The sequence below is a fragment of the Leptodactylus fuscus genome, chromosome 5, assembly GCF_031893055.1.
Source record: "Leptodactylus fuscus isolate aLepFus1 chromosome 5, aLepFus1.hap2, whole genome shotgun sequence".
Taxonomy (NCBI): Eukaryota; Metazoa; Chordata; class Amphibia; order Anura; family Leptodactylidae; genus Leptodactylus; species Leptodactylus fuscus.
Genome location: NC_134269.1, coordinates 16,537,610 through 16,755,023, shown reverse-complemented (window position 1 = coordinate 16,755,023; position 217,414 = coordinate 16,537,610). Strand labels below are relative to the sequence as shown.

At 44.4% G+C, this 217,414-nt stretch overlaps 2 protein-coding genes across 2 annotated transcripts; one reads left to right on the top strand and one right to left on the bottom strand.

Annotated features, from left to right (window-relative positions):
- Window positions 1-58,097: 58,097 nt before the first annotated feature.
- LOC142202395 (venom factor-like) lies at window positions 58,098-137,011 on the top strand. Its single transcript, XM_075272489.1, has 41 exons — window positions 58,098-58,159; window positions 65,750-65,936; window positions 66,466-66,628; window positions 66,789-66,859; window positions 68,873-68,967; window positions 69,058-69,140; window positions 70,862-70,949; window positions 72,533-72,635; window positions 72,830-72,950; window positions 74,036-74,151; window positions 75,195-75,341; window positions 85,617-85,820; window positions 86,130-86,321; window positions 87,226-87,387; window positions 87,486-87,615; window positions 88,700-88,774; window positions 90,140-90,340; window positions 90,864-90,975; window positions 92,012-92,097; window positions 93,854-93,993; window positions 95,098-95,310; window positions 97,270-97,336; window positions 99,482-99,568; window positions 101,917-102,120; window positions 103,483-103,558; window positions 104,045-104,204; window positions 104,296-104,391; window positions 104,482-104,632; window positions 105,260-105,423; window positions 105,552-105,710; window positions 111,937-111,996; window positions 113,760-113,850; window positions 114,438-114,489; window positions 116,725-116,812; window positions 116,900-116,989; window positions 117,624-117,729; window positions 117,812-117,901; window positions 119,724-119,810; window positions 121,566-121,649; window positions 122,528-122,663; window positions 136,870-137,011. Exons 1-41 carry the CDS (start codon window positions 58,098-58,100, stop codon window positions 137,009-137,011), a joined length of 4,941 nt encoding a protein of 1,646 aa, XP_075128590.1.
- A 15,008-nt stretch (window positions 137,012-152,019) lies between these two features.
- On the bottom strand, window positions 152,020-199,585 carry LOC142202393 (venom factor-like). The gene is made up of 41 exons (XM_075272487.1): window positions 199,500-199,585; window positions 196,231-196,417; window positions 195,966-196,128; window positions 195,055-195,125; window positions 194,362-194,456; window positions 193,034-193,116; window positions 192,849-192,936; window positions 191,761-191,863; window positions 191,505-191,625; window positions 190,729-190,844; window positions 190,467-190,613; window positions 188,278-188,481; window positions 186,894-187,085; window positions 186,590-186,751; window positions 186,370-186,499; window positions 185,387-185,461; window positions 183,449-183,652; window positions 181,705-181,816; window positions 180,371-180,456; window positions 177,646-177,785; window positions 175,545-175,757; window positions 173,629-173,695; window positions 167,028-167,114; window positions 166,378-166,581; window positions 165,114-165,189; window positions 163,362-163,521; window positions 163,160-163,255; window positions 162,919-163,069; window positions 161,403-161,566; window positions 161,112-161,270; window positions 159,204-159,263; window positions 158,816-158,906; window positions 158,594-158,660; window positions 158,246-158,333; window positions 158,072-158,161; window positions 156,947-157,052; window positions 156,777-156,866; window positions 155,315-155,401; window positions 154,410-154,493; window positions 153,153-153,288; window positions 152,020-152,250 (listed from the first exon to the last, which is right to left on the bottom strand). The coding sequence occupies exons 1-41, from the start codon at window positions 199,559-199,561 to the stop codon at window positions 152,109-152,111; spliced, it is 4,959 nt and encodes a 1,652-aa protein (XP_075128588.1). The 5' UTR covers window positions 199,562-199,585; the 3' UTR covers window positions 152,020-152,108.
- Between the last annotated feature and the right edge of the window lie 17,829 nt (window positions 199,586-217,414).

Here is a 217,414-nt window from a genome sequence, read left to right as displayed (position 1 = left end):
ATGGAATACTAATGGTTGATGATGAATAAATGACACTTACATTACATATATATAAGGATATGTAAAACATCCATAGTTTCTAAAGTGCATATATAACATACATAGTTTTTTAAAGTGCAAATATTCTGTGAAATAACATGATACCAAGTAATGAATTACCTATGAGTGGACCTTCATGTAGTGAACGCGCCCCGACAAGCGCGTTTCGCCACTACCGTGGCTTTGTCAGGGGGAAAAAAGATGATCTTTAGAAACTATGGATGTTTTACATATCCTTATATATATGTAATGTAAGTGTCATTTATTCAACATTAGTTCCACGCTTTGCACAAAGGTCCACTTGACCACCGACGCGTGGACAAGTGCATGCGAACAGGGACGCTACATTTCACTGACGGCACACTGGGTGAATGTAGTTGAGGCTGGGACTGCTTCCCAAACTAGCCCGGTGTACCTCGTCTCCCCACCTAACATTCCTGGCAGGGACACGGGAACAACACCCTCCTCCTCCTCCACCGCCTCCTCCTCTGCTGTTAGATTGACCCCAGCTACGAGTTGGAAACTTTGCAGCACTGGCGTTGGTAGAGGTCAGCAGGCTGTGCTGAAGCTGATCAGCTTGGGGGACAGACAGCATACTGCCTCCGAGGTGAGGGATGCCCTCCTCGATGAGACGGCAATATGGTTTGAGCCGCTGCACCTGGGCCCAGGCATGGTCGTTTGTGATAACGGCCGGAACCTGGTAGCAGCTCTGGAGCTTGCCGGACTCCAACATGTTCCATGCCTGGCCCACGTCTTTAACCTAGTGGTGCAACGTTTCCTAAAGAGCTACCCCAATGTTCCAGAGCTACTGGTGAAAGTGCGGCGCATGTGCGCCCACTTTCGCAAGTCGACAGTAGCCTCTGCTAGCTTAAAAACACTCCAGCAACGCCTGCATGTGCCACAACCCCAGCTTTTGTGCGACGTCCCCACACGCTGGAACTCAACTTATCAGATGTTGAATAGAGTGGTTGAGCAGCAGAGACCTTTGATGGAATACCAGCTACAAAACCCTAGGGTGCCACAAAGTCAGCTGCCTCAGTTTCTCAGCCATGAGTGGCCATGGATGAGAGACCTTTGTGACATCCTACGGGTGTTTGCGGAGTTCACAAGGAGGGTGAGCTCTGAGGATGCGATGGTGAGCCTTACAATCCCGCTCTTGTGTGTGCTGAGGGAATCCCTGATTGACATCAGGGATAACTCAGATCACACAGAGGAGTCAGGGATAGCATCCGATCCGTCACAGCTGGAGAGTAGGTCCACACATCTGTCCGCTTCACCGCGTTTAATAGAGGAAGAGGAGGAGGAGGAAGAAGAGTTGTCCGATGATGTGATGGTGATACAGGAGGCTACCGGGCAACTTCGAATCGTCCCATTGTTGCAGCGCGGATGGGTAGAAAGGGAGGATGAGGAGGAAATGGAGATTGAACTTTCCGGTGGGGCCAGAGGAGTCATGCCAACTAACACTGTGGCACACATGGCTGAGTTCATGTTGGGGTGCTTTACAACCGACAAGCGTATTGTCAAAATCATGGAGGACAACCAGTACTGGATCTTTGCTATCCTTGACCCCCAGTATAAAAACAACATCTCCTCTTTTATTCCGGTAGAGGGGAGGGCCAATCGCATCAATGCTTGCCACAAGCAATTGGTGCAGAATATGATGGAGATGTTTCCAGCATGTGACGTTGGCGGCAGGGAGGGCAGTTCCTCCATGAGGCGACCAAGTGCTCCCCGGTCCACACAAACAAGGTGCACACTGTCTAAGGTCTGGGACACCTTGTTGGCATCCCCTCGCCAAAGTACCACCACTGAGGGTCCTAGTGTCACCAGGCGTGAGAAGTATAGGCGCATGTTGCGGGACTACCTTTCCAACCACAGCCCTGTCCTCTCCGATCCCTCTGCGCCCTACACGTATTGGGTGTCGAAGTTGGACCTGTGGCTTGAACTTGCCCTATATGCCTTGGAGGTGCTGTCCTGTCCTGCCGCCAGCATCCTATCTGAGAGGGTGTTCAGTGCAGCCGGTGGCATCATCACTGACAAGCGCACCCGCCTGTCAGCTGAGAGTGCCGACCGGCTCACTTTGATAAAAATGAACCACCACTGGATAGAGCCTTTATTTTCATGCCCACCTGTGTAAAGCACCCCAACATGAAACTCCATGTCTGTACTCAACCTCTCCAATTCCTCCGCATCCTCATACTCATCCACCATAAGCGTTGCACAATTCTGCTCCTACTAGGCTCCCTCCACCCTGATTTCCCCCAACTCTGCTGGTTAGAGGCTCCCTCCACCCTGATTTCCCACAACTCTGCTGGTTAGAGGCTCCCTCCACCCTGATTTCCCACAACTCTGCTGGTTAGAGGCTCCCTCCACCCTGATTTCCCACAACTCTGCTGGTTAGAGGCTCCCTCCACCATGAATTTCCCACAACTCTGCTTTTTGCAGGCTACCTCCACCATGAATTTTCCACAACTCTGCTGGTTAGAGGCTCCCTCCACCATGAATTTCCCAAAACTCTGCTGGTTAGAGGTGCAAGGCTCTCCTCACTCCAAGTACCCAATACAATGCTGGTGACAGGCTCTCCTCACTCCAAGTGTCAAATACACATGTTTCAAGGTGTTTTTCCACTGTCTGAGAGGTGGTATTGAGTGTGTAAAATGTGTAGTTGTTAGGCTGTGATGTTGGGGTAATAGAGGGACTTGGGTGTGTTAGATGCCCCCAGGCATGCTGTCCCAGTTGCATTCCAGAGGTGTTGGCATCATTTCCTGGGGTGTCATAGTGGACTTGGTGACCCTCCTGAGACGGATTTGGGTTTCCCCCTTAACGAGTATATGTTCCCCATAGACTATAATGGGGTTCGAAACCCGTTTGAACAGTGAGCGGCTGTTCGAATCGGATTTCGAACCTCAAACATTTTAGTGTTCGCTCATCTCTATTAGCTATATTTGTTTTCTATGCTTTCTGACCCTCTTATTCCCATAAGGTATATGGATTTTACTGGACCTATTTAGAATGCTGTGACACATCCAAGCTCATACTATTAAATGGGGAGTTCTTATGTTTCTAGTGTACAAAGTGCACCTGGAAGAGATACAGAAGAAAGAAAACTATGATGTCTATGTGATGAAGATAACCAGTGCCCTCAAGGAAGGTAATAGAGGAGAAGACAACTACACAGGAATAAAACTGTACATATATATAATAGGGTGTACAATCATGTGCAAAAGCTTTAGACATGGGGTAGACAAAATGCTGCAAAATAAGAATGCTTTCAGAAATAGAAGGGTTAATAGTTTATTTTTGTCAACTAACAAAATATAATGAATGAAGAAAAGAGAAATGTAAATCCCATCAATTTTTGGTGTGACCTTTATCCTTTGCCTTCCATCAGATCTTCTCAGTACTTGCAGACAGTTTTTGAAGCAACTCAGCAAGGAGGTTGTTCTCGCCATCTTGGTGTACTAAGCACAGATCTTCTGTGGATGTTGCTTGCTCCAGTCCGTCTGTGCCTTCTTGCCATGCCAGACAGACTGGATCATTAGATTGGGGCTATATTTGTGTGAGCCATACCATCACTTCCTGGACTCCTCCTCTCAAGGGCAAAGGTCACACCAAATGTTGATGAGATTTAGATTTTTCTTTTCTTCATTCACTCCATTTTGTTAATTGACAAAAATAACCTATTAACCCTTCTATTCTTGACCGCATTCTTACTCTGCAGCATTTTCCCCACACTTGTGTAAAACTTTTGCACAGCATTGTATATTCATTAAGTTGACAAAATATCATTTTATAACACCATTGAGATATTTCTTATGTAGAGATGTGGGAAAGTATCACTGTTTATTACAGAACTGTCTACCAAGCCTGTTGTACCTGATATGACCTCATTATACCATTAGGAAACAACTCTGCCTGCCCTGACCACAGCTTGTCCTCCTGCCCTGACCTCAGCTTGTCCTCTCCTGCCCTGACCTCAGCTTGTCCTCCTGCCCTGACCTCAGCTTGTCCTCTCCTGCCCTGACCTCAGCTTGTCCTCTCCTGCCCTGACCTCAGCTTGCCTCTCCTGCCCTGACCTCAGCTTGTCCTCTCCTGCCCTGACCTCAGCTTGTCCTCTCCTGCCCTGACCTCAGCTTGTCCTCTCCTGCCCTGACCTCAGCTTGTCCTCTCCTGCCCTGACCTCAGCTTGTCCTCTCCTGCCCTGACCTCAGCTTGTCCTCTCCTGCCCTGACCTCAGCTAGTCCTCTGACCATTTCCCTGACTTGTTATTAGGTACAGAAAAATCAATCTTGAATGAGCGGAGGAATTTTCTCCACCATATAAGTTGCCGTCATGCCTTAAATCTAAAACAAGGGAGCGATTACCTGATCTGGGGAGTGGACAAAGACCTTTGGAAACTTCCATCTGGGTGAGTGATACGGACATTCACTATTCTATGGGACCTAAGCCCATTTTGCAAATAAAATTAAAGATAATATCATTTGAGTCCATAGAAGTTCCGGTTTCTCAACACCACTAACATGTAACGGGTGTCATGACATAAAATTTCCTTCTGCTAAGGACCTGGAAATGGTCTGGGCAGAGACTGGGATGTGTATGAAGGTACAACCTGTTTCTGGATGGTGGACAAGGAAACTGTGGTAACTGCTCATTGTTGTCAGCGGATCAAATGATCTTCTCTACTGGTGGTCTTTCTGGGTCATCCAGAGCCTGATGGCCCTAAGTGCATGCCCTGATGTCACCATTTCTCCAAACACCACCTAAGCTAAGTCAGAACCGCCGAAAGACAAGACTATTTGTTCAAATAGACACACTACCCAAAAGTAGCCTCTGAAAATCTTTTTTTAGGGCAGTAGTGGAAACACTTGTTGCAAGACCCACCGGTAACCATCTCTATACAGTACATGCCTCAGACATAATAAATAACTAAAATGACTTCTATACATTATACAGTATTACTTATATTGTACTTGGGTTACAGTCTGTAATATACTATGGATCTGCTGTGAATATCCTCAATACCCATGATGGGAGATTTCAGCTCTGTAAGATTGTGAATGCAGCTCTGGACTATAAAGGTGCCTTCACACGGAGTTACGCTTCGTGTATTCTGTCCATTTTACACGTGTAAAAATATACGTGTAAAATGTAGTTAGCCATTGAGTTCAATGGCTTTTCATTTAACGCGCGTCCTTTTGTGCACGAATAATTTTGCGCACGCAAAAAGACGCGCATTAAACGAAAAACCATTGAACTCAATGGCTAACTACATTTTACACGTGTATTTTTACATGTGTAAAATGGACAGAATACACGGAGTGTAACTCCGTGTGAAGGCACCCACATATAATGTAAGATGTTACTTTTCTATATTGTATGTCTTGTATTGTTGTATAGATATAAATTCCATCCTATAATATTACTAATTTTTGTTTCCTTTTTTAGTTATTCTTATATTATTGGGAAAGACACCTGGATCGAGTGGTGGCCGAATAATAGAGAGTGTCAAAAACGTGAAAACAGAATACTGTGTGACGACTTATTAGAAGTTTCTGAGACTCTTGATTTGAATGGATGTCTTCTGTGAGATCACATACCCTCCCCCTCCCCCCCCCCCCTCCTCCTCCACTTTTTGCGGCTTTTGCTTCTTGGCGCTGATTTTGTATTTTTTACAGTGAATAAAGCGGTTACTTGTTACCCTTTCATTACCTGACCGCTCATCGTTCTAGGTGTCCGACGTCTAATGTCTGCCCCCGCATTGCACCACTCTAGCTGTGGGCTGCACACTTGTTCGCTAACTGCAGCCCCCCATCTTGGGGACCCTTCTCCCATTGCTCTCTGCCTGAGTAATAAGTTACTTTAGTTCCAGTGTCTTTCATGGGCTGTTTGCTCCTATTTGGACTATCCATCGGGGTTGTGTTCTTGACTACATTTGCTTGCCTGCTGCCTGTCCTGACCTCTACCGATCTTGAATGGACTCAGCCTGCTTTGACCCATGGCATTGTCTGATAGAAGTGACCTGATTCCACTTTCCATATGGAATAGTCCCCACCCCCCTGTGAGTATAATGGGGAGGATAACACCCACCGACCATTATGCCCATGGAAATATTCTGTTTTGCCAAGATAACATTTCTTGTAGGAAATTCTTGAAACTCAACGTGAGCCTAAAGTTCCTTGTTGTAGATATCTATGATTATCGCTTTACCCTGTACACGTAGCGCTGTCTGTATAATGAGAGGGCATGGACCACAAACATCAACCAAACCATTCAGAACAAACAATATAGTTGGATGAAGAGACGTAGGAGAAATAAAAATCACTGAGCATTACACCGATCATATAGAGTACCCGACGCGTTACAAGAAATTCACAAACTGGAGAAAAACTCCAATTGGGAAGCGCTAATAGAGTACTTTAATAAAATTTCACTTTTATTTAATTTCAAGTGGCCGCCTCAAAGAAGTTTCACTGTATAACAATGAGTCGTGTTCTACATGTAAAGTGTTGTGCAGAAATTTTAGATAGGAGTGGAAAAATGCTGCAAAGTACCGTATATACTCGAGTATAAGCCGACCCGAATATAAGCCGAGGCTTCTAATTTTACCACAAAAAACTGAGAAAACGTATTGACTCGAGTATAAGCCGGGGGGAAATGCAGCAGCTATTGGAAAGTTTCAAAAATTAAAATGGTCGGAGTTTTTGGGTGCAGTAGTTGCTGGGGAAGGGGAGGGGGTGTTTTGGTTGTCTGTCTGCCCCTTCCCTGAGCTTGAGGAGTGCCCCCCCCCCACTTGGAATTCAGCCTGGCTGAATATAGGGGATCTGCAGTGCTCCTATTAACCCCTCCCGCCGGAACAGGAGCACTGCAGATCCCCTATATTCAGTAGACACAGGGATACCTAATGTGTTTGTGTTTCAGAGTCATTTTCTACTTTTATATGTAGTCTAGGGAAAGGAGGGATTTAGACATTTTATTTATTTTATTTTTTATTATGTTTTTTAAAGCTCCTTTTTTTTTTCAAAATTTTATGGGAGATTCTATACATTACTATTTCAGCTGGTGATAGGCCCCCCCCCAAAAAAAAAAAAAAAAAAAAATATTATTCTTTTTGCTTGACTTGAGTATAAGCCGAGGGGGGCTTTTTCAGCACAAAAACTGTGCTAAAAAACTTGAGTATATACGGTAAAATACTTTCAAAAATAGAAGATGTCATTATTTAATTATTTATGGTGTACGCCCATACTGCTTCCAGGGGAGATAGGAACATAAATAGCAGTCAGGTACTATCTAATACCCTTATTAAGTGATCACCACTAAGTGTGACCTGGTCTGTGGCATTCAGTTGTGTGTTGACGATGCCAAGGAGGAATGGCATCAGCAATGATCTAAGGGTATGTCCGCCGCTCACGGGCGGACCCGGTCTGTGGTTTCCGTCTTCTGGCATGCAGAAGACGGAAACCACAGAATGGAGAGCAGAACGCAGATGTGAACCTAGCGTCAGTATGTGCATCAGTCCCTTTTAAAGTGTCAAACTAAATTCAAACGGATGGATGGCATACTGATGTGTGAACACAGCATAAGAAATCTAATTGTTGCTTTCCATCAACCTAGGAAGGGTTTTAAGGCCATTACCAAATAATTGGAAATCTATCAATCTAAAGTGAGCAAGACTGCACACAGGTGGAAAGTTTTTTTAGTTTATGACAGTACAATTAGAAGAACACTGAACAATTTTTATCAGTTTTTTAAATTTTTTTCAAGGTTTAATTTTACTAAACTAAGCTTTAGGTAAAAGATTTTTTTTTTTTGTGTCTTAAAAGGATGCATATACCCAGAGTTGCTCAATGTTTACTGGCTGGAATTCTGCAGAATTTAGAGACAATGTTATGCAACAAGATCATTCAGCTCTCATGTATTTGCTTTACCAAAAGTGAAAGGCTATAGCAAAGGTTAAAAGGAGATTCTCAATAGTTTCCGGATTCTTTCAGGACTAAGTATTCAGGACTGTAATGTTTTGTCAATACAAAATGCCCCACAAAACCTAAGAGATATCGTAACCAGCCAATTTTTATAATAAAATCAATAACTTCATGTAATCATACATAGAGATGAGCGAACACTAAAATGTTCGAGGTTGTTCGAAATCCGATTCGAACAGCCGCTCACTGTTCGAGTGTTCGAACGGGTTTCGAACCCCATTATAGTCTATGGGGAACATATACTCGTTAAGGGGGAAACCCAAATCTGTGTCTGGAGGGTCACCAAGTCCACTATGACACCCCAGGAAATGATGCCAACACCTCTGGAATGACACTGGGACAGCAGGGGAAGCATGTCTGGGGGCATCTAAGACACCAAAGACCCTCTATTACCCCAACATCACAGCCTAACAACTACACACTTTCCACATTCAAAAAAATCCTCTATCAAAGTTGGAAAATACCTGGAAACCTTCTTTACTCCCCAAATGGATGGACAGGTATTTTCCAACTTTGATAGAGGATTTTTTTGAATGTGGAAAGTGTGTAGTTGTTAGGCTGTGATGTTGGGGTAATAGAGGGTCTTTGGTGTGTTAGATGCCCCCAGACATGCTTCCCCTGCTGTCCCAGTGTCATTCCAGGGTGTTGGTATCATTTCCTGTGGTGTCATAGTGGACTTGGTGACCCTCCAGACACAGATTTGGGTTTCCCCCTTAACGAGTATATGTTCCCCATAGACTATAATGGGGTTCGAAACCCGTTCGAACACTCGAACAGTGAGCGGCTGTTCGAATCGGATTTCGAACAACCTCGAACATTTTAGTGTTCGCTCATCTCTATGTATGATTACATGAAGTTATTGATTTTATTATAAAAATTGGCTGGTTACGATATCTCTTAGGTTTTGTGGGGCATTTTGTATTGACAAAACATTACAGTCCTGAATACTTAGTCCTGAAAGAATCCGGAAACTATTGAGAATCTCCTTTTAACCTTTGCTATAGCCTTTCACTTTTGGTAAAGCAAATACATGAGAGCTGAATGATCTTGTTGCATAACATTGTCTCTAAATTCTGCAGAATTCCAGCCAGTAAACATTGAGCAACTCTGGGTATATGCATCCTTTTAAGACACACAAAAAAAAATATCTTTTACCTAAAGCTTAGTTTAGTAAAATTAAACCTTGAAAATTTTTTTAAAAAAACTGATAAAAATTGTTCAGTGTTCTTCTAATTGTACTGTCATAAACTGAAAAAACTTTCCACCTGTGTGCAGTCTTGCTCACTTTAGATTGATAGATTTCCAATTATTTGGTAATGGCCTTAAAACCCTTCCTAGGTTGATGGAAAGCAACAATTAGATTTCTTATGCTGTGTTCACACATCAGTATGCCATCCGTCCGTTTGAATTTAGTTTGACACTTTAAAACGGACTGATGCACATACTGACGCTAGGTTCACATCTGCGTTCTGCTCTCCATTCTGTGGTTTCCGTCTTCTGCATGCCAGAAGACGGAAACCACAGACCGGGTCCGCCCGTGAGCGGCGGACATACCCTTAGATCATTGCTGATGCCATTCCTCCTTGGCATTTGATAAAGTATCACATAACCTTCTTATTGAAAAAATGATTAAGTATGGCTTTGACAAAAAATCAGTTAGGTGGATTCACAACTGGCTTAATGATCGGGCACAACGAGTAATACTAAATGGCTACACATCGAACTGGAAGAAAGTCAAAAGCGGGGTGCCGCAGGCCTCTGTTCTGGGCCCAGTACTTTTTAATATCTTTATAAATGATCTGGACGATGGAATTATTGGGGAACTCATAAAATTTGCAGATGATACGAAGATAGGAGGAATAGCCAACACTAGAGAGGAGAGAGAGTGTATTCAAAAGGACTTAGACACACTGGAACAATGGGCTGAGGCGAACAAAATGGTATTTAATAGAGATGAGCGAACACTAAAATGTTCGAGGTTCGAAATTCGATTCGAACAGCCGCTCAATGTTCGTGTGTTCGAACGGGTTTCGAACCCCATTATAGTCTATGGGGAACATATACTCGTTAAGGGGGAAACCCAAATCCGTGTCTGGAGGGTCACCAAGTCCACTATGACACCCCAGGAAATGATGCCAACACCTCTGGAATGACACTGGGACAGCAGGGGAAGCATGTCTGGGGGCATCTAACACACCAAAGACCCTCTATTACCCCAACATCACTGCCTAACAACTACACACTTTCCACATTCAAAAAAACCTCTATCAAAGTGGGAAAATACCTGGAAACCTTCTTTACTCCCCAAATGGATGGACACAAACCCCAATTTAAGCTCAACAAACAGTAACAACCACCCCTTTAAATCACGTTCCCCATGACAACCACAAATGGAATAGGCAATGGGAATTCCAAAAGCCCTCACCCTTAACTGTCATTTTGAGTGTGTGTGTGTGTGTGTGTGTGTGTGTGTGTGTGTGTGTGATATGTGGTAAGACCTTCCAAAATTCACTTTTCTAGCCCTTAACATGAGCCCTTCCAAACAAAGTTACATGACCTTAAGCTGAGCTACCAGCAGAGATTGAGGCCCTTGGCATGAGTAGAGCCTTGCACCAGCAGTGTTTTTGGCACTTAGGGTGAGTTGAGCCTTGTACCAGCGTGTGTCCCTTAACATCAGGCGGGCCCTAAGTTCTGCGCTTTGCACAAAAGTTCCACATTAACTAGGCTGAATGGTACAAAGATTAGTAGGCCCGAGAACCAGGAACAGATCTTGCAATGGCTGTCAGATAACGCTTAAAGCACATTGTCCACCAGCCAGTCAGCCTCTACCTCCTCTTACCCAACAGTCTTGTCCTCCTTCCACCCAAAATTCCCAATCTTCCCAGAACAATAACCCCAACTGTCCCTGCTCCCCAGAGCTGTTCTCCCTTCCTTTGACTGTACCGCAACCTGCCCCTCCATTTCGCGATTCCACGGACCTAACAGACGAGTATCTGTGTCCAGATGCTCAAACACTAGAGTCTCCTCCATTCCATCTCCGGTCGATTTGGTGGCGGATGACCAGCAACCCACCCTCATCGACGACGATGAGACGCAGTTGCTGTCAGGGCAGCCAGTTGACATGCGCATTGTGCAGGAGGAGGAGGCGAGACAGGAGTTGGAAGAGGAGGTGGTGGACGACGAGGACACCGACCCCACCTGGACAAGGCAGATGTCAAGCTGGGAAAGTAGTGTGGATGTTGAGGCAGGTGCAGCACCAAAAAGGGTAGCTAGAGGCAGAGACATGTCCAGAGGCAGAGGTCAGCTGCTTTGCCGAAGCCAGGCCAGACCCGGAATGTCCGAAGATGTTCCCTTTTGTACCCAGCCCAGAAAAACTCACCCATCGAGGGCACGTTTCTTGAAGGTGTAGAGTTTTTTCAAGGAATGCGCCGAGGACAGATATAGTGTCGTCTACACAATTTGCCTCTCGAAATCGAGTAGGGGCCCTGAGAAGAGCAACCTGTCCACCACTTCAATGCACCGTCATTTGGAATCCAAGCAATGGAATCAGTGGCAGGCAGCAACGGCAGGACAAACGTCGCCCGCCGTTCATGCCACTGCCTCTGCTCACAGTGCTGGCGATGCACTCCAGAGGACGAGCCAGGACATCACTTCATCTGCCTCCGCCACTTTGTTGACTTCTCCCTCATCCTCCCCTGTTTCTGTCTTATCTCCTTCTCCTGCACCATCAAAGGCACCATCAGGCGCTTCTTTACAACAACCCACCATCTCTCAGACATTGGAGCGCCGGCAGAAATACACCGCTAACCACCCACCCACGCAAGCCTAGAACGCCAACATCGCTAAACTGCTGGCCCAGGAGAGGTTGGCGTTCCGGCTTGTTGAAACTCCCGCCTTCCCGGACCTGATGGCAACTGTGGCACCTCACTATGCCGTCCCTAGCCGTCTCAACTTCTCCCGGTGTGGCGTCCCCGCCTTGCACCAGCACGTGTCACTCAACATCAGGTGGGCCCTTAGTTCCGCACTTTGCTGCAAGGTCCACTTGACCACCGACACTTGGACAAGCGCCTGTGGTCAGGGATTCTGCAGTGCTTATCTTTAATGACAGGCAGGGTGAATGTGGTGGAGTCTGTTCCCCGGGTGCAAACTGGGGTGGCCTATCTCCTCTCCCAGGCCAAAATTCATGGCAGGAGTAGACTGAAACCCTACGACGCTGCAACCTCCACCACAGCTACTAGCGGCAAACGCTAAAACACTGGTGTGGGGAGACGTCAGCAGGCGGTGCTGAAGCTCATCAGCTTGGGGGACAGACAGCACAGTGCCTCCGAGGTCAGGGATGCCATCCTGGCTGAGATGGCATTTTTTTTTCCCTGCTACACCTGGGGCCTGGCATTTTTACGCCTGTGATAATGGCTGGAACCTGGTAGCGGCTCTGGAGCTTGCCAGCCTCCAACACGTTCCATGTTTGGCCCACGTCTAACCTAGTGGTGCAAAGTTTTTTAAAAACATACCCAAATGTACCGAAGCTACTGTTGAAAATGCGGCGCTTGTGCGCCCACTTTTGCAAGTGCACAGGAGTCGCTGCTAGCCTAAAAACACTCTAGCAAGGCCTACATCTGTCCAAACACAGGCTGTTGTCCGTCATTCACACACGCTGAAACCCTACAATACCATATCTTGAGCAGGGTGTGTGAGCTGCACAGACCTTTGATGGAGTTCCATCTACAAAACCCAAGGGTTCCTCAAAGTCAGCAACCAAAGTTTCTGCACCATGAGTTTCCAGGGGTGGCAGAGTTATGGCTAGGGGAAGAGGCATGGATAGGGGTGATGTCTAGGGGCAAAAGCAGTGTGGATGTGGAGGCAAGCTAAGCAGGAAAAACTGGGGGTACAAGCTAAGGCATGGACTGGGGTGATGTCTAGGGGCAAAAGCAGTGTGGATGTGGAGGCAAGCAAAGCAGGGAAAATGGTGGCTAGAGGCAAAGGGATGTCCATAGGCAGCAAGGGCAAAGATGCAAAACTCTCCCGTTTCAAGAATTTTCCTGACTTGTTTCCCCACAAAACATTCCTGGGAGGAGGGCTGAAACACCACCCTCCTCCTCCTCCGCTGTTAGATTGACCCCAGCTACGAGCTGAAAACGCTGCAACACTGGTGTGGGGAGACGTCAGCAGGCTGGGCTGAAGCTCATCAGCTTGGGAGACGGACAGCACATTGCCTCTGAGGTCAGGGATGCCATCCTGGATGAGATGGCAATTTGTTTATCCCCGCTGCCCCTGGGCTCAGTGGGTGAGAGCAAGCGCAGGATAATCGTCGTTTGGCCTGGCGGCCACTGCCTCTTCCACTGTTGACAGGGCTGGCGCTGCAGTCCAGACCAGGAGCCAGGACACCTCCACATCTGCCTCTGACACTTTGGGGAGTTCACCCTTATCCTCACCTTTTCCTGCCATTTCTCCTTTTGCCCGCGCCATCATGCGCCTCTTCCCAGCAACTCCCCATCTCCCAAGCCTTTCATTTCATGCTAAAGTACAGCGCAACCCACCCACATGCCCAAGGCTTCAACGGCCTCATCTCAAGAAATCTGGCCCAGGAGATGTTGGAATCCCGGCTGGGGGACACTCTGCCCTTTTTGGGCAGAGTGTCTACTGCGCCACCGCACTGTGCCGTCCACACCAGCACTTTCCCCCAAACATGAGGCGGTCCCTAAATTCAGCGCTTAGCCCTAAAGTTCCATGTGACCAGTTACGAATGGACAAGTGCATGCGGACAGGGACGCTAACTTTCAATTTGGGCACAGTGGTTGAATGTAGTTGAGGCGTGGACCGGGTCGCAAAATGTGGTGGCCTGACTTGTCTCCCCACACAACATTCCTGGGAGGAGGGCTGAAACACCACCCTCCTCCGCTGTTAAATTGACCCCAGCTACGAGCTGGAAATGCTGCAACACTGGTGTGGGGAGACGTCAGCGGGCCGTGCTGAAGCTCATCAGCTTGGGGGCCAGACAGCACACTGCCTACAAAGTGAGTCATGCCATCCTCGATGAGACGGCAATGTGGTTTTTGCCACTGCACCTGGGCCCAGGCATGTTGTCATGTGTGATAATGGCCGTAACCTGGGATTGGCTCTGTAGCTTGGCAGCCTGCAACATATTCCATGCCTGGGCCACGTTTTTAACTCATTGCTGCTAATCTTTTGAAAAAGGTACCCCAATGTTCCTGAGCTACTGGTGAAAGTGTGGTGCTTGTGCGGATAGTTTTTAAAGTGTATAGTTGCCGCTGCTAGCCTCTATGCACTCCTACAACGCCTGTACCTGCTGGAACAACGGCTGTTGTGCGACGTCTCCACACTGCTGGCACTAAACATATCATGTGTTGAGCAGAGCGTGTGAGCAGCACAGACCTTTGGTGTAGTTCCAACTCCAAAACCCTCGGGTTCATCAAAGTCAACTCCCTCAGTTGCTCAACCATGAGTGGCCATGGGTGGCAGACTTATGTGAAATCCCATCCCATCCATTGCACTGGACACGAAACATTAGCATGCGCTCAGCACAACTTCGGATATGGCAGATGCGTTAAGCAGGGTGCAGGGTACAACACAGACCAGGCCCGAGCACCAGGAACAGGTGTTAGAAATACTGCAGCATCTGCCATTTCCTTCCAATTTTGGGGTTTTGGACCCGCCACCGACTTGTCTGGACCTAAGTGGGGATCATGAGACACAGTTGCCATCAAGGCAAGCTGTGGTCATGTGCGGTTTGCAGTAAGGGGGCAGTGCGCAATTGGAAGAGGAGTTGGTGGATGACGAGGCCACCGACCCCACATGGACAGGGGTGATGTCTAGGGGCTAAAGCAGTGTAGATGTAGAGGGAAGCTAAATCAACAAAAAACCTGGGTAGAAGCAAAGGCATAAACTGGGGTGATGTTTAGGGGTGAAAGCAGAGTAGATGTGGAGGGAAGCTAAGCAGCAAAAACAGTGGGTAGAAGCAAAGGCATGCAAAACTCTACCCTGTTGGAAGACTTATTCCTAGGTCTGGAACACGTTAATGGCCCCCCTGGACAAATTACTGCCACTCAGGGGCCTAGTGTCACCAGGAGGGACAAGTATAGGCGCATGTTGTGGGAATACCTGGCCGACACCAGCTCTGTCCTCTCCGATCCCTCTGTGCTCTACAGCCTAAACTTATTTTCTCATCTTTTTTTCTGAACTGCACATCTCTTGCCTGCTTCCTTTGGGATCTTAGAAATGGTGGTCCACTTCCACAGATGGTAACTTCAATAGACAGTGTAACGGGAGTAGCTGAGGGATCGCTGTCTTAACCACTTTTTGGCACAAAATTAACTTCCAAAGCCAAATATGGTGCAAGTATATGATGCAAGGACACCTACACACCTATCTCTGACACATTGGGGAGTTCACCCTCATGCGCCCTTTTGGCCTGCACCATCATGCGCCTCTTCCCAGCCACTCCACATTTCCCAAGCTTTTCATTGCAGGCAGAAGTACAATACAACCCACCCCCATGCCCAAGCCTGTAACAGCCTCATCGATAAACTGCTGGCCCTGGAGATGTTGGTGTTTGTTTATGCTTCTGGAGACCCAGGCCTTCCGTCAGCAGATGGCAGCTGGGGCACCTCCCTATGCTGGGCCTAGCCGTTACTACTTCTCTTGGTGTGCTGTCTCTGCCTTGCGCCTGCATGTGTCCCATAACATCAGTCGGGCCCAGAGCTCTGCGCTTTGCTGCAAGGTCCACTTGACCACCGACACATGGACAAGCGCCTGTGGTCAGGGATGCTGCAGTGCTTATCTTTAATGACAGGCAGGGTGAATGTGGTGGAGTCTGTTCCCCGGGTGCAAACTGGGGTGGCCTATCTCCTCTCCCAGGCCAAAATTCATGGCAGGAGTAGACTGAAACCCTACGAAGCTGCAACCTCCACCCCAGCTACTAGCGGAAAACACTGTAACACTGGCATGGGGAGATGTCAGCAGGCCGTGCTGAAACTGATCAGCTTGGGGGACAGACAGCACAGTGCCTCCGAGGTCAGGGATGCCATCCTGGCTGAGATGGCATTTTTTTTTCCCTGCTACACCTGGGGCCTGGCATTTTTGCGCCTGTGATAATGGCTGGAACCTGGTAGCAGATCTGGAGCTTGCCAGACTCAAACACGGTCCACGCATGGCCCACGTTTTCCAACTTGTTGGTGCCATGTTTCTTTGAAACCTACACCATTGTGCCTGATATACAGGTCAAAGTGGGGCCATTTTCGTAAGTGAGAACTAGCCTCTGCTAGGCAGAAAACATTCAGAGCACACTCCTCTCATCTTCGCACCGTTGGCTGGCGGAGGAAGACGAGGGGGTTGGAGTGGCATCTGATGTCCCTATCCCACACGAGGCTAGAGGGTGCACTTCAGTGCATCCCATTGCTTCACCACAAATGGTGTGAAGGGGAGTGGAAAATGGAGGAAATGGAGAGTGACCCTTACAGTTGGGGCCAGCAAAGGCATGCCAAGTAACACACTGGCACACATGGCTGACTTCATCTTGGGTTGCTTTTCAACACATATTTCACATCATGAAGAACAAATAATACTGGATTTTTTCAAGCCTCGAACCCCGGTCTAGGTCTAATGTCTGTTCCTTTCTTATATTAGGGGAGAGGGAAAAAAAATTACTTCAGTGATACGTTTAGCGTACATAGACTGACTATTAATGTGTATCCCACTTAGTGTTGTTAGGGTTACACACCGTCACAACCTGGCTAAAGCTTCTATAGCTGTTAATAAAGTCAACATAACTTTACGGTATCCAAAAAGACAGCTGGTACCGACAGAGAGCAAGACAAATGTCACCCAAAGCTGTGAGCTCTGAACACCTACAGTGACTTTGGCGTCATCATCATTATAAGGGAGCGGGTGGTAATAAATAACTTGGCAGTGCCTAAAACCCAAAAAGCTTATACAACTATATTTACATTAAGATACACAAATGAAACTTTTCAGTAGCATGTCATGAGACAAGCTGATAAGCTCTTCCTTTGTGCAGTGCTATTTGAAAGTTAAACGCTGCCTTTATTTTAATTCTGGAGAAGGTGCAGACATTAGATTTAGAACATGTTGTCTTCATTGTCCAAATCCTCTATATAGGTAACGTGTTTTTCGGGCCGAGCTGTCTGGGAACGAGCTGGTGCAGCACTGACAACCTGGGTGAATATGGCAAGAGCCTGAGATGTAGGGTGAATGAATCCCCAAATTATTTGTGGAATTCCCAGTGAGACAATGGCACTGTATACCAGTAGCAAAAATTGTGGGTGCACGTAACCCCCATATATTCTTTGAATTCCCAGTCAGACAATGGCACTGTATACCAGTAGTAAAAATTGTGGGTGCACATAACCCCCATATATTCTTTGAATTCCCAGTCAGACAATGGCACTGTATACCAGTATTAAAAATTGTGGGTGCACATAACCCCCATATATTCTTTGAATTCCCAGTCAGACAATGGCACTATATACCAGTATTAAAAATTGTGGGTGCACATAACCCCCATATATTCTTTGAATTCCCAGTCAGACAATGGCACTGTATACCAGTAGTAAAAATTGTAGGTGCACATAACCCCCATATATTCTTTAAATTCCCAGTCAGACAATGGCACTGTATACCAGTAGTAAAAATTGTGGGTGCACATAACCCCCATATATTCTTTGAATTCCCAGTCAGACAATGGCACTATATACCAGTAGTAAAAATTGTGGGTGCACATAACCCCCATATATTCTTTGAATTCCCAGTCAGACAATGGGACTATATACCAGTATTAAAAATTGTGGGTGCACATAACCCCCATATATTCTTTGAATTCCCAGTCAGACAATGGCACTATATACCAGTATTAAAAATTGTGGGTGCACGTAACCCCAATATATTCTTTGAATTCCCAGTCAGACACTGGCACTATATGGCAGTAGCAAGAAATGAGGGTATTTGTATTCCCAATATATTCTTTGAATTCCCAGTCAGACAATGGAACTGTATAGCAGTAGCAAAAATTGTGGGTGCACGTAACCCCCATATATTCTTTGAATTCCCAGTCAGACAATGGCACTGTATACCAGTAGTAAAAATTGTGGGTGCACATAACCCCAATATATTCTTTGAATTCCCAGTCAGACAATGGCACTGTATACCAGTATTAAAAATTGTGGGTGCACATAACCCCCATATATTCTTTGAATTCCCAGTCAGACAATGGAACTGTATAGCAGTAGCAAAAATTGTGGGTGCACGTAACCCCCATATATTCTTTGAATTCCCAGTCAGACAATGGCACTGTATACCAGTAGTAAAAATTGTGGGTGCACATAACCCCAATATATTCTTTGAATTCCCAGTCAGACAATGGCACTGTATACCAGTATTAAAAATTGTGGGTGCACATAACCCCCATATATTCTTTGAATTCCCAGTCAGACAATGGCACTATATACCAGTATTAAAAATTGTGGGTGCACATAACCCCCATATATTCTTTGAATTCCCAGTCAGACAATGGCACTATATACCAGTAGTAAAAATTGTGGGTGCACATAACCCCCATATATTCTTTGAATTCCCAGTCAGACAATGGCACTGTATACCAGTAGTAAAAATTGTGGGTGCACATAACCCCCATATATTCTTTGAATTCCCAGTCAGACAATGGCACTATATACCAGTAGTAAAAATTGTGGGTGCACATAACCCCCATATATTCTTTGAATTCCCAGTCAGACAATGGCACTATATACCAGTATTAAAAATTGTGGGTGCACATAACCCCCATATATTCTTTGAATTCCCAGTCAGACAATGGCACTATATACCAGTAGTAAAAATTGTGGGTGCACATAACCCCCATATATTCTTTGAATTCCCAGTCAGACAATGGCACTGTATACCAGTAGTAAAAATTGTGGGTGCACATAACCCCCATATATTCTTTGAATTCCCAGTCAGACAATGGCACTATATACCAGTAGTAAAAATTGTGGGTGCACATAACCCCCATATATTCTTTGAATTCCCAGTCAGACAATGGCACTATATACCAGTAGTAAAAATTGTGGGTGCACATAACCCCCATATATTCTTTGAATTCCCAGTCAGACAATGGCACTGTATACCAGTATTAAAAATTGTGGGTGCACATAACCCCCATATATTCTTTGAATTCCCAGTCAGACAATGGAACTGTATAGCAGTAGCAAAAATTGTGGGTGCACGTAACCCCCATATATTCTTTGAATTCCCAGTCAGACAATGGCACTGTATACCAGTATTAAAAATTGTGGGTGCACATAACCCCCATATATTCTTTGAATTCCCAGTCAGACAATGGCACTGTATACCAGTATTAAAAATTGTGGGTGCACATAACCCCCATATATTCTTTGAATTCCCAGTCAGACAATGGCACTATATACCAGTAGTAAAAATTGTGGGTGCACATAACCCCCATATATTCTTTGAATTCCCAGTCAGACAATGGCACTGTATACCAGTATTAAAAATTGTGGGTGCACATAACCCCCATATATTCTTTGAATTCCCAGTGAGACAATGGAACTGTATAGCAGTAGCAAAAATTGTGGGTGCACGTAACCCCCATATATTCTTTGAATTCCCAGTCAGACAATGGCACTGTATACCAGTAGTAAAAATTGTGGGTGCACATAACCCCCATGTATTCTTTGAATTCCCAGTCAGACAATGGCACTATATACCAGTAGTAAAAATTGTGGGTGCACATAACCCCCATATATTCTTTGAATTCCCAGTCAGACAATGGCACTGTATACCAGTATTAAAAATTGTGGGTGCACATAACCCCCATATATTCTTTGAATTCCCAGTCAGACAATGGAACTGTATAGCAGTAGCAAAAATTGTGGGTGCACGTAACCCCCATATATTCTTTGAATTCCCAGTCAGACAATGGCACTGTATACCAGTAGTAAAAATTGTGGGTGCACATAACCCCCATATATTCTTTGAATTCCCAGTCAGACAATGGCACTATATACCAGTAGTAAAAATTGTGGGTGCACATAACCCCCATATATTCTTTGAATTCCCAGTCAGACAATGGCACTGTATACCAGTAGTAAAAATTGTGGGTGCACATAACCCCAATATATTCTTTGAATTCCCAGTCAGACAATGGCACTGTATACCAGTATTAAAAATTGTGGGTGCACGTAACCCCCATATATTCTTTGAATTCCCAGTCAGACAATGGCACTGTATACCAGTATTAAAAATTGTGGGTGCACATAACCCCCATATATTCTTTGAATTCCCAGTCAGACAATGGCACTATATACCAGTAGTAAAAATTGTGGGTGCACATAACCCCCATATATTCTTTGAATTCCCAGTCAGACAATGGCACTGTATACCAGTATTAAAAATTGTGGGTGCACATAACCCCCATATATTCTTTGAATTCCCAGTCAGACAATGGAACTGTATAGCAGTAGCAAAAATTGTGGGTGCACGTAACCCCCATATATTCTTTGAATTCCCAGTCAGACAATGGCACTGTATACCAGTAGTAAAAATTGTGGGTGCACATAACCCCCATATATTCTTTGAATTCCCAGTCAGACAATGGCACTATATACCAGTAGTAAAAATTGTGGGTGCACATAACCCCCATATATTCTTTGAATTCCCAGTCAGACAATGGCACTGTATACCAGTAGTAAAAATTGTGGGTGCACATAACCCCAATATATTCTTTGAATTCCCAGTCAGACAATGGCACTGTATACCAGTATTAAAAATTGTGGGTGCACGTAACCCCCATATATTCTTTGAATTCCCAGTCAGACAATGGCACTGTATACCAGTATTAAAAATTGTGGGTGCACATAACCCCCATATATTCTTTGAATTCCCAGTCAGACAATGGCACTATATACCAGTAGTAAAAATTGTGGGTGCACATAACCCCCATATATTCTTTGAATTCCCAGTCAGACAATGGAACTGTATAGCAGTAGCAAAAATTGTGGGTGCACGTAACCCCCATATATTCTTTGAATTCCCAGTCAGACAATGGCACTGTATACCAGTAGTAAAAATTGTGGGTGCACATAACCCCCATATATTCTTTGAATTCCCAGTCAGACAATGGCACTGTATACCAGTAGTAAAAATTGTGGGTGCACATAACCCCCATATATTCTTTGAATTCCCAGTCAGACAATGGCACTGTATACCAGTAGTAAAAATTGTGGGTGCACATAACCCCAATATATTCTTTGAATTCCCAGTCAGACACTGGCACTATATGGCAGTAGCAAGAAATGAGGGTATTTGTATTCCCAATATATTCTTTGAATTCCCAGTCAGACAATGGCACTGTATACCAGTATTAAAAATTGTGGGTGCACATAACCCCCATATATTCTTTGAATTCCCAGTCAGACAATGGCACTGTATACCAGTAGTAAAAATTGTGGGTGCACATAACCCCCATATATTCTTTGAATTCCCAGTCAGACAATGGCACTATATACCAGTATTAAAAATTGTGGGTGCACATAACCCCCATATATTCTTTGAATTCCCAGTCAGACAATGGCACTATATACCAGTAGTAAAAATTGTGGGTGCACATAACCCCCATATATTCTTTGAATTCCCAGTCAGACAATGGCACTGTATACCAGTATTAAAAATTGTGGGTGCACATAACCCCCATATATTCTTTGAATTCCCAGTCAGACAATGGAACTGTATAGCAGTAGCAAAAATTGTGGGTGCACGTAACCCCCATATATTCTTTGAATTCCCAGTCAGACAATGGCACTATATACCAGTAGTAAAAATTGTGGGTGCACATAACCCCCATATATTCTTTGAATTCCCAGTGAGACAATGGAACTGTATAGCAGTAGCAAAAATTGTGGGTGCACATAACCCCCATATATTCTTTGAATTCCCAGTCAGACAATGGCACTGTATACCAGTAGTAAAAATTGTGGGTGCACATAACCCCCATATATTCTTTGAATTCCCAGTCAGACAATGGCACTGTATACCAGTAGTAAAAATTGTGGGTGCACGTAACCCCAATATATTCTTTGAATTCCCAGCCAGACACTGGCACTATATGGCAGTAGCAAGAAATGAGGGTATTTGTATTCCCAATATATTCTTTGAATTTCCAGTCAGACAATGGCACTGTATACCAGTAGTAAAAATTGTGGGTGCACGTAACCCCCATATATTCTTTGAATTCCCAGTCAGACAATGGCACTGTATACCAGTAGTAAAAATTGTGGGTGCACATAACCCCCATATATTCTTTGAATTCCCAGTCAGACAATGGCACTGTATACCAGTATTAAAAATTGTGGGTGCACATAACCCCCATATATTCTTTGAATTCCCAGTCAGACAATGGCACTATATACCAGTAGCAAAAATTGTGGGTGTATATAGCCCCAATTCTATTGCTAGGGGACTTGCAGGGTATTTCTGAGGTGAAGGTGGGGGGGCACACCGTTGGAACGGGGATTTGGGGTGTATATATGGGGTATACGGGAATACACTGTCAGTGTGTTCCATTCAGGATCCTGGGAAAGCTGGGTTGCGGCGATTGAGCCCGTCAGTGCCACGTTACACTGACAAGCTTCTCCCTGGAATTGAAGTTATATGTAAGCCCAATATATTCTTTGAATTCCCAGTGAGACAATGGCACTGTATACCAGTAGTAAAAATAGTGGGTGTATATAGCCCAAATCCTATTGCTAGGGGACTTGCAGGGTATTTCTGGGGTGAAGGTGGGGGGGCACACCGTTGGAACGGGTATCGGGGTATATATCGGGTATACGGGAATACACTGACAGTGTATTCCATTCAGGATCCTGGGAAAGCTGGGTTGCGGCGATTGAGCCCGTCAGTGCCACGTTACACTGACAAGCTTCTCCCTGGAATTTAGCTCTTATAAGAGCTGTTGGTTGTCTTCTTCTTCCTATCCTAGCCTGTCCCTGCCTACCCAGAATCTAAGCCCTAGCTAACTGGACGGAAACCTCCGTCCTCGGTGAATTGCAAGCTCAGAATGACGCGAAGCTGGGCGTCGCTGTTCTTTTAAATTAGAGGTCACATGTTTTCGGCAGCCAATGGGTTTTGCCTACTTTTTTCAACGTCACCGGTGTCGTAGTTCCTGTCCCACCTACCCTGCGCTGTTATTGGAGCAAAAAAGGCGCCAGGGAAGGTGGGAGGGGAATCGAGTAATGGCGCACTTTACCACGCGGTGTTCGATTCGATTCGAACATGCCGAACAGCCTAATATCCGATCGAACATGAGTTCGATAGAACACTGTTCGCTCATCTCTAGTATTTAACAGGGACAAATGCAAAGTTCTACATCTGGGTAACAGAAATGTAAAAAACATATATAGTATGGGAGGAATAGAACTAAGTGATAGCATAGGGGAAAAGGACTTGGGCATAATAGTAGATCACAAATTCAACATGAGCCAACAGTGCGGTGCTGCTGCAAAAAAGGCTAATAAAATTCTGGGATGTATTAAGACAAGCATTGAATCTAGATCAAGAGAGGTCATTATTCCGCTCTACTCTTCCCTGGTCAGACCACACCTGGAATACTGTGTACAGTTCTGGGCGCCTCAATTCAAGAAAGACATCGATATATTGGAGCAAGTCCAGAGAAGAGCAACCAAAATGGTGGAAGGTCTGCAAACCATGTCCTATGAGGAGCGGCTAAAAGAACTGGGATTGTTTAGTTTGCAGAAGAGAAGGCTGAGGGGAGATTTAATAGCAGTCTACAAATATCTGAAAGGTAGTCACAGTGCAGAGGGATCTCCCCTATTCTCATTAGCACAAGGAAGTACAAGAAGCAATGGGATGAAACTAAAGGGAAAGAGATACAGATTAGACATTAGGAAAAACTTTCTGACAGTGAGGGTAGTGAGAGAGTGGAATAGGCTGCCACGGGAGGTGGTGGGCGCTCCATCAATGGAAATCTTCAAGCGGAATCTGGATAAACATATAGCTGGGATGATTTAGGAAAACCTGCACTCGCAGGGGGTTGGAGCCGATGGCCCTTGAGGTCCCTTCCAACTCTACCATAAGAATAAGAATAAGAACACAAACCCCAATTTAAGCTCAACAAACCGTAACAACCACCCCTTTAAACCACGTTCCCCATGACAACCACGGATGGAATAGACAATGGGAAATCCAAAAGCCCTCACCCTTAACTGTCATTTTGAGTGAGTGAGTGAGTGAGTGTGTGTGTGTGTGTGTGTGTGAGTGATGTGGTAAGACCTTCCAAAATTCACTTTTCTAGCCCTTAACATGAGCCCTTCCAAACAAAGTTACAGGACCTTAAGCTGAGCTACCAGCAGAGATGCCCTTGGCATGAGTAGAGCCTTGCACCAGCAGTGTTTTTGGCCCTTGGAGTGAGTAAAGCCTTGCACCAGCAGAGTGTTAGCCCCTAAAACTAAACTCTTTGCCCCTAAAACAGTGGTTCCAGAACCATCACTCTCATTGTGTTGGATTGATGCCGTGGATTGGACTGAGGACCCAGACATTGACCTTCATTTTGACTGTCAAATTGATAACATTTTGGCATCAAGTCCTGGGGGTAACTTTGATTTAGAGGACCGCAAAGGTGGGGAATTGGCTGCAACCACTACTACCGGTAATGGTCCTCTAATATCGGACTCTACATTACCTATACAGGGTTCTGATCAGGTATTAATTGTCCAAACAACATGCTCCAGTACTTTACATGTAGATCAGAAACCACTTTCCCTTCCGACACCAGATTTAACCAAGCTTCACCATCATCATCCTGCTGAGATGGAGCCACTAAAGAAAACCTTGCCTTCAAAGGAATGTCCTGGAGCTGCGACTGAGCCAAATGTAAACACAGAGTCCTTTTGAACTGAACAAAATTCACCAGCAGTGTTTTTGGCCCGTAGGGTGAGTTCAGACTTGCACCAGCATGTGTCCCGTAACATCAGGCGGGCCCTAAGTTCTGCGCTTTGCACAAAAGTTCCACTTGACCACCGACGCATGGACAAGTGCATGTGGCCAGGGACGCTACATCTCAATCACGGCACACTGGCTGAATGTAGTTGAGGCTAGAACCGGGTCGCAAACTGTGGTGGCCTGCCTTGTCTCCCCGCCAAATATTCCTAGCAGGAGTGCTGAAACACCACCCTCCTCCTCCTCTGCCCTTGAATCGACCCCAGCTACTGGCGTGGGGAGACGTCAGAAGGCCGCGATGAAGCTCATCAGCTTGGGGGACAGACAGCACACTGCCTCTGAGGTCAGGGATGCCATCCTGGCTGAGATGGCAATGTGTTTTTCCCTGCTGCACCTGGGGCCAGGCATTTTTGTCATGTGTGATAACGGCAGGAACCTGGTAGCGGCTCTGGAGCTTGCCAGCCTCCAACATGTTCCATGCTTGGCCCACATCTAACTTAGTGGTGCAACATTTTTTGAAAACATACCCAAATGTACAGGAGCTGCTGGTGAAAATGTGGCGCTTGTGCGCTCACTTTCGCAAGTGTACAGGAGCCACTACTAGAATCAAAACACTCCAGCAACGCCTACTTCTGCCCGAACACCGGCTGTTGTCCATCGTCCACACACGCTGAAACCCTACATACCATATCTTGACCAGAGTGTGTGAGCTGCACAGGCCTTTGATGGAGTTCCATCTACAAAACCCAACGGTTCCTCAAAGTCAGCTCCCTCAGTTTCTGCACCATGAGTTTCCATGGGTGGCAGACTTATGGCTAGAGGAAGAGGCATGGATAGGGGTGATGTCTAGGGGCAAAAGCAGTGTGGATGTGGAGGCAAGCTAAGCAGCAAAAACTGAGGGTACAAGCAGAGGCATGGACTGGAGTGATGTCTAGGGGCAAAAGCAGTGTGCATGTGGAGGGAAGCTAATTAAAAAAAAAGGTTGGTAAAAGCAGAGGCATAAACTGGGGTGATGTCTAGGGACAAAAGCAGTGTGGATGTGGAGGCAAGCTAAGCAGGGAAAAAGGTGGCTAGAGGCAGAGGCATGTCCAGAGTCACAAGACAGCTGCATGACAGAAGCTAGGCCTGAGCCAGCCAGGCCTGAGCCATCAAGGCCCAAGATGCTGTCTTTTCTAGCCTCCTTAGAAAAATTCCCCCATCGAGGCCACGTTCCTCGATGGGGGAGATAATTTTTTAATGTATAGATCATGGACAAACTGAATGTGGTTTTTGCCACTGCACCTGGGCCCAGGCATGTTGTCAGGTGTGATAATGGCCGTAACCTGGGATCGGCTCTAGCTTGGCAGCCTGCAACATGTTCCATGCCTGGGACACGTTTTTAACTCAGTGCTGCTAAGGTTTTTAAAAAATTACCCCAATGTTCCTGAGCTACTGGTGAAAGTGCGGCGCTTGTGCGGATAGTTTTGAAAGTCTATAGTAGCTGCTGCTAGCCTCTATGCACTCCTACAACGCTTGTATCTGCCCGAACAATGGCTGTTGTGCGACGTCTCCACACTGCTGGAACTAAACATATCATTTGTTGAGCAGAATGTGTGAGCAGCACAGACCTTTGATGGAGTTCCAACTCCAAAACCCTCGAGTTCGTCAAAGTCAGCTCCCTCAGTTGCTCAACCATGAGTGGCCATGGGTGGCAGACTTATGTGAAATCCCATCCTATCCATTGCACTGGACACAAAACATTAGCATGCGCTCATCACAACTCCGGATATGGCAGCTGCGTTAAGCAGGGTGCAGGGTACAACACAGACCAGGCCCGAGCACCAGGAACAGGTGTTAGAAATACTGCAGCATCTGCCATTTCCTTCCAATTTTGTGGTTGTGGACCCGCCACCGACGTTTCTGGACCTCAGTGAGGATGATGAGACACAGTTGCCATCAGGGAAAGCTGTGGTCATGTGCGGTTTGCAGTAAGGGGACAGTGCGCAATTGGAAGAGGAGTTGGTGGATGACGAGGCCACCAACCCCACATGGACAGGGGTGATGTATAGGGGCTAAAGCAGTGTAGATGTGGAGGGAAGCTAAATCAACCAAAAACCTGGGTAGAAGCAGAGGCATAAACTGGGGTGATGTTTAGGGTCGAAAGCAGTGTAGATGTGGAAGGAAGCTAATTCAACAAAAAAACAGGGTAGAAGCTGAGGCATAAACTGGGTTGATGTTTAGGGGTGAAAGCAGTGTAGATGTGTAGGGAAGCTAAGCAGCAAAAACAGTGGGTAGAGGCAAAGGCATGCAAAACTCTACCCTGTTGGAAGACTTACTCCTAGGTCTGGAGAACTTTGTGAAACAATTTGGACAGGTCATCCTACAGCAGCAGCTGGCTCAGACATAGCAACAAATGCCATATCACTGAGAGGCAACAGCAGCAAGTGCAAGCATAGCAACAGGAGGTGAACTTGTGGCTTATGGAGACTCTGATGCAACTCAGCAAGGCTTTGGTCGACCAAAGGATGGCAGGACAGCATTCCTGAGACTGAAGCACTTGCTGATTGAGCCACCAGTCCTGGGCTATCTGGATTAAAACTTACCTTTTCAGCTGCACACCGATGCTAGCATCACAGGCTTAGGTGCCATCCTCTCTCAAGTGCAGGACGGAAAGCAGAGAGTGTTTGCCTTTGCCAGCTGATCTCTGAAGGGAGCTGAAAGAAATTACCAGAATTACAGCTCCTTCAAGCTGGAGTTCCTGGCCCTGGTGTGGGCTGTTATCGAGAAGTTCAAGGACTATCTGGCAGCTACTCCTTCTGAGGTCTACACAGACAACAACCCACTAGCATATCTGGCTACTGCATGACTGGCAGCTCTTAAGAAAAAATAGATGTCATGTCTGGCCAACTACAACTTTGTGGTAAAGTAATAAGCCCAGCAAAGACAACGTCAGAGCTGATGCCCTGTCCTGGCTACCAACAGAGACTAGCCCTGATGAGGATACTGATGCATGGGAAGAAGCAGAGATGCCAGCTTTCTATGCCCAGTTTGCCAAGCAGGCAGTTCACACATTTAAAGTCCCAGCAACCCCTGTTGCACCTACATGGTCACCGGTGAAGTTGACTCTTGAAGTGCGGGACCAGTTTCAGTCTGAGAGTAAAGTTCTGCGTGAGATACGAGACTTTCTGAGCCAAGGTATTCCGCCAACTGGACTACGTTGAGTTGGTGCCAACCCGGAGCTGTGCAAACTGTGGAAGCAGAGAAGGAAGGAAGCTGTTCCTGAAAAGAGGACTTGTGTACAGACGATCCACTGATCCTGTCTCTGGCACCCGCCTTCATCATATTGTCATCCCTCGGTGTGATGTGGGCATAGTCCTGGAGGCCTACCATGACAGGTTTGGACACTTCGGGGTTCAGAAGACAGAGGCTACCATCAGAAGTCAGTTCTACTGGATTGGTCTGAGAGAGGATGTCAAGAAGTGGTGCACAAAATGTACTGCCTACACTCTGGCCAGAGGAGAGAAAGCAGTTCAGATGGCTCCACTCCATCCCATTGAGAGTCTCCGCACTCTGGAGATCATGGCTCTGGACCACCTGAAGGTAGAACCTAGTCACTCTGGATACACCTATGTACTGACAATGATTGACCACTACATCAATATCTAACAGCTAAGACTACTTCTAAGACTTTCTGGAAGTCCTTCCTCCTTCTCTATAGCTGTCCTGAGAAGATCCTCAAAGACTGGGGTTCAGCTTCTGAGTCTGAGTTGTTCCTGGAACTCTGAGCCCTCTATGACTGCAAGAAGCTGCACGCTACTTTTTATCACCCACAATGGTTTGTGTGAGAAGACAAATCTTCTTGGTCTACTCAGAACTTTGTCACTTTCGAGCCAGGCAGATTGGCCATTACGATTACCTGAGCCGGTCTACCAGTACAATAACCAGAAGCAGCTATCCAACAGGTACACAAGAGACATGGAAAGCTGCCATCTGACATTGCCTTGGGAGTAGCTGTTCCTGATGACATCAATCCACTACCAAAGACTGACTGGGTGAGTGACCTTAAGAGGCACTTGGCTGAAGCTCATGATGTTGTGGAAGCCCACATGAAAGATGCACGGGCCAGGCAGGAGGCAGAGCACAACTTGGATGCACAAGCTATCCACTTCAGGTAGGGGGGAAGGTGTGACTGAAGAACAACCACCGGACTCACAAGTTGGACTCCAGATGGATGGCTTAACCTTATACCATCTCTGCGCAGCCCTATCCTGATATATTCATCATTGAGAAAAGAGGAAGGAAGCTGAAGATGGTCCACAGAAATCGCTTGAAGGTATGTGTGGAGGTGGACCCTACACCCTCAGTGCTGTCTCCTTCCCTTGAGGATAGTATGGATAAGAAGGTCCTCATTCCAGAGACTGTCATAGTTCCAGCAGCACCAGGACCAGAACTTTGCAGCAGGATGCCATCAGAATTCTTTGTCCCCTGTCTTTTTCCCGTGTTTTGCTGGTACCTGAGATGGACACTCATGCAGCTATGCCTCAGGTACTAGGTCGTCACCCATGTTCCCTTTCCTTGGACTTAACTAAATATCAGTTTACTTATTATTTGCCATGTTTAATTTGTTATGCTCAGGTTAAAATGGGGGGGGGGGGTATTGCAGCATCCCAGAGTGCTACTGCTTTGAGTGTTTGTCTATTGCACCTCTGGGTTTTGTTGGTATGTCCTATCTAATCACAGGCCACTGGGCGGGGTTGTAGGAGACTAGTCTCCATTCTTGGTCCAGGGTTCAGTTAGGTTCAGGTTAGACTTTGTACAGTGCACATTGCAGAGTCTTCCTGCACCCCAGCTACTGGAGTGTGGGCCAACGGTCAGCCATACAGCCTCAGGGAAAACCATTTTATGCCCCAGGCTCATCCAGAAACAGCTCTGAGACAAGGGAACACTTTGCCTGGACATTTGCATTCCGTACCAGGAGGAGCAGTGGAGGACATTGAGAAGAGGAACTTGTTTGGGTCTCACCAGAAGCTAACCAGATCCCTGTCAGGACTCCCTGCTTCACTACTATCCCCAGCATCCTAGATTGGGAATGGCATGAGAGGAGGAGTAGTTGCGCACTGTATCACAGAGCCTGTAACATCCCTGGGCAGCCTCCTATGACCAAGGCAGGGGGCTTGGACGGTGTACTACTACCCCCACCTACAAGCTGTGGTTCTGAATGTTCTAGTTGCATTAAAATAAACTATTACCTGTTCACTGAACCTTTGGACTCCTGAGTTGTGCCTGCATACCATTAGGACCCCTCCAAATAACCCCACAGCGGCTCAGAGATGAGAGGTCCTCTCTCCAACTGGAAGTGTTCTGTGGGAAAACCACTACTACTACCATCATCCAGTAGAGCTGTACAGTCATGGCCAAAAGTTTTGAGAATGACATAAATATTATATGTGAAAAAAACGAGGAAAAAGAAATATAGGATGGCACTGCTAGAAATATAAATGAAAGTCCCAATAAATTGAAGGTAAGTATGAGGATTGTAACCTTAAATGTGAAGAGCTGTGGGGGTGCTCAATGACCAAAAAAAGGCAGTATGAAAAAATAGAGCATATGTAGAAAAAATTAGGAAGGGCACTCACCCACATCCAAGCTCGTCTTCATAAAATACTTCTTTTATTAAGGTAACAGATTTCTTTAAAATCAAGTAGTGCAGGGAGGGAATAGAGCATATCAGGCAAGTAGGCAACAGCCGTTTCGCGCAACTATGTGCGCTTTCTCAAGCCTCAAAATGCAATAACAGATGGACAGAAAAGCAGGCTTAAGTATTGTTAAAACAATCAGGCATAATAGGAATCTCATGAGGTGGATTCAGCTTCCGCCAATGGCAAAAGCTACCATGCCCTTCATGAATATTCATACCAGCATAGGTGGACCAGAATGAAGACTGTCTAAAAGTCTTTACACCAATTAGTAATGAGCCAATGCTCAGATGTAGAGTCAGCCGAATGCACTATAGGGTTGTGCATACAAACCTCCGTGCTTCTCAATCCTCCAACGGGGAGAGGCACGGACAAGCAGCCAATCAGAAGAAGGCCTATGCGCAAACGCGCATCGATCTTCTGTGCGGCACCCCGGCATAGACACAAGGCAGTCTGCCTATTGAAAAAGCGCCGATGCGCATGCGTGTTAAGACGCGAAGGTCTCAACATCGCGTACAAGCAGTCAATTGACTGCTATAATAAACCAGGAGCCAATCCAGGAAGCGCCGATGCGCATGCGCATTAACGCGCATCGGCATGGCCTTACGGCATATGCCGATATATGCCGTGCATCGCCATCCAGAAAATATTTATTAATCATAGATGTTATATTTATTAATTATTGCAATATGTTGTAGTGTTCTATGACTACTGTGGCTGCATATGCTGATAGAAATTCATCAGAGAGGGCACTATTTTATAAGATCCTCCATGCCCGATTATTATATCTAGACAAAAACATTTAGAAATATGTAGTTGAACGTGCAGTATAATAGAAATATTTTGTAACATTTTTCAAAAATGATGAGACAATTTTATACGAAAAAGAATCATATATAAATGGGATGACAAGAATTAGAAAGAGTTGTTCTTAGAGTTTCTTTACAGAAAAATACCCATATCAAGTCTATCGTTTAACCCTAAGGGGCCGGTCGCATTGGTGCGTAGGATCCATTTTGCTTCACATTGAAGCAATAATTTATTATGATCCCCTCCTTGAGGGGGTAGATTCACTTTTTCTATTCCAGCAAACCTCAAACAGCTTGCATCTCCGTTGTGTGAATCAGTAATATGTTGTATTAAACGTGGGGAGCCTTTTTTAGTAGAAATAGATTTGAAGTGTTCCCGAAACCTCACATAAAGAGGTCTAATAGTTTTTCCAATGTAGTAGTAACCACATGGACAGTAAACCACATAAACCACAAATTTCGTTTTACAAGTCAGAAATTGATTTACCGTATGTTCAATTTTGCCCAAAGGTAGTATACGTTTCTTTAGATTATAACGACAGTATTTACATTGTCCACAGGAAAAATTTCCTTTTGGACATCTGTTATTGCATTTTGAGGCTTGAGAAAGCGCACATAGTTGCGCGAAACGGCTGTTGCCTACTTGCCTGATATGCTCTATTCCCTCCCTGCACTACTTGATTTTAAAGAAATCTGTTACCTTAATAAAAGAAGTATTTTATGAAGACGAGCTTGGATGTGGGTGATTGCCCTTCCTAATTTTTTCTACATATGCTCTAAATATTATATGTTCACATGATCTGCTGCCCTCTGGTTTATGTGTGTTTGTCAGATTTTTTTATCACATACAGAAATAGAATTGCAATCATATTATGAGTAACAAAAGCTTATATTGACAGTTAGAATGAGTTAATGCAGTGTTGCAATATTTGCAGTGTTGACCCTTCTTCTTCAGGACCTCTGCAATTCTCCCTGGCATGCTCTCAATCAACTTCTGGACCAAATCCTGACTGATAGCAGTCCATTCTTGCACAATCAATGCTTGTCAGAATTTGTAGGTTTGTGTTTGTCCACCCATATCTTGATGATTGACCACAAGTTCTCAATGGGATTAAGATCTGGGGAGTTTCCAGGCCATGGACCCAAAATCTCTATGTTTTGTTCCCTGAGCCATTTAGTTCTCACCTTTGCTTTATGGCAAGGTGCTCCATCATGCTGGAAAAGGCATTGTTGATCACCAAACTGCTCTTGGACGGTTGGGAGAAGTTGATCTTGGAGGACAGTCTGGTACCATTCTTTATTCATGGCTATGTTTTTAGGCAAGACTGTGAGAGAGCCGATTCCCTTGGCTGAGAAGCCACCCCACACATGAATGGTTTCAGGATGCTTTACAGTTGGCATGAGACAAGACTGGTGGTAGCGCTCACCTTGTCTTCTCCGAATAAGCTGTTTTCCAGATGTCCCAAACAATCGAAAAGGGGATTCATCAGAGAAAATGACTTTACCCCAGTCCTCAGCAGTCCACTCCCTGTACCTTTTGCAGAATATCAGTCTGTCCCTGATGTTTTTTCTGGAGAGAAGTGGCTTCTTTGCTGCCCTCCTTGAGACCAGGTCTTGCTGCAAGAGTCTCCACCTCACAGTGCGTGTGTCAAAATACAGAGTCGCCGCGGTCTCCTTGCTGCGCGGCGTCTCCCTGGGAGACGTGTTAGGAGTTCTATTGGGTGTGCTTAGGTCATTAAGGGTTAATCTTTTCCTTGCTTTCAGTCTCCATGTCATTAGCCATCAGGTGTGTTCTCTGCTGCTATTTAATCCCCACCCAGGCATGGATCCTTGCCAGCCATTCACTTTGTGTTTCCTGGTCCCCCTGCTCAGTCTGATTCCCTGTCTGTTTGTATTCCATATGTTTCTTGGTTTTTAGACCCGGCTTGTATTTCTGACTATCCCTTGTCTTTTGATTTGGTACCTTTATTATATCTCCTGGCTTGACCTCTTGCTCGTCTGACCTCGCCTTTTCTTCTGTGTCTTGCTGGGACTTGTGGTCCTCCCTGGTTCCATGCTGTTTAATCTTTTGTTTTGCATTGCATTTATACTGTGCTTTCTGTTTAGGTGTGACCCCGTGACTCCAGTCCCTAGGACTTTCAGGGCCTCCTCTCCCCTTATCCTAGCCGCTGGATAGAAGGTTAGGAGCCGTGGTAGGCGCACTTCAATTAGGAAGTGCATTGGTCTGCCTCATCTCAGATATTACAGCATAGTTATAGCTGCAGGGCCTACGACCCCTTTTGTCATTAGTTGCACAGTGTTGCTTTCCCAGCTGTGTCACTTTGCACTGCCTGACCCTGACTCCAATCCTTACAGTTTCACTGTATAACAATGAGTCGTGTTCTACATGTAACTGCGCAGTTATTGGTGCAAAAAAAGCGTCAGGGAAGGTGGGAGCGGGATACAAATTTTTACTGCGTTTGCCTCGTGGTGTTCGATTGTAACGGCCTGATATTCGATCAAATGGTATTCGCTCATCTCTAGCAGTTACCTTTTTTTTTTTTTGGCCTCCACCTCAAATTTCGGACCAAAAAACTCTGATCAAACTCAGCCTAAGGCCTAATAACCGGTCTCAGCATTTCCCTATGGCTACAATCATCACCCAGCCTGAAAGGGATTGGAAGAGGACTGAAGATGTCCCTATATGAGCACTAAACACCACAAGAGGGCCCAGGAAGGATGAGAAAAGCTGACGTAACACAGGAATCGGGGACAGAAGCCAAAGGTCAAACAGGTAACAGAATCAGAAACCAGAGGCAAACACTAGCAAAGGTAGAATCCATAAACTAGGAATAGGTCCAGAAACCAAAGCTCAACAGGGAACAGAAACAGATTGCAGATAACACAGAAGCCACCAGCATCAGAGATAGACCAGGGCATAAAACACACAAGGCCGACAGAAACTCCTGCTGCAGGCATGACAAACAGGACATTAACAGGAACACATTGCTCAGCCAAAGTAGGGCTAAAGAAATAGGCTTCAAACAGATACACAGGCATTGGTGGGAGGAAGTTTAGCAGGTATAAACACTAATTCTCAAAGAGACGTGAGCGCACACAGAGGTAACAAGACAGCTAGGTCTACTGGGAAGTATATCGGTGAGCAGCAATGTAACTGCACAACATAGAGCTAAAAGAAAAGACAATGCTCCTGAATTGCTGATTCAATTACTAACATGGAGTTACCTGGAGAGGTTACAGATCCAATTTAAGGCGTACAAAGAGCAAGGGAGTCATACAAATTTAACAAACATTCGACAAGGGCACAAAACATCCAGTGCAACCATATTGGGGATAAAATATGAGTGTATATAAAAGTCAGCCATACACTAACATAATAAAGACCAATGTAACTAACACACACCTTGTGCCAATATATGTATTCTAACTCACACCAGAAAACTTAACCCTGCTGTTCTGTTCGGGTCAATATGACCCAAAATGATTTTTGAGACCCTGCAGATTTTTTTTAATGAGGATTTGAAACTAGTGGTTCCTTGTCTTTTCCTCATTTGTGGAGCTCTACATATTTTTTTTTGTTTGTTTTGTTTTTTTGTTTTTTGTTTTGTTTGTTTTAAATTCTTAGTTTATTAAGATTTTCAGAATTTTTACAAGTATACAATCGCCATAGTCAGAAGTGAAAATAGCGAAGACATGTTCATCAATAAGTAATCAGAAACAAGGTTATAACATCATAGCATTCAAACAACATATCATAACCAGTGATGAACTGCAAAACCACTGTCTTAACAAGGTCCAAGACAGTCTGCAATAAGAAGATATGTTCATATAGCAAGGTTAGGTTCGACATATCAAAATAACAAAAATAATAAAAAGAAAAAACAGTAAAGAAGATTAGGGAGGGGTAAGAGATAGAGTAATGAGAGTGGTATAGGATATACAGGGGAAGGGGGGGAGAAAGTAAGGGTAATAGGAGAATACGCTCCAGGACGGGAGTTAGGTCACACAGGCATCTGAAACCGGTAATCAGTCCGAGGATAGGTTTGTGTTGGAGTGTTCCAACCAGGATTTCCAGGTACGAAGGAATCTATCGTGCGTTCCATTGGGCCAGCTCAACATCTCCTCAAATCTAGCCACTTGTGACACTTTTGCAGACCATTGTGGGATAGAAGGGAGATCGGGCTGTTGCCAAAATTGGGGAATCAAAGATTTAGCAATTTCAAGTAGATGTGTAGTTAGGTTCTTCCCACTTGGAGAATAGTCAGGGGAGGGTGAGGACAGAAGAACCATAGAAGGCGTCAGAACAACAGAAGAGTTCGTGATATTGTGAATTTGGGTTTGTATTTGATCCCAGAAATCGCGGATAAGGGGACAAGACCACCAGACATGGAGAAGGGTTCCAGTCTCAGATTTACAGCGCCAACATTGGTCGGTATCTGCAAGATTATGAGAAAATAGCCACGATGGGGATCTGTACCAGCGGGAAAGGACTTTGAAATGCGATTCCTGGAGCTTTACACATTGAGAAAAACCATGTGAATTTTTTAGAATGGAGGATGCTTCTTCATCAGTAAATTTGAGGTCGAGTTCCCTTTCCCATTCAACAAGAAAAGAAGGTTTCTCCGAAGAGGAATTTTCATTCAGAATTGACTTGCACTCAGCTAGTTTCCTTCCTGTTCTGGTGGGGGTCATCACTTTCTGCTCAAATTTAGTTAAGGGCCGAAAAATGGTTTTCCGCTGGGGAACCGATTCCGTGCACCATCTAAAATGGTCATAATGGAGAGAGTTTATAGGAGTGTCAGGTAGGTAACTTTTGAGTTGAGAGATAGACAATGGTGAGAAGTTGAAGTCATAGAGTTCTGAAAATGAAAGATGGCTAAGTTTGGCCCAGAAATCCTCATAGCCCGTTATTGGAGGCGAAAGTAGTCTAGGAGTCAAATGAGCCGGGCACAGACGAGAGGGGGGTGGAGCGAGTTTTTTGTTCCATTTTAGCCACATCTCCCCCAGCCCTTTCAGAAGAACATCACAAGTGGGTTTCCTAAGATAATTCGGATTTGGAGTCCAAAGGTGAGCGAGGAGGTTATGGCCGTGTTGTAGTTCAGCAATCTCTCGAGTCACAGAGTCGCGGGCTGGAGCTGCTAATGAAAGCCATCTAGAAAGTAAATTCGCTTCATAATATAGTCTAAAGTCCAGTAACTGAATACCTCCTTGGGACTTCTTTTTAATAAGCTGACTGTGTGAGATTCTTGCCGGTTTGTGTCTCCAAAGATAACGTAAGAAGAGGGTCCTAACATTACTTAAGAACTTAGGCGGAAGGGCAATTGGGAGCATCTGAATCCTATATAATAGTTTGGGCAGGATGTATGTCTGAAGCAAATTACGCCTTCCAAACCAGGAGAGGAATGGTAGGTCGAGTCTGTGGAGCTCAGTCTTGAGAGTGTGTAGGAGAGGAGCGAAGTTTTCATCAAATAGATTCCTTAGGTTACTAGTGAGTTTAATTCCAAGATAGGTGAGGTAGTCTCGTTTCCAAACAAAGGGAGAGGAACTTTGGGCGAGTTTCCTCTCAGCCGTCGGCAGAGTTATTACAAGAATTTTGGATTTTGAGACATTAGGTTTGTAGTTCGATATCTGACCATATTTTTCCATCAGAGACGTCAGTATCGGCAATTCGGTAAGAGGGTCAGAGGACAGGAACAAGACGTCGTCTGCAAAAGCCACACTATGCAACGTCCTAGTCCTCAGTTGAAAACCAAGAAGCTTTGGGTGGAGACGAACAGCTTGTAACAATGTTTCAAGTGTAAGAATGAACAATGAAGGGGACAAAGGACAGCCTTGTCTTGTGCCGTTTTTTATATTGAACGGTGCTGAAAGGGTACCATTAACACGCAGACGGGCATGGGGTTCTTTGTAGAGGGAGAAGACCATATTTATGAAATTCGGGGGGAAGCCAAAAGCACGGAGGGTATCCGACATAAATTGCCAATTGACTCTGTCAAAGGCCTTCTCGGCGTCTACACCGAGAAGGACCAATGACTTTTTGGAGGAGTGGGAAAGAGCTATGGAATGCAATAGTTTGTGGGCATTATCTTTCCCTTCTCTCCCTTTTACAAATCCAGTCTGTTCTTCATTGACAATTTTGGGTATGATAGAGCGAAGGCGCAGTGCCAGCAGTTTTGCCCAAAATTTAACATCTAAATTAAGTAATGATATTGGGCGGTAACTGCCGCATTGAAGTGCGTCTTTTCCCTCTTTGGCTATCAAGGTAATGAAAGCTTCCTGTGATTGTTTAGGAAGGGATTCACCAGCTAATAAGGCGTTACACAGTGTGGTCAGATGCGGGAGCAAGACATCCTGGAGTTTCCTGTAATAGAGCATAGTAAACCCATCAGGGCCAGGACTTTTCCCCAGTGGGAAGGATGCTAAGACCTCTTTCATTTCCAAGAGAGAGATTGGAGCAAGTCATTTCTCTGAGTCTGCCTGAGATACTTGAGGGATTGAAGAAACTCAGATGTAGCCTGAGCATGGTCAGAAGTCTCGACATGAGAAGGTAGATTGTATAATTGCTCATAGAAGTTTCTAAAGGTTTCAGCTATATCTTTTGTTTTTTGGTGAACTTTCCCTGAGTCATCCTTTATTGCATTTATATAGGATTTTGCTCTGGCCCTTCTAACTAGTGCTGTCATTAATTTGCCCCCTTTATCTCCGTGGGAGTAAAGTTTCAATTTATAATAGAGTTGAAACTTAGCCAATTGTCTATCAAAAATACGTTTCAGCTTTTCTCTTAAAGAGGTCAGTTCCTCTAGTAGGGACAGAAGTTGTGTGCGCTTATGTGACTTTTCAATAGAGGAAATGCGTGTGAGAAGAAAGTCAATCTCCTCCTGCTTCTTCTTTTTCAGTTGTGATCCTTTAGCAATTAATAAACCGCGTGTAAAAGCTTTGTGGGCCTCCCAGATGGAGCCCATTAAGACGTCAGGAGTCTGATTTATACGGAAAAACTCTGTCAGTTTAAGTTTTAGATCATCAATAAATACAGTATCTCCCAGAATTGTATCGTTGAGTTTCCAGTTCCATTCTTTAGGAGTCAGCTCTGATATAACAAAGGTTGTGGAGACTGGTGAATGATCGGATAGTGTAGCACAGTCTATCTTAGATGTCACCAGTGAGCAGAGTAAAGAACTTGAGCACAGTATATAATCAAGTCTCTGGTGGGATCTATATTTGGGAGAATAGTGTGTATAATCCTTCGTATTTGGATTAAGGGAGCGCCAAGAGTCTAGCAGATGATATTCCTGAAATGAGTTGTGAAGGGAGCGCAAGGCTATCTGTGAGATGGCAGATTTCCCTGTCGATGAGTCTAGGTGGGGGTTGGCTGTCACATTAAGGTCGCCACCGATAATTAACTCGCCAACAGCAAATTGTCTAAGCGTTGATAATGTTTGTCTAAGCCAGCGAACTTGGTCGTGGTTAGGGGCATAAATACAGGCCAGCGTGATCTTTCTAGATGCTATGGATCCCTTCAGGAAGAGAAATCTACCTTCTGCATCCGTTAGCATCTGTTCATATTGGAAGGGGATGTCTCGACCAATTGCAATAGCAACTCCTTTAGATGCTGAAGTTGGGTGGGAGTTAAAGTACCATTGGTCAAATCGTTTCTTAGAAAAGCTTGGTACCCTAGACATTTTGAAGTGCGTTTCTTGTAACATGAGAATATCAGTCTTCAGTTTGGTGACTAACCTCAGTATCCCATGTCGTTTCTGGGGTGTTTGCAAACCATTAGCGTTCAAGGAGGTCACTGTAACCGTCGTCATGTCAGGTTTTGTGGTTCCGGATTGGGGTAGTGGAGGAATGAAGGATCTGGTATTCTCCCGTCCTGGAGGTAAGTGGATGAGTGGGGAGAGAGGGAAAGAGTAAATAGTAAGGCGAGAGGGGGGGAGGAGGGAGGGTGGATGAGAAGCAAGAGAAATTTAGAGTTTATAGAATGGTTAAGAGAGAAAAAAATATGCGTTAGTACAATATATATCACCCAATTTCAAAATAAAGAGTTGAACCAAATATAGGGAGATAGGGTAGGGAAGGGGTGGGGAGGTATAGGGAGCAGGATATTTTAGAAAACACCTAGTGCGCAGGGGTATGAACTCCTTTCAGGCGCACCTCCCCTGGGCCCGGGTGTAATCAAGTACAATATACAATATTAGGAGGGATGTTATAAAAGCTAGTTAGTGGAAGTAAGGGACGGATAGGAAGCAAGTATTGAGAGGTCTGATCGGATGACAGAGCCCCGTCCAGCTCTCTTGTAAATATAGAAAAAGTATAAACAAATCGCGGCATCGCATGGGCAAAATGTTATTATCGTGTGAGCAAAGCAGAACAATAGCTTTAAATACGAGCTAGAACAATCTGTAAATGCGTCAAAAACTAATTACAAACGTATAAGAAAAACTGAGAAGGCTCTGGAAAAAGCATTACATAATGGCAATAATGTGAACCAATGTGTTGCTCTAACACAATATCCTAAGGAAGATAGACAAGGGCACCGAACCCAGGAACTGGTCCTTCAGGAAACAACAGACCGAGAGCGAGGAATGGGCTTTCTTCCCCTATGGGCTTTGCTCTTTTCTCCCAGAAGCCAGGGTCTTTCGTCGGTAATGTCCGGTAGGTCTGGGAAGTCCGGGAGAGGTGGCGTGGGCAGCCAAGGCGGGATATCGAGAGGTTCCATCCGAAGGTGGGCCCAGAGCGCTGGTAAATCTGAGGGGGTATGGACTGTAAGTCTTTTGCCCTTGTGCATCACTGCTAAGCCGAATGGATATAGCCAGGCGTACTTAATCTCTTTAGCTCTTAAAGCATCCAGTAAGGGTTTCAGGATTCTGCGTTTCGCTAGTATGGAGGGTGCAACGTCCTGGTATATAGAAATTTCAGTGTCTCCAAAGGAGATTGTTGGTTTATTTCTGACGGCTGCCAGAATCTCTGCAACATCTGGAAACGTGAGGAGGCCACAGATAATGTCCCGCGGTGGGGCGCCCTGCTGCGGTTTAGGTTTGAGAGCGCGGTGGATCCTCTCGATTTGGATTTTGTTGGCTCTGTCGGGGCCTAGCAAGTCAGTGAAAATTTGCATTGCAAGTTCGTTCAAGTCCTCTGCAGTATTTTGTTCAGGGACACCCTTAAGTCTAATATTCTTCCTCCTCCCCCTGTTTTCTTGATCTTCTATCAGTATTAGTGATCTATCAATATATTCTTTATATATGTGCATTCTGGCAGCCATAGTTGTAGAATGGTTAGTAATGGCGGCTGTACTATGTTCTAGGGAAGAGACGCGTTGGCTTATGCTGTTTATATCTGACCTGATTGCTGCTAGTTCTTCCATCACCGGAGTCAAGGCTCTAGCGAGAGCTTTCTGTAACACGGACAGCGTGACTACCGTTTGTCCTTCAGCTGCTTGTGTAGTGATATCAGGCGGCGCGATCTCTTCCATGTCTGAGTCGTCTTCATGTTCGTCTTCCTGCCTCACGGCCGGCGCCATTTTGGAAGGGCCTGCAGGGGAGCAGGCCGTTTTCTTTTTGATAAATCTCTGTATATCTCCTTGTTGTTTGCTTGTTCGCGGGGTACCCGGAGGGTCAGTGCCCCTCTCTTTGTTAAATTTGCCCATTCTTGAAGCCGGGAAAGTGCTGTGAGAGCCGGTTCGGGGTCTAGCGTGACGGAGCTCTACGGCTAAGCAGCCATCACCAAGCGCGGTCAGACTCCGCCCCGTTTTTTTGTTTACTTTTTGCTACACGCTGATTGTTACACTTGTACTGTTCGGGTCAATATGACCCGATAGCATTTTATACTGTTCTACAGGCCTCTGATTATTTCTGACTGCAAAAGTTATGTTTTTTTATGTGTACTTCATCCCCAAATGGTGGTGGTTTCACTGTTCTTATCAGTAAGCAAGTAATTATCTAGTCTGTTTGTGAGAGAGGAGACTGGTTGTCTATCATTCAAAGGGTAAAAGTTTGTGGAATTGTGAAACCGGTCGCCACATATTTAGAGCAAGAATGTGTCTTGAAAGGTTTCATGACATTTCGAGAGTACTGCGGTTTGATTCTAAAACAGATAGAATGGAAAGAAGAGCTAAAGATAAACTAGCCCCTATTAGAAATGTTTGGAATCAATGGGTAGAGATTCTACCAAAATTGTATAACAGTGGTGAAAATGTAACTGTTGATGAGCAACTGGTGGCATTCCGAGGTAGGTGCCCATTCAGACAATATATACCAAGTAAGCCAGCAAAATATGGCATCAAGATCTGGATACTTTGCGACAGCCAAAGTTCAAACGCGGCGCAAACGCATTATAATTTTGGATTATAATGCCACAAAGGGAGCAGTTGATACTTTTAGACCAAGTAATATCAACATATACATGCAAACGCAAAACCAATCAGTGGCCAATGATTTTATTTTATAACATACTGGACGTTTCTGCATACAATGCATTTGTCTTATGGAGAGAAATAGACCCCGATTGGAACCGGAATAAGCTGCATAAAAGAAGATTATTTCTTGAGGAATTGGGAAAATCCCTGGTGAGGCCGTATATTGAGAGCAGAAAAGTGACCCCCAGAAGTGAGGGAGCAGCAGCCATTGTAAAAAGTGTCCAGCATGCTCAAGAAAGAGACTCCACATCCACGGCCTCCACCAGCACAGCTACCAGCAAGAAAAGGAAGAGATGGAGCTTCTGTCCATCTTCCTGTGACAATAAGACTAATCTGACATGTGCTGGATGTGCAAAATATCTGTGTAAAGGACATGTGTCTTATTATTGTGCTCAGTGTAAAAACGCATGAACATGTTCAGTTTTTTCTTTTTTCTTTCTAAAATGCTTGAAGTTTTTATGATTTTTCATTTGTTGATTTATAAAATTTGTTTTCAAAAAGATAAATTTCATGTTTTAGTAATAGTAATGTAAAGCTTCTTTATTATTTGTGTGCAGAATGTCAACAATCGAAGATAATTGCAAAAGCCTGTGTAACCTTTTTATGAAAAAAAAAATAAAAAATTAAGTTTGAATTTAAATTTTTCTTTTGATTATGATCAAACATGTTCACATACAGTATTTCCATGAAAAAAGTATTCAAATAAAACAGAGTAGCTAAAAATCAAGAATTAATAGGTCGGGTCATATTGATCCGGGAACAGTACAAGTGTATAGCAAATACGAACAGAACAGCAGTTAAGTGAGTTATACAGGAAAGCTCTGCTAGTTCCTTGTTCCTTGCTAGCACCTGATTTAGTAGGAGGCCTGATACATCTGGCACACCTTGCTTGAATAGGAATTGCCTCTACATGCTCCCTGTCCACTGCTATAGCTTCGAGGGCCTTAAAGGGGTATTCCCACGTCGCATACTCACCAGTCTTCACTGCTGTAAAATCTTCTTTCTTCCTGGTTTCTTGCATCATTTGGTGGGGGGTGCTTCACATGCAACCTGCCGTTTAGCTCCACCCCCAAATTAGTGTCTAGCTCCGCCCACCACATAGCGTGATCCTATGGGATGGCTGAAGGGCCTGTGATGTCATCAAAGGTCCTTAAACACTATATGCACAATATTGGACTATGAAGTACAGGCAGGAGCAACTCCATTCTGTGTTACATACAGAGACTGCCTGTCTCTGCCATAATGAACACAACTGAATTAGCTAGCCAATAAATGGGAGAACAGAAGACGAGTTCAGAAATGAAAGTAGTTCCTCTCCCCTATCTGATAGCAGGAATCTAGGTCATGTGGTGCAGACACAGGAATAGCTAAAAACACAGGCTTGCTCCCTGCACTTAGCCCCTCCTCCCTCCCCCCCTGAGAGCACCAGATACATCACTTGACTTTTGAGCAGATAAGTCAGGGCTGTGGCCACAAAGAATTGAATAAAGTAAGATAGTGGCCAAACAAAGCAGTTTTGCTGAAGCAGTGTATTTAGGAAAAGTCTTACATCCACATTAACAAGCAGTATAGATAGGATACTTGTGATGGGACAACCCCTTTAAGGCTGCTGGAACTGCTCATCTGCATGAGGATCAAGTGTCAGACCCCACAGATCGCATACTGATGACTTATCCAGTGGAGAGGACATCAGTATGAAAAATCCATTTGGGGCTGGACAACTCCTTTGATAAATTCCTTCCAGGAAAAATTGTGAATTAACTGCTCAGCAATCCATCAACCAGCTTTAGGGATGAGCCAAACCCAAACTTCAGCGCTGAAGTTTGGGTTCAAGTTGGGGTACCTGAAATCACAATGTTCGGCATGGACCAAAACTGTGCAGTTCGGGTTCATTCATCACTACTCAAGTGAGCATGTGAGACCTGGTGGGACTTAAAAGAACTTCTCACTCCAACGCTGACTCCATTAATGCCTACTGGCCTCCTACCAGATCTCCTGACCAAACCAAGTACACCTTATTTTATCATATGGAATCATCTGATGTCCAATCGTCTCTTAGACCTATTTTCTGGAACCTCCCTTTCTACATTCTGGATAACATACCTATCCAGAAACATAGCTGACTTGTCAAAAAATGTGACCACTTGACGGTTCTTACCTTGTTTGAGCTGACGCTCTTATCAAAAAACAAACTTCTCTCCAAGACCTCTTATGTTCTTTGCTCACCTGCTTGGTTGCGCTGCATGACTCTAGCAACCTCCACCTATTGCTGGAGATACCACACCCAACCTGGCAGGACCGTCCTGTTTCTCTTCCAGCTGTTGTTTAAATCAGAGAAGATATTCCAGTGTGTCACAAACTTCTCAAAAATCTGTAAATTGTTGCTCCACTACATACTGTGGCATCTGTTCTCATAAAGGGATCATACAGGAATGCATTGACCAGCGTTGATTGGCCGAATGCCCGTACACTGGCCAATCAATGCTCGTCAATGCATTCCTATGGCTCCGAACTACTAAAGGAATACCTGAGCTGAGCGTGTTAGTACTACTAAGGAATAGCCGTGATGAGTGTGCAGTATGAGAAAATACTATGCGAGATTATCCTATTCACTACACAGCATGTACCCCACGCTGTGTAGTGATTAACCCCCACCCCCACCGGTGTCCGCTTACCTGCATCTCCCTGCTCTTGGTCCATTTCGGTCCATGGTCCCGGTTTCAAAGCGCCCTGCTCCCCTCCCCCCGACTATTATTATAGAGAAGGTGGGGCTTAAGAGAGTGTGGGCGGTACTGGGCGGGGAGACTCCCCGCCCACAATCTTCGAAGCCCCGCCTTCTCTATAATAATAGTTGGGAGAGGGGGGCGGGGCGCTCTGAAACCGGGACCATAGATTGACCTGGACCAAGAGCAAAGAGCTCCAGGCAAGCGGACGCCGGTGGGGGTTAACCACTACACAGCGTGGGGTCCAACAATTTTTGGACTACATTCTGTGTAGTATATAGGATCGTCTTTAACATCCCAGCTCTGCACTACACCCAACCATCCCTCCAGCTACTCCTCCTGTCACACACATTTCGTATGTAGCAAAGCTCAGCACACACTCAGCTCTACTACATCTCTACAACAGAGTGTATAGATGTAGCAGTGCTGAGTGTGTGCTGAGTTCTGTTACACCAGAGATGTGTGTGACAGGAGGAGTCGCTGGAGGGATGGTTTGGTGTAGTGCAGCGTCAGCAATGGGCGGTAAGTAACACCCCCTCTGACAGTACAGTGCTATCGATGCTGCTGTGAGGAAGGGTATTCCTGACCAGACCTGATTACACCTTCAGACTATCGGTGGTCACTCTTCTGCCCACAGAGTACGAAATATAGAAATATTTTTATACGTGGCAAAAGTAAAAAAAAAAATCTTAGATATGTTTATTGAACATGATGGATCTTCTTCACTTTCATGGATATAAATGACAAAGAGATGCTATAGCATCGGAACGCATTAGTTTTTTAGGGGGGGTTTTGTTTAGAATTTTCTTTTTTCAACATATTTTATTGTTGATTTATTAAAAGTTCTTTATTAATGCACCTCAGAGCGCTGCCGGCTTTATCCTATTTTGTTTTGGTCTGTTCTGCCACTCCTCTCCGGTCCAGGAGTTGTCCGTGCACCCTGAAGAAATCACCACCCAGCATGATCCAGAATGTCTCATATTGATCTGTCTGCAAAGCCCTTTGGACATAGTAAATGTGTGTTTGCAAAGTGTCTATACTTATAGGACAAAGCTCATGGGGGAAGGAAATTTCCGTCTATCTAAATACATTCTCACCTCCAAGCCCTGCTGGCATGAATCCTGAACGCTGAGATCTCAGGCATCTGTTGCGAGAACCTCACGTATCCACCCAGTCCTGAAGATAAGTTACGGTCACCAGAATCAGTGTTTTCCCTTCTGACTGGCCTGGAGAGGTATAGGCCCGCGGCCAGCTGGAAATGGCGAGGGCCACAGACTATTATGATAGTGTTAGGGGAAAGCCTGGTACCCCAACCGCTATACCTATTGTTAAGGTAAAGAGGCCCAGCTGGATCCCTTTCCAATAAATGCCAACCCAGGGGAGGTGGCACAAAATTAAAAAAAAAACAAAAAAAAAAACTTATACTCACCTCTCCAGGGTTCAGAAATCCTCTCCAGCGCTCTTTCAGCTGGTGACTGAGGTCACGCGCACCAGACCACATGGCTGGGGCCTGTGATTGGGCACTAGAAGTCACATGGGGCGCCAGTGTAATGGCGTCATATAAGAGCATATAATACTGTGTGGAGGCCATTATGGATCATATAATACTGTATGGGGGCCACTCTTAGCATATAATATTGTGTGGGGGCCACTGTGGGCATATAATACTGTGAGAGGGCCACTATGGATCCTATAATGCTGTGTGGGGGCCACTATGGATCACATAATACTGTGAGGGGGCCACTATGGAGCATATAATACTGTGAGGGGGCCACTATGAAGCATATAATACTGTATGGGGGCCGCTCTTAGCATATAATATTGTGTGGGAGCCACTGTGGGCATATAATACTGTGTGGGGAGCACATGAATTATATAATACTGTGTGGGGGCCACTATGGATCACATAATACTATGAGGGGGCCACTATGGAGCCTATAATGCTGTGTGGAGGCCACTGCAGAGTATACAATACTATGTGGGGGCCACTATGGAGCACATAATACTGTGAGGGGGTCACTATGGAGCATATAATACTGTGTGGGGGTCACTATGAAGCATATAATACTGTGTGGGGGCCACTGCAGAGCATTTAATACTGTGTGGGGGCCACTATGGAGTAAATAATACTGTGTGGGGGCCACTATGGAGCATACAATACTGTGTGGGGGCCACTGCGGAGACTATAATGCTGTGTGGGGGCCACTGCGGAGCATATAATACTGTGTGGGGGCCACTGTAGAGCATATAATACTGTGTGGGGGCCACTGTGTAGCATATAATACTGTGTGGGGGCCACTGTGTAGCATATAATACTGTGTGGGGGCCACTGTGTAGCATATAATACTGTGAGGGGGCCACTATGGAGCATATAATACTGTGTGGGGGCCACTGTGTAGCATATAATACTGTGTGTGGGCCACTATGAAGCATATAATACTGTGTGGGGGCCACTGTAGAGCACATAATACTGTCCCATTATTGTTTACATGCCGGACTCTGCTCACTCAACATATTCTTGATAACTGCAGTTTTGGGTACTACAGCGGTATCCCTTTCAAGTATCTGAGATATCGCTGCAGCCCCCGTAACCATCACTGTCAAGAATTCACTCGAGGGAAGAGATGGGGGGCCCCTGAAAACAGTTTGCACTCGGGCCTAGAAGACCTTATTTACACCACTCCTGCAGACTTTCTATCGCTCTATTGCTAAGGGTCTACTCCTGGGTTAGTAGGAATTCTTATGATTTGTTATCTTACATGACCATTTTATACACATTTTAAAAAAAGGTTACATTTTATTAGATTTTCCACATTTTTTATTGCTCTAGATTAAACATAGGAGAACTTACGCCATAGTAATCAGTTCTCCGACCCCTTCCCGCTCTATGCAGTATTATGACATCACACTGAGCATATGGTCAATACTCAGCATCGTAGTAACATGGCGCACAGGAGTTGTATCTGTAATATGAATACCGGGTCTCAGCTGTATTATACTCTGACTCTGACAGCTTAACCCCTCTGATGCTGTGATCAATAGCAATTACATCATCGGGGTGGTTGGGGGCAAGATACATGGCACTGTATACTATCGGGGGTCTGATAGGATCCTGCATAGTCATGGATCATCTAGTATTGGGTACGTGCGGCCTTTTATCTGTGATGTTTTTTGAGTATTATGTCCCTTTTAGTAATATCTTCACACGGTCAGTATTTGGTCAACATTTTGAAACCAGAAATGGTTCCAGAACATGGAAGAGATCCAAATCTTCCCATTATAATTTCTCTTTGTGGCTTTCAATTCTGGCTTTGGCTCACACATATTGATACCAAGCACTGGCCCAAATACTGAGTGTGAATGCGTCCTTAGTCTCATCTATAACATTTCATATGAGATGAATGGCCGTGTTGTGTAACCTTTCCTGTAAATTCTGCAGAATTGTTTATCTCAGGATCACTGACCCCCGAGTTAACATTGAGAAACAGACAAACTCAGATTATTGACACAGTCGTGTTTTTCAATCATTCATTGAGCTTTTCCATTATGATACACAATCACACAGGTGAAAGTAATAGGCAGACCCCGTGATACAGAAAGTACAAGGGACCAAAAAGTATCCAACACAATTGTTCTGGAATCCGCGCCAACATTGCTTTGGCATTGGAAGACTCAACGATGAGCCTGTACTATCCTGCTGGTTATCCCTGGATGGGATGGGGCCAAGTGTCACATCAACATCAAGTTGGCAGAATGGTAATTGCCATTTTTAAGATGACAGCCAGATATCTGCTTCCACCAAAACCAACAGCAGTTAGAAACATGTCTTCCAGTGCCACCACCACCCAAAGTTGCCTTAGATCTTCCCCGGGCAGGTCTTTTGGATATTGGGGCTACACATCAGATAGAATTCTTACTATTGCAGCTGCCACTATCCTCTTCCTATGATGTCACCTTGACATATTATGGCTTCGGCACTCAGTTGGGGTACGCGGAGGTGCATGGAGAGCGTCAATTCAGATATAGAAAGAAGATTCTTGCATTCTTGATTTACAAGAAAAATAACTCCAAATTTTATTAAGTCGTCCAGAAACATAAGACGTTTTGGTCAATATGACCTTTCATGCAGCAAAGTGTGCTGCAAACTTAGCTCCGCCAACTTTTATGTTGACTCCGCCCATTCTCATTCATTTTTCATGTGCCCCCACACAGTATAATCCTCCTACAGTCACCCATAAATTATGTTCCCCCTCCATCTCTCCCCCAGTTTCATGTCCCCCATCTCTGCCCCCAGATTCATGTTCCACATCTCTGCACCCAGATTTATGACCCCCCATCTCTGCCCCAGATTCATGTCCCCCCCATCTCTGCCCCCAAAATTATGTCCCCCCATCTCTGTCCCCAGATTCATGTCCCCCATCTCTTCCGCCAGTTTCATACCGTTCCCCCCTTCATCTGCCCCCTGTTTCATGGGCCCCCCTCATTATGTTCCCCTCAATATTTAACACAAAAAAACACGTATACTCACCTTCCAACGCTCCCCCGCTGCTCTCTCCGCAGTTTCACTAACACAGTTGTAGGTGCGATGTGACGTCATTAGAGATGAGCGAACAGTGTTCTATCGAACTCATGTTCGATCGGATATTAGGCTGTTCGGCATGTTCGAATCGAATCGAACACCGCGTGGTAAAGTGCGCCATTACTCGATTCCCCTCCCACCTTCCCTGGCGCCTTTTTTGCTCCAATAACAGCGCAGGGGAGGTGGGACAGGAACTACGACACCGGTGACGTTGAAAAAAGTAGGCAAAACCCATTGGCTGCCGAAAACATGTGACCTCTAATTTAAAAGAACAGCGCCGCCCAGGTTCGCGTCATTCGGAGCTTACAATTCACCGGGGACGGAGGTTTCCGTCCAGTTAGCTAGGGCTTAGATTCTGGGTAGGCAGGGACAGGATAGGATAGGAAGGAGAAGACAACCAACAGCTCTTGTAAGAGTTAAATTCCAGGGAGAAGCTTGTCAGTGTAACGTGGCACTGACGGGCTCAATCGCCGCAACCCAGCTTTCCCAGGATCCTGAATGGAATACACTGACAGTGTGTTCCCGTATACCCTATATATACACCCCAAATCCCCATTCCAACGGTGTGCCCCCCCCCACCTTCACCCCAGAAATACCCTGCAAGTCCCCTAGCAATAGAATTGGGGCTATATACACCCACTATTTTTGCTACTGCCATATAGTGCCATTGTCTGACTGGGAATTCCAAGAATATATTGGGGTTACAAATACCTTCAAGTTCTGCCACTGACATATAGTGCCAGTTTCTGACTGGGAATTCAAAGAATATATTGGGTTTACAAATACCCTCATTTCTTGCTACTGCTATATAGTGCCATTGAATGACTGGGAATTCCAATAATATATTGGGGTTACAAATACCTTCAAGTTCTGCCACTGACATATAGTGCCAGTTTCTGACTGGGAATTCAAAGAATATATTGGGGTTACAAATACCCTCATTTCTTGCTACTGCCATATAGTGCCAGTTTCTGACTGGGAATTCAAAATGCGCAAGGCTCCCGGAAAGGGACGTGGACGAGGCCGTGGGCGAGGTCGGGGGAATGGTTCTAGGGAGCAAGGTAGCAGTGAAGCCACAGGGCGTCCCGTGCCTACTCCTGTGGGGCAGCAAGCATTGCGCCACTCCACAGTGCCAGGGTTGCTTGCCACATTAACTAAACTGCAGGGTACAAACCTTAGTAGGCCCAAGAACCAGGAACAGGTCTTGCAATGGCTGTCGGATAACGCTTACAGCACATTGTCCAGCAGCCAGTCAGACTCTGCCTCCTCTCCTCCTATTACCCAACAGTCTTGTCCTCCTTCCTCCCAAAATTCCCAAGCTTCACAGAACAATAACCCCAACTGTCCCTGCTCCCCAGAGCTGTTCTCCACTCCTTTCATTGTCCCTCAACCTGCCCCTCCATGTCGCAATTCCACGAATCTAACAGAGGAGCATCTGTGTCCAGATGCTCAAACACTACAGTCTCCTCCATCTCCGTTCGATTTGGTGGTGGATGACCAGCAACCCACCCTCATCGACGACGATGTGACGCAGTTGCCGTCAGGGCATCCAGTTGACCTGCGCATTGTGCGGGAGGAGGAGATGAGACAGGAGTTGGAAGAGGAAGTGGTGGATGATGAGGACACTGACCCGACCTGGACAGGGGGGATGTCAAGCGGGGAAAGTAGTGTGGATGTTGAGGCAGGTGCAGCACCAAAAAGGGTAGCTAGAGGCAGAGGCAGAGGTCAGCAGCTTAGGCGAAGCCAGGCCACACCCGGAATCTCCCAAGATGTTCCAGTTCATACCCAGCCCCGAAAAACTCCCACCTCGAGGGCACGTTTCTCGAAGGTGTGGAGTTTTTTCAAGGAATGCGCCGAGGACAGATATAGTGTTGTCTGCACAATTTGCCTCTCGAAATTGATTAGGGGCTGTGAGAAGAGCAACCTGTCCACCACTTCAATGCGCCGTCATTTGGAATCCAAGCACTGGAATCAGTGGCAGGCAGCAACGGCAGGACAAAGGCCGCCTGCCGTTCACGCCACTGCCTCTGCCTCTGCCACTGCCACTGCTGACTGTGCTGGCGATGCACTCCAGAGGATGGGCCAGGACACCACTTCATCTGCCTCCGCCACTTTGTTGACTTCTTCCTCATCCTCCCCTGTTCCTGTCTTATCTCCTTCTCCTGCACCATCAAAGGCACCATCAGGCGCTTCTTTACAACAACCCACCATCTCTCAGACATTGGAGCGGCGGCAGAAATACACCGCTAACCACCCACACGCGCAAGCCTTGAACGCCAACATCGCTAAACTGCTGGCCCAGGAGATGTTGGCGTTCCGGCTTGTTGAAACTCCCGCCTTCCTGGACCTGATGGCAACTGCGGCACCTCGCTATGCTGTCCCTAGCCGTCACTACTTCTCCCGGTGTGCCGTCCCCGCCTTGCACTCAACATCAGGCGGGCCCTTAGTTCCGCGCTTTGCACAAAGGTCCACTTGACCACCGACGCGTGGACAAGTGCATGCGGACAGGGACGCTACATTTCACTGATGGCACACTGGGTGAATGTAGTTGAGGCTGGGACTGCTTCCCAAACTGGCCCGGTGTACCTCGTCTCCCCGCCTAACATTCCTGGCAGGGACACGAGAAGAACACCCCCCTCCTCCTCTTCCTCCACTGCCTCCTCCTCCGCCACCGCCTCTTCCTCCGCCACCGCCTCCTCCGCTGTTAGATTGACCCCAGCTACGAGTTGGAAACGTTGCAGCACTGGCGTTGGTAGACGTCAGCAGGCCGTGCTGAAGCTGATCAGCTTGGGGGACAGACAGCACACTGCCTCCGAGGTGAGGGATGCCCTCCTCGATGAGACGGCAATATGGTTTGAGCCGCTGCACCTGGGCCCAGGCATGGTCGTTTGTGATAATGGCCGGAACCTGGTAGCAGCTCTGGAGCTTGCCGGACTCCAACATGTTCCATGCCTGGCCCACGTCTTCAACCTAGTGGTGCAACGTTTCCTAAAGAGCTACCCCAATGTTCCAGAGCTACTGGTGAAAGTGCGGCGTATGTGCGCCCACTTTCGCAAGTCGACAGTAGCCGCTGCTAGCTTAAAATCTCTCCAGCAACACCTGCATGTGCCACAACACCGGCTTTTGTGCGATGTCCCCACACGCTGGAACTCAACGTTTCAGATGTTGAATAGAGTGGTTGAGCAGCAGAGACCTTTGATGGAATACCAGCTACAAAACCCTAGGGTGCCACAAAGTCAGCTGCCTCAGTTTCTCATCCATGAGTGGCCATGGATGAGAGACCTTTGTGACATCCTACGGGTGTTTGAGGAGTCCACAAGGAGGGTGAGCTCTGAGGATGCGATGGTGAGCCTTACAATCCCGCTCTTGTGTGTTCTGAGAGAATCCCTGATTGACATCAGGGATAACTCAGATCACACAGAGGAGTCAGGGATAGCATCCGATCCATCACAGCTGGAGAGTAGGTCCACACATCTGTCCGCTTCATCGCGTTTAATGGAGGAGGAGGAGGAAGAGGAGTTGTCCGATGATGTGATGGTGATACAGGAGGCTTCCGGGCAACTTCGAATCGTCCCATTGTTGCAGCGCGGATGGGTAGACATGGACGATGAGGAGGAAATGGAGATTGAACTTTCCGTTGGGCCAGAGGAGTCATGCCAACTAACACTGTGGCAGACATGGCTGAGTTCATGTTGGGGTGCTTTACAACCGACAAGCGTATTGTCAAAATCATGGAGGACAACCAGTACTGGATCTTTGCTATCCTTGACCCCCGGTATAAAAACAACATCTCCTCTTTTATTCCGGTAGAGGGGAGGGCCAATCGCATCAATGCTTGCCACAAGCAATTGGTGCAGAATATGATGGAGATGTTTCCAGCATGTGACGTTGGCGGCAGGGAGAGCAGTTCCTCCAGTAGGCGACCAAGTTCTCACCGGTCCACACAAACGAGGGGCACACTGTCTAAGGTCTGGGACACCTTGATGGCACCCCCTCGCCAAAGTGCCGCCACGGAGGGTCCTAGTGTCACCAGGCGTGAGCAGTATAGGCGCATGTTGCGGGAATACCTTTCCGACCACAGCCCTGTCCTCTCCGACCCCTCTGCGCCCTACACGTATTGGGTGTCGAAGTTGGACCTGTGGCTTGAACTTGCCCTATATGCCTTGGAGGTGCTGACCTGTCCTGCCGCCAGCGTCCTATCTGAGAGGGTGTTCAGTGCAGCCGGTGGCATCATCACTGACAAGCGCACCCGTCTGTCAGCTGAGAGTGCCGACCGGCTCACTTTGATAAAAATGAACCACCACTGGATAGAGCCTTAATTTTTGTGCCCACCTGTGTAAAGCACCCCAACATGAAACTCCATGTCTGTGTTCAACCTCTCCAATTCCTCCGCATCCTCATACTCATCCACTATAAGCGTTGCACAATTCTGCTAATACTAGGCTCCCTCCACCCTGATTTCCCCCAACTCTGCTGGTTAGAGGCTCCCTCCACCCTGATTTCCCCCAACTCTGCTGGTTAGAGGCTCCCTCCACCCTTATTTCCCCCAACTCTGCTGGTTAGAGGCTCCCTCCACCCTGATTTCCCCCAACTCTGCTGGTTAGAGGCTCCCTCCACCCTGCTTTCCCACAACTCTGCTGGTTAGAGGCTCCCTCCAACCTTATTTCCCACAACTCTGCTGGTTAGAGGCTCCCTCCAGCCTGATTTCCCACAACTCTGCTGGTTAGAGGCTCCCTCCACCCTGCTTTCCCACAACTCTGCTGGTTAGAGGCTCCCTCCACCCTGATTTCCCACAACTCTGCTGGTTAGAGGCTCCCTCCACCCTGATTTCCCACAACTCTGCTGGTTAGAGGCTCCCTCCACCATGAATTGGTCCAAACTGGGCTGGTTAGAGGCTCCCTCCACCATGAATTGGTCCAAAGTGGGGTTTTTAGAGGCTCCCTCCACCATGAATTGGTCCAAATTGGCCTGGTTAGAGGCTCCCTCCACCATGATTTGGCCAAACTGGGGGTTTTAGAGGCTCCCTCCACCATGAATTTGGCCAAACTGGGGTTTTTAGAGGCTCCCTCCACCATGAATTGGTCCAAACTGGGGTTTTTAGAGTCTCCCTCCGCCATGAATTGGTCCAAACTGGGTTGGTTAGAGGCTCCCTCCACCATGAATTTGCCCAAACTGGGCTGTTTAGAGGCTCCCTCCACCATGAATTTGGCCAAACTGGGGTTTTTAGAGGCTCTCTCCACCATGAATTGGTCCAAATTGGGCTGGTTAGAGGCTCCCTCCACCATGATTTGGCCAAACTGGGGGTTTTAGAGGCTCCCTCCACCATGAATTGGTCCAAACTGAGCTGGTTAGAGGCTCCCTCCACCATGATTTGGCCAAACTGGGGTTTTTAGAGGCTCCCTCCACCATGAATTGGTCCAAACTGGAGTTTTTAGAGACTCCCTCCACCATGAATTTCCCAAAACTTGGCTGTTTAGAGGCTCCCTCCACCATGAACTTCCCATAGCTTGGCTGTTTAGAGGCTCCCTCCACCATGAATTGGTCCAAACTGGGCTGGTTAGAGGCTCCCTCCACCATGAATTTGGCCAAACTGGGGTTTTTAGAGGCTCCCTCCACCATGAATTGGTCCAAACTGGGGTTTTTAGAGTCTCCCTCCGCCATGAATTGGTCCAAACTGGGCTGGTTAGAGGCTCCCTCCACCATGAATTTGCCCAAACTGGGCTGTTTAGAGGCTCCCTCCACCATGAATTTGGCCAAACTGGGGTTTTTAGAGGCTCCCTCCACCATGAATTGGTCCAAACTGGGGTTTTTAGAGGCTCCCTCCACCATGAATTGGTCCAAATTGGGGTTTTTAGAGGCTCCCTCCACCATGAATTTGCCCAAACACTGCTGGTTAGAGGCTCAATCCACCCTGATTTTCAAAACAAATGTTGGTGCCAACCTCAACTTACTACAAGGGCCAAATTCACTGCTGGTGACAAGCTCTCCTCACTCCAAGTGCCAAATACATATGTTTCAAGGTGTTTTCCTACTGTCAGAGAGGTGGTATTGAGTGTGTAAAGTGTGTAGTTGTTAGGCTGTGATGTTGGGGTAATAGAGGGACTTTGGTGTGTTAGATGCCCCCAGACATGCTTCCCCTGCTGTCCCAGTGTCATTCCAGAGGTGTTGGCATCATTTCCTGGGGTGTCATAGTGGACTTGGTGACCCTCCAGACACGGATTTGGGTTTCCCCCCTTAACGAGTATATGTTCCCCATAGACTATAATGGGGTTCGAAACCCGTTCGAACACACGAACAGTGAGCGGCTGTTCGAATCGAATTTCGAACCTCGAACATTTTAGTGTTCGCTCATCTCTAGACGTCATCACATTGCGCCTACATAGCCACTAGCCGGAGCGCCGCGGCAAAGCAAGGAGCCGAGCTGTGACAGCTCCTTGCTTTAGTCGCGTATGTATCCAACTCAGATCTGCGTTCAGAGCCGAACTAGTTGCAGAGAACAGTGTTCCAGCACCAGTCACCTTGCATATATCCTGCTGTGAGGAACAGTACTAGAATTCAGCTGAGACTCTTCAGTAAAGAAGCCACTTTATTCCAAGGTACAACCGGAGGCTTCCCCGGAGTTACTGAGAGAACTTTGGGGGTTCCCGAGAGACACCTGTGTTTCTGTGCCAATAGGAGCTACAGAGGTACCTGACAGGAGTATTGTCTATCGACCTGCCTTCCAGGTATCCAGTTTCCCTAGTAGGACTGTTATCCCTGCTTCTTCCCCTAACTGACTTAGGGAGTGATAATATAAGATAAGATAATCCTTTAATAGTCTCACATTGGGGAAATTTCAGTATGTTACAGCAGCCTAGTAATACAGATACAGGATAATACACAGTAATATATTACAGATGTAGGCACACATATGCTGAGAAGGGAAGATATACTAGGAGTCCATAGCAGCTAAGTAACAGAAAAAGAAAGAAGGAAGACTTCATGGTCATAATCATTAGTTCTCTGTGCGGAGTGATCTTCGCTTAGTCTGATGTAGATTATACAGCCTGGTCGTGGTTGGAAGGCAGGACTTGCGATAGCTCCTTCTCACACTTGGGGTGAAGCAGACGGTCACTTACAGTGCTGCCAAGTCCCATCAAGGTCCCATACATGGGGTGGGATTTGTTCTCCCTCATGGAGGTCACCACAGACAGCATCCTTCTGTTACCCACCACCTGTACTGGGTCCAAGGAGCTCCCCAGGACAGAGCTGGCCCTCCTGATCAGCCTTTCAAGTCTATTTCTGTCCCTGGTTGATATACTGCTCCCCCAGCAGGCCACATCGAAAAAGATGGCTGAAGCAACCACAGAGTTGAAGAAGGCCCTAAGAAGTGTCCCCTGGACCCCGAAGGCCCTCAGCCTCCTGAGCAGGTAGAGTCTGCTGTGGCCCTTTCTGTGCAGCACCTCCAGGTGATCAGCCCAGTCTAGTTTATTATTGAAGAGCACACCCAGATACTTATAGGTCCTGACTATCTCAATGCATGTCCCTTGAATCTCCACTGGGTTTGGAGCACTTCTCCGTTTACTAAAGTCCACCACCATCTCCTTGGTCTTCCCAGCATTAATCCTGAGCTGGTTCTGCTGGCACCATTCAACAAAATCCCGGGTTAAGTCTCTGTATTCCCTGTTGTCGCCATCAGTGATAAGGCCGACTATAGCAGAGTCATCGGAGTACTTCTGTAAGTAACAGCTGCATGAGTTGTGCCTAAAGTCAGCAGTGTACAGTGTGAAGAGAAATGGGGCAAGAACTGGACCTTGTGGTGGCCCCGTACTACAGATCACAGTGTCAGACACAGTCCCGGGCTCTCACATACTGAACTCTTAAGTCTGGGACATGGTGCATTGAACTGTATGCTGTGTTCATCTTCCAAGGCTGCTGGAGTATCTATTGTCATTGTTCAATAAAAGTTATTTGGTTTACCCCCTACAATTGCTGGACTCCTGAGTCGTTGCCTGCATCACCATCAGGGCACCTCCTGAACAACATCCACACTGGCTCAGTATTGAGAGGTCCACTCTCCAACAAGGAGTTCCCCTGGGGAGAAAACAAGGGCTCTACCACATCTAACAGGTAGTTCAGCAGGACCCCCTTTTCTGCACAGCCTCGTGGAGGGTTCGGAGTATGTGAGTAGCGTCCCAGGCCTAGCAGGTGGCACAGCCCGTGTTGTCTCATTCCATTCTCTCTCCGTTCTCCTCCACCGGGTTGCTAGATTTTTGCATGACAAGTTGTACCTTAAAATTTGTACCATTTATTGATTTGTACAATGTACTGGGAAGTGGGAAAAAAAAAATTCTGAATTAGATGGAATTGAAAATACATGCAGTACGTGAAAACACAAAAATTCCTGCTTCGTGAAAGGGTTACTATAGATAATAACATGAGGGAAAAAATGAATAAAAAACAAAACTTGATCTACAAAATTCCCTTTAAGGGCAGGTGATATACTTCCTGGTGAACGCTGCCTTGGTCGTTGGCAGTAACATGCCCACTGCAAACAAGGAAGTGCTGCTGAAATTGGTTAATCTGACAAATATACATGTGTAATAATAGCAGGGTTATTATGTGCTATACGTATGAATGGATATTATCTGTCCCCGTGTCACGCTGGGTACGAGTCTCCTTACATTACACTGCTGCATCTGATTTTCTTTTTTTGATGTTTGTATACGCTCAGGACGCAATCTCTGTATATTGTGCAATCTGCTGGAACTGCGTTACTGGAAATAAAGGAATTTGCAAATCTCTCTCCTCCCTATTACTGAGGAATGTTTGTTCTGTCCATCCCATAGATGATATATAACCCCAGTGCCCAGCAGTAGCTACACATCATCCTGTATACACCATGGGGTGCAGACTTCTATGTCTCACCCTACTCGCCCTGCTGGCTGGCTGCTTTGCACAACCGTGAGTACAAGTATTATCTCCCTATCTTATAAAAATTAATTCTTGTCTGTCTGTCTGTCTGTCTGTCTGTCTGTCTGTCCGTCTCTCTGTCTGTGCTCTAATGCGAACCAAACGACTGGACCGATCTTCACCAAATTTGGTACAGAGATACTTCAGGTATCCGGGAAGGTTTAAGATGAGACTCCAACTCGCTCGGACATACCGTTGCTGAGATACAGCATTCCAAACACAGTGCCCCCCCCCTTAGCCAATACAAACCTGCAAGTCTTTCACTCATATTCCAACTGCAATACACACGGTCACTCCACATGCACAATACAACACTGATATCAAAACTGAGATACACGCATCAGAGGATTAGATACACAGATCAGCACACAGTATCACACACCAGAGGATTAGATACACGGGTCTGCACACAGTCCCACACACCAGAGGATTAAATACGCATTTCTGCACACAGTTCCACACACTGAAGGATTTGATACGTGCATCTGCACACGGTTTCACATGCCGAAGGATTAGATACAGGCGTCTACACACAGTTCCACACTCCAGAGGATTAGATATGCGCGTCTGTACACATTTGTACACGCCATAGGATTAGATACACGCGTCTGCACACAGTTCCACATTCCAGAGGATTAGATATGCGCGTCTACACATAGTTCCACACGCCAAAGGATTAGATACGCGCCTCTTCACACAATACCACACAAGGGAGGATTAGATACGTGTGTGTGCACACAGTACCACACTTTGGAGGATTAGATACATGCCTCTGCACACAGTATCACAAGCCAGAGAATTAGATACGCGTCTCAGCACACAGTATCACACGGGGGAGGATTAGATATGCACGTCTGCACACAGTACCACACGGGGGAGGATTAGATATGCGCGTCTACACACAGTACCACATGCCATAGGATTAGATATGCGCATCTGCACACAGTACCACATGCCGGGGGATTGGATACGCGCGTCTACACACAGTTCCACACGCCGTAGGATTAGATACGTGCCTCTTCACACAATACCACACAGGGGAGGATTAGATACACGTGTCTTCACACAGTTGTACATGCCATAGGATTAGATACACGCGTCTACACACAGTACCACATGCCATAGGATTAGATACACGCGTCTGCACACAGATCCACATTCCAGAGGATTAGATATGCGTGTCTACACACAGTTCCACACTCCAGAGGATTAGATACACAGATCAGCACACAGTATCACACGCCAGAGGATTAGATACACGGGTCTCCACGCAGTCCCACACACCAGAGGATTAAATACGCATTTCTGCACACAGTTCCACACACTGAAGGATTTGATACGTGCGTCTGCACACGGTTCCACATGCCGAAGGATTAGATACAGGCGTCTACACACAGTTCCACACTCCAGAGGATTAGATACGTGCGTTTGCACACATTTGTACACGCCATAGGATTAGATACACACATCTGCACAGAGTACCACATGCCGTAGGATTAGATACACGCGTCTACACACAGTTCCACATTCCAGAGGATTAGATACGCGCATCTGCACACAGTTGTACACGCCATAGGATTAGATACACGCGTCTGCACACAGTACCACATGCAGTAGGATTAGATATGCGCGACTACACATAGTTCCACACGCCAAAGGATTAGATACGCGCATCTTCACACAATACCACACAGGGGAGGATTAGATACGTGTGTGCGCACACAGTACCACACTTTGGAGGATTAGATACATGCCTCTGCACACAGTACCACAAGCCAGAGAATTAGATACGCGTCTCAGCACACAGTATCACACGGGGGAGGATTAGATACGCGTGTTTGCACACAGTACCACACGGGGGAGGATTAGCTACGTGTGTCTACACACAGTACCACATGCCATAGGATTAGATACGCGCATCTGCACACAGTACCACATGCCGGGGGATTGGATACACGCGTCTACACACAGTTCCACACGCCGTAGGTTTAGATACGCGCCTCTTCACACAATACCACACAGGGGAGGATTAGATACATGTGTCTTCACACAGTTGTACATGCCATAGGATTAGATACACGCGTCTGCACACAGTACCACATGCCGTAGGATTAGATACGTGCGTCTACACACAGTACCACATGCCGTAGGATTAGATACACGCGTCTGCACACATTACCACATGCCGTAGGATTAGATACGCGCGTCTACACACAGTACCACACAGGGGAGGATTAGATATGTGCATCTGCACACAGTACCACACGCCAGAGTATTAGATACGCGCATCGGCACACAGTACCGCAAGCCAGAGTCATTAGATATGCGCGTCTGCACACAGTTTCACTTACTGGAGGATTAGATACGCGCCTCTTCACACAATACCACACGGGGAGGATTAGATATGTGCATCTGCACAAAGTACCACACCAACAAGGATTGGATACTTGCATCTAAACACAGTACTACACGGGGAAGGATTAGATACAGCTTTACTCCAGGTATCCATAACAACTGATCACAGGTTTTTCACTGACATCCAAAATGAGATACACATAATCACATGACGCTTATGGACATACACACAAACCACATACAAAATACATCAGTGCAAAACTGGACAATTCTTATGGGGCCACTACACAAACATAAAATGTAAGGGGGCCACACGGTGGCTCAGTGGTTAGCACTGCAGCCCTGCAGCACTGGAGTCCCAGTGTTCAAATCCCACCAAGGGCATAAAACCATCTGCAAGGAGTTTGTATGTTCTCCCCGTGTTTGCATGGATTTCCATCCCATATTCCAAAAAGACATACTGATAGGGAAAAATGTACATTGTGAGCTCTATGTCGGGCTCACAATCTACATTTAAAAAAAAAACATAAAATGTAATATACCCGTGCGAAGCCGGGTCCTCCCTCTAGTCCTTAGATATAATGTAGATTTTGTTCCGTGCAGACTATTTTGTAACGGGGCAGTTTTATAGGGTGACATATTGAATAACTGCCCAAGGTGCCCATTTGTTAAGTGGTCTTTGAAGACAAGACTACAAAGACACCGCATTGTTTAGCAGAGAATGCTGGAATATTTGGGTTTGCATTGCAATATAAGTGTATGTGTGATCCTTAATAGAGATGAGCGAACAGCGTTCAACCGAGTACATGCTCGATAGGATATCAGGCCGTTTGAGAAGTTTGATTCCAGTCGAACACCGACTAAAAATTAGATTCCCCTCCCACCTTCCCTGGCGCGTTTTTTTGCACCAATAACTGCACAGGGGAGGTGGGACAGGAATTACGACAACGGGGGCATCGAAAAAAAATTGGAAAAAGTAATTGGCTGCCGAAATCAGATGACCTCCACTTTAGACAAATGGTGGATTCGGTTGATACTGTGAACTATGTGACTGTGAGACAGGGATAGCTGTACAGGCAGGGTTAGCTAGGGATTACCTTTATTTAGGGGGGAATGTCACTCACCCAGCTCTTTGGGGCTCTATCTCGTGGCAGCCCATTATATGCTAGACGGGATCCCTGTCAGCCTAGGAAAGCATTGGCCAGCGTTGATTGGCCAAATACCGTACAGTGTACAGCATTCGGCCAATCAACGCTGGTTCTGCCGGAACCAGCTCTGCTACATCTCAGGTATAGCAGAGTTGACAGAACTCTGTACAGCTCGAATCTTGCCATGAACAAGATCTGCAAGGAGTTTGTATGTTCTCCCTGTGTGTGCGTGGAATTCCTTCCATCCTCCATAGACATACTGATACAAAAAAAAAAAGTACATTGTGATCCCTAAATGGGGCTCCTAATCTACATTAAAAAAAAAAAAAAAATACCTCACCTGTAATGAAATGTTGGATTATTGCAAAAACTCACCCTGCAGTTATGTCTCTGGTAGATATGTAGATGATTATAGGTTTGTAATGGCTACGTAATGTGACTCGCATGGTTCCCTTATATTACTATAGCCTTAATGTGATTTATTATATGAGATACTGGACTATAAGCTCTGTAATGATTATCCCTACATAGGACCATGATACCACCCTGGAATACAATGTAGTCATTTCAGGAATGAAAAGGTTTAGGACAATGGTAGAGACTGCAGCTCCAACACAGATCACACTGATGTAACTTTGTACATGTCCATAGCAAGACCCATGGTGGTTCATTATCTGAGTGGGCTGGATATAGCATGGGCAAAGAGCAAATTTCCCAACTTTCTCCATGACAATGGTCTACACTTGGATCATATTGCCTGTTGTAGCATTACATATACTAGAATTAGTTTGCCACAATATATGAACAAATGATATTGTATTGTACTTTTTGTACGGCTCTAATTAGATTTTCCATGCTTATGAAAACACTCAGTGGCCTAGGTGTATGGGATGTCTCCTTGTCACTGTCACTGGCCTGGGTGTAGAGGATGTCTCCTTGTCACTGTCACTGGTCTAGGTGTAAAGGGTGTCCCCTTGTCACTGGCCTAGGTGTTGAGGTTGTTCCCTTGTCACTGTCACTGGCCTAGGTGTAGAGGATGTCCCCTTTTCACTGGCCTTGATGTAGAGGTTGTCCTCTTGTCACTAGCCTAGGTGTAGAGGTTGTCCCCTTGTAACTGGCCTAGGTGTAGAGGATGTCCTCTTGTCACTAGCCTAGGTGTAGAGGGTGTCCCCTTGTAACTGGCCTAGGTGTAGAGGGTGTCCCCTTGTCACTGGCCTAGGTGTAGAGGATGTCCCCTTGTCACTGGCCTAGGCGTAGAGGGTGTCTGCTTGTTACTGGCCTAGGTGTAGACGGTGTCCCCTTGTCACTGGCCTAGGTGTAGAGGGTGTCCCCTTTTCACTGGCCTTGATGTAGAGGTTGTCCCCTTGTCACTGGCCTAGGTGTAGAGGGTGTCCCCTTTTCACTGGCCTTGATGTAGAGGTTGTCTCTCTTGTCACTGGCCTAGGTGTAGAGGGTGTCCCCTTGTCACTGTCACTGGCCTAGGTGTAGAGGGTGTCCCCTTGTCACTGGCCTAGGTGTAGAGGGTGTCCCCTTTTCACTGGCCTTGATGTAGAGGTTGTCCTATTGTCACTGGCCTAGGTGTAGAGGGTGTCCCCTTGTCACTGGCCTAGCTGTAGAGGGTGTCCCCTTGTCACTGGCCTAGGTGTAGAGGGTGTCCCCTTGTCACTGGCCTAGGTTTAGAGGGTGTCCCCTTTTCACTGGTCTTGATGTAGAGGTTGTCCTCTTGTCATTGGCCTAGATGTAGAGGGTGTCCCCATGTAACTGGCCTAGGTGTAGAGGGTGTCCCCTTGTCACTGGCCTAGGTGTAGAGGATGTCCCCCTTTCACTGGCCTTGATGTAGAGGTTGTCCTCTTGTCACTGGCCTAGGTGTAGAGGGTGTCCCCTTGTCACTGGCCTAGGTGTAGAGGGTGTCCCCTTGTCACTGGCCTAGGTGTAGAGGGTGTCCCCTTGTTACTGGCCTAAGTGTAGAGGACGTCCCCTTGTCACTGTTACTGGCCTAGGAGTAAAAAGAAAGACCAAAATAGAAGTCTTTGTGCTGTCCCTTCATGTATTTGTACATTATGATTAGGTTCCCCTATAGATGTTTTTTTTCTAGACTGAATATTCCCAAATGTGTTCATCTGTGTCTGTCCTCCAATCTATCCATTCCTCTAATTGTCTTGGTTACACTTTATTTTTCTTTCTCTAGTTCTGTTATGTCCTTCTTGTATACTGGGGCTGAAAATTGTGCGCAATATTCTATGTGTGACCATATCAGTGATTTGTATAGAGGCATAACAATGTTCTTGACATAAATGTCTCGACCTCTTTTGATACTTCCCATGATTGTATTTGCCTTGGCAGCAGCTGCCTGACACTGGTCACTAAAGGTAAGCTTACTGTCCACCATAATCCCCAAGTCTTTACCACTGTCAGGTTTATCTAGTAATAATAAAGCACTGTACAATTTAATTTAACCTCTTTACAATGATACCAAGAACAGATTCAGAGTGATAGGCTGTTAAAAATTCTGTCGGGAATTGAGATCTGCATTGGGATCTCAATGACAAATAGCTTTTTCACCAGCAAACTACTCCGGACCTGTAAGAAGTATCATGTTGATCTTTGTATTATTTTAACGATGAGATTTTCTTCTTTACAATAAATCCAAGATCATCTTTATAGCCTTAACTGATCCTAAAGGCATATTACATGAGTCTTCTGCTACAAAAGTGCCACCATGGGTAGACATATAAATACGTGGGTGACAGGGAAAGGGTTAATGTAGAATTTATATTATCTCTAGTTATGTAGTTATTGCATTTTCCTGTATAAAAACATTAGAGAAGGAGACATTTAATAGATTTGCGTTTTCCTCATCCTCCTCCACCATTACTCCCAGATTATTTTTGAGAAGGTCCACAGTCTCAGTTTAAAATTTCTTGTTATTTACATACTGTATGTAATCGAGTATAAGCCAGTTTTTATGCTGAAAAAGCCCCCCTCGGCTTATACTCGAGTCAGGGTCCACGCAGCACAGAAAACTGGAAGTACCTGCCTAAATTAAATGAAGGGGGAGGTCCTTTAGTGCTACTTCTCTGTGATTGGCTTGTCCTGTAGGTCACGTGACTGTGATGTCATCCAAGATCCTGTAGCCACTAGAATGTATCATCTGCAGATAAGCCGGTGGCCAGGATTCATTGTGTCTTACATAAGATGTCTGTTGTATGAAGGAGAGGAAGCTACAATAAAGTGACAGTAACACACAGGTACATGCTGGGGTTACTATTCCTTGTAATGTCAGGCATTTGGGGTTATTAATTTAGTTTCAGTAACTCCATGTGCCTCACATTAATAGCAGTTAACCCCATCATGTCCCTCACATTAACCCCTGTGTGCCTCATATAAGGGTTACTAATATGTGAGACACATGGAGGTACTAATAAAGGACCTTAATTATGAAGATACCTAATTATTACCTCCATATGTCCCACATATCAGTGACTCTTATGTGAGGCACACAGGGGGTTAATTTGAGGGACATGATGGGGTTAACTGCTATTACTACGAGGCACATGGAGTTACTAAACTGTAATGCACATGACCAGACGTTATCTGCAATGGTGGATCCCCCCCCCCCCAGGCTTATACTCGAGTCAATAAGTTTTCTCAGTTTTTTGTGGTAAAAGTAGGGGCCTCGGCTTATATTCGGGTCGGCTTATACTCAAGTATATACGTATAATGGCGAGTTTTTTGCACCATTAACTGTGCAGGGGAGGTGAGACAGGAACTACGACAACGGAGGCATAAAAAAAAAAATCGGAAAAATAGCCAAGCTGGCTGGAGTAGCCGAGCTGAGCGCACGGCCCGATGTAGCAGTGCTGGCCGATGTAGCAGTGTCCGATGTAGCAGAGCTGAGTGTGCTGCAGGGTTCTGCGCACACTCAGCTCTGCTAAATCTCTGGTGTAATTTTATTTTATTTTTTTTTGTCTATTTGTTTTTGGGTTTTACTCAAGGAACCTGAAAGACCTTAATCCAATCTCATTGTTTGTTCTGATGGGTTTGGCTGGGCTGATGATATTTTTCCCTCCTGTGTTAGGTGCACTCTCATTACACCCAACTTGCTACGTTTGGAGAGTGAAGAAACCATCGTCATAGATGGACATGACAAGGTCTTTGAGGCCGAAGTTGAGATTCAAGACTTTCCCAAGAGAGCTTTGAGTTTAGCAAAGCAGAAGATCTCCGTCAATGATGGCAACAAATTCCTGGGCACAGCTAAAGTCACGGTAAAATTGTGGCACAACACAACATCAAAAATACTTTAGATGTTTGTTTCTCAAAATAAGAAGAAGAATTAGAGTAATAAGTCAATGATCAATTTCCAAAACAGAAGTGACCGCCCTGTTTATAAAACTTACAACCTACAAGGTAGAAGGAGTGACACAAGAAGTATCAGTCCTTGATCTGCCTCTTTAAGTCCCATGGACATGGACCAATCTGGACAAGAATATCCAATCTGTACATCAACCAGATTCCAGGTCCTAACCCAACTGAGAAGTAGGAGTCCTTGTATCATAGTAATCCATGAGGATGGGAGTCTCTGCCACCTTGCACCTCTACTGTCCATATTATATACAGTATAGGACTGTAGAGATGCTAGGAGACTGGGACGCCAGAGATCATGGATCACTATGACGCAAGGTTCAAACTATGAGATCTGACTGGTGAATGGAGCAGATTTTCTGGTATGATTTGCCCTATGTACATGAGGCCTTATGGAGCACTTGGTAATCTCTCCTTTCCTTTTCTTCTCAGATTCCATCTAAGGATTTAAATAAGGATCCAAATGTCAAACAATATGTCTACGTGACTGTGAGGTCTCCCGTGTGCAATATGGAAAAAGTTGTCCTGCTGGGCCACCAAAGTGGATATATCATCATTCAAACAGACAAAACAATCTACACCCCGGGGTCTAAAGGTAATAACATGGATTGTTTAGGACTTCTTCAGCACCCCATACTTCTATGTACTCTATGATACAGTCACTCTCAGCAGTACAAAGACCCCATATGGTTTTGGATATGGTCCATGACCACTTGGCAGTCTTGTAATTCATCTTCTGTGTCTTCATTCTGCAGTTCAGTACCGAGTCTTTTCTATGGACTACAAGCTGTCCCCGGTGAAAAAAACTGTGGTTATTGAATTTTTGGTAAGACAACTTGTAATATCATACTGTATAACGCAGCGATTTTTCCTGTGGCGTCTCCGCCGCGGGCAAATCGCGGCATTTCCGGCCCGCGATTGATGAATTCCTCCTATAGTCCTTATTACAGATCGACAATCCTCCCAAGATTTGGTTAGTTTCAGTTTGGGTTGTTCAGTCCAAATATTTGTTTCGGTTTAAACAACTTTGGTATAAACCACAGCTTAAATTGGCTTAAAACATAATGTATACTACTGCCAGGACTTTTCGAAACCGAGTGTAGAATACTCTTACGGCTCCTAGGAACCTATCTATAAAACATAGCGTAGAATACTCTTAGGACTCCTAGGAACCTATCTATAATACATAGTGTAGAACACTGTCAGGGCTCCTAGGAACCTATCTATAAAACATAGTGTATAACACTGTCAGGGCTCCTAGGAACCTATCTATAAAACATAGTGTAGAATACTCTTACGGCTCCTAGGAACCTATCTATAAAACATAGTGTATAATACTCTTAGGACTTCTAGGAACCTCTCTATAAAACATAGTGTAGAATACTCATAAGACTTCTAGGAAACTATCTATAAAACATAGTGTAGAATACTGTCAGGACTCCTAGGAACCTATCTATAAAACATAGTGTAGAATACTCTTAGGACTTCTATGAACCTATCTATAAAACATAGTGTAGAATACTCTCAGGGCTCCTAGGAACCTATCTATAAAACATAGTGTAGACTACTCTCAGGGCTCCTAGGAACCTATCTATAAAACATAGTGTAGAATACTCTTAGGACTTCTAGGAACCTATCTATAAAACATAGTGTAGAATACTCTTAGGACTTCTAGGAACCTATCTATAAAACATAGTGTAGAATACTGTCAGGACTTCTAGGAACCTATCTATAAAACATAGTGTAGAATACTCTTAGGACTCCTAGGAACCTCTCTATAAAACATAGTGTAGAATACTCATAAGACTCCTAGGAACCTATCTATAAAACATAGTGTACAATATTCTTAGGGCTCCTAGGAACCCGGGACATTGGAATTCTGTCATTTTGACTTCTTTCCTGCACAGTGGTCATAGTATGCAAGAAAACTATTTTATATTCCATTAGCTCACCAAAATAAAAAGGCAAACTGCTGAGCCTTGCCCCTTTTTCAGAGTTGACTTTCTTGACGGTCATGGTGTCTGAGCAGCCATATAGCAACTGAAGCGACTGAATGATTACCATCAATAAAGAATCATGGCAGCACATCTCCCTTATATTGATTTATCTTCTTTTATTACATCATACTACACAGTACAAATAGGGCAGGGTCCGGTGCAAACAGAGCCATGGCCGTTTCACAATCACTATTACTTTATCATGGCCTTGATCAAGTGATGGCTTTATCTTATACATAATCAAGTCCCAACATGCCCTTATACACAAGACAATATCTAAACTGGCAGGTATAATTATTACAATACTGCCATAGGCAGAACTCAGCAGTATAGGTCCCGTAGTAGGACCGGGAGCTTTCACAATGCCTCCAGCTGTCATAGGAACAGACCACTTAGGATAGGTCATTAATTGAAGATCCATGGCAGTTTTGAAAATCGCAGCATATCAATTATATATATATGGAACAGAATCTCAGCCTTGGGCTATTTCACTGAGATTCTGTCTTCCTAACTACATCAGGGAAGACAGGCTTGCACATTCCAGTGAGCGCCCTCTGTTGGTTTGCAACACTGAGGCACCTGACTTCCTAATTACATCATGGAAGACAGATTTGCATATTCTTCCCATAGGAAGAATATGCAAATATGTTTCCCAAGATGTAAATAGGGAAACAGTCAAAAAATTTATATAGAGTTTAATTACCATTTGGTAACTTTTATTTGATGAAACAACATGTTTATCTGCTGTGTTAACTTATTGTAAATGAAAATCATTATATTGTGAACACGTATCAGCCATGGATCCTTTGTTGTGTCGTCTTGATTCTCTTTTCTCCGCACAGACACCTGAAAATATCATTGTTAAGCGAGACGCTGTCGTAAGTGACAAAGACTTCGGCATCATTTCCAAATCCTACAATCTACCAGAACTAGTGAGGTAAATATTCCATACTGAAATATCTTATAGCGTACATATATATTGTCAGATCCATACAAAGCTCATATATTCTACTGCCTGTCCCTGCAGCACCGGTATATGGACTGTATCGGCAAAATATGAAGACTCTCCGCTCCATAATCACACCACGAACTTTGAGGTGAAAGAATATGGTAAGAGAATGTTATTAGGAGACACGAGTTGGTTCTTGCAAGGTTATGTTTATTGGCCATATTGGCACTTGGACAGTTTTTTTTTTAATTATCATTATTGCAATATATAGGCTAGAAAAAACATTCAAATACAGTTTTATTAAAAATTTGGCTTGACTTTTTCCTTGCAGTCTTCACTTGCTGTCATATAGTGCATACAAGCTGTTCTCCCCCCTTCTCAGAGAGATCATTCTGGAAAGCTTTCTGACAGTTTGCTCTGTGAGTGTTATCTCTGTTGTCCTAAGTGCTCATAATTAGAGATGAGCGAGTAGTACTCGGTTGAGTAGGTATTCGATCATATACTACGGTATTCGAAATACTCGTACTCGATCGAGTACCACTCGCTATTCGAATGGAAAAGTTCGATGCAGAACCAGCATTGATTGGCCGAATGCTATACAGTCGGCCAATCAACGCTGGTTCTTCTCCTACCTTTAGAAGTCTTCTCCGTGCAGCGTCCCCGCGGCATCTTCCGGCTCTGAATTCACTCTGCCAGGCATCGGGCCTGGGCAGAGCCGACTGCGCATGTACGCTTGTAGTGCGGGCACGCGCAGTCGGCTCTGCCAAGGCCTAATGCCTGGCAGAGTGAATTCAGAGCCGGAAGACGCCGTGGGGACGCTGCACGGAGAAGACTTCTCGGAGAATCCAGCCCGACCCTCACTCGTGGACTTGGTAAGTATAATTTGATCGAACGTTGCCTACCCCTGAAACGAGCATTCCCCCCCCCCCATTGAGTATAATAGGGTTCAATATTCGATTTGAGTAGTTGAATATTGAGGGACTACCCGAAACGAATATCGAATCTCGAACATTTTACTGTTCGCTCATCTCTACTCATAAACACTGAGAATTCAGCTTAAAGCTGGTTGCACACGACCATGAACGGCATGGGCAGTGTATGGGGGACATGCAGATATCATCCATGCGCTGCCTATGCACTGGCCGTGCTTCCATAACCCCTTTCATTGAAAGAATAGGAGCGGTGGAAACAGAGATGCAAAATCGGACAGAAATAGGTCGTGTAATTCTTGGTCCTTTGTACAGGCCCATAGACATGAATGGGTAGGTGTTCTATTTGGGAAAAGCCCACATAGCACACTGACCATTCATATGGTCAACTGCAATGGGGCTAAAGCAGACCCCACGTTGTAGAAGAGCTGTTTTTTTTCCGTCGCTGATTTTGCAAGGAGTGGATTGAGCAGAAGGAAGAAGTATAAGCGTTCCCTTTGTATTTCCCGTTCCTTTTATAGCCACTTCTGGGTTTGGATTTTAAAAAAATGCACCAAAATCTGCAATAAAAAAATCAACTTTTCCAGAGATAACAGAGATAACACTCACAGAATGAACCATCTGTTCCAGTAGACTACACATTGGCAGGGAACAACTTATTGGACATTTTTCCAGCACATCTCTTAGCTCTGTGTATGTATGTTGACCCCTGGCCATCAAGATTGCAGGGTCATCCGGACATATGTATCAATATTTACATCATCAGCGTATGTTACATCACCATCACAATGCAATTTTGCATTCATTTCAGGCTCAATTTGACTGACCTATAAGCAATGTAGATGGCACAACTGCTGGGTTTGCTCCAGAACAACGGTGCAACATAATAGTATGACACTGAGTGGGAAGGGGTTAAACATTTCTACCAATTTCTACTTTTTGTCTCCTTACAGTCTTACCCACATTTGAGATTAAGCTGATTCCATGGCAGAAATACTTTTACATTGATGATCGTGAATTTTCTGTGGATATTAAAGCAAAGTAAGAAGATCAGTATGAATGGAAAATATGGGTGTTTGATCCCATTGAAAAGGGGACCTGTCAGGGGGATTTGGAATATTAGACCACCCACACGTCCGTGTAAAGCTTTTTTATTGCATTACTATATGTGCATGCTGGCTGTATACTGTTACTGTTTGTATTTACCGCTCTGATGTTTGGCTTTTGTTGTGACTACTCTCCGGGATTTTTATTCTGTACTGCTCTGCTCGACTGGTTCTGACCCCTTAGCTAGCTGATCTTCCGTTTGTTGTTGTTTGTCTTTGTCTGCTTTCTGTGTTATCCCCTATATCATAATAAGGGACTGTCACCAAGCTGTCCTCTGCCGCCTAGGGCAGTGAGGCAAGTAGGCAGGGACAGGGGATGGGTTCAGATTAGGACTCACTGTCTTGTCATTACTTGTCAGCTACTGGGGAATTGATCTTCTAGCAATTCCTTCACAGATATACTTGGTGGACAATCACAGATCACAGTGCAGCAACACACAGTAATAATGATGGCCAATGGCAAATCTGATATTGTATTACAAAATAAACTGACCCTATTGCAAAAAGATTTACAAAATAATATTGTTGGCAATGAAATGATTAACTGTGCAGCGTCTGTGCAAACTGTAACAGCCATATGTCTCCTCTGTATTCTCACTGTGTGTTGCTGTAGTCAAAAGCCTTTAAATGCCACAATTACCCTCCACCAGGGGGCGGTAACACGTAGAAACAAATAAGATAGTTAGCATGGCGTGATAACTAGAGATGAGCGAGTAGTATTCGATGGAGTAAGTATTCCATCGAATACTACAGTATTCGAAATACTCGTACTCGATCGAGTACCACTCGCTATTCGAATGGAAAAATTTGATGCAGAACTAGCATTGATTGGCCGAATGCTATACAGTCGGCCAATCAACGCTGGCTCTTCTGCTACCTTTAGAAGTCTTCTCCGCGCAGTGTTCCCGCGGCGTCTTCCGGCTCTGAATTCACTCTGCCAGGCATTGGGCCTGGGCAGAGTCAACTGCGCATGTCCGCGTTACAAAAAAATGGCCGCTTTGACTGTAAGCGTCCATTTTCTTGTAGTGCGGGCATGCGCAGTCGGCTCTGCCCAGGCCTGATGCCTGACAGAGTGAATTCAGAGCTGGAAGACGCCGCAGGGACGCTGCACGGAGAAGACTTCTCGGAGGATCCAGCCCAACCCTCACTCTTGGATTTGGTAAGTTCAATTTGATTGAATGTTGCCTACCCCTGAAACGAGCATTTTTCCCCCATAGACTATAATAGGATTTGATATTCGATTCAAGTAGTGGAATGTTGAGGGGCTACTCGAAACGAATATCAAATATTTAACTACTTGCTCATCTCTAGTGTTTTGTGCTTAGAAAAGCTCCTTATCTTGTGATACACCTACCTTGACGTGTCCAAGGAAGAGGACAAGTAAGAAGACACCTCTGTATCAATACCGGGGTTAAGGTGTCCTAGTGACCAAGGAGATGGCCAAGGAAAGGACTATTCTTGTGTTACATCTGTGCTGTCTATAATATGTGGTTTCTCTGGTTTTCTCTTCAATATCAGTTTCCTCTACGGCAAGTCTGTAAATGGCAAAGCGTTTGTATTGTTCGGGGTCAAGAAAGACGGTATAAAAACAAGTCTAACAAGTACCATAAGGAGAATTCCGGTAAGAACATTGTATTTCAGAATGGAATCTTCTTTTCTTATGGCAAAAAGATCTTGTTCCGTTTTTACAGTTTTGCCTCTTGTTCATTTATCATTATTTGTTTCTCTGTCATTTCGACTCCTAATTTGTTATTTTTTCCCTTCCACCATTTAATATTATTCCCCCTTTTCTTAATAACGTCTTCTGTCCATTAGATTGAGGAGGGAGAAGGACGGGCCGTGTTGCAAAGAGGAGATCTTGTGGCAAGCTTTAAGAACATTGATGACATGTTGGAGTATTCCTTATATGTATCTGTTACTCTCATCACTGATTCCGGTGAGTATCCTAAGCTGACACAAACCTACACGTCTAAGGGTCATGTTATGTCTGGTTTTGTATAAACCGAATCTGATAGGTCGCTGCACTGGGATAATTCAATATGAAAGCCATTAAAGTAATAGAAAAAGTTGAGTTAAACCAATTAGTGACTGTTTGCTTAATGCACGAAAAGTGAAGTTACACTTGGCTACATCTGTATGTGTCCTATATATAAATGTCTAACTAAAGCTTATGTATAAGTCTATGTTTTTGTTCTTTACATTGTATCAATCTCAGGCCCGGTTCACATCAGCGTTCAGGTTTCCATTTGGGGAGTCCACTTGGGGGACCATTCGAACGGAAACCTATGCACATTATAAAGTGGTTACCAAAGGAAACCTGCGGACCCCATAGACTATAATGTTCTGCATGATACATGCGGAGAGAAAAATCCTCATTATAGTCTATGGGGTCCATGTGGTTTCTTAGGTAACCGCTTTTTAATGCGTATAGGTTTCCATTCGGGGAGTCCCCAAGCGGATTCCCCAAATGCTGATGTGAACCGGACCTCAGTCAGTAGAATATTATGGTAGATTATAATTTAAAAGGGAGGAATTATTAGTAAAAAAAATAGGGACCCACATTTACTAAGGCTGAGCCTCAAATGTGGCCAAAAATATGCCTCAACTTGGAGCATCATTGGTGCACTGTGGTTCATCTCACGCTAAGGTCACTCTAGTGATTGAGACTCAGTATGAGAGTTGGTACAAGCAGGACTTTTCTCTCCACCATTGGCGGAGACACGGTGGACCTCATTATAGTCTATTACGTCTGCGGGTTTCTGCGGGTATGGCTTTTTAAGCTGATGGGGTTTCTGTTTTTTGGAGCTCCACGCGGAACCAAAGGATGGAAAGCCAATGCTACTATAAACCTAGCCTAAGTACCTATGCCCCAATTTCCACTTTTTTAAACAGTGGGTAGAGGCTCCATGAGTGGCATAGATTTGGGATCAGGCTCACTTACATGCAATAGAATTAGTAGTTCCCTTACAATGCCTTAATATAATCTTGTATCCACCAAATGGATTTGTATTGTCTTTTTAGGCAGTGAAATCGTGGAAAGCGAACTGGAAGATATTCATATTGTCAGATCACCTTTTAAAATTTCATTTGCCAAAACTTCCACATATTTCAAGCCTGGAATGCCCTTTGACCTTATGGTAAGTGACCCTTGTTGACATACGGTATGTCATCTATGACACTACATGATATAGCCGTATGTAATGATCCATCAGTCCATACCTCAGCACAACATTACACTGCATGTCCTATAATCTTACTGATATCCTTTATATTTCCCGTCATAATTAGAGATGAGCGAACAGTAAAATGTTCGAGGTTCGATATTCGTTTAGAGTAGTCCCTCAATATTCGACTACTTGAATCGAATATCGAATCCTATTATAGTCTATGGGGGAAAATGCTCGTTTCAGGGGTAGGCAACGTTCGATCAAATTACACTTACCAAGTCCACGAGTGAGGGTCGGGCTGGATCCTCCGAGAAGTCTTCTCCGTGCAGCTTCCCCGCGGTGTCTTCCGGCTCTGAATTCACTCTGCTAGGCATTGGGCCTGGGCAGAGCCGACTGCGCATGCCCGCACTACAAGCGAACATGCGCAGTTGGCTCTGCCCAGGCCCGATGCCTGGCAGAGTGAATTCAGAGCCGGAAGACGCCGCGGGGAAGCTGCACGGAGAAGACTTCTAAAGGTAGGAGAAGAACCAGCGTTGATTGGCTGCCTGTATAGCATTCGGCCAATCAACGCTGGTTCTGCATCAAACTTTTCCATTCGAATAGCAAGTGGTACTTGACCGAGTACGAGTATTTCGAATACCGTAGTATTTGATCGAATAACTACTCAATCGAGTACTACTCGCTCATCTCTAGTCATAATCTTACCATAGAAGTTAAATCCATACTCAATGGTAACTTGAAAACCCAAAAATGTGTCCATTCCTGAACCGCAAATTGGCCCGGTACTGAAGTAGTTTAAGTCTTTCATTTGTAACAGGGTGGTGGACCCATTTTCAATTTCTCTTACAAGTCTACTACTTTTTAGGGTTGATCAAGTCAATTTTATTTGCAGACAGATTTTTTACAATTTTATTCACCATTAATGGACAATTATGCACAATTATGGACCAAAAGGAAACATTTATGTTTTCAATTCTATATGTTTCTCTACATTATCTTTCTTTACTCCAAAGGTGTTTGTGACAAACCCTGATGGTTCTCCTGCGACTGGGATCCAAGTGGTGGCTGAACCAGGAGGTGTGCAGGGTTCAACAGGGGACGAGGGGACGGCCCGGCTGACACTGAACACTGCGGCAGATAACAATTTCCTTCCAATTACTGTGAGTATCTCTACAAATATATATGAAGAATACGTAAGCAGAGTGAATAGTGGTTAAAAGGGGTCGTATAGATTTTAAAGAGTGCTATGTAATCCAAGTCTTTCATTTATTTGTGGTGGTTTGGCCAGGGACACTTTCATAGGGTTAGAGCAGTGATCCAGATGCCAACCACAAGGTGACTATATATCGTAATAAACTGTATTGGGACAGCAAGTTGGAGGTTTTTTTGCAACTGGACATCTCAAAGAGAAGGCAGAGATGGTTTGTTGCTTCCCAATCACTCTTTATATTCATTGTATACATCCATGGGTGCCAACATAATGTGACTTACCATTGGACCAGTGGTCATGCCATCTGCTAAGGGCAGGAGCTGTAAAAGCTTCTGTGTTCCCGAGGACACTCTTGGACTAATGTATCACCCTAGTTATAGAGGAAAGCAGCAAAAAATAGTGTGATGTTAAAATGCTCCCCAAAGATCTATTGTGCGGGGCACAATGTTTATACAAATAAATGCCCGAGGAGAAGCATCTTGAAGCCATATGATGACATCTCCCTATCTCCTGATCTCTGGGCTGCCACACTTCAAGCAAGGAGACTGTAACCTTAAAACCACATGTACGAAAGAAAACCCTGGAAATACGTTGGGTCATAAATAGAGATGAGCGAACACTAAAATGTTCGAGGTTCGAAATCCGATTCGAACAGCCGCTCAATGTTCGTGTGTTCGAACGGGTTTCGAACCCCATTATAGTCTATGGGGAACATATACTCGTTAAGGGGGAAACCCAAATCCGTGTCTGGAGGGTCACCAAGTCCACTATGACACCCCAGGAAATGATGCCAACACCTCTGGAATGACACTGGGACAGCAGGGGAAGCATGTCTGGGGGCATCTAACACACCAAAGACCCTCTATTACCCCAACATCACTGCCTAACAACTACACACTTTCCACATTCCAAAAAACCTCTATCAAAGTGGGAAAATACCTGGAAACCTTCTTTACTCCCCAAATGGATGGACACAAACCCCAATTTAAGCTCAACAAACAGTAACAACCACCCCTTTAAATCACGTTCCCCATGACAACCACGGATGGAATAGACAATGGGAAAACCAAAAGCCCTCACCCTTAACTGTCATTTTGAGTGTGTGTGTGTGTGTGTGTGTGTGTGTGTGTGTGTGTGTGTGTGTGTGTGTGTGTGATGTGGTAAGACCTTCCAAAATTCACTTTTCTAGCCCTTAACATGAGCCCTTTCAAACAAAGTTACAGGACCTTAAGCTGAGCTACCAGCAGAGATTGAGGCCCTTGGCATGAGTAGAGCCTTGCACCAGCAGTGTTTTTGGCCCTTAGGGTGAGTTGAGTCTTGTACCAGCGTGTGTCCCTTAACATCAGGCGGGCCCTAAGTTCTGCGCTTTGCACAAAAGTTCCACATTAACTAGGCTGAATGGTACAAACCTTAGTAGGCCCGAGAACCAGGAACAGGTCTTGCAATAGCTGTCGGATAACGCTTAAAGCACATTGTCCACCAGCCAGTCAGCCTCTACCTCCTCTCCTCCTCTTACCCAACAGTCTTGTCCTCCTTCCACCCAAAATTCCCAATCTTCCCAGAACAATAACCCCAACTGTCCCTGCTCCCCAGAGCTGTTATCCCTTCCTTTGACTGTACCGCAACCTGCCCCTCCATTTCGCGATCCACGGACCTAACAGACGAGTATCTGTGTCCAGATGCTCAAACACTAGAGTCTCCTCCATCTCCGGTTGATTTGGTGGCGGATGACCAGCAACCCACCCTCATCGACGACGATGAGACGCAGTTGCTGTCAGGGCAGCCAGTTGACATGCGCATTGTGCAGGAGGAGGAGGTGAGACAGGAGTTGGAAGAGGAGGTGGTGGACGACGAAGACACTGACCCCACCTGGACAGGGCAGATGTCAAGCGGGGAAAGTAGTGTGGATGTTGAGGCAGGTGCAGCACCAAAAAGGGTAGCTAGAGGCAGAGGTCAGCAGCTTAGGCGAAGCCAGGCCACACCCGGAATCTCCCAAGATGTTCCAGTTTGTACCCAGCCCCAAAAAACTCCCGCCTTGAGGGCACATTTCTCAAAGGTGTGGAGTTTTTGCAAGGAATGCGCCGAGGACAGATATAGTGTTGTCTGCACAATTTGCCTCTCGAAATCGAGTAGGAGCTCTGAGAAGAGCAACCTGTCCACCACTTCAATGCACCGTCATTTGGAATCCAAGCACTGGAATCAGTGGCAGGCAGCAAAGGCAGGACAAACGTCGCCCGCCGTTCATGCCACTGCCTCTGCTCACAGTGCTGGAGATGCACTCCAAAGGACGAGCCAAGACACCACTTCATCTGCCTCCGCCACTTTGTTGACTTCTCCCTCATCCTCCCCTGTTCCTGTCTTATCTCCTTCTCCTGCACCATCAAAGGCACCATCAGGCACTTCTTTACAACAACCCACCATCTCTCAGACATTGGAGCTCCGGCAGAAATACACCGCTAACCACCCACCCGCGCAAGCCTTGAACGCCAACATCACTAAACTGCTGGCCCAGGAGATATTGGCGTTCTGGCTTGTTGAAACTCCGGCCTTCCTGGACCTGATGGCAACTGTGGCACCTCGCTATGCCGTCCCTAGTCGTCACAACTTCTCCCGGTGTGGCGTCCCCGCCTAGCACCAGCACGTGTCACTCAACATCAGGTGGGCCCTTAGTTCCGCGCTTTGCTGCAAGGTCCACTTGACCACCGACACTTGGACAAGTGCCTGTGGTCAGGGATGCTGCTTATCTTTAACCCTGCTGTTCTGTTCGCATTTGCTATACACTTGTACTGTTCCCGGGTCAATATGACCCGACCTATTAATTCTTGATTTTTAGCTACTCTAATTGTTTTATTTGAATACTTTTTTCATTGAAATACTGTATGTGAACATGTTTGATCATAAACAAAAGAAAAATTTAAATTCAAACTTTATTTTTTTTTATTTTTTTTTTCATAAAAAGGTTACACAGGCTTTTGCAATTATCTTCGATTGTTGACATTCTGCACACAAATGATAAAGAAGCTTTACATTACTATTACTAAAACATGAAATTTATCTTTTTAAAAACAAATTTTATAAATCAACAAATGAAAAATCATAAAAACTTCAAGCATTTTAAAAAGAAAAAAGAAAAAACTGAACATGTTCATGCGTTTTTACATTGAGCACAATAATAAGACACATGTCCTTTACACAGATATTTTGCACATCCAGCACATGTCAGATTAGTCTTATTGTCACAGGAAGATGGACAGAAGCTCCATCTCTTCCTTTTCTTGCTGGTAGCTGTGCTGGTGGAGGCCGTGGATGTGGAGTCTCTTTCTTGAGCATGCTGAACACTTTTTACAATGGCTGCTGCTCCTTCACTTCTGGGGGTCACTTTTCTGCTCTCAATATACGGCCTCACCAGGGATTTTCCCAATTCCTCAAGAAATAATGTTCTTTTATGCAGCTTATTCCGGTTCCAATCGGGGTCGATTTCTCTCCATAAGACAAATGCATTTTGTGCAGAAACGTCCAGTATGTTATAAAATAAAATCATTGGTCACCGATTGGTTTTGCGTTTGCATGTATATGTTGATATTACTTGGTCTAAAGCAGGGGTCCTCAAACTTTTCAAACAGTGGGCCGGAGGCAGAGCAGGTCGCACAGACATCGGGAAAAGTGTCCTCCAATAGGTAAAGTGAAGTGCGCTCCATGGCCTGGCCCGAGCTCCCCAGGAGCTTCATTATAAATGCATGCCTGCCGGCGTTGTCGACGGGGTCAGACAGAAGTGCTTGGCGGGCCACATGTGGCCCGTGGGTCGCAGTTTGAGGACCCCTGGTCTAAAGTATCAACTGCTCCCTTTGTGGCATTATAATCCAAAATAATGTCAGGCTTTCTGTCTTCTCTATCACTTACGGCATTGTCATGGTGCATTGTGCTCATGAGAATTACCTGTTTGTTTTTTTTGCAGTAGTTCAGGTTTGTTTTTTCTCATAGTACCCAGCATGGTAAGTTGTTTTTTCTTCAACATTTGGCCTAGTTGATAGGATGTAAAAAAGTTGTCACATGTGACATTTTGTCCTTTTAGTCCATGAGTCTAGAACAACGCGCATACCCAGATTTTTTTCAGGTCTTTCATCAGGGGCTTTTGCTGTATACACTTGAACATTTAGAGCATATAAACTTTTGCTGTCGCAAAGTGTCCAGATCTTGATGCCATATTTTGCTGGCTTACTTGGTATATATTGTCTGAATGGACACCTACCTCGGAATGCCACCAGTTTGGAGATGAAGTACACATAAAAAAACATAACTTTTGCAGTCAGAAATAATCATAGACCTGTAGAACAGTATAAAATGCTATCGGGTCATATTGACCCGAACAGTACAAGTGTAACAATCAGCTTGTAGCAGAAAGTAAACAAAAAAAAAATAAAAATGTAGAGCTCCACAAATGAGGAGAAGTCAAGGAACGACTAGTTTCAAATCCTCATTAAAAAAAATCTGCAGGGTCTCAAAAATCATTTCGGGTCATATTGACCCGAACAGAACAGCAGGGTTAAGGAGAGGCAGGGTGAATGTGGTGGAGTCTGGTCCCGGGGTGCAAACTGGGGTACCCTATCTCCTCTCCCAGGCCAAAATTCATGGCAGGAGTAGACTGAAACCCTACGACGCTGCAACCTCCACCCCAGCTACTAGCGGCAAACGCTAAAACACTGGCGTGGGGAGACGTCAGCAGGCCGTGTTGAAGCTCATCAGCTTGGGGGACGGACAGCACACTGCCTCCGAGGTCAGGGATGCCATCCTGACTGAGATGGCAATGTTTTTTTCCCTGCTACACCTGGGGCCTGGCATTATTGCGCCTGTGATAATGGCTGGAACCTGGTAGCGGCTCTGGAGCTTGCCAGCCTCCAACACGTTCCATGTTTGGCCCACGTCTAACTTAGTGGTGCAACGTTTTTTGAAAACATACCCAAATGTACCGAAGCTACTGGTGAAAATGCGGCGCTTGTGCGCCCACTTTTGCAAGTGTACAGGAGCCGCTGCTAGCCTCAAAACACTCCAGCAAGGCCTACATCTGCCTGATGTCCACACACACTGAAACGCTACATACCATGTCTTGACCAGAGTGTGTGAGCTGCACAGACCTTTGATGAAGTTCCATCTACAAAACCCAAGGGTTCCTCAAAGTTAGCTCCCAAAGTTTCTGCACCATGAGTTTCCAGGGGTGGCAGAGTTATGGCTAGAGGCAGAGACATGGATAGGGATGTTGTCTAGGGGCAAAAGCAGTGTGGATGTGGAGGCAAGCTAAGCAGAAAAAACTGGGGGTACAAGCAGAGGCATGGACTGGGGTGATAACTAGGGGCAAAAGCAGTGTGGATGTGGAGGCAAGCTAAGCAGAAAAAACTGGGGGTACAAGCTGAGGCATGGACTGGGGTGATGTCTAGGGGCAAAAGCAGTATGGATGTGGAGGCAAGCTAAGCAGGGAAAAAGGTGGCTAGAGGCAAAGGGATGTCCAGAGGCAGAAGACAGCTGCATGACAGAAGCTAGACCTGAGCCAGCAAGGCCCAAGATGCCCTCTATTCTAGCTTCCTTAGAAAAATTCCCCCATCGAGGCTACGTTCCTTGCTGGGGGAGATAATTTTTAAATGTATAGGTCGAGGACAAACTGAGTGTGGTTTACACACTTTGCAATGCGACTCCCCATCTCCCAGGCCTTTCATTCCAGGCTAAAGTACAGCGCAACCCACCCACATGCCCAAGGCTTCAATGGCCTCTTCTCAAAAATTCTGGCCCAGGAGATGTTGGGGTCCTGGCTTGTGGACACTCTTCCTTTTTGGGCCTGCTGGCTACTGCGCCACCTCACTGTGCTGTCCACACCAGCACTTTTCCCCAATCATGAGGCGGTCCCTAAGTTCAGCGCTTTGCCCAAAAGTTCCACGTGACCAGCTACGAATGGACAAGTGCATGCGGACAGGGACGCTACCTTTCAATCTTGACACAGTGGTTGAATGTACTTGAGGCATGGACCAGGTCGCAAAATGTGGTGGAATGACTTGTCTCCCCACACAACATTCCTGGGAGGAGGGCTGAAACACCACCCTCCTCCTCCGCCGTTAAGTGGACCCCAGCTACGAGCTGGAAACGTTGCAACACTGGTGTGGGGAGACGTCAGCAGGCCGTGCTGAAGCTCATCAGCTTGGGGGACGGACAGCACACTGCCTCTGAGGTCAGGGATGCCATCCTGGATGAGATGGCAATTTGTTTATCCCCGCTGCCCCTGGGGCCAGGCTTTTTTGTCTTGTTGGAGGGCTCTGGAGCTTGCCAGCCTTCAACATGTTCCATGCCTGGCCCACGTGTTCAATGTAGTGGTGCAACGATTTTTAAAAACATACCCCAAATTAGCAGAGATAAGGGTGAAAGTGCGGCACTTGGACACCCACTTACCCAAGTCTACAGTACCTGGAGCTAGCCGCAATACACTCCAGCAAGGCCTACATCTGCCTGAAGCACCTACTGTTGTGCGAGGTCACCACACGCTCAAACCCTAGATACCGTATGTTGAGCAGGGTGTGTGAGAAGCAGAGACCTTTGATGGAGTTCCATCTACAAAACCCAAGGGTTCCTCAAAGTCAGCTCCCTCAGTTTCTGCACCATGAGTTTCCAGGGGTGGCAGAGTTATGGCTAGAGGCAGAGGCATGGATATGGGTGATGTCTAGGGGCAAAAGCAGTGTGGATGTGGAGGCAAGCTAAGCAGAAAAAAACTGGGGGTACAAGCTGAGGCATGGACTGGGGTGATGTATAGGGGCAAAAGCAGTGTGGATGTGGAGGGAAGATAAGCTGCAAAAACAGTGGGTAGAAACAGATGCATAAACTGGGGTGATGTTTAGGGGCGAAAGCAGTGTAGATGTGGAAGGAAGCTAATTCAACAAAAAAACAGGGTAGAAGCAGAGGCATAAACTGGGGTGATGTTTAGGGGCAAAAGCAGTGTAGATGTGGAGGGAAGCTAAGCAGAAAAAACTGGGGGTACAAGCAAAGGCATGCAAAACTCTACCATGTTTGAAGACTTATTCCTAGGTCTGGAACACGTTAATGGCCCCCCTGGACAAATTACTGCCACTCAGGGGCCTAGTGTCACCAGGAGGGACAAGTATAGGCGCATGTTGTGGGAATACCTGGCCGACACCAGCTCTGTCCTCTCCGATCCCTCTGTGCTCTACAGCCTACACTTATTTTCTCATCTTTTTTTCTGCACTGCACATCTCTTGCCTACTTCCTTTGGGATCTCAGAAGTGGTGGTCTCAGTGCTGAGAAACACATCTGAGTCCCCCATGCAATATGCATTAAGAGAACCCTGGAGCCTACCATAGCATCGAGCCTGGCTAATTGCAGAGAAAGATTTTGGACCACTTCCAGAGATGGTAATTTCAGTGCTGCAGTTGGCAATGGACGGTGTAACGGGATTAGCTGAGGGATCGCTGTCTTGACCACTTTTGGCACAAAATGAAAGTCCAATCCAGCCAAGTATGGTGCAAGGATATGATGCAAGGACACCTACATATCTGTCTGTGACACATTGGGGAGTTCACCCCCATCCACCCTTTTGGCCTGCACCATAATGTGCCTCTTCCCAGCCACTCCCCATCTCCCAGGAGTTTCATTGCAGGCAGAAGTACAGCGCAAGCCACCCACATGCCCAAGCCTTTAATGGCCTCATCGATAAACTGCTGGCCCTGGAGATGTTGGTCTTTATGCTTCTGGATACCCAGGCCTTCCGTCAACAGATGGCAGCTGGGGCACCTCCCTATGCTAGGCCTAGCCGTTACTACTTCTCTTGGTGTGCTGTCCCTGCCTTGCACAGGCATGTGTCCCATAACATCAGTCGGGCCCAGAGCTCTGCGCTTTGCTGCAAGGTCCACTTGACCACCGACACATGGACAAGCGCCTGTGGTCAGGGATGCTGCAGTACTTATCTTTAATGACAGGCAGGGTGAATGTGGTGGAGTCTGGTCCCCGGGTGCAAACTGGGGTGGCCTATCTCCTCTCCCAGGCCAAAATTCATGGCAGGAGTAGACTGAAACCCTACTACTCTGCAACCTCCACCCCAGCTACTAGCGGCAAATGCTGTAACACTGGCGTGGGGAGATGTCAGCAGGCCGTGCTGAAGCTGATCAGCTTGGGGGACAGACAGCACAGTGCCTCCGAGGTCAGGGATGCCATCCTGGCTGAGATGGCAATGTTTTGCTAGGCAGAAAACATTCAGAGCACACTCCTCTCATCTTCGCACCGTTGGCTGGCGGAGGAAGACGAGGGGGATGGAGTGGCATCTGATGTCCCTGTCCTACACGAGGCTAGAGGGTGCACTTCAGTGCATCCCATTGCTTCACCACAAATGGTATGAAGGGGATTGGAAAATGGAGGAAATGGAGAGTGACCCTTACAGTTGTGGCCAGCAAAGGCATGCCAAGCAACACACTGGCACACATGGCTGACTTCATGTTGGGTTGCTTTTCAAGAGTCTAACGCATACTTCACATCATGGAGAGCAAATAATACTGGATTTTTACAAGCCTCGGATCACGGTCTAGGTCTAATGTCTGTTCCTTTCTTATATTAGGGGAGAGGGAAAAAAAATTACTTAAGTGATGCGTTTAGCGTACATAGACTGACTATTAATGTGTATCCCACTTAGTGTTGTTGGGGTTACACACCGTCACAACCTGGCTAAAGCTTCTATAGCTGTTAATAAAGTCAACATAACTTTACGGTATCCAAAAAGACAGCTGGTACCGACAGAGAGCAAGACAAATGTCAACCAAAGCTGTGAGCTCTGAACACCCACAGTGACTTTGGCGTCATCATTATAAGGGAGCGGGTGGTAATAAATTACTTGGCAGTGCCTAAAACCCAAAAAGCTTATACAACTATATTTACATTAAGATACACAAATGACACTTCTTAGTAGCATGTCATGAGACAAGCTGATAAGATCTTCCTTTGTGCAGTGCTATTTGAAAGTTAATAGCTGCCTTCATTTTAATTCAGGAGAAGGTGCAGACAGATTAGATTTAGAACATGTTGTCTTCATTGTCAAAATCCTCTATATAGGTAATGGGTTTTTTGGGCCGAGCTGTCTGGGAACGAGCTGGTGCAGCACTGAAAACCTGGGTGAATATGGCAAGAGCCTGAGATGTAGGGTGAATGTATCCCCGAATTATTTGGGGAATTTCCACTCAGAAACTGGCACTATATGGCAGTAGCAACAATTGTGGGTGCATGTAACCCCAATATATTCTTTGAATTCCCAGTCAGAAAATGGCACTATATACCAGTAGCAACAATTGTGGGTGCATGTAACCCCAATATATTCTTTGAATTCCCAGTCAGAAAATGGCACTATATACCAGTAGCAAAAATTGTGGGTGTATATAGCCCCAATTCTATTGCTAGGGGACTTCCAGTGTATTGAAGTTAGTTTCTGGGGTGGAGGTGGGGGGGGGGACACCATTGGAACGTGGATCGGGGGTATATATAGGGTATACAGGAATACACTGTCAGTGTATTCCATTCAGGATCCTGGGAAAGCTGGGTTGCGGCGATTGAGCCCGTCAGTGCCATGTTACACTGACGAGCTTCTCCCTGGAATTTAGCTCTTACAAGAGCTGTTGGTTGTCTTCTCCTTCCTATCCTAGCCTGTCCCTGCCTACCCAGAATCTAAGCCCTAGCTAACTGGACGGAAACTTCCGTCCCCGGTGAATTGCAAGCTCAGAATGACGCGAACCTGGGCGGCGCTGTTTTTTTTAAATCAGAGGTCACATGTTTTCAGCAGCCAATGGGTTTTTCCTACTTTTTTCAATGTCACCGGTGTCGTAGTTCCTGTCCCACCTACCCTGCGCTGTTATTGGAGCAAAAAAGGCGCCAAGGAAGGTGGGAGGAGAATCGAGTAATGGCGCACTTTACCACGCGGTGTTCGATTCGATTTGAACATGGAGAACAGCGTGATATCCGATTGAACATGAGTTCGATAGAACACTGTTCGCTCATCTCTAGTCATAAACAAGGGAAAATTAGTTATGTTGATGCCCCTTGTTGCAAAAAAAGTTTATTTTTTTTTGTTCTTGTTGCAGTTTTTGCTGCAATTTTTTTTTTTTTTTTTTTTTTTTTTTTAGCTAAAGCCAGGGATGGATTTATCAGAAGTAATATTTTTTTTAATTTTTTTTGCAATTTCTTCTAGTTCCAGGTGAAAACATCACATCCTGATATCCCACCTGATCAGCAAGCAACAGCAACAATGACGGCCAACGCTTATAAGTCAGGAGGAAATTACCTGCACATCGGTATCGTTGCCGCAGAAGTCAAACCACGAGACAACCTCGCTGTAAATTTCAATGTCCGTAATAGCAATCTGGACGTTCAGAACCAGATACAATCCTTCACCTGGCTGGTAAGCAGTTTCTATGTTTCTTACAATAACTGGACTTTGTTATATCAAAGACTTAAAGGGGTTGTCCAGCTTATTTGCCTCTACAACCAATGCTCAGGAAAGGTCATTAATAGTAGATTGGGGTCCCTGACGGTCAGCTGCTTGAACAGGTTACAAGTTAGAACCCTGAGCCCTTCTCTGTTTCCATTTTCCGCTCTCTGATTTATAGCAGCAAAGCAATGGCATTACAGTCTCATCCTATAGAAATGAATAGGACAAAGCTTACATTCTAGTTAGACCCAACTTTCATCTTTTTTTCCCACTTTTTAGGTCATGACCAAGGGCAGGATACTGAGAGTGGGCAGACAACCTCGGCTGCAGGGTCAGACTTTGGTTACCATGTCTCTCCCCATCACAGAAGAATACATCCCATCCTTCCGTATCATTGCTTATTACATCTCTGGAACTCAAATTGTCGCAGATTCTGTCTGGGTGGATGTAACGGACACATGTATGGGAACGGTGAGGACTCTTTTGAGATTTTTTTAAAAAGGTTGTTTAAATGCATGTCCTTTTATATTCTAAAGGGGTTGTCCAGGGTTTTTTATTTTTTTATTTATGGTCTATCCTTAGGCAGAGCTGTAGCTAGGCTTTCTGTCACTCAAGGAAAAAGTGGTTGGAAAAGTTGGTACCCCCCTCCAAAAACCAGCGCTCGGGGAACATGCCCTAGTTGCTCCCGTTAGCTATGATCCCTGTCCTAGGTTAGTCCATAAATATCTGATCAGTGAGGGACAATACATGGCCCCACATGGATCAAGTGGTTGGGGTAACATTTAAACCACGTACTGCATCATATACAGAGAATGAAGCAGATAGTTTAGTGCCCTTTATAGTGTTTGGGCATTGGTATATTTGTTACATAAATGGAACAGAGCTGCAGTAACACTGTCCTGCCACTATACAGTGTATGGAGTTATCTGCTCCTAGCTCTGTGCACTGTATAGTACAGGGGTCCAATGCAGCCTCGTACAGCTGTTCCATGTGTGTCAGCACAACATCGATTCGGTACTTTCAGGGCTCGTTCACATGGGGCAAGATGGGGTGGATTTTGACATGGAATCCTCCTCAAAATCCGCCCCCTCACAATAGAGGTCTATGTAGACCACTAGCGTTCTTTTTTCCGCTAGCGGTTTGTTCCCACTCACGGAAAAAAGAAGCGAGCTGCCCTTTCTTCAGACAGATTTCACCGCGTGACAGCACCCCCATTCATTTGGGCCTAATCCGGAGCGGAAAGCCGCAACGGAATGTGTTCACGCAGATCCCCGTGCGAACTAGGCCTTCGCATATTCTAATGATGATTTTACAATGTTGCATCCTGCTGTAATGAGAATGTCCGCTAACCTACCTATGTTATACCCTGACACAGCTGTCGGTGACCGGTAACACAGAAAGAGACAACAAAGCTCATAGCCCTGGTTCTTCCATGAAACTGAAAGTGCAAGCAGATCATGGGGCCAATGTGGGATTCGTGGCCGTAGACAAAGGGGTCTATGTCCTGAACAGCAAATATAAGCTCTCCCAAACGAAGGTGAGAAGTTCATTGTAGACCCCATTAGAAACCATGATATGCAAGTATGATTTGTTTCCATTGGGTTAAACGTAACCATGTCTCCTTTTCCTGTTTAGGTATGGGACTCTGTGGAGAAATCAGATATTGGCTGCACCCCGGGAAGCGGTGCCGATAGTATGGGGGTGTTTTATGATGCCGGACTTGCCCTGCAATCCACTTTTCAGATAACAACCCAACAAAGATCAGGTGACAGATATCATCTCATGTTATTAAGAACTAAATATGCATTCGAAGATTTGTAGAGCAGGAGAGTATAGTTGAATTCAAGGTAAGTATGGGAGGAGGAGATTATTAAGGGAAAGGTCTTGAAGATAACAATTGGCAGCTCTCTCAAAGTATGGATTTCTGGGGTGCACAATTCCGGGAAGGACTGGCCAGACTGCATCCAATACTCTGAATATGTAAGAAGAATGGAAAGCACTGGGCTCCAAAGGATTTATCATTGAGCTTGCTTCTTTTTGTATTACAAAATAACACAGTTCATGGAAGCCACATAGAGAATTTTAGTGTGCAGTTGAGAAGATTACAGATGAACAAGCAACATTTCGAACAAGATACAACTACACTTTGCCTGATGAAGTCCAGTGTCTCCCCCTCAAAACATTGGTTTATAATCTGTACGCTTCTCAATTGCACACTAAAATTCTCTATGTGGCTTCCAAGAACTGTGATATTTTGTAACAATAAAAAGAAGCAAGCTCAATTAGAAACCATTTGCATTGCTGCCCATTAGGGTTGAGCCGATCGCGATCGTGAAATTTGCCCGATCGCCGATCGGAATCCAATTTTTTCCGATCCCAATCGCTGAACCCTAGTCAATGCTTCTCTGTGGGAAAAGTCACTTTTAGGGTTGAGCTGATCTTGAGATAACCTCCAACCTCGATCCTGTTGGAAAAGATCGGGATCAGAATTCCGATCACGATCATGAATTTTACTCAATCGCTGATCGGAATCCGCTCTTTCTCAATCTTGATTGCTCAACCCTAGTCAATGCTTCTCTATGGGAAAAGTCACTTTTGGGGTCGAGCTGATCTTAAAATTTAAAAATCCGATTTCCGATCATTTTCCAGCCGATCGCGATCGTGAAATTTGCTCAATCGCCAATCGGGATCGGATCTTTCCTGATCCTGATTGCTCAACCCTAGTCCTGAAGACAAAATAGTTAAATGATCATTGAGCATTGGGAAAAAATGAGGGAGATGTCATGATTGATCAAGGGGATTTGAAGAAGTGAATAGAGAATAAGACCATTTTGTCTTTTTTCCATCAGAACCACAATGTCCAGTCCGTGTTACTCGGAGACGCCGCTCGTCTGCACAACTTATTCAAGTGAAAGCTACCTATGGTGAGATGAAGGGCGATGGGCAATAACCATCCACTTAATTGTTTTACTTATCCTTTTTTCCTTATCTCTGAAATATTGGATTGTGCTTGGACCTTCACTAACAAATATTGTTGAACCTTTTGCTATAATTAGTGTTCGTTTAGATATGTGCAGTATCTGTCTCAGTTTTTCTCCAGCATATTGCAGAAAAGCCAGAGAAAGACTGCCATCTTCCTCCCCTTGATGCTAGCCAGTCCTTCTGAATTATTAATCTCATCTCCAGGTCATACTTTTCTTTTTTTGAGTGTCCACAGATTTGTTTGGACTCTATTGGATTTGTTAAACTCCGTTGGTAATCATTTTTTATTCCATTTTTTTAAAAAATAAAAGGGTCAAAGAGGTTTAAAAATTCTTACATCATTCTGTTTTTACAATACCTTATAACTGTAGTGACCACTGTCTGAGTGACAATGTTCATGACTAAAATGGGACTCAAGTCTAATATTAACCTGCAAGATATTACACCATCACCCACCACCATCAGGGGTACTAGGCAGAGCTGGATATGATCCAGTCCCCCGACTATCTAATGATCATCAGGCACTGGAACACAAACTGCTGCAGAAAAAAATGCATGTGTTGAATTTTTTTTAAGTAGTGTTTTTTTTGCTGTGCTTCACTATATGGGGCCTAAGGCTGGTCTTACACGACTGTAGTTTTACACTGCAAATGGTCCGCAATTGCGGGTTTAAAATTGCAAACCATTTACGGTCCCATAGTTTTCTATGAGGCCTCTCACACGACCGTAGATTTTGTCAGTGGTGTGGCACGCCGCAACCATGCACTGAACAGTATACCGCATGTCCGTAATGGCCGTGCTTTTACGGCACAGCACGGAAGGTCCAATAGAAGTCTATGGGTGAGTGCATTTTTGCGGATACACACAACACATGTTCAGTGTGTATCCGTAATTGCGGATGTCGACATGTGTGTTTTGTGGTGTGTTTTGTTTTTTGCGGATCCGCATAATACTGATACACACGGAACGTTGCGGATGCACCTTGCAGTTGGGCATGGACGTCTGCGGAATGAGTTTTTAGAGGGAAATTTGTGTGGCAGATCCGCAAATTGCGGATTGCAAAAACCACTACGGTCGTGTAAGACCAGCCTTAGTCTAAAGGTTAAATCAGAGACACAACCTAGGCATTCACCATCCAACATAATAAAACAGAAACAATGCAATCTATGAAAAGTAGATCTATGAAAATATGAAGAATAGTATGAAAGTAAGGTGTAGCGCTTTGTACCATGTCACTTGACATTGCACCGTCTTAGTCAATTTCGCTTTAGATTTGTTTTGGTTATCAATGAATATTTATTTTCCAGCCTCCAAATACAAGGACATGGTGAGGACATGCTGCACTGATGGGATGCGTGATAATCCAATGGGCCACAGCTGTGAAAGACGAGCAGAAAATATCTTAGACGGCAAAGAATGTGTGGCCGCTTTCTTAGACTGCTGCAACTACATTAAAGAGAAGAAAAGAGAGGAACAATTTGCAAAAGATACAGATGAAGAGGGAAGAAGTAAGTGGGGACTGGGGAAATACTAAATAAAATGCAGACCAGTAATAAAAGTATATCCACTATAACACACTATAACACGCTACAATGTGCTATAAAATCAGAATTTCTATCTCTTGCTTCTTCTTCCGATTTCACTTTCTTCTTTTGTCCTCCCTTGTAGAGTTTTTCCATTTTCTTGAAAAAGGTTTTGCTTTTTTTGAAGGCGGCAGGAGCTTGTCGAGACTTCAATTAGAAGATGTTCTTAACACATCTATTTTTGTAAGCCTTCTCGCCGTATAGCAGTGTTTCTGCTCCTTTGCACAAGACTCTACAAGACAATGCTGGAATACATTAGAGGTTCTAATAAAGTGTACCTTGGTGCCATCATGTTTTTTAGCTTTGATAGATCTCTTAGTGCTATATTGACTATGGTAAATGTTTGGTAATGATAAATGTATTTGGAGAAACTCTAAGTATGGTCAGTTCTGTTTGAAATCGAACTTGGAAATGTTCAACTATAAACATGATATTCTTTCCTCTGCAGGTGATGAAGATGAGGAATATCTCAAAGACGGTGACATTGTTACAAGAACCGAGTTCCCAGAGTCCTTTTTATGGAAAGTAGAAAAAATGACGGAAAGACCAGATAATAAGGGGTAATTTAGTGGACTTGTATATACTGTATTGTTTGTACGTGTGATTGTTTTCTACTTCGATATGGAATCCAAGATATATATATATATATATATATATATATATATATATATATATATAGTGAAGTGGAGAGGGGTATAGTGTGGGAGAACCGCTATTTTTCCCAAAGACTGTTGCAGGCATTTAGCTTGTAGGTCCCAGACTGGAGTAAAAGTTCAGGCCAGTCCTGCAGGGCCATCTACTCCGGACAAAGCAGAGCTTTGTAGGTAGCACAGGTGTGCTGGTTAGTGAGAGAGAGGAGAGAGACTGAAACACACACTCAGCCAGTCTGGGAAAGCCCTGCCAAAAAGGACGCTGTTAAAGGGCCGGGTATGTGTACCCCTTGTTTACTTGCAAACCTTGTTTGTTAGGAGGTCAGCAGTAGGCTGACCCCCTGGTTAGTGAGGGAATAACTTGCTTAGTAAGCCGCCGGAGAGGCGTAGGTCTTTATTTTCGTTTGTTTGACATGCTGAGTTGCTGAGCAGCACTACCTGTACCTTTAAGCTTGTCTGCTGCAATAAAGACTGCTTTTGGAAAACAAATTAGAGCTTTTGAATCCCCCGTACATCACAATATATATATATATATATATATATATATATATATATATATATATATATATATATATATTCAAAAGCTCTAATTTGTTTTCCAAAAGCACAATATATATATATATATATATATATATATATATATATATATATATATATAGTGGCTTAGGAGAGTGTGGGTTGGTACTGGGAGGGGAGACATGAGTGATGCACTCACATCTCCCCGCCATGTACCCGCCCACAATCTCCTAAGCCACAGCAAGCCCCACCTACTCCCAACATCTCTAACACTAGGAGTTTGTATGTTCTTCCCGTGTTTGTGTGGATTTCCTCCCATACTCCAAAGACATACTGATAGGGGAAAATGTGGACAAATGCCTAAAACCTTTCTATGTGCATGAAGTTGAATTATGTGTTTTATTTACTTATGTGTTTTTAATTTCTTTAGAATTTCAACCAAGGTTCTTAACGTCTTCTTGAAGGATTCTATCACTACTTGGGAAGTCCTGGCCGTGAGTCTTTCTGAAAATAAAGGTAGAAACCTGCAAAATAAAAAATCATTATTGTTTACAGTATTGAGACAGTATGAAAACTCAATTATTTTAGGGGGCAACATGGTGGCTCAGTGGTTAGCACTGCAGCCTTCCAGCGCTGAAGTCCTGGGTTTGAATCCTGCTAGGGACATCTGCAAGGAGGTTGTATGTTCTCCCCGTGTTTGGATGGATAGTCCCATACTCCAAAGACATACTGATAGGGAAAAATATACATTGTGATCTCTATATGGGGCTACCAATCTACATAAAAAACTCATTTATTTTGGGCATGTTAATAAAGGATTATTCTTATTTCAGAAAATCAAGACCACAAGTGCCGACCACTAGTGAGGGACTAATGGACAAAACAGAGCGGCTCTTTCCGTAACTTTCCATAGAGATTAATATGAGCTACGGAAACAGCGTAACACAACTGAGACATTGTTTCAATAGCTCCATAGTTACAGAAATGGCAGAGCTAAGTTTTCTATGTTGTTTCTATAGCTCAAATTCTCTTCTGTTGGAGTTATGGAAACACCATAGAGCAGCACCGCTACCCTGTTTCCACAAATCTCATTTTAATGGTTAGTTATTTCTGTCACAACCTTGATTTGACAAAATGTGGATCACTCTTTAAGAAGAACACTGCGGGGGATTAAGTATGACTGTACATAAGTCTTAAAGGGATCCTATCATTAAAACTCAATTTTTTGTCCCTAACACATAGGAATAGCCTTAAGAAAGGCTATACTTCTCCTACCTTTAGATGTCTTCTCCGCGCTGCTGTTCTGTAGAAATCCCGGTTTTCGTCGAGATGCAAATGAGTTCTCTCGCAGCACTAAGGGCGGGCCCCAGCGCTCAAACAGCACTGGGGACATCCCCAATGCTGTGAGAGAACTCTCCAGCGCCACCTCCATCTTCTTCAGGAACGGGCTCTCTTCGTGTCTTCTTCCAGCGGTGACTTTAAACTTCTAGGCCTCGGGCAAAGGCAAATGCGCATGCCCGCCGGCCACAAGAAAATGACCGCTTACACAGTATTGTAAGCAGCCATTTTCTTGTGGCTGGCGGGCATGCGCAGTTGGCTGCCCAAGGCCTAGAAGTTTGAAGCCACCGCCGGAAGAAGAAGCGAAGAGAGCCCATTCCTGAAGAAGATGGAGGCGGCGCTGGAGAGTTCTCTCACAGCATTGGGGACGCCCCCAGTTCTGCGAGAGAACTATGGATTTCTATGGAACGGCAGCGCAGAGAAGACATCTAAGGGTAGGAGAAGAAAAGACTTTCTTAAGGTTATTCCTACGTGTTAGGGACAAAAAAATTGAATTTTAATGATAGGATCCCTTTAACCAATTCCCACATTGGCTCTAACTGCATATGGATTGTTAAGAGGCGCTGGCCAATCAGGAACTGGTGAAGATTTCAGGTATAGCTCACCTGAAAATCATACCAAAGCGTCCTCACCTTGGTCTCTGTCCTGCTTCTCCCATTTTAGCAAAAAGTGGGCACAGAAAGAATCACGTGGCACAAATTTGGCACTATTCTGGTAGCCGTGTCTCAAGAATTTGGCATATTTACACCCACCTAAGCCAGAAGACTAGCATAGATGGGTTAGTAAATTCATCTCATTGTCTATTGAATTAATTTTGTATCTTTCCTGCCAAACATTGCCTAATTGGTTTAAAATCAGATGACCTTTAAGAATTGGTATAGTCTAATCCATACTGTACATTGACATAGTAACAGGATTCCCACCTTGTTCTTAGGTATTTGTGTGGCCAAGCCTTATGAGATCCAGGTAATGAAGGATTTCTTCATTGACTTGAAGATGCCATATTCTGTGGTGAGAAATGAGCAGGTGGAAATCCGAGCCGTACTCTACAACTATGGAACCCAGAACATTAGGGTAAGGAATGGTAGTCAGAGGTTTTGTACCTGTGAGTAGGGTTGAGCGAAAATTTCACGATCGCGATTTCCCACAATGCTTTGCTTAGCCTTCACACTGAGTATATGCTCTGCTCATTCTGAGTGGAGTGTATACTCAGTGTAAAGGCTCTGCTGCGGTTCCATAGGAATGAATGGAAGCAGCCGGCACACAGCCTTAACCCCCTGCGTGCCGGCTGCCTCCATTCATTCTAATGGGAGACTAAACTAACATCTCTACTTACCTGCAGAGATTGCTGCTCTGGTGCCCAGTGTTCTCCTTCTTCTTTGCCTCACTGCCGCTCCACGCTGCTCTTCTTGCCTCGCTACCGCTGCCTCCCAGGTTAGTGTTTAAAGAGCTAGGAAGGCAGGGCTTGTGGCTTAGGAGAGTGTGGGCGGGTACAGGGCGGGGAGACGTGACGTCTCTCCTCCCAGTACCCGCCCACACTCTCCTAACCCACCCACACTCTCCTAATCTGGGAGGCAGGGGGCAGCGAGGCAAGAAGAGCAGCGTGGAGCGGCAGCGAATCGAAGAAGAAGGAGGGCACCGGAGCAGCCATCTCTGCAGGTAAGTGGACACCAGGGGGGACTAAGTAGCCAGAGGATTAAAAAAAAAATCCTCTGGCTACTTAGTGATTCACTACACAGCGTGGATTCTACCAATTAAAGCGTTCAATTGTTATATTCCATACTGTATAGGGAATAGGATTGCTTTTAAAATCCGATCTCCGATTAATAAAAAAATCCCATTGATTTGCATTGGGATCGGAATTGGGATCGAGATCGGGTTCGAATGAAAAATGATCAGATTTTAAAATTGATCCTGAAAAGTCAAGATCGACTCAACCCTACCTGTGAGAAATTCCTACAGTCAGTTTGACTTATCCCATTGAATGGACACAACTCCATCCATCGATTCCTGATAGTTTTTAACACTTTTTTTAGATTAAGATTTTATCCAAGTATTTATCATGTGACACAACTTCAATGTTCTTTACATTTCTTATATTCATCATTGCAAAAACTACTCTATGGATATGTCTTATATCACCTTCCTTGCTTTCATATTTTTATGTCTTCGTCTTAGGTGCGAGTGGAACTAACTCACAATCCGAAATTTTGTAGCTATTCTACATCCAAGGCAAAATACAGACAGGTTGTAGATATTAAAGCTCAGTCTTCTGTGGTTGTTCCTTTTATCATCGTCCCGTTGGAACTGGAGCCACTGGCGGTGGAGGTGAAGGCCGCAGTTTTTGGACAGCTTGTGTCAGATGGTATCATGAAGAAACTGAAGGTTGTGGTACGTAAACTGGAAATTTTTGTGCCTATAACTATATTTCATAAAATCTGCCACCAGAGCCCAGCATATCAACCCAGGATAATATACTGTATTCTGGTGGCGGACTCCCTCCAAATATTTCTATTAACCCAACTTCCACTTTTTGGGAGGGGGAAGAACCAATTACAATCATATCCAATTTAATAACATTTAAAGTTGGACATACACATTGGTTGTGTATCCACTGAACGCACTATTTTTTGGGGCAGCCAACTAGCTAATGGATATGGGCACCTCCCAAAATTCCCCTGACACTGGGCACTGGGGTAAAATCAGATTTGAACAGTTAGATTTCTAATGCACATTTTGATTATTTTCTAAATTTCAACTAAACATTTTGCTCTAACCATCTTAGTGGTGACATCTTTTGTCTTGGATCTGACCATAAATGCAGGAACTTTCTATAGTCTGGGACTTTCGGAAGCCAAGCCATTATTTCCATATCGTTGACAATACGTTTATGAGATGATAACCTGGACACAATTGTCGCTGGGTTTCCCAGACTGTAGACAACATTCATGGTTGTATCCATTGTCAACCCATCAAGACAATAGATAGTGACTAGAGATGAGCGAGTAGTATTCGATGGAGTAGGTGTTCGATCGAATACTACGGTATTCGAAATACGCGTACTCGATCGAATACTACTCGCTATTCGAATGGAAAAATTTGATGCAAAACCAGCGTTGATTGGCCGAATGCTATACAGTCGGCCAATCAACACTGGTTCTTCTCCTACCTTTAGAAGTCTTCTCCGCGGCGTCTTCCGGCTCTGAATTCACTCTTGTAGTGGGACATGCGCAGTCGGCTCTGCCCAGGCCCGATGCCTGGCAGAGTGAATTCAGAGCCGGAAGACGCCACAGGGACGCTGCACGGAGAAGACTTCTCGGAGAATCCAGCCCGACCCTCACTCGTGGACTTGGTAAGTGTAATTTGATCGAACGTTGCCTACCCCTGAAACGAGCATTTTCCCCCCATAGACTATAATAGGGTTCGATATTCGATTCGAGTAGTCGAATATTGAGGGGCTACTCGAAACGAATATCGAACCTCGAACATTTTACTGTTCGCTCATCTCTAATAGTCACCTCTAAAGAAAATCTTTAAAACTCTGAAAATTTTTTGAAAAATTACTTACACTTGCACATCCACATCACCACCTTTTTTGTATGGATCATTTTCAAGCTGACTGAATTTTACATAAAAAGATCAGATTTCTAAATTCTGAGAAAATAACAGACTTTGCTTCTATTCTAATTCAAATATTTAATTGCTTGTCCACCAGGATATAACGGGGGGTGAGGGTGGGGGTGTGGGGGTGGGAGGGATTTACCAAGATTGGTATTTCCATTGCTTTCAGATATAGTTGGCACCAGTTTTGTGGCGTGCTTTGTAGTAAATCAGTAGGGATGAGGTGTCCCTATCCCGACCCTCCTTGATCTCTGTCCTATTCTGCTATTTTTTCTGAAGAGTATCAAGCAGGTCCAAAAATGCAAAAAAAAAAAAAAGGGCCACATTTTTGGTGCAAACAATTGAGAGACAAAAAACTACCACTTTTGTACTAGAAACCTGACATGCCTTTTTTTCCTCCCAATTTATTTGTAATCGTTAGGGTTGAGCCATCGGGATCGGAAAACATCGGATCCCAATCAGCGATCGAGCAAATTTCACGATCGGGATCGGTTGGAAAATGATCAGAAATCGGATTTTGGAATCTCAAGATCGGCTCAACCCTATAAGTGACTTTTCCCATAGAGAAGCATTGACTAGGGTTAAGTGATCGTGATCGTAAAAGATCGAATTCCAATCGGCGATTGAGGAAGTTTCATGATCACGATTGGGATCGGCTGGAAAATGATCGGAAATCGAATTTTAATCTCAAGATCAGCTCAACCCTACTAATCGTACATTGTCTTTCAGCCAGAAGGTGTTCGTGTTGTGAAAGTTGTCAAAACAGTGACACTGGATCCACAGGCCAGAGGAAAAAGTAAGTCCCTTTATCTCAACTAAATGATCCCGCTCCTACTGTCTATAGGTGATCAAGAGGAAGAGGTCAAGGAAATAGAGCGAGACATGAGATCAGAGCAGTAATTGTAACTGGTTCATATACAATCCCAATGCTAAGAAAGTTGGGACACTGGGTAAAATGTAAAGAAAATAAGTACACATGCCCCATATTATATTCACAGAAGAGTGATCGGCCCGACCTGGATTATGCAGTTCTGTTCTGGGCACTAGTATATATAAATGATGTCCTAGAGTTGGAAAAGGTTCAAGAGAGGGCCACAAAACTGATAAGGGACCTGGAGGACCTCCATTATGAGAAGAGTAGGGTGGAGCAATCGGGATCGGAAAAGATCGGATTCCAATCGGTGATCAAGTAAATTCCACAATTGGGATCGGATGGAAAATAATCGGAAATTGGATTTTAAAATCGATCCTGAAATCTCAAGATCGGCTCAACCCTAGAGAAGAGACTAAAGGAGCTGAATCTGTTTAGTCTGGAGAAGAGGCATTTAAGAGGAGATATGATAAACCTATACAAGTGGTCCATACAAGAAATATGAGGAGAAGCTGGTCCATTTAAAACCCCTTCAAAAGACCATCCTCCATACACCCTCCATCTGGAGAAAAATAGGTTTAAATCTCAAGAGCCAACAATAATTTTTCACTATAAGGACTGTGAATCTGTGGAATAGCCTACCACAGGAGCTGTTTCTATAGTGTAAGGACTGTGAATCTGTGGAATAGCCTACCCCAGGAGCTGTTTCTATATTGTAAGGACTGTGAATCTGTGGAATAGCCTACCCCAGGACCTGTTTATATATTGTAAGGAGTGTGAATCTGAGGAATAGCCTACCCCATGAGCTGTTTCTATATAGTAAGGACTGTGGAATAGCCTACCCCAGGAGCTGTTTCTATATTGTAAGGACATTGAATCTGTGGAATAGCCTACCCCAGGAGCTGTTTCTATATTGTAAGGACATTGAATATGTAGAATAGCCTACCCCAGGAGCTGTTTCTATATCGTAAGGACATTGAATCTGTGGAATAGCCTACCCCAGGAGCTGTTTCTATATTGTAAAGACTGTGAATCTGTGGAATAGCCTACCCCAGGAGCTGTTTCTATATTGTAAGGACTGTGAATCTGAGGAATAGCCTACCCCATGAGCTGTTTCTATATAGTAAGGACTGTGGAATAGCCTACCCCAGGAGCTGTTTCCATATTGTAAGGACTGTAAATCTGAGGAATAGCCTACCCCAAGAGCTGTTTCTATATTGTAAGTACTGTGAATCTGTGGAATAGCCTACCCCAGGAGCTGTTTCTATATTGTAAGGAGTGTGAATCTGTGGAATAGCCTACCCCAGGAGCTGTTTCTATATTGTAAGGACATTGAATCTGTGGAATAGCCTACCCCATGAGCTGTTTCTATATAGTAAGGACTGTGGAATAGCCTACCCCAGGAGCTGTTTCCATATTGTAAGGACTGTAAATCTGAGGAATAGCCTACCCCAAGAGCTGTTTCTATATTGTAAGTACTGTGAATCTGTGGAATAGCCTACCCCAGGAGCTGTTTCTATATTGTAAGGAGTGTGAATCTGTGGAATAGCCTACCCCAGGAGCTGTTTCTATATTGTAAGGACATTGAATCTGTGGAATAGCCTACCCCAGGAGCTGTTTCTATATTGTAAGGACATTGAATCTGTGGAATAGCCTACCCCAGGAGCTGTTTCTATATTGTAAGGACATTGAATATGTAGAATAGCCTACCCCAGGAGCTGTTTCTATATCGTAAGGACATTGAATCTGTGGAATAGCCTACCCCAGGAGCTGTTTCTATATTGTAAGGACATTGAATCTGTGGAATAGCCTACCCCAGGAGCTGTTTCTATATTGTAAGGACTGTGAATCTGAGGAATAGCCTACCCATTACGTTTCCCATTCCCCGGTTGAAGTTGATGGACGTTTTTTCAACCATACTAAGTAACTATGGTTAGATGAGATTTTGAAATCTTTGCATTCTTGTTTTTGTTACATTTTACACAACCTCACAACTTTTCTAGAACTGTGATTGTCTTTCTAGTCATGACTATTCATCTAACTATAGATTGTTGTGTTTGTCTCCTATAGATGGAGTTCAGGAGGAGCTGGTATCTCCACTGAGAGCAGATAACATTGTGCCAGGAACAGATGTAGAAGCAATTGTGACCATTCAAGGTAACAAATAATGCTGCTTGCTACGCCAATGCTACAACCACGTCTTCTTCATACAGGACCATGCCGCTCCTCAGCTATACCTTGTTGTCAAAAGGCTACAGTAGGTTAGTTACAAGGGAGAATCTGAAAACACCCAAATTGTATCAGACTAAGAAGCCCCAACAATAGACAATGGTTTGTGAAAAACACACTAAACTATATACAGTACTTAGAAAGATGCAGTATCCTTTCTTCTGTGTTGAAGGCTGCTGTGTACAATTGGCAGGATTAAAGGGCCCGACCATAAGAAAAACCCAAGCATAAAAGAGGAGAAAAGGGATTTTTTTTTATTGCCCGATTCTAATGGGTAATATTCAGGCACTATATTCAGACTCCTCCCAATACCAGTCACTACGTCCCATCATATTGTACAATTATCAGCCAGAATCCCACCACCTGCACAGGTTCCCTTACAAAGTTGGGCAAAATATCCCATCACAGTTTCTGCCAAAGGACCCCAAGTTTTAAAAACAACTTTCCGTCCTCTCAGAGCTTAGCAGATTCGTAGAGAGGCAGGCCATACTGGAGATGAGTCTACTCCAGTATTACTCTTTGCAGACCCCCGAGTATAATGATCGGAGGCCCGGGAGAGGTAAGGGAACGTAACAAACACTGTTACTTACCTCTCCACGATCCTGCCAGGCCTCCTTCCTACTTGTCTGACGTCTCTGACGTCACATGAACCCGGCCTGCTTCCCGGGTCATGTGACGTCCGACGTCATAGAAGAAGGACAGCAGCGGAGAAGACAGTGTAGGAGTCGGGGGACAGGTAAGAAATTGTAATTTTTTATGTTTTTATTCCCCTGGGTCTCCGATTATTATACTCTGGGGGCTGAAAAGACCCCAGAGTATAATAATTGTTTATGGGTGTACACTATGGGGCATAATACTGTGTGCAGGGGCCACTATGGACTATAATACTGTCTGCAGGGCCCACTATGGACTATAATACTGTGTGCAGGGGCCACTATGGGGTATAATACTGTGTGCAGGGGCCACTATGGGCTATAATACTGTGTGCAGGGCCACTATGGGGCATAATACTGTGTGCAGGGGCCACTATGGGCTATAATACTGTGTGCAGGGGCCACTATGGGGGATAATACTGTGTGCAGGGGCCACTATGGGGCATAATACTGTGTGCAGGGGCCACTATGGGCTATAACACTGTGTGCAGGGGCCACTATGGGCTATAATACTGTGTGCAGGGGCCACTATGGGGGATAATACTGTGTGCAGGGGCCACTATGGGGCATAATACTGTGTGCAGGGGACACTATGGGACATAATACTGTGTGCAGGGGCCACTATGGGCTATAATACTGTGTGCAGGGGCCACTATGGGCTATAACACTGTGTGCAGGGGCCACTATGGGGCATAATACTGTGTGCAGAGGCCACTAAGCGACATAATACTGTATGCAGGGGTCACTAAGGGACATAATACTGTGTGCAGGGGCCACTATGGGGCATAATTCTGTGTGCAGGGGCCACTAAGGACATAATGCTGTGTGCAGGGGCCACTAAGGGACATAATACTGTGTGCAGGGGCCACTATGGGACATAATACTGTGTGCAGGGGCCACTAAATGACATAATACTGTGTGCAGGGGCCACTAAGGGACATAATACTGTGTGCAGGGGCCACTATGGGGAATAATACTGTGTGCAGGGGCCACTAAGGGACATAATACTGTGTGCAGGGGCCACTATGGGGAATAATACTGTGTGCAGGGGCCACTATGGGGAATAATACTGTGTGCAGGGGCCACTAAGGGACATAATGATGTGTGCAGGGGCCACTATGGGGCATAATACTGTGTGCAGGGGCCACTATGGGGGATAATACTGTGTGCAGGGGCCACTAAGGACATAATACTGTGTGCAGGGGTCACTATGGGACATAATACTGTGTGCAGGGGCCACTATGGGACATAATACTGTGTGCAGGGGCCACTATGGGGAATAATACTGTGTGCAGGGGCCACTATGGGGATAATACTGTGTGCAGGGGCCACTATGGGGATAATACTGTGTGCAGGGGCCACTAAGGGACATAATACTGTGTGCAGGGGCCACTATGGGGAATAATACTGTGTACAGGGGCCACTAAGCGTCAATGTCAGTTGGGGGGGGCCGTGTCAAAAGTTCGCCACGGGGCCCCGCCATTCCTAGTTACGCCACTGATAGCAGCTTATCTATATATTTGTCACTATGTCTATATAATATAATAAGTCATTATATTTTAGATTATAATTTGTTTCTTACTCTGTCTCGTCTCTAAAATTAAATTTCGTAAATCAATTTAGGAAACCCAATCAGCCAATTGCTGGCCGATGCCGTTGATGGCGCCAACCTCAATCATTTCATTAGAGTTCCAGGCGGTTGTGGAGAACAAATTATGATTGGTATGACGTCCAGTGTACTCGCATCTCTTTACCTTGATGCCACCAACCAGTGGGACAGAATTGGCGTAGACCGAAGAAGTGAAGCTATTGAAAATATCAAGAAAGGTAAGAAAATTTTTAAAAAATAATTTAAATATTTATTTTTGAAACAGTTTGTGGTGTTTGTTTTTAGTTAGGATTTCAAGTAGATAAAGGCTAAGTATGTTTAAGATTTTTTATTTTTTAAATTTTTTTAATGCTACCAAACACAACATTTTGTGATTGTAGAGTTGGGGAAAGTATTGACTAAATAGTTAAAAAAAATAAAATGAAATCAAGGAATAGCAAAGTACGTTAAGATTCTATATCAATACTGCAAATACAAAGTATAAAAAGGCTAGGCAGACAGGTTTTCCCTTTTTTATTTTACTCAAGTGCTATTTTTAATTTTGGAATTTACAACTCATCGATTGTGGATATGGATGGACCAAGAGAAACCAGTGTTTGGCACCTGAGAGATAGGCAGAGAGATGTGGTAACTAGACAAGCCAAGGTCAGGGCAGATGGAGTTTGTTAGTCACAATATTCAGGCAGAAGTCAGGGAAGGTGGCACCGGGTCAATATGACTGACAGGCGAAGGTGAGGACAGATGGCATTTGCTAGTTACAGTATTCAGGCAGAAGTCAGGACATGTGGCACAGGGTCAATGTGGTTGACAGGCAGAGGTCAGGACAGATAGAGTTTGCTAATTAGAATATTTAGACAGAAGTCAGGGCAAGTGGCACAGGGTCAATGTGGTTGACAGGCAGAGGTCAGGACAGATGGAGTTTGCTAATTACTGTATTCAGGCAGAAGTCGGGCCAAGTGGCACAGGGTCAATGTGGTTAACAGGCAGAGGTGAGGACAGATCGAGTTTGCTAGTTACAGTATTTAGGCAGAAGTCAGGGCAAGGGACACAAGGTTAATGTGGTTAACAAGCAGAGGTCAGGACAGATGGTGCTTTTTTGTTACAGTATTCAGGCAGAAGTGAGGGCAAGTGGCACAGGGTCAATGTGGTTGACAGGCAGAGGTCAGGACAGATGGAGTTTGCTAGTTAGAATATTTAGACAGAAGTGAGGGCAAGTGGCACAGGGTCAATGTGGTTGACAGGCAGAGGTCAGGACAGATGGAGTTTGCTAGTTACAGTATTCAGGCAGAAGTCAGGGCAAGTGGCACAGGATCAATATGGTTGACAGGCAGAGGTCAGGACACATAGAACAGGTCCAGACGCAGATAAACAGGTAGAGATCTGGCAACAGGTAAAGATAACACCTTTTTAACCTAGGAACCATAAGACGTCAACTATTTGTACTCCAAATCAGAAGTGGAAATATATTGTCAAGAATAGAAAAAGGGAGAGAACTTACTTTTCATCAGACATGTACCAAACAAAGGAACCTCAACAATCTAAAATTCAGCGATATTGTAATGTGAATCTTATCTTTGTAGGGTATATACAGCAACTTGTATACCGTAAAGCAGACAATTCCTATGCGGCTTTCAATGATAGACCAGCCAGCACATGGTGAGCGCCATTTATTTTGCTCTTAGGTAGTTATAGATGTTCATGACCATTGATGAGAAACGTATTCTATTGTGAAGGATCGGCCATTGCAATTCAAACCTATATTATGGTCACATGCAAAGACAATCTAAAAACACCTTGCGTTCTTGCTATGCCCCCTGTTCAAGAAAGTGGCAAAGGCGGTGCAGAATTCAAAAAGTCAATTTTTATTGGTGCAAATGACAATTTGGGCAAATTTTGTTTCTTCATACTTTGTATGCCAGAAAACTGCTGAACAAGGTAAGTCGGCCCCCCACTGTTTCTAGAAGTTTCAGCTGCTTTCTACACCTCAGTTGACCTCTTGTGTAGTCCATTTGCGGAATCTGATGTGTAACACTTAGAAATTGCAAAAATAGTTTAGAATTCTCCAAACTAAGTTTCAGATGATATTGAATTTCAATCTGGAAACTGGTACCTATTTGTACAAAAACTTTTTTTTCCGACCAGGTTAACCGCTTACGTAGTGAAAGTTTTTGCGATTTCTTATCCGGTGGTGGACATTCAGACCGATGTTCTGTGCGGGGCAGTCAAATGGTTGATTCTTCACAAACAGAAACCAGATGGACTGTTCAAAGAAGACGCTCCAGTTATTCATCAGGAGATGATTGTATGTAACGTCCTTCGCATTATTGGAATGGTCTTAGTCTTTGTGCTCCTAAAATATTGTGCTAAACTTCAATTTCATTTTTCTATCCCAGGGAGGAATCGCGGGGTCTTCAGGAGATGTTGCACTTACAGCCTTTGTCCTCATTGCTTTGAAGGAAAGCGAGAAGATCTGCTCTCCACATGTCAACGTGAGTCTCTTATGCTCATGATTCCTTACTGGGATCCCAATCCGGTACATTCCTGTATTCATATAGAATATCTTTGCTAACTTAATTTAGAACCTGAAGGCCAGTATTGATAAGGCGACCAACTTCCTTCTGGGTAATTTACAAGGTCTTCAGAGACCGTACACCATCGCTATAACCTCCTACGCTCTTGCCTTGGCTGGGGCAATAAACAGTCCAGAGAAGCTGCTTTCTGCATCCAAAGGTACCAATCCTTACTAGATTCCTTACAAAGTAGAGTTTGTGTCTGATAATCCCAAATTTTTCCTGAATGTTCAAATGATAAATATCCTATCAATGACCAATTTTATCCGTAGATGGTACAAAAAAAAAAAAAAATCCAATAGCGTTCCCACTTATTAAAATGCCTGACTGTGATGTGTAATGTAATATTGTTATCTCTTAGGCTTTCTTGCACCTAGTAGCACCAGCAATGCTACTACAAATCGTTTTAAGGATTGTGATACAAATGAATATAAAGGGATGACTCGTTTTTTCAAAAAATATAAAAACCTTTACTCACCTCTTCCCGGCTGACCTAGGGTTGAGCCGATCTTGAGATTTCAGGATCGATTTTAAAATCCCATTTCCAATCATTTTCCAGCCGATCCCAATCGCGATCGTGAAATTTGCCCGATCGCCGATCGGCATCCGATCGCTTAACCCTACTGATGCCCTATTTAAAATCTTACTGCTAATACCCAGCACAGACACCCACACAGGTCACATATAACTAAGGGTAACCATGATCATAGTCCACAGAAGAATCATCTACGTGACTGATACAATGTTCACCATCAATGTGTTTCATCTTTGACTTTCTCTTTCTAAGATAAACTTCAATGGAAGGAACCAGATTCCCATATGGTCACTATTGAGGCCACATCTTACGCCCTTCTGGCTCTCACGAAATTAAAGCAGTATGATCTAACTGGGCCAATAGCGCGCTGGATCATCGAGCAAAGGTTTTTTGGAGTAGTTTATGGCTCCACCCAAGTAAGCAATGACAATCATTTGGGGAGTATTCATTGTAGTTTTGCTCAGTGATTCACTTTCCGTATTATGTGCTGTCTTCTTGGCTCACTGTACCACCATTTTCTTCAAGCTATTCTTGTCTTCTGCAGGCTAACATTGTGATGTTCCAAGCTTTGACTGAGAATTATATAAACACCCCTTCTCCAGATCAGATAGATATGGATGTGTTCTTCAAACTCCCTGAAAGACAAGATATTTCAAATTTCCGTATCAATATGGAGAATGCTTTGTTGGCCCGTTCTGCTGAGGTGAGTATGATGGTGTTCAATCAGGGGCGTAACTACTGCAGAGGCAGTGGAGGTGGCTGCCACAGGACCCGGGCCATTAGGGGGCCCGGTGACAGCCGCTACCGCTGTGTTTTTTTTAAATAGGCCATTACGGGCAGAGGCCACTAGGAGGTATAATACTGTGTGCAGGGGCCACTAAGAGACATAATACTGTGTGCAGGGGCCACTATGAGGTATAATACTGTGTGCAGGGGCCACTATGGGACATAATACTGTGTGCAGGGGCCACTATGGGACATAATACTGTGTGCAGGGGCCACTATGGGACATAATACTGTGTGCAGGAGACACTATGGGGGATAATACTGTGTGCAGGGGCCGCTAAGGGACATAATACTGTGTGCAGGGGCCACTAAGGGACATAATACTGTGTGCAGGGGCCACTAAGGGACATAATACTGTGTGCAGGGGCCACTATGGGACATAATACTGTGTGCAGGGGCCACTAAGGGACATAATACTGTGTGCAGGGGCCACTATGGGACATAATACTGTGTGCAGGGGACACTATGGGGGATAATACTGTGTGCAGGGGCCGCTAAGGGACATAATTCTGTGTGCAGGGGCCACTATGGGGTATAATACTGTGTGCAGAGGCCACTAAGGGACATAATGCTGTGTGCAGGGCTTACTAAGGGACATAATACTGTGTGCAGAGGCCCCTATGGGACATAATACTGTGTGCAGGGGCAATAATGGGACGTAATACTGTGTACAGGGACCACTATGGGACATAATACTGTGTGCAGGGGCCACTAAGGGACATAGTGCTGTGTGCAGGGGCCACTAAGGGACATAATGCTGTGTGCAGGGGCCACTATGGGACATAATACTGTGTGCAGGGGCCACTATGGGGCATAATACTGTGTGCAGGGGACACTAAAGGACATAATACTGTGTGCAGGGGCCACTAAGGGACATAATACTGTGTGCAGGGGCCACTATTGGACAGAATACTGTGTGCAGGGGCCACTAAGGGACATAATACTGTGTGCAGGGGCCACTATTGGACATAATACTGTGTGCAGGGGCCACTATGGGACATAATACTGTGTGCAGGGACCACTAAGGGACATAATGCTGTGTGCAGGGGCCACTAAGGGACATAATACTGTGTGCAGGGGCCACTATGGGGCATAATACTGTGTGCAGGGGACACTAAAGGACATAATACTGTGTGCAAGGGCCACTATGGGACATAATACTGTGTGCAGGGGACACTATGGGGGATAATACTGTGCAGGGGCCACTATGGGACATAATACTGTGTGCAGGGGCCACTATGGGACATAATACTGTGTGCAGGGGCCACTATGGGACATAATACTGTGTGCAGGGGCCACTATGGGACATAATACTGTGTGCAGGGGACACTATGGGGGATAATACTGTGTGCAGGGGCCACTATGGGATATAATACTGTGTGCAGGGGCCACTAAGGGACATAATACTGTGTGCAGGGGCCACTAAGGGACATAATACTGTGTGCAGGGGCCACTATGGGACATAATACTGTGTGCAGGGGACACTATGGGGGATAATACTGTGTGCAGGGGCCGCTAAGGGACATAATACTGTGTGCAGGGGCCACTATGGGGCATAATACTGTGTGCAGGGGCCACTACGGGACATAATGCTGTGTGCAGGGGCCACTAAGGGACATAATACTGTGTGCAGAGGCCACTATGGGACATAATACTGTGTGCAGGGGCAATAATGGGACGTAATACTGTGTACAGGGGCCACTATGGGACATAATACTGTGTGCAGGGGCCACTAAGGGACATAATACTGTGTGCAGGGGCCACTAAGGGACATAATACTGTGTGCAGGGGCCACTATGGGGGATAATACTGTGTGCAGGGGCCACTATTGGACATAATACTGTGTGCAGGGGCCACTATGGGACTTAATACTGTGTGCAGGGACCACTAAGGGACATAATGCTGTGTGCAGTGGCCACTAAGGGACATAATACTGTGTGCAGGGGCCACTATGGGGCATAATACTGTGTGCAGGGGCCACTAAGGGACATAATACTGTGTGCAGGGGCCACTATGGGGCATAATACTGTGTGCAGGGGCCACTATGGGACATAATACTGTGTGCAGGGGCCACTAAGGGACATAATACTGTGTGCAGGGGCCACTATGGGGCATAATACTGTGTGCAGGGGACACTAAAGGACATAATACTGTGTGCAGGGGCCACTATGGGGCATAATACGGTGTGCAGGGGTCACTAAGGGACATAATACTGTGTGCAAGGGCCACTATGGGGCATAATACGGTGTGCAGGGGCCACTATGGGGATGATACTGTGTGCAGGGGCCACTAAGGAACATAATACTGTGGGCAGGGGCCGCTATGGAGGATAATACTGTGTGCAGGGGTCACTATGGGGGATAATACTGTGTGCAGGGGCCACTATGGGACATAATACTGTTTGCAGGGGCCACTAATGGACATAATGATGTGTGCAGGGGCCACTAAGGGACATAATACAGTGTGCAGGGGCCACTAATGGACATAATACTGTGTGCAGGGGCCACTAATGGACATAATACTGTGTGCAGGGGCCACTATGGGACATAATACAGTGTGCAGGGGCCACTATGGGACATAATACTGTGTGCAGGGGCCACTATGGGGCATAATACTGTGTGCAGGGGCCACTATGGGGGATGATACTGTGTGCAGGGGCCACTAAGGGACATAATACTGTGGGCAGGGGCCGCTATGGGGGATAATACTGTGTGCAGGGGTCACTATGGGGGATAATACTGTGTGCAGGGGCCACTATGGGACATAATACTGTTTGCAGGGGCAATAATGGGACGTAATACTGTGTACAGGGGCCACTATGGGACATAATACTGTGTGCAGGGGCCACTAAGGGACATAGTGCTGTGTGCAGGGGCCACTAAGGGACATAATACTGTGTGCAGGGGCCACTATGGGCATAATACTGTGTGCAGGGGACACTAAAGGACATAATACTGTGTGCAGGGGTCACTAAGGGACATAATACTGTGTGCAGGGGCCACTATGGGACTTAATACTGTGTGCAGGGACCACTAAGGGACATAATGCTGTGTGCAGTGGCCACTAAGGGACATAATACTGTGTGCAGGGGCCACTATGGGGCATAATACTGTGTGCAGGGGCCACTATGGGGGATGATACTGTGTGCAGGGGCCACTAAGGGACATAATACTGTGGGCAGGGGCCGCTATGGGGGATAATACTGTGTGCAGGGGTCACTATGGGGGATAATACTGTGTGCAGGGGCCACTATGGGACATAATACTGTTTGCAGGGGCAATAATGGGACGTAATACTGTGTACAGGGGCCACTATGGGACATAATACTGTGTGCAGGGGCCACTAAGGGACATAATGCTGTGTGCAGGGGCCACTAAGGGACATAATACTGTGTGCAGGGGCCACTATGGGCATAATACTGTGTGCAGGGGACACTAAAGGACATAATACTGTGTGCAGGGGCCACTATTGGACATAATACTGTGTGCAGGGGCCACTATGGGACTTAATACTGTGTGCAGGGACCACTAAGGGACATAATGCTGTGTGCAGTGGCCACTAAGGGACATAATACTGTGTGCAGGGGCCACTATGGGGCATAATACTGTGTGCAGGGGCCACTAAGGGACATAATACTGTGTGCAGGGGCCACTATGGGGCATAATACTGTGTGCAGGGGCCACTATGGGACATAATACTGTGTGCAGGGGCCACTAAGGGACATAATACTGTGTGCAGGGGCCACTATGGGGCATAATACTGTGTGCAGGGGACACTAAAGGACATAATACTGTGTGCAGGGGCCACTATGGGGCATAATACGGTGTGCAGGGGTCACTAAGGGACATAATACTGTGTGCAAGGGCCACTATGGGGCATAATACGGTGTGCAGGGGCCACTATGGGGATGATACTGTGTGCAGGGGCCACTAAGGAACATAATACTGTGGGCAGGGGCCGCTATGGAGGATAATACTGTGTGCAGGGGTCACTATGGGGGATAATACTGTGTGCAGGGGCCACTATGGGACATAATACTGTTTGCAGGGGCCACTAATGGACATAATGATGTGTGCAGGGGCCACTAAGGGACATAATACAGTGTGCAGGGGCCACTAATGGACATAATACTGTGTGCAGGGGCCACTAATGGACATAATACTGTGTGCAGGGGCCACTATGGGACATAATACTGTGTGCAGGGGCCACTATGGGACATAATACTGTGTGCAGGGGCCACTATGGGGCATAATACTGTGTGCAGGGGCCACTATGGGGGATGATACTGTGTGCAGGGGCCACTAAGGGACATAATACTGTGGGCAGGGGCCGCTATGGGGGATAATACTGTGTGCAGGGGTCACTATGGGGGATAATACTGTGTGCAGGGGCCACTATGGGACATAATACTGTTTGCAGGGGCCACTAATGGACATAATGATGTGTGCAGGGGCCACTAAGGGACATAATACAGTGTGCAGGGGCCACTAATGGACATAATACTGTGTGCAGGGGCCACTATGGGGCATAATACTGTGTGCAGGGGCAACTATGGGACATAATACTGTGTGCAGGGGCCACTATGGGGGATAATACTGTGTGCAGGAGCCACTAAGGGACATAATACTGTGTACAGGGGCCACTATGGGGATAATACTGTGTGCAGGGGCCACTATGGGGGATAATACTGTGTGTAGGGGCCACTAAGGGACATAATACTGTGTGCAGGGGCCACTATGGGGCATAATACTGTGTGCAGGGGCCACTGAGGGATATAATACTGTGTGCACGGGCCACTATAGGAGATAATACTGTGTGTAGGGGCCACTAAGGGACATAATACTGTGGGCAGGGGCCGCTGTGGGGGATAATACTGTGTGCAGGGGTCACTATGGGGGATAATACTGTGTGCAGGGGCCACTATGGGACATAATACTGTGTGCAGGGGCCACTAAGGGACATAATACTGTGTGCAGGGGCCACTAATGGACATAATACTGTGTGCAGGGGCTACTAAGGGACATAATAGAGTGCAGAGGTGGGGGTCGATCGAGGTCTTCGGCATCAGTGTCGGTTGTGGGTGGGGGGGGCATGTCAAAAGTTTGCCACGGGGCCCTGCCATTCCTAGTTACGCAACTGTGTTCAATAGGTGCTGCTGCTCACATGAGTAATGAGGAAGCTTTGTACTTACATTGAAGACACAGTGGTGTGTTTTTTTTTCTATGCCAAATACTAAAAAAGTCAGTAAAATTCTATACACTAGACTCTGCTGTAATAGTAGGCCATAGTTGGTGATGGTGATGACAGTGACAATGTGACTTTAAGTCAGTTTTCAGCAATTACAGCAAACTTCTCCACCTCTGCTGCCACCATAATAGTGAGAATCAGATGAAGCAGTCTTTTTGTTCAAGATACAATTTAATTGTTTAAAAAATAAATTAAAACATAAGTAAAATTTAATATAAATCCTTCTGGTGTGACAACTTTTCATGATGGGACAGTATTTTCACCTACAGTGCACATCGGCAAACTTACAGCCACCATAAGGGTGGAAGATATTGAATTTTTGAAAAGAAACCAGGCATGGATGTTTCTTCCAATAGCACCACATGTGTATCATCACCCACAGGTATTTGCCCCAAAAATGGATACATTTTTGACCATTTTTTGAAAAAAAAAACAACAACCATAAAATTCAACAGTGCAGTGTATTTTAAACACTCCACCGACTACCGTCTGTCTACCCATAGCCATAAGTGTTGCCGACACTGACCTTTCTATGTCCTGTTTGTGTTCAAGAGTTATAATAGGGTTAGATGGAGTCCTAAGGACCCTCAGAGGGTTATATATGACTTTTTTTTAGAGGGGCCAGGGTCACAGCTTAGTGTCATAACTGGGTGTGGTAAACGCCCCCGCCGGTAAATTTCTATAGTCTCGTACTGTGAAGGTGGGGACGTTCCTCATCTTCCAGCAATGACGTTGAGCTGTGAGGCCGTCCCCTCTGATGGTGCAGGGAAGATACAATACTGATGGTGCAATAAATTCAGTGTAATGGTATTTAACATGCCCTACCTTAGAGGTTCTCTTTAAGAACAGTCTCTTTAATGTATTTCAACATTTAATTGTGAACTTCTACTCTACAGGGTAAATTTACTAAGGACTTTGTCGTGCAAGCCAAGGGTAAAGGGCAAGGTACATTAACGGTGAGTTCCAGTAATGCCGACACTCTATAAAATGGGAACCTCTACTCCAAACATCAAGTGGACAAGAGCCACAGTTCCATGTGACATGCTCTGGTTGTTTTTGGTTATAAGTTTGATCCACAAAATGCTTTGCTCATCCTTTAAACCCTTTAGGCTGAGGGTTTTGGCTAAAAAAAAAACACAACAAAAAAGCCATGTTTCTGCAACGTGGGGCCTTAGCCTTATGGACGTTACCACAACACAATTTTAACAATACTCATAGTCAAGCCGGCACTCGGCTCTGCTACATCTCTGGTGTAGCAGAGCTCAGCAGACACTCAGCTCTGCTACATCTCGGGTGTAGCAGAGCTCAGCGCACACTCAGCTCTGCTACATCTCTGGTGTAGCAGAGCTCAGCGCACACTCAGCTCTGCTACATCTCCGGTATAGCAGAGCAGTGCGCTCAACACTGCTACATCTGAGATTGGACCAGAATGGAGACAGCTGTGGACCGATCTTAGCCTCCTCCTCCTCCGGCAGAACCAGCGTTTATTGGCCGAATGCTGTACTCTGTATGGCATTCGACCAATGAACGCTGGTCAATGCATTCCTATGGGAAAAAGTCAGCTCGTGCATATCACAAGCTGACAGGGATCCCGACCAGATAGAGGCCCAAAGAGCTGAGTGAGTGACATTCCCCCCTAAATAAAGGTAATCCCTAGCTAACAATGCCTGTACATCTGTCCCTGTCTCACAGTCACATAGTTCACAGTCTCATATGACCTGAATCTGAAATTGACCATTCATATAAAGTGGAGGTCACCTGATTTAGCCAGCCAATTACTTTTCCGATTTTTTTTCGATGCCTCTGTTGTCGTAGTTCCTGTCCCACCTCCCCTGCGCAGTTATTGGTGCAAAAAAAGCACCAGGGAAGGTGGGAGGATACAAATTTTTAGTGCGTTTGCCTCGTGGTATTCGATTGTAATCGAATACCTCGAACGGCCTGATATTCGATTGAATATGAATTCTCTAAATATTACCGCATAACTATATTTTGTTCATCCAGAGGTGGACACTGAGCAGGCTGAGTTCACACGTAGTTTTTTGGTCAGGATTTTGAGGCCGAGTTCACCTCAAAATCCTGACCAAAAAGATGGCTCCCATTGAAATCAATGGGAGCTGGTCAGTTCTTTTTTCTGGGAGACATTTGTTCCGGCTCCCGGAAAAAGAAGCGACCTGCTCATTCTTCAGGCGGATTCTCCTGAAGACACTCCCTCCTCCTGACTCATTCATTGGGCCTAATCAGGAGCAGAGTGCACGACTGGATGCCGGTGCACTGCATCGGCATCAAGTCGCAGCTACCCGTTTCTCAGTCCGGAAACTGAGGCAGCCTCCGCCTCAGTTTCCAAACCAAAAAACCCTGTGTGAACCCGGCCTTAGCCTGTTTCTGAAAAATGAATGATTTGGGGCAGATCAAGTGGCATAGACAAGGGTCAAAACAGTGCTGCCTAAGTGCCTGGTTTCATAGTTAGAACTCCGAGCAGATCGGGGTTGGTAGCTCTTCTCTAGTCTCCCTTATGTCACACTTCCAATAACTACGGTGTATTGAATAAGAATCACTGGCACCAAATACATAAGCAAGATATAGGTAATCCCAAAACCAAATATGACTATGGGATTTTTTATTCATCCATGAGTCAAACATCGAAACCAAGAATTTGTCAAAAATTTCCAGGACTTTTTTAAATTTATGCAATTTCTGTTTTTCTCTTCTGGCTCTTTAGGTTATGTCGGTTTACCAAGCTCTTACCACAGAGAAAGCAAAGGAATGCAAAAACTTTCATCTTTCTGTGAACGTTGAAGAAGTAAAAGTGGGTAAGTGCATTGACTAAAAAAGAAAAAGTGCAAATGACTTGTCATCCGTCATCGTAACCTAAGATGGAAAACTCTGTAGATTCTTCACGACGAGAACAGTGCTTTGCAAAAGTTTAAGGCAGGTATGGAAAAAAATCCATGAATGGAAGGGTTAAGAGGTTTTTTTTTTGTCCGTTATCATAAGAAAGTGAATGAAGAGAAATCTAAATCGCATCAATAATTGTTGGAACCTTTGTCCATCAATTCTTCGCGCCGTGTGAAAAAATTGCTGCAAATTAAGAATGTTTCCAAAAACTAACAAAATTAAGTGAATTATCAAAAATTAAAATTGAAATACAATCAATATTTGGTATGACCTCCATTTTCTTCAGAAAATTATCAATTCTTCTTGTTACCCTCATAGACAGTTTTTGAAAGTACTCGGCAGGAAGGTTGTCCCCCCCCAACTTAGAAACCCTTCAGGCAACAGAGGACAGTAGTATTATGTATGACATGTCATGGGCGGTAGAAACTTGATAGAGATTAGGAATTGAGGCCAATTTTAACTTTTTTAAGTAATACTTCCTGTTTCTTTTTGGATTTTGCAGTTGATCCTCCAGAAGATGTTTTTGCCACATTGTCGGTTGAAGTTTGTGCAAAGTAAGGAGAAATTTGAGTCTCGGACAATAAAAGAGAATTAAAAGCTACAATAGTATTACTTAAAATAAAAATAAAATTTTTTTGGAAATTGTCTAGTATCAGAAAAAAAAAACAAACAAAAAAAAACATTACTTTCCTACTAACTCCCTTCATGGTCCATTGGTGCCACTTAGCTCCCTCTCCGCTTTTGGTCCCACCCAATGATGTCTCATTGATGTCATGAGACTGCTAATGCCAATCACTGGTGTCAGTGATGACCTGTACACATGACCAATTGTCTTCTACGTTCACAGCCTGTTTGTGTACAAGTCACCCTTCTGTCTAGTGATTGGGTGTGGCGATCCTATGACATAAATGGGATGCCATCATCTGGAAGTGGAAGGAGTGCAAGGTGGACAGGTGGACCAAGAGAGACCTTCAATAGATAAGAAATCAGCATCTCTTTTTAGTTTTCACTAGGGTTGAGCGATCGGGATTGAGGTCAGAGGTAATCTCAAGATCGTCTCAACCCTATTCATGCATATATCATGAATAGGGTTGGGCGATCGGGATCGATTGGATCTTAATCGGCGATTGAGCAAATTTCTCAATCGGGATCGGCTGGAAAATGATCGGAAATCGGATTTTAAAATCGATCCTGAAATCTCAAGATCGGCTCAACCCTAGTTTTCACTTTTCTGCAGACAATTTTTGTTTTTTTACAAAAATTTGGGCAATCCCCATTTTTTTAACCAGTTGCACATATATTCCAACATCTTACATTTATCTTTTTTTCCCCAAAGAATTATTTTGAGATCTACTGTAAAGGAAAAGATAGAATTAAACAATGAATTGTAGAGATGAGGGAATCCGTTTGTAATGAGCTAGGTTTCTTACAAATTTTTCAAAAATTCAGGGCTCAGTCATACCCCAAGATTTGAGGTTCTCCACCCACAAATTGTTATTATACACTGTGTTCTTTTCAGACCCCAGAGTATAATAAGCAGAGGCTAGGGTTGAGCGATCGAGATCAGAAAAGATCGGATTCCGATCAGCAAACGAGTAAATTTCACGGTCGGGATTGGATGGAAAATGATTGGAAATCGGATCTCAAGATCGGCTCAACGCTAGGAGAGGTCCAAGAGAGGTGTCAACAAGGTATTTGGTCTTCTTGCCCAACATCTGGCCTTCAACCTATGGGCTTTTGTGGCCTCTTCAGAATCTTCTAGCATCTTCTTCAATATCATGTGCCCCAAGGTTTCTGCTGAGAACTGTGACTGGGTCTCGGTGGTTATTTAGGGTTCACTGACAATATGACCCTGGGTCAAGACCTCAGTACGATCCACATGATCATTGAAGTCAATCACAGGCCTCAGCAGTGACCCCGGGGTGCATGATATCAGAAAATACACCAGAAGAGACTGAAAAATCCCACAGGTGAAGATTGGATGCTAAGAAAGAAGACCAGAAGTTCCGTCTATCACTAGTGAATTATCATCTCACCTCCATTTCCAGGGACCTCCCATAATTTTATGGGACCTCACTTGTATCAGTTTATGGGCACATTGCTGCCATTCATTGCAGTTCTATTTCTTTACATTACTGCTTATAAACATCAAAATCGACACAAGATAAGTAAGAAATTATTACATAGAGAACTGCATTATATACTACAATAACTGAGACCACATCATTGAACGCAACGTGGCAGATTTACCAATAATGTATAAAGGCTAGACAGTACAAACTTAGACTAGACATTCTTAAGCTGCACCAGATTTATCACAGTGTCTGCACCAGATTTATCACAGTGTCTGTACCAGATTTATCACAGTGTCTGCACCAGATTTATCACAGTTTCTGCACCAGATTTATCACAGTGTCTGCACCAGATTTATCACAGTGTCTGTACCAGAATTAACACAGTGTCTGCACCAGATTTATCACAGTGTCTGCACCAGATTTATCACAGTGTCTGCACCAGATTTATCACAGTGTCAGATGCTGTTTTATAAATCTGTTGTATTCATAGACTAAATAGTCTAACTTTACACCTACTATTAGTTGGCTTAGTTTACACCCGAAATGTTGGCGTATTTTTGGTGCACTGTAGCGCAAAAAACACTTCCTGCTAAGCCGCACCATGAGATGATAACATTTACTTGTTACAATCTATAATGTCAAAATATATCTACAAGTCACCTCCTAGATGCTGAAGTCGTCTGCTATTAACCTTGCACTATAATCCTTCTGCAGACATCTTAAAGGCAATGATGCCACCATGTCTATCATTGATGTCTCTATGATGACTGGATTTATCCCCGATGTTGAAAGTCTTAACAAGGTGAGATTCATTGGTTAATATATTTATTACATTATATTATACATTGTCTTTATGGATGAGATATGATCCGTCTTCTTCTTCCAATAGCTAACAAGAGGCGTGGACAGATATATCTCCAAGTATGAGATTAACAAGGATGCGGCTGATAAGGGAACACTCATCATCTACCTGGAGAAGGTATGACATATCAGCTATAACTAGAGATGAGCGAGTAGTACTTGATCGAGTAGGTATTTGATCGAATACTACGGTATTCGAATTACTCGTACTCGATCAGGAACCACTCGCTATTCGAATGGAAAATGTCATAGTTCGTCCTTGGTCGCATGGGGATGTACGGAGAGGGCTCAGGAGCTGAACTCTCTCCAAAGATGGAGGAAGCCAGCTGTCTAAAAAAATCTAAAGCGCCAAATGGTGATTTTTCATGTTTCATCTCATGAAGTTATTCAAAGAAGGTTATAAGTGTAACACGCAGAAGTGAATACCTTAGCTCTGATAGCTCAAAATTTTCATGAAGTTAGTCAATACAAAATTGGTATAAACTGAAAAAATACTCAAAAACTTAACAAGCATTAGATAGTCACACAAAGACAAATATAGGATATCACTCAGTAATTCAATATTATAAAACAGTATTGTCTTGAAAAGCTAACCATCTTGTGACATATCTGAACATATCCTTACACGAGAGTGCAAGAGAGGACAAATCTGTACAGTAAGATGAGGTTATACAGTAAATCTATACACGAGTTGTATTGTCTTTTTGTATCTTTACAGTGATCTAATACCTTTTCTCTCTTACCCTGGACAGATCTCACACCTTCAAGAGGAATGCATCAAATTCAATATTCAACAAGTCTTCAAAGTTGGTCTCATCCAACCTGCCTCTGTCACTGTGTATGACTATTACGCCCCTGGTACGTAACAATGAGGATTTTTCTACTCATCTGATACGTTCCATATTTATATATTCATACTTTCCTTCTCATGTCTCTGTAGAAAGCCGCTGCACTAAGTTCTACCATGTGGACAAGGACAAAGACTTATTGGGCACAATCTGTCTCAATGATATATGCCGGTGCGCTGAGGGTAAGACTATAGATGTCTGGTGTACTTAATATGTCTTGTTGAAGCAGAAAGTCAAGAGAGTAAAGTTACTCATATAGTAATTACAATGTACTGTATACAGACCACCAAATACGATGGACACCATGCAAAAATAATGGGATTAGACATGAGCGAGTAGTGTTCGATCAAGTAGGTGTTCAATTGAATATTACGGTATTCGAGATACTCGTACTCGATCGAACACTACTAACTGTTCGAAGTTTGAGGTTCGATGCAGAACCAGCGTTGATTGGCAGAATGCTATACATTTTGCCAATCAACACTGGTTCTTCTCTTACCTTTAGAAGTCTTCTCCATGCAGCATCCCCGCGGCGTCTTCCGGTTGGAATTCACTCTGCCTAGGCATCCGGCCTAGGCAGAGCCGACTGCGCATGCGCGGGCATGCCCTCACATGCACAGTCGGCTCTGCTCAGGCGCTGGCTCTGCCTAGGCCCCGATGCCTAGGCAGAGTGAATTCCAGCCGGAAGACGCCGCGGGGGCGCTGCGCCGGGAGAAGACTTCAAGGGAAACCAGCCCGACCGTCACTCGTGGACTTGATAAGTATAATTTTATCGAATGTTGTGTACCCCTGAAACGAGAATTTCCCCCCATAGACTATAATGGGGTTCGAAATCCGTTCGAACAGCCGAACAGTGTGCGGCTGTTTGAATCGGATTTCGAACCTCGGACATTTTAGTGTTCGCTCATCTCTAAATGGGATTGCTCTATTGAGTTAGAAGATTTATTGTAAAAGGTGAAAAGTGAGCATAAGATACATAAATACCAAGAACAGAATGAGTTGTTAGGGCGCTGTGAGTAGATACATTAATGAGGTACAAAAGGGATGGGCCGAAATCTCTAGAATAGTAGAAAGCAACAACATGAACCTAAGTCCACAGACAAGGAATTGGCACTCACTGGTACGTGGAAGAAGAGTCCGCTAGACAATCCAGATGGACAAGAACCTTTTATTGGGATAATTAAAAACAGAAAAAGCACAACGCGTTTCGGACCACCTAAAGCCCCTTTCTCAAGTGCAGAGTAACAGGTCACACATCTGGCCCGACAGACTCCATCCTTCTTATCCTGGCTTGTAGTGGAGGTTCAATATCTAGAAACAGCTTAACACATCGAGCTACGTCGCTTCCATTTCTCCCCTAGAAGTGAATGGGAGCTACAGGAACGGCACAGAACTGTGAAGTACTCTTAGGCTGGGTTCAAACGGAGTGGAATTTGACTCGGAATCCACCTCAAAATCCACTGCCAAAAATGGCTACCATTTACTTCAATAGGAGCCGCTCGCTTCTTTTTCCGCTAGCTAGTAGTGGAAAAAAGAAGCCACATACCCTTCTTCTCGCGGATTCCGTGGTTGAGACAGCTGTGGCGTCCGCACCGCGAGACTCCCTCCTGATTAGGTCCATTTATTCCGGCCTAATCCGGAGCGGAATGCCTCGAAGGGATGTCGGTGCAATGCATTGGCATTCCGTTGCAGCTAGCCGCACGGTATGTTCACACGCAGAATACATTTTCCGCCGTGTGAACATACCCTTAGAGGTTACAGGAACAACGTAGCTCACTATTTTACTCTGTTCCCATTCACTACTAAAGAATGTTGCTCAATGAACTTGACTTGCCAGAAATCCAAGGTCTGCTAGTCAGCGGGACAGGGTCTCGGAGCTGGGACCCACATCTAGCACCCATTTATGACATGTCCCGTGGATACGCCATAAATGTCTGTTATGGGAAAGCAGAGGTCAGGTCTTATCAAATCCTTACAGCTTTTTTTATGGATTTTGTCTTTTAGAGAATTGTTTCTTGAAGAAACAGCTGGAAGGTGAAATAGATGCAGCATGGCGATATGACAAGACGTGCGCACCAGGAGTAGATTATGGTAAGGGTCAACACACAATGTCAATTCATTAGGCCCCATACAAAAGGAGTAATCTGAACCGGAAAATCTGGTCCATCTATTGGCTTGTCAGGGTTGGACCAGGCTCGGATCAGAAAATACAGCCAACCATGGGGGCCACACGGTGGCTCAGTGGTTAGCACTGCAGCCTTGCAGCGCTGGAGTCCTGGTGTTCAAATCCCACCAAGGGCAGAAAACCATCTGTAAGGAGTTTGTATGTTCTCCCCATGTTTGCATGGATTTCCATCCCATATTCCAAAAAAAGACATACTGATAGGGAAGAATGTACATTGTGAGCTCTATGTGGGGCTCACAATCTACATTTAAAAAAAGAAAAGAAAATACAGCCAACCGGATTTTGTTGTCAGGATTGTTACAGTGATTTATTAAGTAAAATGTACACCTTTTGGCTCAATTTGATATCTCAGGCATCACGTTTTATATACAATTATTTATTATTATACTTTTTGTGCATCACTCAATAAGCAATGTGTCTTAGCTGAAGAAGATGTGTTACTTAAGATGTCCTAGCTAGGGTTGAGCGATTGGAATCGGAAAAGATCGGATTCCGATTGGCGATCGAGTAAATTTCACGATCGTGATTGGAATTCTGATCCCAATCTTTTCCGGCGGGATCAAGGTTGGAGGTTATCTCAAGATTGGCTCAACCCTATTCATGTATATATCATTAATAGGGTTGAGCGATCCGGATCGGGAAAGATCGGATCCCGATTGGCGATCCAGCAAATTTCACCATCGCGACCGGGAAAGATTGGATCCCGATTGGCGATCCAGCAAATTTCACCATCGCGATTGGGATCAGCTGGAAAACGATCGAAAATCGGATATTAAAAAAAGATCCTAAAATTTCAAGATCAGCTCAACCCTAGTCCTGACAAGTACGAAAAATTTGGTTCACAATTTTGGCACAAAGCAATCCAAAAATGAACAGTATTTGAAGCTGCACCGAAAATATCAAAACCTTTAAGACTAGAGATGAGCGAGTAGTGTTCCATCGAGTAGGTGTTCGATCGAATACTACGGTATTCGAAATACTCGTACTCGATCGAACACTACTAGCTGTTCGAAGTTTAAGGTTCGATGCAGAACCAGCGTTGATTGGCAGAATGCTATACATTCTGCCAATCAACGCTGGTTCTTCTCTTACCTTTCCGAAGTCTTCTCCGCGCTGCGTCCCCGTGTCTTCTTCTGGGTGGAATTCACTTGCCTAGGCATCCGGCCTAGGCAGAGCTGACTGCGCATGCGCGGGCATGCATGCGCATACACGCGCATGCGCAGTCGACTCTGCCTAGGCCGGATGCCTAGGCAGAGTGAATTCCATCCGGAAGAGGACGCGGGGACCCTGCGCCGGAAGAAGACTTCAAGCAGAATCCAGCCCGACCGTCACTCGTGGACTTGGTAAGTATAATTTTATCAAATGTTGCCTACCCCTGAAACGAGCATTTCCCCGCATAGACTATAATGGGGTTCGAAATCCGTTCGAACAGTCGAACAGTGTGCGGCTGTTCGAATCGGATTTCGAACCTCGGACACTTTAGTGTTCGCTCATCTCTATTTAAGACCACAATTGAGTCCCTCTTCAGTCTGTATGTTGTCTAATAATTAGACGGAATATGTGAATTCCCTATTCTGTACAGATTAGTAGGACAAGATTGCACCCGACCCAGATAACCCATCCAAACTTATGGTCATCTTTGTAATTTCTTGTGTTTTTAGTGTACCAGGCGCGTTTGGATGAAATACAGGAGAGTGATAACTATGATAACTACGTGATGACGATAATCCGGGTCGCCAAGATAGGTAAATACAGGAGAAGACCATTGTAGAGAAAATTGTCGATTTGCCATTGGGATAAATAATGATCTATAAGTGAAACTGAACTACAAATACAAATCATAGGAGGTTTTCAAGTTACAATATTGAGTCTATCCATAATATACGCCATGAGTGTGTGATCCGTAGTGTTCAGACTCTCGGAACGTTAACTGATCACTAAAAGTCATGATGCTCCACGACGGGCCTGTGTCAGATACAGTAGTTCAGTTCTATACTAGTAAATGGATCCTAGTAAGGCTGAGCTACAGTACCAGGCACAGCCACAAGGATGAAAGATTAAGTATGTCACTATGGGCTCGGTCATTCTGCATATAGGTGGAGATCTACAGCCAAAGATAGACAATGGTAGCCCAAGTGTGAAATGGAAATATCATTATATTTAGACCACTGAAAGTCCCAATGCTGTGTCTGAACCGCAATATGGTGGATATAAACAATATGCAACATTTGGGTCAGTTTCGTCATGGTGTTCAACAGGGAACATAGTGATGCGTTCATTCGTTCTGCCAGATTGGGCGGGAGGCATTTAATAATTGTAGCTCACTATGGGAGTGCGCCAGTATTAGAGTCTACACCAACCAGGTGCTGGCATAGGTTTTAGGAGTAACTCAAACCAATTTTCTGGTGCTAAGCTATAGTAAATCTAATAGGTTGAGGCATGCTTGTCCTTGCCTACTGCGATCCACCTCCCCACTTCTTAAAAAACAAGTAAGAAAATTGACAAAATGGAAAAAAATTTGGCTAAAAAATGTGCCACTTTTGCACCATAAAACTGTTGTGGGAACCTTAATGTATTCTCCCCATTCTGTTATTTAATTTTCCAAGTTTTGTCCCATTATTAGGTACAGACAACAATATTTTGAACCAACAGAGGAATTTTATCAGTCATGTTAAGTGCCGCAAAGCCTTAGATATGAAAGTTGGGCGCAATTACCTTATCTGGGGTTTAAGAGGCGACCTCTGGTATCAACCATCCGGGTGAGTGATATGAGTATAGTAATTATAATGATTATGGCTTATTATATTATTATATTGCACACAATTACGTTTTGTTTTGTTTTTTTCATTCGCAAAGGAAAAAAAATTTAAACCACTTAAGTGCTCTGGTCAGCATTGACTGCAGCATCTAAGGGGTCAAATAGCAATACTCCAAATGATGTGTGTGGGATAATTTTGTGAACAACGTGCTCCCCCTTCCCCTGGGGTCTTCTGAAGTCACAGGGATGGGAGAATGAGAAATCATTCTCCTCTCCCTTCACACTGGCTGCACATGTTCCTCTGCACACATATTCTCCTGCACACTGGCTGCACATGTTCCTCTGCACATTGGCTGCACATGTTCCTCTGCACATTGGCTGCACATGTTCCTCTGCACACTGGCTGCACATATTCCCCTGCACACTGGCTGCACATGTTCCCCTGCACACTAGCTGCACATGTTCCCCTGCACACTGGCTGCACATATTCCCCTGCACACTGGCTGCACATATTCCCCTGCACACTGGCTGCACATGTTCCTCTGCACACTAGCTGCACATATTCCCCTGCACACTAGCTGCACATGTTCGCCTGTACACTGTTACACATGTTCCCCTGCGCACTGGTTGCACATATTCCCCTGCACACTGGCTGCACATATTCCCCTGCACACTGGCTGCACATATTCCCCTGCACACTGGCTGCACATGTTCCCCTGCACACTAGCTGCACATGTTCCCCTGCACACTGGCTGCACATGTTCCCCTGCACACTGGCTGCACATGTTCCCCTGCACACTGGCTGCACATATTCCCCTGCACACTGGCTGCACATGTTCCTCTGCACACTAGCTGCACATATTCCCCTGCACACTAGCTGCACATGTTCCCCTGTACACTGTTACACATGTTCCCCTGCGCACTGGTTGCACATATTCCCCTGCACACTAGCTGCACATATTCCCCTGCACACTGGCTGCACATATTCCCCTGCACACTGGCTGCACATGTTCCTCTGCACATTGGTTGCACATGTTCCCCTGCACATTGGCTGAAGTGAGATCTGCAAGTATATTCATCTCCTTCTGGACATTTGCTGTAATAGTACCATGGATTCCAGGTCTTTAAACATGGTACCCACTCTGAATCAGAGAGAGACCCACAGCCGCAAGGTCTTTGCTGATCGTGGGCATTACTTACTTCTTTGTTCCCCCTGAGATCCCCTTCAGAGCCTCCCCATATAAGCCCTCTACTACCAAAGTTCCCTTTCCATTGCAGGACAGCTCCCACATGGCAGGATCCCGGGAGTTGTCCTATTCTTATCACATCTGGGAGCCTTATGAAGCCTTATGAAGAATCCCAGGCATGTTATAGAAACAGAACTATTGAGGCTTCCTGTTGCATACCTCAGTAGCTAGGTAGTGATATTCCCATAGGCTGCAATAGAGTGCCTAATAATTGCAGGTTCAAGCCACCTAAGAAGGGGAAAAAAAGGTTAAAAAAAATCAAATTACCCAATCCCCTTTCCCTAGATTGCAAATCTTCCTTAGAGCTCAAGACTTCCAGGCATCTGAATAAACCCAATCTATGAAAATGATATATATGTTCCATACGGTGTCTACTCTAGTGGTAAATAGTTAAATTATATTTTTGCAGTTGTGCCATCCAAAAAAATTTGAATGAAAAGCATTAGAGATGAGCGAACAGTGTTCTATCGAACTCATGTTCGATCGGATATTAGGCTGTTAGCCATGTTCGAATCGAATCGAACACCGCGTGGTAAAGTGCGCCATTACTGGATTCCCCTCCCACCTTCCCTGGCGCCTTTTTTGCTCCAATAACAGCGCAGGGTAGGTGGGACAGGAACTACGACACCGGTGACGTTGAAAAAAGTAGGAAAAACCCATTGGCTGCCGAAAACATGTGACCTCTAATTTAAAAGAACAGCGCCGCCCAGCTTCGCGTCATTCTGAGCTTGCAATTCACCGGGGATGGAGGTTTCCGTCCATTTAGCTAGGGCTTAGATTCTGGGTAGGCAGGGACAGGCTAGGATAGGAAGGAGAAGACAACCAACAGCTCTTATAAGAGCTAAATTCCAGGGAGAAGCTTGTCAGTGTAACGTGGCACTAACAGGCTCAATCGCCGCAACCCAGCTTTCCACAGTGTTGAGGCTCCTGAATGGAATACACTGAAAGTGTATTCCCATATACCCTATATACTCCTGATCCCCGTTCCAACGGTGTGCACCCCCACCTCCACCCCAGAAACTAACTTGAATACACTGTAATTCCCCTAACAATAGAATTGGGGCTATATACACCCACAATTGTTGCTACTGGTATGTAGTGCCAGGGTCTGACTTGGAATTCAAAGAATATATTGGGGCTACATACAACCTCAATTCTTGCTATTGGCATATAGTGCCAGGGTCTGACTGTAAATTCAAAAAAGATATTGGGGCTTGCCTTTCATACCACCCTCAATTCCTTCTATTGGCATATAGTGTCAGGGTCTGACTGGTAATAGAAAAAATATATTGGGGCTTTCATACCATCCTCAATTCTTGCTATAGGCATATAGTGCCAGTTTTGGAGTGTGAATTCCCCTAATATATTGGGGACTGCATCCCCCCCCCTTAAGTTGTTGATATTCGCATAAACACCCAGGTTCTGAGTTTTAATCCCACCAAATAAATTATGGCCTGCATACACCCTCAATTTATTAGTATTGGCATATACACCCAGGTTCTGAGTGTGTTTAAGCAAGGAAAGCATATTAAAATGCGCAAGGCTCCCGGAAAGGGACGTGGACAAGGCCGTGGGCGAGGTCGGGGGAATGGTTCTGGGGAGCAAGTTAGCGGTGAAGCCACAGGGCGTCCCGTGCCTACTCCTGTGGGGCAGCAAGCATTGCGCCACTCCACAGTGCCAGGGTTGCTTGCCACATTAACTAGGCTGCATGATACAAACCTTAGTAGGCCCGAGAACCAGGAACAGGTCTTGCAATGGCTGTCGGATAACGCTTGCAGCACATTGTCCACCAGCCAGTCAGCCTCTACCTCCTCTCCTCCTTTTACCCAACAGTCTTGTCCTCCTTCCTCCCAAAATTCCCAATCTTCCCAGAACAATAACCCCAACTGTCCCTGCTCCCCAGAGCTCTTCTCCCTTCCTTTGACTGTACCGCAACCTGCTCCTCCATTTCGCAATTCCACGGACCTAACAGACGAGCATCTGTGTCCAGATTTGGTGGCAGATGACCAGCAACCCACCCTCATTGACGACGATGAGACGCAGTTGCCGTCAGGGCAACCAGTTGACATGCGCATTGTGCAGGAGGAGGAGGTGAGACAGGAGTTGGAAGAGGAGGTGGTGGACGACGAGGACTCTGACCCCACCTGGAGAGGGCGGATGTCAAGCGGGGAAAGTAGTGTGGATGTTGAGGCAGGTGCAGCACCAAAAAGAGTAGCTAGAGGCAGAGGCAGAGGTCAGCAGCTTAGGCGAAGCCAGGCCACACCTGGAATCTCCCAAGATGTTCCAGTTTGTACCCAGCCCCGAAAAACTCCCACCTCGAGGGCACGTTTCTTGAAGATGTGGAGTTTTTTAAAGGAATGCGCCGAGGACAGATATAGTGTTGTCTGCACAATTTGCCTCTCGAAATTGAGTAGGGGCTCTGAGAAGAGCAACCTGTCCACCACTTCAATGCGCCGTCATTTGGAATCCAAGCACCAGAATTAGTGGCAGGCAGCAACGACAGGACAAACGTCGCCCGCCGTTCACGCCACTGCCTCTGCCACTGCTCACAGTGCTGGCGATGCACTCCAGAGGACGAGCCAGGACACCACTTCATCTGCCTCCGCCACTTTGTTGACTTCTCCCTCATCCTCCCCTGTTCCTGTCTTATCTCCTTCTCCTGCACCATCAAAGGCACCATCAGGCGCTTCTTTACAACAACCCACCATCTCTCAGACATTGGAGCGGCGGCAGAAATACACCGCTAACCACCCACACGCGTAAGCCTTGAATGCCAACATCGCTAAACTGCTGGCCCAGGAGATGTTGGCGTTCCGGCTTGTTGAAACTCCCGCCTTCCTGGACCTGATGGCAACTGTGGCACCTCGCTATGCCGTCCCTAGCGTCACTACTTTTCCTGGTGTGCCGTCCCCGCCTTGCACATGCCACTCAACAACAGGCGGGCCCTTAGTTCCATGCTTTGCACAAAGGTCCACTTGACCACCGACGCGTGGACAAGTGCATGCGGACAGGGACGCTACATTTCACTGACGGCACGCTGGGTGTAAGGATTGGAGTCAGGGTCAGGCAGTGCAAAGTGACACAGCTGGAAAGCAACACTGTACAACTAATGACAAAAGGGGTCGCAGGCCCTGCAGCTATAACTATGCTGTAATATCTGAGATGAGGCAGACCAATGCACTTCCTAATTGAAGTGTGCCTACCACGACTCCTTACGCTTCTATCCGGCGGCTAGGATAAGGGGAGAGGAGGCCCTGAAAGTGCTAGGGACTGGAGTCACGGGGTCACACCTAAACAGAAAGCACAGTGTAACTGCAATGCAAAACAAAAGACTAAACAGCATGGAACCAGGGAGGACCACAAGTCCCAGCAAGACACAGAAGAGAAGGCGAGGTCAGACGAGCAAGAGGTCAAGCCAGGAGATATAATAAAGGTACCAAATCAAAAGACAAGGGATAGTTAAAAATACAAGCCGGGTAAATAAACCAAGAGAACAGACCGAATACAAACAGACAGGGAATCAGACTGAGCAGAGGAACCAGGAACCACAAAGTGAATGGCTGGCAAGGATCCATGCCTGGGTGGGGTTTAAATAGCAGCAGAGAACACACCTGATGGCTAATGGCATGGAGACTGAAAGCAAGGAAAAGATTAACCCTTAATGACCTAAGCACACCCAATAGAACTCCTAACACGTCTCCCAGGGAGACACCGCGCAGCAAGGAGACCACGGCGACTCCGTATCCTGACAGTACCCCCCCTTTGAGGAGGGGCCTCCGGACCCTCAAGAGGACCCCCTGGCTTAGTAGGGCAAGAACGGAAAAACCTCTCCACCAATCTAGGAGCGTGAAGGTCTCTGGCTGCCACCCAAACACGCTCCTCTGGTCCATACCCCTTCCAATGTATGAGGAACTGAAGGGAATTCCGCACTCTGCGTGAATCAATGACCCGCTCCACCTCATACTCTAGTTCCCCCTGAACGATCATGGGTTCGGGTGGGGAACGAGTGACCATTGCCGGAACATACTTTTTGAGTAGGGACTTATGAAAAACTGGGTGAATATGGAGGGACCTAGGAAGTGATAATTTGAATGACACAGGGTTGATTATTTCAGAAATGGGATATGGACCAATAAAACGCGGGGCAAATTTAGTAGATGGAACACGAAGTTGGAGATTTTTAGTGGATAACCAGACCTTGTCACCCACCACAAAGTCAGGTCCAGGGCGGCGCTTCCTGTTGGCGAAATTTACTTGATTAGCCTGGGCTTTTCTCAGCGATGCCAGGCTTTCAGCCCATACAGTACAGAGAGATTTAGCAACATCCTCTACTGAGGAAAAGGCAAATTCATTGCCTGTTCCTGAGGAGAATCTGGGGTGAAAACCATAGTTAATGTGGAAAGGAGACAACCGAGTCGAGGAGTTGACATGATTATTTAGTGCAAACTCAGCCATGGGCAAATATTCACTCTATTTATCTTGGCAATCAGACACAAAGCACCTCAAATATTGTTCTAAAGATTGATTCAATCTCTCTGTTTGACCGTTAGTCTCTGGGTGAAACGCTGAGGAGAAAGAAAGCGAGACTCCCAACCTGTTACAAAAGGCTTTCCAAAACCTGGACACAAACTGTACGCCCCTGTCCGACACCACATTTGAAGGAATACCATGCAGACGTAAAATGTGGCGGATAAACAACCAGGCCAACAATTTAGCTGAAGGCAATTTTTTCAAGGCAACAAAGTGGGACATCTTAGAAAAACGATCTACTACAACCCAAATTACCGATTTCCCTTTAGAGGACGGGAGATTGGTAATAAAATCCATGGAGATGTGTGACCAGGGTCTATTGGGTAGCGGGAGTGGATGTAAAAGACCCGCTGGAAGTTGATGGGGCACCTTAGATCTGGCACAGGTCTCGCAAGAATGAACAAACTTTTTTACATCCTGTTGCCAAGATGGCCACCAATACATTCGTGATAACAGATTCCCAGTACCAGCAATGCCTGGATGACCTGCCAGAACAGAGGAATTGATCTCCTCTAAGAGCGCCAAGCGGAGGTGACTAGGGACAAATAATTTACCTGGTGGTAACGCACTAGGGGCAGCATCCTGAGTGTTAAGAATACGGGTTTCAAGATCCGAGGTCAAAACTGCCACTACCACCCCAGGAGCAAGTATATTTTCAGGTTCCCCATCAGAACTACCACTAAGACCAAAACTTCTAGACAAGGCATCTGCTTTAGTATTCTTTGAGCCGGGACGGTAGGTAATTACAAAGTGGAACCTAGTGAAAAATAGAGCCCACCTGGCTTGACGGGGATTTAATCTTTTTGCCTTGTCTAAATATAATAAGTTTTTGTGGTCAGTCAGTACAGTAATTTTATGTCTGGCCCCCTCCAGGTAGTGTCTCCACTCTTCAAAGGCCCACTTAATCGCCAGAAGCTCTCTATTGCCAACATCATAATTGGCCTCGGTAGTGGAGAACCTCCTGGAAAAGTAGGCGATAGGTTGGAGGTTGGTAAATGGTTCAGTGCCATGAGACAGGACGGCTCCTACACCTACTTCTGAAGCGTCAACCTCTACAATAAAGGGCAATTCAGGATCAGGATGGACCAGGACTGGGGCAGAAGTAAAGAGTTGTTTTAAGGTGGCGAACGCTACCTCCGTCTCTGGTGTCCAGGAGGCAGGATCCGCCCCCTTTTTGGTCAAATTGGTGAGAGGTTTAACAATAGAAGAAAAATTTCGGATAAATTTTCGGTAATAGTTGGCGAAACCTAGAAACCTTTGAACTTCTTTTAAGGTAGTAGGTTTCTCCCATTCAAGTACTGCAGATACCTTTCTGGGATCCATACCAATGGAACCAGGAGTAAGGATGTATCCCAAAAAAACTATCTCCTGGACTCCAAATTGACACTTGGATAACTTAGCACAGAGGTGGTTTTGACGTAGCCTAAGAAGAACCTCTTTTACATGTTGCTGATGTGACTCCCAGTCCGGTGAGAATATGAGGATGTCATCTAAATAAATTACTAGATATCTACCTAACAGATCCCTAAAAATGTCATTCACAAAACGTTGAAATACCGCCGGAGCATTGCTCAAACCAAAAGGCATAACTAGGTATTTAAAATGACCTTCAGGGGTATTAACTGCGGTTTTCCACTCATCCCCATCTCTTATCCGAATCAAGTTGTAAGCTCCGCGGAGGTCAATTTTAGAAAACCATCGAGCCCCCACCACCTGGTTAAAAAGATCTGGGATGAGTGGCAGAGGATGTTGGTCTTTGACCGTAATCTTATTCAACTCCCTGTAGTCAATACAAGGTCGGAGGCCACCATCTTTTTTTTCAACGAAGAAAAACCCCGCCCCCACAGGAGAAACTGAAGGTCGGATATGTCCTTTAGATAGGCTCTCTTTAATATACTGGCGCATGGACTCGCGCTCTGGAGCTGAAAGGTTAAAAATGCAACCTTTGGGTAGTTTAGCTCCAGGAACCAAATAAATTGCGCAGTCATAAGGTCGATGTGGAGGCAAGGCTTCCACATTGAGCTCATCAAAGACGTCTTTGAACTCAGTAATAAATTACGGAATTTTGATATCATTTTTGATAGTACAAACAGTATTAATATGAGAAGTACAGGAATCTCCCCATCTAACCAACTCTGAAGTTTCCCAATTAAACACTGGATTATGTACCCGCAACCAGGGTAAACCAAGAATAACGTCTGCAGCCAGTTTTTTCATAACAAAAAATGACACTTTTTCAATATGTAAACTGCCGACAAAAAACTGCACCTCAGCAGTACGGGCTAAGATTTTCCCTTCAGACAAAGGGGTTAGATCTGCTCCAGATACCTGAAATGGGTATTTCAAGGGAATCAATTCAATTCCTAGAGCTTGTGCCACAACTTCATGGATGAAGTTCATGGCGGCACCTGAATCCACCATCGCCTGACATGCAAAAGTTTTGTTACCATTAACAAGAATAGCAGGGAGTAAACATTTCTCAATATTATTAGGAGGTACCTGTGTGCCTGAGTGACCCTCCCGGAAATCACTCAGGCATTGGCGTTTCCCAGCGGTGGTTTAGGTCTGGTTGGACAGATTCTCAGGATATGTCCAGGTTTGCCGCAATACAGACACAGAGCGTTTTCTAGGCGATACTTTCTCCTGGAGGCGGTTGTGGACCCCAATATCATTGGTTCTTCTTCAGGAATGGAACAAGAGGTAGGAACAGCAGAAGGAGGTATAGGTTCCGAAAGGACAGACCAGGATTTAGCTGAGGACCCAGGTATGCTTAATTTCTAAATGTGAAAAGGAGAGTAAAGGTCCGCAGCTCTTGCTCGTGATAAAAAAGTATATTTTATTCCATTATTTTAAAATTTGGCAAAGAACACCATAACAAAAAAGTAAGAAAGAAAGAAAGTACAAAAAGTAAAAATAAAAACGTTAAATATCACATCTCTGGCTTGGCTGACGCGTTTCAAAACCGCAAGGGTTTCTTAATCATAGCCTGATTGGATCCTTTTTTCTTCTCCGAGTCCAGAAGAAATAGGTCGTGCACCTTGCATCGGTCGGTGAGTTCCTATATTGGTTCCTTCTTTTTTTTTTTTGATAATGCTTAATTTCTCTCTACGCCTTTCCTTAAGCTTCCTATCAATAGAAATAGCCAAGGACATAAAGTCTCCTAGATTTTCAGGGACTGGATGACTTACTAGAGCATCTTTTACAGAATCAGATAAGCCTTGTCTAAAAAGGGTTAACAAAGGTCTGTCTGTCCACCCTGACTGAGAGCTCCACTGACGAATCTCCGTACAATAGTCCTCGGCAGTTCTAACTCCCTGCTGAATAGACAACAGATGGGACTCGGCCAAGGCAACTCTATTAGGGTCATCATAAATCTGACCTAATGTTTCAAAAAACTTTGTTAACGAATTCCATTCAGGAGCTCCAGCAGGTAGAGCCAAGGCCCAGTCTTGTGGTGATCCTCGTAGAAGGGACACCACCAGCGCCACCTGCTCTGCTTCAGAAGAAAGGAAATTAAAACAAAAAAATAAACGGCAAGATTCCCGAAATGTTCGGAATCTGTCTGGTTTACCGTCAAAACGGTCAGGCAAGAGCATTTTAGGATCCTGATGGGTATTCAATATGGGAAAAACTGGTGATTGAATAGAAGCACCTGCAGTGGCTGATGTTGGATCAGGCAAAGCCTCCAGACGCTGCGAGACTTGGTTAATTAACCCAGCCATGCCCTGCACCTGCCTTGACAGTTCGTCCAGGCGGTCAGTTACGGAGCGTTCGGCATCCACACTAAACCGCCGGGCGGCCTGCCTAGGGTAAGGGCCAGCCATTATGTAAGGATTGGAGTCAGGGTCAGGCAGTGCAAAGTGACACAGCTGGGAAAGCAACACTGTGCAATTAATGACAAAAGGGGTCGTAGGCCCTGCAGCTATAACTATGCTGTAATATCTGAGATGAGGCAGACCAATGCACTTCCTAATTGAAGTGCGCCTACCACGACTCCTTACGCTTCTATCCGGCGGCTAGGATAAGGGGAGAGGAGGCCCTGAAAGTGCTAGGGACTGGAGTCACGGGGTCACACCTAAACAGAAAGCACAGTGTCAATGCAATGCAAAACAAAAGACTAAACAGTATGGAACCAGGGAGGACCACAAGTCCCAGCAAGACACTGAAGAGAAGGCGAGGTCAGTCGAGCAAGAGGTCAAGCCAGGAGATATAATAAAGGTACCAATCAAAAGACAAGGGATAGTCAAAAATACAAGCCGGGTAAATAAACCAAGAGAACAGACCGAATACAAACAGACAGGGAATCAGACTGAGCAGAGGAACCAGGAACCACAAAGTGAATGGCTGGCAAGGATCCATGCCTGGGTGGGGTTTAAATAGCAGCAGAGAACACACCTGATGGCTAATGGCATGGAGACTGAAGGCAAGGAAAAGATTAACCCTTAATGACCTAAGCACACCCAATAGAACTCCTAACACGTCTCCCAGGGAGACGCCGCGCAGCAAGGAGACCGCGGCGACTCCGTATCCTGACACTGGGTGAATGTAGTTGAGGCTGGGACTGCTTCCTAAACTGGCCCGGTGTACCTCGTCTCCCCGCCTAACATTCCTGGCAGGGACACGGGAAGAACACCCTCCTCCTCCGCCACCGCCTCCTCCTCCGCTGTTAGATTGACCCCAGCTACGAGTCAGAAACGTTGCAGCACTGGCATTGGTAGACGTCAGGAGGCCGTGCTGAAGCTGATCAGCTTGGGGGACAGACAGCACACTGTCTCCGAGGTGAGGGATGCCCTCCTCGATGAGACGGCAATATGGTTTGAACCGCTGCACCTGGGCCCAGGCATGGTCGTTTGTGATAACGGCCGAAACCTGGTAGCAGCTCTGGAGCTTGCCGGACTCCAACATGTTCCATGCCTGGCCCACGTCTTCAACCTAGTGGTGCAACGTTTCCTAAAGAGCTACCCCAATGTTCCAGAGCTACTGGTGAAAGTGCGGCGCATGTGCACCCACTTTTGCAAGTCGACAGTAGCCGCTGCTAGCTTAAAATCACTCCAGCAACGCCTGCATGTGCCACAACACCGGCTTTTGTGCGACGTCCCCACACGCTGGAACTCAACGTTTCAGATGTTGAGTAGAGTGGTTGAGCAGCAGAGACCTTTGATGGAATACCAGCTACAAAACCCTAGGGTGCCACAAAGTCAGCTGCCTCAGTTTCTCATCCATGAGTGGCCATGGATGAGAGACCTTTGTGACATCCTACGGGTGTTTGAGGAGTCCACAAGGAGGGTTAGCTCTGAAGATGCGATGGTGAGCCTTACAATCCCGCTCTTGTGTGTGCTGAGAGAATTCCTGATTCACATCAGGGATAACTCAGATCACACAGAGGAGTCAGGGATAGCATCCGATCCGTCACAGCTGGAGAGTAGGTCCACACATCTGTCCGCTTCATCGCGTTTAATGGAGGAGGAGGAGGAGGGGGAGGAGGAAGAAGAGTTGTCCGATGATGTGATGGTGATACAGGAGGCTTCCAGGCAACTTCGAATCATCCCATTGTTGCAGCGCAGATGGGTAGAAATGGAGGATGAGGAGGAAATGGAGATTGAACTTTCCGGTGGGGCCAGAGGAGTCATGCCAACTAACACTGTGGCAGACATGGCTGAGTTCATGTTGGAGTGCTTTACAACTGACAAGCGTATTTTCAAAATCATGGAGGACAACCAGTACTGGATCTTTGCTATCCTTGACCCCCGGTATAAAAACAACATCTCATCTTTTATTCCGGTAGAGGGGAGGGCCAATCGCATCAATGCCACAAGCAATTGATGCAGAATATGATGGAGATGTTTCCAGCATGTGACATTGGCGGCAGGGAGGGCAGTTCCTTCACTAGGCGACCAAGTGCTCACCGGTCCACACAAACAAGGGGCACACTGTCTAAGCTCTGGGACACCTTGATGGCACCCCCTCGCCAAAGTACCGCCACTGAGGGTCCTAGTGTCACCAGGCGTGAGAAGTATAGGCGCATGTTGTGGGAATACCTTTCCGACCACAGCCCTGTCCTCTCCGATCCCTCTGCGCCCTACACGTATTGGGTGTCGAAGTTGGACCTTTGGCTTGAACTTGCCCTATATGCCTTGGAGGTGCTGTCCTGTCCTGCCGCCAGCGTCCTATCTGAGAGGGTGTTCAGTGCAGCCGGTGGCATCATCACTGACAGGCGCACCCGTCTGTCAGCTGAGAGTACCGACTGGCTCACTTTGATAAAAATGAACCACCAATGGATAGAGCCTTCATTTTCGTGCCCACCTGTGTAAAGCACCCCAACATGAAACTCCATGTCTGTGCTCAACCTCTCCAATTCCTCCTCCGCATCCTCATACTCATCCACCATAAGCGTTGCACAATTCTACTCCTACTAGTCTCCCTCCACCCTGATTTCCCACAACTCTGCTGGTTAGAGGCTCCCTCCATCCTGATTTCCAACAACTCTGCTGGTTAGAGGCTCCCTCCACCCTGCTTTCCCACAACTCTGCTGGTTAGAGGCTCCCTCCACCCTGCTTTCCCACAACTCTGCTGGTTAGAGGCTCCCTCCACCCTGCTTTCCTACAACTCTGCTGGTTAGAGGCTCCCTCCACCCTGATTTCCCACAACTCTGCTGGTTAGAGGCTCCCTCCATCCTGATTTCCAACAACTCTGCTGGTTAGAGGCTCCCTCCACCCTGATTTCCCACAACTCTGCTGGTTAGAGGCTCCCTCCACCCTGGTTTCCCTAAACTCTGCTGGTTAGAGTCTCCCTACACCCTGACTTCCCTAAACTCTGCTGGTTAGAGGGTCCCTCCACCCTGATTTCCCTAAACTCTGCTGATTGGAGGCTCCTTCCACCATGACTTTCCCCATGCTGGGCTGGTTAGAGACTCCTTCCACCATGAATTTCCCCAAACTTGGCTGGTTAGAGGCTCAATCCACCCTGATTTTCAAAAACAACGTTGGTGCCAACCTCAACTCACTACAAGGGCCAAATTCATTGCTGGTGACAAGCTCTCCTCACTCCAAGGGCCAAATACATATGTTTCAAGGTGTTTTTCCACTGTCTGAGAGGTGGTATTGAGTGTGTAAAAAGTGTAGTTGTTAGGCTGTGATGTTCCCAGCTTCCCCTGCTGTTCCAGTGTCATTCCAGAGGAGTCAGGGATAGCATCCGATCCATCACAGCTGGAGAGTAGGTCCACACATCTGTCCGCTTTATCGTGTTTAATGGAGGAGGAGGAGGAGGAGGAGGAGGAAGAAGAGTTGTCCGATGATGTGATGGTGATACAGGAGGCTTCCGGGCAACTTCGAATCGTCCCATTGTTGCAGCGCAGATGGGTAGAAAGGGAGGATGAGGAGGAAATGGAGATTGAACTTTCCGGTGGGGCCAGAGGAGTCATGCCAACTAACACTGTGGCAGACATGGCTGAGTTCATATTGGGGTGCTTTACAACTGACAAGCGTATTTTCAAAATCATGGAGGACAACCAGTACTGGATCTTTGCTATCCTTGACCCCCGGTATAAAAACAACATCTCCTCTTTTATTCTTTTATTCCACTATGACACCACAGGAAATGGCATCATTTCCTGTGGTGTCATAGTGGACTTGGTGACCCTCCAGAGACAGATTTGGGTTTCCCCCTTAACGAGTATATGTTCCCCATAGACTATAATGGGGTTCGAAACCCCTTCGAACACTCAAACAGTGAGCGGCTGTTCGAATTGGATTTCGAACCTCAAACATTTTAGTGTTCGCTCATCTCTAAAAAGCATCCAACATTCCTCAAAATGATAAAAATAAAAGTTACATCTGTCCCTGCAAAAAATACGCCTTATTCAGCCCCATATCTCGACATATAAACGGTTACAGGTTTCATAATATTGCATCTTTTTTCCAAAGATTTGGATTTTTGTTTAGGGTTGAGTGATCGGGATCGGAAAAGATCGGATCCCGATCGGCGATTGAGCAAATTTCATGATAGGGATCGGCTGCAAAAATGATCAGAAATCGGATTTTGAAATCTCAAGATCAGCTCAACCCTAAAAGTTGACTTTTCCCATAGAAAAGCATTGACTAGGGTTGAGCGGATCGGATCCCGATCGAGAAGATTTCATGATCGCGATCGGCTGGAAAATGATCAGAAATCGGATTTTAAAATCAATCCTGAAATCTCAAGATCGGCTCAACCTTATTTTTGTTTAAAAATCCATTAAAACATAACAAAACGTTCTATATTTGGTAATATAATAATTGTAACAACCTGCTGAATATCGGTAACATACCAAATAAAACCCATAAGAAAATGACGCCAATGCTAATTCCGACCCGCTATAAAATGTCGTCCTGTACTACATATCTGTTTGGCTTAATCCCATCATTTTATACATTCTATATTTCCTCTTCTTAGTTATTCGTATATTATTGGAAGAGACACGTGGATCGAATGGTGGCCAAACAATAGAGACTGTCAAAAGAAAGAAAACAGACAAAAATGTGATGACTTCTATGAATTTTCAGAAAATATAGAGTTTAATGGATGTGATTCATAAGAATGTGACTTCCTAAATCTCCCCCGTCACCTCTGTCACCTTTACTGTAATTCTCAGGTCTAATTTGATATATTATATGCCAATAAATGTTTTATCTGCTCTTCTTGGTGGTCATCTTTATCCTATTAATATTATAAAAAGTTTGTGAGTTTGGATGTTTGTGGGTTTGTGTGTTTGGATGTTCGGATGTTTGTTCCTCAATCACGCAAAACCCGTTCGACCGATTTAGCTGAAAGTTTCCACAAACATAGTTACTACACAGGATTGCGCAATAAGCTACTTTTCGTCACAATAGCGCACATACGTTTTTCCCAGGAACCCTAGAAAACCCAAACTCACATCAGCATCTCTGCAATCTCACACACTTTGGACCATAGCAAGCCACAAAATTCATATTACCCTCTACAGCCTAGCCCCTAACCCCACACAATCACATTTACATATACTTTACCATTTTCACCCTCACCTTAACGATACTCCAGGAGGCGACCTCTTTAAGGCAGCCATGTTTGCTGACCCTCATCGCTCTGACGATCCGCGACACCGCCCACCCAGCCACTCCACTGTGTTGCCAGGAGCATGCGCATCTTAGCCACCTACAGAACGTGTTTCCAGCACGCCACCATTTTGCACCTTCACCGTAGGCCGCAGCACCCAAACTACTCTCTCCAGCCCGCCACACGCCCCCACGGCACTCTCACCTCACTGCTGTTTCGTCTTCACGATCCATCCACCTTCCCTAGGTCTCCACGCCAATGACACTGGTAAGTTCCGATAGCATGTTTGCAGTCGGATCCAGATTTGGAGGACGTATTGGGGTCGAAGCCCATGGTAACATATAGGAGGGGAAAAAACTTGAAGGACAGGCTGGTTCACAGCTTCCTATCGCCGATATTAGGAGGGGAGACCTGGTTGAGTGGAGGGCGGACTGTGGGCACCCACAAGTGTGGGGGTTGTTCTGCATGTCCATTTATTGATCCTTCCAAAACCTTCAAAAACCTCGTTACTCATCAGATTTTCAATTGTTGTAGTTTTGCTAACTGCTCCACAATGGGGGTTGTTTACCTCCTGAGCTGTTCATGTCCTATTGGATATGTAGGAAAAACAATTCGACAATTCAGGAGAAGAATAAGAGATCACGTATGTGACATCTTGAATGAACGTGACACTCCAGTTGCGAGGCATTTTAAAAGATGTCACAATGCTGATACAAGATCTTCACGTTTTCAGGCAATTGAGGTGGTGAGGCCACATGCACGAGGCGGTGACTGGGACAATATGGTCCTGAAAAAAGAAACCCAATGGATATACAAATTGGATACCCTCCAACCAAAAGGGTTAAATGAGATGCTTGACTTCTCATGTTATATCTGATAGGTAAAAAGGGTAGTCTGGATCTAACAGTTACTTGAGGGCTGTAGTCCTTCTTAAAATGGACTTTCTTGGAGATGTATGTTTGTCATTCAGGAGTAGGTTGCAGAAACTCAATAGTATTGTATAACATCTATCTGTGGAATACATATACTTACCTATTGTCCAAATATTAGTACATGTCATCGTGAGTATGTACTAGACGTCGATGTATGACCTGACCAGTGGCTGTGGTCAGAGTATTCCTCTATAATTTTGTAGGACAGCCCCCATTATCAAAATACTCTGTCGATGCCAAAGATAGCTTATAACATGGTATTCTGTCCATAAAAATATTGAGGATAGACATCCCTGCGAGTATTATTCTGGTATACATTTTACTATTATATCCCATCTGTGTAATAGTAATGATGGGCAATTAAGAGTGCTATTATGCAACATTGTCAAGTTGGTTGTGCTGGTCGGCAACACAATGTAGTGAATACTCGCTGGTACGGGCAGAGGCAAGACATCGCGCGCAGTCCAGGAGGTGTTGGAGACTAAGTCTCTATGTGACCATAGTGCGCATGTGTACGGGCAGAGGCAAGACATCGCGCGTAGTCCAGGAGATGTTGGAGACTAAGTCTCTATGTGACCACAGTGCGCATGCGTGCCGAGGCGCACGAAACTGGATACAGCGGACGGTCGCATGCGGCAAAGCTTGGATTGGCTCGGGGTGATTGTCTTCGGGCTTTGTGGAGCGCGCATGCATTGAATGGCATGTGGGGCACTCTGTGTATCAGCCGGTCACATGCAACTATGTCACGCCCATGCAATCTGGCTATTGGAGGATTGTTAAGAGAGTAGGAGGGGCTTGTCCTTTAAATAATGGGTAGGTCTGCGGCGCGCTACCACCGACATCAGTGCGGTCCTGTGCGGTCACGTTGCATCTGTAAAGGGTGCTATATCTATTTTGTTGCTCAATTCTATCGGCCCCTGATGACTCATAAATTTGAAGAAACGCCGCGTTGGGCTAATGTGCTAGTCAGTCTATTTAGATTCATGTCAAAAACAATAAGCAAACAGCTTTAAGGTTGTGGTTATTCACTAAGCTTTAATAGGCTTGCCAGATCCTGTTGGTGTGGCATTAGGCCAGTATCCTCGGGGGAGACAGGCTCTGTTAAGCTTTACATGCATTATGTGAATCCACACTTGGTTGTCTGTTTATAGGACATGTAACTCTTTGGTTGAGGAAGGCAGGGTGTAGATCAGTTGATACAAGAGGCGGCTCTGATCAATTTACACTTATATCCTCATAGCGAGTATTTTCATCTGACTTGCAACAAACCATTACAATTGGTAACATAATCGTTTGTAACAAATTGACATGTTTGGAATACATGTATACATCTGTGACCACAGTTGAATACCCACTGGTGCTTTTAGCATTAGGAAGCACTAAACAAAACTTTTTAATTGTTATTAATAAAAGTTATATTTTATTTATTTAGTTTCTAGAGCTATTTTCAGTGAATCTACATGTTTGCATTGGGACTACTTCTGGCCTGTATACTCCCATGTATCGTTTCAACCCACCACGGACATGTAACGGTCGATAATAATGTCACCAATCTGCCTTACTGCCCACCTTAGAATTACCCGGCGTCCCTTCACATAAACTAGAACTCAAGATTGGCGGCCCTGTTCTACTAATGCGTAATCTGGATGCGTCCGATTGTGTAATGGCACGAGGCTACGTGTCACACAACTAGGAACAAATATCATTGAAGCCACTATTCTTACAGGAGCAGCTAAAGGTGACAGTGTGTTAACCCCACGCATTCCAATTATACCAAATCATTTCCCATTACAATTCAAACGACTACAATTTCCCCTTAGTTCCCCTATGAGCCTGAACTCGGAACCACTAAGACTCCCAGCTGCTCTGGGAAGGTGATTTATTGCACTTGATAAAGGGCCTAAGTGCCTGAAACGCGTCGTGCCTTAATAAACATATCGTTATCCAATTGGGTGAGCGTTTCTCCTTGCCAATCCTTCTGAAGATTTTGGTCCCAGTCTGTTGATGCCTCTACGTCCCAGTGATGTTTCTTCCAGCTGCTTCCCTCTCGGTTTCTAACATCTTTTTAACTGTTGGGGTTGTTGTGTCCTACACAACCCCCTAAGGTGAGCGGCTTCCCATTTGCTTACCTTTACTCATATTTGTGCTGAATTTACTACACTAGGGTCGGCTCGGTGCCGTATTTTTTCTTTTTCTCTTGTTCCTATGGCCAATGATGTCACCCCGAAGGCTGGAAGAGAACCGTTAAGGAGCACTGGACTCTAAAAGGAGTCCAGGAATGGTGAGGGCTCTGGGCCTCTGCTTATCGTAATCTGAGATCTGCAGAAACCCAAGGTATAATATTAATTTATGGGTGGTGAACCCCAAAGACCTCATTACAAACTGGTTTGCTCATCTCTAGATACTTGGTGCTACGGATGGGGAAGTGTCTCTGCACAATCTGACACTGTCAGAACCGCTTGTCCTAGCAGATTCCCTGGTTCTCACCCTTTTAACCCCTATTAAAAAATCTGGTCTTTGCTACGGAGAATCTGCTACCTCCTGAGGTGGGCACAATTTAGTAGAAGTAACCAGGCATCAGAACTGTGACGCAGACCATGCATAAAAAATGTATAAAAATGTGAACACTAACTAAAAACAGGACAGACAGTACAGGTACACAGAATACAGAGCTGATAACAGAATATACAGGCAACATAAGAATCAGGACAGGAGAGAACACAGGAATCAGGGATGGAAGCCAAAGGCAACAAGCAACCGAATCAGAAGTCATGGACCAAACACGCAACAGAAGAGGAAACCATAGTCCTAACAGGAACAGAAGCCAGACGTCAATAAGGTAACAGAAACAGATGGCAGACAATATAAAGTCACTGACCAATAAGCAGTAGAATAAGACTAGGACATAAAACAGACAAGGCAGATACTCCAGCAACAAGTAAAATGAAAGCATACATGCAAACAGAACAAGAACTGAAGACATACATTGCTCATACAGATATAAATACAGTACATACGTGGGGACAAGGATTGGCAGGAGGAAGTTCCTCAGGTGAAAAAACTTATTCTGATTATTATTTATTTATTTAGCACCATTAATTCCATAGTGCTGTACATTATTATATTAATTCCATGGTGCTGTACATTATTATATTAATTCCATGGTGCTGTACATTATTATATTAATCCCATGGTGCTGTACATTATTATATTAATTCCATAGTGCTGTACATTATTATATGAATTCCATGGTGCTCTGTACATTATTATATTAATCCCATGGTGTTGTACATTATTATATTAATTCCATGGTGCTGTACATTATTATATTAATTCCATGGTGCTGTACATTATTATATTACTTCCATAGTGATGTACATTATTATATTAATTCCATAGTGCTGTACATTATTATATTAATCCCATGGTGCTGTACATTATTATATTAATTCCATGGTGCTGTACATTATTATATTAATCCCATGGTGCTGTACATTATTATATTAATCCCATGGTGCTGTACATTATTATATTAATTCCATGGTGGTGTACATTATTATTAGAGATGAGCGAACAGTGTTCTATCGAACACATGTTCGATCGGATATCAGGGTGTTCGCCATGTTCGAATCGAATCGAACACCACGTGGTAAAGTGCGCCAAAATTCGATTCCCCTCCCACCTTCCCTGGCGCCTTTTTTGCACCAATAACAGCGCAGGGGAGGTGGGACAGGAACTACGACACCGGGGGCATTGAAAAAAATTGGAAAAAGTCATTGGCTGCCGAAATCAGGTGACCTCCATTTTAGACGAATAGTGGATTTCAAATCCGGGTCATATGAGAATGTGAACTTTGTGACTAAGAGACAGGGATAGCTGTACAGGCAGGGATAGCTAGGGATAACCTTTATTTAGGGGGGAATGTTATTAAAAATAACTTTTTGGGGCTCTATCGGGTGTGTAATTGTGATTTTTGTGAGATAAACTTTTTCCCATAGGGATGCATTGGCCAGCGCTGATTGGCCGAATTCCGTACTCTGGCCAATCAGTGCTGGCCAATGGATTCTATTAGCGTGATGAAGCAGAGTGTGCACAAGGGTTCAAGCGCACCCTCGGCTCTGATGTAGCAGAGCCGAGGCTGCACAAGGGTTCAAGCGCACCCTCGGCTCTGATGTAGGAGAGCCGAGGGTGCACTTGAACCCTTGTGCACACTCTGCTTCATCAAGCTAATAGAATGCATTGGCCAGCGCTGATTGGCCAGAGTACGGAATTCGGCCAATCAGCGCTGGCTCTGCTGGAGGAGGCGGAGTCTAAGATCGCTCCACACCAGTCTCCATTCAGGTCCGACCTTAGACTCCGCCTCCTCCAGCAGAGCCAGCGCTGATTGGCCGAATTCCGTACTCTGGCCAATCAGCACTGGCTAATGCATTGTATTGGCATGATGAAGCAGTGCTGAATGTGTGTGCTGAATGTGTGAGCGATCTTAGACTCCGCCTCCTCCAGCAGAGCCAGCGCTGATTGGTTGAGTTCCGTACTCTGGCCAATCAGCACTGGCCAATGCATTTCTATGGGGAAAAGTTAGCTTGCGAAAATCGCAAACTGACAGGGATTTCCATGAAATAAAGTGACTTTTATGCCCCCAGACATGCTTCCCCTGCTGTCCCAGTGTCATTCCAGGGTGTTGGTATCATTTCCTGGGGTGTCATAGTGGACTTGGTGACCCTCCAGACACGAATTTGGGTTTCCCCCTTAACGAGTTTATGTTCCCCATAGACTATAATGGGGTTCGAAACCCATTCAAACACTCGAACAGTGAGCGGCTGTTCGAATCGAATTTCGAACCTCGAACATTTTAGTGTTCGCTCATCTCTAATTATTATATTACTTCCATAGTGATGTACATTATTATATTAATCCCATGGTGCTCTGTACATTATTATATTAATTCCATGGTGCTGTACATTATTATATTATTTCCATGGTGCTGTACATTATTATATTAATTCCATGGTGCTGTACATTATTATATTAATTCCATGGTACTGTACATTATTATATTAATCCCATGGTGCTGTACATTATTATATTAATTCCATGGTGCTGTACATTATTATATTAATTCCATGGTGCTGTACAATATTATATTAATCCCATGGTGCTCTGTACATTATTATATTAATTCCATGGTGCTGTACATTATTATATTATTTCCATGGTGCTGTACATTATTATATTACTTCCATGGTGCTGTACATTATTATATTAATCCTATGGTGCTGTACATTATTATATTAATCCCATGGTGCTGTACATTATTATATTACTTCCATGGTGCTGTAAATTATTACATTACTTCCATAGTGATGTACATTATTATATTAATTCCATGGTGCTGTACATTATTATATTAATTCCATGGTGCTGTACATTATTATATTAATTCCATGGTGCTGTACATTATTATATTAATCCCATGGTGCTGTACATTATTATATTACTTCCATAGTGATGTACATTATTATATTATTTCCATGGTGCTGTACATTATTATATTAATTCCATGGTGCTGTACATTATTATATTAATCCCATGGTGCTGTACATTATTATATTACTTCCATAGTGATGTACATTATTATATTATTTCCATGGTGCTGTACATTATTATATTAATTCCATGGTGCTGTACATTATTATATTAATTCCATGGTGCTGTACATTATTATATTAATTCCATGGTGCTGTACATTATTATATTAATCCCATGGTGCTGTACATTATTATATTACTTCCATAGTGATGTACATTATTATATTACTTCCATGGTGCTGTACATTATTATATTAATTCCATACTGCTGTACATTATTATATTACTTCCATGGTGCTGTACATTATTATATTAATTCCATGGTGCTTTACATTTGGGGGTTACATACAGTACACAGAATATACAGGTAGATATAATACTAACAATGACCGACTGGCACAGTGGGGTAGAGGGCCCTGCCCGCGAGGGCTTACAATCTATGGGGAAAGGGGGTAGAGACAGAAGTAGAGGGTGGAGACTGTACAGATGTCAGTGTGGTGATGGTGTTATTGGAGGTTGTAGGCCTTCTTGAAGCCTGTGATTGTGGGGTCAGTCTTATGTGTCGTGGTAAGGAGTTCCAGAGTATGGGGGATGCACGGGAGAAATCTTGGAGACAGTTGTGTGAGGAGCGGATGAGAGCAGAGCGGAGTAGGAGGTCATTGTGTTGCACAGTGTAGTCACAGAGGAAAGCTGCAGAGTAGATGATATGGGTTAATCTTCAGTTTACTTTTCAGAACATGAGGTAACATCATCAGCATGTCTATACAGCAATACAACAAGGAACACACACTGGAAAAGAACTTAACCATAGAAAGATGCAGCATGGAGAGATATAGACAAGTCTCCATAGCATATCATTACATGTATTCAGCACATAACAATAATAACATCACCATCTAATGTCCGGAAGCTGTAAGTTCCTCCAACACAGTATAACTGTCAGGACACGGAGTCGCCGCGGTCTCCTTGCTGCGTGGCGCCTCCCCTGGAGATGTGTTAAGAGTTCTGTTGGTTGCGCTTAGGTGATTAAGGGTTAAATCTTTTCCCTACTCTCAGTACTCTATGCCATTAGCCATCATAGGTTTTGGGTGTGTTTTTCTCTGCTGTTATTTAAACCCCACCCAGGTTTGTATCCTTGCCAGCCATTCACTTTGTGTTTCCCTGGTCTCCTGCTCGGTCAGATATCCTGTCTGTGTCTCTTTCAGTCTGTGTATTAGTTGCAGTGTACCCGGCTCGTATTTGACTATTCTTTGTCTTCTGATTTGGCACTTCATTCTGATATCCTGGTTTAACCCTCTGCTTGTCCGACCTCGCCTTCTCTATTGTGTCCTTGCTGGGACTTGTTGTCCTCCCTGGTTCCATGCTATTTTTTCTTTCGTTTTGCATTGCATTTTACACTGTGCTTTCTGCTTAGGCGTGACCCTCATTACTCCAGCCCCTAGCACTTTTAGGGCTTCCTCTTCCTTCACCTTAGCCGCAGGCGCACTTCAATTAGGGAGTGCATTGGTCTGCCTCACCTCAGATATAACACCATAGTTCTGACCCCTTTTGTCATTAGTTGCACAGTTTTGCATCCCAGCTGTGTCATCTTTCACCGCCTGACCCTGACTCCAATCCTAACACATTCATACTGTCAGTTTTGGGCAAGGAAATTCTCTATTATCAGAACCTTCCGCTCCTGTACCCTAGACTTCTCACAAGTTGCACCACTCCTCTGTAATATTTTACCCCAGAAAATCAGATTAATTTCTATACCTTCAAATAAATCCTGAAGACACATCTTTTCTCTGTCCAAATTCCTAATGTAAACCCTTCCACAGTTAGAATCCCTAAAACTAACCCTCTTCTGTCCACGCTCCCGCATTACCCCACATGATATGAAGCCATATCAGACTGTAACTTTATATGCAAAAAAAAAGAAGAAAACATGCTATGACTAAGAGGTAACAACACCTCGAAACGCGTCAGCGGTATCGTCATGTCAATGTGATTACGCTGTACAGATATACAAAAAATCTTTTTTTAAGAGAACAATATTAAAAGTCATGTTTTATTAGAATATTTTGGCTGGAGCTGGATCTGTTTTCTTCTTTTTTTTTTGCACAGGCAGCGCCCTGATCCGGAGGGCTGATCCGTGCCCCATTTTACAAGTATAAACTTTGACTGTGGCTGACTTGTTCCATGTAACTTTATATGTCCAGGCACCATCTGCACATTAAAGAACACTGACTGGTGATGGCTCATACAGCTTTATATATGTGTTATATACCTCTGTTACAAACCTCTCCACTGTATAAGCAATGCTACCTCCGATGTCCCCCCTGCTACCTCCTATATCCCCCCTGCTACCTTCGATATCACCCCTTTACCTCCTGTCACCCCTGCTACCTCCGATGTCCCCCCTGCTACCTCCTATATCCCCCCTGCTACCTCCGATATCACCCCTTTACCTCCTGTCACCCCTGCTACCTCCGATGTCCCCCCTGCTACCTCCTATATCCCCCCTGCTACCTCCGATATCACCCCTTTACCTCCTGTCACCCCTGCTACCTCCGATGCCCCCCTTTACCTCCTATGTCACCCCTGCTACCTCCGATGCCCCCCTTTACCTCCTATGTCACCCCTGCTACCTCCGATGCCCCCCTTTACCTCCTATGTCACCCCTGCTACCTCCGATGCCCCCCTTTACCTCCTATGTCCCCCTTTACCTCCTATGTCACCCCTGCTACCTCTGATGTCCCCCATTTACCTCCTATGTCACCCCTGCTACCGCCGATGCCCCCCTTTACCTCCTATGTCACCCCTGCAACCTCCGATGCCCCCCTTTACCTCTTATGTCCCCCCTTTACCTCCTATGTCACCCCTGCTACCTCCGATGCCCCCTTTACCTCCTATGTCTCCCTTTACCTCCTAAGTCACCCCTGCTACCTTCGATGCACCCCCTTTACCTACTATGTCCCCCCTTTACCTACTATGTCACCCCTGCTACCTTTGATGTCCCCCTGCTACCTCTGATGCCCCCCTGCTACCTCTGATGTCCCCCTTTACCTCCTAAGTCACCCCTGCTACCTCCAATGCCCCCCCTGCTACCTCCGATGGGCATGCCTGTAGCCATCTTACATTCCCTTTTCCTATGCTGTCCAGAGAGCCCATATTCCCAGAAGCTACAATGGGATACATCGTCCTCTGTGTCTTATCTTATAGCCATGTGCCAGACCTGTGTTACACCCATATGCCATATGTTATATACATACATGGTATATTACTTATACTCTTCGCACCTTCTGTCTGTGCAATGTATAACCACACCTACAATGGATTTTAAACATTACCTTTCCCTCTATTAAACCAAACCCCCTATTCATGCTATCTGATAGCTCCCAACCGTCCAGCATCCTGCAGGACATTTCCGATCCAAACTCGTGTCCCGCGATCCTGCACGGCTTACCGCATGTCCCGCTCTGTCCCTGAAGTGTTTTACTTATTTACAAACTTTCCTCTGATCACCGCCCGCTCTTATAACAGATAAAAGGCTGTAACTGGGATAAGAGCGCGGGGTGATCAGGGGAAGGCTTCACTACTGTACTCAGAAGGACCTGTGTGACGTCAAACGTTACGTGACTAGTTAGGCGTGTCTTAATATCCCATGTAGTAAGGAAGAGATGGAGAGATGTGTGGTCTAAGGTACTGGGGGATGTGAGATGCAGGGTGGACTGTGTGTGGGGGGGAGAAATGTGGGATGCAGGGTGTACTGTGTGTGAGGGGGAGATGTGGGGTGCATGGGTGTACTGTGGGTGGGGGGAGAGATGTGGGGTGCATGGGTGTATTGTGGGTGGGGGGAGAGATGTGGGGTTCAGGGTGTATTGTGGAGGAGAGATGTGGGGTGCATGGGTGTACTGTGGGTGGGGGGAGAGATGTGGGGTTCAGGGTCTATTGTGGGGGGAGAGATGTGGGGTGCATGGGTCTACTGTGGGTGGGGGGAGAGATGTGGGGTGCATGGGTCTACTGTGTGTGGGGGGAGAGATGTGGGGTGCATAGGTCTACTGTGGGTGGGGGAAGAGATGTGGGGTGCATGGGTGTACTGTGGGTGGGGGGAGAGATGTGGGGTGCATGGGTCTACTGTGGGTGGGGGGAGAGATGTGGGGTGCATGGGTGTATTGTGGGTGGGGGGAGAGATGTGGGGTTCAGGGTGTATTGTGGAGGAGAGATGTGGGGTGCATGGGTGTACTGTGGGTGGGGGGAGAGATGTGGGGTTCAGGGTCTATTGTGGGGGGAGAGATGTGGGGTGCATGGGTCTACTGTGGGTGGGGGGAGAGATGTGGGGTGCATGGGTCTACTGTGTGTGGGGGGAGAGATGTGGGGTGCATAGGTCTACTGTGGGTGGGGGAAGAGATGTGGGGTGCATGGGTGTATTGTGGGTGGGGGGAGAGATGTGGGGTTCAGGGTGTATTGTGGGGGGAGATATGTGGGATGCATGGGTGTACTGTGGGTGGGGGGGAGATGTGGGGTTCAGGGTGTATTGTGGGGGGAGAGATGTGGGGTGCATGGGTGTGAATGGGCGGAGTCCATTTAGAAGTGGGTGGAGCTAAATTTACCACATCCCACCTACATTTTGTCCTTCTTTCTGTCCTTTAAAAGTTGGGAGGTATGCCATCTGTGTCTGTGTGATTCTCCTTAGCCGGCTCATATACCACTCGTATTAATACTGTGATAGTTAAAGCTGCTTGCATTCACAATATATATCCATATATCCATAGTACTGTGGTACTGACATGGTGGTCAGATGGTTGAGGGGTCCTCCGGCTAATCCTGCCACGTCATTATATACTAAGTCTCCTTTAATCTTTGCTTGCTTTAGCTGCTCACGCTCCATGGTCTGACCCCGCTCAGCTGCAGCCTTGTGCTGGGTCTTATACATCGGTCAGTACACTAGAACTAGGAGTATTTGTGCACAACTCAGGCAATGGTCAGGCGGTGTTACATCTCATAGAGGCTTAATGAGGATTTAACTCTCTGTATGCCATTGTAGGGCTCCATCCTGGACATTGCTGATGGTTTCCCCGTAAAGGACTTTGCTAACTCACTTTGCTAATGATTAACCTTTACCAAAGGAGTTTATTGAGGCTCGAGTGACATGGAGGAGACTTTATTTAAAGAGTTTGGATTCTTTGGATTACTAAAGGCATCAGTGCTTTATTGTCCACTCGTCGGTCCGCTACTACACACTGAGTGGGGACATATTTTAGGGTCTAAGCCTTAAATATCTGAAAGATATGAGGGACTGACAGATCCTTCACATGGATCAGCTGTTCGGGTCTGCACCCATTTGGTCTATTATTCACATACAGTCCTATGAAAAAGTTTGGGCACCCCTATTAATCTTAATCATTTTTAGTTCTAAATATTTTGGTGTTTGCAGCAGTCATTTCAGTTTGATATATCTAATAACTGATGGACACAGTAATATTTCAGGATTGAAATGAGGTTTATTGTACTAACAGAAAATGCGCAATATGCATTAAACCAAAATTTGACCGGTGCAAAAGTATGGGCACCTCAACAGAAAAGTGACATTAATATTTAGTAGATCCTCCTTTTGCAAAGATAACAGCCTCTAGTTGCTTCCTGTAGCTTTTATTCAGTTCCTGGATCCTGGATGAAGGTATTTTGGACCATTTCTTTCTACAAAACAATTCAAGTTCAGGTAAGTTTGATGGTCGCCGAGCATGGACAGCCCGCTCTCAAATGATCTGAAAACAAAGATTGTTCAACATAGTTGTTCAGGGGAAGGATACAAAACGTTGTCTCAGAGATTTAACCTGTCAGTTTCCACTGTGAAGAACATAGTAAGGAAATGGAAGAGCACAGGGACAGTTCTTGTTAAGCCCAGAAGTGGCAGGCCAAGAAAAATATCAGAAAGGCAGAGAAGAAGAATGGTGAGAAGAGTCCAGGACAATCCACAGACCACCTCCAAAGAGCTGCAGCATCATCTTGCTGCAGATGGTGTCACTGTGCATCGGTAACAATACAGCGCACTTTGCACAAGGAGAAGCTGTCAGGGAGAGTGATGAGAAAGAAGCCGTTTCTGCACGTACGCCACAAATAGAGTTGCCTGAGGTATGCAAAAGCACATTTGAAGAAGCCAACTTCATTTTGGAAACAAAGATTGAGTTGTTTGGTTATAAAGAAAGGCGTTATGCATGGCGTCCAAAAAGAAACAGCATTCCAAGAAAAACACATGCTACCCACTGAAAAATTTGGTGGAGGTTCCATCATGCTTTGGGGCTGTGTGGCCAATGCCGGCATCGGGAATCTTGTTAAAGTTGAGGGTCGCATGGATTCCACTCAGTATCAGCAGATTCTTGAGAATAATGTTCAAGAATCAGTGACGAAGTTGAAGTTACGCCGGGGATGGATATTTCAGCAAGACAATGATCCAAAACACTGCTCCAAATCCTCAGGCATTCATGCAGAGGAACAATTACAATGTTCTGGAATGGCCATCCCAGTCCCCAGACCTGAATATCATTGAACATCTGTGGGATGATTTGAAGCGGGCTGTCCATGCTCGGCGACCATCTAACTTAACTGAACTTGAATTGTTTGTCCAAAATACCTTTATCCAGGATCCAGGAACTGATTAAAAGCTACAGGAAGCGACTAGAGGCTGTTATCTTTGCAAAAGGAGGATCTACTAAATATTAATGTCACTTTTCTGTTGAGGTGCCCATACTTTTGCACCGGTCAAATTTTGGTTTAATGCATATTGCGCATTTTCTGTTAGTACAATAAACCTCATTTCAATCCTGAAATATTACTGTGTCCATCAGTTATTAGATATATCAAACTGAAATGGCTGCTGCAAACACCAAAATATTTAGAACTAAAAATGATTAAGATTAATAGGGGTGCCCAAACTTTTTCATAGGACTGTATGTGCACTGGTATAGTGGCCAGGCGATGGTACTGCAGCTTTCCTCTCAATGACTTTAATGGGACTAGAGCTGCAATACCAGTGTCCGACCACTAGGGCACGGAGCTGACTGCTTCCAGCTCTATGCACTGTATACCGTGTTTCCCCAAAAATAGGACGTACCCCGAAAGTAAGGCATGGCAGACATTTTGCTGCCTTGCCTAATATAAGGCGCTCCCCCGAAAGTAAGACGTAGTAAATAGAAGTGAATGGAAGTGGCCGGCAAGCGGGGGGTTAATCGGCGTGCTGGGCGCTTCCATTCATTTCTATGGGAGCGTGTGTGGGCACCGACCGGAGGCTTTAGCGCTGGATGTCTGCTGACAATGCAATGCAATTGCAAAGGTCTGATCACTAATGCATTGCATTAGTGATCAGACCTTTGCAATTGCATTGCAAAAAATCGTCATTTCTTTTGAAGGCAGGTTGCCTGTCTGTAATGTATTACAGGGGGTTAATAAATGCAAAAAAAGAAAAAATAAATAAATATATATATATATATATATATATATATATATATATATATATATATAAAAGTATTAAACATTCAAATCAACCCATTTCCCTAGAACACATATAAAAGTGTGTAAATACTGTGAAACACATACCGTACATGTTAGGTATCCCTGTGTCCAAAATCGCCTGCTCTACAAATCTATAAAAATATTTTTATACTGTACAGTATTTAATAAATGTTAATTTTTATATTTAGCAATATATGTGAATTCTTCTTTGAAAAAAATAAGACACCCCCTGAAAATAAGACATGGCGCATCTTTGGGAGCAAAAATTAATATAAGACACCGTCTTATTTTCGGGGAAACAGGGTAATACAGGTACTGGTTATACCACAAACAACTGATCAGCTGTTGTTCCCCCACCTATCAGATCCAAAGTAAAGGCCATAACAAAATTAATGGACAACCCCTTTAAATGTACCAGCCATATACACCTATATTATATACCCAAAATTGTTGTGTTATCCAATCTGAGAGTAACACAAGGAGTAACAAATAAAAGATTTATTGACATACCAAATATCAAATTAAAACGGAGATCTATAGTGACTAGGGGACAGATGAGGAAAGGGGGATCGTAGAGTCCATGTTTTTATGAAGGACAACCATTAAGCTCCAGATTCTCAGAGAGTTCGAAGAAGTCGTCACACTGTTGCTTGTTTTCTCTATTCTGACATTCTCTATTATTTGGCCACCACTCGATCCAGGTGTCTTTCCCAATAATATACGAGTAGCTACAAAAGAAAAAGAATAGAATTTATAGTATTACGTGATTCATATCTATAAATAAAATTTCTGCAGGTGTCAGAGCTGAAATTTCCCCCCATTTTTTACTTGTTTACTTTTTACACGGAACTGGAGATTTGAATGCTCGGGAGAGTTGGCTTTGCAGCAGGTCCACGTCTATACAACTCACACAGCCAACCCCATCCTGATGAAGGTCACAAGCAGAGGACCCAAAGAACTAAAAAACTTAACTTTTAATATCAATTCTAATAAATAAATATTTAAGACATCACCAATTTAAGTGCACATAACAAACTGTGCTCCAAAAGAGGAATGGTCTTACCCGGACCTACTGAGAGCCGATGGGGACTCAATGGGACTTTAAGGTAAAGGGCTCGTGTAATAAAACCTCATCCCTCACTTATGTCCCCCAATGACTCCTGTCCTAACAAGGATAGTCCCCAAAGCTCTCCCTTTATTTCCCCTTATTTTCTTTAACCTGACGCATTTCATTTCCCAACAAGATGGAGGGGCAATCCTCAGGGGATTTCTAAGTATGAACCCAGTGGGGAGTGAAAGCCCTTCAAGCTGCTCAACCGTATGTTTCCATAGTTTGGAAGTTGTAGGGTTCTAGAGGTATCTGTCACTTCTGTTTGGGTCACCACTGAGGCCAAATGGGTATATCGAACCCCAGACCAATGATGTTGCAGAAGAGCACCAGAGTTTGGGAGAAGAGTGCTAGATGCCACGAGTAGGTCCAAAATAGGTAAAGGACGCTTAGCCAGACTATAATACAGTGAACATTTTAGTTCACCTGAGATGAATCTCCATTGGCTTGGTACAAATCGATTTGCCCATCATTAGCCATAATAGATGTAATAACTATACTAGAAATGCTCATATGACTCACCCAGATGGCTGGTCCCAAAGGTCGCCTCTTACTCCCCAGATCAGGTAGTCACGTCCTTCTTTCAGATCTAAGGCTTTGCGGCACTTGATATGACTGATAAAATTCCTCTGTTTGTTCAAAAGATTTTCATCTGAACCTATTAGAGGGACAAAAGGTGGAAAATAAATCATCAACTCGGAATCGTGCAAATTATTGACATTGTGGCCGACTGCCGGTGCACTATTTATACTATTTATAATGGTCCCCTCTTCAACACTTGGTCTACCATTGTCTGTCTGTGGATATGATCTCCATCAGAGTTCAGAATGACTGATATGGGACAACTTGCAGAATAGTTGGAGTCGGCCACTCAGACCCCCGTGAAACAGGAGAAGAGTAGGGTTGAGCCAATCTTGAAATTTCAGGATCGATTTTAAAGTCTGATTAAGCCAAGAATTTTGGGTTTTGCCAGTCATGAATCATTATTATACTCTGGAATATCTTCAGACCCCAGATTATAACAAGAAAGGTCCAAGGGGAGGTGCAGACAAATAACGCAGTCATGTCGACCTTCCCTCACCTCTCCTGGGTGCCTTTGGAGCTTTGGGTGCTCCTTTGGTCCTCTTCCAGATTCCTGGTTCATGTCAAAAGCCCCAAAGGACCGCAGAGGACTGTATTTAGTCCACAGTGGTAACATGGAATACACTGAAGTCATAACGCTTGCGTGAACGTATCCTACATGTCTATTAAGGCCCAATCACAGGGCTTAGTGGTCCCCGAGGCTTCAGACATCACCCAGGAAGCCAAAAGAGGACCTAAGAAGATAGAACATGTCTGCAAAGTAGCACTGGGTGCTGCAAGAGATCCTAGAAGGTAAGTATAACTGAGTGGTTTTTTTTGGATGTCCCCTGAGCCTCCACTTATTATACTCTGAGGTCTGAATAAACCCAACACTATCATAATAGCATATCCCGTACAGACTGCACGCGCTTGGACTGAAACTAAATCGGCAGACGAACCTCGAAATAGTTGCGAAATGAATTTTTTAAGGTTCACTGTATCTACTCTCTCTCTCTCTCTCTCTCTCTCTCTCTCTCTCTCTCTCTCTCTCTCTATATATATATATATATATATATATATATATATATATGTATATATATGTATATATGTACTATATTTTCTTACATTATATACAAAAGTCAGGGTAATACGGGGAATACAGTCCTATAGAACGCCATTTAGTATATTTTCCGTACAGTTGTCTTCTCCTGTCCTTACCTTCCTTGATGACACTGATTATCTTCAACACGTAGTTATCGTAGTTCTCATTCTTCTCTATTTTTTCCAGGGTTGCCTTGTACACTAGAAACACAGGAAATCACACCGAATTAATATGGGTTTGGATGGGTCACCCAGTGCCCATATATTTATTCCAAGGGGACAACACAAAATACAAGGTGGATTAAATGCCCATGTCAAGTGCAAATGTGTCACCTGTCTATCTGTACAGAAAGGGGCAAATTTAATATTCCTGTCTACTGTTTAGCAAAAACACAGTCTATAGTTGCACCAAATTTAGCAAAGTGTCTCCTGCTGTTTGGTGCAGCTTATACTGTACTTTTGTATATCTTCTCGAAAGCTTTGGTGTGACCCAGCTCTAAATGGTGCCAATGTGCCCCGAGTCCTTCTCCACCTGGCCGACGAACTCTAGTTAGCCCTTTTTGATGCCGTGAGCACTAAGACGCATCAGAGTGCAGGGACTCCTTTTCCACATGAAGGGGTCCGAGTACTCAAGGGAAAGACTACAAATAATCTCTTTTTGGTCAATCGGGGATTCCACTTAGATGGAACTCTTGATGGTAGGAGACATAGAGCTACGGTGAATACCTCTGCTGGCTTGTGTCAGTGGGTGGTGTATACATTATAGCCGTCCTATATAGGGACCGCCATACAAATACAGTATTTTTATGAACCAAAATGACTCTTTGAGTCCAAATCGGCCAAACCCGAAACAAAATGAAGCTTGAGATGTTCACTAGTCACACTATTGTATTGATTTGGTTTTACGAGTCCCTAACTCAACTAGAGATAAGTTACGAGTGGACATATCTGAAACATAATAAATATTCTGCAATGAAGTAATGTTAGTGTGTTTAGGTACAAGTATGATATGTGCCCCTTACCATAGTCCACTCCTGGGGCACATGCTTTGTCATATCGCCATGCTGCATCTATCTGACCTTCCAGCTGTTTCTTCAAGAAGCAATTCTCTAAAAGACAAAATCCATAAGAAATCAATTTCAGGAGGATCAGAAGTCAACAGTAAGGATTGGATCATCTCCTAATCCACAGCATACCTTCCATGAGTATTTCTACATGCAATCTTTTCATGTAAGATTGGAATTGTATAGACTATTACTGATTGTCTACATCTACTGAATTTCTGGGACAAGAAGTAGGTGTCCAACAGCAACCATTAATGGTTGTAAAACCTCTTGTGAAGATGATTTCTGGTTTTATGGTCACTGTGAAGGAGTCTATCAGCTACATATTCACCAAGTTTTGTTGGGCAAGAACAGGGACTCCAAGTGACATGAACATTTTTGTATGGCCGTGACCCATTTTCCTAAAGCCCTGACCTGTTGACCAAGGGCATAACGAGAGTCTCCGACCTTAGAGCATTCATAAAATGTCTCTTCCAATATTGTAAATGATATGTTATACTTGGGGTGGCCTGTGACATCTCTAGGTCGCCCAGGAGCTTCATGTTATGTCTCTGGGCGTACCACACCACCTTGTTATAACATGGGCTCATGACCAGCACATTAAGTATTCATTAAGGATTATATAATATGACCAAGGGTCTCGAAGCTATAGGGGCATTACAACAGGTCGTAAAGATTTGCATTCTTTTATGGATTTTGGGAGGTCACTCTTTTTAGCGGGAGGCTCCCAGACATTCGGGAGATTTGGCAAGTATGGATTTGTATTATTGAATCTTTGCCTACATCATGCTGTATGATTATTTGTCCATCATAGATGGATCATACAGACAAGAGTAGGGTTAAGCCGATCTTGAGATTTCCGAATCGTTTTTAAAATCCGATCATTTTCCAGCCGATCGCGATCGTGAAATTTGCTCGATCGCCGATCGGGATACGATCTTTCCCGATCGCTCAACCCTAGTTATTTTATGTTTATGGAGTAGGGTTGAGCCGATCTTGAGATTTCAGGATCGTTTTTAAAATCGGATTTTCGATCATTTTCCAGCCGATCCTGATCGTGAAATTTGCTCGATCGCCGATCCCGATCGCTCAACCCTAGACAAGAGCCTTCACATTCATGTAAAAACTATGAACAGACATTGCATACAGTACATGTCACCTTTCTCCTGGATGGCAATCCTTGGAATGAATGTTGAATTTACTGCCTAGACCAACAATATTCACACTTTTCTGAAATTTCTGAAAATTTTGCACATTTGTGAAATTTAAAATTTTACATTTCTGAAGTTTCACCACATCTGAATTTTAGACTTTGTGATCAGTAATATAAGTCAAGGCTTGCTTCTGAATCATTGAGTGACTCCACTACCCTTTGCTTCTATTATGACTTATTTAGTAAAACCATTGTTGCGAGTCTTACCCTCGGCACACCGGCAGACATCGTTTTGACAGATGGTGCCCAATAATTTGCTGTCCTTGTCCACATGGTAGAATTTAGTGCAGCGATTTTCTACAAATGAAAAAGTTAAATATGAATATATAAATCTATAAAACCTCTAAGGTCAGAAACAAATCCTCTGTGATACCTACCAGTGGCGTAATAGTCATACACAGTGACAGAGGCCGGCTGGATGAGACCAACTTTGAAGATCTGGTTAATATAGAATTTGATGCATTCATCTCTTTTGTGTGAGATCTGTCCAAGAAAGAAATGAAAGGTTACTAGATCAGTGAGAAACAAAAAAATGTAAATACATAATAATATTAAGGCCTGGTTCATATCTGTACTTGGGTTTAGCCGCTTGGGAACGCCCTGAATGGAAACCTAACCCGCATTAAAAAAAATGGTTGCCTTAAGAAACCTGCGGATCCCATGAACTATAATGGGGTTCACATGGTTTCCATTCATTTTCTGCCTAAAAAGGGCAAAAAATTGCAGAGAGGGGGAACAGAATCCCCACATGGAGTACAAGCGCTGATGTGAACCGAGCCTTGTATACAGTTTTATATCCTGATTAGGGTTGAGCCGATCTTGACTTTTCAGGATCGATTTTGAAATCCGATTTCCGATCATTTTTCATTCGATCCCGATCTCGATGCCAATGCAAGTCAATGGGATTTTTTTACGTGACGTCTCCCATCCCAGTACCCACCCACACTCTCCTAACCTGGGAGGCAGGGGACAGCGAGGCGAAGAAGAACGAGAAGACCGAGCACCGGACCAGCCATCTCTTCAGGTAAGTAGCTACTAGAGATGTTAGCTAGTCTCCCATTAGAATGAATGGGAGACTAGCTAGCAAAGCATTGTGGGAAATGATCACCGATCTCGATACCACCTAAAAAGATCGTGTTCGGGATTACGATCGTGATCGTGAATTTTTCTCGATCGCCGATCAGAATACGATTTTTTCCGAACACGATCGCTCAACCCTAATCCTGATGTACAGTATGGTATTGACGTCTTATTTTCCGGGCAGTTAACTTCACAATATATGTCCGGGACTATGGCCTTACAGTGAAAAAAAAAAAAAAGAACATGGATAGGCCACAACTCTAAGGGTAAGTTCACAGGGAGTTTTTTGGATTGGAACCTGAGGCAGAGGTTGCGTACTCTGCTCCGGATTAGGCCCATTCGTTGGAGGGTGTGTCCAGGCTATAGGTAAAGAAATTACCATCTGTATATTGTAAAGACTGTGTATAAATGTCACATCTTACCTTATCCAAGTAGATGAGGAGTGTTCCTTTATCAGCCGCATCCTTATTAATCTCAAACTTGGAGATATATTTGTCCACGCCTCTTGTTAGCTATAGGAAGAAGAAGATGGATCATATCTCATCCACGAAGACAATACAATGTCATGTAAGAAACAGAATAACCATTGATCTCACCTTATTGAGACTTTCAATATCGGGGACAAATCCGGTCATCATGGAGATATCCAAGATAGACATGGTGGCATCATTGTCTTTAAGATATCTGGAAAATAAAATTGCAACATGAGAGGAGCGTGGAGCTGAGAGGAGATAAGAGCCTTGGCTGTGAATGGACCCATCAACCTATCAAAGATAGAAACCTCCTCATGGCAGGACCTTCAAAACAGTTTTCGAAAAAATTTCAGATTTTTTTTTTTTTTAACGAAAGCAATTTGCAATTTTGTTCAGAATTGGGTATTCTAGGACCTGAGCATAAGTTCTGTGACCATTTATGGCTTGAATTTATTGGAGATTTTTCTTTACCTTGCGCAAATCTCAACTGATGCTTTTTGCAATTCCCCTTCTTGAGGCTTAGCTCCTTTCGCCAAAGCTGCAAAAACAAGGAAAATGTAGTACTTGTATATAAAATTAGACCTGAATTCACACTATACCAGGACTCTACTTGCCCATGTCTGCCATTCATAGCATGGTTCACTTCCTTTGTAGTGAGTTTTTAGGGCACCCATTGGTGTCTTGTACACTTACCATCTTTTTCTTCCTTAACCGTGACTGTAAGGTCAAAGTTTTTGCATTCCTTTTCTTTCTCTGTCACAAGGGCATGGTAAACCGATACAACCTAAGACGCCATAAAATAAAACAAAAATTGTAAAATTTAAGATAAAGTATAGTGTCGATGTTGTGTCAAAAAACCCACAACCGTTGGGTATGGGAGATAAGGTAGCCATTGATTTCTGTATGCTAAATTTCTGCCAATTTTTTAAACAAAATCTATTTATTTTTGAATTTTTTAAAATTTTTTAATAGAACAAATAAAATTACAGTATCTGTTATCTCAAGTACTTGGTTCATCAAAATACGGTTGCCATATATTATCTGTTCGTGTACATGTTCTGGCCCGGATTTACCAACTTACCTTCAATGTACCCTGCCCTTTACCCGTGGCTTTCACAACAAATTTCTGGTTGATTTTGGTCTGTAAAATAAAGTTAAACACGTTGAATGTACAGAATTCTGTGTATACGAGGACCTTCTGAAAAAGTATGCGCTACCTGAAGCTCACATAAAATGGTGGTGCCCTCCTAAGTACACGGAACTTGTAAAATTATATGCATGGATTCCTAATTTTATATGCCCCCAACCCATCAGAAATAATTAGGGTTGAGCTGATCTTGAGATTTTAAAATCCGATTTCCAATCATTTTCCAGCCGATCCCGATCGTGAAATTTGCTCGATCGCTAGGGTTGAGCCGATCTTGACTTTTCAGGATCGATTTTAAAATCCGATTTCCGATCATTTTTCATTCAAACCCAACCTCGATGCCAATTCCGAAACCAATGCAAGTCAATGGGATTTTTTTTATTAATCGGAGATCGGATTTTAAAAGCAATCCTATTCACTATACAGCATGGAATCTAACTATTGAACGCTTTAATTGTTAGAATCCACGCTGTGTAGTGAATCACTAAGTAGCCAGAGGATTTTTTTTTTTTAATCCTCTGGCTACTTAGTCCCCCCTGGTGTCCACTTACCTGCAGAGATGGCTGCTCCGGTGCCTGGTGTTCTTCTTCTTCTTCGCCTCACTGCTGCTCCACGCTGCTCTTCTCGCCTCTCTGCCCCTTGCCTCCCAGATTAGGAGAGTGTGGGTGGGTACTTTACGTCTCCCCGTTTTGTACCCGCCCACACTCGCCTAGGCCACAAGCCCCTCCTTTCTAGCTCTTTAAACACTAACCTGGGAGGCGGCAGCAGCGAGGCGAGAAGAGCAGCGTGGAGCGGCAGCGAGGCGAAGAAGAAGGAGAACGCCGGACACCAGAGCAGCCATCTCTGGAGGTAAGTAGCTACTAGAAATGTTAGTTTCCCATTAGAATGAATGGAGGCAGCCGGCACGCAGGGGGTTTAGGCTGTGTGCCGGCTGCTTCCATTCATTCCTAAGGAACTGCAGTGGAGCCTTCACACTGAGTATACACTCCACTCAGAATGAGCGGAGCGTATATTCAGTGTGAAGGCTAAGCAAAGCATTGTGGGAAATAGTACCGATCTCGATCCCACCTAAACTGATCGTGTTCGGAATTCCGATTGCGATCGTGAAATTTTCTCGATCGCCGATCGGAATCCGATCTTTTCCGAACACGATCGCTCAACCCTAGAAGTAATGTAGTTTACTAAGTATATGAGATTTATCATATGAATTAACCTTTTATTCTTTTGTACACCACCTTTGCCATCACTGTTTCTTTATATAGGTGTTTCATGACACACATTTTATGGACCATCGTAAGGATAGGCCACAAATATCTGAATGGTGGTGGGCCAACAGCCGGCCCCACTTCTGATGTCCTTACTAAATAGAACACAGGGTCTGAAGCAGAAACAAATATGATTAACAATAAAACATAACTTTTAATATAAATTTAAAAAATCCATGAATCCCTAAGTATGGCAAAGCACAACGCGTTTCATGGCATGAATAAGGAAGTTTTTCTCCTGAAATGCGTAGGCTTTGTGTTTTACCATACTTATGGATTCATGGATTTTTTTAAAACTTTGTATTAAAAGTTATGTTTTATTTTTAATCATATTTGTTCCAGTTCCGCAGCTCAGCTCCCATTGAAGTCAATGCAGTTCCATTGCCCAGCCATTATACAGGACACAAAGTCAACTGCTTTCGACTCTGAAGCAGTCCCATACAGCTCTCTGGTGCAGGGGTAGCCTCCTACTAATCAGATCCTATGGGATAGGCCATAAAAACCCCTTTAAAGCCAACACAAAATTTTCATTCTATCCATGTAAGCAAAATATCCTGTTAAGTATCACCATACTCACCTCAGCAGAGCGAGACAGCAAAGCATTTTCCCAATTGATGCGGTATCTTGTGTCAGCACTTCTTCCTGGTAGTCTGAGGGTCACATCTAGGTCTAATTCATTTGCGGATGGGATGTCTTGCTGATATTGAGCCAATGCTTGGAACATCACAATTGTAGCCTGCAGAAGACAAGAATGGCTATCAGAGAATGGTATAGAAAGTTTATATACAATACACACAAGAGACAGCGACCAATGGCACGATCCATGACATGAATGGTGGAAAAGCCCCAAAGCGTGCCCACTCCTTACTTGAGTAGAACCATGAATTGCTCCATGATATCTTTGCTCGGTTATCCAGCGCACTATTGGTCCAGTTAGATCATACTGCTTCATGCGCAGGAGAGCCAGAAGGGCGTAAGACGTGGCCTCAATAGAGATGAAATGGGCTCCTGGCTCGTTCCAATAAAGTTTGTCTTGTGAAGGAAAGAGAAATTCAGTTATGAAAAACAAAAATGGGAACCATGAAATCTCGAAGTACTGAATACTGTAGGACTACCTGCTATATCCAATACATGCTATATCCATATCGACTATATCCATATCTGCTGATGATAAAGTTCTAATGAACTTGATAAGAGACCAGTTCTATAAAAACTTTTGTCTTTCAAAGGGCCACCACCAAAATGGCTCCTAAGTCACTTATAGTCCATGCCATTGTAGGGCCAGTTAGTGATATAAGAACATACCTTTCTTGCATCAAAGTGCAATCTTGAGGGCAAGAAATTAATTTTAATTTCATATGCAAATGAGTTGTTTGGAGTAATCAGCTTGGGGCCTACCAGTGCACCCAGTGTTGGACTGGTCCACCAGAGTACTGGTGGATCCTCCGGTAAACCTAAACTCTAGCACAATAATGGTCCAGCAGAAGATGTGCATATTTGAAGGGTATTATGGTTCATATCCTTGGGATTTTTGGAGTGTGGGCTCCCAGAATCTTTCTTATTTGGTGGGCCCAAGGAACCTCAGTGCACCATTTTCTTTTGTGCCCGAAAACTGAATGATTGGCATGTTCCTTGGTCAGCAATTTGTAGTAACTACAAATGAAAACAGTGGACCAGCAAGTGTGAACCTTCCCTGATATCACTGAACTGCTCCTTGGATATGGACTAAAAGTTGAATTTCTTAGCACCAGGATTTTACTTTGTTAACACCAACAGTATATAAATTTTTTTTAAAGTCACTTTCATGGTCATCAAATCCCTTTAAGTAAAACGCATTCAGGTGTAGCAATGTTTCGGTAGCTACATTAACATTGAGCCAACGGCTAAGGGCACTTTCATACCTGCTCTCGTCGTCCAGTTTGTGCATTCTTCTGAGTTTCCGTCTTCTGCCCCGGCGAAAGGACAGGAGACGGGGCAGAATGGGTTTGCAAAGGTGACTGCCCCAGTGCGTCTTCTGCCTGTCCGTGGGGAAACCAGTTTTTTAGCCGGACACAAAGTTGGACATGCAGGACTTTGTGTCCGGCTTAAAAAACTGGTTTCCCCATGGACAGGCAGAAGACGCACAGGGGCGGTCACCTTTCCAAACACATTCAAGTGAATGGGTTTTGTAAACTGACCGCCACATTTCTGTCCCCTGTCCAGTTTTGCCAGGACAGAAGATGGATGCACAAATTGGGCAACAATCACAGGTGTGAAAGCGCCCTTACTTGTTATAATATGAACTCTTGGGATAATTTAACAACAATTTACTGTAGCACATTATATTGGTCTTGTAGGGTCACGTATAGGGTAGACTATAGAAAATACTTAGAGAGGATCAGTACCTGTGGCTGCAGAAAGCAATTTCTCAGCATCATTTATGGCTCCAGCCATGGCCAAAGCATAGGAGGTAATAGCGACGGTGTACGGTTTTTTCAGATCATCGTATTGACCCAGCAGGAAGTTGGTGGCCTTCTCAATGCTGGCCTTCAGGTTCTATAATAAATTATGGAAGACGTATTCTACATGAGTACAGGGATGTGCTGGATTGCGATTCCTTTAAGAGATGATGAAGATAAGACTCACATTCACATGTGCTTCACAGGACTTCTCACTTTCCAGCATAGCAATGAGGACAAAGGCTGTAAGCCCAACATCTTCTGAAGCCCCTTTGATAGCTCCCTGATTGAAAAAATGGAATAGAATTAGTAAATCTAATACACAATTGAATGGAGCACTACACATGGAACCAATGATTATCATTGGACAGTCTTCTGCTGATACATACCACCATCTCCTGGTGGATTACTGGAGCATCTTCTTTGAACATTCCATCTGGTTTCTGTTTCTCAAGTATCAACCATTTGATGGCACCACACAAAACATTGCTATCAATGTCCACCAATCCTTGAGCCATTGCAAAAACCTTACCTACGTAAGCGGTTAACCTAGGCAGAAAGAAAGAACACCAGCCAAAAATATTAGTTAAATATTTAAAATCTGAAATTCAGTAGAGTCTTAAAATGAAAGGGGTTATCAAACACAAAAAATGAATGACTAGAGATGGATGAACCTCGCACTGGTCTTGGTTGATCTGGAGCATTATCTTATTATGTTATCAGGGGTCTCTTCAATCCTCAGTAGGGTTGAGGCGATCTTGAAATTTCAGGATCGATTTTAATATCCGATCATTTTCCAGCCGATCATGATCGTGAAATTTACTCGATCGCCGATCGGAGTCCGATCTTTTCTGATCCCGATCACTCAACCCTAGTCAATGCTTCTCTATGGGAAAAGTCACTTTTAGAGTTGAGCCGATCTTGAGATAACCTCCGACCTCAATCCCGCTGGAAAAGATCGGGATCGGAATTCCAATCGCAATCGTGAAATTTACTCAATCGCCGATTAGAATCCGATCCCGATTGCTCAATCCTAATCCTCAGGGTATAATGAGCAGATGAGCAGAGGATGTTTTGTAACAAAAAAATGCTCATACTTCCTTGCTCATATATCCTCTCTTGGGCTCCCTGGTGGTGTCCTTTGCACGTTACCTGCGTCTTTTGTCTTCTTCAAGCCTTTTCTGGCAACTTCCGGGCCTCAGTGATCACGTGGAATGTACCAACTTCATGATGCTTTAACGAAAGTGTCATGAAGATGGTGCACCCCATGCAACCACTGAGACCCGTTCACAGGTCTAAGTAACCTCTAAGGGCTTGTAACATCACAGAAGAGGTCAGAAAAGGTCCGAATAGGAAAGAAGATGCTGGGAAACATGTACTGGATACCACAAGGGATTTTATTGATCCTCTCCTGGTCCTCCATTTATCAGTGGTCTCAGAGGCCTCTAGTAAGGAACTAGAGCAGGGGTCCTCAAACTGCGGCCCGCGGGCCACATGCGGCCCGCCAAGCACTTCTGTCTGGCCCCGCCGACAACGCTGGCAGGCGTGCATTTATAATGAAGCTCCTGGGGAGCTCGGGCGAGGCCATGGAGCACACTTCACTTTACCTATTGGAGGGCACCGCTCCTGATGTCTGTGCGATTTGCTCTGCCTCCAGCCCACTATTTAAAAAGTTTGTGTACCCCTGAACTAGAGTGATGGAGTGATGTCACCAGACCCTCTCTAGCAATGGCTGAGGCTACCAATTGGTCTCAGCAGTCACATGGGTTGCATGACTTCTGGCATTGAACATGTTAATGTGATTTAGTTTACACCTTCCCCGGCCTCCACAGGGGTTGGTCCAATTCCAGGGCCACCCCTTTATTTTACCCAATATGCTAACAATGTATAAAAAGTTTAATTCAGTACATTATTTGCCTTATGTGGTCAAACACCAGTAATTAGACATTCATGACCTGTCCTAATGATATACTACATACAACAATATACTGTACAGAATTTAGTATAGCTAGATGTGGAATGTGGCCTGAGGTTTTTATATGGAATACTAGAGGTCTGGAAAATGACCAATCATCTATGGTAGAATACATTTTTTTGCTTATGTAGGGAATCGAACCTACATCAATAGATATGGCTCTTACCATGTGCTAGAGGGATGTTGTATCCAAGCTCCATAGGAATTGTCTGGTTTACGGTAGACGAGTTGTTGTACATAACCTGCAAACGTAAGAATCAAATTATTCTCCATCATCATTGAATTTTGAAGACTGCAGTTCCTATTTTTCTCGTCTATTACTGATGCTCCATTGTTCACTGCCTGTGTCCCTTCCGTCTTGTGCCAGTGCATTGATGCCAGAAGCCCTCATGTGGCTGCTGACAATGGAAAGAGATCGGTGACGTCACTCACAAACGTCATTGTCTCTATTCCAGTGACTGTTCAAGCTGCTGATTGGTCTGAGGCCCGGTTCACATCTGCATTCGGGTTTCTGATCCGGGAGTCCACTTGGGGACCCACCTGAATGGAAACCTATACACATAGAAAAGCAGTTACCTGGGAAAACCCGTGGAACCCTTAGACTATAATGGGATCTGTGAGGTTTCTGCACGAAAGATATGGAGAGAAAAGTACTGCTTCCAGGAGCCGAGTGGAAACCACATGTACAATATTATAGTCTATGGGGTACGCATGTTTTACCAGATAACCACTTCTCCATGCGTATAGGTTTCCATTTGGGGGTTCCCCAAGTGGACTCCCCAATCGGAATCCCGAACGCAGATGTGAACCGGGCCTTAGTGCACAAACTTCTGCATGAATACACCATCTGAAGACCAAATGGACACCGGTAGCAGAAAACGGAGCATTGGGGATAGGTGACTATTCTTTATTATTATTTTTTTTACTTTTCACCTTCCCTGGTGTCCACATGGACCTTCCCTGCTTCAATTCCTGGACAACCCCTTTAACATGATCATGTATGAAATCATATTTTACATGACCGGAGGTCCAAGATCCCAAATATATCATGTGTTGTCAACTCTTAATAAAAACAGGGGCTCTTGAGCATAATGATTGTCCAAAAACATTTATAGAAGACCTTCCACCACCATCACCAACTCCAACTTTTTGTATCCTTCAATAGCTGCTGTTCTACGGTACTTTCTCTAGCCCCTACTGTTCTTGAGTAATAAATGCTATGAGTTCCATTGGAACTGCCTATTAAATAATGCAAAGATTTGGACAGGGTGGAGTTGGTGGATGTCCACTCTTTTTTTGGCTTTTTTGTTACATAGTTTTGAAAAATTCTAAATTAAAAAATTAAAAGCTAAATTTAATAAAAAAAATAAAATAGAATAGATGGAATAACAAATTATTTTATTAATATTAATATTCTTTTTTTTACTTACCCTTCTTGATGTTGTTGATGGCGTCATTTCTTCGGTTCACACCAATTCTCTCCCACTGGTTGGTGGTATCAAGGTAAATGCATGTGATTACACTGGGCGTCATCGTGATCATGTTTTGTTCTCCGCAACCGTACGGAACAACGATCAAATGATTGAGTTTAGAGCCATCGACTGCGTCTTCCACCAGTTGGGTGATTGGATTTCCTATATTGATTTATGAGACACCAAAGGTTGATTATAATATCAAAATTATGACTAATATATGATCAATAGAGTTGAATTATATAGGTGTAATGTACAGTTTATATATCTGAATATCTCTTATGGCACTCGTCTTCGAAGACCTCATAAATTCGGCTGAGTGTACAGGCCGGCCTCCCGACACGGTGTCCGATGCTCTAAAACGGTGAATATAGAGTAGGTGCTATCCTAATACAATGGAACCCCCCTGCCCCCACTGAAGTCATTGGGAGCCAAAAGGCACTCACATGTCATTGGAATGAATACCGTTAAAAAAATCGGCCTGCACACTCAATATTTTGTTTGTTTGCTGGTTGTTGGGTCACCATAAGGGTTTGGTAGTCACATCCAATACTGGAGGGGCACATAAGGCAGAAGGAAAGGGTAGGATCATGTAGGATTGGTCATACCTTGAATAGTCACGATCGTTTCAACATCCGTCCTAGGAACAATGTTTTTCTCATCCAGCGGAGCCACGGTCTCTTCTTGAACACCATCTATTAAATCAGATTATGGATAATTGTACTGTATGTTCATATCTGTCACGTTCTGAAAACCTTACTAGGGTGGTTCAATTACTTAGTAAATATACACTGGTACTGATCACCATCTACACTTAACCCTGTCTTTCCGCAGACCTTTTTCCTAGTTCCTAGTTTGCTGTTCATTCCCTGTTACTAAGGCAATTCTGTCTTTATCACCTTACCAAAAAAACCTCTTGGAGTTGCCATATTCTGACACCTGTAACTTTGTAATATGGGGCTGTGTAAGGTAATTTTTTGCAGGATCAGGTGCACTTTATACCATTTTCTGGGAATATTTGATGTTTTGTTCATTTTTTATTCAAATTTTTTGGGAGAAGAAAAGGCAAAAACAAGGCATTCATTTTGATTTTGTCACACTAAGTCATTTGCTTTATGGAAAAAATGTTTTTATATGTTTGTAGCGCGGGCATTATGGGACACGGGAACGCATACATTGTTTTTGTTTGTTTTTATTTGGAATGTAGGGAAGGGGGTGATTTGATCATTTGTAGTTTTCGAAAATATTTCAAATTTTTTTAGGCTCCTTTATGGGGTTTGAACCTGATATCTTCAGTTCATACGTGTCATAGACTGTTCTTGGTGGTCATGAAGGTAGGACCACGTAGGAGTCATCCTATGAAGGGTCGGTGAAAGGGAGGCCAAAATTGAGATTCTAGGGGCTAAATGAATGAGTTAGGGCTTGTGATCGGAGTGAGCGCCAATGAAACAGCAGAGATCCAGTGGTTATGGCGCCTGCTCTGCTTCTGTGGGCGCCATATTTAAAGAATCGACATTTACCATAATGATACGTAGAGATGAGCGAACAGTGTTCTATCGAACTCATGTTCGATCGGATATTAGGCTGTTCGGCATGTTCGAATCGAATCGAACACCGCGTGGTAAAGTGCGCCATTACTCGATTCCCCTCCCACCTTCCCTGGCGCCTTTTTTGCTCCAATAACAGCGCAGGGTAGGTGGGACAGGAACTACGACACCGGTGACGTTGAGAAAAGTAGGCAAAACCCATTGGCTGCCGAAAACATGTGACCTCTAATTTAAAAGAACAGCGACGCCCAGGTTCGCGTCATTCTGAGCTTGCAATTCACCGGGGACGGAGGTTTCCGTCCAGCTAGCTAGGGCTTAGATTCTGGGTAGGCAGGGACAGGCTAGGATAGGAAGGAGAAGACAACCACAACAGCTCTTGTAAGAGCTAAATTCCAGGGAGAAGCTTGTCAGTGTAACGTGGCACTGACGGGCTCAATCGCCGCAACCCAGCTTTCCCAGGATCCTGAATGGAATACACTGTCAGTGTATTCCCGTATACCCGATATATACCCCGATACCCGTTCCAACGGTGTGCCCCCCCACCTTCACCCCAGAAATACCCTGCAAGTCCCCTAGCAATAGAATTGGGGCTATATACACCCACTATTTTTACTACTGGTATACAGTGCCATTGTCTGACTGGGAATTCAAAGAATACATTGGGGTTATAAATACCCTCATTTCTTGCTACTGCCATATAGTGCCAGTGTCTGACTGGTAATTCAAAGAATATATTGGGGTTACGTGCACCCACAATTTTTACTACTGGTATACAGTGCCATTGTCTGACTGGGAATTCAAAGAATATATTGGGGTTACGTGCACCCACAATTTTTACTACTGGTATACAGTGCCATTGTCTGACTGGGAATTCAAAGAATATATTGGGAATACAAATACCCTCATTTCTTGCTACTGCCATATAGTGCCAGTGTCTGACTGGGAATTCAAAGAATATATTGGGGTTACGTGCACCCACAATTTTTACTACTGGTATACAGTGCCATTGTCTGACTGGGAATTCAAAGAATATATTGGGAATACAAATACCCTCATTTCTTGCTACTGCCATATAGTGCCAGTTTCTGACTGGTAATTCAAAGAATATATTGGGGTTACGTGCACCCACAATTTTTACTACTGGTATACAGTGCCAATTTCTAACTAGGAATTCAAAATGCGCAAGGCTCCCGGAAAGGGACGTGGACGAGGCCGTGGGCGAGGTCGGGGGAATGGTTCTGGGGAGCAAGGTAGCAGTGAAGCCACAGGGCGTCCCGTGCCTACTCCTGTGGGGCAGCAAGCATTGCGCCACTCCACAGTGCCAGGGTTGCTTGCCACATTAACTAAACTGCAGGGTACAAACCTTAGTAGGCCCGAGAACCAGGAACAGGTCTTGCAATGGCTGTCAGAGAACGCTTACAGCACATTGTCCAGCAGCCAGTCAGACTCTGCCTCCTCTCCTCCTATTACCCAACAGTCTTGTCTTCCTTCCTCCCAAAATTCCGAAGCTTTACAGAACAATAACCCAAACTGTCCCTGCTCCCCAGAGCTGTTCTCCGCTCCTTTCATTGTCCCTCAACCTGCCTCTCCACGTCACGATTCCACGAACCTAACAGAGGAGCATCTGTGTCCAGATGCTCAAACACTAGAGTCTCCTCCATCTCCGTTCGATTTGGTGGTGGATGACCAGCAACCCACCCTCATCGACGATGATGTGACGCAGTTGCTGTCAGGGCATCCAGTTGACCGGCGCATTGTGCGGGAGGAGGAGATGAGACAGGAGTTGGAAGAGGAAGTGGTGGATGATGAGGACACTGACCCGACCTGGACAAGGGGGATGTCAAGCGGGGAAAGTAGTGTGGATGTTGAGGCAGGTGCAGCACCAAAAAGGGTAGCTAGAGGCAGAGGCAGAGGTCAGCAGCTTAGGCGAAGCCAGGCCACACCCGGAATCTCCCAAGATGTTCCAGTTCGTACCCAGCCCCGAAAAACTCCCACCTCGAGGGCACGTTTCTCGAAGGTGTGGAGTTTTTTCAAGGAATGCGCCGAGGACAGATATAGTGTTGTCTGCACAATTTGCCTCTCGAAATTGATTAGGGGCTCTGAGAAGAGCAACCTGTCCACCACTTCAATGCGCCGTCATTTGGAATCCAAGCACTGGAATCAGTGGCAGGCAGCAACGGCAGGACAAAGGCCGCCTGCCGTTCACGCCACTGCCACTGCCTCTGCCACTGCCTCTGCCTCTGCCACTGCCACTGCTGACTGTGCTGGCGATGCACTCCAGAGGACGAGCCAGGACACCACTTCATCTGCCTCCGCCACTTTGTTGACTTCTACCTCATCCTCCCCTGGTCCTGTCTTATCTCCTTCTCCTGCACCATCAAAGGCACCATCAGGCGTTTCTTTACAACAACCCACCATCTCTCAGACATTGGAGCGGCGGCAGAAATACACTGCTAACCACCCACACGCGCAAGCCTTGAACGCCAACATCGCTAAACTGCTGGCCCAGGAGATGTTGGCGTTCCGGCTTGTTGAAACTCCCGCCTTCCTGGACCTGATGGCAACTGCGGCACCTCGCTATGCCGTCCCTAGCCGTCACTACTTCTCCCGGTGTGCCGTCCCCGCCTTGCACCAGCACGTGTCACTCAACATCAGGCGGGCCCTTAGTTCCGCGCTTTGCACAAAGGTCCACTTGACCACCGACGCGTGGACAAGTGCATGCGGACAGGGACGCTACATTTCACTGACGGCACACTGGGTGAATGTAGTTGAGGCTGGGACTGCTTCCCAAACTGGCCCGGTGTACCTCATCTCCCCGCCTAACATTCCTGGCAGGGACACGAGAAGAACACCCCCCTCCTCCTCCTCCTCTACCGCCTCCTCCTCCGCCACCGCCTCCTCCTCCGCCACCGCCTCCTCCTCCGCTGTTAGATTGACCCCAGCTACGAGTTGGAATCGTTGCAGCACTGGCGTTGGTAGACGTCAGCAGGCTGTGCTGAAGCTGATCAGCTTGGGGGACAGACAGCACACTGCCTCCGAGGTGAGGGATGCCCTCCTCGATGAGACGGCAATATGGTTTGAGCCGCTGCACCTGGGCCCAGGCATGGTCGTTTGTGATAACGGCCGGAACCTGGTAGCAGCTCTGGAGCTTGCCGGACTCCAACATGTTCCATGCCTGGCCCACGTCTTCAACCTAGTGGTGCAACGTTTCCTAAAGAGCTACCCCAATGTTCCAGAGCTACTGGTGAAAGTGCGGCGCATGTGCGCCCACTTTCGCAAGTCGACAGTAGCCGCTGCTAGCTTAAAATCTCTCCAGCAATGCCTGCATGTGCCACAACACCGGCTTTTGTGCGACGTCCCCACACGCTGGAACTCAACGTTTCAGATGTTGAATAGAGTGGTTGAGCAGCAGAGACCTTTGATGGAATACCAGCTACAAAACCCTAGGGTGCCACAAAGTCAGCTGCCTCAGTTTCACATCCATGAGTGGCCATGGATGAGAGACCTTTGTGACATCCTACGGGTCTTTGAGGAGTCCACAAGGAGGGTGAGCTCTGAGGATGCGATGGTGAGCCTTACAATCCCGCTCTTGTGTATTCTGAGAGAATCCCTGATTGACATCAGGGATAACTCAGATCACACAGAGGAGTTAGGGATAGCATCCGATCCGTCACAGCTGGAGAGTAGGTCCACACATCTGTCCGCTTCACTGCGTTTAATGGAGGAGGAGGAAGAAGAGTTGTCCGATGATGTGATGGTGATACAGGAGGCTTCCGGGCAACTTCGAATCGTCCCATTGTTGCAGCGCGGATGGGTAGACATGGAGGATGAGGAGGAAATGGAGATTGAACTTTCCGGTGGGGCCAGAGGAGTCATGCCAACTAACACTGTGGCAGACATGGCTGAGTTCATGTTGGGGTGCTTTACAACCGACAAGCGTATTGTCAAAATCATGGAGGACAACCAGTACTGGATCTTTGCTATCCTTGACCCCCGGTATAAAAACAACATCTCGTCTTTTATTCCGGTAGAGGGGAGGGCCAATCGCATCAATGCTTGCCACAGGCAATTGGTGCAGAATATGATGGAGATGTTTCCAGCATCTGACGTTGGCGGCAGGGAGGGCAGTTCCTCCAGTAGGCAACCAAGTTCTCACCGGTCCACACAAACGAGGGGCACACTGTCTAAGGTCTGGGACACCTTGATGGCACCCCCTCGCCAAAGTGCCGCCACGGAGGGTCCTAGTGTCACCAGGCGTGAGAAGTATAGGCGCATGTTGCGGGAATACCTTTCCGACCACAGCCCTGTCCTCTCCGACCCCTCTGCGCCCTACACGTATTGGGTGTCGAAGTTGGACCTGTGGCTTGAACTTGCCCTATATGCCTTGGAGGTGCTGTCCTGTCCTGCCGCCAGCGTCCTATCTGAGAGGGTGTTCAGTGCAGCCGGTGGCATCATCACTGACAAGCGCACCCGTCTGTCAGCTGAGAGTGCCGACCGGCTCACTTTGATAAAAATGAACCACCACTGGATAGAGCCTTCATTTTTGTGCCCACCTGTGTAAAGCACCCCAACATGAAACTCCATGTCTGTACTCAACCTCTCCAATTCCTCCGCATCCTCATACTCATCCACCATAAGCGTTGCACAATTCTGCTAATACTAGGCTCCCTCCAACATGATTTCCCCCAACTCTGCTGGTTAGAGGCTCCCTCCACCCTGATTTCCACCAACTCTGCTGGTTAGAGGCTCCCTCCACCCTGCTTTCCCACAACTCTGCTGGTTAGAGGCTCCCTCCACCATGAATTGGTCCAAACTGGGCTGGTTAGAGGCTCCCTCCACCATGAATTGGTCCAAACTGGGTTTTTTAGAGGCTCCCTCCACCATGAATTGGTCCAAACTGGGGTTTTTAGAGGCTCCCTCCACCATGAATTGGTCCAAACTGGGGTTTTTAGAGGCTCCCTCCACCATGAATTGGTCCAAACTGGGTTTTTTAGAGGCTCCCTCCACCATGAATTTGCCCAAACTGGGGTGTTTAGAGGCTCCCTCCACCATGAATTTGCCCAAACTCTGCTGGTTAGAGGCTCAATCCACCCTGATTTTCAAAACAAATGTTGGTGCCAACCTCAACTTACTACAAGGGCCAAATTCACTGCTGGTGACAAGCTCTCCTCACTGCAAGTGCCAAATACACATGTTTCAAGGTGTTTTCCTACTGTCAGAGAGGTGGTATTGAGTGTGTAAAGTGTGTAGTTGTTAGGCTGTGATGTTGGGGTAATAGAGGGTCTTTGGTGTGTTAGATGCCCCCAGACATGCTTCCCCTGCTGTCCCAGTGTCATTCCAGAGGTGTTGGTATCATTTCCTGGGGTGTCATAGTGGACTTGGTGACCCTCCAGACACGGATTTGGGTTTCCCCCTTAACGAGTATCTGTTCCCCATAGACTATAATGGGGTTCGAAACCCATTCGAACACACGAACATTGAGCGGCTGTTCGAATCGAATTTCGAACCTCGAACATTTTAGTGTTCGCTCATCTCTAATGATACGGCAATGCCAGGAAGCCGACAGTGAAGCATATGCAGCTTGAACAACCATAGCCATGTGTTACCCTACTCTTCTCTATATGGAAGACGCGGGATCATTTAGTCAAGAATATGGGCTCACCTTTTCCTTTGGTCTGTGGTTCCAATGTTACTGACACTGTATTCTTTGCAAGACGAATTCCTTCTGGCTAAAAGACAATAGAAAATAATAAATAAGTTGTGAACTAATGGAAAAGCGAAGCGATGCCAAGGCTAACTGAATAGATACAATGATGTACTAGAAGAATTGGAAAATTTGAAGTCTATTATTTTGTAACGGCTGGGAATTAGGATTTCCCATTTTATAGGATTCAGACAGTTGTTTAGAGAGTCATCAATAGATGAAAGGCGGATATGGAATCAGAAGTAGCTGGGGGAGATATAGGTATGCATTCCAGTTACATGTCTATAGCATCACTTGAGTAATAGGATTTGAGAATAAGCGCCTCTCCAATAATTCAGGAACAGTTGGAATTTTTTCTCCAACCCCAAACATTCCCGGGCAATCATTGTTGAGCAAAGTTATGCAATCTACTTTCATCTGGGTGTTCCCAGTTTGTCGGTTCCAAACCAGCACCACCCACCTGATAGTTGAGAGTATCATTGTACTGAAAATAACAGACATGATGACTTGGGGAAGGCGAGGGTGTAGAGAAAAATTGCAAACTATGCTGGAATCAGTGAAGCAGTATCTGATGAAGGATGTAATGAGTAGGGTTTGGTCGAGGTGGTGAAAGTTCTATTCCCCATGTAAAATGCTTTACGACATTAACAAAGTTCCTTCCCCCCGACATTGGAGCCATCAAGTGGAGTGAAAGTCTCCAGTTCTAGTGACATGTCACATCTCTCCTCAGCTAGAGCAGAGGGCAATCGTGTCATGGGGCCAGGTAGGTGGGCGAAACACTGCTGGAAGTTGTATAAAGCGAGGGCATGGGGGCGGAAGTCCCCGGCATAAGATGCAGAAGGGAGTTCTAAGGGGTGTTCTCTTGTGTTGGTTGGTAGTCAGTACAAGGAAACATAGGAAGTGGAGTCTCTGTAGCCAGAAGAGGCCGTTATGGCCTAAGGAGGACGGGGGAGACCAGCAAACGTATTTTTAGGTAGGTGGAGAGACTTATTGGTGGTTATCCAGGTGGAAGAGTGCTTATGAAAAATTATGCCGAGAAGACCCTTTTAACATTGCTAAGAAAGGAGGTGAATGGAGGTGATGGTAATGATTAGAGATGAGCAAGTAGTATTCGATCGAATAGGTATTCGATCGAATACTACGGTATTCAAAATACTCGTACTCGATCGAGTACTACTCGCTATTCGAATGGAAAAATTTGATGCAGAACCAGCATTGATTGGCCGAATGCTATATAGTCGGCCAATCAACGCTGGTTCTTCTCCTACCTTTAGAAGTCTTCTCCGTGCAGCTTCCCTGCGGCGTCTTCCGGCTCTGAATTCACTCTACTAGACATCGGGCCTGGGCAGAGCCGACTGCGCATGCCCGCACTACAAGAAAATGGCCGCTTTGACTGTAAGCGGCCATTTTCTTGCAGTGCGGGCATGCACAGTCATCTCTGCCCAGGCCCGATGCCTAGCAGAGTGAATTCAGTGCCGGATGACAATGCGGGGACGCTGCGCAGAGAAGACTTCTCGGAGAATCCAGCCCAACCCTCTCTCGTGGGCTTGGTAAGTATAATTTGATCGAACATTGCCTACCCCTGAAACGAGCATTTTTCCCCCATAGACTATAATAGGGTTCAATATTCAATTCGAGTAGTCGAACATTGAGGGGCTACTCGAAACGAATATCGAGTAACTATTCGCTCATCTCTAGTAATGATAGATTCAACCCCACCATTATATGTTATAAGGATGGACTTGATGGTACTTGGTACTTGAGTGGATGTTGGTTCAACAGAAAGATTTTTGACTATACATATCAATTGGAGTTGATAGAAGTGATAGCATCACCACAATGCAGAAAATATAGACATACTCATGCCAACTTACCACAACCCTCAGCTTCTTCCTGATACCATCTGACACAAACTGTCCAGAAACCGCAGCCTTCACCTCCACATCATGTTGACCCAGGCTCAATGGGACAATGATAAAGGGAACGGCCACAGAAGACTGAGGTCTGATCTCTATGATCTGTCGGTATTTTGCCTTGGATGTAGAATAGCTACAAAACTCTGGATTGTGAGATAGTTCCACTCGCACCTAAGATGAAGATATGAAAGTTTAAGAAAATATAAAAAGTGATGTGTAAAATCAAAAACTATTCATATAGAAGTTTTGGAATAGACTCAGCTATGTAAGGAACATGAAGAACATCAGGCCTACAAGTATGACATGAGATATGCTGAGTAGAATTTTTACAGTCCTATGAAAAAGTTTGGGCCCCCCTATTAATCTTAATCATTTTTAGTTCTAAATATTTTGGTATTTACAACAGCCATTTCAGTGTGATATATCTAATAACTGATGGACACAGTAATATTTCAGGATTGAAATGAGGTTTATTGTACTAACAGAAAAAGGGCAATATGCATTAAACCAAAATTTGACCGGTGCAAAAGTATGGGCACCTCAACAGAAAAGTGACATTAATATTTAGTAGATCCTCCTTTTGCAAAGATAACAACCTCTAGTCGCTTCCTGTAGCTTTTAATCAGTTCCTGGATCCTGGATAAAGGTATTTTGGACAAACAATTCAAGTTCAGTTAAGTTAGATGGTCGCCGAGCATGGACAGCCCGCTTCAAATCATCCCACAGATGTTCAATGATATTCAGGTCTGGGGACTGGGATGGCCATTCCAGAACATTGTAATTGTTCCTCTGCATGAATGCCTGAGGATTTGGAGCAGTGATTTGGATCATTGTCTTGCTGAAATATCCATCCCCGACGTAACTTCAACTTCGTCACTGATTCTTGAACATTATTCTCAAGAATCTGCTGATACTGAGTGGAATCCATGCGACCCTCAACTTTAACAAGATTCCCGGTGCCGGCATTGGCCACACAGCCCCAAAGCATGATGGAACCTCCACCAAATTTTACAGTGGGTAGCATGTGTTTTTCTTGGAATGCTGTTTCTTTTTGGACGCCATGCATAACGCCTTTTTTTAATAACCAAACAACTCAATCTTTGTTTCCAAAATGAAGCTTCCTTCTCCAAATGTGCTTTTGCATACCTCAGGCGACTCTATTTGTGGCGTACGTGCAGAAACGGCTTCTTTCTCATCACTCTCCCATACAGCTTCTCCTTGTGCAAAGTGCGCTGTATAGTTGACCGATGCACAGTGACACCATCTGCAGCAAGATGATGCTGCAGCTCTTTGGAGGTGTCTGTGGATTGTCCTTGTCTGTTCTCACCGTTCTTCTTCTCTGCCTTTCTGATATTTTTCATGGCCTGCCACTTCTGGGCTTAACAAGAACTGTCCCTGTGCTCTTCCATTTCCTTACTATGTTCCTCACAGTGGAAACTGACAGGTTAAATCTCTGAGACAACGTTTTGTATCCTTCCCCTGAACAACTATGTTGAACAATCTTTGTTTTCAGATCATTTGAGAGCGGGCTGTCCATGCTCGGCGACCATCAAACTTAACTGAACTTGAATTGTTTTGTAGAAAGAAATGGTCCAAAATACCTTCATCCAGGATACAGGAACTGATTAAAAGCTACAGGAAGCGACTAGAGGCTGTTATCTTTGCAAAAGGAGGATGTACTAAATATTAATGTCACTTTTCTGTTGAGGTGCCCATATTTTTGCACCGGTCAAATTTTGGTTTAATGCATATTGCGCATTTTCTGTTAGTACAATAAACCTCATTTCAATCCTGAAATATTACTGTGTCCATCAGTTATTAGATATATGAAACTGAAATGGCTGTTGCAAACACCAAAATATTTAGAACTAAAAATGATTAAGATTAATAGGGGTGCCCAAACTTTTTCATAGGACTGTACAATTGTACAATTACATCTAAAGTGAAGTTACGAATCTCAAGAACCAATTGGATGGGTTCGGGTCCATGATAATTTAATGAATGAAGCTGACTATCAAAGGCTCACTTAGTTGTGAAACCCCCGACTACCGTTCCTTACCTTAATCTTGTCATTGCCATAGTTGTAGAGTACGGCTCGGATTTCCACCTGCTCATTTCTCACCACAGAATATGGCAGCTTCAAGTCGATGAAGAAATCCTTCATTACCTGGACTTCATAAGGCTTGGCCACACAAATACCTAAGAACAAGGAAGAAATCCTGTTGGTGTTTCAATGTATACATACGATTGTTAACAACGATATATATTATAGATTCTGAGCACGACCTTTCATACTAAGACATTGCTCGGAAGGAGCAAGACAATCTCGTCTTAGTTAATAGATCATGTGACCTAATTAAAAAATATGTTGCTATTTCCTGCTTGAAAAAATTTCCTACTTTGCTGTTCAGTCCCTGTTACTAAGGCAACTCTGCCTTTAGAAACCATCAAACTCAAGACAGAAAAACAGGAGATGGAAGGTGTCTGTATGTTTCCATATAGATTTCCCTGTCTATACACTGCTCATAGAGTGACTGTAAGGAGATTTTATCTATTTCTGACTAGCTGCCTATGTTATTCATGATGGGATGTTAGTCATAGACAGCAAACAGTTTCCTGAATGAGCTCAGATTTCTTTTTTTCAGGGACCTTTTTTAGGTGCATTTTGAGTCCCTGGATCTCCTATATTATGGTCACCTTGGCTTTTCTCAGCTATGTGTTTGCTATTGTACAGTTACTCCTAGTAAAATTACATGAAAAGTAGAAATAATGATGGATGAGGGAGGAGAGCTGACTGCTCTGTATTGTACATATCTCTTGTCTCAGAGAACATGTAAAAGGTGTTGCAGCTATAATGGGGGTATTCTTGCTTAATGGGGGTGCTTCATGATTAAAACATGTGTACATTGTCTCAATGAAGATACCGCCATAAGAGCTATATATGCTTCCCTAGGAATCTTTGGAAAATCTGCGCAAATTAGATTTCCTAGTAGGAAAAGGAAATGCGTTGCTCTAGCACCACCTAATGGAAGATAGCTCCCTATAAGTCAATGGTCTGATGTCTACAGATGGCTGTCTTTCTATTTGAAAGAGATTATCTGGTTTGGCTTATATCTCAAACCATGTCATGAAGCTTCATTGAAAGTCAGGTATTGGTTTCCAGAGATCTGCCTTCTAATAGATGGCACTAGAGACACAGTTTGTTTTTTTTTTTTTTGGGGGGGGGGGTTTGTTCTCTCTTTTCCACTATTTTGCATGCTTTTTTCTAAGTTGTGTGTAAAGATTAGTTTTACTGAATGTAATATGATGACCTTAATCCAGTGTCATACAATGCAGAATACAGCTCTGGGAGCCATATCATAATGGTCATCTTGGAATAAAATATATTATAACCTTATAGCTATACTGTATATAACTATGTATTATTATTATTATTATTATTATTATTATTATTATTATTATTATTATTATCATCATTTTATTTTAATAATTCAGTTATGTGGCTAAATATACTGTAGCTTTGTGATTTCATATAGTCATAACACAAAGAAGACACACACACACACAGATATATATATATATATATATATATATATATATATATATGATAAGATAAGATAAGATATTCCTTTAATAGTCCCACAATGGGGAAATTTCAGTGATACAGTTTCATAGATGGTACAGTAGTATGTAACAAGAGAGAAACACATAGAAGCTCACGGCAGATAGAGAAATCCTAGGAATCATAGCAACTAAAAAAAAGAAAGAAACACAGACACACTGCAGGATCATTTAGTTCTCTGTGCGGAGTGATGTTAATAATAATAATTATAATAATAATAATAAAGCCGACTTGGTTGTAGGACACGAGGAGGGGGGTCACAGCATGTGGATATAACAAGCAGAAATTTTGCAGAGGTGGGGGACATAAGCAGCTATCATGATAACATGTGGCAGTTCCTTTGGTAGGTGGTGAGATCTCCTGCTCACAGCTGATAGTTCGGTATCTTGTATCAGCACTATTGTCCTTTTAACCACAAAAAAAATATATATATATATATATATATATATATATATATATATATATATATATATATAGCAGGGTTGAGCTGATCTTGAGATTTCAGGATCGTTTTTAAAATCCGATTTCCAATTATTTTCCATCTGAACCCGATCCCGATCACAATTCCAATCCTAATGCAAGTCAATGGGATTTTTTAATTATTGAAGATCAGATTTTAAAAACGATCCTATTCACTACACAGCATGGAGTCCAAAAATTGAACGCTTCAATTTTTGGAGTCCACGCTGTGTAGTGATTAAAAAATCCCCCGGCTACTTAGTCCCCCCTGGTGTCTGCTTATCTGCACAGATCCGCTGCTGCTGTCGCTCCCCGTTCTTCTCAGTCTGGTTCTCTCTCATTTACAGGCCTTCAGAGTGCCATGCGTGCCCTCTCACATCTCCCCTCCCAGTACCCGCCCACACTCTCCTAAGCCACAAGCACCGCCTTCTTCCTAGGTCTGTAACACTAGCCTGGGAGGCGGGGTCGCGCACGGCACTCTGAAGGCCTGTAAATGAGAGAGAACCAGACTGAGAAGAACGGGGAGTGACAGCGGCAGTGGATCTGTGCAGGTAAGTTGGGAATTCCGTTCCCGATCTATTTTAGGCGGGATCGGAACCCGATTGTGATTGTGAAATTTACTCAATCGCCGATCAGGTTCCCAATCATTTCTGATCCCAATCGCACAACCCTAAAATTCAGTTTTATATATTCAGATTTCTACCTTTCCCTTTAGCAAGACTGACAGCCAGGACCTCCCAGGTAGTGATAGAATCCTTCAAGAAGACGTTAAGAACCTTGGTTGAAATTCTAAAAAAATGAAAAACTCATCAGTTTTGAAGATATTTTGACAACCAGCATGTTTTTTTTTTTACAATTTTATTAGCCGCCACCATAGTCCAGCCTCAATAGTAATTTCTAGCATGTAAGTTTTTGTCATACATATATTCTTAAAGAAAACCATTCACCACCAACTCCAACTCTTCACATCCAACTCTCTGTTCCGCTGATTCCAGCAAAGATGGAATTTTTTTCTTTAGTCCCCACCATTCCTGAGCATTCAGTGCTGTAAGTTTCAGAGCTCAATATACTAATTAGACTTCCTTTTGGTCAGATGTGTGAATCTTGGTTGGAACAGACAGACTAGGACCACCCACCTGACATTAGAGAGCCTAATCTGCATACCAAGTGCTGAAGCTAACATCATTGATTGATCCAAAACAGGGGGGGGGGGGCTAGAGAAAAAAATCCAAGTGCACCAGAAGCAGTGGAGTAACACCTACGGAAAACAGAAGTGTCCTGCTCAACCTTGCTGCAGATTCCGCCCGCGGTGTCTGCGGCTTGACATTCCCTCCTGATTAGGCCCATTCATCCGGGCCTAATCTGGAGTGGGATGCCGCAGAGGAATGCTAATGATGGAGTGACCACAAAAGGAATGGTAAATATATAGAAATCTCCTATACGTCTCCCTTCTGCTCAATACACTCCTGGCTTTGGCTCAAAAAATTGCAACAAAATCTGCAACAAAAAAAGCTGCTTTTCTGCAACGTAGAGCCTCAGCCAAAAGAGTAAACCAATGCAGTGGCTACAAGACCCTTGGAGAGAAGAGACCACTCCTGGTTGGTCTATCCCTGGTGACATAGGGTGATAATATCTTGAAGGACGTATTGTTAATAAATAAGGAGTTTAGAAGTTGACTCAATGTTCATGGAGATCGGGGGAATGTGACATAGACAAGACCCTTCTGATCCATCTCATTCTTCTGCCTCCTCTACGGATGAGCCACATGAGCAGCTCTGCTTTACTCTATGTAATAGAGTTGGTGATGTCACAGGAAACCATAACATCTGAATTAGAGACTGAGCACAGCGTCTTCCGACCACCAGCTGAGTTCTGCACTGCAAACCTTCAGGGTTTATACAGTGCAATGAGTGCAACGTAAAAGGCTTTGTATCTCCACCCAACCCCATAATTCCACTTCTTGGAACTTTAACAGAAGGGTATGATACTTCAAACTTATTCTAATTTATATTTGCCGCCATAAATTGTAAGAATTACCCCTTATTATCAGGTCTTTCCGTCATTTGTTCCACTTTCCAGAGCCAGGATTCAGGGAACTCTGATCTCGAACTAATATCAGCGTCTGGGAGATATTCATCATCATCATCACCTGCAGAAGAAGACATGGCTTGTTTATAGTCGTGCACTTGTGAAGAATTTTGCCTCCTAAATGTATTTTTACAATTTTTTATGTTTACAATTTACTAGGAGATAGAGATAGGTCTGGCTTAAATCTGCTTATCCCTTTATGTTTTGGTTCAGTGGAAATTCTGAGATTACTGGTCACTGTGGATATATTGGGGGAAATTTATTAAGACTGGAATTTTATACTGTATGTCAGTCTGAATCAATTGCCCCGTTGGCTCAAGATGCTCTTGAGTCATTAAAGACGACCTTTCACCACCATCACAAATTCAGGCAAATAGACGTTGCTCCACTGATTCTGGCACAGTTGGAATTTTCTCTCTAACCTTCACCATTCCTGAGCAACCACCGCAGTTAGTTTTGGTGCCTGATGTACTATTTAAGCTCTGTAATGTCAGGTGGGTGGTGTCAGGCAGGGGGCGCAATTTAGAACGCCGATCAGAGGCAGCCAGTGTTAGTGCTCAGAATCGCACCCCTTTGTCTGGCCCTGCCTGACACCACCCTCCTGCCAGGACAGAGCCTAAATTGCACATCAGGCACCAAAACTAACAGCAATGATTGCTCAGGAAAGGTGAGAGCTAGAGGAAAAAATCCAACAGTTCCAGAATCAAAGGAACAGCAGCTATTAATGGATGTAAAGAACTAGATGTGGTGAAGGGCCCTCTTTAAAAGGTCACAACTTCTTAATAATTGGAATCCACACCAGTAACTGGAATCTACACCAGTCAGGAACTGGCATAGGTTTCTTTTTTAACGTATCCCAGTTTTCTGGCATGACCTATAATAAATTTGTGATTATGACTAGGAAGGGGAAGAGCAATTTGGCAGCAGTCCTGCTACGACCTCAGGCCGTTAGGTGGAGCTAATGACCTTAAAAGGTAAGGTTCTGTAGATCTACAGTTTTGGGCAAAGATTTTAGGTATGTACGGAAAAAATTCTGCAAAGTAAGAATAATTTCAAAAATTGAAGGGTCAATTATTTTTAGCAATTAACAACATACAAAGTGAATGAAGGAAAGAGAAATGTAAGTCCCATTAATATTTGGTGTGACCTCTGCCCTTTGGAAGTTTTGATATGGCCATTACAGATATAGTCCTGATCTCAACATCATCCAGTCTGTCTGGGATGTCATGAAGAGACAGAAGGATCGGAGTAAGAAACATCCACAGAAGATCTGTGCTTAGTTCTCCAAGATGGCGGCGGGAACAACCTCCCTGCCCAGTCTTTCAAAAATTGATAGAAAGCAAAAAATTTTCTTTCCTTCATTCACTTAATTTTATTACTGTAGTAGAATATCTTATAGTGGATATAACTTTATTATTAGGGTTGAGCGATCAGGATCGGAAAACTTCAGATTCCGAGCGAATTCCGAGTAGATTTCACGATTGCGATTGGAATTCTGATCCCAATCTTTTCCAGGAGAACCGAGGTCGGAGGTTATGTCCCACAAAATGCTTGGCTACTGGCCAATCATTGTGGGAAAAGCTGAATTTAAAAACGATCCTAAAATCTCAAGATCGGCTCAACCCCATCTATTATTATTGCTCTGTATTTTTAGTTTGTATTTTCCAAACCCCTCTAAGTTCCCACCACTTACTTCTTCCCTCTTCATCTGTCTCTTTAGCCTCTTTCTCAGCTGCCCTCTTATTCTTAAAGTACACACAGCAGTCCAAGAAAGCGGCCTTACATTCTTCGCCATTTAAGATATTTTCTGCTCGTCTTTCACAGCTGTGGCCCATTGGATTATCATGCATCCCATCATTGCAGCATTCCCTTACCTTGATGTTCGAGTACTTGGAGGCTGAAAAATAATTTATTAATAAATTTAAAGCCACATTCACACATCTAAGATGATTCATTTTATAATTAAATGGTTATTATATATAGCTGTCTGATAGTACCAACCGCCAGGGAAAGACTTACCAACCTCAGGGCAAGACTTACAAACCACCAGGTCAAGACTTACCAACCATCAGGGCAAGACTTAACAACCACCAGGGCAAGACTTAACAACCACCAAGGCAAGACTTACCAACCACCAGGGCAAGACTTACCAACCACCAAGGCAAGACTTACCAACCACCAGGGCAAGACTTACCAACCACCAAGGCAAGACTTACCAACCACCAAGGCAAGACTTACCAACCACCAGGGCAAGACTTACCAACCACCAAGGCAAGACTTACCAACCACCAGGGAAAGACTTACCAACCACCAGGGAAAGACTTACCAACCACCAAGGCAAGACTTACCAACCACCAAGGCAAGACTTACCAACCACCAGGGCAAGACTTACCAACCACCAGGTCAAGACTTACCAACCACCAAGGCAAGACTTACCAACCACCAAGGCAAGACTTACCAACCACCAGGGCAAGACTTACCAACCACCAGGGAAAGACTTAACAACCACCAAGGCAAGACTTACCAACCACCAGGGCAAGACTTACCAACCACCAAGGCAAGACTTACCAACCACCAAGGCAAGACTTACCAACCACCAGGTCAAGACTTACCAACCACCAAGGCAAGACTTACCAACCAGCAGGGCAAGACTTACCAACCACCAAGGCAAGACTTACCAACTACTAGGGCAAGACTTACTGTCTCCACCAACTGGGCCTTCTCTACGCTGTTTCCATAACTCACCATAGAGTTGAATAGAACCAAGGGAAATAGCTGAGATTTAATTCCATATAGGTAAAGGTGCTACACTGTTTCCATAGCTCTTGTTAACTTTTAATGGAGTTACTAAAACTGCATAAAGCAGGGCAGCTTTCCCAACTTGCCCATGTTTGCCCGTCATGGGAATATGTTAACTATCATGGGTTCCAATATTCATCTGAATGAGACATAAAGCGTTAACTACACTCTACTGACATGTGCTATCTATATTGGCACACAATGGTTACGTCATAAAACCTAGATTATACGATTTCCATATATGGAGACAAGAACATCTAAGTATCTAAGACAAATGACTGATCAAGACACGGAGGACAGGCTGACTGGACACAAGACAGGCAAAGACAGTCACAGTGGCCTGCATCGGGGTCCTTGACTTCTAACATGGTATCTTTGGGATAATCTCTACATATTTTTTGGCCATTTTCAGTCCATCTGCCCATTTCCATTTGTCATCCATTTTTAGTTGCCCATTTACAAAAAAAAAAAAAAAAACTGGATATACTTATGGGTTGTTTATTTTTATGCCCCAAGCTTCTGATCCATTTTTAAGTAAGTTAAACGGATACTTAAGCTAAAAACCAAAGGTTAAAAATGTCCTATAGACTTGCATTGGGTCTATCGGGCTACAAAAACAGACAAAAATTGTACATGGACTGTTTTTAACAGATGTCATGTCTACTAAAAACACGACCATCACATGTTTGTTTTTTGCAGTCGTGTGAATTGGGTTTTAGTGTATCAAAGAGTACAGTGATATCTGTTATTAAAGGACCAAGTCATCCAGTTAATAAGATGGAGAAGAGAAACAAGTAAGTGGATGGTTATTGTCCTCCGACCCTCATCTCACCATAGCTAGCTTTCACTTCAATCAGTTGAGCAGAGGAGCGACGTCTCCGAGAAGCGCGGACTTCACATTCTTGTTCTGATGGAGAAAAAAGAGAATAAAAAATAAATATTGTGTCCGGATACCGACATGTGACTGAATGTACCAGATCAGTGTGAGGAAGGACTGTAAAGGGGGCATTCCTCGCCATAAAACAATGGCGCTGAGACGCAAGGCCGGCCCTACTGGAAGTGCGGGGATATCGGTCACTGACGGTAGTAACTACACCGATATCTCGGAAATGGGGGCCACACAGGAAACCTATGCCAGTCCCTGACTAGCCGAGATTTCCAATCTGGTAAAATTCTAACATTAGGATCAGTCAAAATGGTTGACATTTTTTTAGCGTGTGCATGGACTTCTCTTCTTCTCTACTCATCTTCTGCTTCTTACAGTACTTTTTATTCTCATTACCTTAATATTATATATATTTTTTCTTTTTTCACATTCTCACCTTCAAGACTTAATTTCTATCTCTACTCTTAAGTTACATTTCAATTTTTTATCCCAAGGACCATCCATGGAACTTGTCCCATCTACTCATCATTTGGCACCAGGACTTTTCCTCCCTCTGCTCTAGTTACCTCCATATATTTTCTCCTCCCAGAGTTTTCTAATATCTGTTCCCTATTTTTAAAATTTTTATCGTATCTTCAAATTCTCATCTTCAAGATTTCTACTAATCTTTTTACATTGTTATCTTCACCCCTTCTTCCATATCTGTCTTCTGGTCCTGTCCTATGGTGCTCACCTACCTTAGTGTTATCTCCTTTTCATGTCATCTCTTTCTGAACTCGTCCTATACTGTATCTCTTCTCTCTCCTGGAATTGCCTTTCCAAGGGTCACCTGACACTCAGCAAGCCCTTAAGTGCCATCTAAAAGTTCATCTCTTCCATCATATTATTTATTAAAGTATTTCTTAATGACATGAGATGAGATTTGTCACCTGATCTCTGTGGGGTTGTCATTTGGAAACTTGTCTGTAGGGCCAAGCCAGCATCAAAAAACACCGCCATACTATTGGCACCACTTCCCGGGGTGCAGCCAATGTCTGATTTCTCCACGGACTCCCACATCTAGAAAGGTAAGGCGGACATAGTTAGCTTTAACCCAAAGAAATGGATCACGCTTTAATGGGATGGTGTGGTCTACAATGTGCTCCGCACCTTCTTTTGGGAGATCTTATATTTGCTGTTCAGCACGTAGACCCCTTTGTCTACGGCCACCAGTCCCACATTGGCCCCGTGATCTGCTTGTAGTTTCAGTTTCATAGAAGAGCCAGGGCTTTGAGCTTTGTTGTCTCTTTCTGAGTTACCGGTCACCAACAGCTGTGTCAGGGTATAACATAGGGTAGGTTAGCAAACGTTATCAATAACATTGTAAAATAAATTCCATCTCGATATATAAAAGACTGCATGGAATATAAAACCATATTAGCAACAACTTTTTAACTCCAGGAAGAGTCCTCACCGTTCCCATGCATGTGTCCGCTACATCCACCCACATGGAATCTGCGACAATCTCTTGTCCGACAATGTAATATGCAAGGAAACGGAAGGATGGGACGACTTCTTCTGTGATGGGAAGATTCATGGTGACCAAAGCCTGACCCGGCAGCCGAGGTTGTCTGCCTGCTTTTAATATCTTGCCCCTGCTCATGAGCTAAATGAATGAAAACAGTAGATAAAGCTCAACCAAGGATCCATCCAATCACATAATAAGATTTTGTAATCACAGGATATAATATTTCATATTGTCAAACCCCATGATCCTCTCTCTGGTAAAAATGAGCAAAATGTTTTACAATCTACTGTATATAGTCGAGTATAAGCCGACCCGAATATAAGCCGAGGCCCCTAATCTTACCACAAAAAACTGGGAAAATGTATTGACTCGAGTATAAGCCGAGGGGGGAAATGCAGCACCTACTGGAAAATTTCAAAAATTAAAATGGTTTTTGGGTGCAGTAGTTTTTGGGTGCTGGGGAAGGGGAGGGGGTGTTTTGGTTGTCTGTCTGCCCCTTCCTCGAGCTTTTTTTTTTTTGCTTGTCTCGAATATAACCCGAGGGGGGCTTTTTCAGCACAAAAACTGTGCTTAAAAATTCGGCTTATACTCGAGTATATACAGAGAGCTGATAAGCCCATAGACATTCCTGAGACTAGAGGAGTATCCCCATCTTGTCCAAACATGACTGACATGAGCATTTCCAGATTCTTCTCCCAGCCAAAAGGTTTAGAGTTATGGAATTAATCAAACATGCCTGTTCTATGACGTTTCTGTAACTCCCATAGAGGTGAATAGGCATTATAGAAACAGTGTAGCCCTGCAAGCTAAAAAGGTTGTCCAGCACATCTGTATTGATGACCTATTCTCAGGATAGGTCATCAATATAAGGTCCAAGGGGAGCTGATCAGCAGAGGCCCTAAGTTATAGAACTTCACTGGTCTGTAATTAATGACCTATCCTATCCTGAGGATAGATCATCAATAAAAAAAAAAAAGAGCTGGACGATTCCTTTAATTTTAGAAGTTACAGAAACAGCAAAGCTTGTTGTTCTATACTGTTTTCGTAAGCTCAACAGTTATGGAAACAATGTAGCTCACTGTTGTATACTATATCCTTAACTTCCAGTATGGTTGGCTGTGCAATGCTGTTTCCTTAACTCCTATTTAGCTTTATGGGAGATACAGAAACAGTGTACAACAGCCTCATTCATCTTCTCTTTATATCCCACAGGAAGACATATAGAAGGTTATTCCCATCTCAGACACAAAAGATTGAGAAGGAAATAACCCTTTAAAGTCTTGAATGCAATAGTTGTTCAGTGTTTTTGACGAATGTAGACATTTTTTACCAGGAAGGTGAAGGATTGTATCTGGTTCTGAACGGCTGGGTTGCTATTGCGAATATTAAAATTCACAGCAAGATTGTCTCCAGGTTTGACTTCTGAAGCAGTGATACCGATGTGCAGGTAATTTCCACTTGACTGCTGAGCAATGGCCGTCATTGTCGCACTTGCTTGCCGATTTTCTGGGATTGCAGGATGTGATGTCCTCACCTTAAATCAGAAGGGAGTGGAAGAATACAGATCATACTGAATCTAAAGGGGAAAAGTGAACCTATCTATAAAACATAGTGTAGGATACTCTTAGGGCTACTAGGAACCTATCTATAAAACATAGTGTAGAACACTCTTAGGACTCCTAGGAATATATCTATAAAACACAGTGTAGAACACTGTCAGGGCTCCTAGGAACCTATCTATAAAACATAGTGTAGAACACTGTCAGGGCTCCTAGGAACCTATCTATAAAACATAGTGTAGAATACTCTTAGGGCTCCTAGGAACCTATCTATAAAACATAGTGTAGAACACTCTTAGGACTCCTAGGAATATACCTATAAAACACAGTGTAGAACACTGTCAGGACTCCTAGGAACCTATCTATAAAACATAGTGTAGAAAACTCTTAGGGCTCCTAGGAACCTATCTATAAAACATAGTGTAGAACACTGTCAGGACTCCTAGGAACCTATCTATAAAACATAGTGTAGAATACTCTTAGGGCCCCTAGGAACCTATCTATCAAACATAGTGTAGAATACTCTCAGGGCTCCTAGGAACCTATCTATAAAACATAGTGTAGAGTACTGTCAGGGCTCCTAAGAACCTATCTATAAAACATAGTGTAGAACACTGTCAGGACTCCTAGGAACCTATCTATAAAACATAGTGTAGAAAACTCTTAGGGCTCCTAGGAACCTATCTATAAAGCATAGTGTAGAACACTGTCAGGACTCCTAGGAACCTATCTATAAAACATAGTGTAGAATACTCTTAGGGCCCCTAGGAACCTATCTATAAAACATAGTGTAGAATACCCTTAGGACTCCTAGGAACCTATCTATAAAACATAGTGTAGAATACCCTTAGGACTCCTAGGAACCTATCTATAAAACATAGTGTAGAACACTGTCAGGGCTCCTAGGAACCTATCTATAAAACATAGTGTAGAATACTGTCAGGGCTCCTAGGAACCTATCTATAAAACATAGTGTAGAATACTGTCAGGACTCCTAGGAACCTATCTATAAAACATACTGTAGAATACTCTTAGGGCTCCTAGGAACCTATCTATAAAACATACTGTAGAATACTCTTAGGACTCCTAGGAACCTATCTATAACACATAGTGTAGAATACTCTTAGGACTCCTAGGAACCTATCTATAAAACATAGTGTAGAATATGGTCAGGACTCCTAGGAACCTATCTATAAAACATAGTGTAGAACACTGTCAGGGCTCCTAGGAACCTATCTATAAAACATAGTGTAGAACAGAATAATTTTGAATATTCTGGTTGCACCATACTCAGTATAAACCAATTTGCCCATCTCTTAAATAGTACCTGTTGCAGGTTAAATTTGACACTGACTACATGTTAAAATGTAGGCCTCCTCCTTCTATTCCTACACAAACAATGTGAACATATTATAATAACGCTATACACGTTTTTTTGCTTTTTCCCCCCATATTTTGCTCCTACTTCATTGCGTTAATAGAGGGGGAAGAACTATGTTTTGAAAACTGCTCCATTGAAAAGTTAATGAAACTCAAATTGTTAAATCTTAAGTCAATTATTAAACAGTTATAATTCAATAATTTGGAAACCTATAGCATTGGTTCTGGTGTCATATGAAAGATGATATTCTGAGCTGTAATATGGTATCAAGATGACTAATTTCACTCCTGTTTTATTTTCAGAGATATCATCAGTTGAGTACACTGTTGGGGTTGGAAGCAGCTGCATATATGTCAATCCCAACTGTTTTCAACTGCTGATATCTCTGGACACATAATGGCTAGAACTGCAATCCTGGTGTCATGAGAGCTGAGCATCTAATTTTTAACTGTTTGAGCTAACCCAGTAACATGGATAGATTCCCATGTAATTCAGGGATATTTGCAGTCTTCTAGAGAACGTTGCACACTTTTCGATCTCTAGGGCTTACAGTATATATTTATTTGCAGAGATACTCACATTAATTTGTAGGGATTTTATATCTGAACCAGTGTTCAGGGTTAGCCGGGCCGTCCCCTCTGATCCTGTTAGACCTTGCACATTTCCTGGATGAGCCACCACTGGGATACGAATGGCAGGAGAACCATCGGGATTTGTCACAAACACCTTTGGAGTAAATAAAGACGTTTTAGAGACTTATATGTGGTATAAAAAGGATGGAAATTGTCCATTAGGTCCTTATGGACGTTCATCACGGCATATGTCAACAAGGGTCACCTACCATAAGGTCAAAAGGCATTCCAGGCTTGAAATAATTGGAGGTTTTGGAAAATGAAACTTTATACGGTGATGTCACAATATGGATATCATCCATTTCTTTTTCCACGATTTCACTTCCTAAAAAGACGACAGGGATCCATGTGGTGAATACAGGATTATATGGCGGGATCATTGCGGAACATTGTAATGGTAATGTCTTATGCCTGTTTGAGTCTTAATATTTTATTAAAAGGGGTTTTCTCATGTCAGTATTTATGGTTATATACATAGGATAGGCTATAAATGCCCGATAGACATGGGTTTCACCTCTAGACCTACATCTATTTTGAGAATGGGGGCCTGTGCCTTCCCAAAGTAACAGGTGAAGGGCCATGAAGACACCAGTCTCTCCATTCACTTGCTTTGGCTATTTCTGTAACTGCAACAGTAGCAGCTACCGCCGGCAACTGCTGCTGCTACCCCGGTAGTTACGCCCCTGCTTGTTCCCAGTACCATAATGCTGCCAGACGTCAGAGCTGACCCTTAGGACATATTCACATGACAGTATTTTGCATCAGTATTTGGAGCCAGAAGTTGTATACAGAGTATAGGAATAACAAATAATTGCAGCTATGTTCCCATTCACCTAGTATACAGCTTCCAGAAGCCAAATCAGCGGATCGGTGGGGGGTCTTGTGTCAGACCCCCACTGTTCTGATAGTCATTGCCCATGGGTAATGAACTCTTGGCGGAAGGTGATGGCACATGATGACTCCTTGTCTACCTTGTAGTACTCACCAGAATCGGTGATTAAGGTCACGGACATACATAAGGTAAACTGTAATAAGTCATTGACCCTTTCAAAGTTTTTCACAAGGTCTTCTCTCTTTAATACAACGTCTCCTTCTCCCTCCTTAATCTAATGGACAGAAAAGGAAAAGAAGATGAATACAAAGTGATGGAGGCTAAAAAAAAGGGTTAATTGTTTATTTTTTATCTTAGTAACAAGAAGATTGAAACATCTTAATGGCATTTAGAAACATTATTATCGTACATGAATTCGCCTCAGGGTACTCGGTAGACTGGTCTTTGTTCCGTCTTTCTTAACTCCAAACATGACAAACGCCGTGCCATCTACAGGCTTGCCATAGAGGTACCTGATATTAAAGAGAAAAAAAAAAAAAACAGCTCTCAGATTCGTCCAGCACAGTCTATTAGTCACCAATATGGACAATATATTAGCCATACACTACGTTGCATTCTGGTGACAATATGTTAGGAATCTCGATATCTGTACTTCTAATTATATCCGTCATACTTTTCTGTGTAACACTGTTCACAACGGTTACTTTAAGGTTGATATTCCTGCTAGCCAACCTGTGTCTGGGTCTGCAGCCAGTCATAGTCTATCCTTGACCTGAGGGGGGGGTATTTATACCTAGCACTGAGACTTGTTAGATGCCCATTGTTACATTGTATTTAGACTTTGCGCTTTAAATTTATCTAGTTTTCTGCTTCTCTGGTAACTGATTTTGGCTTTATACGTGACCTCCTGGACTGGACCATGGCTTGTAGTATTCCAGTGCACCTATTTTCTGAAAACAGTTTTGGGGTGTAACCTGGGTCCTGATCCTAACCTGGGACTTCAAAGTCCAACTTGCCTTGGACGGCATAAGGTCTTGTGGGTAAGGATTAAAGTTACTCCAAGAGTAAGAGTCACCAATTATGGGTATTTGGGAAAAACGTTGTGATAATAGTTTGTGATATCCAACAGTAAATTGCTAAATATGGGATTTCCCAGGCTACGCGTGCATGGCATAATCTACAGAATTTGGCCAATTATTTGTTCGAGATAAATGGGTCATTCTGTCGGAGTGATTACTTATATGAACAATCTAAAGGGGCCATTGATCCCTGTTCAATAAAACTCTTGTGTGTATGACAAGCATTAGACAAAGTCAGCCCCCTAGTTATTGTGTATATGGAAGGTATATTATGGATTAATATAATAAATTAAATATTAAAAAAAGAAATCTTTTGGCCTAGATCCAATAACAAAAACATTCCTATTTCCCATTTACATATTTCCTTTGTAATAAAATGTGAACTCATATGTTCCATTCACACCGATCTTGTTCTTACTTTGCTTTAATATCCACAAAAAATTCGGGATCGTCAAAATAATAAAATTTCTGCTCGGGAATCAGTTGAATCTCAAATGTGGGTAAGACTATATGGGGGGAAAAAAGCCGAAATAATTAATAATAGTAAAAAGAAGCAAAAATAAGTCGATATTATCCGTATGTCTCATAGTAACATTCTCTTACCATATTCCTTCACCTCAAAGTTAGTGGTGTGATTATACAGAGGGGAGTCTTCATATTTCGCTGATATGGTCCATACACCCACACTGGAAGGAGAGAGGACGGAATCACATGAATTTATATTTTCTACATTATTTAGGTTCTTAAAATATATTGGTGCTATTGTGAGAAGGTGAAAGGCAAAGTGCTGGCGTCTGACTGTATGAGCAGCAGATTACTGACTTATGTGAGGTCCAGGGTGGGAGTGGAATAGGTTTCAGCCCCAGGGGTGGGTCATAGGCTCATTATTGCCCCATAAAAGACTGCACGTCAGGGCAAATCCAGGAAGTGAGGAGGCGGCTGGGTCTGACCTGATATTGAGAACCTTGTGATACAGTACAGTAGGTTGTTTTTTTTCTGGTTGATTCGTGTGGCTGGTAGTAAGCCACATGTACAGTTAGTATTTTCTGTTTAGTTAGTGCTCAGACGAGCAGGATTTTGGTTTGACATTATTTTCCCTGTATGAATGGTTGTATTTTATTTTGCTCATTTTTGTGCCTGACATAAAGGTTTAGTTATTTTGTTTTTTTCTTCAATAAACCACTTTGCTGCAAGATTTGTGTCCCTGTCTCTGACTGTTTGGGTCGACACCACTATTTCTACCGAGCTACCTTCCTCACACTATATACAGTATAAGCACTGTATGTACTATTGATTAGAGATGGGCAAACCAATTTGGACCAAACAGATTCTGCCCGAATTTTTAACCCAATAGTTTAGAAATCCAACCAAACCTAACGCTCTGATAGTTCACATCCATGAATCTCTCAAAGGCATCCAGTGTTTTTCCCTGTGCCCTCCACTCTTCTTTTTGCAGTCTCTAGTGGTCTCTTCAAGCCTTTTCCAGTATGTTCATCTAGCATCATTATGTCAGCATGCCCCATGTCACCAATAAGGCCCAATCACGGGCCTAATTGGTGACCTCAGGGCTGATGTGATTGCTGGAAAGAGGTCAGCAGAGGCTAGATCCTACAAGAAGAGGACTGGTAGTCTGGTAAGAAGACCAAATGCCCAGGAGAGGTGAGGAGATGTAAGTATCTGGACTTTCTATTTTGCACCTCCCCTGGGACATCCCATCACACTAAGCAGATCTTTCTCATGCTAAGTTATCCTTTCCACCATATTCTTCAGAACTTGACCTCTCTATCCAAAAGTTATCTTCATCTGTATATTTGTAGATATTGACTAGTGATGGCTCATGCAGCTTCAATAGAATCTTAAGATGTTTTCTGAAGATCAGCTCTGATATATTCGGACAGGTAAGACGTTGATGTAGGACATGTAATATTTACCTGACTAGTTCTGGTAGTTTGTAGGATAAGGAAATGATACCGGAGTTTCCTTCAACTTTGACGGCGTCTCTCTTAACAATGATATTTTCTGGGGTCTGTAGAGATGAAATAGAATGAAGATGAAGCCACCAATGTTATGGGAGATATCATCTTGGAACCCTTGACTTATAATCCAGGTAATAATTTCATACCTTGGCAACAACCACCATACATGTGTGCTGGTGCCATATCACCCTGAACCATGTGCGTCAAGTGCCGGATGGGTTTTATACCCATCACTGATACCCGACCATGACTATTACTGACCATGGCTATTTAACCACTTTAAGGTATCCAATTGGCAATTTGTAGATGGGAAGGAACTTTTTTTCCCCAAGATGGGGTAATTGACATCAACCTTGTGTTGTTTTTTGGTTGGTTTTTTTTGCATTTATCTGGATTGGGTTTATAGATTGGACTTGATGGATTTGTGTCTTTATCCAACTTCATCTACTATGTTATTGCTCTTATAGTAAAGATTCAACATATACGTCATCATATATCGCAATGATATATGGCAATGTTATCTGATCGAAGGAGGATACTATGATACACCCATCACCTTAAATATGGTCGCCCATCCTCTGTATCAGCTAAAATTTGTTCACTAAAATTTGTGCTCAAAAAATGTAACATGAAGAAAAGTTGTCTTACCAAAAATTCAACAATCACAGCTTTATTGATAGGAGACAGTTTGTAGTCCATAGAGAAGATACGATAGAGAACTGTGGAATAAAAACAGAGAAAATAAGGTAAGACCTTCTCGACATTTGACCAACATGGACTATTGTTGGGCAGCAAATATGGATAGGGCTCAGGGTTAGGCTCTTGCTATATATGATGGATACCAGTTGTATTACACAGCTGGCACCCACTGGTAAGTGCTGTATATGGTGCCAACACCGATCTTGGCTGTTAACCATTTTAATGCTGCCACCAGTTATGTCTTCAGCACCCAAGCCATTCAAGAACATGGACGCCACCATGTTGGAAGAAATCACAGCTTTCTGTAACACCAATAGGGGGCAGCAATACATTTTCATGGGAAACAGTTAAAGGCTCCAAGCCTATCCTCATCACAGGTAGACTATAATAGACGTCCAGCAAGTAGACAATGCACTACAATACAGAAGTATTATATAGGATATTGTATCAGCAAAAGATAAAATAATAATAATAATAATAATAATAATAATAATAATAATAATAATACCAAAATTTGCTAATTTTGCAAATAAAAATCAACAAATAAGAAAAAATAAACTCAAATAAAATACATTTTTCTAAATAAAAAATATCAGGTCATTTGAAAATACCCAAATTATTATAATATAAAAGAATTTATGTATTTTAAATTTTAAAAAATCACAATTTTTGAAATTTTTGGGCTTATTTTTCTTCTCTTCTACTTCCCTCTCCAAAAACAAATGAGAAAAAATTGATGAAAATGCCATCTATACGGCATAACGGTACCAGTTATGTGTATCAAAAAATGAAAAAGCGATATAAGTTTGTGCAAATCTGCAGAAGCTTCATTGGCATAACCCAAACAGTCCATGTTATACCTGTAGACCCCGGGGTGTAGATGGTCTTGTCTGTTTGAATGAAGACATATCCACTTTGATAGCCCAACAGGACAACTTTTTCCATATTACACACTGGAGACTTCACCGAAACATAGACAAATTGTTTGGTTTTTTGGTTCTTAATTAAATCTTTCGATGGAATCTGACAACAAAAAGAAAGGAGACGATAACAAATTTTACATATAGGGCCAGATCAAGGAATAATAGCTAAATGGGTTGTATATTTTTGCACATTTTTTCTTACCTTGACTGTAGCTGTGCCCAGAAATTGGTTGCCATTATTCACGGCCACCTTCTGTTTTACCAAACTCAAACTTCTCTTGGGAAAGTCTTGAATTTCAATGTCGGCGTCAAAAGGCTTGTTGTGCCCGTCTATGACGATGATTTCTTCACTCTCCAATCGTAACACATTCGGTGTAATAAGAGTGCACCTAACACAGAGGAGAAAGAACGAAACTTCAGCCAAACTGTTCAGTACAAAAAATAGGGTCAGTTTGAGGTTTTCGGAGGCCCCTTCATCGAAAATGGTTTGGCTTGCTAATTGTCGTCTCAAGAATATACACAAGGCTCGCCTGAAAACTGTGCTTCGATACAGTCATGGTGCTTTGATACTAGTGTTATAAAGTCCACAAGCTTAACATGACCCCTGAGGCCCAACCACAGTGATCTGGGGCCACCTAGGAGGCTAGCGAGGCCAGAAGATGCTGGGAGAGAAAACCAGATGCTCCGGTGGATCCCATAGAGGTGCGGAAAGATGAATAGGAGATTTTGTATGATGTTAAATTAATACTGTACAACACATTGTAGCAAGATAAATATAGCATATACGTCGTTTCCAAGTATTGTCCCAGTAGACACCATGACCTGTATGTAGACCACTGTGATGAGGCAGTTGGGACGTTTGCCCATAGATCAAACCCAATCATCTAATGCCATATTAGAACCACCATAGGTCCTGCTTTAAACAGGGAAAGTTACAGAGAACACATCTACTAGTGTCCAAAATCCTTCTGTTCCTGGAAGGTTCCTCATCAAATTTGGAATGTAAAAAGCTTATCTGCAAGTAGATTGCACTAAAAAGACTTCTACATTCCAGCCTTGTTTCATAGTCTTATATCGGGATAATGACTACAGAGCTTATAGTCCAGGATCCAACATAGTAAATCATGTACAGAATATAAGGGAACCATGCTGAGTCACATAACATACAATATCTAACATAGTATTGGCCAAAGAGCCACGTCAGTTTTACAGAAAATAGGGCCCTGGGCAACAAGGGAGGTATGTCCCTCCACCACTTTCCATTTGTATACGGTTCTTGTACTATACTATCATATTGGCATATAGTGGTTAGACAAACCCCACATGACACCACTTTAATGTGCACAAATAATATCCACTGTAAGAATATTTCTACTTTAAGACTAGGGTCATAGGGTGACTTTGGCCATGATTCCGGTTGTGAAATCGAAGATTACCTTGTTGTCGTGTGACTCCTTTATTAACGCAAGTGAATGAAGCAGTGGCCCCCATCAAGAATGAACAGAACATCATGTGAGCCGGGCTTGCGTTGCGACACATAAGGACGCAAGTCCGGCCCACGTAACGTCTCCAACATCACCAAGTAGGCCCGAAACCATCCGGAGACCAGGAAAGGTAAGTAATAGAGATGAGCGAGTAGTACTCGATCAAGTAGGTATTTGATCGTATACTACGGTATTCGAAATACTCGTACTCGATCGAGTACCACTCGCTGTTCGAATGTAAAAGTTCGATGCAGAACCAGCATTGATTGGCCAAATGCTATACAGTCGGCCAATCAATGCTGGTTCTTCTCCTACCTTTAGAAGTCTTCTCCATGCAGCCTCCCCGCGGCGTCTTCTGGCTCTTCATTCACTCTGCCAGGCATCGGGCCTGGGCACAGCTGACTGCGCATGTCCGCTTCTAGTGCGGGCATGCGCAGTCGGCTCTGCCCAGGCCCGATGCCTGGCAGAGTGAATTCAGAGCCGGAAGACACCGCGGGGACACTGCATGGAGAAGACTGCTCGGAGGATCCAGCCCGACCCTCACTCGTGGACTTGGTAAGTATAATTTGATCGAATGTTGCCTACCCCTGAAATGAGCATTTTCCCCCCATAGACTATAATAGGGTTCGATATTCGATTCGAGTAGTCGAATATTGAGGGGCTACTCGAAACGAACATCGAACCTCGAACATTTTACTGTTCGCTCATCTCTAGTAAGTAACACTGTTTTTACGTCCCCTCATCTTTCCTAGCCTTCCAATCATTATACTCGGGGGTCTGAAAATACCCACTCGAGTATAACAATGGCAATGTTTGTGGGGTTCACGGGATCCCAGCTCCTGCTTACAGTCGTTCCACACTAGTTGAAGTGCCGGTGGCCGTGAGCAGGAGACAGGATCAATAAGTAAATAGGGCCTGTTACTTGGTGGAGTTACTCCAGCAGATAACAACCTATTAAATATATATATATATATATATATATATATATATATATATATATATATATATATATGTATCAGGGGCCCATCGAGCCCCCAAATATCCCGGGCCCTGTGGCAGTGGCTAAGCATATTTAAGCTCCTGGAATGGAGTCACATTGCTACTGGATGGTTGTGCAACTGCGATGGGAAGCAGTGCTGGATTTCATTGCAGCAAGTTACAGTCACAGCCCCCCCAGGACCACAATACACCTCCATTTATGTACATTAGAGAAAGAGTCGCAGGGCATCAGGACAATCTTTCTAGTCTTAAAGGGATTGTCCAACTGTAAAAGGATTTATCACACTGGTGACTGGATAGGTCATCCTATAGGGTCTACCACCTACACCCTGCACAATTTAGCTGTTCCGGCAGCCTCCAGGTGCTAAAAGCTACAACAGTGAATGGGAATGACATATAGACTCTCTCATTGAAGTATTATTTTTCTTAGGAATTTCCTTGAATAGGAGCGTATGCACACGCTCCCCCTCCATTGCTGTAGCTTCCAGTGCCAAGACACTGCTGGGACAGCTGCTCTGTATACGGGGGTCTGCATATCGGACCCCCATAGATCACATACTGGTGAGCTATCCTGTAGATATTCCATCAATATAAAAAATCCACTTGAGGTCAGACAACTTTTTGAGAGTCCACGGAATACTGCCATATAGATCCCATATATCACTGTATCACGGAGAAACTGTATCACTGAAATTTCCCCATTGTGGGACTATTAAAGGATTATCTTATCTTATCTTATATAACACTTTAATGTACATTCCAAACATTCCAGCACATACTACTAAATAGTGCAGGGGATTCTAGTTCGCTCCTGGTATTCCTGAACCACATTGGCAATGGCGATTCAATGTGTCACCCTATAAAAGTAACCCCGTCACCAGAGCTTACACTCTACTATATAGAAGAAAAAAAAACTTGTGAAAAAATAGACTAATAGCTTGCAAAATCTAAATGATATCAAAAGAATATTGAAAATCCTTGTACTCACGGTTGCCCAAAGCAGCCGGCCAGGAGGGCGAGCAGGGCGAGACACAGAAGTCTGCACCCCATGGTGTATCCACTATGAAGTGTATCCTCTGCAGGGCACTGAGGTTATATATCATCTATGGGATGGACAGAGCAAACAGTCCCTAGTAATAGGGAGGAGCTGCAGAGATTTGCAAACTCTGTAATTTCCAGTAAAGGCAGCAGGTTGCAAAATAAACAGAAATTGTGTCCTTCACAGCTCGGGCTGATCTGCAAAGATGAATAAACCCTGGGCATATACAAACATCCAAAGAATCAGACAACATAGCAAGCTTATACAGAGCCTGATGCAAGGGCTGATAATGCCAATTCCATAGAACAAGTATGTTTGTGCTGGTTTGCATTAGCCATTTACAGAATACGTTGTGAGTTTAATTGTTGGCAGGGCGAAGTGCCATGAATACTCCATTCAATCATACAATAAGGAAGCATTTGTTTGAGAGTCAAATATCAGGAACTTGTGCTCCAAGATCATTGGTCCCATAATCATCCAATATAACAGGTCCATAAAAGAATTGGGAGCCCTGAGTAGAGATGGGCGAAGCTCTCAAGGTTTGTTTCATTTTGAATTCAGGGGGCTAAGGTTCCAGATTTATTTTGAGTCAAACAAGTTCAGTATGAACTACAACTTAAATTGGCTTAAAACATAATGTAGAATACTGTCAGGGCTCCTAGGAACCTATCTATAAAACATAGTGTAGAATACTGTCAGGGCTCCTAGGATCCTATCTATAAAACATAGTGTAGAATACTGTCAGGGCTCCTAGGAACCTATCTATAAAACATAGTGTAGAATACTGTCAGGACTCCTAGGATCCTATCTATAAAACATAGTGTAGAATACTGTCAGGGCTCCTAAGAACCTATCTATAAAACATAGTGTAGAATACTGTCAGGGCTCCTAGGAACCTATCTATAAAACATAGTGTAGAATACTGTCAGGGCTCCTAGGAACCTATCTATAAAACATAGTGTAGAACACTGTCAGGGCTCCTAGGAACCTATCTATAAAACATAGTGTAGAATACTGTCAGGACTCCTAGAATCCTATCTATAAAACATAGTGTAGAATACTGTCAGGGCTCCTAGGAACCTATCTATAAAACATAGTGTAGAACACTGTCAGGGCTCCTAGGAACCTATCTATAATACATAGTGTAGAACACTGTCAGGGCTCCTAGGAGCCTATCTATAAAACATAGTGTAGAATACTGTCAGGGCTCCTAGGAACCTATCTATAAAACATGGTGTAGAATACTCTTAGGGCTCCTAGGAACCTATCTATAAAACATAGTGTAGGACACTCTTAGGCCTCCTAGGCACCTATCTATAAAACATAGTGTAGAATACTGTCAGGGCTCCTAGGAACCTATCTATAAAACATAGTTTAGAACACACTTAGGACTCGTAGGAACCTATCTATAAAACATAGTGTAGCATACTCTTAGGGCCCCTAGAAACCTATCTATAAAACATAGCGTAGAATACTGTTAGGGCTCCTAGGAACCTATCTATAAAACATAGTGTAGAACACTGTCAGGCCTCCTAGGCACCTATCTATAAAACATAGTGTAGAATACTGTCAGGGCTCCTAGGAACCTATCTATAAAACAAAGTTTAGAATACTCTTAGGGCTCCTAGGAACCTATCTATAAAACATAGTGTAGGACACTGTCAGGACTCCTAGGAACCTATCTATAAAACATAGTGTAGAACACACTTAGGACTCCTAGGAACCTATCTATAAAACATAGTGTAGAATACTGTCAGGGCTCCTAGGAACCTATCTATAATACATAGTGTAGAATACTCTTAGCACTCCTAGTAACCTATCTATAAAACATAGTGTAGAACACTGTCAGGGCTCCTAGGAACCTATCTATAAAACATAGTGTAGAACACTGTCAGGGCTCCTAGGAGCCTATCTATAAAACATAGTGTAGAATACTGTCAGGGCTCCTAGGAACCTATCTATAAAACATGGTGTAGAATACTCTTAGGGCTCCTAGGAACCTATCTATAAAACATAGTGTAGGACACTCTTAGGCCTCCTAGGCACCTATCTATAAAACATAGTGTAGAATACTGTCAGGGCTCCTAGGAACCTATCTATAAAACATAGTGTAGAACACACTTAGGACTCCTAGGAACCTATCTATAAAACATAGTGTAGAATACTCTTAGGGCCCCTAGAAACCTATCTATAAAACATAGTGTAGAACACTGTCAGGGCTCCTAGGAACCTATCTATAAAACATAGTGTAGAACACTGTCAGGGCTCCTAGGAACCTATCTATAAAACATAGTGTAGAACACACTTAGGACTCCTAGGAACCTATCTATAAAACATAGTGTAGAATACTCTTAGGGCTCCTAGTAACCTATCTATAAAACATAGTGTAGAACACTGTCAGGGCTCCTAGGAACCTATCTATAAAACATAGCGTAGAACACACTTAGGACTCCTAGGAACCTATCTATAAAACATAGTGTAGAATACTGTCAGGGCTCCTAGGATCCTATCTATAAAACATAGTGTAGAATACTCTTAGGGCTCCTAGTAACCTATCTATAAAACATAGTGTAGAACACTGTCAGGGCTCCTAGGAACCTATCTATAAAACATAGTGTAGAATACTCTTAGGGCTCCTAGTAACCTATCTATAAAACATAGTGTAGAACACTGTCAGGGCTCCTAGGAACCTATCTATAAAACATAGTGTAGAACACTGTCAGGGCTCCTAGGACCCCATCTATAAAACATAGTGTAGAACATTCTTAGGGTTACGGAATCCGCCTCAAAATCCACCTGCAAAAAAGGCTCCCATTCATTTCAATAGGAGTCGCTCGCTTTTTTTTTTTTACCATTAACAATTTTTTTCAGCTGGCGGGCACAAGAAGTGACATGCCCTATCTTCATCCACAGCGCAAGACTCACTCATGATTAGGCCTATTCATTCATTCAGGAGCGGGTTGCTCTGCATCAGCATCTCGTTGTGGCTAGCCGCACGGAGAAATCACACTGTGGAAACGGTTTTCACTGTGTGAACTAGCCCTAAAACTAGTAGCTGAAGTTATGTTAAAGTGACATGTATATCTACTCTCTTTTTATACATTTCAATTTTACAAATGCTTCACAAATTACTCTTTTTGGGGTGCCCTTACATTATCCAGCCTTCTCTATTGGGTATCTTCCAACCTCTTTTGGTCTCCTAGTTGATGTCATATTAACAAATTTGATTTAGTTTCAGCTACAGCAGTTTTTCTAAACACTTTCAAGCCAAGTACCCCCTCGTGAATAAAGTTCCAACAGAGTACCCTCAATGGTGGTGGTGTTCTGCCGGGCTTTTATCTTCCATCCAGCTTTTCACTCATCAGAACCTAGATTAGACTACCTGTACCTGGAGATCCATCCCATTAACCCCTAACCAATGTCTTCTGATGCCTGCCTCTGCTTGGCAGCAACATAGCCTTGGTTTTTGTAGATTGTGGTAGATTGTTTTAGAAGGCACTAGCCCCCCAGGAACCTGGAACCTGAACACTAACTAACCAGAGCAATGCTCCTCACACATGGTGCATACCCCCTGAGACTGCTTGGAGGACCCCCTGGGATACATGAACCACTGTCTGCTGTAGAGAAGGTTAAAACTTAGTGACTTGGCAGAAGGAATAGGACAGACCTACATGGAGAGACATGTATCTTTCATGATTCCTTTCTTTGGAATCTGTTTGGGTTTCTACCTAAGGAGGAAACACACGCAGTCCCCTGGTTTGTGACTTCTCCTTCTGCCAACCTGCCTTGGACAGTAATAAGCTACTACAATGAGCTTTACTGTACTTGTAGCTCTATCATCATTGTATTTACCCAGTTCTGTCATCATGTCCATTTGTGTCCCTTTACACAATCCTTCGGTAAGCCTGAGATGTTGCTCCATACTACGGCTGACTTGTGTCATCTATGTGAAAGTGTTTTCGGTACAAGCGTTGAGGGACGTTCTGCCCTATTACTATTACTCATAGTGAAAATGATTCATCTAGCACAATGGCGTCAGACTTATTACCAGCGAGGGTCACATCAGGAGTATAGATGTTTTCAGAGAGCCGTGTTTGGTGACAAAATAGCGATATATTGTATTATTCTGCCTCATAATACGAAAGACATACCGTTTTTTCTCCTCAAACAGAAACATGTAATCATTTTCCCATCTTTCATTAAATTGCCTTCTTTTTGCATCAATTTTTGTCTCGTTGGAAATTATTTTTCCAACTCAACTTGGAAAATCAGTCCTTCTACCTGCCCAGATGGCCCCCACTCCCTGAGAATCCAGTGCACTGTCTGCTTGGCCGGTATGGGCCCCTGGTCCCAGAGATATTGGTGCCAGTAGATTTGGTACCAATATCCCTGAACTGTCAGAAGGCTCAACATGATCCCTGGTCATTGAGGAACGTTCCACCTGACAAGTACAAAGCTAAGGAAAAGTAATGTTGGGGGGGAGGCGTTCCTTACAGACCAGCCATGACATTGATGACACTGAGTTATAATAATAATAATAATTATTATTATTTATTTATATATAGCACCATTAATCCCATGGTGCTGTACATTATTATATTACTGCCATGGTGCTGTACATTATTATATTACTTCCATGGTGCTGTACATTATTATATTAATTCCATGATGCTGTACATTATTATATTAATCCCATGGTGCTGTACATTATTATATTACTGCCATGGTGCTGTACATTATTATATTACTTCCATGGTGCTGTACATTATTATATTAATTCCATGGTGCTGTACATTATTATATTAATTCCATGGTGCTGTACATTATTATATTAATTCCATGGTGCTGTACATTATTATATTAATCCCATGGTGCTTTACATTATTATATTAATTCCATGGTGCTGTACATTATTATATTAATTCCATGGTGCTGTACATTATTATATTAATTCCATGGTGCTGTACATTATTATATTAATTCCATGGTGCTGTACATTATTATATTAATCCCATGTTGCTGTACATTATTATATTAATCCCATGGTGCTGTACATTATTATATTAATCCCATGCTGCTGTACATTATTATATTAATTCCATGGTGCTGTACATTATTATATTAATCCCATGGTGCTGTACATTATTATATTAATTCCATGGTGCTGTACATTATTATATTAATCCCATGGTGCTGTACATTATTATATTAATTCCATGGTGCTTTACATTTGGGGGTTACATACAATACACAGAATATACAGGTAGATATAATACTAACAATGATCGGCTGGCACAGTGGGGTAGAGGGCCCTGCCCGCGAGGGCTTACAATCTATGGGGGAAGGAGGTAGAGACAGAAGGAGAGGGGGAGACTGTACAGATGGGGGTGCGGTGATAGTGTTATTGGAGGTTGTAGGCCTTCCTGAATAGGGGAGTCTTCAGGGCCTTCTTGAATCCTGTGATTGTGGGGGTCAGTCTTATGTGTCGTGGTAAGGAGTTCCAGAGTATGGGGGATGCACGGGAGAAATCTTGGAGACGGTTGTGTGAGGAGCGGATGAGAGCAGAGCGGAGTAGGAGGTCATTGGAGGATCTGAGGTTACGTGTGGGCAGGTAGCGGGAGATGAGGTCAGAGATATATGGAGGGGACAGGTTGTGGATGGCTTTGTATGTTAGCGTTAATAGCTTGAACTCAATTCGCTGGGCTATAGGTAGCCAGTGGAGGGACTGGCAAAGGGGAGCAGCCGATGAAGATCGGGGGGTGAGGTGGATTAAGCGAGCAGCACAGTTTAAGGTGGACTGGAGGGTGGCGAGGGTGTTGGCTGGGACTCCATGGAGAACGGGTTGCAGTAATCTAAACGCGAGATTATGACGGCCTGGACGAGCCTCTTGGTAGTTTCAGGGGTGAGGAAGGAGCGGATTCGATGGATGTTCTTGAGCTGGAGGTGGCAGGAGGTGTTGAGGATTTGAATGTGTGACTTGAAGGATAGGTCAGAGTCCAGGGTTATCCCAAGGGATCGGGCCCGTGGGACAGGGGTAAGTGGGGTTCCATTAACTTTGATAGATGGGTCAGGTGGAGGGGCCATACAGGGTGGGGTGAAGATATGAGTTCCGTTTTTTCCATGTTGAGTTTGAGAAAGCGGGAGGAGAGGAAGGAGACTACAGCTGCTAAACAATCTGGAACTCTGGCCAACAGAGAGGTAATGTCTGGTCCAGAGAGATGTATATGGGTGTCGTCGGTGTAGCAATGATATTGAAAACCATGAGATTCAATGACTTGGCCTAGGCCGAGGGTGTAGATGGAGAAGAGGAGGGGTCCTTAGATGGAGCTATCCTTATAATGTCCATCCTTCTGACATTTTAGGAATATTGGTGCCAAAATTAACGGCACCAATATCTCTGACACTGGGGGCACATACCAGTAAAACTGCGCACTAGCGATATATAATACCACCAATGTCAGAGGTCATGTAAGGTCCCCTTTAAATACACCAAAAATTCTTAGTGAAGTCCGGTGTCCACTCCCTTGAAGGAATTCCATAATGTTTTGTAGAAGAGTCTTATCTGTAGTGTCTCATGTGAGATGGATGGCCTTGTTGTGTAACATCTCCTGTGGTTTCTCTGCAGAATTGAGGATTACGATAAATTCACGAACCCACATGACACAGTTTATTAAATTGATCATAAAAAATCCTGCAAAAAAGGTAAACACTAGCAAAAAAATCAGGAAAATCAGGAAAGTGGCATTAACAAAAATCCTCTCGGCCCCAATGGTGGTCAGACCATGTCATATGTATTAATGATGGTCAGACCATAACAAATGTATAGAAATTCACGGTGCCAAAGTTGGAACCAGTTTTAGCCTTAGGGTCAGTATTGCCCCTGATATAGTAAAGACCTAGACAGGATTCCAGTAATCTCTTCATCCTTCCAGGCAATAATATCATCAGGTTATGATATGGAAGTTTGTCCCAACTTATGACCACGTTATACCCCCCACAATAAGGTCAGAACTAGGAGTACTTTCAATTTTTATGGCTTTTCAAGGTTTCCATATACTGGAATGGGTTAGAACCGAAAGGTTTTTTGTGTCTAAAGGATTAATGTGTCAATAGAGAAGGTTTCCCAAAGTTGCTCAATGTTTACTCGCTGTTCAGTGAACCTTAGATAAAAAAATTCTGCAGAATCCACAGGAGATGTTACACAACAAGGCCATCCATCTCGCAGGAGACATTACAGAGGAGGATAAGAGGAGATTCTTATACAAAACATTAGGAAATTCCTACAAGGTGGAAAATTCTTACCATCCCAGAAACTTTAAGAGATTTTCTCATTGGAAGGTCATTCTGTACAGTAAGTATCCAGACAGGTATCTAGTACATTTTTGAAAAACTTTTACAATTTGTTCTAGGACAGAGAGGAACTTTAGGGGGACATGATAGTTTGCTGTAATACACTGCAATGCTCATGTATTGCAATGTATTATACTATTCCTCCTATGGCTGATAGTAAACCTATTAGACCCTGCCTTGGTAATAATACAATACAATCATACTAACCCATCCTGGTCCAGCGTAATCCCATTGGCTGGTTTACATCATGTGATAGGTGTTACGCTAGAGTTTGTTGTCATTGTCACCCCCCTCCCTTTTTGGCTGGGACAGCCCAAAAATCAAAGGAGTTTCTCTCCATGGTAAGACCAGGCTGAAGTGAAGAGTCAAGTGAACTCTAGTAACCTCTTTTTTGGTGCACAGAGTCCTGGCACGTAGTGGGGGAGAGTTTTTGGCTAAACTAAGTGTTATATTGCAACCTGCACCATGTGATCTACGGTATATCACTTGAATGTGGTTGCCTAACAAGGGAACGTTGAAGTCATCACCCGATGACCACGTCAAACCTTTATAATATGTTTAGGCCCCCATTGTATTAAATATGACCACGAATTAATCCCCCTCCCTGAGTAAAAAAAAATATTGGTGGTTTAAAAAAAAAAAACTGTCGGCAATGGCTCCAATATGGATAGACCCTTTGATTATTTGAGTTGAGTGCTAAATCAATTGAATTACTAACATTGAATTCAGCATTGTCTCTTCTGTCATAGCGGGATTTTTAATACAAAGGGGTGTTTAATAGGGGGCCCCTCTCTGTATTATATCTCAGCCTCCCCTTGATAAGCAACCACAGGTAGAAAGCGTGTCAGCAGACTAGTGAGCTACCATACACCATACCATACCATACTATACCATACCTATGTAATAAGCTTGGTTCTGGCTCTGTACCTATGTAGGAAGTATGGTTATAGAATCATATACAGTATCTGGACAGTAACCTGGTACCATATCTATGTAATAAGTAGAGATGAGTGAACAGTAAAATGTTTGAGGTTTGATATTCGTTTCGAGTAGCCCCTCAATATTCGACTACTCGAATCGAATATCAAACCCTATTATAGTCTATGGGGGGGAAAATTCTCGTTTCAGGGGTAGGCAACGTTCGATCAAATTATACTTACCAAGTCCACGAGTGAGGATCGGGCTGGATCCTCCGAGCAGTCTTCTCCGTGCAGCGTCCCCGCGGCGTCTTCCAGCTCTTCATTCACTCTGCCAGGCATCGGGCCTGGGCAAAGCCGACTGCGCATGCCCGCATTACAAGAGTGAATTCAGAGCCGGAAGACGCCGCGGGGAAGCTGCACAGAGAAGACTTCTAAAGGTAGGAGAAGAACCAGCATTGATTGGACGACTGTATAGCATTCGGCCAATCAATACTGGTTCTGCATCGAACTTTTACATTTGAATAGCGAGTGGTACTTGATCAAGTACGAGTATTTCGAATACCGTAGTATTCGATCGAATACCTACTCAATCGAATACTACTCGCTCATCTCTAGTAATAAGCTTTATGCTTGCTCTGTATCTATGGTTATGGAACCACATACAGTATTGAGACAGTAAGCTTGGTTCTTTTACCATATCTATGCAATAAGCTTGGTTTTGGCTCTGTACCTATGTAGGAAGTATGTTTATAGAAACATATCCAGTATCTAACAGTAAGCTAGAACCATATTTATGTAATAAGCTTTATCCTTGCTCTGTATTAGATATGAGCGAACAGTGAAATATTCCAGATTCGATATTCGTTTCGAATAGAGCCTCAATATTCGCCTACTCGATTGAACATCTATGGTCTATGGGAAAAAAATGCTCGTTTCAGGGGAAACCACTATTCGACTAAAGGAGAGTCACCAAGTCCACGAGTAGCAGGAGGAGAGTGTTTAGGAGGAGCGCTGTGCAGTTAAAGCACAAGGACCCCATTATAGTCTATGGGGTCTGTGCGCTTTAACTGCACAGCGCTTGCAGTTGTGCTGATAAAAAGTAAGCTCCCTCGTAACAGCAAGCTGTCAGCTCTCCCGACTAGCAAGGACGAGTCTGCTGCAGAACCAGTGTTGATTTGCCGCAGGCTCGTCCTTGCTAGTCAGCTTGCTGTTATGGGGGAGCTTGCTTTTTCTCATAGGAATGAATTGACCAGTGTTGATTGGCCAGTATACAGCATTCGGCCAATCAACGCTGGTCCTGCTGGAGTGTGAGGAGGCGGAGTCTAAGATCGGACCAGAATGGAGACTGCTGTGTTCCAATCTTAGGCTCCGCCTCCTCACGGACGAGCCTCCGGCAGGACCAGTGTTGATTGGCCGAATGCTGTACACTGGCCAATCAACGCTGGTCAATTCAATCCTATGAGAAAAAGTAAGCTCCCTCGTAACAGCAAGCTGCCAGCTCTCCTGACTTAGCAAGGACAAGCCTGCTGCAGAACCAACGTTGATTTGCCGAATTCTATACACTGTGTAGCATTCGGCCAATCAACGCTGGCTCTGAATCGAATATTTACTGCGAATAGCAGCAGTGGTATTCGATCGAGTACGAATATTTCGAATACCGTAGTGTTTTATCGAATACCTACTCGATCGAATACTACTCGCTCATCTCAACTCTATATCTATGGTTATGTAACCAGATACAGTATCTAGACAGTAAGCTATGTTCTAGTACCGTATCACTGCCATAAGCTTGGTTTATATCTCTTTTGGTACCATAACTATGTAGTAAGAAGGGTTCTTGAACCATATATATCTAAACAGAAATATTGTTACATTATGACATCTATACAACTACTAGGTGCCGACCAGAGATAAGATGGGGACCAGGGTCGGGCAGTTTGTTCTCGAATAAACACATCAGTGTCAAGTGGCCAGTAAGAGCTTTTCTTATACGACTTATCGATCAATGTCGCTGAGCAATGTGCACGTTCATCAGCTCCGAGGATTAAAGCACCTTCTATCCTTCTACAAAGGATGGGATTCAAGTTCTGGGATTCTTAATGTTTATTGTGGATTTTCTGTGTTCAGAGATCCTTTAAGAACCTGCAAACAGTGTCTGAGACCTCAGCTTCTAGAATCCATGTCAGACTGTATTTAGCTGCACTGAAATTTCCTTCCCCCATGAGCTTTGTCCTGTTAGTATAGACATTTGCAAACAGACATTTGCTATGTCCAAAGGGCTTTGCAGACAGATCAATATGAGACATTCTGGATCAGGAAAAGCAGCTTTATAGAGTCTCATTTATATTCATGAAGATCCACCTTGGAGGTTACATATAAAATATAGTATATTTCACAAATGAATTTTTTGTATAAAGAACGTTGGACTTACGTGGGTGAAATGTTGTATAGACTGTACTATAGATCTCATAGGATCAGTGAACCCAATATCCAGATCTGAGCACGTGGATACCCAGGGATTCCAGTTAAGAATATTCAGAGATTCTCAACTTTGGAAAGTTGCTACCTGTTAGGACGGGGCGCCATGTGGCGAAAACGATGTGGATTACCCACATTAGAAACAAAAAGGAAAAAAGCATGATGTCTTACAGTCACAGCGAAGTGGATGGAACTCTAGCCAGTGGCGTAACTACCGGGGAGGCAGCTGCCAAAGGGCCCGGGGCATTAGGGGCCCAGCGACAGCCACTAGCGCTGCGTTGCTTTTTTTAATAGGCCACTACCAGCTGGAGTTACTCCAACCGGTACCGGCCCTACTTACTTACTGATCCTGGCAGGGGTCGGGATTGGTAAGTCACACCGCGGGCCCAGCAAACATCATTATTATACTCAGGGGTCTATTCAGACCCCCGAGCATAATGATCGGAGGCCTGGGAGAGGTAAGTGAACATAACAGACAGTGTTACTTACCTCTCCACGCTCCATGAAGGCTTCGGGGCCTACTTGTGTGACGTCTCAGATGTCACATGACCGGAGCCTGCGTCCTTATGCGTCGCGACGCAGTCCCCGGTCACATGACTTCCCTGACGTCATTGAAGATAGCCGACAGCGGGGAGCGCAGGGAGAGGTAAGTAACAGTGTTTATGTTGGTATCCCCTCTCGGTCTCCGATTATTATACTCTGGGGTCTGAAAAGACCCCAGAGTATAATAATTGTTAATGGGTGTCCACAATGGAGCATAATACTGGGTGATGGGGCCACTATGGGGCATAATACTGTGTGATGGGGTCACCATGGGGCATAATACTGTGTGATGGGGCCACTATGGGGCATAATACTGTGTGATGGGGCCACTATGGGGTATAATACTGGGTGATGTGGCCACTATGGGGCATAATACTGGGTGATGGGGCCACTATGGGGTATAATACTGTGTGATGGGGCCACCATGGAGCATAATACTGGGTGATGGGGCCACAATGGAGCATAATACTGGGTGATGGGGCCACTATGGGGCATAATACTGGGTGATGTGGCCACTATGGAGCATAATACTGGGTGATGGGGCCACTATGGGGTATAATACTGGGTGATGGGGCCACTATGGGGCATAATACTGGGTGATGGGGCCACTATGGGGCATAATACTGGGTGATGGAGCAACTATGGGGCATAATACTGGGTGATGGGGCCACTGAGGGACAAAATACTGGTTGATGGGGCCACTATGGGGTATAATACTGGGTGATGGGGCCACCATGGGGTATAATGCTGTGTGCAGGGGCAACTATGGGGCATAATAGTGCACGCAGGAATGCAGGGGGGTTGGTCGGGGTCTTCGGCATCGGTCGGGGGGGGGCATGTCAAAGGTTCGCCACGGGGCCCTGCCATTCCTAGTTACACCACTGATTCTAGTGAAACCCGTCCCCACTTTGCGGATACGTTCAGGGGACATGCTGAAATTTCCAAAACTATCTGCAAACTTTCTCTGCAAAGCACTGCGGGAAAAACCGAGATGCATTTTGCTATGTGGGTCCTTTGCCTTAGCAGGGTCTCTAGACAATAAGCTGATAACCATATTTAAATTTGTAGACAATCCAAAGTTAAGGGGAAGTGTCTTTATGTTTTAAGAATTTTTGGTGTTGTTTCTAATCTTCCATTATTCAAAAATAATCCAAAAATTCTGCAATTCTAACTCTTGCTGCTAAACCTAAAATTGTTTCTAATTTCCTGTCTGCTGAAGATGGACCATGGGTTGTAGACACAATGATCTACAGACTTCTGAGGGAGAGTTTTTAGGTGTCCTCTGTGACCCGGGCAGAGGGGGGAGTAGATAAGCTGTAAAGTCACCTACTGTGAATGGTATGTTCTGTGTATTATCTACTTATTACATGATCACCGTGATCATCAGTGCGCTGTAAAGGAGGTGACTGCTGCAAAAAAATATCCTACCATAAAGGCCCGAAGCCTGCTAGGAGTAACACCAGATGCAGGGTAGGTAACGGTGTTTTTTATGTCTCTTCACCTCCCCTAAGTCTCTGAAAATTATACTGTAAAGACCCCGTAGTATATTAATAGTGGCAGTTGTCGGGGTTCGCGGCCTGGGCTTGCTCACAGCAGCTTCTGCTCCCCTCTTCTACGTCCTATAGCAGAAAGGGAAGCGGAGGCGGCCATGAGCAGGACCAGGGAGGTAGGGAAATAGGCCGATATCTGCTGGGGATACTGGGTATCTGACAAGGTCCGGACTATAAAACGTTCCTGGGTTCATGGTCATATCCATTGTCGACTGATCTCTGCAAAAGATGTCACCGCCAAGAAAATCTGCAAAATGTTTAAATCTGAATATTTGCAAAAATATGTTTCATTGTACACAAATATAAATAGGATTATAGTCATGGAAAATCCCTTTAGGCCGTGGCCCCGCGTGGCTAAAGCGGAAAAAAAGTGGTGTTTTATAGTCCTTGCAAAACGTGAATCCCATCCACACATAGTGGAAAAATATTCACAGCACACACGCTGCCATTTCCAACAATGGACAGTTCTGGAAATCGCAGCGTGTCAATTATACGTACGGAAATGGAAATGGAAGCAGAAAGTCCGCTCTGCCGGGAAAACCGTAGTGGATGGCCGCTGAGGTTTATCCAGCCCGCAGCTTTTTTTGCTGCAGTTGCTACATGGGGTCTTCGCCTTAAGGCTATGGCTGAACGTTGTAGAACAGCTGCTGTATTTGTTGCCTATGGACCAGACCTGCAGGGGCCTTAATGGTCACCAACATTTTTTATTTTGTTCTTAATTTACTTTTTATTCCATTTTTATAACGCAACAACCATGACTATAAAAGGCAGTGACGTGAGGGCTGTATTGTGGATATTCAGGTCCTTGGCATACAAGACATATAAGACTAACCGCCCAGTTGTGAGGACAAAGTCCACATTTGCTTTGTCTCTTGTCTTCCCGGCTGGAAGGAGGAGAACAACAAACAATGAAAGAATAGCAAACATCTTGCTGCAACAATAGAGTCAGAAGGGGATGGGGGAAAGGACGGAAACCTGTGCGGATGTGAGCGCCGGTGAGTGTTTTGTGCTCAACGTCGCTCATGGCCGGACACTTTCCAAATGAATGGCTTTGCAAAATGACTGCAGGTTTCCGTCTCCTGGCCGGGCAGGAAACGTAAACCTGAAAAACAGAGACCCCGGGCGCAGATGTGAACGAGCCCTAAGTCTGTAGTGAGGAAATGGTGATGTCTTCATTGCACCAAACAGCTCATTAGCATATCAGGAAAAAAGTATGTGAACCCCAGCTAGCTGGCTGAGCTTATAACTTAATAGGGACTGTTCTAATGTCCCCTCCACCTTTTAGAGATCCCTATCAGTGCTGGGGACATTGTCTCACATCTTCTGGGATTGATCCTTAATCCGGCCTTTTTGGAGGTTAAAGTCTTAACTGATGCGACTTGTCTTGGTAGGAAGACGCCCAAACTATTTTTATACCTTTGCACTGCTGCTAAAATGCTTGTATCTCTTTACTGGAAGAGTCTCCATCCCCCTCCAGGCCCTGCTCGCGTTACTCGTATGAAGGATGTTCGTAGCCTACAATACGTCACTGCCACCCTCAACAATACGGTGGAAGATTCCAATCAGTTTGGTCCCTTCGGATACCTATTGCATCCTTCAAGGTCTCTGATCCCTTTCCCCCCTTCCCCATCTTATCTTCTTCTTGTCCTTTGCGATTTGTCTTTGTTACCTTTGTTCCATTATCGTTGTACTTGTTCTTGGATGGCGAGTGTTCTGCTTCTTCTGTAACATGGCCTGGTTCTGCTACAGACAAGAACATATTACATAACCTTATCACAGTCTTGTAGGTTGCAGAGAGAACAACAAATCCAAAGCTCTGGAAATTCTCACAGATGTCTACAGTGCTGGAACGGATCCAAGAAATTCTGCATCTTCAGCACATGGAAGAGCTGATATCTGAAAATAACATGAACTAAGACAACGTTTGGAGTCCCTGGATAGGACTGTCCTCTGAGGTTACCCCGGAACCCATAGGGCCAGCAGTGTTTCCTTTTGACTTCTCACCCTTCCCCCCATAATACCAACTGACGTTTGGTCAACTCTCAGACTAGATATACACAAAAGAGGTGCCAAATGTCCGTTAAAAAAGTTTCACACCCCAGGGTCACCTGTTTTCACAGATCAACCATACACAAGTGTATGGATGGATCCATGGAAACGGGCAAAAATAGGACATTACCTATATTTTGAGGTCCTTGACAACGGTGCTCGATAGTCCTATTTGATCTTGCCGGGGTCACAGATGACAACAATCAAATGGTAAATGGCCAGGAATAGAGGTTCTTCTGATACCGGTTTTCCTAGGCCCATCCATCTGAACCTATTCAGCATTGGAAAGCCGCAACCTAACGTAGCCTGAGGGTTAGTTTACGCTGGTTTTTTGGTCCGGAACCTGAGGCGGCCTCTTCAGGACCAAAGTACGGGTAGCTGCGACTGGATGCCGGTGTAGTGCACCAGCATCAAGTCACGCACTCCACTACGGTTTAAGCTGAAATGAATGGGCCTAGTCCGGAGGAGGAAGTGTCTTCAGGCTGAATCGCGAGGCGTTTCCGCCTGAACAATGAGCATGGCTCCTGAAAAAACGGCTCCTGGAAAAAAGAACTTACCGGCTCCCATTGAGGCCATATATGCCTCAAAATCCTGACCAAAACCCCCCGTGTGAACTTACCCTAAGACCCAAATAAATGGGCCTAATCAGCAGGCAGTCCCGAGCCCTGGATTTTTTGGTCTTGTTTTCAATGGGAGGTAGATTTCAAGGCAAATCCACCAAACGTGCATCAAATTCTTACGTGCGAACGTCCCCTTAAGCCATTCCAGTAGTATCATACAGTGCATGAACCTAGCTTCACATTATTAACCCTCTCCTCCCCTATTAGAGATGATATTTTTTCTATGTCACATTTCGGGGGTCTTTTTTTTAGCTAAACCTACAAGCTCTGTGTTATCTGATCAGTCCCGGACTCTCTTCAGGCCATTATCAGTTCTGTTTACCATCTGGATTGCTGAGATTTTTGTTCTTCTAAGTGCGGGTGAACAACTGAAGGTCTGTGCACGTAGATATACTGCAGGTATAAGAGACGCGGGGCATTTGTAGCTTTATTGGAAGGAACGTATTATTTTTGGTATTTTTACCAGTTCCCCTCGATGCCTCTTTTGTGTCCTTGTGATCTTTCTCCTCCTCTTTGGTTTCTGCCAACACAAACTATTTTGCGAGTTACAACATCTCACCGATTTCAGGGGAAATCATTTGAAGGAAAAGTCAATGTTGGCTTTTTGTTATTTATTATTGACTGTTTTGGAGATAGCATTATGACTGTAATCAGTAGAATACACGTTCCTGGTGTACAGACGATATAGTCACATGCAAGTCCTTATGCCTTGGGAATGGGGGGACAATGGGAGAGATTTGTAAATCTCCAGTGCAAACTTGTAACATGGCCCCCACACCAATCATACATTATATATAATATTGGTATCTTCATAGGGGGAAAGAGGCCCCTGTAAAGTACCAAGGAAGTCAACTCCATTGAAGTGTCTGAAAATCCCATCCACACATTGTGGAAAAATGTGGGGGGGGTTTAACACCTCCCCTGTAGAGACTCCCCAGAGTATAATAATGTCACTTCACTTTGGCCTAACTTTGGCTGTGTTTGCCTTAAAGAACCAAAAATTTGATTGATATTTTCATGGGAGCCCTGACAGTATTCTACACTATGTTTTATAGATAGGTTCCTAGGAGCCCTGACAGTGTTCTGCACTATGTTTTATAGATAGGTTCCTAGGAGCCGTGACAGTATTCTACACTATGTTTTATAGATAGGTTCCTAGGGGCCCTAAGAGTATTATACACTCTGTTTTATAGATAGGTTCCTAGGAGCCTTAAGAGTATTCTACACTATGTTTTATAGATAGGTTCCTAGGATTCCTAAGAGTATTCTACACTATGTTTTATAGATAGGTTCCTAGGAGCCCTGACAGTGTTCTACACTATGTTTTATAGATAGGTTCCTAGGAGCCCTAAGAGTATTCTACACTATGTTTTATAGATAGGTTCCTAGGAGCCCTGACAGTGTTCTACACTATGTTTTATAGATAGGTTCCTAGGAGCCCTGACAGTGTTCTACACTATGTTTTATAGATAGGTTCCTAGGAGCCCTAAGAGTATTCTACACTATGTTTTATAGATAGGTTCCTGGGAGTCCTGACAGTGTTCTACACTATGTATTATAGATAGGTTCCTAGGAGCCCTGACAGTGTTCTACACTATGTTTTATAGATAGGTTCCTAGGAACCCTAAGAGTGTTCTACACTGTTTTATAGATAGGTTCCTAGGAGCCCTAAGAGTATTCTACACTATGTTTTATAGATAGGTTCCTAGGAGCCCTGACAGTGTTCTACACTATGTTTTATAGATAGGTTCCTAGGAGCCCTGACAGTGTTCTACACTATGTTTTATAGATAGGTGCCTAGGAGCCCTGACAGTGTTCTACACTATGTTTTATAGATAGGTTCCTAGGAGCCCTGACAGTGTTCTACACTATGTTTTATAGATAGGTTCCTAGGAGCCCTGACAGTGTTCTACACTATGTTTTATAGATAGGTTCCTAGGAACCCTGACAGTGTTCTACACTATGTTTTATAGATAAGTTCCTAGGAGCCCTGACAGTGTTCTACACTATGTTTTATAGATAGGTTCCTAGGAGCCCTAAGAGTATTTTACACTATGTTTTATAGATAGGTTCCTAGGGGCCCTGACAGTGTTTTACACTATTTTATAGATAGGTTTCTAGGAGCCCTGACAGTGTTCTACACTATGTTTTATAGATAGGTTCCTAGGAGCCCTGACAGTGTTCTACACTATGTTTCATAGATAGGTTCCTAGGAGCCCTGACAGTATTCTACACTATGTTTTATAGATAGGTTCCTATGAGCCCTGACAGTGTTCTACACTAGGTTTTATAGATAGGTCCCTAGGAGCCCTGACAGTGTTCTACACTATGTTTTATAGATAGGTTCCTAGGAG

Bases quoted from the DNA above. Each gene is read 5' to 3' on its own strand.
- LOC142202395 (XM_075272489.1), top strand. From the start codon at position 58,098: ATGGGGTGCAGACTTCTATGTCTCACCCTACTCGCCCTGCTGGCTGGC. The intron at 104,392-104,481 runs GTGAGTCTCTTA...AACTTAATTTAG, and splicing joins TCTGCTCTCCACATGTCAAC to AACCTGAAGGCCAGTATTGA. The intron at 114,490-116,724 runs GTAAGGAGAAAT...ATCCTTCTGCAG, and splicing joins TCGGTTGAAGTTTGTGCAAA to ACATCTTAAAGGCAATGATG.
- LOC142202393 (XM_075272487.1), bottom strand. From the start codon at position 199,561: ATGGGGTGCAGACTTCTGTGTCTCGCCCTGCTCGCCCTCCTGGCCGGC. The intron at 158,162-158,245 runs GTGAGATCAATG...TTCTTCCTATAG, and splicing joins ATATTGAAAGTCTCAATAAG to CTAACAAGAGGCGTGGACAA. The intron at 155,402-156,776 runs GTAAGACTCGCA...TTTGTCTTTTAG, and splicing joins TGTCTGCCGGTGTGCCGAGG to AGAATTGCTTCTTGAAGAAA.